This window comes from Lepidochelys kempii, chromosome 1 (assembly GCF_965140265.1).
Source record: "Lepidochelys kempii isolate rLepKem1 chromosome 1, rLepKem1.hap2, whole genome shotgun sequence".
NCBI classification, from domain to species: domain Eukaryota; kingdom Metazoa; phylum Chordata; order Testudines; family Cheloniidae; genus Lepidochelys; species Lepidochelys kempii.
This window is the reverse complement of record NC_133256.1, coordinates 334,775,348-334,981,053: the sequence shown is the minus strand read 5'-3', so window position 1 is coordinate 334,981,053 and position 205,706 is coordinate 334,775,348. Positions and strand designations below refer to the sequence as shown.

Genomic DNA, 205,706 nt, shown 5'->3' with positions numbered 1-205,706 from the left:
GGCTCAGTCATACGTAAAAGTCTCCTGGCTGGCGTTAAAATTGTGCTGCTCTCTGAAACCTGTTGATCCTGGTGTTGAATGTATTTTTCCTGTGTTCGTCCTGAGTGCTTTAAGTTACTCTCATTTGGATGTCCAGGGAAGGTAGATCATGTGACACTTGCCGATGTTTGAAATAAACCAGTGGCAAAAGAAGAAAGGAAAATATCAAAGTTTGCTAGTACCTTTGCAGGCACTGCAGTAACACAGCATGAGAATCTGTGGGGCATGATTCAAACCAGACTTCAAAATGGGCTTTTGACTCTAGACTGCTACTCCGGTTCAATGAATACCTCTGGATATTGTCCTGTTACAGAAGACTCAAGATAGATTTTACTGTTTGGAAAAATCTTCTTACATTCTTGATAGTCCATATGCTGTAATTTCTTTACCTTTAAAGTGCCATGCTCAGGGGAGTGTGCTAACTTTCCTTGGCTCAAATCAAATTTATTTTGTACGTGATATTGGCCAGATTGCTAATTTGGAGAAACGACACGGGTAGCACTACTGTCAGGTCTGTGCAGTGTCTGTCAGGACTTCTCTTAACTCTGCTTTAGCAAGTACTATTGATTCCATTACTAAATTGAATCCTGCTTGTTTAATTCCATTTCATTTCACTGGAGGGGAAAGAGAAAGAATTACAGCTAAGGAGCCAGACACCAGGTTTTTTGAGTTGTTGTTATTATTTATTATTAAATGCACATTGCACCAACAAATGTGCTAGACAATTTAAAGTGTTATGAAGAAAAGGGGCCTGATTCTCATTGATGCTAAGACTTAGACACTCAGTATCATAGAATATCAGGGTTGGAAGGGACCTCAGGAGGTCTTCTAGTCCAACCCCCTGCTCAAAGCAGGACCAATCCCCAATTTTTGCCCCAGATCCCTAAATGGCCCCCTCAAGGATCGAACTCACAACCCTGGGTTTATCAGGCCAATGCTCAAACCACTGAGCTATTCCTCCATGTGAAAGGGGCCTTAGCATCAGTCAGAATCTGCCCCAGAAGAAGAATTTACCCAAGGAAGGCAAGGAAATGTGTCAAAAAAACTCTGGCTGTCAGCCTCAGGTGGCTGGGGCTCATGCAGAAGGGCCGTGCACACCTAGGAGGCAGAGATAAAAGGGACAGCTGGAGCCCTGCCAGGGGCTGATCAAATAAGTTTGAGAACCGCTGCCTTAGACAGATTTGAATGTTTCAAGCACAATGTCCAAATACAAGAAGGGAACTGGGAAGCAAGGCAAAGCCCCACGTGTGATTGAATGGGGATGTTTAGCACATGCCTCCTTCGTTCCACAATTTCCTGGTTTGTTTTCTAGTAAATATTTTCAAACATCTGCATAGCCAAAAATTCTTTGAAGCAAGGCTTACTACCTGCCAGAGGAAGTGTGTTTTAAAGGGAGGCATAAGAAATTGTGGCATGATAGACAAGGAGAGATGGCTTGATCAATGTCCCATAGGAGAATGGAGATCTGAGGCCTGATTCTTGTTTACTTTAAGGACCTGTACACTGTTGGAGCCATGTGTGTTAATGAGACTCCGGCTCTGGAGAGTTTACACATTCAGCATACCTTGAATTACACCTGTCTTTAACTCCAATGTTTCAAACCCCATAGGTGCTTACGCTGAAGTCAATGGAAACTTTGCCAACGACTTCAGTGGGAGCAAGTCCTTAGCTAATATATGTTTACTTTCCTGAATGATTTATTGGAGTTAGTAGCATGTAAGATGTGAGTGTTTTAATAGAAGGGGAGGGACTTTGGAACAAGGTTCTAAAGGTTACATTATTTGCTTTGTTGAAGGTAGTTTGCAGCTGGCTTCAGAAGCTGTAGATTTCTATTTTGAATACAGATAGTTTGAATGCAAATATTGCCATAGAGATGCCACAATTTTTTTCTGGATTATCTTTCTTGTGAATATATTTTACAGGCCACATTCTCGTATGCTCCAGCTGCTTTGCACTGCGCCAGTGATGCAAAGCAGCTGTAAACCCAGTTTAACTGGCGGACTTAATGGGCTGTATAGCACCTTCATGTCACCAGATCAATACAAAGCAGCCATAGTATATATGTAGTCTTGTTTTGTCTTTTTTTTTAATTTAATCTGTCTAGATTTTTATACTGCATCAAGGTATTTTGAGTGCCTTACAACAATACATCAATCTAATGAATGATCTACCAAATAAAATTGTCGATAACCATTTTGATAACGGTTTCAGTACAATTTGATTAAAAATTTCATTTAAAACGTCATGAAAACTTTCACAAACATCAAGAATTTTTGCAGTTTTTTTGCTTTTGAAAAACAGGTAATTTTTCAACAACAAGCTTATTTGAAATTTTTCAGTGAGCTGTATTTACTCTCTAATTAAAGTCACGAAGCCAGAAGGTGGAACAGTGCAAGTCCATGCCAGCTGAGGCTCTAGCCCATTGTCTTTGAATCATAATTACCATGAAGGGAAGACGACCATGGTGACAAATGTTTACGGTTTTATTATTGGCATCTTTACATTAATACTGCTGTTTTGTGCTGAGAAAACAATCGGTTACGCATAATGTAACTGTTATATATAACATAGAAATGCAGTCTAAGTTCATTACAACAAGGAGCTACAAAAAATTTCATAGGAAAGAAAGTCACCTAACATTGCAACTGTGCTCGCAGCAAATCACTCTCCCACTTCTGAGTCAACACTGCAGAAATATGTGTGCTGTAAACCAAGGTTATTTACATGTCCCTTAGAACTGTTAATAACAGAGGCGCTAAAATCCGTCTAAAAAGTTCTAGAATGTCACTATATACTGTACAGTCCTCAAAAATAATTTATTATACTGTTTCTAAAAAAGGTTCTAGTTTTGTTTGTGTTGTTTTCTGGAGTGCACAACATGTGCAAATTTTAGCTAACAGTCTAAAAACTCAAGAACTGAACTGCAGGTCACAATCACAGAGATGAGGTGGTAGAATCTAGGACTTCCCTTCCATTGCAGACTGTCGGAACGTACATACTAGCCGACGCTGGAAGAGAGAGGAAAAAAACAAAACCCCATCATTAGCCACCTAGGACAAAACATTGGGGGCCTGATTCTCATTTACATTCAGGTCACTTTACGCCTCTCTGGAAGTGTAAAGGAGCCTTAAAGTGGATATGACTCTAATTTATTTGGAGTGGTATAAAGTAGCCTCAGTGTAAATAAAAATCACATCTTTGGATTTTTCATGTATCTTATTTTAGGGCCTGATTCTGTGAGGGGCTGAATGCTGTCCAACCTCACTAATTTCAACCGGCGAGAAGAGTGCTCAGCACCTTACAGGAATAGTTCATTAGCTTGCATTTCCCTCATCCACTCCATCTTTGCATCTGGTAATGCATATCACCCTACATCTGAATGTAAGGGAAATGGGTTATTTTATATGTTGAATGGAGTAGGGAAAATCTTTTATTTTAACAATTGTATGAGTTTGCCAACATATTTACTCCCCCTTTGATAACGTTCTGGCCTGGATCCCATTGACTTCCATGAATGCAAGATCAGGACCTCAGGATGTAAAATGTGTCCAGACCTAAAGGCCAGATTATGATGCCTTTACTCACACTGAATAGTACTTTACTTGACAAGTAGTTCTATTGGCTTCAGTGGAGTTACTCTTGGAGTAAGGTGTTACTCAATGTGAATATGAGTGTCAGAATCTGGCCCTAAATGCTTCTGCATCTTGACACTGGGATAGAGTGTTATCTTGTAAAAGCCCAGGGGATTTTAATTTTAAAGGAAACAGGTTTGTCCATCCCAGTTAGAATTATCCATTCGGCATCAAGAATGTGTTATCAGAGAATTTCGTTGACATGACAGTTCACAATAAGACAAAGCTGTGTTTGGCAAGATACATTAGGTTAACAGTAACAGTGACCCAGAGAAACCTGATGCCTTTATCAAAGCATTTAAAGGAAAAGCATGCATCAAGCACTGACTTTAAACTTGATCACACAGCATAAAAGGCAATTTATGGATGATGGATACTTAGTTTCAGACCAATTCAGTAAAGACTGAGCCTTATTTTTCATACAGATGAACTTTTTATGCAGCTACAGAAGACAGCGCTTTACTAAATGGTTATGAAATTAAATTATACGCTCTAACAAATGAAGGGAAGGATGGTCCAATGGTTAGGGTGCTAGCCTGGGGCTTGGGATACCTGGATTTAATTCCCTGTTCTGTCTCAGATCTCCTGTTACCTTAAGCAAGTCATTTAGTCTCTCTCTGCCTCAGTTCCCCATCTGTAAAATTGGAGCTAATAGCACTGCCCTACTCCACAGAGGTCTTGTGACAAGAAATGCTTGAAAGATTATGAGGTGCTCAGATGCTACAATAATTGGGGGCCATATAAGTACCTAAGATAGAAAGATCTGGAGTATGACGAGAAACAAGATACCTTGCCTCTAGCACCATCTGTTGTGCATTTAGAATACATCTCTTACTCCTAAAGGAGAGGTCAAAATTAATAGTTGTTCCTAAGTTCTGTTAAAGGAAAAATTTCCGCTCTGCTGGTCTTTGTAATATCACATTAGTTTTTATAGCAGCAACCAACTGGTTTCCTACATCATCATGGAAGTAGGAACTCACTCAACACATTTTAAAGTGACCTGACATCCTGATTTGTCTGTGGTGCATGTTTTCCCATCCTCTTTCCTCATCATCTATTTGCTGTGACATTATTTGGAGTTACTGCCTTGTGTGATAGGATAGTCTGCCCCCTTAAGGTCAGCCCATCCCTGTCACATGTGTGTGTCCCTTTAAGATTTTGGAAGATCTGATATACCTACAGAGACCGAGAAAATATTGATAGAGAGGAAGAAGTGTTAGAAATAAGGGGTGCTTAGGAGGAAATCCTGTCCCTGTGTCTTTAAGAGCCTGGGACCAAGAGGGCATAGAGGGCTGGGCAAGAGCTGGGAGAAGGGGCCAACGTAAATGCTGCCTCCTCACTCCAGGCTGGGCACACATCGGCAGGAGAAGGCTGGTCTGCTGAGGGCTAATTATGGAAAAAGAGGCCAGCTGAAGGAGAACGGGCTAAGACCCTACAGCTGGCTAAATTACAAGCAAGGGTAGGGTGACCAGACAGCAAATGTGAAAAATTGGGACAGGGGATGAGGGGTAATACATAAGAAAAAGACCCCAAAATCAGGACTGTCCCTATAAAATCGGGACATCTGGTCACCCTAACCAAGGGGGAGAGCTGGGGACTCCTGTTTTGAGGTAGTGACCATCTGAAGCATGGTCCCAGCTCCAGGAGGGGGCTGAGGGTCTTCTGAACAGGAATGAGAGTTGACCGCTACTTTTATATGGACCCAGAGACGAGTGACCTCTAGTGACTAACAAAGAGAGTTACATTCTGTAGAATGACTTCAGTCAGGCCCCACAAAGGGGGTATGTGTTTTGAAACAAGCTAAGTCTGGGTAACTGATTGAGAGAACCAGAGGAGCACTGAGTGCAAGGCCAAGAAGAGCCACCAGGGGCTGAGCTGGAGGGCAGCATGCTGTGACGTCATGGCACATCAAATGTCACTGAATTGTTTCTTTGTTTGCTGCTTTCATCTGCTGTGTTCTGTGGCCCATTTTCTCCTTTATCTCCTTTACAACAGCAGAATAGATACACCTGACTTCTGTTTATGTATAGTGGGTCTGTTTATGTATAGGGACTTGGGGTCAGCTAGAAGCTAATTTGTGTAAGTCTTTTGACCTCTGGTGGGGATCTCAAAGCGTCCAGCAGACACAGAAATGAGTGTTGTGAAACGAATTACTGAAGGATGGTGTGTTAATATGTAGGCCTGCTTGTTAGTCTGATACAGAATTTGGGGTTCGATTTTTTTTTTTAAATACTCTTTTATCCTTACTAATATGTGTGAACAAAGAGACTGTGTGTTGCATTTCCCACAACCAGATGGGTTTGTTAGTATAATGAGAAAAGATCAGGGATAGAGTTAAAGTGTTACTGGGTATGGTGGGAGTGTAATATACGAGTATATACTGGAAGGCTACCTGGCTCCTCTCTCAAGCCAAGATCAAGCAACCAGTCAGGAGGGGCAAAGGGAATGCAGGGGACGGTATTAGAAACACTAAAAGCCAAAGGCCTGGCCTTGGCCAGAACACAACCTCACTCCTTACTCCTCCCATGGGATACAAAAGACGTGCTACCAAGCCCCCAGACTCACAACCTTCCAAAATGGAACATGACCATAAGTTGTAAGTAATGGGACCTGGGCGTGCTAAAGAGGAAGAGGTGGGAATAGGCACACTGAGAAAAGGCTCTCTGGCATCAGAGCTCTGGATATGCTTGCTTGAAACCCCAATAAACATCGCATTGCCTCCACTTCAGATTTCTGGTCTTCTGCTTTCTGTCTGCAGGGTAGGGGGGAGGGGAAAACCCCTAGCAGGATGCCCAGTTGGCGCTCCATACACATAAAGAGAAAAAAGTAGCATAGAACTGGCATCCAAGAACCAGAATTAAGAAGTCAGAGCTCAACTCCCATTTGACACCTAAACCAATGACAGCAGCTGGATGCTGAGCACTAGTGAAAAATCTAGTCAATTTATTTAGGTCCCAAATAAGAGCTGAGACCTTTTGAACAACTGACCTGTAATAATCTCTTCAGTGCAGACTCCCTTCTTCAAGCCTTGGGCAAGTCTCTCAATCCCCCCTCTCACTTTTCTCATATGTAAAAAAAGGATAGGAGTACTTGTGTACCTGCTTTGATGAGGTGTTAAGAAGAGAAAAGATGTTATGCAATGTAAGTGATATATATAATTTACAGACTCCTTTATTTTTGCTGAACGGATGTACTTTTCCTTTGGAAAACAATCCAAGAACCAGTTGTCAGCAGCTAAGTCCATTTCAGCTGGTGAATTCCTGTGTTTGCTTCCTACGTACGTACGTATGTGTGTGTGTGCGCACCCTTCCTTAACTTCAACACCTCTCTCTGGAGAAATGACTTTAGAAAGGCCGCTGACTGTTCTGATGAAGTGTTGGCTAAGCACTTAAAGGCTACTGGTTCTCTCCTGAGATCTTCCAAGGTTTGCAAAATCCTCATGAGGACCCCAGGAGCTATTTGGTGTGTCTCGCTGCAGTATTTCATGTTGCAAACACCATTTTAAAATAGCTGATATGTTTTCTCAACTCCTCTTTTTTTTTCTTGGAAGGACACACCATTGGAGCAGAGGAATATCTTTCCAGGAGGATAAACAGGTGCTTAGGAGCTTGTGATGGGGTGTACTTGCCCCTCACTGGACAAGAAACCCCACACTCTGAGCAGAGGAAGCTGTGCCCCCACACTCCTACTGGGCATGCTCCAAGTGCTGGCTCAGTATAAAAGGGAACAGCCCGGCTCATTCTAGGCTGACTACCAGAGAGGAGTAGGAGTACCAGATGGTGGGAGCTGGAGACACTGAAACCCAGGCAGATACCCAGATGCCTGGGGATGCCTTGTGGAGGACGCAGTCGCTTGGCAGTAGCGGAACCTGAGGAAACCGGAAACCCTGAAGACGTCCAGGCCATAGTATCAGGGGGTACAGTAGGAAGAAGCCCAGGGAAACTAGGCAGTGGACCGGTTAGCGAACTGGGTTTTGAGTCAGCGTGTTTCAGTCGGATCCCAGCCAATTCAGTGGCATGCACACTTGCCACTACCAGGGCCCTGGGCTGGGATCTGGTGGAGAGGGAGGGCCCAGGTTCCTGTACCCTGGCACCTCTCTCCCTCCCCAGGAGTGGCTCACTTCCCTGACTCTGCCCATTAGGTGACATAACCCTGCTAAGGAGGGCAACCTTATTGCTAAGGAGGGCAACCTTATTGCTAAGGAGGGCAACCACTAGGCCATACAGCCTGAGTGAGGGTGATTGCATTGGCTCTGGTCACTAGACCGCACAACCAGAATGAAGAGGTCAGCCATACTGACTGTGGCTACTAGGCCATACAGCGCAAGTGAGAGGGTGATTGTATTAACTTCAGCCATTAGGCTGTACTGCCCTGATGACAAGGGTGACCACGTTGACGCTGGCCATTGGGCCATATTGCCCTGAGACTAAGGGCACACAGGTAGACTTAACCATGGGGCTGTGATGCCCTTGCCCTGTCCCAAAGGGGGATGGGGTGTACTTGCCCTGTGACAAAGCTCTACAAGAGTGGAATCTAGGATGCAGCGGCATGAGAAGTAAACTAAAGTGTTGACTCTATTTTGGGGGACACAGGGAGAAGTGTTTGCATTCCATACATATTCCAGTCTGCAATGGAGCACTGCTCCTGTTAGGCAGCTGCTATTCCCTGATGCATAGCTTCTACCACATCCTCGTGAAAGCCAACCTCTATGCTCTCCCAAACAGTGTTTCAGCCCTCGCTGTCCCCTGGCCTCTCAGAGGAGGCCTGCGGTGGCAGGTTGCCCCAGTTCTTCCTGTCCTGAATAATGAAGAGTCCAATTCAGACCTAATAAGGGCATATACCTGAGAACCACTCACATGAGCTTCCCTTTTTAGGGCAAACACAGCAAACCACATCCACGGAGAGAAGGAAGACCAAATGATGGGCTGGACCAACTGAGGGGCTGGCAGGAAAATACCCATTTGGATGGACTTATGCAGTGCCTTGACCAAAAAGCAAATTATTTCACTGCATATATATATATATATATATATATTAGACACAGGGTCCTGGTTATTAGGCTCAATTTCTAGAGCAGCAAATGGATGCTTGGAGAGGTTAGGTTGCCTATCTCTCGTCACCCAGCAAATCAGTGGCTGAGGTGGGAGCAGAACCCAGCAATTCTGGTGCCCAGTCTGTTAGACTAAGTACTAGAGAGTACCTGTTTGTGAGCAAGGATTGTGGCCATCTCCTAGGTTTCCAGACGGCTATGTTCAAAGCAAAACATGCAGCTGGACAAATAGTATTGATCAGACGTGTGTTAAGCCATTTGTGACTGATGCAAAGCACCATCAAGACTGATAGGAAAACAAGCTGTCAGCCCAGGATGGATGGGGCAATTCTTTGGATCATTTTTTAAAAGGTGTCAGGGGCTTATTGAATTTCTCTTGGTGTTCTCAAGCTTTAATGGTGCTATGGAGAGAAACATCCCAATGATGAATTGGATGTGGACTGACGCAGAATTCCAGCAGACACCGAGAAGACCATGGCACTGGCGAGGATCAATCTGGATGACAAGTGCTTGGCATTTTATGAATGAGGGCTGTGCAGTTCAAAGAAAAAGAACCTTTAAAAATAAATCTCTTCACCAAAAAAAATACTTACAGGTGAATTGCAAAATAAATGCTTGGCCATTTCAAATGTTTCTTTATGATGTGCAGAAATATCTCAATTCTATTTTTTTTGGGGGGCGACCCTAGTTTCCTGCTTGGTTTTTCTTTTTTCACATGGGAAATACCAGGTCCTCACTTTTCTCTGAGGAAACCCACCTGGGATGAGGGGTGGAGGAGCTGTACAGGTGACTTAGAGCATTATGGGCCTGATGACATGCCCACTGCTGTGACTGGGGCTTTCCCCATTGAACTGAACAAGCTTTGGATCATGCCTCATGTGACATCACTTTCCAGGTCCTCCCAAGGTTTGCCAAGGTCCTTCATCAAACTAGGCAAGGGAGCACCTGATATTCCATTTTTTCCCTAAACTGAGAAAATAAACCTTCTTTTGAGGCCCTCTTTTCACATCAGAAAGGGCAAGGATGAAGTTTTTTCTCTGATGTTGCACTTTACCTTTGAGACTTAAAGATTTTTAGAATGAGTGTTCTTCATGTGGTTATAGACGGGACAAAAAACGCAGGATAACCTGTTTCAGTTGAATACAGTAGCATCTTTGTATTTATACAAAGGTGTAGTAAGGAGGAGAGCATCAGATGCCCTCATGAAAACACCAGTCCCAAATACTGATTTTCTTTTATTCTGTATCCATTACAAAGAAACAGAGCATATTCCAGGGTGAAATAATTGCAGAAATGTTTCCTTAAATAGAAACAGCCTCTTAACCGTCTCAGATACAAAATATGATGTAAAAATGCAAAGACCATTTTATACATATTTGGGCCCAATTTTCAAACACCATCAGCAACAGCAGCTCTCATTTAGGCATCCTTGATAAGTGGTCAGATTTCCAAATGTACTTTGTTCACAGTGGGAGCTCTGGAAAACCTGTCCGTAGCTGTGAGTGCTGAGCGCTTTTGAAATGTTTGCCAGCCTGACCTATCGAGTTCATCTAAATTTTCCAAAGTAATTAGTGATTTTGGGGTACCTCAGTTTTTTGGGGGTGGGGCAATTGGAGACACCTTAAAGGGCCTGGTTTTCAGAGTGGATGCTCAGCTATTTTGAGTTGTGGCAAGTTGGCCATCCCAAAACTGAGGCACCTAACAACCACTAATCACTTTTGAAAATTTAGATTATATTGTAAAGCCAACTGAATGGTTCAGAGTTAATATCCTTACAAACCTTCCCTTTTTCCTCCCCAATCCCCCCTCCTGCTCTGGGATGTTGTGCTCCTTCAATCGGTTTCCCAGGTTAGACATTGTGTCTGCTTTACTCTGTGAATGAGGTGCTGTTTGCTTGCATCCTTTACTAGTTAAGCTTGACAAGGAAAAAACAAAAATAAAGCTGACCTATTTTTTCCTAGCCAAAAACAACAGCAACTGATAAAATCCCAAATATGTGAATCTGTCTGGGAATAAGAGACTGAGATGGGAAAAGCAGATGAAGTGTTCTTGCACTGCGGCATCGATTGATATCCCAGGTTGTGACACTTATGTAGGGTACAACACATACTGGATATACAGAAGCAGTTTTTGCTGTCCCTTATGTGCATTATAGGGGAATTAGCTGAAGTGGTTTGACTCAAAGAATTTTCTTGAAACCCAGGTAATAACAGCCATTGAGAATGTGCTGCATGGGGGACCAAGTCCTGCTGTAATGTTGTTCTGACAGGAAGACTCCAGAGCAATCTGCTCTGCCTGTTATGAGAGGGACAGGAACTGTGGTTCTGCAGGCACTGTGCAATTATGGGCCTGATCCAAAGCCCCCTGTATTCAGTGGAAGTCTTTTTTTTCATTGTCTCCAATGGGCTTTGGATCAGGCCAGCTGTGAGCAGAACACATGTGCTGTGAACAAGGGTTGTTCTGTTCTCACCAGACTTGAGTAATGATTTCGTGAAGGTTCATAGCCAATCCCACACTCAGGTGAATGCAAAAATGTCCTGCAGTTCTTAATGATTGCAGATTCCACTACAAGTGAAAACTCTCTAGCTCTCCTTGAACACACTTACCGCACAAGGCATGCCATACATAGGTGACGGATTCTTTACTTACACTGGGAGTAAGTGGTTCCGGTCCCACTGACACTGAACCTGTTGAGATGGAGTCTGTGAGTGACCACGTTCTTCTGTGGCTGGAAGAGGATGATGTGCACTTTGGGCGCGAACAAACAGCCCAGCACAACAAAGCCACTCAGACTGACAGAGATGCACATGGTTGTGGTCTGCACCTAGGAGAGAGTTATTGAAAAGTCAGTGCTGTTAAATGCCAGGCAGTGAGGCAGCATGTACCACAAGTGAGAATGTGACCATGGTAGTCACTGTGGGAGCTACTTACTGCTAGCTGTTTGTTTTTAATTTCTATAGATTTCTTGGTACCAAATTCACAGCTGTTTTTTCAGAAGGTCTAGAAATGAATGTGGCTTCAGAAAGTACTAATGATATGACTGAAAGCCCTAAAAAAATCAGCTCTACCAATGCCTTCTACAATTTAGGATATCAGACAGCACACCCCAGCATTCATGGCACAGTTTGTTACTGCATGCTGTAATGCAAATTGTTTATGTATTTCAGCATGCTAAACTCTGATCTGAATAGCACTGAGAGGCAGAAATGCAAAATTCCAGAACAGCCATAATACAGCAGTAGGAGGAAACATATCTCAGTCTTGCATCAACAGCGATCTATCCTGGACGATCCATTGACTTGTTCCACGTCTAACTCCCACGACCCTGTGATTCCCAGTGATTTACCTAAGGCCTAGATGGTACCCTGCTGATCAGAACATAAGGGGCTGCCTGCTTCAGTGTATGACAGCTAGCCTGGACACAAGAAGGCTAGTCAGATGCTCTGCAACACTGCATCCCTGCCGCATTCCTGGACAAAGCAGAGCACTTTCAGTAAAGCCTGGGATCTATGTGTGGCAAAAGGCATGCTGTACGGGACCAGATGAGGTCCTAAGAGATGGCTGTGCTATGCAGCGAATCCACTTGAAAGTTAATTCAGCCTAAGGCCTCAATCTTGATAAGTGACAAGCAACCCTTTGCATTCATGAAGAGGACCACTGACTTCAGTGAGATTTTGAGCAAGCATAAGGGCCGGCTCAAACAGGTCCGTTTGTGAGACTGGGTCTTAAAGCTACATTAATGCAGACACAATTTCTCTCTGCTGTGAAATCCCTTTGTGGGGGGTCAGAAGATTCTGGAGGTAGCAACCAGTGGGTCAATCATTGCTTGTCCTTACAGTTTCATGGAGCCATTATCTAATCTATGTAACAACACTCATCATTGTGATAACTGGCTGCCAGTTCGCTGCCTCAGGTTCACTTTAGTCTCTTTTCTTCAGAGCAGATTCCTCAATTAAAAGGTAGAATTACATGTTCTCAAACTCTATTACTTAATCTGGATTATTACACAAATAGGGCCAATTCTGCCTTCAGTTACATTCATGCCAAACTTATAGATTAACACTGCTATGGGGCTCAACTCTCAAAATAAACTTTATAAGGGAAAAACGAGAGCAGAGAATGGCCTTTGTCATTATATGCAGTGTTGTTTTTGCCACGTTGGTCCCTAGCGAGAAAAGGTTGGGGAGGGAAGCGATATCTTTTATTGAACCAACTTCTGTTGGTGAGAGAAACAAGTTTAGGAGCTTACACACAGCTCTTCTTCAGGTCCTTTCTTTGGCTGCTTTATCTCAATCCTGCTAAGGGACCCTGACCAACAGCCATTTGTATCCATGCGGAGGATCTTTCTTTCTTTCTTTCTTTCTTTCTTTCTTTCTTTCTTTCCCTTTCCTTGTCGTCGTCTTCATCATTATATGTATTCACAGAGCACCAAGCAGATGGTCTGTATAATTAATAGAATAACCCCTTACAAAAAGCGCTTACTTCAAGCTTTGCTCAGTGCATGGTACTCAGCTGCCACATGGGGGTGGGGAGAACCATTTAGGAACCTGAATGGACACAGAGAGAACATGAACACCCTGCCACATTTCCATTCATTCCTCTTTCCTTGCTTTCTACTGGCCCGAGCCAAAACGCACTAAAGTCAGTGGCAAGACTTCCATTGATTTTAATGCAGTTTGGATCAGAACTTAAATGAGAAACTACCACACACCTCTTTTCATGAGAGCACAGTAAACTGAGTAGTAGGACAATTTAACATCTGACTGTGTTAGAACTTATCTAACCCCCAGACTTTTCCCCTCTGGCACATCTCTTACAGTTGCATCCCCTAAGGCTAGGCTAAGATGAATCTTCAGCTGAAAAAAAACTAAATACATTAATTGCTCTCACTGGTGCAAATTTGTGAGTGACTATTTAATAACATCAGGTCCTACTATTTCATTGATTCTGAAGTAGGACTACCCGCTGAAGTCAAAGTGGAACTTTGTAAAAATCAATGGTGTGAAATAGCCCTTTTCCCTCTAACCTAGGAAAGGGCACTTTGTTTCTTCCCGTGGTATTTGTATTAATTAACTGGGTGAATTCTACATTTTATTTTATTTCATTTTCAGTTTTTAAAATGCGCCCAAATCTCTGCATACGTTTCCCAGTAGCTGCCCATATTTTCACCCTTATTCATGCATCCGAAACCAGTTTCAAATATAATAATAAAAGCTCAGTCCAGTCACCATTCACTTATTCATTGTTGTTATGTCTCCTGGGTTGTTTTTTGTACCAACTTCCCAAATAATAGCTCCAGAGAGTGACCCCACCAGCATTGTTTTACAGGAGAATGGAATGAGTAGGTTACCGTTCGATTAGAGATAACAAAAGCATCACTTATTATGTATAAAATTTTAGTCCATTTAGTAGGATCAGTGGCTGGAATTTAAGTGAGATTAACAGTGTTCAGACACCCAGAGTGGGAGCTGCCAAAGCACCTACATGAGAGTTCCATTCACTTCAGTCCTTCCTTTCCTGAAATTAAGTCAATGAGACGTGCGCTCCTGACTAACTTCAGGTGCTTTAGGAAATCCCACTGCTAAAACCTAGTTCAATTCAATGGAGGTTTTGCACCCAAATCCCCAGGGTTTCTTTCAAATCTCAGCGATAACAGAGTTGGAAAATATCACTTAAGTCATCTAGTTTTATCCCAATCACGCTATAGGACTAGTCTTTCTAGCATACCCACTAATGCCTCATTATATCTGTCCCCACCCATTGAACACTGTGTCCACCTCACTACCCAATTACTTTTAGTGTTAAGAACTTTTCCCCAGTGCCTATCTTTTCCTTCATTGGCTGCATGCCATTTCTCCTTGTCCTAACTTCTTGTGAGACTAAATAATCCCTTTCTTGTTACCTTGAAGTTATTTATAGACTAATCATGTCTCCCTGGGTTCTCTTGTCTAGACTAGACACATTTAGCTCTCTTCGTTTCACTCTGTGTGACTTTTGTTATCCATCCTTGTACTGTCTCTAGTCTTTCTGTACCTTTCCTAGGCTAAGGAAACTGGAACTACACATAATATTCTTGGTCTGGACCCATCAAGCCTGAGTAGAGTGCAGACAGTTGAAAATTTTTTGACTACACTTCCTATTGAAAAATGCTGTTTTGTCAAAAACAAAATGTTTTGTGGAAACATGTTGTTTTTGATGGGAAGGTTATACAGGTCCAGGAGGGACTCTCTAGAGAGAGATAGAGGACCCAACCCCAGAATAGCTAATAGCCTAGTGGTTAGAGTACTCACATAGGATTATGGGAGACCCAGATTTAAGCCTCTGATTTGGAATAGCGACTTGAACTGGGGTCATCCACATTCTTGACGACTACTCTAACCACCAGGCTATTGGCTTTTAGGGGATGTCTCTCTCTCTAAAAAGTTCAAAAGGTCTACTTTCATTCCACGTTTCATTGGAATGAAACCACGTTTTGAAATGAAACAATTGTTCCTTGGCCAACCCTAATGTAGAACGATGCTATTAACTCCCCTGTTATCTCCCTGACATATACCACCAATTAGATCTGGACAAAAAATGTTGGTGAAATAGCTTGTTTGCCAAAAAATGCAGTTTCAGGGCAACCAAAACTATGAGTGAATGCATGTCGAAACTGGCAAATAGTTTTGGCCGAATAAATGTGAAAAAGTTCATATTAACTATTTCAACTATTTTTGAAACAAAATGTTTTGACTTTTCATTTCCAGTGACATTTTGTTTAGAATTGCTGCTAGATTTGTTTTGTTTTTTTAAAAAAACTTAAAGGATAACAAACACCTGAAAATATAACAAAACTGAAAAAAATATCATTTAGAGTCCAACAAAATGTTTTGTTTAACCTGAAATTCTTTTTCTGGATATTTTGGATCAGCCAATGAATAAAAAAAAAACCAACAACAACATTTGTTCAACTTGACTGCCAATGACAGTCTTGTCTTTTAGTCAAGAACATAAGAACAGCCATATTGGGTCAGACCAAAGGTTCATCTAGCCCAGTATTCTGTCTTTTAACAGTGGCCAATGCCATGTGCTTCAGAGGGAATGAACAGAACAGGTAATCATCAAGTGATCCATCCCTGGTCACCCATTTCCAGCTTCTGGCAAACAGAAGCTAGGGACACCAACCCTGCCTTATCCTCCATGAATTTATCTAGTTCTTTTTTGAACCCTGTTATAGTCTTGACCTTCACAACATCCTCTGGCAAAGTTAATTTTATAAAATTGACAGAAAGGTGAATGAATACAGTGAAACTTGGTGTAAGGACCATGTACCACAGCTACCTCCCTCATTTTAGTAATCCTGAAGTTTACTGTACAGTTTGGTTAAGCTTTTAGTTAAAATTCACCTTTATTAGATAACTGTTTTCTGAACCCTTGGTCTGACCTATTGTAACTGTGACTATCCGTAGTAATATACCAGTGCGTGAATATTTTACCCATGTGCTTCTGCCTCCATCAGCCAGACCTACTGTTTAGTGTAAAAACATTCTCTGAACAACCATAGTTCAAAGCAAGTCCATCATCTGCTTAGAAGTAAAGTAACATTTTCATATAAAGCAATCAGCTGATGTGTCTTATGCTTAGCAGGGCATTAACAATGAAAAGGGAATGTATGCCAGGGGCACTGGAGAGCACAAAAGTGAAAGATGTTTTTAGGAAAATGCCAGGTTCCTGCTAAGTTGATGCACGCAGTTTATAGAAACAAATGTCCAAAGACTTACTCTGTAGTCACTAGATGTCACATAAAATATGGGGAGGAAGGCCAGCCAAATGATGCACGTTGTGTACATTGTGAAACCGATAAACTTGGCTTCGTTGAAGTTCTCTGGGCACTTCCTTGTTTTGAAGGCATATATAGTGCATAAGACTACAAGGATTACATCGTATGTTAAGGAGATTAACATACTCGAATCTTTGACATTGCATTTCAATATGACAGTCTCCCTTTTCTCAGGAAGAGTATACCGTCTGGTGCCCGGGGACTCCACTATGAGCCACACACACACCACCACGATCTGTACCAGGATGAGGCTCAGGCAGATGAAGACCTGAGAGCTGGGGCTGATGAATTTAGGCCGTTGAGCACCATTCTTCACACCGTTAAATATTCTGGCTATGCAGTTTGTCTTTGTCAGAAGGGCGGCATAGCAAACTGAAAAGGAACTTCCCAGCCCCAGACGGCGTAAGGTGCAGATGGCCGGAGAAGGCTTGGCTATGAAGAAGAATGTCATGCTATAAGACAGGAAGACCCCGAAGAGTAATATGTAACACAGTTCACGGCCGGAAGCTTTGACCAGGGGAGTGTTGTTGTGCTTGATAAAGACTGCCACGACCATGAAGGTACAAATAAAACCCAGACATGCAATAGTAACGGGGCCTATTGCCCAGGCATCTTCCCACTTGACATAGTCTTCTGGTAGGTCATAGCAGCCAGTCAGGTCAGCAGTGGGCCACTGTCCAGGCCCGCAGTCTGCACAGGTAAATTCATCAGCCAAGTATTCAAAGGGCTCACAGGCAATGCAGATCCAACAGCAGACATCTCCTGGCTGCATGTTCTTCATTTCATTAGGAGCGCAGGGGTCGCTACACTGGGAAGTGGGGACAGAGCTTCTGGACCAGTGAATTGAGTCTATGTCCAGTGACAAGATTTCTGCCCAGTGACCAACCTTCAGGTAGGAATATCTGCCTCCGGTGTACTGGAAATTGAACACGTTGTATCGGCCTAGCCCATCTCCATAGGTGTCAAATTTGACCACGCTGTCCGCAGCATTGGGAGGGTTAAATGGAGCTGTCAAAAACAGAAAGAGAGGAAATGAACAGAGAGACTCTAAGCATTTTTCTTTCTTTTGGCAGGCATGTCTATCTAGCAAGACACTGTCAGTTTTTTAGACCATCTAGAGCGAGTGAGGTATTTTGATCCCAAACATCAATTATGAAATTTTCTTATTGGTAGAAGCACCTGTTCAAGGAACAGCTGTGTTATGAATGACCAAAAGATCAAGGTCAGGTCTGAGACTTTACTGCAAATCTAAGGGAAGCAAGCTTTCCAATAGCTAAGAGCATGCATTTGAAATCCTAATGGTCTAAATATTGTTTTTCAAATTTGGTCTTGCTGTGGAGGTCACCTGTGAAAAGATTTCTCTATTACAAAGTGGCATCCCATGCTAAAGCTATGCACATGGGCCAAATTTCAAAATTATACATGTCCCAACTATATGGAATGCACTGCAGAGCACTTCATATGAGATAAATCCTTTCAAGGGTCTCCTCCTTTTCGAATACCTCCATTTCCCACTGTTTTCGTTTCAAAATATTTCATTCTACAGACTATCAAGAACATCTCCGCAGATCATTGGTAGCATGTGGACTAAGCCACTGGACTAGGAGCAGTTCACCTCTGACCACTCTTTCAAATGCACATTCTAAATATATACAGAGTCAGCCTGGAGCCCTCCCCACACTGTGAAGGATGGAAAAAATGTAGCATTTATCATCTGTAAGGCCCTTTCCCCCAGATTTACAAAGACATCTCCTATTTGACCTATGTGCTAGATATTAATGAGCTCTACAAAGGCTATCAAAATGTACAATGGCTCAAATCCTCAGCTGGTGTAAAACTGGCATAGCTCTGTGAAGCTATGGAGCTATGGCTGAAGATCTGGTTCAATACTTTTTTTAAGTTTGCTAGGCTCCTATTAACTTACAAGAATGAACTCATTTGACAAAGCTCATATTTAACTTTGCACTGAATATGCTATTCCTTGGATGGACAAACTAGAGATTGTATCCTGCTACTTCCCTATTTAAAAATATGCATTTCACTGATCTACATATTTTCTGAATTTTTCCTCTTGGACCCAGCTGAATTAAAAAATACATTGAACATGGACAGCAACTGCTTGGATATCACACATTCTACATCCTCCGTTGTTACTGGTGCAAATGTTTCAGAGGTAAGTCATGCTCCTAGCTGGTTTTTCCGAAGGTGGGTTTCTAGTAACCTTAGAGGTAAAGCATAATAGCCTCCACCTTTATCCCCTATTCAATTGCATGCTGATACCTTCTCTCCCACCACAAGGGTATTGTCCCACATTCGTTGCATGAAGATACAAGAGGAGAGCTCCCTTGTAGCCTGTGACTATAAGAAGACCATCAAATAGCATGAGAAATTTTAGCACCTGGAAAGGAAGTTGCTAGACTAATGCATGCTACTTTAAATCCTACATATGCCTGGAAAAGTTATAATGTCAGGAGAAAGGAGGAAGAAGGGGAAGGGAACTTTCCCCAAACCATTCAAACCCCTCCGATATCCCCATTGTATATGCAATCCTGAACCTTTGCATTGTCTCTTGTCGTTCAGGAAAGGGGATCATTGTTGGCAAGAGCTCAGTGTTATTCAATGGAATTCACCCTGCAAGTTAGAAGGCATTTTAAAGGATCCTCTTGGTAAGAAGCAGTTTGGATCTTGACAGTGTAAAATGAAGCCAAAGAGAGGATTTCTTTGGAACGATCTGATTGAGAGGATGATATTGAAGTAATTATAAATTCCATAACAATTTCCTGACATGCTTTTGTATCTTATTATTATTGCATCCTAAACAGTTAGAAATCTATCATACTTTGCTTGACTATATTGATTTTGTTACAGCTCTTTGTTAAGCTGCCTGGCATGCGCTGCTGTGGTCCAAGGCCGCGCTTGGGGAATGGATAAAAAACTCATGAACTGGAACTGTGACCTTCTGTGGGGAATCAATATTGTAGCACTTCGGACTGTTAAAGCTCTGGAGTGTTTTGGTTTTTTCCACAAGCTGCGGTTCGCAAAGGGAATGAAGAATTATTAAAAATGTAAGAGGAAATGGCAATTACAAGGTGATTTATTGTACCTCTCTCGCTGCAGCACAAAAGGTGAACAGCATCATTGGCAGGAAGTGAAAGTGTATTTACTGCGGGTGGGCAATAAAAGATTTCTCTGCTGGTGTGTCTGGTGATGGAAGTGGTTCCCCTGCCCTTGCTAGAATAAATCTCCCCTTCCCTTCCCTTTCCTTCCCTCCCCCCCTCATCTCACATTGCAGTTGGTTAATAGCTTTTATTCTGTCAAACTCTTATTTACATAGGCAAAGCCCTTTAGTTAAGGATGTAATTTCCCTCTCCAGTTTACAATCCATTTCCTTTGGATTTCTTGGGGTAGATGGATTGTATTTTTTAAAAGCATTCACGGCCAAATTCTGTCTCCCTTAGCTGACGGCTGCCTCTTGGCTGATACCCTGGGGACTAAAGATACCTCCAGAGCTAAAAGCATGAGCTAAAGCCTTGTGGCTGTGCGGTGGCCCTGAGGGTCAGGGGGAACTTTCAAACACACAAATCTATCTAATATCTAAGTCCGCAGCTCCTCCCATTGGTTTCACAGGATGGACCGTGACATTAGGCAAATCTCAGAGCAAAGAAGTGGTGCATAAGCTGCACCTGCCTAGGAGCAGTCCTAGAAGGCATTGACACACAGGTACTCTCTTCCCTTACTTGCACTGAGGAGGGGTAGGGAAATAGTAATTTACTGCTGAGTTACGCCAGCTGCAAATTAGTCAGCTGTGCTGGGGGTTAGAGCCGAAGCTTCACCCATTGCTGTCTTGTCCCAGCCCACTTCCCACCCATCTGCTTCAGCATGTAGCTCAGCTTTCGCTTGTGAGGCTACTCTCCAGGTCTGGGTAGCAATGGTGTAAGGGGAATACTTATTCCCCCCGTGTGGGTGGCACAATCTAGCCCAATGAGACTCCTGGCAGAGCAAAGCACTCCCCTGCATGACTAAAGGCAGCAGATACTTCCCTGGAACAGCCAGGCCTCCCTGAAATGACAATCTCCATGAAACAAGTAGCAAACTCCCAATACAGGACAACGAGAGGGAAGATTAAATCAGTTCCTCTCCCCGCACCCTCAGCCAGAAGCACCGTTAATATAAAATCATAATGCAGCACTTAACAGCGCTTCAGCAACGTGCTGTCATTGCCACTGTCTTATTTCATTATTCGTAGCACGTATGGAGATTGTGGAAACTGTTAGCACCTGCTTAATTTTGACAGTTTATTCACTGGGCAGCAGTGGGTCAAATCCTGCGAGGTGCTGAGCTACTGGAACTAGAGATGCGCAGCTAGTCTCAGAATCAGGGGCTGGAACCGGCCAAGCACTTAGTGGTGTGCTCAACTCCAAGCATGCGGCTTCATGGGGCTGCACGTGTGCTTATGGTTAGGTACGTGCTCAAGTGCTTGGCTGATTGAGGGCCAGAGTTCTTGGCATCCTGCAGTAGTAAACCCCAGCACTGCAACTTGGTTAACAAAGGTGATCATCAATATTAAAAATAGTACCTTTTATATATGTATATAAATATTGGCATTCAGGCATGGCCTTAGACAACCTTGCACACTGGTTGCAGAGAGCTACAGAAAGTAAGACCCCCTATTCTATGTGTAAGGGGACTGTTGCCCCCTTACTAACATTCAGTGGGGGTGTTCTAGTTGCTAGCTCCCAGTACTAAAAGGGGGAAGGGTCAATGGGGAATCAGGACCCTGAGACTGCCAGTCCCTAGGAACAATGGGGAGAGGCCAATGCTCCAGGTCTGAATGACAGGGCGGGCAGGCTAATCAGGGAATCAGAAGGCCAGGGACTCTGTCCCTCTGTCCTCTGTGTGAACTGGATTTGCCTGGGTCAGACAGTGGGACCAAGCTAAGGAGATAGCAGGGGCCCAAGCTGAGCTGGGGAGCAGAGCTGTGCCAGATCCAGAGGGACCAGAAAAGCAGCCCAGAGAGAGCAGACCCTGTGCTGGGAGCAGAGCTGCAGCAACCAGACCCAGAGGGGCCAGAAAAGCAGCCCACGAAGCAGGTCAGTGCTGGGAGCAGAGTCACAGAAGCAGCCTGCAGAGCAGACTTGCCCTGGGAGGAGAGCTGCAGCAACCAGAGCCAGAGGGGCCAGAGAAGCAGCCCAGGGAGCTGGAGGCAGGGCAGCAGCCGTGCTGAGGCAGAGTGGAGCTGGGGCCGGAGCAGTCCAGAGCCAGGTGTCATGAGCAGCTGGGGAGAGCGAGTGGGGACCCTGGGTAGTGGGCCCAGCACAGGGAGACGCCTCAGCCAGGAGGCTCTGCAGGCCAGACTCGGAGGGGGATTGGTAACCCCGACAGGGAGGGGGCAACCCTGGGAAGAAGGGCCCTGCCACCTAGAGCCTGAGAGCGTGTGGCCACCACCAGAGTGAGTGTCCAACCCACAGCATCCCTATAGCACAGCCAGGGCCTGAGAAGGAGGCCTGGGACTTACAAGGAAGAGACTGAACTGCCCTGACATTCCAGAGACACTGTTTGTGATGTTCCCTGCCACAGAGCGGGGTGATGTGTTTCCTTTAACCTTTCCCATTTTTCCTTATTCTTTTTAAAATTAATTGTTGATTAAATAACTTGCATTTGCTTTAAATTGTATGTAATGATCAGTGGGTCAGAGAAGTGGCCAGTGCAGAGAGAGTACCCTGGAGTGGGGACACCCTAGCCCCTGTCTTAGGTGACCACAGCAGGGTTGGGGGTCAAGCCCCCAGGAATCCTGGGCCCAGCCTTGTTGGGGTTACGAGGACTTTGCCAGACAGGAGAGTGGAATGGGAGTCCTCAAGGACAGGGAGGCCTCTGGGTAAAAGAAGTGGGAGTGAGGACTCGGATCCTTTTGCTAGCCCACTTCACCGGGGTAGTGCAGAAGCTAGGAAAGTTCCCCACAATAGCGGGACTTACATATGCACAGTTACACATGTGCTTAACTTTAAGCATTCAAGTGGTTGACTGCAATGAAGCATGTGCAAAAATGTTTGCAGGATAGGGGTCCAAGTTTGTAAAGACAATTAGTCTTACAATTAAAGTGATCGACTCAAGGAACTCATCTAGGGTGACCAGATGTCCCAATTTTATAGGGACAGTCCCGATATTCAGGGATTTCTCATATAGACGCCTATTACCCCCCATCCTCTGTCCTGATTTTTCTCACTTGCTCGCTGGTCAACCTAAACTCATCTATTTAGATTAACAAAGAGAAGATTAATGGGTGACTTGATTATAGGCTAGAAGTACCTACATAGGGAACAAATATGTAATAATGGGCTCTTCAGTCTAGCTGAGAAAGGTATAACACGATCCAATAGCTGGAAGCTGAAGCTAAACAAATTCAGATTGGACATAAGGCGTAATTTTTTAATAGTGAGTGTAACTAATCACAGGAACAATTTACCAAGGGTCATGAGGGATTCTCCATCACTGACATTTTTAAATCAAGATTGGATGTTTTTCTACAAGATCTGCTCTAGGATTTATTTTGGGGAAGTTCTCTGGTGTGTGTTATGCAAGCGGTCAGACTAGATGAGCACACTGGTCCCTTCTTGCCTTGGAATCTATGAATTACAGCTGTCTTTCTGCCCATGCACATACAGACAGATGCTTGCATTTTTGGTGGCAGTCGATAGATAAAAATAAATTACAATGCTTGTGTGAGGGTTGAGAGACTTTCAATCCTTTGGATAAGGAGGCTGAAATCATTTGACCAAATGGTGATTGATTAAATTAGAATATGGGGAACCAAAGAATGCAAATGAAACCCTTTGATGGTAGTAATTAATGTAGCTGTTGATTATATATAAAATTACAGAAGCATTTTTCACTTGGTATTTATCAACATAATGTAGCTGATGTAGCAATGTACATCTCAAGGTATAACAGAGAAGCTGACTTCATATTACTGAAAAAAACCCACCACACTGAAGACAAGAATCCATAATGATAATAAAATAGAAGTTTAGTCTATAGAATAAAAGGAATAATTTCTAAATGACAGCGGTGAGTTTCCCAGAAAGGAAATCCCAGACCAACTGATGAGTCACTCAGCGAGGATTTTATTCTTCTTTATTTTCCCAGTTTCAATTTTAAAATTAATTTGGGCAGTTAATTTGGGGATTTAAGTCACAATCTTTAAAACAGCCATTTATAAAGGTATTAGCTCAGTTAACTAATCTCTCCTGTCTCTTGGAAGGTAATAAAAAAAGAAGATCTTTGCAGCAGTATTCTTGAATTCATCCTTACCTGGCATTTTGTGTGCCTGTGACAGCAGACACTCACCTCTTGTGAGCACCTCCTGTCGGTTGGGTGTGAACCTGCACACTCAGTCTGTCTGCTCCTGTTGCCCCCTGTCGGCTGTTAACCTCATCAGGTGGGTGTTTAGCGACTCAGTCCTCTGGCTAAGTCGCCCAGAGTCTAAACGCATGAAGGAAGCCTTTCCAGGGTATAAGGTCCAACAGGGCCTGTCCCTGTGCCTTTGTTGATGTCTTTAGCCTTGTCTTTGGGCTCAGTTTTCAGCCCCTTCTGGGTTAGCTCTAAGTCTGAGCCTGTCCTGGTATAGAGCAGTGAACCCAGGGCTTTCTCCCTGGAGACTTTGTTCTCAGTGGTTCTCTGATGTCCTGTTTAAATTCTAGCCTCTTTTTTGGGCTTTTAGTACTGAGTCTGATCCCCTTCTCAGGGCTTAGGCCACTTCCCCAGTGGTCCGTGGGGGGACTTGGCCCACCCACTACTCTGGGCCCCAACCCAGGGATTCTACAAATAGCAGCCATGTGCTGCTTCCTTTAATAACTACTACTGCTGCTATTCTCTGGGCCAGTTCCCACATAGCCCCTTCCTCTTCACCTTTATCTCAGGTGAGATATCTTTGTCTGTTCCCAGCCTGCACCGGGTCTCTCCCAGGCCTCCTCGCCTGGAGAGTTTCACAGCCTTCCTCACCCATTTGGTCCCAGCCAACAAATGATCTGCTCAGGCCCTTCAGCTCCTTTTAACTGAGCCAGCTGGGCTCTGATTGGCTGCATCCCCGCAGCTTTTTGAGGCAGTTTTGGAGGACCAACTTTCATTGCTCCTTTCTGGGGAGCAGGGTGTGGTAAGACCACAAGACCTCCAGCAGGGGGCCTCTCACAGTGCCCAATTACACCTATGCAAAGAGGGTTAGCTAAAGTAAAATCTGTAAACCAAAAAAACAATATATAAGTTAAAGGTTTCAGAGTAAATTTAAAGTCACTTAAAGGTATTACCCAATTCTGCCTAGTGCCCAGTTACAGAGCAAACCCCACCAGACTAAAAATAGAGGTAGGATACCAGTAACATATTTCAGAAGGGAAGAGCTGCCCAGTTTATTGCACGGGTTGTAGAAGGTACATCTCCTAGCCTTGTGGCCCATTGATGCATTTATGTGCTTGGTGCAAACAGCTCATGGCCTGGGAGCCTAGCACAGGTCCAGAATTGTTGAATTGGGGGAGCTGAGAGAAATGGGTTTATAGAGACTGCCCACAGGTACAGCATAGACCCTCCTTAGAACAGGCTGCATTGATGGGAAAGCCAGTTGAGAAAGCCTGGCTCAGGATGAGAGGGGCCAATGTGGAATTGACAGACAAACTCCTTCAGATGGAACTCACATGTCCACACAGGAATCAAATCAGACACCAAGGAGGTTGCTCCAGGAGATGGAGGTTACAGCTGGGAGACACAGAGGGGCTGTGGTGATAGGAATCCGAACAGCAGAAATATTGGTAGCTAAGTATGCGGTGACTGTGAGAATAATTTGGTGACATGCTTTCTGTGTGCCAGATCTCACAAGATGTTTAAACAAACGTCTAGTGAGTGTTGTGGAGGAGCCTGCAGTCATGGAACTGATGGTACACAGTAGGTACCCATGATGCAGGGAGGTGTAGGAGAGAAGTCCTACTAGTGGAATGCACATTATTGGGGAAAAGGTTAAGTTAAAGGCTGGTGTGGTAGTTCTCTCTGAAATGCCTCCAGGTCCACACATGGGGCCAGCTAGATGGAGAAACTGCAGGATCTCACTGCATATATGAGAGGAGAGTGAAAGAGAGGTTTCAATATATTAGATACTGGGAAACTCTTATGGGAAAGGTGAACCTATAGAAAAGAGATGAGCTTCATTTTGAGCAGACTGGAAGCAGGCTGTTAGATATGGTTTTATGCGTAGGCAGTTACCTCTTTGGTCAGGGATGGATTCTGCAGAATACCTAGCAGGTGTTTGGCACAGTGCTTAATGTATAAATGTCACTTTAGAGAAAATAACACTTTTAGCAGCTGAGCGTTCGTGGAAATAACAGCAGATATGCCTAAATCTGAGAAGATACAGTGTCTTAAATAAAAAAAATCTGTTCTGTGCTTGCAGTATGTAATCTTCCAAAACAAGGTGCAGATCAGAGACAGAGCTCAGTAGCACAGAGACAGCTCATTAATGACATGCCTTGACAAAAGCGTTGCATATCCTCAGCCCTGCTGTTTCCTAAGCCTTGATTTCATGCGGTTCAGAAACAAATGTAGGAATGCGTATTGTGCATACTAGAGCTACCTTCCTCAGTAGCCTGCTGGCTCCACAGCCCTGTGGTAAGTGGTACCTCATGAAGCTAATGTGGAAATGAAAAGGTAAAGAATGGATTAGATCTATGAAACGCTGAAGTTTCCTGGAAAGTTATGTAAATCCCCTTTAGTCACACTAGATGGCGCTAGGAAAACTACCAATAGCGGATGTAACGGTGGAAAAGAAGACATTTATGCAAGTAGATAATATGAAAATTGTACTTTCTATTAACCCCTTTCGCCCCGTTTCAGGGGCATATTCATTGTCTTGGCAAGGCCTTATAAGGAAGATCCTTGATAATACAACAAGATACATGATGCCTGGGGCTCATGGGCTCCTCTTACAACGTATCCTGCAGGACTCAAGGAGTTAATTTAGCTTTTCATTCTCTTTGAGTTAGCTACATACAATTTGGTGCAGTTGAAGTGATTTATTTCTAGTGTGATTACATTTCAAACCACATGTAGCGTTGAATCAGAGCTCACTGGCATGTGTTTCTACACCAGTGTAACTCCACCAAGTTCAGCAGGGCTACTCCTGATTTACACTAGGGTCACCGAGAGAAGGCTCACACCCAGAGTATTCTCTACACTACTGCTCAAATGGTCTCACTTTATATTAAGATCCATTTACAAATAGTTTATAACGGGTTAGTAAATAATTAATAGATTTAAAAAAAAAATCAAGTGTTATAGTGTCCAGGAGGTTGCTTGCAAACATCTTATAACAACCTATAACACCGTCTCCTGATGTGCTTATACCTATCTGTAACACATACTGCTCAGGTCTATCATATAACATTTATTAACCCTTTATAAATGTAACCTTACTATCAACTGTGACCGATCAGATTTTATATTCAGCTCCATGGCTCACATTTCAGCTAAGCATCTTAATTGACTTGCTGTTGGGAGCCAGAACATGCAACTGTCAACCCTCACACGATTATTAATGGAAGCCTGGTCTATATTAGAAAATTAGGTCAGTTTAACTAGGGCTGTCAGGGGTGTGAAAAATCCATACCCCTAAACTGCATAGTTAAACTGAACTAAATCCCCGTGTTGATAGTGCGAGGTGGATGGAAGAATTCTTTTGTTGGCCTAGCTACCACCTCCTGGGGAGGTGGATTACCTACGCTGATGGGAGAATTCCTCCTGTCCATGTGGGCAGGGTTTATGCTGAAGTGTAGACAAGGCCAGAGAGTCAAATAGGAAAATCATGCCTAGTCTAGTCTCAATAGGGGACTAGGCCTCAATAATGCAGGCCAAAATGGGTACGTTTACACTGCAAACAAAAACATGCAGCTGGCCCATGCCAGCTGACTTGGGCTCACTGGGCTTGGGCTAAGGGGCTGTTCAGTTGCAGTGTAGCCATTCAGGTTTGGGCTGGAGTCCCGGCTCCAGGACCCTGCAAGGTGGGAGGGTGCCAGAGCTCGGGTTGCAGCCTGAGCTGCAATGTCTGCACCGGAATTAAACAGCCCCGTAGCACCATGAGCCCAAGACAGCTGGCATGGGCTAGCCATTGGTATCTAATTGCAGTGTAGACATACCCAGTGACAGCAGCTTGTATGAGCTGTCAGAGATACGTGGAAGAAGAAGTGTCTCTCCTGAAAGCGGGCCCTGCTGCCCAGCTCTGCCAGCTGACCACACTCTTGGACAAATATACCTATGCAGAGAAAACTTTGTAAATTAGACCTTGCCTTAGGTAGGGAAAACTCCCGAGCTGCCTCTGAGATGAGATGATTGCATGAAAACAATGCTCTTTGCTTTCCTTTCTGTCTTGTCCACCTACTTGCATGATCCTTGGGGCCTCTGCTGTTGAGGAACCACTGGCTGGTAGCAAGGTGGCAACCCATAACCAAGGTGATCTTTTTCTCATCACATCATTCTTACTCAGGACATTTTGGAAGTTGCTGTTGGAGCTCTGATTTATCAAAGAATATTCAGTTTGATACACAGAAAATATGAAGCGTATAAACATTAGCAAAAAAAGATTACATTTTTTAAAAAATGTAAGAAAAATCTCATGAATCCTTAAAATTAAAATGTCATTAATATAATTTTTAAAAATCAAGCAGTACCAAGGCTAATTTTGTTAAAGAATTCTGTTTAGCTGATAATTGACAAGCCATGGGAAAGTACCATGGGATTTCAGCATTGATGCCTGTGGATTGATATCAGGCTTTTAAGTTAAGATTATTCACTGTCAGAAATGGCTGGCACAAAAGGCAGCAAGCATGCAAGGTAATTTATACTAGCAATCAACTTGTAATTACAAAGGAAATTAAAGCGTGATTTTAAACAGTCTAACTCCTCCCTCAGGCCAACTAGTTGTTTTGTAAACATGAGCAAGGGGAACCCAATCCCATTATGAAGAATTATGGACCTTTTTAGGGTGAGGGCGTGAAACTTTAGGAGAGGGATAGCTATATTCTAAGTAGATCTTTAAATCCTTTGTGATTCTTTGAATTAATCTGCAAGCTGATGACCTTGCTTGTACAAATACTGAGGACTATAAAGTTGCTTACACAGGCCTAGATTCAGACTTGGACTATGTGCCCTACGCAAGGAAGCAAAAAACCCCTTTACACACTACACAAGCTACTCAGATCGTTGGACCAGGCATGAAGGTCTAAGCAGGGGCATGTCCATTTAATCCTTCCCTGGAGCAGGTGAGTTGGCATTTGGTGGGGAGAGGGATGGGTAGAACTTTGGCTCAGTTTCCCCAATGCACCGGCTAGTGTAGCTGAGCTGGCCTAGAGGTTGTGCTGTAAAGTGCTGCTGGTATAAGCCAGTGGTAATGTACCAACATCCCCTTCTCACCCCTGTGTCTTTGAAGTACAGTACCTCTAAGGGCTGCTCTTGCATTTCTGCAGCTTATGCACCATCCCTTGTTCCCTTCACATCTAGCCCACAGATTGCATTTGCATATAATGGAAGATGGGTGGTTAGGCACTAAATATCTATCACATTCATTCAGTCCCTCTTAATCTCTTTGGATAAATCTCTTTGGATTTATCTCAAGGGAATTTGAATAGACTCAGAAATTAAGATATTGAAGCATGATGATGGTGAAGACATTTTTCTCATGTGGTGGGGGACCTGGAGGATGAGAGAGATGTTTCCAGAGAATGCTCAAAATGTTTTTAATTAGCTAGTTTCAGACTTTAGAAATAGGAACCAAATGAACCTTGAAATAGACCCTCTGTCTGTTATTGTCTAATTGTCTTGATATAAAGGAGCTCCCAAATTTGACAGATGTGGATTTGATAACTTATAATGCAATAATATTTGTTTTTGTTACAAAACTACCAAAAATTCTCCGGCAGTTACTATACAATTTGATAATTCTGAGAATGTTTGCAACAGTAGATTGTGTTTCCAATAGGAAAATATAGTGCACTCCAAGCAGAGCAATAATCCCTTTAAGGTAATTAATCTTAAATTGCCATTCATATAAAGGATAATAGAATGCTGTACAGTTTGAATAGAAACACAATGCTATGTTGTTCTGGGTACAGTAACCCTCGTGCCCATACAGAGTGGAATGGACATGCTAAGATGGAGAAGAGTGTAGAGCAGATCAATTACAGTGATTGGGACAGTGGTGTAATATTGGTGGAAGGGAAAGATGACCTGAGTTTCACTTGGAAATGTAAACAGATTCAACACCCCATAATAATCCCCCACACAACATGCAGGGGTTCAACTCCCAGAATATTTTTTTTGTACACAGTTGCTTACTCTAAGGTGAATTTGCCATGAACATGAGTGTAGTGGAGGTGTGAACATATAGACTCCAAATGGAGAATCAGGTGAGTTCATGCTTTCAGTGGGACTCTTCGCATACATTAAGTGCCTTGCTAATTTGGGGCTTGGGTTAGGATATACCTTTTCTGTGGGATCTCTCCTGCCTTCGATATAAGATGTAGGAATTACATCTAATATCATGAGGGGTTAAACCACCATGCAGGGAAACATCTTACTAATGTCCAAAATGCCTAGTCAGCCAGTTCAGATGTGAAGTTACACTATGCACACCAATGAATAACAACAGAGGGATGGTGAAATAAAAGATGTCCACTACTGGCTTTTAAGTTATTCATGTGTATCACGTCCTCCCAGATGCAAAGCTGACAAGTCACCTTACAATGCCATCAGAGTTCATTGGAGTCTCTTTTCCAACAACGTGCAAGTTGCATATCCTGTTAATACTTCTGCATTCCTCCACTCCCAAGGATAGAGGATAAACCATGATGCACACATTTCCCCCCTCTGTCCAATGTTTTGCTCCACTGAATGTTCAGCAACAGCAGGAGCAATCACTGGACTCAGGGGGAAAGACAAAAAGGGAATATTGATGTATTTCCCCGCATAAAGGTGGAAGCATAGACCAGCAAGAGGCAGAGGTTGAAAAACTGTTGTAGAGAACTTAGAATGGCACTGACAACATAGCTTCCAAACCTACTGTGACACTAGACATATTTCTATGATAGAGTCTCAGAAGAGGATTTTTGTTCTTCAGGATACTGGAATTCCATGTTGGGGACAGTCAGTGTCTCTATGTTTGAACTGTAGTGGTCCTTGAAAACCAAACGAATAAGCTTAACAAACTTCCCTGATAAAAGTTTCTATTTACCATTAACATAGTCCTATATTATCTCTTTTGTCATCATTCAGTGCTGATCAGCATCCTTTCCTCAGCACCGAATCGATGTCCCTAGCATGGGTGCATGTATAGGACCCTAAGCTGTTGGAGGTGTAACGTTTTAGAGTAGATGGATATATGTGAAGACCTGGGCAAATTCCAGTTGGGAATCAATATGGGGGAAATTCACTCCTGTGCAGAAGGCCAGTGCAGGGCATAAGTGCCACTTATGTCCCCACCCAGCCCTCAGAAATAGGGGGTAGGTAGGACTTAAGTGGCACATACGCCCTGTGCCAGCCTCCTGTACCAGGGGAAATTTCACCTATTGTGTCCTCCTGAAATTGCTTCCGGTTCTATTGGGTATCATACACCTCACTTCTTGTCAGGTTGTGGTGTGCTATTAAACAAGCCCCACAATTTAGCCTAGAGAAGTGGTTACATTTCCTAGGAACCTAGGAATTGCCACACTGGATCATTTCCATTAGCCAGCTAGGCCAGTGGTCTCCAACAGTGGCAAGTGCCAGCATTTTGTGGTGAATGGAAGGACCAACATCTGTGTGGGCCAGTAGAGTATGAAACTCTCATTGACTTAAAAAAGAGTTGTGCACATGCATCTGAGAACAGAATTTACTCTATTATTAGAAAAGATTCTAAAGTGGGATCCTTTTGGATAAAAGGCACTATATAAATATAAGCCACTGGGCTAAATGTAGAGGTGACATAAATGGTGGGTTAGATTACATGTTCGCAAGTGGAAGAGTGGGCTTGGAGCCAGAAAAACAACCCACAGGAGGGGATAAGGAGGTGCAAGATAAAGTGGGGTAGGGCCCTCAGTATGTAAGTTACATCAGTTTACACCCACTAATCAATGTGTAACTTCCACTATCATTTGTATCACTTCTGCATTTGGCCCTGTGCCATTATTCCTATGCATTAAGGAGTTGGTTGTTTAGGCCTTAGATGGCATCCTAATGAGCCTACAAGTTTCCTCTGCTTTACGCCCCTCACCCTTGAAGGCCCAACATTGCAGACACCATCTTTCTGGCTAGTTAGTAATGGACATGTTTTCCTTTGTGGCCCATCAATGCTGCATCTCAATTGACCAGATGGTTTGCTATTGACTTGACCTAAGACACTCCATCCCTTTCAGGGCTCAGCATGTTCCTGACCATTGTTCCGTTGCTAGTGCAAAGTGTGGGCGCAGTCAGGTCAAAAAAACATTCCCATGTCTCCATCATAGTGTGAGAAATTGCAGCTGAAGGAACCATCTTGTAGATGTTTCTTTTGCAAGCTCTCTGCTTCTGATTCCTGAGCGCAGCCCTTCCTTGGAGAAGTATAGTATGTTAGCTAGTTAAGTCCTTGTATAAAATACGATTTCATGGCAGGAAGAAGGGAGAACAAGGAAATGACTCACAGGATAAAAGCTATGAAATATTATATTCCATTATTACCAATATCTGCTAATAAAAATGCACTGATGCTAAACTAAACTCTGTTTGAAATGCTTTATACATGTTTAAAATGTGTATCAAACAAACAAACAAACAGAAAAAGAAAGACACATTGTCCAGATCCAATTCCCACTGTCTATAGTGGGAATTGTGTGGGAGGTCAATTTCAGAACAATGATCCTACATAAAATATTCCTGCCTAGCCACTGTGTAGAGCTGGTTGCTTATTAAATTTGCTTTCGATAGATACAGGTAGTCTAATGGCTGGTTCTGAGTGTATACGACAGATGGTCAAGCATTTTTCAATGCATTTTTTAATGTTTTTTTATTTTAAAAAATGCTGATTTGTTGAAACTAAAACTTCACAAATCATGGTTGGGATTGATGAATTTCCCAACTTAAAAAATGTTGAGAAAAAAGGTTTCAAAATTATTAAAATGTTTTGTTTTGACATTTTTTGGAACAAAAAGTTCTGGCTATCTTGTCTGAAACAACTATTTGTTTAGAAATTTAAAATAAAATGTACGAAAAGTACTGAAAGTAAAATGAACTGTTTTGAAACCATGGAAATATCTCCTCAAATGAAAACATTTTTCATTTTTGGGTTTAAAAACACTAGTGAGAGTTTGAGATTTTATCTTAATTTGAGGCAGGAAAAAAATGTGAACTCTTGAAAACATTAGTGGGAGGGGAAAACCATTTCCAGGCCAGCTCGAGTGAATAGTTCAATGGAAGCATTCATCAACATTCACATGAATAATAAAGGTGAATTTGTTATAACAGGACTCCCAAACCTTTTTATTCATTCTCATCAAACTTCCATACAAGTGACTTTTTTATTCACAAGAATGTTTGCAGAAAACGAAAATCTTGTGAATATTTGCACAAATGTGCTAAGATTTGTGTTACAAGTGTTCGCATGGGCACCTCAGAATTGCCTTGATTTCCCATCCCCTATTTTTTAAAGTTCCCGTTTTTCAGCCAGGGAACAGAAACAATGTCATGGGACTTCACTGACCAATCATACACTAGGAATAAGGAATAAATAATAACTAAAGACATAGCTGAAAGAAACGACATATAGTCTGAAATAGATTCACATAAAATGTTCTGAAAATTTTCAAATAACAAATGTCAATAGGGTTATTCCTGATTTACACCAATGCTTTTGAGATCAGAATTGGAGATGTTAAAATAATGAATATAAATACTAAACTAGTTTATAAAGTAAGCAAACTATATATTTAAAAATCTAAATATCCAACAAAAACATGCAAAAAATATATATGCAAGACTACCTTTCAACCTGCCAAGGCTCGCACGCGGAACGCAATGTGAGATGCAGACAGACCCAAAATAAGGGACATAAAAATGACTCAGGCAGGAAACTTAAAATGCTGCTGGGTTATCCTTTAAGTGTAAAGGTCCCTTTCCATAATCTCAGTTTCATGATGCTGCATTTCTGATGTAAATAATACCCACCTACAAAAGTGAGGGGACATCAAATTTGTGAATGACCAACGTTCTTCCAAATGAGCGGCCTGGCTCTGTGTGCAGGGATGGTATGCTAGCAGTATATGAGCACTAACAGATACAAATAAATCATCAACTCAAACAACTCATTTTCTGTGGACTTGATCCAAAGACCCTTCGAAGTCAATAGGAGTCTTTTGGCTTTGCACCAGGCTCTTATGGAATAACTGCCCTCCATAAGAGGTGTAGTCTTCCCAATCCCTGTGTATGCTGATCTCATTCCTCTCATTAACCATTGGAACAATTTACAAAGGGTCATGGTGGATTGTCCAGCACTGACCATTTTAAAATCAAGACTGGATGTTTTTTTCCTAAAGATCTGCTCCAGGAATTATTTCGGGGAAGTTCTAGGGCCTATGTTATACTTGAGGTCAGACTAGATGATCACAATGGTCCCTTCTGGTCTTGGGATCTATGAATCATCCTTATTTAATCATATCCATTACTCTTGTTATTTGGGGACCAGATTCTGTCACCCTAACACCTATCAAATAGTGCCTTATTATACACATAACCCCATTGACTTCACTGCGACTATGGGTAGAATGAAGTACTGAGCAAGTGTGGCAGCATCTGGCCCTTTTTACTGGTTCATGATCCCAAATTAGATTGTAAACTCTATGGAGTAGGACACAGAGTCTGGCTCTTCTCACACAGTGTGTTTATTCCATTTAAACTCAGTAGTGTTACTTTGTGTGGAATCAGACCTACTCCCTCTTTATCTATGTGTGAATGTTGTGCACATGTATGGTGCCACAGAGATAATAAATAATATAATCCCATTGAAATGCTTCTCTCTCCTCTTGCTCTGGAAGCCAATGAAGTTGCAGAAGTGAATTTAGTGATTTGAAGATGAAAAGTGCCAGATGAGTGTAGTTGCTAGTCTGAATCTCTTCTTTTGTAGAGTCTTTTGACATTTAGAATTCAGGATGATATTTGCCAGTGAAACAAAAGATGAAATAATAATAATAATTATAAAACATGCAGTAGGCAAAACATAGCAAGCCTGTGATTTAGGGAAATTAGGTTACTGAGCCTTCTGGCTCTCAGATATGTGATCTGAAAGCTGAGAACATTGTTCAGTTTTTCAGACATATGTGCAATGCTCAATAAACAGAGTGCCAAATTCTGCCCTCAGTTACACTCCTGAAAGGGCAGAGTATGCCCTAGAGTTTATAACATCTAAAGGTTACTTTATCAATATGGCCAAGGCAACTGAAGAGAAGTCACAAACCAGGCAGAGAATATTTATATTTATATTCAGGATGTATTTTTGACCAGCTCAGCCGAAACAAGTTGTGGGAAATATAAATACTCAAGTGAAGGAAACTGAGATCAAGAGCTGTTTGCTGTATCAGAGACTTCAAAGTTCAGTCATCTAACTATGTTGCTATTACCATTTTGGCTCTGTTGCTGTGTTTTTGGTTTCTGCAGACTTTTTAGGAATGGAGGCATGCTGGGTGCTGTCCAGCTGCAACATACTCCCCAGAGTCCTTTGAGAATTTTGAAGCATTGGGAAGAAGTATCTTTGCTGCTCGGTATCTGTGTAATGCTGCATGTTCCTTCTTTGTTGAATAGGGGAGTTTAGTGTTCATGCCAGGCAGCAAGTTGGTGGCATCTGGAGACAGACATGTTTTGGCCCAGATCCTCAAAAGTATCTAGGTGCCTAACTCCCACTGAAATCTGAGAGTTTGTTCATAAAGCAGGTATGGCATAAGCCATGGCAATGAACATTGCCCGACCCACTGTGCCTCAACCTTGACTAGCAAAGATTACCTGAAAGGGTAAGAGGGTAGTTCAGTCTCCAGTTCCATTCAGTCCTTGTGCCTTTTGCTCACATTGTCAAGGAAGCTACCCATTAGCGCCAATTGTAATGGCAGTTTTTTATGGTGGGACTGGATTAGTGGACAGACACCACCAATTCAATGTACGTGGGCCACTGAACGGCTATCCCATCATAAGAATGTTTGGTTATCTGTAACCTAGATTTGATGGGACCTAAAGATGAAAGGGTCTGCATGGCATGTGCAATCCATTAAATCATCCAGTCTCAGCGCTACAGTGCATAATACAAATGGCATGTAGGACACTGTGGCTGTCTCTTGGTTGTACACCATGGCCATTCACTATAGCCAGATCCTATAGCCAGATCCTATAGCACTATAGCCAGATCCTCCAACACCAACATCCCATGACTCAACTGATTGTGCTACAGGGGACTGTGACCCAGGGACATCTTGGTGCAACTTGGCAGAGGGGACACACTGGATTTTACAATGATCCCTTAGGTCAGACTGATGCAAAATAATTCACTAAAGGTGGCATGGGAGGTCTCTACCAAGTAGCCCACTGATCAGCATAATCCTGGCAAAATGTAGGTACAGATAATATTTAAGGAGTTATGCATCTATACTGAAAATTATGTTCTTAAACATGTCTCAGACAGGTTCTTTTCACACAAGGGATAATAGACGCCTATCTCCCTGTCTGGTCATTGTGTACTGGGTGCGTCACAATGGAGGCCTATTTGCATACTGAGCCAGATGCTGATTAGAAGATTGCAAAATCTACAAGAAAGGAGTATACAGGGGAAAAAAAACCAGCAGGGAGTTTATCCTGTTTATGAATGAGGACAAAGGATTGTTCTGATATATCTGGCAGTGCAGACAGCCTGGATCTTTCACCAAGGAGGCAAGCAGACACAGTGACTTGCCTCATGAATGGAAGATCACAGCCAAGTCTGGCGGTAAAATGCTGGAAAGAATTTGGGCGAGAATTGCTTTTTAAGACATGAAAGTATCCATTTAAGCAAGTCTAGGTTCTAGAACGCGTGCTATGGTTTTATTTTATATGTAACCATTTGTTTCCAATACTTCTACTTGCTATTACTTGAATCTCTGTACTTTGTTATATAAACTTTTACTTGATTGCACTATAAACACATCTAAGTGCTGTGTGTCAAATGCAGTCATGCTCTGTGGTGAAACTGGTAAGCTGGGGTGTACGGTTTCTTTGGAAGTAGCAAATCTGTGGATTCTGAAAATGTCCAGTGGACCAGGGGCTGGAAATTCCGGGGAGACATTCAGACACTGGAGGTTGGAGTGAGCCTATTGCTGATCTGTCAAGACAGAGCAGGGCCTGCTTAGGCCTAGAGGAGAGTGTTTGTGTTGCCCGTGGCCTTTAGAATTGGGTAACTTTAGCTTTTAACAGTTTAACCTATGATATACATCTGGGATTACATATAGTAGAAGTAGAGCCATGTGAAGAAAGGATTTTTCAGTTCACTGGAAATTTCAAAACATTAAAAAAAATCTTTTCTAGGTAGACTGAAAATGATTTTTTTTAGAAATTTTTGGTGAATCGAAAAGTTGAAAAACATTGTTTCAGGTCAAATATGTTTTGTTTCAACAAAATAAAAACATTTCATTTTTATTTTGAGAATTTTAAAACATTTGAAAATATTTGAAAATAAAATGGAAGGAAATTTTGAATCAAAAAGTTGTTTCAAACCAAAAAAGTCAAAATGTTTCATTTTGAAAGTTTCAAAAGAAACTTTTTGATTATTTTGTATTTTTTAAAAGAAACAAATAATTTGGTCAAATAGGCACATGGTCGTGAAAGAATTTGATGTCACCGAATCTGCATTTGAAAAAAATTTCACTCAGCTCTTAGTAGAGGGCAATGGTGCACATAAACCCCAGACATCCCACAGTCAACCTGTGGAACTCTTTGCCAGAGGATGTTGTGAAGGCCAAGACTATAACAGGGTTCAAATAAGAACTAGATAAATTCATGGAGGATAGGTCGATCAATGGCTATGAGCCTGGATGGGCAGGAATGGTGTCCCTAGCCTCTGTTTGCCAGAAGGTGGGAATGGGTGACAGGGGATGGGTCACTTGAACCTGTTCTGTTCATTTCCTCTGGGGCACCTGACTTTGGCCACTATCAGAAGATAGAATACTGGGCTAAATGGACCTTTGATCTGACCCAGTATGGCCATTCTTATGTTCTCATGCAGCTTGTTACAATATAATTTTAGTGCTTGTTGAAGAGAATTTACTCCGTATTTGCTTTGGTTTTACTGATCATTGATAATCATCTTTAGCATTTTTTTGATTAGCAAGTCCTCAGCCTGAGTTCTTAGCTGCTGTTGCAAGCTCGACCGTCAGCTCAATATAATGCGTATGTTCTTTTCACAACCCCCCAAAAGACAACAACAGAAGACAGTCAAAAGGCTCTTGAGCTCTTGAGGCTAAGGAAATTTGACTTGGACCACAGGATTCTAAATAAATTGCAGAGTGGGGGTTGTAAAACTTTGTTGTGCTCAGAAATGAGCATACATCCTGTGGCCTTAAGACTATGAGAGAAGGGAAATAGCTGAGTGAGCTCTCTGTTGGCATCCAATGGGCAATACTGAACACTAAGTATTATACTTCTGTTTTCAGGAGGGATTATGGGGATTATAAAGATCAGATATGGAGTCAGTCTTTGCCTTTATGGGACCCCAGCCAACAACTAAGGAGTGGGTAAGGGTGTGTGTATCTATATATATGAACTGGGCTTTGAGTTCTCCAATCCAACTACTGGCGGTGAGCATATGGATATAAATTACTCTTCCCTCTACTCACACTGGTGGAAGCGTGGCATGAGAGATTGAGTTATCTCCTCCCTCTGCTCATGCTGCTGAAAAAGGCTAATGTGCAGTGATATTTAAGGCCCAAAGGGATCATCTAGTCTGACCTTCTGCATAACACAGGCCATATATCTTCCCTGTATTAATTCCTGCTTCATGTCCAACAACTGTGCTTGAACTTCAGCAGATCTTTTAGAAAAACAGCTTGTTTTGTTTTAAAAATTGCCAGTGATGGAGAATCCACCACAACCCTTGGTAAACTGTCCAGTATTTAATTACCCTCACTATTCAAAATTTGCCCTTTATTTCTAGTCTACATTTGTCTAGGTTCAGCATCCAGCCATTGGATCTGCTTATACCTTTGTCTGCTACACTGAAGAGCTATTACCAGATTTCTGTTCCCCATGTAGGTAATTATAAACTGTGATCAAATCACCCCTTACCCTTCTCTGAGTTAAGCTAAATAGATTAAGCTCCTTGAGTCCATTACTATAAGGTAGGTTTTCTAATCCTTCAATCATTCTCGTGGCTCTTCTCTGAACCCTCTCCAATTTTTCAATATCCGTCGTGAGGTGTGTACACCAGTGCTGGACACAATATTCCAGTACTGATGGCACTGATGCCAAATACAGAGGTAATATAACCTCTTTCTTCTCTTTCCCTTATTTATACATCCAAGAATTACATTAGTCCTTTTGGCCACAGTGACACATGGGAGCTCATGTTCTGCTGATTATCCGCCATGACTTCGAAATCTTTTTCCGAGCTGCTGCTTCCCATGATAGAGTCCCCCATCCTGTAAGGATGGAATTTATATATTTCTCTTTTGTACAGTATTGACTTTAATCAAAAAAATTCAGTGTCTCACAAATGAACTAAGTCACACAAAAACTCTCTGAGGTAGGCAAATGTGTTATGTTAAATTTTACAGAGGGGTAAGCAGAGCCTCAGAAATGATAAACAAGTCAGTGACAGAGTTAGGACTAGAATGTAGGAATCCTGATGCCCAGTCCTCTGTTCTAACCATTATACCATACACTAATTCCTCCATACTGTGTTTTATCTTACATATTCCTGATATGCCTTTATTGTTTTGCTATTGTCACGGGGTTTGGATTGCAACTACATATATTGATGGTGTAAGTTACATATAGTCAAACTGGTGTTAGCTGGCATATATGAAGATGCAACTTACACATTTTTTAAAAACTGGAGGTGTGTAATAAGGATCAATATTTGGGTCTTTACAGGGAGACAAACCATGAATATCGGCTGCCTACTTCTATGCCTGCATGGCTTGTCCGTCTGTACTGCAGGCTTTCAGCACAGATGGTGAGTTCTCCCTAACAACTCTAAAGTATTCAATAACTATTTGTTTCAGAGTAACATCTGTGTTAGTCTGTATTCGCAAAAAGAAAAGGAGTACTTGTGGCACCTTAGAGACTAACCAATTTATTTGAGCATGAGCTTTCTTGAGCTACAGCTCACTTCATCAGATGCATGCCGTGGAAACTGCAGCAGACTTTATATATACACAGAGAATATGAAAAAATACCTCCTCCCACCCCATTGTCCAGCTGGTAATAGCTTGGGGTGGGAGGAGGTATTTTTTCATATTCTCTGTGTATATATAAAGTCTGCTGCAGTTTCCACGGCATGCATCTGATGAAGTGAGCTGTAGCTCACGAAAGCTCATGCTCAAATAAATTGGTTAGTCTCTAAGGTGCCACAAGTCCTCCTTTTCTTTTTGCAAATAACTATTTGTGTGTGTATTTGTGAATATTATTATTGTCCTTGTTACATTTCTTTCCTGATTCTTTTGGAGAGTCATGAACTATTAATAAGGCTAAGGAAACTTCAGCATTCAGACTCTGACTTGGCACTAGTATAAGTGCTGTGTAAGTAAGTTCCACACCATCCTCCCATCCCCACTGGGATGCATTTTTGGATGAGTCCTTTGGAAGCTATTTTGTATTGCAAACAATGTAATCCCAAATGCTGCTGCAATTGATCTGCCCTTGAAATTCCCAGAGTACAATGTGTGGTGTATATATGGAATGGATGCAGGTAGAATTTACATAGCCTGTGACAAGATGAAGCAACAAGCCTCTGATAGGTCCAAAGGGCAGCAGTGTTAGTGATATTTGCAAGCTGGTAGTCAAAAATGCCATGTAATTGTATTCTGAAAGATTTCTAGTATCTGGTAGAGTTTGTATTAATCTCACACCCAGAGCCTAACAGCAACTAGTGAAGATCATGGGTGAAATCCTGGCCCCATTGAAATCAATAGCAAAACTCCCCTTGACTTCAATGGGCTAGTATTTCACCCATCCCAGTTTATAACTGAGAACTGACTCCAAAATAATAAGAGTTAATCAGATCATACAGCAGGTGCAGCTCATTGTTTTTGATAATACCAGTGAGAAATCTCTGCAATAGAGCCAGTAGGAAATCTTTTGACAAAATGTTTTTTCATCTGAAAATATCAGTTCACTGAAACTGAAACTTAATGGGAAAGGCTTGATTTCAATGAATTTCCTGTTGTGAGCAATTTTTGAAAAAAAAAAAAACTTGTAACATTGTCAAAACATCCCATTTTTACATTTTCAAACTGAAATGTTTTGTTTAAAAAATTAGGTTAATTTATAGTATTAAAAATCAAAATAAATGTTTTTTGATTAACCTGAACCAATTTTTTTTTCATTTTCAGTTAGTGAAAATGTCTAAGATTTCAACTTTTTGACCCAATTCAGGATGTGAAAATTTTTGAAAATCTCGAAAATGTTTGCAGGATGGGAAAACTGTTTCCCACCTCACTTTAATTTGTGATCTTGAATGTGATTAGGTAACAGTTTATTACTCTGTGATGTTCAACTCTATTAGTAGCAGTATGTGAATTTAATTTCGTAAAAGTAACTATAGTTTAACATAAATGCTTGCTAATAATCTAAAGATCGTGAATTCTGCACTGTCACTGGTGAGCTGTTATTTAACGGAGTCGTCTGACTGGGTAGTAGAACTAGTTTGATGAGTAACTGCACATCACTGGGAGTAAGGGATTCACAATCTGGCTTAATTAACGAAATAAATAGAAAACATTCTGCTCACGTTAAAAGGGGGAAGATTTGTATTTTCCCCTTTCCATTAGATTTAAAACCTAAAAAGATATCACCACTGTGCTATTTCCTGCTACACATAACATAATAAATAAATAAAATATAATCACAATGCATTGGGATTCGGTGCATATATTATCTATGTGCTTGTGTGCACGGTATGTATTGATGTGTTCAGGAGGGAACGAAATAACACATGCAGCTATCTAGTGGATGGCCCAATCCATTGTATGAACACTTTTAGGAACAGATTTTTGAAAGCTCTCAGCACCCAGCTGCTCCCAATGAGAACACTTCTCATTCTCTACGAGAAATGCTGTCTTCTGCTGAACTCTTTTGAAAAACTGGTTCCAGCTGTGGATGTTGAGCACTTTTGAAAATCTGGCCCGTGAGGCCTGAGCCAAAACCCAAGAACAGCTCCAAACCTTGGCAAGGTTCACATCCCGATCTCAAGTTTGCAGGTGGAGCCTGTTTTCTTGACGGTCCCACCAGTCTGGGTCTTTACAGGGAGACAAACCATGAATGACTCCTGGGGCCACGTGTATTGTATTGCACTCGCAATACCTCTTGGTTTCTCTCAGGCAAACTATAGCAGCGTGTTCCCTTGGCATCAGACAGGTCATCCACGCAACTCACTTTAATAATTCATACAAATGTGAGTGTGATCTATGTGCCTAAGGAGGGAGATAGACATATAAAACCAAGGAATTATAATACTGTACTTTCTATTTGTTTGCCCTCTGGAACTCCTTTGTCTTGTTATGGTGATATGTTAATAGAAGACTAACCAGTGCCAGTGACAATGGTGAGGCAGGTAGTGAGCTGCATTGTGAGCACAGCTAGTCCCCATGAAAATGTGCGTGTATCATTATCACATTATCCACCTTCTGCCACCTCCTTACATTAGTATTACCGAGGTTTTGGCATTTTGTAAGCAATTTAAATGGCAAGATCTGTAGAGCTCGGCTTCAGTGATGTCCTTAACAACGTGCATAGTCAACTGGACTTCTCACATGCGCAGTGTTATGCCTGTATGTAAGTATCTTATTGCAGCAGGGACTAATGTAAAGAGTGTTTCTTTACTCTCGCACCTACCACAAAGGGGACCTGATCCCTATCATATAAGTGATAAATAATATAAGAATAATAAAGGTATTTAACTTTTCCAATCTCGTTAGCAAACATCACACACTGCATGCCACAAAGAAAAGCTCTCTTTTACCTGTGAAGTTAACTTTCAGTAGGTAATCTTTATACAGCTTCTTGCCATCCAGAAGTTTCATGGCATCACACAGTTTGGTAGTGTTGGGGCACAGTGTCCGTTGCATTTTGTGCAAGGCGTGGGCCATTGCATACACAGCATTCACCACAAACATGATCTTGGATTCCTGCTCGTAATTGGAACTGTTGATATTTAAGTGTTTGTCACAAGCTTTTCTGTGTGGTTTTCTGTTCTGGAGACTGCACTGGAATTTTTGCTCCCAAAAGTCCCTGAACCAGGGATTGCGATGATTATTATAAGGATTGAGGCTTTGGAAGTACCGGTCAAACTCTTTAACTGGGTGGGAAGCAAGTTCCAGGGTTATTGCTCCATAAGCTACATGCTCGTTGCCCTTGACAACGCTCTCCTGGGCCCCCCACCCGTCACTGGCGACCCATGTAAAGGAAACATTGAATCGGTTAGCGGCAGCAATGAGCTCCCGAGAGTCATCGCTTCTCATGAAGAGCACGACCACTCTTGCGTTGGGTTTCTGGAGCAGCTCTCTGATTACACTGTCATAGGACTTCCTGATGTTGGACCTGCCAACCTTCTCTGAGGTGGCAATGCAGATGTTCCGGAGGCGAGCCTCCTGTTCAAAGGCTTCGATCCCTGTCTCTCCGTAGTCTCCTTCTGAGGCCACCGTTGATACGTAGGTCCAGTTGAAGAACCGTAAGATCTCGGCCATTGCTTTTGCTTGATAGAAGTCGGGAGGGACTGTCCTTGCAAAATAATCGTAGCGGGACTTGTCACTCAGCTTGGCGCTGGTGGAGGCATAGCTGATCTGGGGGATCTGGAATAGCCTCAGCAAATTTGCAACCTGGAGGGAAGAGGGAAAAGACACATTTTACTGGGTGGTAATTATGAATTTGAACCAAACATACCTATGAAGTGCCAAACAATGGCTGTTCCAGTGTGCGGTGCCCTGGAGGAGACGGGGTGTCTAGCAGAGGCTACAGGTCCACTCCTGTCCCTATCTCTAGTGGGAGCAATGCACTGGGGGGAGCCTGATGTAGCAAAAGTCCTGCTGCCCCATTCACTTGCCCCAAGTCCTTCTGGGGGCATAATGGGCTGTAGTCACTGCTGCTGCATATGGGCTGGCTCCATTGGCTTGAGTAGAGTGGTGCCCATCTACACCAGAAGAGAATTCAACCCAGTGCCACCAGGACCATTGTTTGGTTGGAGCATATCCAATCTTGGCATTTATACTGGTGGGACTGGAGTGTCCTGCCCCTGCACAGTGTGATTCAGTTTTTCAAGGGCCTAATTAGGCACGTGACTTAATATCCCAGTATGCTCGGAGCAGCCTCCAAATTAATGTATACAACGCCTCCTCCAAAGAAACTCCTGAAGCCCCATCTGTTCGCTGACACGCTCCAGCTGCAGTGACGCCCTCCCACCCTTTCCCTTTCTTTACTGTATTGTGCTCTTTGTTCTGTATTGTTCTAGCCAGTGCTCCCCCCACAGGGTGGTGACCTGTTATTTGTTTGGCATGGCTCTCCTACTATACAGTGCCATGTTCTCCAACAGTGCTATATAAATAATAAATAATATTAATAATCCCTAATTGCACTTGCTGGGAGATTTATGCTGTGCAATGTACTGCTTTTTTATACACTGCCATTTCCCTTGCTAGTGGGCAGTTATTACACGTAAATGTGTTTCGAACAATCTATCCAGATTGCACGGGTAGCTATGAGACAGTGTTGCTCTTGGGCTGAATCTGGAAGGAGAAGAGGAAAGATATGTTCTTCCTTGCTGCCATGTCTTGCTGGTCAGTTGCAGTGGGTCTCATGTGACTGAAAGGGGGTAGATCTGTTTCCACCGTGTGCTAGTAATCTTGAATAAACCAAATTTAAAGTTTCTAGTATAGCCAGTCTTGGAATATGGCTCAATAAAAATGTTAGAAGAATTTTCCTAAAACAAACCATACCTATTAAATATAAATCAATAAATGGCATAACCAAGTCACTTCAGATTTTGACCCCAAGTTGTCGTCTGACCACAGTCCACCGTCAAGAGATTGCAAGTGCAGTGGACTTTTGAGAAATTTAGAGGAAGGATATTTGTAACAAGAAGGATGGCTAGTGTTGCGATTAAGGTTGTCCTCTAGGACTTTGTAGACTGAGGTTTAATTCATGTGCTACCACAGAGACAGCCTGCGTTTACTGTCTGGACTAGATGCAGAGTGGCGATTCACAAAGACAAAGGAACACCAAGAGAGTTTTCAAAGCGGGAGGTGGGGGGGCTAAGAGACAATAGCCTAGGATTGCGTAAGAGCAGAAGATTAGTCCAAATGGTTATCCATTACAAGAGGAGGCTCTGTGTCAGGGTGTGTGTGCGTGCATGCGCTTGGCTCATGAACAGTGGATCCCAACTTTGTGGGCTGGACAAGCACTGGAAGAACTAATAGTTGAGTGAGAAATACCTTATTAGACAGGAAAGTACTGTGACAGGGTCAGGCCAGATGGCTATAGGAGTGTGATAGAAGGCAGATATATTAGCCCCAGGTTAAGTAGGTCCCCTTTCCCTGGGTAGGGTAACAGGGAAGGTTCCAGAACAATTAGGAACTTTCTGGAAACAAGGCAGACCCACTGATCAGAACACCTGCAGCCAATCAAGAAGCTGCTAGAATCAAGTAAGACAGGCAGGCTAATCAGGGCACCTCGGTTTTAAAAGGAGCTCACTTCAGTTTGTAGTGTGTGAGTGTGAGGAGCTGGGAGCAAGAGGTGCAAGAAGCTGAGAGTGAGAAGGTGTACTACTGGAAGACTGGTTTCAGAGTAACAGCCGTGTTAGTCTGTCTTTGCAAAAAGAAAAGGAGTACTTGTGGCACCTTAGAGACTAACCAATTTATTTGAGCATGAGCTTTCGTGAGCTACAGCTCACTCCATCGGATGCATACCGTGGAAACTGCAGTAGATATTATATACACACAGAGACCAGCAGGAGAGTGAGTTTGTGTGGGGGGGGGGGGCGGAGGGTGAGAAAACCTAGATTTGTGCTGGAAATGGCCCAACTTGATGATCACTTTAGATAAGCTATTACCAGCAGGACAGTGGGTTGGGAGGGGGTATTGTTTCATGGTCTCTGTGTGTATATAATGTCTACTGCAGTTTCCACGGTATGCATCCGATGAAGTGAGCTGTAGCTCACGAAAGCTCATGCTCAAATAAATTGGTTAGTCTCTAAGGTGCCACAAGTACTCCTTTTCTTTTTACTGGAAGACTGAGAAGTACAAGCATTATCAGACATCAGGAGGAAGGTCCTGTGGTGAGAATAAAGAAGGTGCTGGGAGGAGGCCATGGGGAAGTAGCCCAGGGAGTTGTAGCTGTCACGTAGCTGTTACAGGAGCCACTGTAGACAGCTGCAATCCACAGGGCCCTGGGCTGGAACCCGGAGTAGAGGGCGGGCCCGGGTTCCCCCCATTCCTCCATCCCCCCAACTCCCTACTTGATACTGGAGGAGTTGACCTGGACTGTGGGTTCCATCAGAGCGGAAGGTCTCTGGACTGTTCCCCGATCCATTAGGTGGATCAGCAGAGACTGCAGAGATTGTTCTTCTTCCTTTTCCTCATGCTTGCCAGTGATGAGGCTAACTGAGTGAATGGCAGATCTGAGCCATGAAAGTGGCCAAACTGAGGGCTGCCATGAACCTCTGAAGAGAGCAAATATGCCAATAAGCGCAGGACCCACCAAGGCAGAGGAGGAACTTTGTCACAGTACTTTGTTAATAAGTACAGGCTATAGATTGTGTTTTATGTTTTTCATTTACTTGTAATCTTATGTTTCCAAAACCTTTTATTTGAATCTTTATCTCAAGCTCTGTTAAATAAACCAGCAGGTGGGTTGCACTGGTTCCTCAGAGGCAGAGGATCAGTGTACTTTGTGGGCACCCAGAAGACAGGGGATTGGACACTTGTGTGTAACAAAGTGGGTTGTTTCAATTGCTATCTTACATTGGAAAAGAGTGGGGCTCGTGGAGCTGGGAGCCTGTGTTGCCAGTAGCCAGCGGCTGGGACACAGTGGGACACAGATAGGGCAGCCTCCCGCTGTATGCAGGGGGTAGTAATTCACCCCAGACTCCTCAGGTAACCCCAACAGAATGTCACAATATGGATTTAGAAATCTAACTTTGGGTTTGAAAAAGCTGGCCTAGGTGTATGCCCTTTCTCTATCTATCTATCTATCTATCTATCTATCTATCTATCTATCTATCTATCTATCTATCCTGCTTGTTATGTGTAAATGGAAGTCTGTCATTCGTCAGTCTAATGACAACCAAGACCCCAATTCCTTTCAGAGTCTTTGAGCCATTTCCATAACTGCCTTGCATTGAAATGCATATGCTTGGCAAAAATTGCCTGTTTTAAAGTAATCAGTCCCACTCTTTCACTCTGAAACAGTGTCCGTTACACACCACAGTGCAGTGAAGGTGCCGGGAGGGGCTCCTTGTCTGTAATTCTCAAGCAAGTGGAAAAAAAGAAAAATAATCATTTAACAAATGGTACCGCCAGAAGCAGTGACTTAGGCACCACTACTGAACATATGATTTTGTTTTCCCACCCAATTTCCTTGTCATTCATTAGTCGAAATGGTGGAAGGTCTAGGTTTCCCACACCTGAGCTTTTTCAGAAACCACAGGTTCAAGTATTCCTTTTACACTTTGAGCTAGATTTCCTGAGGATCAGTGAAATCTGAACATATAATATTTTGTCTGCTCTCTACGGGCAGAAAATATACCATGGCACTTTTGGCTAGAGATGGAGTTTGCTCTAATGTCTTTGGTCAAAAATGCCCCTTTTCCTTATCACCAACATGCTGTGCACTGCTAGGTTATATATAAATACGTGTATATAATTGGAAAGCATTGTGGGATACTTTGGTACGAAAGATGCTACCGTAGTGTTATTACATATAACTGCTTTACCATATGTAAGGTCACATTCAATTAACATATGAGACATCTTGTTGGATAACAACACTTTGTTCTCCTTCAACTGAGAATCTCACAGAGCTTTACAAACCTTAATGAATTTAGCCTCACAGCACTCCTGGAATGAAAGGTAGGTACTAAAAATGACATTTTACACAGGCAGGGTAAGTAACTCATCCATGACCTCACAGTGAGCCAGTGGCAGAGCCAAGGACCCAGGTGTTCTGAGAAACATGCACAGCTGCCAATATACCTTCCAAGTAGCTTGTAAACTATTTTGTTTGCAGTGTTTTCAGGGTCAAATGTAGGTCAGACTGGCCAGCAAACACATTTATCCCTGTATGCAATGATAATGCCTTTATTATTTTTCATGTTTGGCCTTTTCATGCTAATTTTCTTAATCCAGTTTTTTTTTTAAAGTGCAGAGAGGGTCATTTTAGGTAGCTAGATAATAGGGAAAATTGATTTGCAAAGGACCGATATGCATGAGAGAGTTGAAGCAGATGTTCCCTACAAAAAGGTTGCTTTTCTTTCAAAACACTTGTGAATAAATGTTGTGCTCGTGAGAGTGAGGGACTCAGTGACCCGGGTTTGTGTCAAGTCTCATAATGAGTGCAAAACTAGAGTAGGCTCTGTTCATATATCGTAGTTCTGAACTACTCTTTCTTATGCATTATTTGTGATCTGGACTGAGAACACCAACTCCTTTCACACAGGCCATCAAACAACCTTCAGCTGATAAACTTCAAGCTGTTCTAAGGTCACCAAGGGCCAAGCCAGCTCTACAAACGGGGGAGTAGTAAAGGGAAAAAAGGAAGGATGGTTCAGAAGTTAGGGCGCTGACTTAGGACACTTGGGTTCACTTCCCTACACACACACACACACACACAAAACACCTCCACGTTCCATGTGATCTTGTTCAAAGTTACTTCGGCTATGGCTAGGTGTGACACTGTAAAAGAAAAAAGAAAAGGAGTACTTGTGGCACCTTAGAGACTAACCAATTTATTTGAGCATAAGCTTTCGTGAGCTACAGCTCACTTCATTGGATGCAATCCGATGCATCCGATGAAGTGAGCTGTAGCTCACGAAAGCTTATGCTCAGATAAATTGGTTAGTCTCTAAGGTGCCACAAGTACTCCTTTTCTTTTTGCGCATACAGACTAACACGGCTGCTACTCTGAAACCTGTGTAAAAGAAAGGTGACCATGGTTACACTAATGGAACACCACTGTTGCACAATTGTGATAAATCTTGTACAGAATATGTCTTGTACGTATCAATAGAAAAGTTATAGTCTGCTAAATATTATCTGTTTAAATCCATGTATCAGCACTGTTGTGGAAGTTATAAATATTTGCTATTTGTTTGTTTCTCAAACCTGTTTTGTTTCTGGGTAACACCCACAAGGCAGATTTACATTTAGACTGGTCAGCCATGTGTTGATGGCGCTTTAAGGGCAATGAGCTCTTCCAGGGACCCCCTTCTGGGGTCTCTTTAGGCAGCAGGTAGGCAACGAATGCCTCATGACTCAGCAAGGCACACGTGACCCAGGACTCCATGTTTGTGCCAGTAACTTTCCATGCACCTGCACTAAGGGGTATAAATTGCAAACTATGACATCATTCGTTGTCTTCAATCCTGCTCCATGTCTCTGGACTATGATTTTCTAACAAGAGGGAAGCTTTCAACAAAGGACTGATGACCCCCAATCTTTTTGGGTGATCCAGAGAGACTTATTGCAAGCAAGCAGAATGACCATCACTGCTATTATCCTGACCTACAGACTCTGAAATCAATTGTAATGTATATGATTCCTTTAACCATTTAATAAATCTCTCCTTTTCTTTTTTTAAAGTGAATGTTTAGTTGATTTACTTAAAATTGGCTGCCGTGTGGTATTTGGTGAGATTCTGAAAGTACGTATTGACTTTGGGATTGGAAGAACCTAACGTGTGGTGAATTTTGGTTTTAATAACCTTTCATCACTAAGTCCAGCTGTCTGGGTGGTAACTAGGGGCTGGAGTGCCTAGAGGTCTGTTGTGTGCTCTCTGTGAACTAGTGCAGTGATACAAGAGCTCACTTTTGTTACTGGCTTAGTGAAATCTTAGGAGAGAATAGGAGGACTTGTGGCACCTTAGAGACTAACCAGTTTATTTGAGCATCAGCTTTCGTGAGCTTATGTTCAAATAAATTGGTTAGTCTCTAAGGTGCCACAAGTCCTCCTTTTCTTTTTGCGAATACAGACTAACACGGCTGCTACTCTGAAACCTGGCATTAGGAGAGAATGTACCACCAGTTTAGGGTACGTGCCCCATATTTTGGCAGTCTGGCCTGAGATTGGCACTCTTAGCTGTGTCCCATACCAGGCAGCATGACACTAAGCTACCACTGGAAGGGGTAATTTAATTTCCACATGCCAGGTCTGATCAAACCAGTGTGCTAAAGATAGAAGTGTAGCCACAGTGGCACAAGAAGTGAGAGAAGCTAGCCACCTGAGTATGTACCTAGTGTTTCCAATGGGATCTTATTCAAGGCTACAATTCTAGGTCCATCAGCATTAGTGTGGGTATGTCTGCTCAAGCTGGCATATCTGCAGTGCAGTCTGAAGCTGTGCCTCAGTTCCCCATCAGTAACCATAGGGAAAACAGTACTTCACAGGTGTGTACATTGAAGACTGTGAGACACTCAGATCCACAGTCATGGGGGCTCTACAAGTACCTAAGATAGAAAGGTTTCAGAGTAGCAGCTGTGTTAGTCCATATCCATAAAAAGAAAAGGAATACTTGTGGCACCTTAGAGATGAACAAATTTATTAGAGCATAAGCTTTCGTGAGCTACAGCTCACTTCATCGGATGCATACTGATGAAGTGAGCTGTAGCTCACGAAAGCTTATGCTCTAATAAATTTGTTCGTCTCTAAGGTGCCACAAGTACTCCTTTCTAAGATAGAAAGGTGGCTTAGGGTTATCTTCTCTCATATGTTTGAGTCCTGCACTGCGCACAGCTCACCTGGACTAGAGGATCTCGTCCTGAGAGCATAACTACAATACACTAATGTTGCTGTTCCAATTTAACCATTTAACTATAACTTCAGTATCAAACACTCAGAGACAGAAACTGTTTAGTTACTTAGGAGTCCCATCCTCATGTACAGAATATGAACTACTCAGAGGAATGAAGGAGCAATCAGCTGTAACTAGATCTGTATAACGTTGTTTAAGTTGCTTATATTTTCCATTCATGTATGCCATCTAACAACATTCCTGCCAATAGGGAATAATTAAGAAAAAGCAAACACACAAACAAAGCAAAATGCCTTTATTTAGCATTTTCTTCTGCCAGAAGTCTTAGAAATTAAGCTGTAAACATCTAGCTACATATTCACTAGTGGCCATTATAGCCCTCTAGATAGGCAATGTCTTAAACAGCATTATGACATCACCTAGGAAATGTACACCAGGAATGAAGGGTCCCTTCAGAACAAACAGCCTGATTTTGATCTCATTTGTCCCTTGTTTACACAATTGCCTTCAATGGAGATAGAGGTGTACCTGAAAGATAAATCAGGCCCAAATAACTTATTTTTATACAAATATCCCTAGTAATTCATACAATGAAATAAAAAGGAGGAGGAAGCCGGGAGAGAAAATATGTAATGGAGGAGCAGGATTGTCTCTAACCAGAATTTTTTGTCCCTGTGATAACACAGTGAGTCTTTGCATATGCAGCCTGCAGCCATTTAACCTCAGCCAGTGATGGTGTCAGCTCTTGTAAGCTGTCTGCACATCAACAAGAGACCTTCAAGGGAAACCTAGATGATTGTGTGAGCAATTTAGCAGGGGAGACCCTTCTCTGGGAGTCAGCAGTCTGCCTCTGCCTAATGAGCACCATATCTGGAACATGATGCCGCTCTGTGGTTGTGGGCAGCAGGGACTGATTCTGGGACTTCTGGATCTTAAAGCGTGAGGCTCTCCTGCATGAGCTAAACGAATCGCTTCTGTTAGTCAGGGGTGTATCAGGCTCATCAGTCTCTGTCTGTGGCTCACTGCAGGGGGCCAGTGTGCCAGACAGAGGGTGTGTGAGTTATGCCAGGGTGGCCCTATCTTGTTCATCTCAGGTCTGGCAGAATTTGATTTTTATTCTTTTATCATTTCAACAGATAATATCAATGCTTATTTTAAGCATTTTCATTTTTTTTTATTGATTTAAATTTTCCCTGTTGTGGGAAATTAAGGAGGGGGGTCAGAAATCGGGGCAGATCAGACAGTAATGATGCAATGACAGTACACACTGAGATTCAGAAAGTTACGGCTTGATCACCATTAATACACAACTGGTAACATCATCTGTCACAATATGCAAAGTAAGTAGCTTTAAATCAAACGCTAGTAATTTCTCATGCGGTATTTGTCTTACTGTGTGTATCTGTACATTTCGATTACTATTGATGGACATATTTTTTCCTTCAGTTTGTGTTTGTATGGTGAAATTGACCCTGATTGACATTTACCAGTAAAAATTTAATCCTTCCAAGCCCACTCAAAGCGCAGGTCAAATCTTAATAGACTGATTGTCTCTTGGTTATCTCTCCTCATTCATGGAACTGCAGATCACCTGGCCTCCCATTCATGACTGCATGCACCACCTCCCTTCCATTCACAATCATATAATTCCCCTGTGACAACTGCAGCAAATGCTTATCTGGAAAAGCACTGCTAAGAAATCATTTAGGCTGTGATTTGCAAAGGAGCCAAAGATAGTTAGGCAAATCCACTGGGAGCTGGGTGTCCAACTCCCCTAGGGACCTTTGGAAATCTGATCCTTTTTAGCTTAAAAAATATATAATTTAGAAACAAGGAGGAGGAGCCAGGTGTCTAGTCAGCTGTCCGTAGGCCACAGTTTGGGAAACTGATCCCTGCATATTTAATGCTCCCATAATCATGATAGCTACATACATAAGCAGTAGCTTGGTGTTATGGGTACTGTGCTGTTTGTGGTATTCAGGGATTACTCACTACTTTTTTCTGTGTCTGGTTCCAACTGGCTGAGCATAACAACAATAGCTTCATAGTGCCCTGCCTAGACTCTCTGTCTGGGAAGCTTAGCTCTTAAAGCTACAATCCCCAATACCATACTATTGAAGGTACTGATTTTTGGATGATCCACAGAACTGAGATCACCTGTGGTCATTAAACCTCTACGGTGCTTTTTTGTAAATTGTTAATTTCATTTTCATGGCTAAATTACAGTTTTGTAATTCTTATCATCTGTGTATCTATTCTAATTACATCCTGCCTATTTTCCAGCGGATAACAATAATCTTCATTTCCTGCCAGCCCCAACTGCTCACAGCAGCCAGACCCATTGCTGATGTGGGCTGCCACAGTCTGTATGAATCATACAATTTTAGAATCATAGAACTGGAAGGGACCTCCAGAGGTCATCTGGTCCATGCCCCTGCACTCAAGGCAGGACTAAGTATTATCATTCTAGACCATCCCTGACAGGTGTTTGTCCAACCTGTTCTTAAAAATCTCCAATGGTGGAGATTCCACAACCTCCCTAGGCAATTTATTCCAATGCTTAAACACTCTGACAGTTAGGAAGTTTTTCCAAATGTCCAACCTCAACCACCCTTGCTGCAATTTAAGCCCATTGCTTCTTGTCCTGTCCTCAGTGGTTAAGACGAACAATTTTTCTCCCTCCTCCATGTAACAACTTTTTATGTACTTCAAAACTGTTATCATGTCCCCTCTCACTCTTCTTTTCTTCAGACTAAACAAACCCAATTATTTCAACCTTCCCTCATAGGTCATGTTTTCTAGACCTTGAATCATTTTTGTTGCTCTTCTCTGGACTTTCTCCAATTTGTCCACATCTTTCCTGAAATGTGGTACCCAGAACTGGACACAATACTCCAGTTGAGGCCTAATCAGCGCAGAGTAGAGCAGAAGAATTACTTCTCATGTCTTGCTTACAATACTCCTGCTAATACATCCCAGAATGATGTTTGGTTTTTTTTGCAACAGTGTTACATTGTTGACTCATATTTAGCTTGTGATCCACTATTACCCCCAGATCCCTTTCCGCAGTACTCATTCCTAGGCCGTCATTTCCCATTTTGTATGTGTGCAACTGATTGTTCTTTCCTAAGTGGAGTACTTTGTATTTGTCCTTGTTGAATTTCATTCTATTTACTTCAGACCATTTCTCCAGTTTGTCCAGATCATTTTGAATTTTAAACCTATCCTCCAAAGCACTTGTAACGCCTCTGAGCTTGGTATCGTCCACAAACTTTATAAGTGTACTCCCTATGCCATTATCTAAATCATTGATGAAGATATTGAACAGAACCGGACCCAGAACCAATCCCTGTGGGATCCCACTCGTTATGCCCTTCCAGAATGACTGTGAATCACTGATAACTACTCTCTGGGAATGATTTTCCAACCAGTTATGCACCCACCTTATAGTAGCTCCATCTAGGTTGTATTTCCCTAGTTTGTTTATGAGAAGATCATGTGAGACAGTATGAAAAGCCTTACTAAAGTCAAGCTATACAACATCTACTGCTTCCCCCGCATCCACAAGACTTGTTATCCTGTCAAGGAAAGCTATCAGGTTGGTTTGACACAATTTGTTCTTGACAGATTCATGCTGACTGTTATTTATCACCTTATTATTTTCTAGGTGTTTGCAAACTGATTGCTTAATTATTTGCTCCATTATCTTTCCGGGTACAGAAGTTAAGCTGACTGGTCTGAAATTCCCCGGGTTGTCCTTATTTCCCTTTTTATAGATTGGCACTCTATTTGCCCTTTTCCAGTCTTCTGGAATATCTCCCGTCTTCCATGACTTTTCAAAGATAATTGGTAATGGCTCAGACATCTTCTCAGTCAGCTCCTTGAGTATTCTAGGATGCATTTATTCAGGCCCTGGTGATTTGAAGGCATCTAACTTGTCTAAGTAATTTTTAACTTGTTCTTTCCCTAGTTTAGACTCTTATCCTACCTCATTTTCACTGGCATTCACTATGTTAGATGTCCAATTGTCACCAACCTTCTTGGTGAAAACCGAAACAAAGAAGTCATTAAGCACCTCTGCCATTTCCATATTTTCTGTTATTGTCTTTCCCCCCTCATTGAGTAACGGGCCTACTTAGTCCTTGGTCTGCCTCTTGCTTCTAATGTATTTGTAGAATGTTTTCTTGTTTCCTTTTATGTCCCTAGCTAGTTTGATCTTGTTTTGTGCCTTGGCTTTTCCAATTTTGTCCCTACATACTTGTGTTATTTGTTTACATTCATCCTTTGTAATTTGACCGAGTTTCCACTTTTTAGGACTCTTTTTTGAGTTTTAGATTATTGACAATCTCCTGGCTAAGCCAGGTTGGTCTCTTGCCAGATTTCCTATCTTTCCTACGCAGTGGGATAGTTTGCTCTTGTGCCCTTAATAATGTCTCTTTGAAAAACTGTCTTCAATTGTTTTTCCCCTTAGACTTGCTTTCCATGGGATTTTACCTATCAACTCCCTGAGTTTTATAAAGTCTGCCTTCTTGAAATCCACTGTCTTTTATTTTGCTGTTCTCCCTCCTATCATTCCTTATAATCGTGAACTCTACCATTTCATGATCACTTTCACCCAATACATTCCAAGAACTTGTTGGATAATCTCTGCCCTGCTGTGTTATTTTCCCAACAGATGTCTGAGTAGTTGAAGTCCCCCATCACCACCAAGTCCTGTGCTTTGGATGATTTTGTTAGTTGTTTTAAAAAAGCCTCATCCACCTCTTCTTCCTGGTTTGGTGGTCTGTAGTAGACCCCTACCATGACATCACCCTTGTTTTTTACCCCTTTTGTCCTTACCCAGAGACTTTCAACAAGTCTGTCTCCTATTTCCATCTCAATCTCAGTCCAAGTGTATACCTTTTTAATATACAAGACAACACCTTCTCCCTTTTTTCCCTGCCTGTCCTTCCTGAGCAAGCTGTACCCTTCTATACCAATATTCCAGTCATGCGTATTATTCCACCAAGTCTCCGTGGTGCCAACTATGTCTTAGTTGTGTTTATTTACTAGCATTTCGAGTTCTTCCTGCTTATTCCCCATACTTCTCGCATTAGTATACAGACATCTAAGATACTGATTTGATTGAGCTGCCGTCTCTGCAATGCTGCCACCTTTAAAATGAGCTAGTGACCCAGCCAGGAGGCGGTGAAAGCTCTGGTTTATGGCTTTAGACCTTGGAGGAACCAATCAAGCTTCCTAGCAAAGGGGAAGTAGAAGAAGCAATTTTTTTGTCACTGACCCGTCTAGGCTGAGTGCTAAGTAGTGCTATGGGATTTTTTGCAAATGGTTCTTTGTAAATATTGAGAATCTGTAATTCATGCTGTTTTTATTGGTTACACTGGTCACATATTCTTTGTGGTCTCTGATTGTATGGCTGTAGATTTTTTGTTTGTTTGCGGAGGGGATAAGTTTTCAGGCCATATGTCCGCTTTCCCCACTGTCCCTGGCAGAGCTGCGTGGTTGAAGCAATCTGTCAGTCAAGGAGAGAACACCTCCTTATCACAACTGTCTCTCTCTGAATTTCCCTCCCAGAATTATAACAGTCATTTATTCAGTAAGGGAAGACCCTGTTCCTAGGTGTGGATGTGGGGGTCTTAATAGGCTCAGTGATATGCCCCTAATCATTCTCCAAAGCCTGGTTGCTACATGTAGCAGCTGTACTGGGCCTAGCAAAAAGTTCTGCGCCCTGAGATGAGGGCAGCATAGAGAGGCTGCTCTGACATTGTTCTGCCACTAAGGAAGGGCTTAATTCAGAAATAACTTTCATGGTTGTATCCCAGGGAATGTTATGGATCTGAAACATGGAGGCATTTTCTGGTAGGACCGAGTTCTATATCGTTGTGGAAATACCTACTTTCTGATGTGGGAATGCACAGCATATAGTCCACTTAAATCGATGTCTTTATACTCCTAAGAAAGAAACCTTGGTGGTAGGGTGAATGGATCTCATTCCTACATTAAAGACAGCAGGTCGGTCCAGTTTTCAAAAGTGGATGTGAATCTAGACATACAAGTCCAGTATCTGGACACATGAATCACTACTTACGCTTGTAAATTCCTGTAAGTGCTCACCTGAGTGTCTAAACATGGCATTTGGACATGGTGTTACAGTGCCCACATACAGAGATCCGGCTCCCCTTTTCCCCCCTCCCACTTAAAACGGAACTTAACATAGACTCTTTAATGATCACTACATTAACAATATGTCCAAAAATCCTGCTGTAGATTAGCTGAGACCAGGATGACTGTCTCATTTAAACTAGAGCTAGGAACCAACCAAACCCTGATGTGAATGTCCCTGAACTTTGGAGAATCCATCTCCAAATCTGAATGAAACTCTGGGCCTGACCCCAAACCTTAAATCATGCAAATAGTCTTTACTTATGCAAGTAGTTCTATAGACAGCAATGGGAGTGCTCTCATGAGTAATGAAATATTAACCTCCTGGGCAAGGGCTTTCCAGGATCAGGCTGTGTGTGGATTGGGCTCATTGCTAATTTATACATAGCATCTGAAGACTAATTATCCCAGGTTTCATTAATGATAGTTAAGTCTGACCAAGAAAGTAAGCATTTCACATTCTCTTGTAGTTTCTGCTATCTGCAAAAAGTGTCTGTTGTATACACTGGCTCTGAGGGACATATGCTTATTTCTGGCTTACCAAAGAATTATCTTTCCTGAGTGGAAGAATAATAAAAAAAGCAGAAATCTGACAGTGGGAGCACCATGAAGTGATTGGGCAGGCAGCTGTCCAGACAGAAATCTAAGGCGGAGGTTCAGAAATACAACAGCAAATTCACAAGACACAAAAAACAGAAATGTTTTCCTGTGTGAAGGGCTCAGCATAGATTATGTTGTGGCTTTCCCAGAGAAAGTGTGGTGTGGATCTGCAGCTGCTTAATTCTTTGAGGTCAAACATGAATTGCTTAAAGTCAGACACTTCAATCCATATTTAGCAACACGGTGGGCCTGATTTTCTAAATCGGAACACCTCCGTTTCTAACTGAATCATAGAATCATAGAATATCAGGGTTGGAAGGGACCTCAGGAGGTCATCTAGTCCAACCCCCTGCTCAAAGCAGGACCAATCCCCAATTAAATCATCCCAGCCAGGGCTTTGTCAAGCCTGACCTTAAAAACTTCTAAGGAAGGAGATTCTACCACCTCCCTAGGTAACGCATTCCAGTGTTTCACCACCCTCCTAGTGAAAAAGTTTTTCCTAATATCCAACCTAAACCTCCCCCACTGCAACTTGAGACCATTACTCCTTGTCCTGTCCTCTTCTACCACTGAGAATAGTCTAGAACCATCCTCTCTGGAACCACCTCTCAGGTAGTTGAAAGCAACTATCAAATCCCCCCTCATTTTTCTCTTCTGCAGACTAAACAATCCCAGTTCCCTCAGCCTCTCCTCATAAGTCATGTGTTCCAGACCCCTAATCATTTTTGTTGTCCTTCGCTGGACTTTCTCCAATTTATCCACATCCTTCTTGTAGTGCGGGGCCCAAAACTGGACACAGTACTCCAGATGAGGCCTCACCAATGTCGAATAGAGGGGGACGATCACGTCCCTCAATCTGCTCGCTATGCCCCTACTTATACATCCCAAAATGCCATTTGCCTTGAAGTCATCGGACCTGTGAGTTCTCAGCCCCTCTGACATGCAGGCCCATCCAGTAATTAACAAGGCCTGATTTTCAAGGCGCTGAGTGCCTACAACTCCCACAGAAGCCAATGGGAGCGGCACCCTTAAAGATCAGGCCTCCTTAGTGAGATGCCTAGATATGGATTCAGGTATTTAACCTTAGGCTCCTATGTTGGAAATTCTTGACATCTGCACTCAAACTCCTTGAGCTCTTGGCTTGTCCATTCCTACTGATGTCAATGGGAGTGTCCCAAGAATCAGGAGGTGCTGCTGGGTGAACGGAAGCGATAGAGTATCAATTATTAGTAAGCTTACTGCTGTTTCATCATCCATAACCAAAGCTCAGGAAGGCTGACACAGCTGTTAGCATAATCATTGCGATGCACACTCTTTCCCGTGTGCCTCATAAAGCACAGGACCTAATCCTGCCCTCGCAGGTGCCAGAGACTGGGGGCAAAGAGGTGGAATGATGTGGGCAGGGCAGTAGGTCCTAGAGCCATCCAGATAGCACACAGCAGGATGTCCCAGGAATGCTGGCAGGACATGCACATAAGGATGTGCTTACTCTTCCTTTAGAGTTAAACTGTCGAGGCCTGTGTATTGGGCAGAGCCACCAACGGTACAGCCCAGGACTCTGGAGTCACAAGCTGCTTCCTGGTTTCTCCCCTGCTCTGGTGGGGAGGAACATGCCCTTCACCAACCCTGTATCTGGCACAGAATACATCCCCTGGCATGGCTGTCTGGTACATTGTGGGGTAGAGTCAAAGCTCAACCCACGCCTTACGTGGGAGGGGGTAGCAGCTTTCCAGAGCCTGCTCCTCCCCCCATAACTCTCCTGCATGAGCATGCCGAACAGGCCACAGTCTGGGCCAAAAAGAGGAGGCTGTATTCTCTCTTAGTGGACATTCTGAACTCATGATAACTCTGTGATGTTAGCATAGGGACCTGGCTGTCTTCCCAAGCCAGTGGAGCCTTGGTGTGCTGGCTAGGGTGACAGTCAGTCCCTCACCTTAGTGCTAGTTGAAGTTAGCACTAGCTGAAATCCTGTCCTGTTTCTGCAAGGGGCAGATGAAGGTCCCTATGACTTCTTTCTCCACCAGTAGCACAGGGCAGGATTTTGTCCTGTTTGATACTGATATAATACAGTGTGTAGCACCTTACTGACAGGTTGTCCCTTCTGTTTAGATGGGACTGTTTGAGGAGTAAAACACTGCTCCTTTGTGAATAAGGGGGGTAGATTTTGGTTCAGCAGAGAAGAACTGAAAATAGATCAGCCTTCCCCAAAGATGCACGAGGATTTTTATAGTGATGGGAATTGCATTCTGAGGCAAGAGATGAACGTTTTGGAAGAAGCTTGGAAGTCTCAGCACCCTGACACTGTGGCAATGGGTGCGGTAGACATACTAGATAGGTAGAGGAGCAGGCAGAATCTCTGTAAAAAAATGGAGGAAAATATCTGTTCTTTGCATTCACTTGATGTACAAAACAAAAAGTCAGGGTCTCTTCTCTAATTAAGCTAAAACCTAATCAGCTGTAGTCAGACTTCTTATAGCACTTAGCCTTATAGGCACCTCTTCAGACACCTTCCCCATTCATACACAGCAGAGAGTTAAACACATTCTTATCACGAACAATACAAAGACATAAAGAAATCACAGCAAATTTAGAACCCATTAAAATTGTGGCTTCTAGATACAAGATCTCATCCAATGAGCATTGAAGACAGTAGAAAAACTTCTGTTGGCTTAAGTCGGTTTTAGATCAGGCCCTTAATGCAAAACTCTAATGTCTGGAGGTCAAGTTCCCTTTGGTTCTGGTGTAATGCAAGTTTTGGGCTGTTACATGATATTTTATTTTATTTTATTCTTTGGTCGGCCTAGGGCAAGAATTACTTTAAAAATCATCTTTACTATTTGCACGACAAAGGCTTCCATTTACTCAGAAATATTTATGGTGGTGTTAAATTTCCGTGTGAAAACAATGGTGTGAATTGAGATTTAAAAAAAATCTTGATATTCAAAAAAGTTCTGGGAAAGTCAAAGCTTACAATATATTATCTAATTTTTTCAAAATCACAAAGTCCCACAGGTTCTACTATCACTAAAGGAAATGTCCAGCCTACCCATATTTAAGTTTTAGCAGATTTTTTTTTTAAATCAATTTGGTTTAGGTTCATCCTTGGTGTAAATTCATTGGCTCTAGGAACAAATTTGACCCATGATCTGTACCGTATTTAGTAGGTTTTTCTTTCAGGGAAGCTCAAGATGAATAGTTCTCTCCGGAGGGTGTACGTTTTGAAATGTCTTACCTGTATGGAGACACTGCTGTAAGAACCACCTATGACACCTGCAATGAGTAATGGAATGTTTTCTTGAATGGCGTAAGATCCATCGGGACACATATACTCCGCTTCATCCACTTTCGTCAAAGATGCTCTGACAAACTCCAGAGACTGTTCTAAAGCATATGTATCCCTCGAACATGTGTCCAAAATATGAACTCCAAGCTTAATTCCTGGGAGCAAGTAATTGTCTCTGTTGATTTCATCAATGGCAAACAACATAGCCTCCAAGCGCTGGATGCCTCGGTCTTCATTGATTCTCCCACATTCTTCTGTCCCGGTGCCTTTTTCATTAATTGGGAATAAACCACCTAAGACTAAGTCTCCTTCTATCTTAATTTCCTTTCTTAAAAAGTTATGGTCACTTAGGGAAAGGAAAACTCCCTTGGAGAGCAAAGCCAGGGCAAGCACCTGCAGCCTGGTGAACATCTTCATTGGTCCTGTTTTGGCAGCTTTAAGAAGCATGGGCAGAAGTAGACGTGCCCCTTAGTCCTCTTGACCCATTGCTAAATGTGAAGTGCTGTCCCACAAGCAAGGGACGAACAAGCCAACAAGACTTTCCATCAAGCCCCTAAATAGACAAAAGGAATTAGGAAAGGCAAAAGGAGACATCAGTTATTATGTTCTTTTCATCAATAAAACATTCAGAGCAGTGTTAAAAGGACATGGTTTGGGAAAATGGAAAGCTCCGGCAATGAGAAATAAGATCAGCTTACATGTGCATAGTGCCTTTCATCCCAAAGGATCCATAATTGCTTCACAAGCTGAACAAATTTTACACAGCAACTATACACAAAGTTCCATAGAAAAACAACCAACTCTGGGGTGAAACAAGCCAAATGTGGAATGTTGCTGAGTGCTGTTAAGCAACAAGTTAGGACAGGAGATGAAGAATAAATAAAGCAGATTCCCCTCATATCTAGCTCTCTCTCACACTCAACGCTCTTCTGCTGTCTCCCCTACTCTGAGAGTCGTATTGCCCTTATGTTTCCTTCCACCCTCCATTCAGGCTGCAGCTCCCTCTGTGTCTCACTGCACTTGTCAGCCTCCCCTAGGTTATATCCCCCCTTCCTGGTTCAAGCTAGCTCCACCCACTGGATCCCACTTGCCCCTCCCACAGCTTCAGAATTCTCCCTTGCTGCCAGCTGGGCCTGCCGGTGCTGGGTATTTAGTTGTTGCTCTGCTCAGCAGAGGACCTTTTCTTCTAAAGTGCCAGGCTGAACTCCAGCTGCCCCACCCTCCATGGGAAGGGGAGGTACATCCCTACCACCTTCTGCCTGGCTTGAGGGAGGGAGACATTGTGGGAGGGAGGCTCTGGCTCCCCTTCCTGGGCAAGATAAACAAAGGATGGGAGAAAAGAAATATTATTAACCCAATTTTAAAGATGGGGGAACTGAGGCTCAGGGAGATTAAAAAACTTGCCCAAGGACATGCAGTGAGTCTGTGACAGAACTGGAAACTGAACCCAGATCTCGTGAATCATGGTCTAGTGCCTTAAACACCTGATCATTTGTCTTTAAAGTTAAAAACCTTGCAGGAAAATAACTCAAGGAAAAGGTAAAAGCAAAGAAGATGAGCTAGAACAGAAAGGATACGCATACTGAAGTTTGCCCAAGGCAGAAAAATGCCTAGGGCTGAACGTGCTCACTTTAATGTTAATCATAGTTCAGTGCATGGGTCAAGGGTAGAACAGACATCCAAGCATGTATATATTTGGGCTGATTCTACTCCCATTGAAGTCAATGGGCATTTTGCTGTGATTGCAGGATCAAACCTTTAGATCTCACCATGTTATGTTACAACAGTCTCATGACTATATATATATTTGCCTGTAAACTTCTTGATAGTGTCTCTTTACAGCATGGATTAATGTGGCCACCTTGAACTCCAAGTCCTTAAAAAATCAAACATGGTAATATTTAAGTAGAGCACTTTAATATTTCATTACCGTACTTACCTTTTTCTTAAAGCAAAATTTATTATGATTAGACTTGCAGGGCTGTGTATAATTTAGAAACACTTAGCATTATTTAAAACAGAGCGCTAAGAAATTTAAAGAGACAATTCAAATTTAACACTGAAAGATGGATGAACAAGCTTATTCCGATGCAGCTGTTTATCCTGGGGGAGTTTCTATATTGCTCTATCAGATTCTGGCAAAGGACAGAATTTTATTTATATTTACTCCAGCATCTTTATATCATAAGTCAGTAGCAAGCCAGCTACACATTTAAACATACTTCTTTATAGCCATAATGATGTCTATATAGCCTGAACCGCAGCCCATTTCAGCCGAGTTCTCCATTCACCGGTAAATGATATGTCAGCTGCAAACAAACAGTTTCACCCTTAACCATAGGCAATCAGCCATATGGTTTTTTAATCAATGCAGGAAAAGAACCTCTCAAGTTAACATCTATTCAGGGAAAGCTGGTAGGAATAACAAAAGAAATATATTCACAAATAATTCAACATCAAATTCAGTCAAACAAATTATTTGCCCAATATTATTCAACCATCTTCAGAGTGCTTCAGATAATGAAAAATATTTGTTTGCAAATAATTTATTGGACAAAATTGTCAGATAAATTATTGGCAGCTTATAATTCAATCAGATCTGCTTCCATAGTTCATGGTAGTAATCTGTTCTCTGGACTATAACGTGCTCTGAGATTTCCTATGCATTATCTATTCTGTGCATTTGTTTGGCCTATATCATCCTGGTATCTTAGGGCCACAACAAACATTTAATGTATTTATCTCCACAACAGCCCCATGAAGATTGTTATCCCCATTTTATAGGTGGGGAAATTGAGGCACAGAGCTTAAGGGCCAGGTTTTCAATGGCTCACTTCCTCTGCTGGGGGGCCAGATTTTGAAAAGAGCTTAGCTCCCATTTTCACACCTACATAAAAAGCAGATTTTCAAAAGAACTCTGCACTCCGCAGCTCCCACACTTTATGGGCAAGTTTTCAAAAGAGCTCCATACCCAATGAACTGAACACTTCTGAAAATCTGGCTACTTATTTATGTAGCTAAATGGGAGCTGAGCGAGGCTGCTGAGACCACTGCTTATCATGCTAGTGAATTTTTTCCTTATACTCCTGCATCTGTTTGTATCCATTTGTTGTCTCTTGTCTTATACTTCGCTTTCAAGTTCTTTGGGGTGAGGACTGTCTTTTGTCCTGTGTTTGTACAGAGCCTAGTGCAATATACAGTAATACCAATAATAATGAATGACTCACCGAAGATTATTGTGGTTCAGCTCAGAATCCAACCCAGATCTTTTGAGCTCTCTGCCAGTCCCATAGCCAGCCACCCTTCCTTCCCACACCTACCTTCTCCTTTTCCTTGAGGGTTTTATGGGCAGTTTGTCACAGTTTGTCACAAAAGTAGTTTGTCACAACAGCACTCCGAGGCTGTCGGGAACAAGTAACTTCCCCTCAGAAATGTCTAGTTAGAGACAACCCTGTGTTCTAAATCCCATAGACAACCTACACAAGGCCCTATGCATCAATGCCATCTTAGGTGGTATATAGGGACATGGGCAGGCCTTCTGTCTTGGGATAAATTTCATCTGGAATGAGCAATCCTGCAAAGTGTCAGCTTTATTCCAGCCTTTCATCATTCACATTAATTTCTTTGGCTACCAGCTTTTTCGAGTGAGAAACATGGCAGGGGCAAGGGTTGGCATTTTCCATGGGCATCAGGGAGTGGATGTGGAAGGGAGAGAGATGGGGGTAGGCCCACTCATTCTCCTCTGTCAAGCCATCTCACTTCTCTAGCACTCTACATGCTGGTCCAAAGGACTTCTGTCATGAGAAGGATGGGGTGCCCCCTGGGAGGTCTGTGAGGGGACAGAAGGTTGGCAACATGTGACACACTAAGGGGGGGCTGGTTCCTGATGTACACAGGCTAGCTAGCCCCACTCAGCAGGCCAGTGGTTCACTCAGGTCTCCAAACTGCAGTGGAGTCCAAAGCCAGGGAAAAATTCTGTATTTTATAAAATGGACAGGAACATGGGGGCAGATTCCTGGCTCCCAGGAAAACATGATCACTGCCTCTCAGGTGTTCAGTCTCTTAGCTTTTAAATATTAACCAGGAACATAATTTTCAGTTAAAAAAAAAGACTCCCTTTTGCAGGCACAGCTTTCTCTCATCCTGCAAACTGGCCGACCTCACTTCCAAACCTCTTCCTTCTCATTGCTCCTGGAGCCCCATGTGGCTTTGGGTTCTTTTTGTGTCACTGCGCTGCCCACAAGAACAAGTGTGGCAGACATATCAGTCTGAGAAGGGGAGGGGCGGCTTGCCAAAAATTGTTCCCTTTAGGACTGTCAAAGGGGCGATGCTTACAGGAGCAAATGTTTTCCATTTGGCTATGTGATTAGTAAAAGAACAAGCCTTAAGCAGCAAGGTAGATTCAGGTGGCTAGATGTTCAGGTGGGGATTCCTGCAGAGTGCTGGCTGTGAAGAAGAAAAGTTGGTTTGAAGCCGTTAGCAAAGATGAGCTAGGATTTTAATTTCCCTCCTGCACATCTCCATCGACAGACACCTCTGACATGCTTGCTTGGTTTGGGGTGTGTTAGCTCTGCAATATACATAAGTCATGCCTGGCAGTGTTACATGTAAAAGAACGTGGGCCATATTCTTCCCTTCCCTGCAGTTGGAATAGCACCTACTAACTCAGAGCTGAATTGTGCCGCGTGCTTCCAGAAGTGATATCACCATTCTGCCCAAATCCATGCTGGCTGACATTAAAACACTTTTCTGAGATGGTGCATTTGAATATTGTTTCAAACGGGAGTGGCTATCTGTCAAACATTGATACTGTGATAGCATTTAACTACCCAACTGAGGTCAGGGCCCATTGTGACGGGCATTGTGCAAACATGTACTTAGAAACCGTCCCCATCCCAAAGAGATTACAGTCTAAATAGACAAAGTGAGGGGAAACAGAGGCAAAGAGAAATGAAGGGATTTGCCCAAGGTCACAAAGCAAGTCAGTGTCAGAGCCCAGAAAGAGGATCCTGATCTCCCATCTCCCAGTCTAGTGTCCCAGCTACTAACTAGGTGCTGTCTCCAATATGAGATTACTCATCAGCTTCTAGTTTTTCTGGGGCATTTTTGGTGCATCTCTAGCTGTAAGGCCTTTTTTAGAAAGGTAGATTCATGGTGAAAATTAATTTGGCCCCTCTGTTAGAACAGAATCAATCCAAATACCAAAATGAGAAACCAGACAAAATAGATATAGGCTCCCAATCAGTGCCCAGCCCCTGTGTTTTCAATCAATCCCAGGGAATTCTTATTCTTCCTGAGTTAGTTCTTGCTCATATCTTTCCATGTGGCTCAGCACCTTGGTCGGTGGTTTCAGTTGTTTCAGCTATATATATATTCAACAAAGGAGCTTAATTGCTTATTCCGTTTAGCCTGAATGAACGGTAGCTAGCATAGCCATTAGCTTCAGTGCAGTCTGTGATGGCCTCCAACACTCTCCCGCATAACAATACCAACGCTTGGCAATCACAATCTGTCTAACAATTACATAGTTTCAAATCTTCCGGTTTTGGTTAAGATTATTGCGAAGGTTCTAGTGAGAATTCTCTGAGCACCTCGGTGCCTCGGATCTCCTTGAGCCTTGTCAATCTGGCTACACACCTGGGTACTGGACTGTACCGCAATAGCGGCATGAGCCGGTGATCTCCTCTGGGCAATGGAAGAAGGTCAGGTGCCCATGCTGAGGCTGTTAGCTCAATCAACTGTCTCCAATACCATTAATCATGAGGTAAGTTGTTCTCTATGAGGGTACCTCCACTTTGGAACCTTCCCAGATCAGAAGTAGTCTGAATTTGTTGATCTTCATGGCATTCTGCGTGGCTTATCTTTTTACCTACAGTTTTGGAACGGCAAAAGCTGATGTCTGCAGTGGAGAAGGTTAGCACGTGGGTTTGATTTTATTGTGTTTGGTGACTTTTTGGCACAGGGGTGAACAGCAACTGCTGCCTTTGACGGTATTATTAATTACTGGCAAAGGTAACTAAGGGACGGTCTGCTAGGCAAATTACTGTGCAGCAAGCCAGGGTGTGCATCTATAGTGCACCAGCTTGCTGATGCTATAGTGCAGTGAAATCCAAGTGCAGTCTGGCATATTTCTTAATTCTTACCCTGGCTTGCCATACACTAAGTTGCTGTGTAGACAAACCATAAGATAGGTGCCTTTTTCTACTGAAGTACATTTCTAGACAAAATTCTATTTTTCCTTGAAATTTGATGTGTCTAAAGACCGATTCACAAGTGCTGACATGGTTAAATGCTACACTATGCCCTTCCTGAAAATGATGGACTACCAACATGCTAGCACTGCTAATCCAACACACTTGGCTCATTTATATTGCCTCTGCCAGAACTTGACCTTAATGCTTGATGAGCACTATTCTGTAGAATAAGGTACCTCACTTCACTGGAAGTGAGTGATGGACAAGCCTGAATCTCCTGACTCGTTATAATTAGAGATCCAGTCACCTTTTGTAAAAGCCTTTTCACAGAAACACAAGCATCAGAGTGACAGATATATGCCAGGTACACAAATTACTCACATACTGATACTGGCTGCCTGAAATCTGATAGCTCAGACCTAGATGGAATAGAAAAAGGAAAATTGCCGATAGATGACAAGGTAAAGGAAAGAAAATTGCATTTTCTCCGTAGTTATGGCTGAAGCTAACTTTCCATGAAACACCAGGGTTTGACACATAACTTAGCTGAAACTAAACCAAACTGCCAGAAATTTCACATACTGGAGCATATGCCTTCGAATTTTTCTGGAAAGACAGAAGGAAATTGTATAAAGCATGCATGAGATATGGGGAGTCAAAATATAAGGTGTTTTCACTTGTAGAAAATTTTTCTAACTTATTTGGCCTGTTATTCAGTATCTCAAGGTCAGTTGAGCTAAAAATTGTGTTTCAGTTCTGTTTGCCTCATTGAGGACTGGTGCCTTTGATGTCTTGGGGGACTCATGAGGGGGTAAATTATACAGTTATTAAAATAAGTCTATTGCCAAAATCCAGCAAAGCACATAAATATGTGAATAGTCCCATTGACTTTAATGCAACTACTCATGCTTAAAGTTAAGCATGTTCTTAAGTGGGCAATTTTCATAAGCATCTATAGGTGTGTTTACACAGGAATATTCAGGAAGAGTAATCTGAATTAACTAAAGGTGTGAATTTGTAGTGGATTAGGTAAACTGCATTAAACCCATTGGACAGTCTTATTGAGAATTAAAATGGGCGTAATCAATTTAGCTTCATTCACTGCACTCACAATCGGGGCCAGATTGCTGGCATCTGTTGAAAATCTGATTCCAGTTAAGTGTTGAGCACTTGGAAATCTGGGCCTGTGCTCTTTTGAAAATCTGATCCTAAATCACCTTGAGTGGTTTGTTGGATTGGTGTCAATTTGTGTGCATTAGAAACTAGAGCTGGTTGGGGAAAAAAGGAAAAGACATTTCCATGAAAACTTTCCACATTTTGGAATTCTTTTCATTTGGAAAGGGATTTTTTTTGGCTAAACATTGTCTTTAAAACATTTTGAAATTTCATTTTCTCCCATTTCCTCCTCTCCCGTTTTCTCTTGTCTACCCAGCAAATGCAATGGAACCATGATGTCCATGGTTTAGTTGATTTCCTTCACTTTTTCATTTTTCTTTTGTTTGGCCACTCCGCAACATCTCCAGAATTCAGCCACCTTCGAGGTCTGACAAGGTGGCAGCAGATGAGGAGGAGCAGCACTACACATCGTTCATTAGGAAGTAAGGACTACCGTGCTTAATTTGGAATGAAAGAGGTACTGGGACTCAAGCAATTAGATGCCAGGGCTCAAGCAATTTTTTTACTTTCATAACGGACATGGCAAGCCTAGAGGTGCCAGGGCTCAGCCTTGGCAAGCCCTGGCACAAATTAAGCACTGAAGGGCTACTATATCCAGTTAAAACGTTAAGGGCAGATTAGGGAAGCAGAACATAGAATCAAAGAACTGGAAGGGACCTCGAGAGGTCATCTAGTCGAGTCCCCTGCACTTGTGGCAGGACTAAGTATTATCTAGACTATTCCTGACAGGTGTTTGTCCAACCTGCTCTTAAAAATCTCCAATGATGGAGAATCCACACCCTCCCTAGACAATTTATTCCAGTGCTTAACCACCCTGACAGGAAGTTTTTCCTAATGTCCAACCTAAACCTCCCTTGCTGCAATTTAAGACCATTGCTTCTTGCCTATCCTCAGAGTTAAGAAGAACAATTCTTCTTCCTCCTCCTTGTAACAATCTTTTATGTACTTGAAAACTGGTATCATGTCCCCTCTCAGTCTTCTCTTTTCCAGATTAAACAAACCCAAGTTTTTCAATCTTCCCTCATAGGTCATGTTTTCTAGACCTTGAATCATTTTTGTTGCTCTTCTCTGGACTTTCTCCAATTTGTCCACATCTTTCCTGAAATGTGGCACCCAGAAATGGACACAATGTTCCAGTTGAGGCCTAATCAGCATGTAATAGAGCAGAAGAATTACTTCTTGTGTCTTGCTTACAACACTTCTGCTAATACCTCTCAGAGGGATGTTTGCTTTTTTTGCAACAGTGTTACACTGTTGGCTCATATTTAGCTTGTGGTCCACTATGACCTCCAGATCCCTTTCTGCAGTACTCCTTCCTAGGCCGTCATTTCCCATTTTGTATGTGTACAACTGATTGTTCCGTCCTAAGTGGAGTACTTTGTATTTGTCCTTATTGAATTTCATTCTATTTACTTCAGACCATTTCTCCAGTTTGTCCAGATCATTTTGAATTTTAATCCTATTCTTCAAAGCACTTGAAACCCCTCCCAGCTTGGTATCATCTGCAAACTTTATAAGTGTACTCTGTATGCCATTATCTAAATCATTGATGAAGATATTGAACAGAACCGGACCCAGAACTGATCCCTGCGGGATCCCGGTCACTTCCAGCATGACTGTGAAATACTGATAACTACTCTCTGGGAACAGTTTTCTAACCAGTTATGCACCCACCTTATAGTAGCTCCATCTAGGTTGCATTTCCCTTGTGTGTTTATGAGCAGGTCATGCAAGATAGCATCAAAAGCTTTACTAAATCAAGATATATCATGTCTACCGCTTCCCCACATCCACAAGGACTGTTACCCTATCAAAGAAAGCTATCTGGTTGGTTTGACACCATTTGTTCTTGACAAATCCATGTTGACTGTTACTTATCACCTTATTATCTTCTAGGAGTTTGCAAACTGATTGCTTAATTATTTGCTCCATTATCTTTCCGGGTACAGAAGTTAAGCTGACTGGTCTGCAATTCCCTGGGTTGTCCTTATTTCCCTTTTTATAGATTCAAGATTTTATAGATCCCTTTTTATAGAATCAAGCCATTGTCATTTGCACAGCTGAGGATGCAGCTCAAGATGCTTTATTTTCTTTATGCCATGACATTGATTTATTGGGGCAGCATAATTTTGACTTCCAAGGAGCTACACCAATTTACACCACCTGAGGCTCTGGTACACTAGGAGTTTTCCTCTCTGGTGGTTAGTTCTCCAGGAGAAAGTTGGTTCAGTTTCGGGACACACAATGGCCTTGTAGATTGAGCATTAGTCTGGGACTCAGGAGATGTAGGTTTTCTAGTCCTGGCTCTGCCACTGATCTGCTGGATAACCTTGAGTAAGTCACTTTGCATCTCTGTGCCTCTCAGTTTACCCATCTGTAAAACAGATAAATGATACTTTACCTCCTTACTAAAGCACATTGACATCTACTGATGAATAGAGGTTGGTATTGCTATTATTATTGATAATATACTATAAATGGGGAAAAAAAGATGTGTGGAAATTTAACACTGAATCAGTGCCTTCTTGTACTCGATTGACAACTGATATATTGCAAAAAGGACATGATTAAAATGTGGAATACCTAAAATGTGCTTTTTTTCCACCATAAATTAAAAGCTTTATGCAAACTCTTTGCTGAGTGGTAGCCTTCCAAGTACGTAGAATGAATTTCAGTGTTGATCTGAAGCAGTTTCTGCCCTTTTGCAACATCACTTTTCTCCTAGGATCTAATTATTAATGGTTTTGCATGCTTTGAAATTTGAAGCCTCAAGTAAAATTACACAAGTTCATCACATGGTTGGCATATCATAGAAGAGCAGACGTTACAGTCAAAACTCCCAGAAAGTTTATGAAAGGCTTCAAAAGACGGAATAACACACAAGACAGGAGGTATTATGCCAAAGAAGTATTAGTTATTCCTGTACATATGCCCATCTTGAAATATGTTATTGCATTTATAAATGTTACCTTATATTTTTAGAGAGAACAAATAGTTATTTCAGAATAAAGTCTATTAGTATTAGCACTGTGGTAATGCCGAGGCCCAGATTAGGAATCAGGGCCCTTCTCTGTTAGGTATGATGCAGACATACAATTAAAATTCTGTCCTTGTCTCAGAGACTATACCCTACGATGATCTTGTTGATATGTATATAAAAAAGAGCCTAAGTGGTTTTGCACAAAGAGAGGGAGACACAGAAGCCCTTGATAGGACACTGTTGGAGATAGCCAGCTCCCAGACATTAAGGGACCCTGTATGTTCGGACTCCAATCAATAAAGGGGAGCCAGTGGAGTTTATACAACATTGATGCAATGTGGAAGCATTGGCCTGTGTTGCTCTGTGAAGCAGGGTGCTGCATTCAGTACCTGCTGAGGCTTGGGTGTAGTGGTTACATTCGGCCCCAGCAGAGTGAGCTGCAGGAGTATGACAGGTTTCAGAGTAATAGCCGTGTTAGTCTGTATTCGCAAAAAGAAAAAGGAGGACTTGTGGCACCTTAGAGACTAATTTATTTGAGCATAAGCTATCTGGTTTTCAAATCCAGGTTTTCTCCCCGCCCCCCCCAGTGGGTTTGGGGATGTGTGGGGGGGGGTGGGGAGAAAACCTGGATTTGTGCTGGAAATGGCCCACCTTGATTATCAGACACATTGTAAGGAGAGTGATCACTTTACATAAGCTATTACCAGCAGGAGAGTGGGGTGGGGGGAGAGAAAACCTTTTGTAGTGATAAACACCCATTTTTTCATGGTCTCTGTGTATAAAAACATCTTCTGTATTTTCCACAGTATGCATCTGATGAAGTGAGCTGTAGCTCACGAAAGCTTATGCTCAAATAAATTGGTTAGTCTCTAAGGTGCCGCAAGTCCTCCTTTTCTTTCTGCAGTAGTATGTGGATCACAAATGGCCATCTGCTCCAATGCAAGGAGGATGTGCAGTCTTCTGGCCAGCTGAAGATGGAAGATAGCGTTCTTCAGTACTGTAGCAATCTGAGTGTTTTGAGGAGTAGTGGGAAGCCCAACATGAGTCTGAGGCTTTGCGCCATCTGGATGTCTTGTGGTGTGACGACCTTGATGTAAAGTGACGTTAGAGTCTTTGCAAGTCCCTCAAAGAGTTACTGCCTTCCCACCATCATCCCTTCTGTCCTTCCTAGATTAAGCTGGGGCCTGCTTCTCTTCATCCATCTGCTTATTTCTTCCAGGCACTGGTGACAGCTGAGACTGCAACAGTGGAGAAAGCAACGCACAGACAAGTGCTGTCTGCATTTTGGTAGCACTTTAAATACTCTCATAAAATCAGCAAGGCGAAAGGAGGAGACCTCCATTAGATGAGGAGAAGCAGGTGCCCATCATAACCTTTTTTAACCTGTGGATGCCATACAGTGCTACCTCATTTATTCCTGCTAGCTGTTGTATGTATGTCATCAGCACAGTATGGTCAATGGGGCCAAAGGCCAGTGAGCGCTCCCGGTATAAATATAGGGGTGTGTATCCTGCCCAACACTAGAAAGCGATTTGTCCCTCAGTGCTCTTAGGGATGTCTCTATGCTCTGGTCTGAGATGAAATCTCTGGCAAGGAAGAGAGACGAGGTATAAGGCACAGTCACCAGATACAGATACCAGATGACCCCCTTCACTTCTCTCTCTGTCTGCAGGACTGGGTACCAAAGACTTGCTTCATTGGACAAGCGTTTAGCATTTTCCTTTTTTCTGAAGTGTCTTCCTGTCTTTTCCTAGTAAACCCCATCCCTCTCCTTTGCTCGTGATCACTTGGCAGCTCTTTGGAACATCTGCAGAGGTCTTCTTGAGCCCAGTTCTTGCTGTGAGCTTCTGTTCACCCTCCAGCCCAGCTGCTGTATAGGCAGAGCCTTGGCTTCTGCCAGACAGCGACATTTGAATCTGCCAGTTTCACTTTCACCACTGCTCTGCCAAGACAGCTCTCTTGTGTGACAGCAAGAGGCCCATATTATGGCTGGCTCTCTGCATAGAGGAGGGATACAGGAAGTCCCTTTCCTAGACTGCTCCTGTGCAGTTAGCAGCTGTAATTACCTTTGCCTTTAAATGTTCTCTAATGCAGATGGGGGGGAGGGGGGGCTGTCTGATGTTTCCAGCTGTGCTTACTACCCCGGGAAAGGCAGTGCATGAGCCTGGGCCGGTCCCCTACACATCAGCTACACAGAGATCAGTTGCATCCCAAGCTTGTGGGCAAGACCCACCAGCCAGACACTTGGGAAATAATTCTGTGTAGTAACTCAGATCCCTCCCCATCTCGTGTCCCATCTCTGCCCATTGGGAATGTTTGCTTACTAGCAGTCACAGATGGGTCACACGCCGTTTTAGGCAGGCTCATCATACCATCCCCTCCCTAAATGTATCAAGTTCACTATTGAAGCCAGTTAGGTTTTTGGTCCCACTTCTCCCCTAGGAAGGCTGTTCCAGAACTTCACTCCTCTGGTGGTTAGAAACCTTCATTTCATTTCAAGCTTAAACTTGTTGATGGGCATTTGTTCAGTCCTGTAAGTAGCTTGTGTTTCTTGTTGACTGAACAGTTCCCTTTGCAAAACTGGTGATGAGGAAAAATGTGAGTGTGACACAGGCATACCCAGGTAGGTCTAGTGCCTATGTGTTTGGCCACCTTCTCAATATGTCTTCAAAAGGGGTTGTGTGTGGTCTCCGATGAAAGGTAAGAACTAGCTGATTGTCATGGTTATTAAGAACATAAGAACGGCCATACTGGGCTGACCAATTATCCATTTAGCCCAGTATCCTGTCTACAACAGTGGGTGTACCAGAGCTTCAGGGGGAGTGTACAGAACAGGGCAGTTGGAGTGATCCACCCTTGTCTTCCTCACCCAGCTTCTGGCTTACTGCGCAATATTTGTACTGGAAATAATTTTAGTTCTGTAACATGTAGGATATTGGGTTTCTAAACTGTTGAAGTGCAACTTGTCACCTGACGCAAGGCGGGCCTCAGGGCTAACTCTGAGAACAATGGACATCTGTACAGCCAGCCCTGTGTTTACTGCCTGGACCAGCAGCAGGTTTGAGGATTTACAAAGACAAAAGAACCCGAAGAAAAGTTTCTGAATAGGGACCCACCTTGGGTAGTAACAATAGTCTGTAACTGTCTAAGAGAAGAGGAGAGAGCACAAGATTGTATCTGTTACAGAAAAGAGGCTCTATCTCCTGAAAGGTGGATCCCAGCTTTCTGAACTGGACAACACTATAAAGACTTACCATGGGTAAGAAATACCTTATTAGATAGGAAAGTAAGTTGTTAATAAGTATAAGCTACAGAACGCATTTTATGATTTTCTTTTACTTGTGTTTCCAAACCCTTATATCTGCTTTTCTTGTGACTTTCTGTCTCAAGCTCTGTTAAAGAAACTTGAATGTGGTTTTACTAGAGATGCGTGTAAGTGCCTTGTGGTAAGCCCAGTGGTGAACTGGGGTGCACTGTTTCCACAGAGGCATTGTGGCTGTCCAGAAGATAAGGGATTGGGGTGATAAGTTGAGTGGAACAAATTGCAGGGTGTAAATTGCGAGCCTGCGTGGAGAAAGAGCAGGGGCTTGTGAAGCCCGGAGTGGATCCCCTGTATTGCTAACAGTCAGTAGCTGGGGAGGGTATCCCCTGGTGGGCCCAGACCAGGCGCTCATGCTGTAAGCAGGTGGCAGTGTTTGGGTAACCCTGAAAAGTGTCAGAACACGAATGGCCATTTATGGGGAAATTGAGGCGTTTAATGCAGAAAATGAGGATTGGCAGCAATATATCGAAAGCCTGGGCTACTAAATTAGATTGTAGGTAAGGATGAACAGAGAGCAATTTTCCTCAGTGTCTTTGGCATGCAGGAGACCTGGATTCAGTTCCTGACTCTGCCACAGACTCCCTGGCACCCCAGGCAAGGTGCGTCTTTGCCTCTCTTCCATTTGGCAAATGTTTAAATACCATACATCACCCTGAGCCCGGTAACCCCCCCCCCCCCCACAGCACCTCAGGCAGTCGCCTGCCTCTAAATCTGGCCTTGACTCCCTGTGTGACCTTGGGCAAGATCGGTAGGCTGGGATTTTCCAAAGTGGCTAGGGAAGGTTGATCCCTTATGCTCATTGGAAGACATCTGAAAATCTTAGACATAATTTCCTCTGTATCTCAGTTCCCTATCTGTAAAATGGGAATAGCATTGCTCCCTTTAGCTCCCTTTAGTAGACTCAGAGCAGGGATGGTTTCTGTGCTTGTGCAGACCTACCACAGTGGGGCCCTGATCATGACTCTGTTGTAATACACATACTAGTATTAATAATTGTTCTTGGTAACAATGGTGAGTGAGTGAAAGACATCAGAGCCAGGAGACATACTTTTCCTGTTTAGGTTCGTGGGGAAAAGAAAGAATTAAAGTGTTTAGCAACTGGTAAGGGGCCTGTCTCTGCTAGGTTTATTTTTAATATTTAAAAAAATTGAAATTAACTACTGTAGCCTACCCTAAAATAATAAATAATAATAAATAATAAGGAATGCTCCCACACCAAACCACAGACTGGTAACTGTTCCATCACATGAATGTTACCTCAAGGCTTCAGCCTTCAGTGGAGTGTGAAATCACAATTAACAGAGCAAGTGTTTTGTAAGTGTGCAGAAGCTGCTGCAAATTACATTCTGCTATTAGCTGATTTTAGAACAGCTCTCTTGAACAGCCTCATGATTGCTGGGCTATGGCGTGTATTAGAAAAACATTAATAAAACATAATTGGTTGTGAATTGTGCTTACTGCTTTTATGTTTTAATCATTAATGGCACAGAATTTTCCTGGAAACAAAAGCTACCTTCACCTATAAACTAGGGTCTAGTTGTTACTGTGCAGATGACAGAGCATATTACTGGGCCAGGTCCTCAGCTGATGTAAATCATTTTCGCTCTATTGAAATGAATGGAGTTATACTGATTTACACTAGCTGGAGATCTGGCCCTTTGCTTTTATCCTCCTCATTCAGCTGAGGAAAGTGTGAATTATCTTTTCTACTGCCAAAAAAAAAAAAAAAAAGTACCCTGGAAGGTTGATTTAAAAACAAGATCCTCTATCTTCTATACCTGTCTTAACATTTTTTTTAACTTGTTCTGAGAAGCAGGAAATAGCACTAATACAGAATCTACTGAGAAACAAGCAACACTACAGGACTGGCTTAGAAAGTAAGAACATTTTCGTATCAAAGCACTTTACAAACCTTAACTAATTAAACCCTTGCAACAGCCCTCTGAGTGACATATTTCAATATTATTTTGTCTGTTTCACCCGTAAGGTAAACTGAAGCACAGAAAGATTAAGCTAAAATTGTCAAACTTGGGTGCCTCAGCATGAATTTTAAGTACCTAATTTTAGGCATCCATGTTTGAAACTTTGGGCCTAAGTAACTTGCCTAAGATCACAAATTCAGTGGTCAAGCTAGAAACAGATCCCGGAGTCTTGACTATCTCATCCTCTAACCAGAAGATACTAGTGATAGGAGTGTAGAGATATGCTGGAAGAGGGCATAAAATTATGTAATAACATTTCCATGCACTGCACTGATTTCTTAACAATGCACACACTAGTAAAAAGAATCTGTTGTCCTATGAAGCAAGTACTGTATTTAAAAAACCCTACCTGAAGTTCATAGGGAATTCTATTCTGTGTTCCTAAATGCTGCTTTCTGTTTTGAGATAGCTGTGACAGCTTGGACCCCCAGTCTGGGATGCCATCTGATGTACTGGGGTTTCACTGAGGCTGTCTGCTCCACTAGTCTGCGCTCCCTCTCCCTGTTTTGCTGAATCAGGCTCTCCGGCTTCTGGCAACACACACACACAGGCAGGGACACACCAGCTGTAGAATCACATAGAATCTGCAAGCAGCTTTCAGAAATCTGTACAACGTAAGCTCATAAATTCACCTCCTCCCTCAATGTGGAGGAAGATATGCACAACTTCTTGCCCTCCCAGTTATAAATTGCACAAACTGGGTTTTATAATAAGCAAAAACAAGTTTATGAACTACAAAAGGCAGATCTTAACTGATTATAAGGGATAGCAAACAGAACGAAGCAGATTACTAAGCAAATAAAACAAAACACATATACTAAGCTTAAGATCTTAAAGAGACTGGTTTCAAGAAGTAATTTCTCACCCTAAATGTTGCTTTCGTGCAGGTTGCAGAAATTCTTGAAGGTTAGCTACCTTGTTTGCAGCTTAAATATTCAGACACCATATTCACAGACAAGATCCCTTTTCCAGCCTGGGCACAACTCTTTCCCCACTCTCCCCCCACCATCCCGCAACCCAAATGTCTTTGTTTCTCAGATCTTTCCAGCTGTCATCCTGGGTGAGGATTCAATGAAGAGTGAACCTAGATCAACTTACTCCCCAGCCTTAAACATAATTTACATAAGGCTGGAACCTTTTGTTTTCCAGTCTTGGACCTCCCCTTCCTTTTAGTGGAAAATCACTAGAAATCCAAGACGATGTTTAGTACCAGGTGATATGACCACCTGACCTTGTAGTGTCAAAGCAACATCCCAGCTTCTCAGAAGGAGAGAGATTAGTATATTCAAAGTCTTATTGCTTCTTCCTAATGGCCCATCAAGGCTGATGGCCTGCTGTCTGGTGGGTATTCCCACCAATATTCCTAATTTTAGATACAGAAATGATACATGCATACAAATTGGATAAACACATTCAGTAAATCATAACCTTTCCAATGCTATCTCACATGACCCGGTTTGCATAAAACATATCTTAGTTATGCCATATTCATATCATAATAATATTTTAATGAAGAATATGGAGTGTAAAGTCACACTAGCTATACTGTGAAGCAGCTGTAGCTTCTGGGGTGACCCTAAAGGGAGACAAACTCTAGGGAATGAGTGAAGTGCTCTGAATCTGCCTTGCTACCATGATTACCCAGGTGCTGTCATTACAGAACATCGTGCTTGTTCTGCTGTTTGAGAGGTGACCTGGTTTATGATGATGTATCAGTGGTGTTTGCTGAGGGATATCTGGTGAGTTGTAAATAATAACTAGTGCAGTAATGCCTACCAGCAGAATGATGGCCCGGGAGTTAGGGTGCTAGTTTAGGCCTTAAATGACCTAGCTTCAATTCTCTGCTGTACCACAGACGTTCTGAGTGATGGTGGGCAAGTCTCTCCTTGCCTCAGTTCCCCATCGGCAGAATGGGGATCTTAGCAATTCCCTGTGTCACAGATGTGTTGTGTGACACATTATTAAAGACTGTGAAGTGTTTAAGTCCTAGGGTAATCAGGGCCATCTCAGTGCCTTAGATAGTAGTATACACTGCTAAATTTTTGGTAGAATACTGAGGGCTAGAGGTAAAAATAATAGCTATAGAGGGTAAATATGCCTGCCACTTCCAAGAGGTGGCAGAAGAGCCATACCTGGAGTCATCTGAAAGTAGACTCAACAAAGCACAAAAGGATAAACTAAAGGGAGCATTACTGCACTGGCATGGTAGTAGGTTATACGATCAAACAGGTTTTTGCCATCTCAAATTTCGATGATTCCTCAGGGTTTTAATAGTGCCAGAGCTACTGTCCAGACCACTGACTCCATAAAGGGAAAAGTTTTTCAAAAATGCAGAGTTGGCCTAACTCTGCTCCCATTGAAGTCAATGGCAAAGCACCTACTGACCTCAATGGGAGCAGAGTTAGGCCAATGCTAAGTGCTTCTATAAATCCCAGTGTCCCTTGAGAAAGAGAGGCTTCAAGTTCAAGAGGACAGCGAGTAATGAGGAGCATCCAAACGCTGCAAGAACACTAAATTCTAACTTCTTTATGGCTGCTGTCTCTCCTTTTTAAACCAGGAACATAAATTAGCACCAAGATGACCTGGCAAATGAGGAAAATAAGAAAAGTGCAATAGCTGTTCAAGCCTTGGCGTGTGAGCCTGGTGGATATGAATTGGAGAGCACCTCGAAAAGGCCAGTATCAAAATAAGATCAAGGGAACGCACTGCCATTGGCCAAAATGTCTGGTGGTCCTATGGGGAAAAGCTACAGGAAACCACAGTATCTCGCAGGACCACCGCACATCACTGTTACCGTCTATATGAACAGGGAATGCTCATAACTCATTGGATGCCAACGGGCAATCAAGAGAAGAGGAAAGCAGTGGGGTGTTAGTTGTGGCTGGCTCGAGCCACTGCTCAGACCGGCCAATAGGGGCCCTTATGAGTGAAATATAAAAACTTTACATTAGCAGGAAATTAAGATAATTCACCCACACTCTGGTGTCCCAAGTTCAGTAGGCAGGGGAAGGAAGGTCCCATTACATAAGTCTCTCCTTTGCACTACTACTCTCCTTTGCACTACTACACCCTGGAAGGTGAGTCCTATAGATGGAAGTGTGTGGATTAGTTACAGCCCCTCTACCAGGAACTATGAGCAGTTTGCTGAAAGGTGCTCTGTTCTCTACAACTAGAGACTTGGTTCTTAAAAGAAATAGATTTTTCCTGTTTCTGAACAAGAGTTATTTTTCCATAAATAAACATCCCACATGTACAGTAATAAGCAAGCCCTGCACAAACCAATGAAGTCAGACAAGCAGATGTTGTATCTGTATGAAACAATAGACAAGTGAATAGCTATCCTTCTTGTCTCGCTCTTAGCACTAGGCTGGACTCAGAGCCAATATCTAGTGCCCTCAGCAGAAAGCCTCTCCCTTTCATATCCCCTTGTGCTCAGCTGAGTCTCTTAACTTTCCCTCCACCGTTCTCCTGGAATGTCCCTCCTCAGACTTGGATTAAGCTGTCTGTTGAGCTCCCACCACTAGGAGCCAAGACCTCACACCTTTATGACCCTCACCAACTTCCCTTGGCTTTCAGTGGCTATCACCATGGCAACAACTCATTGTAACTTGAAATTTACACAAGGCCACTTAGTAAAAATTAAAGCAAAAAAAAAAAAGAAGAAGACAAAAGTGTGGTACTTAAGGTCACTTTCTTAGAAGTAGCTATTGCCTTAGTCACCAGAGTCTAGTTGTATCAAAGCACCCATTGATTCAACCACCTACTCCTTCATTTCAGAGGTCCCAGGAAACAGCTGAGTCTGGCTTTAGATTTCTTTTTATTCTTCTCTATAGTGACAGTCAATGGCAATTCATTTGCAGATTTAAGTTCCCCAGGCTGACACTCTGATCCTTGATGCCCTTCCTACCAGAATAATTCATGGATTGACCACAAAGGCTGTAAGTTTCTTTGCTAATAAAAGCTGGGAAGGGATGGAGAGGCCTTAAATCAGATCTGGCAGCTCTTGAATGGTATCAATATGCAAGATCACCATGGAGGGAATAGAGGCAGGGCTGTCAGAAGGAGCAGAGCATGTGTCTGAGACACCTCTTCTAGCCAAGGCTCAAATTTGGATTGCACAGCCGTGTTAAGTGGAGTGTAATTCTTCCAGATTTACACCGGCATGAGAACAGAATCGGGCCCAACACGAATAAACTAAAGTGCTTCTGTTATTGAGAAAACTACGTCTCCCCAAACCTATCCAAACAGACGCTTCTTCACAATGCCAGGTGCAAATGATTTCTGTTACCATTCGTTTCTTTAGTTCTTGGGGACAGCAAAGTTGTAACAGCCATGGTAAGAATTTCAGGGGAAGTCATTTTGCAGACAGGACTCTCATGCACAAACCTTGTAAGCAAGCACTGGGGAAATCACTGCCCAAACTCAACCTTCTAGACAACTGGTGCACAAGGATGCTGCAGGTGCTGGGAGATGCCAGTGCCTATGGACAAGACTGTACCAGAATAGTAAGCAATTACTGACCTTACAGAAGAGGGTAAGTTTAGATTGTAGGCTTTTCTGGCAGGCACTGTCTTTTTGGTCTGTGTTTGCATAGCACTTAGCACAATGGGGTCCTAGTCCGTGACTAGGTTCTCTGAACCACTCCCACAATACAAATAATTATAATAATCACTTTGTCACTGAGCAGAGGAATTTGCTCAGGGAGCTAGAAATAATTGCATGTTTAGATCAGTACTGTTGGGCTGTGCACTGCTGATGACAGTAGACCCAGGAGGGAGGAAGCCCTCCACCTGCTCCCCAAAGTACAAACGTTCTGATGTTCTTTGACCTAGTCGTTGGAGCAGGCATTGGTGTCAGACTCCTGGATTCCATTCCTGGCTCTGTCATGGGCTGATGCATGACCTCGGATACGTCACTTAAGTTCTGTGTGCTTCAGCTTCCCCATCTGTAAAATGGGAATCACAGGACCTACATCACAGGGGGTGGTGGTGAGGCTTAATTTAATTCAGACTCTCTAGATCCGCAGCTGATGTAAATGGGTGTTGCTCCATGGATTTCAGTGGAGCAACACCCATCCACCCCAACTGAAATGTTGGTCCTTAATTTGTAATATGTTTTCAGATGCTTGGGTTAAAGTTGTACCAAATGGGCCCAGTCCTGAGGTTCTTGCTAACTCCTTACTCTGCCCCCCACCATTACTGTAGCTAACAGGAGACTTTTCTGAATAAGGGCTGAGTTAAAACTGAGTAAGGACCTTACATAGATAGTAGGTCATTATTACTCCTTAGAACGTGAAGTTAACTGTATGCAAAAGGTACTGATTGGAGCTGCATCTTGTCTGTTTGGGGTTTTACAGTGTGGACTCTGTGTGTGGACCATAGGTTCTGGAACTAGGGGTCCTGGGGGCAGGGGAGGCAGCACCCCCTGACTTGAAGTGGTTTCCATTATATACAGGGTTTATAGTTTAGTTCAGTGGCTCTCAGCATCCCCACTATACAAATTGTTCCAGCACCCCTGATGTGGCCTTCGTGTTTTTGTTGTTGCTGGGGCTCTAATTCCCCTCAAAGGTTAAGCATCTTTATTTGCAACACTGAATGTGAAAAGTGTCAATCAACTTGGCATGCACGAGTAATAATTTGATGAGAACTCAGAAGCTGGCTGAGGGTGGCCAGTTGTGTTAGGTAAAAAAAGCTGGACCAAAGGCAAGGCGTCGTCTTTGACAACTCTCCTTAGCTTTGATCAGACAGAAGGTCTGTGTCTGTCAGGGTTTACATGGCTCACAAAAACTTGGCCAGAACCGTCCATTCTGCACCAAGAGTGCAATGAATATTATTAAGTGACTGCCCCAGATTCTTCTAAGGGAGAGTGACCTAAGCATGCAGGTTAACCATTAGTAGATAAAGGTGCATGTAAATGTGGTGGTAGATTAGGAATTTAAAATGCCCGAGGGCTGGATTGTGATCCTGGCTCTGCTCCCATGCAGAGTAGTAAGTGGCATACACCTCTGATAGTGCAACCTGTATCAGAGGGTAGTAACATTGTGGGGGACAGCATTCTCTGCAGGGTTCTCCTCCTCCTCCTTGTCTCGCTGGACTCCCCTCCTGTGCATATGTGGGGCGGATGGGCAGGCAGAGGCAGGGAGTGGGTGGAGCCTTGGCTCTCTCACATCCAATATGCTGGCTGCACAGTTGATCTGGCAGGCTAGGTGAAGTGCCTGCACCAGATATTGGGCTGGCACAGACTGCTCCCTCGGAACAATGGGGGAAACAGGGACCAGAGTGTGACTCCCAGAGCCACAGGCTGGGACCTCGGCTGCTCCTGGACTGCCTCTTGCTTGGGGCTTGTGGCAAAGCCACTGCTGAGTCCTGGAGAAGGGATGGGTTCGAGACAAACATAATGAGACTCACTTGTTAGTGAATGTCCTGAAGGGAATCGTGGAATGAAAACAACAGAGGGAGGGGTGGAGGAGTGCTGAGAGGAAACTGGAATGAGGCTTCAAAATTAGCTAGTCTTCTAAGTCAGGAAATGAGCTTCAGCAAAATCTGAGACCTTTGAGGCTCAGGAAACTGTTTAGGAGACAAGAACTGCAGCACGTAGCTCTTCAGGCTTAATGATTGTGTGAGTTTTTTGGCAGGGTTATCCTGCACAATTTGGCTAAGGTGTGAGTGGTAACTGCAGGGGAAAGGGCTTCCTTAGGGCTTTATTCCCCACTGCAAATGCACAAGAGGCATCTGCACACTTTATCTCAGCAGAGCAAAGGATAATATGACCCAAAGTCTCTGCCTTTTCTTGTTACACGAAGGAAATGGAGAAGTGTGTGACTTATATGCCAAGAAGACACCAGGTAGTTCTGAGAGAGCAGCTGGTTCCAGAAGAAAAATGCATGCAAATGGCAATTTTTTAATCCCTTCCCCCACATTAAAAACATCAGCAGAGTGCGAGGAAACAGAGATGCCCAAATTTTGCCCAGCTGTGGAATGCGCTAAGAGTTGAAGGGCTGCATCTAATTTGGGTTAGATTGCCATTACCTTCATCTTTAATATAGAGATGTGCCCTGCTGAGACAATAGGTAGTGCTTCATCTTGATCCAAGCAGTGCCTCTCTGATCAAGATGGGCTATTGAACAGGTGGGTCTGCCTTCCTTGCAAGCTTTGCTTTTAGGACAAGGAGGTATTTCAAAGGTCAAATCCTGGCCTTGCTGAAGTGAACAAATTGACTTCAATGGGGTCAAGATTTTCCCTAGATCAGTAGTTCTCAACCAGGGGTCTGCGGCCCCCTGGGGGGCCATGAGCAGGTTTCAGGGGGTCCACCAAGCAGGGCTGGCATTTGACTCACTGGGGCCCAGGGCAGAAAAATTAAGCATCATTGTGCAGGGCTGAAGCTCGGGACCCTGAGCCTTGCCACCTGGGGCTGAAGCCGATGTCTGAGCAACTTAAGATCACGGGGCCCCCTGTGGCACGGGGTCCCAGGCAACTGCCCTACTTGCTACCCCTTAACCCTGGCCCTGGCTTTTATATGCAGAAAAACAGCTGTTGTGGCACAGGTGGACCATGGAGTTTCTATAGCATGTCGGGGGTGGGGAGGTGGGGGGTGGTCTCAGAAAGAAGAAGGTTGAGAATCCCTGCCCTAGATTTCCCCTAGTCCCATTTGGCCTGGAATGGCCCCTCGGATACAACCTAGGGTAATGTTGGGACATTACTCATAAAGGAGAGATCTGGTGTCTGCAGTCCTGCCCCTACAGCACATGGCACAAGAAGATTCCCTTATCAAAAAAGATGAGAGTCCTACAGTTACCACCCCAGACACTGTGGTATCAGCGTCTAAAATGGTAGTGGATTGGTCCATTGCTGATGGATCCTGTAGCACACTTTATACAAGGGTTGTACCTTGTAGATTGCTCGTGGACACATGGAGATATACTGATTTTACAGCATTTGAGGACCTGGCCCCTTGTTACGTTATTCTTACAATTGCAGCAGCTTCTATTTGTGTCATTTAATATAACAGCCATCCAGTCCAGGAGCAAAAGCAATATCATGCCCCTTAGTGAGACCTGCACCCTGCAACTATATTCTTGCGATGGATACTTTGCTCAGCTTCACTCTGGAGCCATTGATTTGTTGGTTTGGGGCTGTTTTCTCTATCAAACCTGAAACAGATGTGCCCTAAGGTTGTGCTTCTTCTCCACAGTACATTTCCCTCTCTTTTATGGCTAATGGCCACACATACCATGATGACTTATTCCTCTTGAAACCTTACTCAATAGATGCTAACAGGAAAATGCACTTTGTGACCAGGTTCTTTGGACAAAATGGTTCCCATAAATTTGCTAAATGGCAGCATCTCTTATAGACAATCTGGGTTCCAGTGAGCTCAGCGGGAACACGCAAGGTTTATTAAAATTATAATGCCATAAATATGGTCTTTAATGCCTCCTGGGTGGGTCCAATGACAAGTCCATAATGAAGTCATAGATATCAACTGATCTATCAGTCCGTAAGCTTGCATTCATGAAAGATAAATGCTTTCATTATATTTTCTGCATGCCCCACTTAGTCCAACGTGAACCAAGTGAGTTAGTATTTCTCAGCAGTTTAGATGCTCATATTTAAGGATGTTTGGTTTTACATGTGTGTATATGTTTATGTGTGTGTATATTTCATATGCTAGGTGTTTATTTCTGCAATCTGTATGCTGCAAAAGTGACTCTCTCTCTCTGAATATATATATACCCATTGTCAATTTTATATATATATAAAATAACACCAAAAAAATCTACATTAAAAGAATGTTGAAGCATTAATGTTGCTATGTCAAAGGTTCAAAAGTTAGGAAATGCCAGAATTCAGGTTGTCTGTGAAACCTTAACTGCATCGCCTTGTGCTGTATATTCTGATACAGCCTACAATTACGTGATCACATCCAGTTTTTTTCTAGAGGACCCCTGCCCTGTTCAATGCATAGAATGGCTAGTGCTCAATTATTCAATAATTTGTTCACTTTTCCCTGTTCAATGCATGTCCCCTTATTTACTGCACATTATTTAAACCCTGCTCTGAAAACAGAATTATTAATTTCCTCTTGGGCTTTTCTATGGTGCTCATCAGTATAGCATCTATGTGCTTCACAGACATTTATCTTCACAACACCCCTCTGAAGGGGTGGTATTATCCCTATTTTATAGATGGTGAATTGGGGCAGAGAGATTAAGATGAAAGTGTCCACTAATTTTGGGTGTCCAATTTGAGCAATATAGGACCTGACTTTTTTTTAAAGTACTTAGCATTATATAGGAATTTATATATTCAAGCCCAGGAATATAGGAAGCTGGACTGGGGTGTATGTGTATGGGTTGTTCTGTAACTGCTGGGCCTATTTCTGTGCCTTTGTACAGTCAGACCTCCAAGCAGAGTTCCTCGGAAGAGCGTTCACTGACTCCCTAGATGCCTTTTGAGGAGCAGTGGGCACTGTTGGGGGCTCTCTGTTTGGTGTCCCCTTCTGTTTATCTGGTTTTTGCCCTATGACCTTCATTCCCATCCCTGTTTTTTTCATTTGTCTTCCTCAGAATTAATTTGTGACTGGGGTCTGCAGGTCCCTCCCGCTCAGATGAGGAGGGAGGGCCTTTAACTATGAGTGGGCCCATGCCTGCCATCCCCCACTATTTCTACAATAGGTATGCACCTTCCAAGTTATGGAACAAATGAGGCACTTCAAAGTGGAGTAGATAGAAGTACACTATGGCGCTTTAGTGGGTGGCATCAGGGTCCACACGGACAATTAGTGCGCGGCATTCTAAGGCACTATAGATTTACACTCCAGCTTGCTGCGCACTAACTGTTCATCTAGACAAGCCCTTTGGAATTTTGGGTTTCATTCCAGGTTCTGGAGGGAGTGTGGTTTTAGTGGTCACAGACTCTTCTGTCTATTTTCCCGAAACTTGATGCTTCCTGCTCCATCCCATCCATCCTGTTTCTGTCCCAGCCCTCCTTCCCATCTCTGGTTCTTGTCACACCCTCCACTCCTCAGTCTTGCCCAGTCTCCTGGCGTAGCCACTCCTAGTCTCCCTATCTGGGCTCCCACTCAGAGTCCCAGTCACCCCCCCTCCAAGCCTTCCCACCTACTCCTAGTTCCAGACTCTTTGCCCAGCCAATCCCAGTTTTTCCCACCCTGAATCCTTGTTCTCAGTCGTGTTGCCAGCGAGTCCCAGTTCACCTCTCCTGGCTCCTCATTTAATCTGTCTCTCCCCTCCCTGCTGGCTTCCACCCGAGTTTCCCCTCCTCCCACTGCCTCCTAGTCTTACTCTGACTCCCCAGCCCCTTTATCCAATCTCAGACTTCCCCAAATCACTCCTACCCTGGCACCTTATCACAGTCTTCCACCTCACTGGCTCCTTGACCCAGTCGCTTTGACTATCCAGTCCAAGTTCTTCCCCAGCTCCTTCTCAAATCTGACTCCCCCTGACTCTGTTCTCCACCTCTAACCCAATTTCCCTTATCAGCTCCCCGTCTCTCCTCCCTCCTCTTCCCCCCAGGCTCCCAATCCCAGTCGCCTTGACCAATATGTCCCAGACTTACCCCCATCCCAATGTCATCAGACTGTCCCAGTCTACTTCTCCCCCCATCCCACCAGTCTGGTTCTTGTCACCCCTGCATTCAGGCCAGGTGGTTTCTTGCACATCGCTTGGGCACCAGCAAGAGCATCATCGAGAGCACAGGAGAGACAGGTTCCCTGCTCTCAGTTCCAATGCCCAAACCACCTGGCCTGGAGCAGCTAGGCGCAGCCATTACAGAGAAAGTTTGGATTTGGCTCTGTAGCCCTGGGCAGTGGGGATGCTGCGTGCACAGTCTGGTAACACAAAGGAGCTGTGAAGGGGTGGAGCATGCTCAGTGTAGACAGAATCTTCAGAGACCACAGAAGTCACTACTGAGCATGTGCACCTTGCAATTTTTCAAAGGCATATAACTTAGCCAAATCTGGATGGATTTACATAGGGAGGGCAAAAGGCCCATCCCTGTCACAAAAGTCGCTCCCCTGCCAAATTTCATATCCCTGGTCCAAAACATGAGCGTGCTATAGCTGTTCAAAGATAAGGTTGCTCTTGGTTTTTTTTAAATGGCAAAACAACGATTTCCCCCTAACCTGAAATGGCTGCACTATTTTGGCTGAAGCTTTTCAAACACATTCAGCCTCAGTCAGACACCTGGCATGAAAAATGTCAGTCCAAACTGTTAAAATTTGGTAAAAGTTACAAGCAACTGATAAAAAATCCTGTAATGGGAAATATCAAGCAACCTTAATGACAGGTGGTGCTCTCAGCCCCGCCTACGAGATTTGCAGAAGGCAACTCTTATGCATATAAAATCTAAATCAAGAATTCTATGATTCTATGAATTTGTGCTCATTGTTGATCCAATGCCCATTGAAGTAAAGGGGAGACCGTCAATTGACTTCAGTGGTGCATTGAACTAGATCCATTATGGGCTTGATCCTGCAGACATCAGCTGTACAAAACTCACATTGAAATCCACAAGAGCTTGCATGAATGGACCCTATTTAAGTAGGATTCTGACCATGAGAAATACAGACTTTGTGCAAAGCATGGGCCAAATTCACTCCTGGTGAAAGGGATTTCATTGGTATCAGTAGAGTTACACGGCTGATGAATTTGGCCCTTTGTCCATATTCAGATACTTTTTGTCTCATCTTCTGGCTATGTTATACTGTTTATCTGTGCAAGACTAACAATACTTTGCACTTAAATTAGCATCTTTCATCCGAGGATCTTAAAAGGAAATGGAATGGTAGATTAGAAAAGGATGGGAAGGACACACACAAATCCAAAATTTGTAAAGTGACAATATTAAAATCTGCCCATCATCCCTTTGATGGATCTAGTCCAGTGAATAATGAATTCAAATGTACCTGGACTAGGTAAAAACGGATTGGTTCCTGCCCCCAGATATGTGGACACATCATCACTGCATTCAGTGTCCTGGACAATCATCTTACAGACAGGTTTTGCTAACGGGACTACTCAGTTTAACAAAAATAACACTTTATTCACAGGACTGCCGGTCTGCAAACTTGCTATTTTCTACAACTGCATCACAACAGAAGAATTAAGTGAAGGGCAGTGCATGGCACCATCCCATAATACTCTAGATCTCCAAATTAACCCCAGTCATGTGTACGAGTGCACAAGCTAACTTTAGAAGATACATGCAAAAGCACTGGAGGGACTGGGTGGAATCCAAAGTGTTGGTAGTGCTTTATTGTAAATATTTGGTGCTAGATCCTCAGTTTGCGTAAACTGATGTAGCTCCTTTGATTGTAATAGAATGACACCGATTTACAACAGTTGATGATCTGGCCCTTGATTTTTTTGTCCTGCTGGAAGGTGCTGACTTTCTCCATTAAGTTTTAGGGGTCAGTGGGACTTCTCAGAATTTGCTTCATTTTATATATGGCAAAGAGAAGAAATTAAAAACACATCAGCTGGCCAGCATGGAGGCTTGGAGCTTTGCTGCTTTCATCTGTTAAACCTGCTGTTTCAGAGAACCCAGCTTCAGCTCCTAGTTCTGCTGCTTGGATTAATGTGCTGATCCTTGGCTGGAGGAGTAAGATTCCTGAGCGGGTGAAGTAGTCATAAGGTTGCCATCAGCTTAAAACTGGCAATGTGTGTGTCTGGGCTGGCTGGTTACATTCAGCGTCAAACAAGCCATTACTATAGAGCATGAGCTGTGCTCCAATGCATACAACAAGCATTAAATAATGGAGCAATCTTCTTCCTAAAACTATTTTTTTCCAAACTGGATTGGCAAGACACAACTGGGAGGTAAACCTGTAACCCTTCTTCTCCACTAGTTACTCGTCTTTCAAATTTTGTACCCCTCCCTCCTGTAAGAATTCCTGCAGCAGCTGTGTTGAGTTGCACCCTCCCTCAGAGCCCCCTGTTGTATTTGCTGCCAGTGGTAGTTTTCCTCCAAATATATCTCCTAGCTTTACCAACGTGGATAAGTACCATTATTCCCATTTTACAGATAATAAACTAAGGTATAGAGAGTTTAAATGATCTGTCTGAGGTTAGCAAATCAGTGGCAGAGCCAGCAATGGAAATCAAGTCTTGTGAAGAGCTTTGAGCTCATCTTATGAAGATTACTGTTCACCATCAGTGGTGGATTAACCCATGGCCCATGAGGCCTGTGCCCAGGGGCCCCGGATAATTTGCAGGCCCCCGCAAGAGTGCCAGAACCTGGGTAGAAGTGTGTGGGGGTGGGAGGTGGGGGAGGAGCATTGGCTCCAGAACTGTGGCCTTGCCCCTTTCTCCTTCTGTTCCCCTGAGGCCTCTCCCCCTTTCCTCCTCTTTCCTCTGAGGTCCCACTGGCTGGCCAGGCCAGAAGCCAGTGCCGGGCCATAGTAGGAGCCTTCCAGGGAGCCTGGGCCACTGTGGGGTGCCCCAAACCCTCCACCTGCCTTAGGGGAGGGGGCGGCGAGAGCAGCCACTGGCCGGGGGCATGCTACACAGGGCAGGTGGAGGGTCCAGGGCTCCCCACAGTAGCCCAACTGCACCATGGTTCTTACCATGGACCAGCTCTGGCTTCTGGCCTGGTCAGGGGGTGGGGCCTCAGGGGGAAGAGGAGGAGCAGGGGGCAGGGCCCCATGGCAAAGGGGTTGTTGAAGGCCCCAAAATTCTTTGTGCTTAGGGCCCCAATAAATCTTAATCTGCCGCTGTTCACCGTGGGCACATTTTGTTCACCCTTAAACTGTTGTTAATCGGAGTAATTTTCTTGATGTTAGTCACATTACTCCAGCTGAGAGCAGCAATTTGGCCAACGGAGTGCAAAATATAACCCCCACCCGCTCCGGTGTTTTGTGACGGGATTTCGATCAAGCTGCCATTAGCCTCATGCTGAGCAGTGAAAATAATTTGCGATGCCCTGCAAGGAATGGGCTGTAAGGTTTTTTCCCAGGGACAGCATTTTCTTAAAACTGTTGTTTGGTTATTTATGGAGAAGTTGTGCTCTGAGCAGGGATCTCAGAGAAGGGGCAGTGTGTCGGGCATCGCCCCAGGAGAGCAGCAGGTGGCACTGTGCTTCAGACAGGCGTAATGACTCCAAGGACATGGCTACACTTGCGGATGAAGAGCGCTTTGAGTTAAACCCGCCTTCGGAGAGCGCAGTCGGGAAAGCGCTGCCGTCTGTCCACACTGATAGCTGCAAGCACACGGGCGTGGCCACATCTGCGCCACTTGCAGCGGCTTTGGGAGCGGTGCATTATGGGCAGCTATCCCACAGAGCACCTCTTCCCATCCTGGCGCTGTGGCTTGTGGGAAGGGGGCGAGGGGTGCGGGGCATTCTGGGTCCTGTCCCAACGCCCTGTGCTGCATCGGTTCGCATCTCAGCAATCCCTGTGCTTCCGTCCACATTTGGCGCCATCTTTGTACTGCGCGCTCTGTCTTCCCTTTCGGTCTGCGGGAATGGAGCCCGAACTGTTGAGGAATATGCTGACGAGTCTCGCCAGCACATCACGAATGGCAGTCGATTTATTCCTTATGATCCAAAGTGACAGTGAGGGCGCTGACGATGATATCGATTTCAGTAACGCATATGACACGAGTTTGCTTGTGGCATTCACGGACATGCTCACCACCGTGGAACGCCGCTTTTGCGCTCAGGAAACAAGCACTGAGTGGTGGGGTCACATCGTCATGCAAGTCTGGGATGACGAGCAGTAGCTGCAGAACTTTCGGATGAGAAAAGCCACTTTCACAGAACTGTGTGATGAGCTCGCCCCCACCCTGCGGCACAAGGACACAAGATTGAGAGCTGCCCTGACGGTGGAGAAGCAGGTGGCTATTGCAATCTGGAAGCTGGTAACTCCAGACAGCTACCGATCGGTCGCTAACCAGTTTGGAGCGGGGAAGTCGACCGTTGGAATCATGTTGATGCAAGTTTGCAGGGCCATTAATCGCATCCTGCTCAGAAGGACCGTGACTCTGGGTAACGTGCATGACATTGTGGCTGGCTTTGCACAAATGGGTTTTCCTAACTGCGGAGGGGCGATAGATGGCATACATATTCCAATTCTGGCACCAGCCCACCTAGCCTCCTAGTACGTTAATCGGAAGGGATATTTCTCTATGGTTCTCCAGGTGCTTGTGGATCACTGTGGGTGTTTCACTGTCATTAATGCAGGCTGGCCTGGAAACGGGCATGACGCACTCATCTTTCAGAACACCGGCCTGTTCAGGATGCTGCAAGCCAGGACTTTTTTTTTCCAGACCAGAAAATCACCATGGGGAAGTCGAAATGTCCATTGTGATCCTTGGAGACCCTGCTTACTCTTTAACGCCGTGGCTCATGAAACCCTACACAGGGAGCCTTGACACAGCAAGGAGCCAGCCGGTGCAGAATGACTGTGGAACGTGCTTTTGGCTGTTTAAAGGGCTGCTGGCATTCTCTGTATGGACAGCTGGACCTGGCTGATGACAGCATCCCCGTGGTTATATCCGTGTGCTGTACCTTCCATTACATTTGTGAAGGGAAGGGTGAACAATTCACTCAGGCATGGAACTCAGAAGTTCAACACCTGGAGGCTGAATTTGAACAGCCAGAGAGCAGGACTATTAGAGGGGCACAGCCCGGGGCTGCAAGGATTAGGGATGCCTTGTGGGAGCAATTTGAGGCTGAAAGCCACCAGTAATGTCTGGTGCCCTGCACGGGAGTGAAGTAAAGTGGTTCCAATGTTAGTAGGAATCTGTGTTTGCTACGCTGACTTGCAGTGCCTGTTTCTTTCCTGGGCTAAGGTATCTTTTACCTTATGCAATAATAAAGAATGTTTTCAAAGCCAAAAAATCCATTTATTGAAAAGAAAATTAATTTATTGAAAAGAAACACAACTGCTTGGGAAACAGACAGGGCAAGGGGGTGGGGTGGGGAACGGTACACTCACAGATTTGTGTATGTTCTGTTATCATACTCAGTCTTCCTGTCTGGAGTGCTGTGCAATGAGTGCTGCTCTTCAGGATGGCTATACTGCATGGTGATGAGGGTTGAGTGCAGTAGGTAAGGGTCGTAGTTTTCAGGGCTGGGTGGTGAAGCTACAGGTGTTGGAGGCAGCTGGTGGTGGTAAGAACCCGGATGTTGGGGAGAGTGGGTTGGAGGTGACATGGGGGCACAAGGGAAAGAGCTTTTGGACAAGGGCTGCGGGGGGGTCGGGCATGGTAGTGCTCTGCCTGCATGGCTACGAGTGCCTGGATCGAGTCCTCCTGGCGCTCCATTATGCTTATCAGCCGATCCATGCTTTGCTGCCAGAGCACTGCGCTTTTCTGTCGGCACTCCTCATTCTGCTGACGGATCCTCCTTTCACTGTCCTGCCACTCCTGCACTTTTTGATTTTCATGACTTGAATGCTGCATTACTTCATGCAACATGTCTTCCTTGCTTCTATGTGGCCTCTTTCTGATTCTTTGGGGTCTTTTGGGCAGTGATAACATGGACGGCTGAGATCTCAAGGTTGCATAGAATCATAGAATCATAGAATCATAGAATATCAGGGTTGGAAGGGACCCCAGAAGGTCATCTAGTCCAACCCCCTGCTCAAAGCAGGACCAATTCCCAGTTAAATCATCCCAGCCAGGGCTTTGTCAAGCCTGACCTTAAAAACCTCTAAGGAAGGAGATTCTACCACCTCCCTAGGTAACGCATTCCAGTGTTTCACCACCCTCTTAGTGAAAAAGTTTTTCCTAATATCCAACCTAAATCTCCCCCACTGCAACTTGAGACCATTACTCCTCGTTCTGTCATCTGCTACCATTGAGAACAGGCTAGAGCCATCCTCTTTGGAACCCCCTTTCAGGTAGTTGAAAGCAGCTATCAAATCCCCCCTCATTCTTCTCTTCTGCAGGCTAAACAATCCCAGCTCCCTCAGCCTCTCCTCATAACTCATGTGTTCCAGTCCCCTAATCATTTTTGTTGCCATCATTTTGGCATCTTTAAAGGCAAAATGCAACACGTAATAGAGGCAGCATTGTTCACACCAGACAAAGCAATGATTCCCCGCACTTAAGGGCAAGCACTGTCTGCACAATAACATAATTTGCCCATCCCAAAGCAAGAGCACATAACCCATGGGAGCTCCAAAATGGTGAGTAAACACAGGGTCCAGGGGGAATGATTGTTTCATGGCTGTACTGGCCTCTGGGTTTCTGTGCCTTGGGGAGAGCCAACAGCAGGAGGGGGCCCCTATACTGAACACTGTCCCCACATTTTCCACAGGAGTTCATCCTGGAAGATATCTCACTGCTGACGGTGACCTGGGAAGCAAGGGAGGGTCTTCTACTGCAATGCGGATTCCGCCCTGGCCCATATGCAGCTTGCCTGTGTGCAGCAATGGTCCCCCCACCCCTCACGGCACAGTGGCATGGACAAGTTAGCCTGGCTGGGACAAGATCCACAGTGGCTCTCCCGAGAAACCTGTGGAAGCGCATTGCCCAAGTTCTGGATGAGACCTTTGAAGAGATCACTGAGGCCGATTACCATGATGTGAGAGAGCCTCATCAACCCCCTATTCCGCATCTAGGCATGCATGCAGCCCTAACCCTCCTCGCCCCAAGAGCCTGCACCAAATAACTTCCTTCCCAAAATAAAAGCCGCTTACTGGGAACCTCCTCTGGTTGTCCTTCCCCAAGCACCGGCCGCTGTGACTGGCTACCTTCTTCCTGGCTTGAGAACAGCTCCTGGCTGCATGCATCTAGGGATGCTCGGGTGTCTTCCTCTGTCTCAGCACCCTAGCTCCCGCTTTGCGGGTCCTCCTCCTCCTCTTGCCTTGTTGAACTGCGCTCTGAAGTGTCCATGGTGGTACTCGGAGTGGAGGTGGGGTCGCCCCCAAGTATTGTGTCCAGCTCTTTGTAGAAATGGCAGGTCTCAGAGGCAGCACCGGAGCGGCTGTTTGCGGTAGGGATTCCGCAGCTCCTTCCCTTTAATCCTGCCCTGCTGTGTGTCCCAGTCATGGCCCCTTTCCGTCATGTCCCTTGATATCTGCCCGAAGGTATCGTAATTCCTATGGCTGGAGCACAGCTGGGACTGACAGCTTCCTCCCCGCAAACACTGATGAGATCCAGCACCTCACCATTGCTCTATACTGGGGATCACCTGGCGCGTAGAGGCATGGTCACCTGGAAAGATTCGCTGAGAGTGCTCCACGCCTGGCTGAACAAACATGAAGGGGATTGTCAAAATTCCCAGAGAATTTAAAGGGCAGGTCTGACGGTTGGTCACCTGAGGGCAGGGCAGTAGAGTTCAAAGTGATGACCAGAGTGGCTAGAACAGGCATTGTGGGACACTTCTGGAGGCCGATCAGAGCGCACTAACAGACCAGGGCGTCCACCCTGGTGCTGCGGCGCTCCAGCGTGGGTGCACCAAACGTTATTCCACTTGCCGAGGTGGAGTACCAGGAGCACTCTAGTCGCAGAGTCAGAGCGCTCTACGTGCCTTGCTAGTGTGGACGGGTCGTGAGATAGTGCGCCCGGGGCTCCTTTAATGCGCTAACTTGCAAGTGTAGCCAAGCCCCAAGGCTTTCTGTTGCACTGGTGTAACTCACTTGTCTAACAAGGAGATATCTCTTTAAGAGACTGGAGGGTGGGGGTGGGGAAGGAATGAGTTGTGTCACTGGGTCATTGTTGCTCTGCATCTGTGTAACCCGCACACCTTCTGGATGTTGTGTTCTGTCCCATCTATTGGCACCAAAACCACTTAGAGAGATTAATGAGTTTGCTCTACAGCCTTAGCTAACAGACAGTTGGCTTTTAGTTCATGCAGTAGAGGCTCATGCTTTAAGCTTCAGAGAACCCCCGGTTCAATCCCACCCACCGACAAGCAGGGTCTGTCGATGTTACAAGTGCGGGCTTGTCCGGGATTTCAGCTGGGAGGTCTCTGAAGCTTGGGATGTGCTTCCTCAGCTAGGGGAAGCATGTAACCCACACAACTCCTGGGTGTGGTGTTCTGTCCCATCTAGTGGCACCAAGACCACTTAGAAAGAGAGATAAAATGAGTCTGCTCTACAGCCTTAGCTAACAGGCAGCTGGCTTTTAGCTCATGCAGTAGAGGCTCATGCTTTAAGCTTCAGAGGACCCCAGTTCAATCCCACCCACCAACGACTGGGGTCTGTCGGTGTTACATCTGCACATTAGCTTTCCACACCCAGAAATTTTTGGAATTGGGGGTGGCAATTCTGGCCATGCTCAATAGGCTCTCTGTAGTTGGACTCAGAGACTTCATGGAGGGCAAGTAGTCATGGCAGTTGCCTTGCAAAATGAGGCATGACCTGTATGGGATGGGAGAAGCTCAGCCACCGGAGCACAAAGCATGCTGGTTTCACTCTAACTCTGAAGCATTTTGCAGTAGATTAATGCTGTTGTTAACTTTCCGACAGAGGGAAGCCCTGGCAATGTTAGTTTTCCCTCCCGATATCCCCTTTCTATAACTAATTTTTTTCATTTTAATTGTATCCTGTAAGGTGGTCACAATTTTCTCCTAAAGTGACGCCGTCCAGGGGGAATTAGCCGACAGTCAGTAGGTCCAAGCCTGCAGTCCAGGCCAGGCAGCAATAGGGTCTGTGAGCTCTGGCTCTCAGCCAGAGTGGGGCAGGATACAGTTAATGCTTCTGGCCTGCAGTCGGACAGGGTAGTGGTAAGTCTATAGGCTCAGAGTCTTCAATCAGGGCCGGATCCTTATCAGTTAATGGCTCTGGCTTGCAGTCAGGCAGAGCAGTAGGCAGTCTATCTGTCCTGGGGCCCTCAATCAGGGCAGGGCAGCAAACAGGTAAGGGCTCTGGCTGGCAGTCAGGCAGAGCAACACAGCAGTCTAGGGGGAGATTAGCTCTCTGGCAGGAGAGCCAGCAAAACCATCTGGCGTCCTAGCTCATAAGAACATAAGAATGGCCCTACTGGGTCAGACTGAAGGTCCATCTAGACCAGTATCTGTCTTCCGACAGTTGCCAGTGCCGGGTGCCTCAGAGGGAATGAACAGAACAGGTAATCGTCAAGTCATCCATCCCCTGTCGCTCATTCCCAGCTTCTGGCAAACAGAGGCGAGGGACACCATTCCTGCCCATCCTGGCTAATAGCCATTGATGATGCTCAGGGGCGTCAGACCAGTGCAGGTCTCTTAGCCTAAAGGTGGGGAGGCTGCTACTCCCAGGGGTGGGGTGACAGTGATAGGGGGACACAAGCCCACCCACTCCACTGCATCCCAGCCTAGGGCCCTAACAGTGGCAGAGTGGTCCGCCACTGGGTCAGTGGGGAGATCTGGCCTCAAGATGCTGGCCGGCTTGCAGTTAGTAACACAGCTCAACCCTACTTGGCTTCCCTGGGCTCCTTCCTACACTCCCAATCAGGGGGTGCCTGGGTTCCGGGGTTGTCATTTGTCTCACTGGGGTAAAGGGTTAGTGGCAGCCCCAACAGCTTCTTGGTGTCCCTGGTGTCTGGCAGCTCTGGCAGTCCCTCTGGGTCTCTGGCACTGTAGCAGCCTCCATCAGGTCCATGCTCCGCTCCTGGGGGAGAGAAATCCTGCTCCTCTGGCAGCTCACCCTCAGCTGAGCTGGAGGGCCTGTCTTTTATATTTCCGATTCCTGTCCCGCCCCTCTGCTTCCGGTGGGGTGGCCATGGGTGTCCCGGTTCTGCCCACCTGGGGGCGCTCGTAGTTTTCTCCCTGTCTGTCAGGGAGGGAGACCATGCCCCCTCACTACATATACCTTGAATGTTGTTTGATTTTCGCCAAACCAGTGTAGTTACATTGTCTCAACCAGTCTGGTTTGCCGGCTCTTATTTAAATGTGATGATGGGGAAAATCTGGGATAGCTTGCTATTCTCAGCTTTGTATATTTCTTATAACAGGGTTTTTCATTTATATACTTAACCCTGGTTGTTGGTTAGTTAGCTGACTAGCTAATGGAGTGATTCTACAGCTCAGGAGAGAAGGAGAAAGAATCCACCTGGGTCCCAGTTGCAAGCAAGCAAGAGGAGGAAGATATTGTTGCCGTGCTTTTGACTCAGCAGACTGTATGGAGCGAATGAACAAAAACTCTGAGACTCAGGGGAGCTCAACCAAAGCTTTTGGATCTCTGAGTTACTTCTCACTGTGTCTTTGTGGGGACCAACCTCTTTAGATTTAATATGTTACTTTTATTTATATTTATGTATAAGTGTGAAGATAATATACGTGGATTAGAAAGTAGACTTGTTATGTACCAGAAATTAAGCTATTATTACTATGGAGCAGGTCCTCAAAGAATCAATCCTGAAGCACTTGCATGAGAGGAAAGTGATCAGGAACAGCCAGCATGGATTCACCAAGGGAAGGTCATGCCTGACTAATCTAATCGCCTTTTATGATGAGATTACTGGTTCTGTGGATGAAGGGAAAGCAGTGGATGTATTGTTTCTTGACTTTAGCAAAGCTTTTGACACAGTCTCCCACAGTATTCTTGTCAGCAAGTTAAGGAAGTATGGGCTGGATGAATGCACTATAAGGTGGGTAGAAAGCTGGCTAGATTGTCGGGCTCAACGGGTAGTGATCAATGGCTCCATGTCTAGTTGGCAGCTGGAATCAAGTGGAGTGCCCCAAGGGTCGGTCCTGGGACAGGTTTTGTTCAATATCTTCATAAATGATCTGGAGGATGGTGTGGATTGCACTCTCAGCAAATTTGCGGATGATACTAAACTGGGAGGAGTGGTAGATACGCTGGAGGGGAGGGATAGGATACAGAAGGACCTAGACAAATTGGAAGATTGGGCCAAAAGAAATCTGATGAGGTTCAATAAGGATAAGTGCAGGGTCCTGCACTTAGGATGGAAGAACCCAATGCACAGCTACAGACTTGGGACCGAATGGCTAGGCAGCAGTTCTGCGGAAAAGGACCTAGGGGTGACAGTGGACGAGAAGCTGGATATGAGTCAGCAGTGTGCCCTTGTTGCCAAGAAGGCCAATGGCATTTTGGGATGTATAAGTAGGGGCATAGCGAGCAGATCGAGGGACATGATCGTCCCCCTCTATTCAACATTGGTGAGGCCTCATCTGGAGTACTGTGTCCAGTTTTGGGCCCCACACTACAAGAAGGATGTGGATAAATTGGAGAGAGTCCAGCGAAGGGCAACAAAAATGATTAGGGGTCTGGAACACGTGACTTATGAGGAGAGGCTGAGGGAGCTGGGATTGTTTAGCCTGCAGAAGAGAAGAATGAGGGGGGATTTGATAGCTGCTTTCAACTACCTGAAAGGGGGTTCCAAAGAGGATGGCTCTAGACTGTTCTCAATGGTAGCAGATGACAGAACGAGGAGTAATGGTCTCAAGTTGCAGTGGGGGAGGTTTAGATTGGATATTAGGAAAAACTTTTTCACTAAGAGGGTGGTGAAACACTGGAATGCGTTACCTAGGGAGGTGGTAGAATCTCCTTCCTTAGAGGTTTTTAAGGTCAGGCTTGACAAAGCCCTGGCTGGGATGATTTAACTGGGAATTGGTCCTGCTTCGAGCAGGGGGTTGGACTAGATGACCTTCTGGGGTCCCTTCCAACCCTGATATTCTATGATTCTATGATTCTATGTTTCTTTATCATTATATGATTTTATAAAGTTGGTACTTAAGAATTAAGTTCATCCCTTTTTTGGTGTTGTTGATGACTTGATTGTGGGGAGGTTGACCCTGTGCAGTCCTTGCTGAAAATCCTCAGTCACCGAATTCTGTGTCTCCCTGTGCTTTTTCTATAGATGTGTTTAAGCTCTAGCAGAGGGGTGACGAAGTAAACTCTAGCCCACCCGAAGGTTATAGTGGCAGGGGATAGGACTTCATCCTGTATTTTTGCTGTTAGACATAGGGGACGGAGCCATGATTCCTCCTACTCCCTAGCGCTTCCATGGAGACCCACCCCACTTCTGCTGAGTTGCTCAGATGGGAATTGTTGGGGGCACGTCCGTCGTATTGGTTATGAGCTCCAGGCCATAATTCTTGGTTTGCCATTATTCAGGCCACAGAGTGTTGTTGAGGAGTTCTGACTCCTCTTCACTGCATGGCACCAAAGGGCCATAGCTTGAGGTTTTGCTCGAACTACGCTGGTGTCCTTCCAAACACAGAGGAAGGCAGAGTTCCTGCTGCAAAAAGTTTGCAGTTAAAGACCCTTATTCAGGAGGGCCTGTAAGCATAAATTTAAACCAGTGCTTAAGTGTTTTCCTGACTAGGAATGGTTTCCTGAATGAGGGCCTAACTTCATCAATTCCAAGGCCAGAAGGGACCATTGTGATCATCTAGTCTGACCTCCCGCATAACACAGGCGTGAGAACGCCCCTGAATTAATTCCTGTTTGAGCTAGAGCATATCTTTTAGAAAAAATATCCAATCTTGTTTCAAAAATTGCTAGTGATGGAGACTCCACCACAACCCATTGGTAAATTGTTCCAGTGGTTAATTAATTAGTCTTATTTCTAGTCTGGATTTTTCTGGCTTCAGCTTCCAGCCATTAGATCTTGTTTTACATTAAGTCTTCTAGACGGAAGAGCCCAACATTAAATGATTGTTCCCCATGTAGATGCTTATAAACTGTGACCAAGTCACTCCTTAACATTCTTGGTTAAACTAAATAGATTGAACTCCCTCACTCTGTCTCTATATCTAACTTGCAAGCTTCTTTTTGGTAACACGGCTCTGGCAAGCGTTAATTTTAATTATTCATATAATTCACATTTATTTAATAGTTGCATTACAGCAATGCCCAGAATACTGTGCCCTCCCATAGAAAAAGAGGTCAAAGTATGAATAAATGTAATACATTTGCATGCAAATGCCCTTGTTTGTTTTCCAATGTTTACTTGCTTGACTGGATCTTTCCATTTGAGCCTTATTCCCTAGTTAGTTAAAGCAGATTGCGATGTGGGATTCATGCCTGGATAAAGTAGTTTGCTTGCTTTACAACACCAAGATAAATGCCAGTCTGAAACACTGTCTTGAGGTCAATCAGTTCTGAGAATTTAAATGCAGACAGATTTACATTTACATTTTGATAAAACCCCTAGCAATAAGACTCATTTAAAGCCTTAAAATATGGGAAGCAACAAAGCAGTCATTAATTTTACTTACACAACAGAATTCACACTTGTAAGGTTTCGACAGTTTCACTAAACCCTGAGGAATTCAAATACCTAGAGCAAATGAGTGTCCACCAGTAATACACCCTTACTGTGAGATGAGTTGGGGATTTTTAGGGCTGATTGCATATTTTCTGCATGAGGTAGCTAACAGTGAGGAGGGGATGTTTTACTACCCTGTTCACATGATCCTGTTTGATGGCTTTCCTATTGTTCTCAATATTCTCTTTGAGTTTCTGAAATAAAAGAGCTGCAGAATTGAAACATGTTATTTCAATGTTTCATGAGATGCTCTCCCTGCCGCCACCTTTTGCATCTATCATTTTGCAAAGGGGAACGATGCTCCTTAAATATGTGTACTTATAAAGTTCAGATCTCGACTGTAGCTGTGTTGGCATGAGAAGGCCATTTGCAAAAGGCTAAATATACAAATGAACTGAAATGCTTTTGGAACTAGCCATTGTGGCACTGGCAGACCTGGTGCCAGCTCTTGCCAAAGCTTTAGGCCTCAGCCAAGGACTGACAGATTCATTGCTGGAAACCAGTATATTTCACCTGTGTGTTAGTATGGTTAAGAGGGGGATTGGACTTATAACAATGTGTTCAGACTTTTATGAAATGCTTGTAAATTGCTGCATGCCTTAATCTCACTTCCAATTTCTTTATCACATGCTATCAGATAATGTTTAAGATTTTGCTTTATAACTCTAGAAATGTTTACTCTGAAACTGTAAACCCAGTTAGGAGGGATTGTCTCCTGCCCATCAAGAAGGCCTGTCAGTGGGACATCACAATGCAAAGACTTTGTTAATTGGCCCCTCAGATCCATGATGGGGCTACGTAGAAAAGGGCTCATCCTATCAGTTTGAATTCTGGAAGAAGGAAATAAAAATAACTGACCAAAATTTTTTTCATCTCTTTTGCTGTTTCGACGTTTAGAGGGCCGGAGCTAGGAAACAGAAGCAGAGATCCCCAGGGCCAACTTGAGTTAGCCCTAAAAGACATTCAGAGCTGACATTACCACAACTCTGTCACCTTTGAAACAATAGACTATAACTCATTTATGTATATATGTTTGTCTGCTTTAGATAGTTTAGCTAGAGTTTACTACAGGACTGGCTACAAGCATTGTCTCTGGTGTGAGATCTGGGGAACAAATTGACATGGGGTAAGTGACTGGTCTCTTGGGACTGGGACCAACCTGGATATTTTGTGATCTTTGGTGTATAGCAACCATCTATCACTGAGTCCAGCTTGCCTGAGTGGCAAGAGAGACTGGAATGCCCAACAGGACTTTCTGTGACTCTAGGGTAAGACTGCTATAGTGCTTTAGGAGGTCATACTTCTTACTGAGTTGGTGAAATCTAACGATAGAACGTACAAACAGTTTGGGGTCTCTGCCCTGCTTCTTGACAATCTATCCTGAGGTTGGCACTCACAGTCGTGAGCCACTCTACACAGCGTGACAGCCATCAGTGGGTTTATTTTTATAATTGGCATTACTTTGGATAGAAAATGAAAGCATTGCAATGCATTCATAATAGGCTCATACATTTGCATTGAAGACCGAGGGGACCTGTTACTTCTTCACAACCGAAGATGGATGAAGGCAGACAAGCTGCAGAATAAAACAAGATCAAATTACAACCATTTGCTGATCATTATTCTGCTGTCTGTCTGTGTGTAGGTAGTAAATGCTACCATGAATTTTAAAAAAAGTCATTACTCAGAAACACTTAGGGATGTGATGATAGAGAATTGTTTGGTTACTTTACACTGAAAAGGCATGACACTTAGAAGCAATTGGGCCTGTTGCTTTGATGATATTCCTTCCTCAAAACATTCTCTCTGTGCTGGAACATTTTAAGATGAATAAAATAAATAAACTGAAAAAATTGAAATAGTGATTTTTTTCCCCCCTCTCTTTTACAAAAATCTCGTTACTCGGTCTCCTATGACAACAGATGGCAAAGTCTCTCCTGAGTAAACCAAATGGAACAGCTTTTTCCTTCAGAATGCAGTGCAAAAGCACTTACCGACTTCTCAGCGTTCTAAAAATCTATGGGCCTAATCCAAAACTTGTTGAAGTCAATGCGAGTCTTTGCTGTTGACCTCAGTGGGCTTTTAATCAGGCCTTTATTTCATTGGAAGGAGGTTTGTGAATTAATTTTAATACTTCCCTATGGTTTCCATAGTTCATTTCCTACATGCTGGTAGATAACAGAACAATCTCTCTGAAAACAACCCCTTTCATTGGCTCCAGGACTCTAGTCCAGATGTGGAGAGCTTGATAAAAGCCTGGGGATGGGGCAGGTCAAAAGTGGCTTTAAACAGTGATGAGCTGCCAAAATCTTAACAACTGGTTCCCTATAAAAAGTTCTGATTTAAGGGATGTACCACAGTATGTATTTTTTGTACCTTTCTCCATAAGAAGTGGCAATGCATTAAGTCATTGGGAGTCATACTTAACAATAAAAAATACATTTTTACATGTTTATTACAATAGAAACAAAGTATTGCTTTATTAAATGCATATCAACATAACGAACGAGGCAAGTGCGACCTCTGTTGATAAAATAATAAACTAGACTGGGGTGGGCAAACTTTTTGGCGCAAGGGCCACATCGGGGTTGCAAAATTGTATTGGGGGCCGGGTAGGGAATGCTGTACCCCCCAAAACAGCCTGTCCCCGCCCCCTATCTGACCCCCACCCACTTCCTGCCCCCTCAGAACCCGCAACCCATCAACCCCCCCACCCCCCGATCCTTGTCCCCTGACCACCCCCTCCTGAGACCCCCACCCTAACTGCCTTCCAGGACCCCACCCCCTACCCAACTTGCCCCGCTCCCTGTCCCCGGGCTGCCCCAACCCCATCCACCACCACTTCAACAGACCCCCAGAACTCCCACACCTACCCAACCCTCTTCCCGTTCCCCATCCCCTGACCCCCCCCCCCCAGAATCTCTGCCCCCTCCAACCGGTCCCTGCCCCTTATCCAGCCCCGGCCCAGCCCGCTTACCATGCTGCTCAGGGCAGCATGTATGGATGCCGCGTGGCCCGCTGGAGCTCGCAGCCCCACCCCCTTACCATGCTGCTCAAAGTGGCAGGTGCTACAGAGCTGCCCAGGAGCGGTCCACAGCGCTGGCCCTGGCGATGCGGCACACTGAGGCTCTGCCAGAGGGGGGGAAGGCGGGGGAGGGCCGGGGGAGCCTCCCCGGCCGGGAGCTCAGGGAGCTGTAACAATTTTTAACAACCGGTTCTAAAACTGCTTCAAAATTTAACAACCGGATCACGCGAACCGGTGCGAACCGGCTCCAGCTCACCAATGGCTTTAAACCACTTTTGTGCCTCTTCCTGTCCAATCTTGGTGGACAGAAAGCACGGTAGGTATCTGCTCCCGCCCAGGAGCATCCCCACCACAGTTCCCTGCCTGATTCCCCTCTGCCTCTTAACGAGCAGCAAAATGGAAAGTCCATTTTATACCCCTGTGCAGGTGCATAGTCCAAGTCACAAGCTGGCCTCAAATATAGTTTGTTATGAAGATATCCACTCAGTGTGCAGCGGCAGTCAAAAAAGCAAACAGGATGTTAGGAATCATTAAAAAAGGGATAGAGAATAAGATGGAGAATATCTTATTACCCTTACATAAATCCATGGTACGCCCACATCTTGAATACTGCATACAGATGTGGTCTCCTCATCTCAAAAAAGACATACCGGCATTAGAAAAGGTTCAGAGAAAGGCAACTAAAATGATTAGGGGTTTGGAACGGGTCCCATATGAGGAGAGATTAAAGAGGTTAGGACTTTTCAGCTTGGAAAAGAGGAGACTAAGGCGGGATAGGATAGAGGTCTGTAAAATCATGACTGGTGTGGAGAAAGTGAATAAGGAAAAGTTATTTACTTGTTCCCATAACTTAAGAACCACCAAATGAAATTAATGGGCAGCAGGTTTAAAACAAATAAAAGGAAGTTCTTCTTCACACAGCGCACAGTCAACCTGTGGAACTCCTTGCCTGAGGAGGTCGTGAAGGCTAGGACTATAACAGGGTTTAAAAGAGAACTGGATAAATTCATGGAGGTTAAGTCCATTAATGGCTATTAGCCAGGATGGGTAAGGAATGGTGTCCCTAGCCTCTGTTTGTCAGAGGGTGGAGATGGATGGCAGGAGAGAGATCACTTGATCATTACCTGTTAGGTTCACTCCCTCTGGGGCACCTGGCATTGGCCACTGTTGGCAGACAGGATACTGGGTTGGATGGACCTTTGGTCTGACCCAGTATGGCCAGTCTTATGTGTCTCTTATTAAAAGGGAATATACAAGAATAAATCACATTCATAGATCTCCAAAGAGACTGATCTCACCTGGCCTAGTGGAAGATCAGCGTGTATAAATGCTTTATATACTGAAAGGGAAATCATGCTCTGCAACAGTCCCTGCCTTCAAGTCAGCTGCTGCATGAACGTCAAGGTACTGGGTCTCATCAAGAAAGCCCTGCTTATCTCAGAGACTACCTTTTCTTCCACAACTTTATGTGACAGCTTAAATCAGCTGAGATACTACAACTAACGGAGGCCAGTCCCAAACTCTCAGGGGCCAGGGGTTGAACATTCTCTGTGGAGGGACCTTGACTATGAACGAAGACACTTGATAAAGCACAAGTCCCATTGACTTTCAGTCAATCACCTGATCAGTGATAGACCAGGCTGAGACCAAGTCTCAGATACCTCCTACACTTAGCTGTGAAGCTACCTTTTTGAGCCAGTCTTCTGCCATTCAGAATGATGACAAAATAGCCCAGTAATAGCTTCCCCCGTGATAAGCAAGATTACCTCACTTAGTGCAGTGGAGCAATGAATGAAAGGAGCAGACAGTAAAGTCCGCAGGCAGAAGTCTGCTTGTCCTAACTTGATTGCAACTGCCTAAAGATTCTTTGGTAACGGGCACATTAGAAACACAGATAGATAGTCATTTAAAATGAAATAGATCTTCAGACTCAAGAGTTTTTGACTCAAAGCTGCCGGTCTCTGCCCTTAATTCACTCTGTTGTTCTCAGTTATTGATGCACATATGGTATGTAAAAATCAACCACTCACTGTTCCAGAGACATTTTCCTTCCTCTAAATGAAATTTCTTCACTTTCATTCATCTTTACAGCTCATTCAATGGGTCTCTCTGAAGCAACTAAGGGAAACATGTTTAAATGCATTAATCCAGCTCTGAGATGGATTAATTGACTGAAAGGCCCTTCTGATCACCAGCCAGCCGCCTATCCCCAGCTGGCAAACCTTGCTAATTTTCTTGTTGTTGTTGTTGTTAATTTTGAGTTTCCAGCCAGCAGGGGTCTTTCTCCATTCTATCAAGTGCGATGTGCCCTCAACTAACATTTTGTATTCTTTGGCCTGCTTTTTCTTGGGTAACGATATTTAGGTAGAAACCTTCGTATGGCTCCTTGTCAGAGGGCTTGCATCAGCTTGAGAGAAATCTGAGTTGACTTCCACATTGGGCCAGCAGGGGGAGGTATTGTACATGCATGACATGCAAGAGAGGGAAAAGATGTCTAGAATTTGAACACTGGTGAAAGGTCACACCAAATTTCAGGTTTCACAGTAGCAGCTGTGTTAGTCTGTATTCGCAACAAGGAAAGGAGTACTTGTGGCACCTTAGAGACTAACAAATTTATTTGAGCATGAGCTTTCGTGAGCTACAGCTCACTTCATCGGATGCATTCGATGAAGTGAGCTGTAGCTCGTGAAAGCTTATGCTCAAATAAATTTGTTAGTCTCTAAGGTGCCACAAGTACTCCTTTTCTTTTTACCAAATTTCAGATCCATTAACTGGATTCTTGGAGAAAGAGACTCCATTGGATAAGCATTGTCTCCACCAGGACATGTGGTGTAGAGCTACAACAATGATGCTGTTTTTCAGAAAAAGCATAAAGTCTTAAGAACTGGAAGAACTGCTGGACAGGGAAAGGCCAGTTTGTCCAACAGGTCTGGAAGTTAGACCCTAAATCCCTAAGGGGGAGGTAGGGCTTAGGCCACACCCCTCTGCTTGGCATTTTCTATTGGCTAGGTTAGGTGGCTCCCTGCTCAGCATGCTGGTATCTGCGAAGCCCTTTTTTAGGCACTTGAATCTCTCCATGCATTGTATAAGGGAGTCTGAGCACCTAATTTAGGGCTGTCAGTTCCACTTGGTGGCAGCACCTAAGCCCCACTGGTGAATCCCACCCTTCTTGCCTGCACGATTGTTATTTTTTTTTTGTGTTAAAATGAAAGGTTGAAAATGAAAGGTTGATCAGACAAGCGCTGCTGTGTACTCTAGGGGCCAAATGCTGCTCTTATTTATTTACCTAGGGTAAATTGGGAGTAGCTCCATTACTTTAGTGGAGTTAGTCCCAATTGACACTGGTGTAAATGAAATTAGAATCTGACTCTAGCATCTGCCGTCACTATCGGCACAGGACTGCACTGTATCATACAAGAGCTGGGGAACATTTTTCAACTGCAACTTTTTTGGACAAAAAAAACCCCACAGATTTGGTGACACTGAGACATTTTGTGAATTTGTGCAGGTTTTGCGGAATTGTTTCATTAAAAAAAAACCCTTAAAATCAGAAAAAAGGTAAACATGTTGTTATTTTCAAAACAATGTTTTGATTTTTTGTTTCAGAATGACTTTTCATTTAGAAATTTCCTTTAATTAAAATTAACATTAAAATGATCAGAATATTTTGTTTGATCCAAAATTTATTTTGACTTCTCAATTTGCTGAGGATTTTGTGTTTGGTTCATTCTGAAACATATTTATATATGAGTCAAGGCTTCTGGTCCAATATATATATGTATTGGATTTGCTCTACCCACCACTAATTTCTTCCCACGACAAGCAAGCACTGCCCTGAGAGCTTGTTACAATGAATGAGAGGCATCAGCCTTTGTTCTATACAACCTGTCACTGCCCAACCCCAAAGAGGAGCTTCTAAAAAAAAATCAACATGCTTACAACATGCACCATCGATATCAATTAATACATTATTACTTGTTAAGTTTTCACCATGGGGTGAGTAATTCACTTGATTTCTTTTGTGTCCCCGGCACAGGGCCTGATTCTCCCTCTCCCTTACCCCAGTTTTAGGCTGATGTGTCTCCATTGACTTCGATGGAGTTACTCCTGATTTTTGCTGGTGTAGGAAAGAGGAGAGTCAGATGCAAAGCCTGTGCAATGTACAGGAAAGCTCTGTCAATTGAGGCTTTATGCAGTCTAAACAGCGAACAGGTATCTTTGAAGAAAAGACTTCAAAGAAAACTGGAGAAAAGAAACAATATCTAATCTTCATACAAATGTGCTCAGGGGCTTGGAAGCTCAAAGGCTTCTAAGATTTAAGAATTAATTATCACTTGCCAGAAGCAAGCTTTATTCACAGGTAACTGGTACACTGATGGGAAACCTTTTGGTGTAAAACTCATGAAATTATATTAACCTGATTAAAGCCAAGTAAATCACCATATTCTCTTTGGTGTATTTGTAAATTTTCCAAATGTTTGATGTTGTGCTTTGCTTCATTTCTGTGCAGTGAACCCCAACAGTTCCTAAAATTTCAACCTTTTAAAGCAATACATTTGAACTATTTCAGCAGCAGTGAAGGCCAGTTTTGCATGTTCCCATGAACACCAACACACATGCAGCACACAAGACCAGATGCTCAGTCACTGTAAATTAGCGTTATGCCATTGGCTTCAATTTACACAGAGGATCTAGCCTTTAATCCTTTCTCAGCTCCATGACTGGCAAGTGTATATTTCTGAGGAATCCTGTGAAAGGCAAAAACAGAGCTGCTATTTTAATCCCTGTCAGGGTAATAAATAAATAAATAAATTATAAAGTGCTTCCTTCACTCCTTCTGTGATATTCAGGGACCATCTATCTTAGGTATTCATATGTCCCCTGCTATCTGAGCGCCTCATAGTCTTTAACATATTTACCCTCACAATAGCCCTGTGAGGTAGGGCAGTGGTATTTCTCCTATTTTACAGATGGTGAACTGAGACCAAGATTCTCAGAGGTATTTAGGCACCTAACTCCCATTTAAATCAATCAATATTTCGGTTCCTAACTTCCACTGGAATCCATTTCAACGGAAGTTAGGCACCTAAATATGTTTGAGGATCTGGGCGAGCGAGTAAATAATCCAAGGTCCCACAGGAGGCCTTTAGCAGAAAGAGGCTTTGAACTCAGGTCTCCTGCATCCCAGGTTGGTGTCCTACCTGCTGGACCATCTTGCCAGTCTGCTAGATGCTGTTAATTACAAAGGATGGGCTGATTCTGCAAGCATTCATCGGCGCCAGCTATAATCAGGTGAGTAGCGCCACCGAAGACAATGAGTAAAGAGTTTTCAGGATAGACATAAAACACAATAGACATAAAACACAATGACATTATTACATACAAAAATGATTTTTAAAAATCCCCATCCTCACCTCTAGAGCAGGATAAAATGGGAGAAAGGTTGAGCACAGGAGGTCCTATGAAGTCATTGTAATGGGTAAAGCTGTCAGCCCTGATTCTGATTTCACTCACATTGGCTTCTTATCAGTGTAACTTCATTAGCTTAGATGGAGTCATTCCTGATTTCCACCTACTGTAAGAAAGAGGACAATCAGGACTGATCACATCTGAAACCTTTGCATATTGATAATTAGTACACCCTGCAACATGTCACCAGAACTGTCAAAAAATGCCTAACAGGTTTAGTGCTAGTTCTGAGTCTCCGACCAGAAGGCGAAGATCTACACGGTACAAAGGAATCAAGGTCTACACCGCCCTACGTCCACACACATCAGCATCAAGGAGGACTTCACTGCAAAGGATAGACTGTGACCCCAGTATTGTGAATCAGGAAACTCATGACTGGTCAGGGTGTGGGAGTTTGTATTTGAAGCTGACTGCTGAGACTCCCAAGACAGCAAAACCACAGGTCATTGGTACCGCCCCACCATACAAATAGAAAATGTTGATCTTTTCAAGTATTTGTTTAACAAAAGATAGCTGACACAGCTTGTGGGAAATTATTTGGCAAGGAAGTGAAATCTCCCTAGCTCCTCCATCTCATTCGTGACCTGGTTTTCTCTCTGATCCTGCTGAGCATCCCTAGTGACCCCCACCAAAAATGTCTCATAAAAACAAAGGGTCAGACTCTGCCACCCCTACTGATGTTAAGGAGCACAGAAGGTGAGTAATCCTATTGCAAACAGTGGGACTACTCCTGGGATAAGGGATTGCTCAGCAGACTAGATCCTCAGTTGATGTAAATCTATTCTGATTTACACTATCTGAGGATCTGGTCCCATGTGAGTGAGGCATGTAGAATCTGGTCTCATGTTATTGTCTGTTACAGGGAAACTGGCACTGAGTTATTTATGCCTGACAGGAGAAATCTGCGGTGTCTACTGTAAGCTGTCAGTTATAACATGCCCATTACAATAAATGGCATGCAGCATAATTAAAGTTAAAGGGCACTTATGAATGTAAGGGGAATGTGCAATTTTCTGTCATTCATGTTTTTCATTAAAACATAGCCGGTTTATCTGACTGGCAGGAACAATGGTGACAAAACAAAAAATATTATATAAATTATAGATACACACACACACAAATTACTTGCTTGATATTCCCACACTGATTTTGAATTAAGCCCAGTATTTAAAATAGTGAGATTGGAACAGGAGGAGAACCCAGAGAGGCACTAGGCCTGGCTGTTGAGAACAGGCTATTGAGACGGGTGTTTTACGGGTGTGAGGTTCATTACTGGAAGGCGAGAGCTATTGTTGTTGAGAGAACCCTTGGGAGTTAAGTAATGAATTAATCCTCACGCCACCCAGCGAGGTAGGTAATTATTACTATCCTAACTCACCGGTGATGGAAAAATAAGGCACCGAGAAGTTAAGGGATTTGTCTGTGGTCACACAGCTAGTCCATGGCCGATCTGGGAATGGAACCCAAGAGTCTTTTGGCAAAATGCTGTCTCACCTCCCACTCCCCACATTGAAGTCGATGGAGATTTTGCCTTTGAGTTCAGTGGGGCCAGGATTTCTCCCATTGTATCCAGTCAGTTCTCCTGCTCTAGCTAATAGGCATACCTGCAGTTCTCTCACAAATATGTGTTGGGAACTGAACCATTCTTTGCATCCGATGAAGTGAGCTGTAGCTCACGAAAGCTTATGCTCAAATAAATTGGTTAGTCTCTAAGGTGCCACAAATACTCCTTTTCTTTTGGCGAATACAGACTAACACGGTTACTCTGAAACCATTCTTTCAGGAAATCATAATCCCTAATACTTATGTACCATTAAGAATGGGGCAGAGTGATAGGTAAAGTCATTTACATTTTCACTAAGCTCAATGTCGTGCTCTTCCCACACTCCTAAAACAAGATGAACTGAGATCTTACACTTTTTGTTGCCACTCGGTGGCATATCACACAGCACAGGAGTATCAAAATGACTGGGTTTTCCCATTGTCATGCTATTAGGAAGTTCCAGTTATTATTATTTTTAAAATGCATTCCGCTTATGTTTGTAGAGCACTTTGGAAAAGAAGAAGAGTGCTACTTAAGTGCAAAGTGTTATTATCAAGTTGCTTTCATGAATATTGTTACCTTTTCAGTGACTAGCTGAAGCAAACTTGGCCCACCTGCCATTTATGCATAATCTCTCGATTGCTATAGCACTAGAGGGCCAGATTCCATAGCCATGTTATGGCAGTGGCACAAGGGGGCAGTAATTTGGCCGATGTAGAAAATCTCTCCGCTGGGCAGAAGTACGCCAGCTCCGAATCTGAGCCTCTGACTCCCGTCCTCTTGGCAAAGCAGGGAGGGGGCATGCTATGGGTGAATAGGGTGCATGCCAGACCTCCACTCTGCTATGCCTATTTTACACTAGCAAAGGGTCCATTGAGGAGCCTACACCTGTGGCAGAATTTAGAGCGGCCAGCGTCTCAAAATTGCCTGGGGCCTGGGCTGGTTTTGAGAATCATGGAGCTGCAACTAAGGGCTTATTTATATGGAGAGTTAGTTCATGGAAGCTAAGGCGTAAAACTGCAGCACATGAGCTCGCTGCACACTAACTGGCCATGTGGACCCTGCTATCACACACTAAAAGTTCGGCAGCGTGCTTTGATCTACTGCTGTTCTTCTACAGAACTTTTAGAGCGTGCTAGAAGGGTCCACACGGCCAGCTAGTGTGCGTCGAGCTGGTGCGCTGCAGATTTACACCCCAGACTGCCATGAACTAACTCCCCATATAGACAAGCCCTGAGTAACTGACACCCACTACCCACTTCCTGCCCCAGAGCTCAGGATTGGTTCTTGCCCAGTATCTCTGGCATACAATAAGGAAATGAACATTCCGGTCCATTGAAAACTGTGTGGAAAGCTGTCATCCCAGTATATGGCACCATTCCTGTTTAACTATAACACAGTGTACAGTACCACTACAGCTGTGATTTATCACCTTGTTGTATTTCTAAAGCTAAAATAGGGTGAGCTTGGTGAGTGTTCAGTGGGGAGACCTGCAAGGAAAACAGAGGAGCTGCTGCAAATGATCCTGAGTCAGCACTGGGACAATCGTCCAGCATCATATTAAAGATTTGGCTGTGGATAAAATGTAAAATCCGTGTGCTGCCACTTGTGGTCTGTGCAAGTACAGGTGGGCAAAATTTTTCAGCTGAAAAATGCAGAGTCAGATCAACCAAAACATTTTGTGAATTTGTGTTGATTTTGCAGAATTTTTTCAGTTTAAAAAAAAAACAACTAAAAATAATTCTGGGAAGAAACCAAAATGCTTTGTTTCAACACTTTCTAAATGAAATGTTTCGATTTTTCAGTTTGAAATGATTTTCCATTTTCAAAATTGACTTTAAAATAAAGTTTTAAAAATTAATTTTTTTTTTAAAGCTTGAAATGAAACCAAACCTCTTCTTCAGCCTAAAGCATATTTTTTTCAACTTTTCGGTTTTCTGAAAGTTTGTTTGGAAAAAAAAATTGTTTTGGGTCAATCCAAAACCATTCCCTCTCCCAATTTTTGGAACTGCCAGTGAACTGAAAACTCACTTGTTTGCACAGCTCAACATGCAAGTTGTGGGCTCTTAACACCTCACAAGACTGGGGGCCTAAAGATACCATGGTATTTTTTTATATAGGGGGACAGATATGCACATGGTGTAAATCAACACAGCTGCATAGAATACAATGGAGCTGGGCGGGGGGTTGGTGGTATTTTATATGTGAACTTTCCTAGGGGCTTGTTAATTGTTTTTCTTTAACAACAGCCTCCATATACCAAATGAGTGTGGCCTTGTATTCTTCCCTTCCTCCCCTAAATTGCTTAATGCTGCTGTGTGCCACGGAATAGCAGCCATGTTCTCCTGAGAGGTGGCTTAAAGATCTGCTGCATGTCTCTACAGAGTTCCTCAGAAAATAACTACCTACTACTGCTCCCAGCTAGTGAACTTGGCACGTGAGCTCAAGTGCTTGAGATTTCAGGATCAATCTGTCTATTGTAGCTGACCACCTTATATAAGCATTTACTTGGGTTATCTATTGTTGTGGTTTACTCATATGTAATCAATGTGTGATTAATAGATTTAAGTGATAGGTATAGGAACAAGTAGAATAATATCATAGAGGTATAATATTGAGTGATGTGTGTGTATCAGGTATATAAGCAAAGTAAGGCTGTAATGCAAGTCCTGCCAGGTCTTAGCTTAGCCACATTGGGCTAAGCTAACCTAAGAAGGATTGGCATGAGGAGCTGATCCATGAGTAATCCTGTACCAATAAAGTTACAAGATTACTGTGAAATATGTCAATACTGCAAGACACTTGATTGAAACATCATAAGAATTCTGCCATAACCGCATGTTACCAAGGGGACATGCTGATCTAAATGCTCATAAAAATAAGGGGAACTAAGAGGGTAGCCTAAGAAAAGCAGAGCACCCCAAATTGCATGGGGTGTGGAAATCCAGATAAGGGAAAAGGGGTTGGAACCCCCATGCCTATGTGTAAGGTTATGGGCGTGAGTGTAACGCAGAATAAAAGGGATTCCCCAGCATGAAGAGGGATGAAGAATCCAACAGGCGACCCTCCAAAGATGACCATCTGTAGAGAGATCCAACCATCTCTATGGTACCCTTGGGGACGTGAGTATGAAAACATTGATGCTGGGTCTTTTATGGTATTCCTCCATCTTCATTGATATATCTATGACTGTGGCACTGATTATCTGTGTAGTAAGGCTTTTAATACAGGGAAGATTGAGAACTTGGGAATGTTGTGGTGGGCACTGCTATCATTCCTTGTGTGCCCCTACAGTCTCCAGACCTGAGGATATTTCTAATAGTGGTTCTCACCCTGCTAATTCTGATACTGTAGCTCTCAGGTAGCTTGAACCTTTGGCACAGGTTACTGTGGTTTAAGATACCACTGGAAACACCAGCCTATCAGTATTATAAAGGCTACACTATTGGCCCCTGGTAGGGCATGTTATTCAAATATGAAGTACCTGTGTGCATTGTTTATTAACTGTACTGAGGGAGCACCTAAAGGCCCGAGTCAGGGATCCCTATTCTGCTAAACACTCTACATGCATATAATAGAAGAGACAGTCCCTGCACTAAATAGTTTATTATGAGGGAAATAGTCACAATATTAAAAAAATAGCAACCCAATAATTTCATTCCTGCATCAACATGAGCCCTATGTCACCAGATAAATACTTTCCCTCTGTCTTTCATCCACTTATAGCACAAAGGAAACAGTCCATTTTCCTGCGGGGGGAGCTGTGACTTCTGAGTCAAAAGCCACGCTTTCATTGTCTGTTTTTCTGTCTGAGGTCTAATGAACTGCAATTTGAAAGAGAAAAGGTGTTAAATAATCTGGTACTAAAATCAGCAAGGTAATTGGAGCACATTTACCGGCGCCCTTCTTTTAGGTGGTCATTTCAAGAGTCAGACAAATGAACACCTTAGAGGATGGCAGCGTACTTAAAAAATCACCACAGCAAATACTCTGTGACTAGTAATTAACTGTGCCTTTGCAGCTGCGAAAGTGAGACCTTGATAAAGCACATTAAAACCATTGTTGTGCGTACAAGTGCTTTAAACAGGGAATTGAAAGGAAAGTTGCCCCAGAATATCAGAAAGCATGTAATGCGCAACGTCTCGAAGAAGATTCTACTTATTTGCATGTCTTTCTAGAGACTAGGATGCAAAATGCAAGTACATTTCATAAAGTATTAAGGAACATAGGAATGGCCAGACTGGATCAGACCCCAAGTCTATCTGGTCAAGTGTCCTGTCTCTGATAGCAGCCAGCACCAGCTGCTTCAGAAGAAGGTACAAAAAGCTCTGCAGAAGGTTATTACAGGATAACCTGCTCCCAGGGAAAATTTCTTCTGACTTCTCAGTGATTTGTAGATTGGCTTATGCTTCTGATTTCCATTTGTAGGTGAAAGATTTGAAAAGGGCCTATCCCAGACTCTAGGCACCCATGACCAATGTGTAAAGTATTTGCATCCAACTATGCCCTGGACTTGGCCAACCAAACCCCCTCCTCCCCTCAAATTCCAGACTTTCCTCACTCAGCACCTCTCAAAGGGCTTGAGATGAGCATTGCCTGAAAGGTCATCAGCAGAGCAAGCTTATTTCAGACCAAAGGGGTGAGCCAATGCCAATGTTCAGGGCCCACATGTGAAAGGTCGTACTGGCATCTCCCTCGCGATTAAACCAAGGGCATATCTCTACTGCAGCTGCAGGGAGTGACACAGTCTCTCAGGTTTGTGGGTCCTCAGCATTCAGGGCTTGATAGATCAAAACCGGAACCTTAAGGACTGTTTTTCCATGAGAAATATTGCACCGGTGTAACTGAATCAACCGAAGCTCGAGCTAGTTCCACCAAGTAAATGCCTAATATAGATGCTCTTAAACCAATATAATTTGTGCTTAAGATGGTTTAATTTAATGTGATGTCTATAAGAAATCAACCCTATTTACCACAGTGGATAAATAAAATAGGAGTCTAGCTAGAAATTTTGAACTTCCTGGTCCACTGAACCACCAACAATTAATTCAACACCAACATCTTTGGGCCATGAATGCACTCATGGAGGGGAGGCAGGATTGCCTAGTGGATAGTCTGGGACTCAGCTGAACTGGGTATTATTCCTGTCTCTGACACTGGCCAACTGGGTGGCCTTGGTCAAGTCACTTAACTGCTCTGTGCCTCAATTTTGCCATCTGTAAAATGGGGATAATGATATTTGCCTCCTTTGAAAACCTCTTTGATCTGTATGGATGCGCAGTGGTATATAAGAGGTTGTTGTTATTATTACCATAATCAGATACACCATTGAAACACCCCAAAAATCCTTTTCCTCAGTCATATGAAAACATACTGACTTCCCACCCATAGCCAGATCTCCTAAGCCCCTTTCCTCCTGCATGCAAAGGCATGCCCAAGCCTTTGATTTTTATATCTCTTGGCACCAGACTTTCTGTTAAATAATTTTTAAGAATTTAAACTTATGGCAGCCAAATTCTTCCCTGTGGAGCTGCATTGAAATCAATGTCATTATGCCAGGAATTAATATGGCTAGCACATCTCCCTTGTTGTGGGACACTGGGTTTTTATGTTCTTTTCCTTTCTTCACTGACTTCATTTTCTTCTATAGCTGCCTGTCTCTTTCCTGTTTTTTTCCCCAGTGACAATTTTTGCTACACACAAAGGCCTTCATCATGCAGTCACACTCGAATGGGGGTCTGCACAGGCATAAGAGGCTGAGCTAGCAGGTCTGATTTCATATTTCCCCTCCCGCCTCCCACCCCTTTTAAACCACTCCATCCATTCTCTCCCTTCCCAGTTTTCTCCACCCTTGTTTTTTCTGTCTCTCACCTCACGCATTTCTCTCCCAGCTCGCCCCACTGCTCAGTTCAGCAGCGAGGCGCTGGGACAGAAATGTCGAGTGGATAGGGCACAACACTAGAATTCAAGAGACCTGGGTTTTATTTGTAAAGAGAAAAGGAGTACTTGTGGCACCTTAGAGATTAAATTTGTTAGCCTCTAAGGTGCCACAAGTACTCCTTTTCTCTTTGCAAATACAGACTAACATGGCTGCTACTCTGAAACCAGGGTTTTATTTGTGACTCTGCTACTGATTTGCTGTTGGCCTTGTGCAAGTCGCTTCTTTCTCTTTCCCATGCCTTCCTTTGTCCATTTACACTGTAGAGCCTTCAGGACAGAGACTGTCTTTCACTGTGTGTTATTCATGTCCAGCACAATGGAGCCCTGATTTGGGTTGGGAGCTGTAATATAAGTAGGCTTGGAAGAACTAGATGTTTACCGGTAAATGTCGCTAAACGTTGATTTCACCCTACACACACAAAAACCAGTGAAAAAATATTTCCATTGATAGTAACTGAAATTTACAGAGAGGCAAAATAAGAAAAATGCTGCTTGAGAATTTTTCAGAGTTTGATTTAAGAATACTTACTTTGTATATTTGGTCACGTGATCTTGACAATTTGGATTTTCATAGTTGTGAAGCTTTAACTTCTTGAATCTCAACATCTACTCTTATTAAATAATTATTGTTTGACCCCCCGTTATGGTTTGCCCCCCTCTAATTTCCCACAAATGTGAAAATTAGAATTGATAAAACTTTTATGCAACTTTGAACATTTAAATAAATAAAAATAGAAAAAATATTATCCATTGAAATTAGAAAAAAATAAAAATTGATTTCTTCCAAGACTAGATATAAATAGACTAGTAAATCATGACTAGTAACTCACTGCACACTAGCATCCCTTCAGCACTCTCTCCCTCTTGTTCTGTTAATTCCAACCCCATTTTTATTGCCCAGATCTGTTTCTGCTTCTGCCCCACTCCATATTCCATTATCCCTCCTCTGAGATCTTCAACCATTTTATCTCTTGTCCTTTGCTGGGGTTTCCATATCTCTCATGCCCTATTTCCTTATGTCTTTGCCATGCTCCTCAAGCCCCATCAATCCATCCATTTCCCACCTTTCCCATCAAAACAAACTGTGTCTGATGAGCTGCCACCACAATCCAGGCACGATGGTGCTGCACGGATGCAACAATGAGTTTCTCAGATGTGTACATGTATTGTGTTTCTCTTTTTCCTGAGCATGTTAGGATAGCCCACAGGAGAAGGATAGGAATGATGAATACAGGCTAATAATATGTGTCTGTGAAAATTGCATTAAGATGGCATAGCAATAATCAGTCTGAAAAACAATTTAGGCGAATGATGAAACCCTCAGCATGTAATAATAATAATTTCACTGCACGTATGTGGTAGCTTATATTGCAAAAAAAAAATCTTGGCCAAGATTTTTGCAAGCCCTCAGTAATTAACCCCCCACAACCCACTACTCAGAGAAGTAAGTATAATTATTCCCCATTTTACCAATGGAGAAAGTGAGACCCAAAGAGATTAAAACAATTTGGCAGGACTCGGGTTGGAATTTAGAAGTTCCAGATTTCTAATCCCATGTGCAATCCACTAGAGACTAGCCAACTCCTCTACTAAAACAATAGCACAGAGGCACCTTATGGATTCAGCTATATAGATTCCAATGTTTATTATGGTAATGCAACAGGCAGCAACAAAAATATGGAACTGGCATGCTGTTAGCTTTTTTTTTTTAGATGATTTCAATATCTGTTATTTCAGCACAACATAAATCATACGGCTATTTTATTAAATAGCTGGATTACCCATCTATGGGATTTAATTCTGTTGGATTTGTCATAGTGATCTGCAAGACACAAGTATTAAAAATATGAACATATTAAAGGGAGAGAGAATTCTGATTGATCTGAATTGCTCCCCATGTAGATGAAAATACAAAGTGCCTTTTCTTCTACCTGACTTGAGTTTATTCCAGGGAATAATAGTCTGTGAACTAAAAATAGTCTCTCAACTGCAAATAACAGGCAACAGGCTTCCCAGCATTGTCTGTATTCGTCACTTGCTCTGCATGTGGAACTCCTATTGGTTTCCATGGGAGTTCTGTGCTAGGAATTTATGCTGAATATTCAATAAAGAACTAACAGATGGATTGGAGAGCAAAGGGAACCTAATTTGATTAATATCTATTGCCTTCCCCAACTCTCAAAAACAAAAAAATTCAGCGTTGTGAGAGAGTGTTAGAGGATGGACCAAACCCACCAAATGCAAGGACAATTGGATCCGATCCACAGCTGGGTTAAACTGACAGGGGTCCACTGATGTTGACAGAGCCACAACAATTTACACCAGTTGAGGATGTAGCCAGGGCCGTCCCTAGGGGGAGTGCAGAGCCTGGGGCGGAAGTCATGAATCCGTCACTTCTGGGACTGACCGCGCTAGGCGGTGGGTAGGGGAGGCTGGGGGAGGCGGTGCCTCCCCAAACAGCTAGGCATGGCCCCGCCCACACTCCGCCTCCCCCAGGGCCCCGCTTTGGTGGTGCTGCTGGGCTCCAGGGGCTGGGGCCACGCCGACCGCCTTCCTGGGACTGGGCAGGCTGTGGTGGCGCCTCGCGCTCTTCCTGCAGGCCCGCTCTCCATGGGGTGGAAGGGGCGGGGCTTGGGGCTAGCCTCCTCCAGGCAGCAGTTCACGAGCCACCCATGTGCACCGGCCCGCGGGGCCCCACAAAGCACGGGGCCCGGAGCGGTTGTCCCAATTCGCCATACCCTAGGGATGGCTCTGTCTGTAGCCATATGTATTCAGTTCATTGATGTAATTTTAACACCGTTTTAACATTTCTCCTGTTGTGTTTGGGTACTGATGGCCCTATAAAATCTCTCAATTTGCTCTGCTCTTACCATTCTTTATCGAAACATCCTTAATGTTATTTTAATGTTGATTTTGTCATATACAACATATTTATTTGTCTCACTAGCAAACCTGATCTTGTGAGATATGCAGCCTGGTTTTTCAGACATTTGGCTGCTTACTGAACTTAACCTTGCAATCTACTGAATTTCTACGCATAAGTTCTATACATTTAGTCAACCCTGGATAGCTGAGATTTATTTAAAAACCATGTAACTCTGTTCTGAACAGATTAGGTATAATTTAGACATTTGGGAACATGAGGACACCTAGCGGGATATGAGTCATTAAAGAAATGGCTTCCTTGTTCCACTTGTACGTTGGTTGATTCAGATAGTAACTGTGCTGCCTGTTGAGACACGAAAATATAATCTGTGAACTGTCAGGCCCTTTGCTCTATTTAGAGTCATCTTTAGGTCTCAGTAACAGCAATATAGGCAATGCTGGTGGATTTAAGTATTAAAAAAACCTGCAGAATGATACCTTGGGACAGATACTCACACTGATATGACTCTAAAGTCAGTTGAGTTACTCCAGATTTACACTGGTGTAACTTCAATCGGAATTTGGCTCTGTAGATTTTAGTGGGAAAGGAGAAACAAATATGTCTACAACGTCAGTGAGGAGCGTGGTGTAAGAACCTGAATAGAATAGTAAGACATCATTAGACTGAGCAGGAACTCACTGGCAATTGTCTGTCTTTTACTCATGCAATCCTAGAGAATGAAAACCAAGGCACAAATAATCAGTCACGCAGCAAATTCCACTTAACAAAGCAAAGCAAAGAATATATACTCGATGAGGGAGAAGATGAAAAGATGGATGAACTGCATAGTGAAACAAAGGTTCCAGACCATGAGGCTCAAGAGATGTAGACTGATAATTGTACTACATGCAGATGAGTCTTTATAAGATTGAGGTCCTAGTATGTAAGGGGAAACGCTAGGCAACCTTCAGAGTACTAGAGAGAAGGACAAGACTTCTAGCCAGCTCCAGATGAATGAGACACAGAAAGAGGATACAGCCACACACCAAAAAAAGACCAGCAGCAGTGAGTTTCAGAGCCCAGGTCAACTGATCTTGGCTTGTGGGGCTCACACTGTGGGGCTGAAAATAGCAGCGTAGAGGTTCCCTCTCAGGCTGGAGCCCAGGCTCTGAAACCCGTCAAGTGGGGAGGGTCTCGGAGCCTGGGTTACAGCCCAAGCCCAAATGTTTACACTTCTATTTTTAGCCCTGCAGCACAAGCCCCACAAGCCTGAGTCAGTTGACCCAGCTTTGAGATTTGCTGCTGCATTTTTTTGGGTGCACCAAGAGATACAGGGAGAAAGGGGAAAAAAAATCAATGGAGAAATCATGAGAACGCATCACTGGCAGACTGTAAGGGGATTGGTCCTGCTTTGAGCAGGGGGTTGGACTAGATGACTTCCTGAGGTCCCTCCCAACCCTGATATTCTATGATTCTGGCTGTAGAGGTTTATGCTTTTAGCTCGGTTCAGACCCTCATCACAACCAAAGGGGATGTCATCACACATGCATGACATACTAATGTAAATGAGAAAGTTATTTTCATATCTTAATGTTGCATGGGACTGTTATCAGCGTAAGTTTAGTGGAAGGAGAATGTAATGTTTTCTGAGAAGCCCAGAACCTAAATCTTTATAATTAATAAGTCTGATACGAATAACATGCTTCAGCTTGCATACCATCTTGCCTACTTTTCTAATAATTTTTGCTTCATCTTACCAGTGACTTATTTTGCATCGCTGAAGATTGGGAACAGTTCAATGAACTTAAGTTAATTTATAAAGTTAAGGCCAGAAAGAAGCATGGTGATCACCTAGTCTGATCTGGATGACACAGGCCATAGGATGTCCCTGTATAAACTCCTGCTTCAAGTTCAATAGCTTTGGTGAACTTACTAGAGCACGTATTTTAGAAAAATATCTGGTCATGATTTAAAAATTTCCAGTGATAGAAAATCTACCACAACCCTTGGTAAATGGTTCCAATGGTAAATTACTTTCATTATTAAAAATTGTCACCTTATTTCTAGTCTAAATTAGTTTAGCTTCAACTTCCAGCCACTAGATCTTGTTACTTTTGTCTGCTAGATTGAAAGAATCCTTTATTATCAAATTTCTGTTCTCCCTTGTAGGTACTTATAGATTGTGATCAAGTCACTCTTTAAACTTTTCTTTGATAACCTAAATTGATTAAGCTCCTGGAGACCATCACTCTAAGGCGTGTTTTCCAATCCTTTCATCATTGTCATGGCTCTTCTCTGAACCCTCTCCAATTTTTCATCATCTTTCTGGAGGTGAAGATTTCCAGGACTAGATCCCCAAAAGGGACTCAGGGCTTGGCTACACTGGCGAGTTACAGCGCAATAAAGGAGCCCTGGGCGCACTAGCTCACTACCTGTCCACACTGGCAAGGCACGTAGAGCGCTCTGACTCCGTGGCTATAACGCTGCTGGTACTCCACCTTGGCGAGTGGAATAACGTTTGCTGCGCCCCTGCTGGAGTGCCGCAGTGTCGGTGTGAATGAGGTGTTGCATTACTGCGCTCTGATCAGCCTCTGGAAACGTCCCGTAATCCCCTTAAGTCAAGTGCCCACTCTTGTCATTGTTTTTAACTCGCTGTAGGAATGCGGATATGCCCTTTGAAAGCTCCGTTTCTGATAGCTGGCTGCTTATCTGCTCCAAGACAAAGCAGCCATTATTGTGGAATGCTGTGTGTGTGAGAGCGAGGTGGGGGGAGGGGGTCTGCTGCTGTCTGAACTTACAAGACAGCATGCTGACATGCTTTCAGCCCCCCCAAAACCCACTCTCTCTCCCCATACATACACACAACACACTCCCTGTCACACTCCACCCCCCCATTTGAAAAGCACACTGCAGCCACTTGCATGCTGGGATAGCTACCACAATGCACTGCTCTCTGTGGCCATTGCAAGAGCTGCTAATGTGGCCACGCCAGTGCGCTTGCAGCTGTCCATGTGGACAGACTGCAGCGCTTTTCCTACTGCGCTCTAAGAAGGCTGGTTTAACTTAAAGAGCTCTACATCTGCAAGTGTAGCCATGCCCTTAAACTCAGCAACACTCAACATTTAGGCGCTCTCTCACCTAGTGGAATCCACAATGGTCACCCAGGCTCCCTATACAATGCAAGGGGAGAGTTGGATGCCTAAGAAAGGGATCCACAAAAGCTAGCACTCTGAGCCTAAACTTGCCAAAGGGAGTTAGGTATCTAAATCCAGGCCAGGTTTGGGAATCACAGCCGGGAACCCTCTCCTGGAGGTAGGTGCCTAAGCCCTTTCTCACAAAACAAACAAAAAACAAAACAAAAAAAACACTCCACCCGAAAAAACCCCTAAGAAGGATGTGCTGCCCCCGCCCCCCCATAGGCTATACCCCAGTGGTTAGAGCATTTACCCAGGATTCAAATCCCCACTTTGCCTGATGTAGAGCTGATGTAGGGATTTCAACTCAGGTCTCCTGTGTTTCAGGTGGATGCCCTCACCTGAGGGCATGGGGTATTCTGGGGTGGGTCTTTCTCAGTCTTTTCTGTTGAAACTCTCCTAATTTGTATAAATACTTAAGAGGTCATTGGAACAGGGACTTGAGTCTCCCATACCTTGGGTGAGTGCTGTTGTGTTAATCTCAAGGATCAACAGAGTTAAAGGTATGTATTAACTCTTTCACTGACCAATATTAAAACAGCATTAGAAAGGTTGGGGTGGGAGGGGAGTTCTACAGAGGCACTGATTTACTTGGGTGCTCATTTTAAAGTTGGAAGTTTATTGATCAAACGGACGAAAGAACAAGAGATCAAAACAAGGATTTATACTGAAACTGGATTTGGGTAATTACGCAAAACAAACAAACAAATCCTATTTAAGTCTTTCTCCTTTTAGAGGCACACTATCAGAGCCTTTAATAGTCAACAACAACCTTTCTTTGTGAAAAGGAAAAGGTTAATTTTACTCTCAGTCCTGAGGTGTGAAGTGTATTCACTTTTCCAGGTTTTAACTAGCAGGCAGACACAAGGTGAAGGGGAGACAGTATAGAATGGATGGAGGAAATACAGCCTTTGTTGATTTCTTGGAACACTGGACAACTGGTAGGTCATAAAAGGATGCTTTAGGATGGCAGGTAGGCCATGGCACCTGTTGCGTGGACCCAGGCACACATGCTGGTCAGGGACGTCATCTGGTTGGGTCCTTTTTCCTCAGACAGGGCAGGGCTGAAGGGGCCATATTATCTCACTGAAGTAATGTGTTCATTGCTGTTGATTTCAGGATCCGCTGAAATGCCAAGAGAGTGAGAGATAGGATAGAAGGAAAAAAAGATAGCGGGGAGGAAAGAAACACAAAAAGGAAGGGAAATAGAACAGGCTGCAGTGCTGAGAATGAGATATCCCCACTGAGGGGCTGAGGACTGGATGGCATGATGATATGTTGACTTTCAGGACTCACAGGTGAAAACAAAGTTCCTTAAAGAACAGCGAGGCCTAATGGCCTTCCTCTTGAGAAGAAAATCCTTTGGTCTGTTCTGCTCCTTTTGTGATGGGGTTGAGGAAGATGAGCTAAACTGCGATGAGCTGAACTGGGATGAGCAGCATTTTGCTCAGAATTTTTCAGAATCTCCTTTTAAGAATCTCAAAAATGCTGGGGGTAGGGAAGGTGGGTCACAAATTTTTATCCAACAGTTAAGCCTAATATCCGCCACACCAATTTTGGTCCATTAACTTCCAGGCCCACCTCTTGTTTACAAGCATGTTCTTAACACAGTCTTTTAGTTATATTGGTAGCCCTCTTTAGTTTGGACTAATTCAGTCTCCCTATCTGGTTTTCTTGCACTTGTTCATAACATTCTTTACTGAAAATAACTTGACCTACTTTCCATGATTAATTCTCAAATAGCAAAAAGTTATAGATTGTTGTGACATTTTATGACCTTTCACATACTTTTTGCCGTAGAGCTCATGATTAGAGTAAATTTATAAGCCCAGTTATCACATCAGTGCCCTTAACTCTGGGCTATACAGTCATTCTCATGCATTTACTGGTCCAATGACTTTAAAGTATGTCATATAAAATGGCACAACTTCAAGAGGTGAGAATTAAGGTGTTTTATGCCTGAAAATACACCACTGACTAGTGGTTAAGCACTCATCTAGGAAAAGGGGAAGCTCTGGTTTGAATCCCTGCTCTGCATCAGGCAGAACACTGACTTGAAGTTGAGTCTTCCATACCCTTGATGAGTCTTTTAATCAATGGGCTACAAACTACCAGTGGGAAACTACTGACTGTTCTTTGTTCACAGCCCAATTTGGTGGGTAAGATAGGGGGTTTGGTATTCCACTGGGGCTTAGGCATGAGCTAGGCACCTAGGTGTCAGGATTTAGGCAGCTATCCGTATGCCCAATGGCAGAAATTTAGGTGCCGAGGGACTTTACCAATGGAAACTTAGGTACATAGGGAATTTAGGCACCTACAGGTTTAGGTAGCTGCTGAGTGAGCATTTTGAGGATCTAAATTTTGGATGTAGGCACCTAAAATGGCAGTTGGATGCAGTGGTGGATTTAGAGTTAGTGGGGCCCTGTGCAGAGCTTCATTTTCATGGGCCCCCCTGGGGACCCAGACAAGAAAAAGAACATTCTCTCTTAACTCCCCCCTGCTCCATTTGTCATTCTTTTTTTCTTTATCGTCTTCCTGTATTATAAGTAATAGGAAGTAAATGAAAATAAAGTGAGCTACCTTGATTGGGGAAGGAGGTTGGGGTGTGAGAGGAGGGGTGAGGGTGGTGGGCTCTGGGAGAAAGTTGGGGTGTGGGGTGCAGGCTCTGGGCTGGCGCAGGGGGTTGGGGTGTGGGAGGCAGGAGTGAGGGGGGTGGGCTCTGGGAGAAAGTTGGGGTGTGGGGTGCAGGCTCTGGGCTGGGGTAGGGGGTTGGGGTGTGGGAGGCAGGGGTGAGGGGGGTGGGCTCTGGGAGAAAGTTTGGGTGTGGGGTGCAGGCTCTGGGCTGGCGCAGGGGTTGGGGTGTGGGAGGCAGGGGTGAGGGGGTGGGCTCTGGGAGAAAGTTTGGGTGTGGGGTGCAGGCTCTGGGCTGGGGTAGGGGGTTGGGGTGTGGGAGGCAGGGGTGAGGGGGGTGGGCTCTGGGAGAAGGTTGGGCTGTGGGGTGCAGGCTCTGGGCTGGCGCAGGGGGTTGGGATGTGGGAGGCAGGGGTGAGGGGGTGGGCTCTGGGAGAAAGTTGGGGTGTGGGGTGCAGGCTCTGGGCTGGCGCAGGGGGTTGGGGTGTGGGAGGCGGGGTGAGGGGGTGGGCTCTGGGAGAAAGTTGGGGTGTGGGGTGCAGGCTCTGGGCTGGCGCAGGGGTTGGGGTGTGGGAGGCAGGAGTGAGGGGGGTGGGCTCTGGGAGAAAGTTGGGGTGTGGGGTGCAGGCTCTGGGCTGGGGTAGGGGGTTGGGGTGTGGGAGGCAGGGGTGAGGGGGGTGGGCTCTGGGAGAAAGTTGGGGTGTGGGGTGCAGGCTCTGGGCTGGCGCAGGGGTTGGGGTGTGGGAGGCAGGGGTGAGGGGGGTGGGCTCTGGGAGAAAGTTGGGGTGTGGGGTGCAGGCTCTGGGCTGGTGCAGGGGTTGGGGTGTGGGAGGCGGGGTGAGGAGGTGGGCTCTGGGAGAAAGTTGGGGTGTGGGGTGCAGGCTCTGGGCTGGCGCAGGGGTTGGGGTGTGGGAGGCAGGAGTGAGGGGGGTGGGCTCTGGGAGAAAGTTGGGGTGTGGGGTGCAGGCTCTGGGCTGGCGCAGGAGTTGGGGTGTGGGAGGCAGGAGTGAGGGGGGTGGGCTCTGGGAGAAAGTTTGGGTGTGGGGTGCAGGCTCTGGGCTGGGGTAGGGGGTTGGGGTGTGGGAGGGAGGCAGGGGTGTGGTGCTTACCTCGGGCAGCGCAGCTCCCAAAGCGACTAGCACACCCCCCCCTCCAGCAGTGGCTCCTAGGTGGGCAGGGTGTCTCCGCATGCCACTACCCACAGGTGCCACCCCCGCAGCTTCCATTGATCACAGTTTCTGGCCAATGGGAGCTGTGCAGTTGGTGCTTGGGGTAGGGGCAGTGCGTGGAGACACACCCCCTTAGGGGCCGCAGGGACATGCCGGCCACTCCTGGGAGCGAAGCGGCACAGAGAGAGGGAGGCAGAGTGGGCAGGGAACCCCCTTAGCTCTGCTGCTGTCATGTCTCTGCGTGCCCCTTGGGGGGCAGGGGGGCAGCAGGTCTCTGTGCGCAGATATGTGCCAGCAGCTGGCCACTTCCAGGAGTGGCATGGGGCCACCAGCCAAGGCATGCAGGCAGCCTGCCGAAGCCCTGCTGTGCCGCCGGCCGGGACTTTGGGGCAGGCTGTCAGATATTTGTCCTGCACTTTGGGGGCCCCCCTGTTTTGGGGGGCCCAGTGCCACCGCACAGTTTGTTTCATGGTAAATTGACTCCTGGTTGGGTGCCTAAATCCCTTTATGGATCTAGCACGTAATGTTTAATCACATTATCAGTGCATGTGGCACCTTAGAGACTAACCAATTTATTTGAGCATGAGCTTTCGTGAGCTACAGCTACATGAGCTTTTCGTGAGCTACAGATGAAGTGAGCTGTAGCTCACGAAAGCTCATGCTCAAATAAATTGGTTAGTCTCTAAGGTGCCACAAGTCCTCCTTTTCTTTTTGCGAATACAGACTAACACGGCTGTTACTCTGAAACCTGTCATTATCAGTGCATGTGCTTGTGTGGATCTCTTGTGTTAACAGAGAGATTAACACAAGGTACCCAATGGCCACTGAATGCTTTGTGTTCATGCAGCCATGCTGGATTTTGTAGAAGTCACTGGAAGGAGGTGGGAACTAAGCATGGTGAGAAAATGGAACCTGAGAGTTAAACAGAGGATCTGTCAGTCAGGTCAGTTCTGAACTGAAACCTAAATGTAATTAAAAGGGAGAGAAAAGATTCACCACACTATTAATAAAACCCAGGAAACATCAGCACAGACCCACTGAAAAAAGAGAAAGCATCCTTGAAATAATTTTAAAATATAGATGCATGTTATCTAAAGAATAGTATAATCTTAATTCTTGATATTATAGTGTAATAAAGAAATACTTAACTGATAATCTGTTGCCAAGAATCCTTTTGTGCGTGTATCCTTTGAGTTAATGTCATAAGGCATAGGAAAAAGGCTAATATCATTCTGGGGTGTATTAACAGAAGTGTCGTATGTAAGACACAGGAGATAATTGTCCCACTCTATTCAGCACTGATGAGGCCTCAGCTGGAGTACTGTGTTCAATTCTGGGTGCCATGCTTTAAGAATGACATGGACAAGTTGGAGAGAGGCCAGAGGAGAGCAACAAAAATGATGAACACGTTGGAAAAATCTGATGAATGAGAACAGGTTAAAAAACTGGTCATATTTAGTCTTGAGAAAAGAAGATTGAAAGGGGACCTGATAACAGTTTTCAAATATGTTAAGAGCTGTTATAAAGAGGACAGGGATAAATAGTTTTCAATGTCCACTGAAAGTAGGGCAAGAAGTAATGGGCTTAATCTGTGGTAAAGGGGTTTTAGATTATATATTCGGAAAAAATTTCTAACAATAAGGGTAGTTAAGCTCTAGAATGGGCTTCCATGGGAGGTTGTGGAATCCCCATCACTGGAGTATTTTAAGAACAGGTTAGGCAAGCACCTGCCTGGGATAGTCTAGGTCTACTTGGTCCTGCCTCAGTGCAGAGGACTGGACTAGATGACCTCTAGTCCCTTCCAGCCCTACATTGCTATGATTCTTAGTAAGCTTATAGTCACAAGAGGAATGAAGTTCGAACTCTGAGAGGGAAGGGGAGGGGTGCTCTCTCTTTATAGTGAGAAGTTCATTTCCACGTAGCAAGGACTTTGCCCCAGGCTCCTAGGTGCTCTTTGCTTTCCCCTGCTGAGGATCCTGTAGTGCAGAAAAGACTCCTTGGCAGAGATCAGTGAATGGTAATGACCTGAATTGGCTTCAGTGAGTTCCCCCTCACCTAGCACTTAGATTAAGCTGAATCACAAAGTTGGGTCAGGTAGAGGCACCTCAAGATGGGACTAGGTGACTAGCTTCAACTGGGCCAGAGCCAGATGTGCAGAGATCATCACCCTTAGACACCTGGACCACTAGTTTTCACTGACCTGAACCATGAGTGGGGTTTGTAGTGGGTAAAGTGAAGTGGCCAGAGAACTCTTGTTGGTTGAGAATGCACAGAGTTTGGTGTGGCGAAAGCTGACTGGACTACTGCAGATTTACTGAGGGGTTTAATCCTTATTTTAATGTTGTATTATTGTTGAGCTTCCCCAGCTTCTATGTCCCCCTTTCCCCTTATAAAGATTCCCTTGTTTTGTGTATAGATACAGAGGGCATTCCTGATAAGGGCAATCAGCAGAGGATTTATTGATTTTCCCCAGGATTCCAGGTGGGGTCTCAAGCCAGTTTTGTTATTCTTCAAGAGGGACCCTTGACATACTTGCCAGCCTTTATTGCTAGTGGTAACCACCAGGCAGAAAAGTTACTTATAAATCAGTAGAATGGATTTCAAATTGGAATCTGAGGGCAATGGGCCCTCCCTACAAAGTACGATCTGACTGAGATATTCTGGTCAGGTGTCTGAGATAAAATGTAGTTATCTGGCTGACAGCGAGTAGTTTGTAGGGATCCAAAACTATAAGGTGCTCAAACTTAACGGTCAAAATAATTAGCATATTATACGATCAGTGGGCCTGTACAATCACTCTCCAAAAAGGATTTTCCACATACTTGTTAGGCTTCTTGGACTAGAGTCGCACATGACCTACAGAAGCTAAGGGCACAAGGTTCTCAGCACGTCACACAATGTCGACTATGAAGGCAGCTGGGGAGAGAACTGACTATGTGCCAGGCACTGATCCAGAACATGCTGTACTTGGCAGGCCTGATTCTCCTTTCACTCAGGCTGCCGGTCTTACTCCCATGGAACTTGGCTGACCTGGGAGGAGAATCCAGCCTTGTAACTTCAGGGGTATTATGAAGGTAATATGAAGTTAAGTTTAAGATCTTCAGGGGACCAGCACTCATAGAAGGACCAACTGGGAAACTGGAAGTAAACAAACTGGGAACAACTGGGAAACAGAAAGTCAAACCTGAGCAGGGAGCCCACCAGGAGGGTCCAAAGAGAAAAAAGAGTTGCTAGGTCCCAAAGGACTGCATTGACCTGTGTGTCTGAGCTGTGACAGAAAGGAGACTAACTGCAGAAGAAGGGGCACTACTGGGTCAGGAGCATGACTGACAGCCAGGAGAGAGAACACAAGCAAAGAAAAGCTTACACATGCCTACCCCAAATATTTTCAAATATTGCCAGTCAAACCATGTTCAGAAGATGGGAAGATTAAGGAAGATGGGAGCTGGTTAAGCACCAGGAGGAGATACAGCTCTGGAACAGGTAGGAAAGAGGCAAACCCTAGCTGACTCCCAGGAAAAGAAGACCTGCTGACTTGGTGTGCCAAACTTCAAGATGAGGCTTCATCCCCAACTAGCTGATCCCCAGAGCAGCTCTGCGAGAGAAGGCCATATCCTAGTAGAGGGTATTGGAGGGGGAAAAGGAGAAGGTGTTAACTTCCCTATGTACGTAGGAGATGGCCTGGCCTGGTTCATCCCTTTATTTTATTATTAACTGCAAATTTCTATTCTCTAGACAGCACTAAAGAGTCCAACACAAGGCGAAATTAGTGCTAAGCCATTAGGGTAGACCTTGAGGCTCTATCCATTTTTCTTCTGGGGATGCTGACCATGACTGATTAGTTCAACTGAGAGGCTATGACTGTCTGAGAGCCAGACTGATATATATGTCCCCCTTGTTGCCCAGGACTTTTCTTCTACCCCTTCTCTCCATCAACAACCTCTTCTTTTATTTCCACTCTGTCCTCCCTTCAAATAAATGCTATTTCTTCCTCCAAACATTAGGACTCTGATAAGAGAATAAGAACTGTTATTGTTCTAATGGGCATTACTCACCCTGCCACTAGGGCGAGGCACCATGCACCAAGAATCCAGTATCATCTAAAAAAACCAGTAAGGACTCAGATTTGTGATCAGCCCAAGGAACACAAAGTAGGCAGGGCACGTTGGTCCTCAGGTGTGCTGCAGAGTCACTTAGGAGGGAAGATACAATGGCCTCAACCACTGCTGGAGTTGTGCCCAGAGGGTGCTACAGAAGAAATATAGAGCAGTGCATCTGTGATTACACTAAAAGTGTCACATTCCTGGTAACAAACTACCATAGTTGCACTAGAAGTTTATCTTATCCACAAATTCCCTAGCCCTATGTCTCCTGTGTCAAAGTCTGTAATTCAAAATGTCCCTATAACATGGGAGTCACTGACCATCACACCCTTCTCATATTATTTATTTATCCCCAATTATATACTAAAAAACAGACATCTCTGCAAGGCTCTAGGCATCCTACCACTCAAGTAATATTACAACATATCTCCAGCAGCAATAAACAATCCACTAGCCAGAAACTTGGCCTGCTATCTACCTACAAAAAAAGCTCCTTTCACCCCTTCATTGTTCTGCAAGCACACCTACAATCCTCTCCAAAGGCCCATCATATTGATATCTTTCATGTCACTAAGTGTGAGCTATTTCAGATCAAGGGGGAAGCAAGTTTCAGTGTCCTACAGCTCTCTCATAGCAGCAACTGCTTCCTCTCTGATACAAGTGGTGCCCCGGCTGACCACAGCTATGGCAGTCTGGCACAGGGAGAGAGATGGTCCCTCAGGTAGGCCAGTCCTAGGCCAGTTAGGGATTTAAAGGTTATAACCAACACCTTAATCTCCACCCGAAGACCACTGGGCAGCCCAAGTAGATCCTGAGCCGCTGGCGTCGTACGTTGCCAGTGCAATGCTATGCACCAGCTTCAGTGTCCAAATGGTTTTAAGGTGTGGCCCCCTGTATCGTGCTTTGCAGTAGTCTAATGTTGAGGTAACAACAGCAGAGATAACAGTGGCAAGGGCCATACCTGCCAGGTAGGGTTGCAACCTCATAGCCAGACACAGATGTTAACAAGCTGACTAGGGCACTGCTGTAATATGAATATCAAATAGCAGCTAGGGGGTGAATACTAGTAGTAACTAATAGTGGATGTAGTCCTTCAGTCAGAGGCAGGGGTGCTGGAACAGTTTGTATAGTGGGGGTGCTGAGAGTCATTGAACCAAACTGTAAACCCTGGATATGATGGAAACCGCTTCACACCAGGGGATGTGGCAGTACCCCCAGCACCCCTAGTTCCAGCACCTCTGAGGGACTGTTATTACATACCTCATCTCCTCTGGCTGCTTTCCCCAAGTCGCCACCATCACCTCAGTCTTCTCTGGGCTGAGATACAGCCAGCTCACTCTCATCCATGCCCCTATCTCTATTAGACACTGGCTAAAAGATGTTGACCCACAGTGTTGGAGTCAGATAAGATGTACACCTACAATTAGGTGTGATCAGCAGATTGAAGAAACTGAACCCCATGACTCATTACTAACAGCCCCACATACAGAGGGCAGGGGTGTCAGAATGGCACCCTGCAGTACCCCACACTTGACAGTTCACCACTGTACCCAACAATTTTACACTGGTGGCTTACCAGGCTCTTAGCTGGAGGCCAGGGGGGAACAAGGGAGAGCAGTGTTTGTACCGTGAGTGATTTTAAACATGGCTCACAATAATACCATGTTGCAATACATGGAGATGGCAAAATATGTCTCCTCTTTACCACTGGTTTTTATTTGGGACGCAAAGAGGTTCTAAAAACTGGAAATGTTAGGTTTGATTCTTCTCTCATTCACGTGAACCTAACTCAGTGATTGACAGTACCGTGGATCTGACCCATCTGGGGAGATCCTCTGCTGGAGTAAACTGGTGTAGTGCTCATCGACTTTGTTGGTAATTTAAACCAACTGAGGGTCTGCCCCATTGAATCTTGTATTTAGGTCAGGTTCTATTCCTGAACTACTTTGCTACATCACAAATCAACACATTTCTACTGTTCACCTGAGGGGGTGAGTTGTTCTGAGATGGCGAAGATGAATCGTTCTATATTCTCAAGTAATGAAAGATACAGTGGTTTGTGAATGGAAGAAAAGTTCCACGGCAGAAAAGACAGCATGTGATTTACCCTAAGCATCTTTTCTATCACACATATGAATAATATATTTTCACAAACTGACAACAAAACACAATGGCCTTTTGGAACAAGATACATGATTTTTTTATTTCGATTTTTTTAAAAAAGTTATTAATTTCTAAAGTCTTCTCATCCTGAATTCCTTTGGATATTATATGAGTCTTAAAACCTCTAAGGAGTTATTTGAATTTCAATATCATCTCACACTTTTATTAAAATATACTCCAACCTGCTCCAGTAATTAATATTAACATTAGGCCCTTATTTCTAACAACTGAAATTTCTCAGTAATTTCAGATTTCAGTTACAATATATTTTGGACCAGATAATTAGTGGGTAACAGCATTAGCAATTGGTGCATGACAGAAAACATATTGCACATGCCTTTCATATATTCCTGCAGCTTATGTTCTAGCCATCAGGTTTTATAAGTATTTATTATAGCTGACGGCTTGAGTTAATAATACAAAATACCTACTAGTTTCATAATAATCACTGCAGTGTAGAAGGCATTAGAGTTACTGTCATTCTGCATTGATGACGTCAATAGATATATTGCATTTGTTCCTAATACATATATTTTTAATATTTGCATTACTTGAAAGCCTTAGATAATGTAAAGCCTACCCATGAGTCCTGAAACCAATGAAAACACAGCACATAGCTTAATATGGAGAGAGTAACCTTTACCATCTCTCTCCCTTTTGCTCTTTCTGATTGTTAAATTGTTAGCCTGGCATTGTGTCCATACAATGCCTGATCCTGAAAACACTTACTGCTGTGTGAATTCCTTGCTACCACGAGCAACCCTGTTGAAGCCAATGGGAGAGGTCTTAAACACTATGGGCTTGATTAGCACCTTGACATGTGCACTGAGGAAGGGGTAGTATGTAACTGCACTGCACCAAGACCAGAGCAGGGACTGGATGAAGAGTCACAATTCAGTCCCTGCTTCTTCCGGGGGAAGTAATACTGCATCAGCCCTTTACCTGGCTAAGCTAACTTCTCCCTCTGCAACATCTCACCTGTACTGGCTCGTGTGTGTTCGAGCTGGAGCCTTGGCCCTACCCATTCTTTGTACCTGCCTGCGCACTCTTTGGTAACCTGCATGGGAGGGGGAGTAGCGGCTTGGTGATCTCTGCTCTCCCCCCATATTGTGACCCATGATGGGAGTAGGCTGAGCAAGGCATAGAGGAAATCTTCATGTCCCCATTACTCCCCTAGGCAGGTATTTAGACTGGCTCACAGTGAAACCTATGTTGGTAACAAGTGCGTACAATGTCAGGTGTTATCTGGTAAGCTCCAGAATTAGGGGCCTTATTCTCTACATGTCTGTAAAGCACATAGCCTAGCACAAGCAATGTATAATAAACAATAACAATCCATTTTAGAACTATTCACATGAGCAAGGGTTACAGGATCAGCTCCTTTTTCATAGAAGGAGACACAAAAAACGTATTGCAAATAAACCTACATTAATTTAACATGACTGTGGAAGAGCTATCTAGAATCAATGCACATGGAGTGTGTATTAATTTTCATCATATATAAAACAACTCTCGTGTTACTATTTTGTCCAGGGCACAGAGCAGGGCAGAGAATATAGGTCAGATCTTGAAGTCCTTATGCCATCATCATCAGTAGGCCTGAGTAAGGACTGCAGGATTTGAGCCTTGAGTCGTGTGTGAATTCTTTCATTAGCAAACCAATTTGGGTTAAGTAATATATACAACAGACCATGGGCAGGGGTAACAATGGAAATGAATAGATGCAAAATGAAACAGATTAACACATTTAATCAGTATTAGGCTGCCTAACGAATGATTAGCCTGGCATTTAATGCCCCTTGATCCATTCCTTTCTGTAGTTATTATTCTCCAAAGATAAACATGTCTGATTCCAAGTGGGCTTTTGTCTTTCAAGCTACTTGAATCCATGTTATGTTACAGTGTTTGGTGAGATATTGGCATTAAAAATGTGAATTAATACAAACAAATAATGTTAGAGCAACTCCTGGCTGGGTTTTCGAATGTTAGTGACGCTTCAGAACAGCTTCACTGTTGCAGTGCTCTGGAAATAGGACTGAAGCAGCTGAGCTTAAACACCTACAGATGGTTCATTTCGTAGAGGCCAGCAACTAACTCCCAAGAATATACCACCCCATTGCTTCACTCTCGTCATTGGTTCCCCGTTGAGTTCCAGGATGAATTCAAGGTTTTCGTGCTCATCTTCAAAGACCTCTAAAGGAATGGCCCAAATTCCTTGAAGGGCCATGTGTGGTGGTCACCTCCCATGTCAGCACCCTGCTGTTGGAGGAATGGAATTGGCACCCTCCAGGGCAAGTATTGTTCAAAATGGTTTTCAGTGGAAAATAGCTTTTAATCGAAATGGAAACTATTGTGGGAAATGTTCAGTTTCCTCATTTTTGTGCTTATGTAAAAAAATCAAACCCCAACCATTTTCCAGGGTTTTGTTCAAAATTTTCCTTTATTTGACAATAACCTGAACACTTCTAAAGAACAAATTAGACAAAACCAAAATCTTTTTAAAATTTGAATTGATTTTTTTCCCAGGGAAAAAAAGACATTCTTGACCACTTTTGCTCATGAGCGCAGAAGCTTTCTCTGGGACGGGCTGCCTGCAAATCTGCAGTGTGCTCCAGGGAGAGACCCTGACTCTTAACTTCACTTCAGAGTGAAATGCAAAACCCACCCCTTTCACCACAAGCACCCCAGTCAAAAGTAAGAGGGAAAAATAACCCAAAGCATCACCCAAAGTCCTTACAGCAGGAGGGAAGTCAGATATGTGGAGGGAAAGCAGGTAGTTTCTCTCTATCTGTCAAGCACTCAGATGCTACAGTATAAAATCCTTGCTAGAGATATTAGATTAGATACAAAATAGAATCGGGGTTCAGGAACGCAGGGGACCAGGAGGCCATGGCCCCATCATTTTTTACTGGCTGTAAGGGTGAGCAATGGGGGCGGGGGGGGAAGGAGGCAGGGTGTGGGGTCTTGTGGGGAAGAGGCGGCATGGGAACGGGACCTCAGGGGAGGGGCGGTGCGAGGGCGGGGCCTCGGATGAAGGGGAGATGTGGGTAGGCGGGGCCATGGGGAGAAGGGGTGGTGTGGAGGGCAGGGCTATGGTTCGGGTGTCGGTGGCCCCCCCACTTTTAGAAAGCTTCCATCTCCCCTGAATAGAATAGTATGAGTCTACCTGATAATACTTAGGGCAGCTCCACAGTCAGGGAACATGTAGTGTGGGGGAAATTCTGAGCTTGGGGGTATGCATGCATTTGTCATTGAAGTCCAGGAGAGCTGTACCTGACTGTGAAACCAAGAGTGGGACTAGGCTCCTCAGTTCCACTGAGAGCTCTGATGCCAGATACCTATTTTCCAAATTCCAGCCAATCTAAGAAAACCCATTGTCAATCATTTGTTTTGTTTTCTCTTGCTAGAGCTGATCTCTGCAGCCCTAGCAATGGCCAGGAACCAAAGAAGGTGCTTATTCAGGGCTCAGTGAAGCCAGTAGCAGAGCCAGGATGGTGCGGGGGTGAGAAGGTATATGGTCCAAGTGGAGGCAGGTGGGGATGTTTTGCAGGCAGAGGGCAGTAGGAAGCGTGATGCCTTCAGAGACACGACAGGAGCATTCTCATTGCTGCTCTTAGCCTCAGTGTAGCCCTCTATCAGCACACAGCAGTGGTCGTGTCTCAACCCAGACAACCCCATGGGTTTCATTGACATGCTCTATCTTTGTGGTCTAGGAGTGCAAACAGGCACACTACACCTACATGGAAGCAATGGGGCTAAAGGGCTCTCTTGCCCCTCCCCTCAGGTAGACCTGGTGGATAGTGGCAGCTTATTTTGTGGTACAGCACCATGCTACTTATGCCTGCAAAGCAGTTGCTCACCTGAACAATGAGAGTTCAACGGAAGAAGGAGGTCTGGCAGTTAATGTAATAGTTTGACTGACTGTGTTTTAATTTGCTGAGATAAATTAAAACATCTTGTCGATTAGCTTGGAGGCCAGGGGGTGCTTTTTTCAATGTTATGGGTGATCTGTGAACTGCTCGGGAGGCTCTAGTGGAGTTTCTACCACTTGCATGTTTCATTTCCTTGAAGCTAGAGATGTACAAGCTGTGCACTAGGCACAGAGGAGGTTTGGGAAAAGACCGGTGAGAACTCCTCCAGTACCTGCAGAACGCTCTCTCTTTCCCAGTCCTGCATTGGAAGTGTTCTATGCTAATCAAAAAGGGCTTGTTTATTAACAGCAGGATTAACAATAAACAATGGGAGGTAACAATCTAAGTTCTGCTTGAAACAGAATTTTGCTGCGGGTGAGATTCTTGAATCCTGCCAAAAGCCCCAGTAGCTGGGCTTAATGAGGATGAACTGTGAAGGGATTTGCAGGGGGACACTCTCACTTGGGATTCCTGTACAGAGCCTTCCGTGCTCACTTTTGTAAAGGGACTGCTCAGTGCAACGACGATCAGTCTACTCAAAGGATAGCAGGGTGGGAACTTGCTGCTTTATTTAACTATATCACAACAGGGCAGGGGAGAAAATTCCTACTGTTCTAACTAAACCAGAAGTCAGGGAGCACAGCTTCAACCCATAATACTCTGAGTAACCCAGTTAACCCCTTGATGACCACTTTACAACAGTCACTACTCCAGTTTGGAGACTGGAGTAACAGCTAGTGCCCCTCCACGGCCCAAATGCTGCAGTACCTGGCCATTGGACCAGCGTCCCTGTTCTCAGCCTGACTCCAATGCTCCCCTTCACATTGGCATAACTAGAGCTGGCATGGAGCACACATCTTGATATGCAGGACTGCAAAGGCCTCCCTGCATGGTCACTGCGCCCTCACCTCCATGAAGAGGTCCTGTTGGGGACCCACAGTGCAGAGGCCCTGAGAGAATGAGTTCCCTCTGCTCCACCGCAGCCGATTCAATACCGTTATGCTGGAAGTTAGGGGGCTCCCAGGGAGCATGTCTTTGATCTATGGTCTGTGGCACAGCTTGTTGAAGATGTGGGGCTTACCCAGCTGCACACACACCTTTGCTGTGTTACTGTGTCCACAGTCTTGCCTCCCTCTGTTTTACTGCTCCTTCATTGCACCATGTACCGCTTAGACCAGTGGAGTCCAACTGTTCCAGCCTGGGGCCAAATATATTATTTCACAAAGGCCAAGGGACCACAATCAATACCTTGGGGTAGGTTCTCTGGCCTTCGCCACTCCATTTGTGCCACTTGTGTGCTGCAAAGGGAGCAGAAACCAACCACACATCACAGCAGGAGTAGTGCCAATCTATCTGGCTCCTATGCTTCCTTCCACAAAGCACCTGGTGCAGGGGGCATGTGGACGTGCACAGAGGCGAGTCAAGGTCAAGGAAAGGAGTGGCTAGTGCATGCTGCTGACCTGGTGAATAGTCTGTTGGGGACCATCGGGAGCTGGCACAAGTGAGAGCAGCCCACAAGGTGTTCTAACCTGCTCTGGGGCAGAAAATCAGGGAGCCGTAACTAGTTGTTAGGTCTCATCTACTCCCCTTTTCCCCCTCTGCTGTGTGTATGGGTGGGGAAGGAGCATTCCCTTGTTGGGCACACTGTTAACCTCAGGCAGAGCTGTTTGAGCTCCTCTGCTGCTTTCCCTGGGGTTCCAGCAGCCTGGAAAGGATGCTGTCAAATGGAAGAATTCTCCTCCCTTTGCTGTGATGCAGTGGGCAGCCAGAGGGGGAGCTGCTGAACAGCTGCAACAGGGAAGGAACAGCACGTCCCGCTCACTCCAGAGCGGCTGCTCGGGCTGCAGAGAAAAGGTGGGACGCCTCCCACAGCCCTGTGACCAGGCTGATTCAAGCACATCAGTTTTAAAATCACAGGGTGCAGCTCAGGGAACAAACGCACATTCAGTTCTCAAGTAAACACACATTTTCTTCTTAACACACAGTCACCCCAAAGGGCTGCAATTCAGAGCCAGTTCCCTGACTAGATGAACATGTCCCTGTTTCAGGGACATTCGGGCAAGTAAATTCATTTGCTGGAATTCTCCTGGGGCGCCAACTCGAGAGAAATCGCCTTTGTTTTAAAAATCACAAATGTTTGTGGATCGTTGTGGGCAGCATGGTTCATTAGGTATAAGGTGCTGCATGCAACATTTGATCTGGAGAAGCCAAATCAAAAAGCATCCTCATTCAGGGCTAGATTCTCGCTCGGGCTGCATGCCTTTGCAGGGGAGTCAAAGGGAGAGAGGGCATCCACTATTCCTTACGCCTTTGATTAAGGCATAGGAGTAAGTAGGGCTACCAGCCTGCCTAGTCCTTCCTTGGAGCAGGTGGGCAGGGAGTCATCAGCTGGAAGGGGTGGGGAATGGGCAGAGCCTTGGCTCTACCCTCCCGCACCTGGGCCACATTCAGATACCCTTACTTATACTGAGTAGTATCAGGATAAGGGTATCAGAACCTGGCCCTCAGGGTACGAAAACAGCCCACAACACCTGCAGAATGCCCCAGAGACCTGCTTCTGGGAGAAATCTTGGCTAAATTGAAATGAAATGAAATGTATTATAATAATTGAGAAACTTTGAAAATGTTGAAAAAAGCAAAATAAATAACTAAATACAATACAAATGGGCAATTTCCCTCCCGCTTCCCCCATTTTTGAAGAGGTCTAATAATAAGAAAGAGGCTGACATTGTAAATATCATTTTAAGCGGCCTTGGAAAGACAATTGGTAAAATAAAGACCTTTTCCCACATTTTCATTATCTGCCTTTCAGTGAGGGTGATTCTTGTCACCTGTTTTTCCTCTTTGTTTGCTTAGAGAATCAAGGCTTTTCCCCCTCCTGCCAGCTTCTGTAGTGTTAAAAAGTGCCTCCAATATATTGAGTTTACATTACAAACAAGTTAAAATTCCCAGTCTCTCAGAGCTTTTCTCCAAGGATATTAAGGAAAACCAAGTTCAGCTAAACTGTACAATTAATTCGAGATCACTTCCGCATGAAAGAAGAATAGGTTGCTTTAAGCTGTGCAGTTCTCTTCAAGTCAGTTTCAGGAAGCAAAATTACTATTCTCCAAAAGTCATCTCATCTGATTTGTATTCCCTGAACTATCCCATTCGATCTTCTTCCCTTTTAACTCATAAACTCATTTTAATAAATCGATCTCAGGATTATCCACGTGTAAACATAGCCTTATTAAGAGCATAATAGACAGGCAAATGTGTTGGATCATATTAAAGAAGTTCTGTATTAAAATCACAAATGAGTTTGATTCCCCATAGTTTAAATTCCAGGGTATTACTAATTAAGAGGTCTCTTGGTTTTTGGTACTGTTTCTCTCCCTCTATGTGTGAAACTTGCAAGCTGCTAATTGTGTTAGTACATTCTAAGACAGAGTCTGTTCTCAAAGCAATTCTTCGTTACAACAACTACTCACACAGAGCCAGACTCAAAGCAATACTCTGTAACAACAGAAACAGCACCCAGAGACTCCCTGCTCTTTTGTTGTATTCATCTTGCTTTGTTAACAATTGTGATTAAAATAGAGATAGAGGATATATGTGGATGGATGCTTGGTGTGGATAATAACTGAATGATCAGGGAGGTGCCAGCCTAAGAATCCAGCGTCCATCGGCTGAAGAAGGCGTCAAGTGGAAATAACCATAGGACCCCCGGAGGGCAGACTGGAATCCATCCAACAGCCTCAAGAATGGGAGAACCAAAGAACAAGATAACATCTAGCAGCACGGAGCCATCAGGAATGTGCCATCTGCTGATTGATTCAGCAACAGCATGATGAAGCAATTCCCATAGACTGGCATAGGAAGAAATTCCTATAAAAATGGACTCTAGAAAGTGAGAACTTTGAGAGGTCTGATTCTGCAAACCAACTTCCAGGAGCATCAGATGAGCATCTGACAAGGCCCTGCTCCCTCCTCATGTCCAGGCCACCTGGCCAGTGGCTTGGCATGAGCAACTCTAAGGCTGGTAACTATGATAACAACCTTGCAGAACCTGTGTGTCTGTGTGTGTATGTATAAATATGAGATTGAATGGAATGTTATAGCTATAACTAACTGCTTACTGTGATTCTTTCTGTATTCACAATAAATGTGGTATTTTGCCTTTTTCCCTTTAATAAGATCCTGCTGGTTTTTATTTTATTGGTATAACAAATGGAAGGAAAAAGGACAATGGTTGCATGTACTGTAATTGTGTTTGTTCTACACTGAAGATCCTAAGATTGAACATATTTGTTGGCTACAAAAGAGAAGGTAAATGTCTCCTTTAATATCAAGGGAAGTTGAGTAGCTTTAAATTTTCCTTTATCAGAAATGTGATTGCTAACAAGATGGCTCAGAAGAACTGGCTGATGTTGACATTAATGTTGAGCTTTCATTCCTTTTAGAACTCTCCCCTTCCTCAGCTTTTGGGCGTAGGTAGAGTAACAAGGGCCTGATTTAACAAAATGCTGAGATCCTGTGTGGTGCCGAGTGCCCTTACCTCACATTGACTTCATCAGGAGGTGACAGCACTCAGCAACACACCGGATCAGGCCCATAAATAAATAATGGAAACGCAATATCTGTCCAGTTCAATTTACAATGGAGGCCCTGTCATAAGTTCGAGTGTTGCCAACTAGTGAGAAAGTGAGCAAGTCCAACTGAAAAAGCCAAGAAGAATGCATCACAAACATGGACATTGTCCACGTACTGTATTTAACAAGCATAGTTTAATTCTACTGACTTATAATACTTAGAAATAACTCTGGAGTAGTAATTTTTATAGCACGTTTTGTAAATATTCTAGTCATATGAAAGTTCACTGTAGCTCTTTGATGTCAAAACTTTCCGGGAAACACAGATGCTCTTTTCTCTGTGTGCAAAGAATGTGGTGTATAAATTAACAATGTATGAAGTCCTCTTGTACTAAATGCTGATCTATGACTTTGTGGTCAGATTACTAGACTGAATGTGATTTTTTTTTTTTACAAGACAGAGATCTAGAGTAGTGATAAAACGTCATTGCTAGCAGCTAAAGCCAAGACCTTGATTTGTTGTGTATGCTAAGGTCTAGAAAGTCTCTTTTGGACCACAGATAGAAGCCTGATCCGTTGCCTACTGAAGTGGATGGCAGAGTTCCCATTGACTGTACAGGATGTTGGACTGAGCCCAATTTTAATGAAGGATCCATTAAAAATACAGGACTTTATGGGCTAGACCCTCAGCTGGTATAAATTGATGTAGCTCCATTGACATCAACAGAGCTATGCCAATTTAAACTAGCTGAGAATTCAGCTCAATACCTGGACAATTTAATTTCCATTGAGCTAAAACTCAGGTTAATATATATCCTCAGCAAAGATGCTCATTCACTTCCTCCAAAAATTGTCTTTTGTTTGGCAGGGTCAATTTTTTATTAGAAGTAAAATAATGATAATAGTTTTTATAGTTTTAGACAGGGACTCAATTCTACAATGCTTACTCATGAGAGTAATCCCAGTTAATAGGACTAACATAGCCCCTTTGTAAGAGTAAGGCTTGCAGGACTGACCCCTGTGTGTCTTAGTATAGGGTATCTATCTATTTATATGAAAAATGAAGCCCGTGGAAGAAAAATTTCAGCCAATCTTATAAGGGCAGGGGAAATGGTCCCAAATGTTGTGCCTTGATTTTTCACAGATGTCTGTGTGCGGTTTTGACTGCAGGATGCCCACACTATACTAAACAGCATTGTGTCTTTAACGAGTCCCTATGGCTATATATGGGTTTCTCCTCTATGTTATTTAATATGCTCTATTCTGGCTGCCATCATAATTTCTTTACTGAGCAATATATACACCATTGTGATTACAATTACCACTAATAAATTAATAATCCGGGGCAGAAATTACAAGATCCAAACATTTGCAGCCAAAGAATGCAGAAATAAAAGCTTGTGCACTCATTGAGACACATACACAAATATATGCAACCACAAATCCATTACCCTGGGGACTAACCAACACCCAGTGAAGTCAGTGGCAATGCTCCTTTAGCTTTAATAGATCCCTAATCATGACTAGAATATACAGTATTGTATAGCATATTGTATTGCAAAATATAGTATGTTTCATAAGCAATTTCCATTGTATTGTGCTCTGTTGCACATCGCGCTTTGTAATGAATAAGTAAAATGGAGAATATTCTCCTTCTTTCATTTGTCACTGATGAGAAACTGTTTAGGACCAGATTTTAAAACTACGCAGACCCCAGCAGTTGAAAATCTGGCTGTTTCATTTAGCCACTTGAGTGGAACCTGGCCATTTATTTAGAGGCATAAATGGGGGCTGGTGGGGGCTGACTTCTTTTGAAAATCTGTCCCTTTCCATACTCTATGGATAGGTGCAATTCTCTTGTTGGTTTACAAGCACAAAGTCCTCCAGTGGTTGCCACAGATCAGTGATGTCCCTGAATGCTACATCTGGATCTTTGATTCAGCTGAAAGGTGCATAAAACTCACACAGTGCAGACTGTCAGCACTCCATTGGCAACACATCTAAGCAGGCTTTTATGCAACCCTTGAAGAGTCAGCACAGATGAAACTTAGACTCAGTAAATTGTCTGCAGAACCATACCTTTCAGATGGCAGAGAGACGGCAGAGTCACTTTTGGCTTTGCCTAATATCATATGCCTTTGGGGACAGGCCATCACAAATGCACAGAAGTTGATAGTTTTCAGAACTGCACAGGATGAAGGTCGGCAGATCAGCAGTCTGGACATTCAGCGTCTACACTAGAAATGCTACAGAAGCAGAGCTGCAGCACTGCAGTTGCGCTGCTGTAGCACTGTAGTGTAGATACTTACTACAGCAACGGAAAGTGTTCTTCCATTGCTGAAGTAAATCCACCTCCCCAAGAGGCAGTAGCTAGGTGGACAGAACAATTCTTTTGTTGACCTAGCACTGTCTGCACTGGGCTTTCACACCCCTGTGTGATGGAGCTGGCCTGACCTAAGTTTCAGATGTAAATGAAACATGGCAGGTAACAAAATGGTCCCTGATTTGAGTGTGAAATTGCTCCCAATTGGAGAGGCCCATGGAAAAACAGGACATTATAAAGCCCCTACTACACTTGTCAACTAATGATGCACCCACTTACTAACATTTCCTATTTTTCAGTTGCTCTTTCTTTCCTCAGAGTAGTTATTTCTCTGGCAAGGCATTTATACTTCTCCTTCAGTGAGTCACAGGTCTCTGATTCCCTTTGCCTCCCTCCTCAGGCCCTCTACCCAAGCCCCTTCCTCCTCCCTCTCTGTTCCACATGGGGTGCTTCAGGGGCTGATATAGTAGGGGACTGGATTCAATGGGCCCAGAAGGTCCCTTCCAATCCCTATGATCCCACGCAGTGGGATCTCTGCTCCTTCTCTTTCCCTTTCTCCTCTCTCTCTCTCTCTCCAGTCCCTCCCTCTCTCTCCTTTCCTTCCTTTCAGTCTTTAGTCCTTCCCCCCATCTATTTCCTCCTTTATTCCTTGGCCTCCAAATGCCTTCATTCACTTGCTCCCTCTATCGTTCTTTCTCTCTCTCTGCCCTCTCTTCAGGAACCGACCATCTCAGGCAAAAAGCTCTGGTTTCTCTTATCCTGAAAAATCCACCTGCCCGTCTAACTGCTATCCTATCTGCCTCCTCAGCTCTGCTTCTGAACTGCTTGAACAGATGCTCTAAACAGGGGATCAGTTTTTCCTCCCATTAATCCCTTTCCTCAAGGTGTCTTCCTTTGAGGCCCTGCAATCTGGCTCTCATTGTCTTCACTCCACCAACACTTTTCTAAAGGCCACGCCTATGTGCTTCATCTCCTTGATCTATCAGATGCCTTTGACATTGCAGATCATTGTCTCCTCTCCCCCAATACTTGTGTTTGCTTGATTCTTTTCTGACATCTCTGACCACTTCTTCATTATGCAAGGTAACACGGCTGTTACTCTGAAACCTATTTCCCCTTGTTTTTTCCTCCTCTCTCCCCCCGCCCCACCAGACGTTCTTGTTAAACCCTGGATTTGTGCTGGAAATGGCCCACCTTGATTATCATACACATTGTAAGGAGAGTGATAAACACCCACTTTTTCATGGTTTGTGTGTATAAAAACATCTTCTGTATTTTCCACAGTATGCATCCGATGAAGTGAGCTGTAGCTCACGAAAGCTTATGCTCAAATAAATTGGTTAGTCTCTAAGGTGCCACAAGTACTCCTTTTCTTTTTGCGAATACAGACTAACACGGCTGTTACTCTGAAACACTTCTTCATTGTCTCCTTAAGGGTCTCTATCACATTCCTACTTCTCTTCTCATTTATTTTTTCTGGACTCCATCCAAGTGTGACATATCTAATTAAAGTATGACCGTGCAAACCATTGTTGCTACCACTGTTATATAATTGCATTCTGCAGAATAAATGACCAGAGTCAACCATTAGAGAGATTTTAGAACACTATGTAAATGGTAATTAAGGCCATTCCAAGCTAAGTAGGCTAGAACTTTGAAATGCAAGCCTGTATTGTTAGAGAATTGAAGGTGATATTAATTGTATGTGTTAATTATAGCTTGTTAAGTGTTAGCCATGTAAACAGACAGTTCCTGTCTGTCACTATAGCTATTGATTTAATGATCAAAAGGGAACATTTAGATGAATCGTGGGTGAAATAATATCATTGTCTATATGTCTCTTTAAAGTTTGTGATAAATGACTTAATGGACAAATTATTTTATGTTAATCCATGTAGTTAATTACCAGTGAGGTTTGGGAAACAGAAGATTACATCAAAAGCCTGCTGTTCACGCAGGACTGTATGGTCAAGTGGCTGTTAGAAAATTGTATAAAAGACTCTTGGGTCCTGATCCTGTCATCTCAGATCTGCTTTATGCTTCAACGCAGGAGAAGTTTAAGCCAAAAAATTGAGATCCCAGTTCTGACTGGACCACTCTGAATATAAACATTGGACTATAACCTGTGAACTATTTCTGAAAGAACTCTGCATCTACAAAGCTCACCATCTCTAGTATGCCAACATTTTTATGGCTGATTTAGAACAACGCTTCCTCAGCTCTCGTCCCCTAAAGCCCCTACTCTACTTGCGCTATATTGATGACATCTTCATCATCTGGACCCATGGAAAAGAAGCCCTTGAGGAATTCCACCATGATTTCAACAATTTCCATCCCACCACCAACCTCAGCCTGGTCCAGTCCACACAAGAGATCCACTTCCTGGACACTACAGTGCTAATAAACAATGGTCACATAAACACCACCCTATACCGGAAACCTACTGACCGCTATTCCTACCTGCATGCCTCCAGCTTTCACCCTGACCACACCACACGATCCATCGTCTACAGCCAAGCTCTGCGATACAACCACATTTGCTCCAACCCCTCAGACAGAGACAAACACCTACAAGATCTCTGTCAAGCTTTCTTACAACTACAATACCCACCTGCAGAAGTAAAGAAACAGATTGATAGAGCCAGAAGAGTTCCCAGAAGTTACCTACTACAGGACAGGCCTAACAAAGAAAATAACAGAACGCCACTAGCCGTCACCTTCAGCCCCCAACTAAAACCCCTCCAACGCATTATTAAGGATCTACAACCTATCCTAAAGGATGACCCAACACTCTCACAAATCTTGGGAGACAGGCCAGTCCTTGCCTACAGACAGCCCCGCAACCTGAAGCAAATACTCACCAACAACCACATACCACACAACAGAACCACTAACCCAGGAACTTATCCTTGCAACAAAGCCCGTTGCCAATTGTGCCCACATATCTATTCAGGGGACACCATCACAGGGCCTAATAACATCAGCCACACTATCAGAGGCTCGTTCACCTGCACATCCACCAATGTGATATATGCCATCATGTGCCAGCAATGCCCCTCTGCCATGTACATTGGTCAAACTGGACAGTCTCTACGTAAAAGAATAAATGGACACAAATCAGATGTCAAGAATTATAACATTCATAAACCAGTCGGAGAACACTTCAATCTCTCTGGTCACGCAATCACAGACATGAAGGTCGCTATCTTAAAACAAAAAAACTTCAAATCCAGACTCCAGCGAGAAACTGCTGAATTGGAATTCATTTGCAAATTGGATACTATTAATTTAGGCTTAAATAGAGACTGGGAGTGGCTAAGTCATTATGCAAGGTAGCCTATTTCCCCTTGTTTTTTCCTACCCCCCCCCCCCCAGATGTTCTGGTTTAACTTGGATTTAAACTTGGAGAGTGGTCAGTTTGGATGAGCTATTACCAGCAGGAGAGTGAGTTTGTGTGTGTATGGGGGTGGGGGGGGGGTGTGAGAAAACCTGGATTTGTGCTGGAAATGGCCCACCTTGATTATCATGCACATTGTAGGGAGAGTGGTCACTTTGGATGAGCTATTACCAGCAGTATAGTGAGTTTGTGTGTGTGGTTTTTGGGAGGGGGGTGAGGGGGTGAGAGAACCTGGATTTGTGCAGGAAATGGCCCAACTTGATTATCATGCACATTGTGTAAAGAGTTGTCACTTTGGATGGGCTATCACCAGCAGAAGAGTGAATTTGTGTGGGGGGGTGGAGGGTGAGAAAACCTGGATTTGTGCTGGAAATGGCCCAACCTGATGATCACTTTAGATAAGCTATTACCAGCAGGACAGTGGGGTGGGAGGAGGTATTGTTTCATATTCTCTGTGTGTATATAAAGTCTGCTGCAGTTTCCACGGTATGCATCCGATGAAGTGAGCTGTAGCTCACGAAAGCTCATGCTCAAATAAATTGGTTAGTCGCTAAGGTGCCACAAGTACTCCTTTTCTTTTTGCGAATACAGACTAACACGGCTGTTACTCTGAAATCTCAAGATTGACTCATGTCTGTATGTATACTGATCTTTTAACCTATACGCTCTCTCCTTTTTTAAAAAATAAATTTTAGTTTAATTAATAAGAATTGGCCATAAGCATGTATTTGGGTAAGATCTGAAATATTAATTAACTTGGTGGGTAATGTGTCCAATCCTTTGGGACTGGCAGAACTTTTTTATATGATGAATAAGATTTTCACTAATCCTCATCATATTTGACTTGGAAAAAGAAAAGGAGTACTAGTGGCACCTTAGAGACTAACCAATTTATTTGAGCATAAGCTTTCGTGAGCTACAGCTCACTTCATCGGATGCATTATTTGAGTTGGGTGTCTAGTTGGAGGCCTGAGGCTGGGTTACTTTAAGGGGACTGTGTTGTTGATTTCTGAGTAACCAGTGAGTATAATAGAAGCTGTTTTGTGCTGGCTTGGTAAATCTAAGTATTGGAATATCCACCAGCTTTGGGGATTGCCTGCCCCAGTCTTTGCAGTTCACCCTGATTGAGTGACCTCAGCTGACTCCCCTGGGATTCCAGGCACACCAGGGCCCTCCCCTTTTCTTCCACCACACTCCTCCTGAGTGATGCTATTTCCTCACACAGGTTTAGTCATACCAGCTTTACTCTGATTTCTCTGTACAAATGTGTAGGCACGCATGAACTTTCAATTTTTTCCCCATTTTCATATCTCCACCTGGCTATCTGATATCTCCTTTCTGTGACTCACTGCCACTAGGAATTCGGAGTGGTGAACATCAACTCCCTGAAATAAGCTCACGAAAGCTTATGCTCAAATAAATTGGTTAGTCTCTAAGGTGCCACTAGTACTCCTTTTCTTTTTACTGAATAAGAGGTCATCCTTGATGTCATCTCTCCCCCTCTCCTTGCCAAATTCAGCTACCTCTACGCCACCTCCAAAATTCACGCCTTCCTTGCCATTGCAATCTCATGTTTTAATTACTGCAGCTTCTCCTCCTCCACTCTTAACTCTCTCCACTTCCATCAACCCAAAATGCAGCTACCTTTCTTTCCCCACTGCTCTGACCACGTTTCAGTCATCCTTGAATCTTCACATTGCTCTTACACTTACTCCAGGCCCAGTTTGGCCTTCTTCTCCTCATGTCATTTCTCCACTGTCTGAAGCTCTTCATGTTCCTCCCAAGCTTTATCACTCATCACCCCATTTTGCTCTTCAGCCATTTCTGACTTTTGTGCCTATTCCCATGCCACCCATTTGTACCTGAAATAACCTCCCCATTTGAAGGCTCAAGAGTCCCTCAGTTCCCTACAAGGAACCTTGGAAAAAATCTTTATCCATGAAGTGTTCAAGCTCTGTTGTACGTTCCCTACTTAATGCATATCCTGTCTTGTTTTTCCACCATCTCCATTTGTTCATGGAGCCTACACTCATCAAAATAAGTGGCAAAGCTCCCACTGACTGAAATGGTGAGGGATAGAGCCATAGGCCCCATTCAGCAAGGTACTTAAACATGTGCCAAGCTTTAAGCGTATGAGCAGTCTCAATGAAGTCAATGGGCTTACTTAGGTGTTTGAAGTTAGGCACATGCTTAAGTACTTTATTGAATTGGGGCTTTCAATTGTAAATTGAAATTGGGGCTTTCTTCAGTGTACACACTTGCTACTGGTCATTGCTGTGCACCTTTATGGTACAATAATGATCATCATAATGAGGCTGGTGTCTGCATCTAAGAGCAGACTGTAGTGTAGAATGATCTGTTTAGTTATTCTTTTACAATTGAGTTTTTATACCATTTTATGCTACAAGTTATGGGGTAGTTCCTCAGCTGATACAAATTTGTGTAACTCCATTGATTTCCATGGAGTTTTGCTGATTTACACCAGTTGGCAACATGGCCCTATAGCTACATAGTGTGAAGACTATTACCCTACATTTCCATTTGGTTCCATTGTAGCTGTGCATAATGACATTACGGTGTTTCCAATTATATCATTTTAGCATCACAGGGCCAATATAAAGATAAAAGGAATACTGGGTAGATCCTCAGCTGGTATAAATCCATGTAGCTCCATTGACTTTAGTGCTGTTTGATTTCAATGGAACTGCATTGATTTACATTGCCTGATGATCTGACACCACTGAGTTAACACACAACTTGAAACTACGTATTATATTCCTTGTAATATTCGCGGAATACTGAAAAAAAAAATACTGAAAAACCCTGCAGTAAAATATACACGGCAACAGTTTCACTGGCATTGCCCACTGGATTCTCTGCATATCAGAGGAGGCAGCAATAGCCTTGCCTCCCAGGTGGTAGAAACTGAAACACTTTTGTAGACAATTGCTTTTTTTCTCTGTAGCAATGGAAAAACTCACACACACTTGCCCTGAAGTTGTTCCCAGCCTAGAGTTGGATACTACAAAGTCTGAGAAAATCTTGTCTTTTGTCCTGGCAGTTCTACTATTCAAATAAAGAGGTGATTTTAAATGAAAAGATGTGTTTTACACAGGACCTCTTGTTGTTGTGTCCCACTCCTTTTCACCAGTTTAGGGCTAGAGCATCACTCTGCAATCTGCACTGTGGAAGGGGTAGCACATAGCTGCAATATCCCAGGAGCAGAGCAGGGAAGAGACTCAATCTCTTGGCTCCCAACTTGTTCCAAGGGGGAAATGAGCATAGAGAAGTCGCAGATTACTTTCCCCTCCACACAGCTTGATGCATTGTTGGGGTGGATGGAACCAAATCCCTGCCCATTCCCCACCCCTTCATGGGAAGGGGAGTAGTGGCCATGGGGAGACGGCATGTGCATCCCATGCAAAGAAGTAAAAGGAGCACCATATGCCACCATATTTCCCTGCATATGGCAAGGAACAATCGATCCTAGCTTCTGATCAAGAATGGGACTGGATCACTTAGTGATAACCATCAAATAAATGCTTAAATAAATAACCGTCAAATAAATGCTCAGATAAATTTGTTAGTCTCTAAGGTTCCACAAGTACTCCTGTTCTTCTTTCATCAGTAAACTTGACATCAATACGCAGAAAGAGAAGCCAGTCGATACTACATGGATTTCTTCACCACGGTTTGAACAACTCTCTGCACTTCTCATTATATATGTTTACACACAAACAGTAATACTGTATTATCCTGTATTGATAACATTGCTGTACAACTTCTTGAGAGCTTTGGTGGGTGGGTGCTTTGTAAACAAAATGATTAATTATTATTATACTGTATGTAAGGAGAGACAAAGCATTGAAGCATTGAAATTCTGGTCTCTAATGGAGATTTAATAAAAAATAATAACCTTTCTGAACCATCCTGTAGAATTTAATAGAGAATGATCTTTCCTGCAGTGGAATCCTATAGGATGCTTCAACAAATGTATAGCCAGGATCTACTGCTTTACTAAAGTCTACAGGCTTGATTCTGAACTCACACTCTTAAACCAGATCCTCAGCTGGTGTAAATTGGTGTAGCTCCATTGAACTCAATTACACCAGCTAAGAATCTGGACCATTGATGTCAAACAAATTACTCCTGATTTACACCAGGGCAAATCAGATTAGAATTAAGCTACATAGGGTTTTACAGTGATTTGTACAGAACCTATTAGCTACAACACTATTAAATTCTATAGGATTTTCCCCTGGGGCTATCTTGTTTGCACAAAACATATGTACACATCTTCCTTTCAATACCAAGATGTAACAGTGTATCTTCCTTTCCCCCACCCCATTACTTTACTCATTTCTAAATTAAATTCCACTTAAACAGCGCAGATCATTGCACTGCTGAGTATTCTTATCTCTATGTTTCTTTTGCTTTGGGATTCGAGCTTACTTTCAAAACTTGCTCTAGCACATATTATCTAAACATAAAGATGCAAACAAGATCCAGAGGGGAACTTGATCGCCGTACCATGCCAAGGATTCACTCTTTGAATGATAGCATTCTGCTACATGTACCAAGGGTGGCAACATTTACATTAAAAATCATCATTTGCAGAGGAGTATATAACTAGGCCATCAATAAAAACAACTCAAAAAAAAAACAAACAGCAACAAAACCAGTGTCTCAGTGCAGGAGCAAGATTTATAGTCTAATGTACTTGATAAAAATAGTGATTTGGCTTATTTTTAAGTTACACAGCAGGGGGAAAATGATGGGCATTTTTTACTTAATGTTGATTTTCATTCTTTTACCTCTAAAATGAGTAATCATAGAAACAATGAGGTTTGGTGGACAATACTGATTGGTATATTTTGGAAGAGGTGGGGGAAGAATGTGTTATTTCACAGTAGACCATAACCATTCCTATTATTCTGCTCATTAATCAATTAATTAAGAAGGATTCACATTGATCATTAATCTATCGTTGAGGATAAAAGGCACTATATAAAATTGTCCTCAATTTGGAAAAAATGCCTTAACTGGTATTTTTGCAATTGCAACCCTCTTTAGAGTAAATTATGTTTTCTAATCATTGCATGTATAAAAATATGTAGTTAGTAGACTAACTCTTAACAGCTAGGAAGCATTGTAAGGGAAATGTATCCAGAAATGTATTGTCATTGTTCTAAAATAAGTATTTAATCAGGTGAAAAATACACCTTTCAAATTGTTTTCATGCAGATTTAACCAACCTGAGACATGCATTTACACAAGCTTAAATATTTGCTAGTCTGCGTCTTAAGCGATTTGGTTTCACAACCTTCCAAGGAAGATTTTTTAAAACGAATCAACCTTTTAGAATATGTTTTACATCATCTTCCGCAAGTGACATAAACTGTGAAAAAGCTGAGAAAAGTTAAAACTAGCAGCTTTATCCTTAACTCAGACCAAAGCATTGTTAGTCCGAATACTCTATTTTTGTGTTTTGCTTGGTTTGAATCAAAATGCTAAGATTACTGAAATTTGGGGATTTTCAATAACTGAAGCTTTAGGATAACTTGGAAAACCCGTACAGACACATAAATATGTATATTATTTCTTGCTTCTGCACTCATACATATTTATGTACACGTATATGCATAAAAAACACCCACCTTCAGAGAGTTGTTAAAATATACATTTGTATGCACAGATACAACACAAAGATAGTTACACACACGTGGATAGATATATACATATAGACACAGATAGGCACACATATGGACACAAACACACACGTGTATAGACACACATATAGCAATGGACACACGGATGCACCCAATATATAGACATATACACATAGGCACACACACAAATATAGAGATAAAATACATTTACTCACACAGATATGCACATCTATGTACACACGGCTGGATAGATGAACATATAGTTATTCTGTATCTTTTACAGAACTCCAAGATTAGGATCCTGGGAACAGCCAAATCCCTGCAGAAATCTCTAAGGAGCCGTGAAGCCCCGTCAATGCGCTGTGTTCCCCAAGTCTCTCCCTCCCAGCCTGCTCCCTCCTCCAGACAAGACCATGCGGTGAACTAGGGGCCGGCTAGGAGCTTGCAGGCTCGCTTGCCAGTGGCCACCCGCGCTTGGGAACCAAACGGACAGTAAGTTCAGTCCCCCCCCCCGCCCGCAGCGAACCTCTGGGGAACATCTGGCTGCAGCCGCTGTGCCTTAGGTGAGCCGGCCGGGGAGCCCGTGTCACTGACCGCCGCCGGGTACCACCGAGTCACGGCGCGGAGCCGTCGCGACCGGCGATGGGTTTTGCAAACCAGGGAAAGCCCCGGGGGCTGGGGGCTCGCGCCCCACTTGCCCTGTGCAGCGGAGGGGCCCAGGGCAACCCTCGATCACCTGCCCCCTTCCCCCCCCCCACCGCCAATCCCTGCAGCTCTAGGCAAATACACCTGCCCCCCCCCCACCCAATAACTCCCCCCCGGGATGGCGCCGCAAGCCGCGCCCGGGCAGCGGGCAGCAGCCGCGGGGCCGCGGTCGCGCGCCTTACCGTGCGGGAAGGGACCTCCCGGCCGGCCGGCGCGGCGGCTCCTGGGCTCCCGCTCGCTGCCGGGCTCCGCGCTGCCTCTCATTCGCCCTTTAAGATCCACGAGAGAGTTCGCCCCCCGCCGCCCCGGAAGGTCCAAACTTGTGCGAGGAGAGGAGCGTCTCCCCCGTCCCCCCCGCTCTGGACCGAGTCCCGCTGGCAGCGCATCCAGGCCTCCCGTGCGCCGGGGGGAGGCTGGCGGTGTGTGTCTGGGGTGTGTGTGTGTGGGGGGGGGGGCGGAATCTGCGCTCACCAATTAACCCCCCGCTTCCCTGCTCCTCGCTCCTCCTGAGCCCGCTTCTTCCCGTGCACCGGCCCCACGGGGGCTCGCCTCGGCCAGGCTCCTACCGGGGGCTCCCTGCTGCGGAGCCGCATCTTTCTTCGGCTCCTTCTTTCCCCTCCTTTCAGCTGGGGGGAGCTTGGTGCAGAGCCTTAAATTACCAGCCTGGCTGGGGCTGTCAAGAGGAGGGAGGCGAGGGGGGCAGATTTTGCAGGCTTCCCATTCCCAGCCAGCACCAGCTGCCTGCAGGGCGGGGCGGGGAGGGGGGGGGGATGTAGGATTATTTCTCCAGGGCTAACTCGGAAGCAGGAGCATCCTGCGCTCCCGGGCTGCTGGGGGACCGCACGAGCCGCGCACGGAGCAATGCGATGAGCTGCTCTCCCCGCAGCTTTCCACCTGCACTGGCAGCCCGGGCAAGAACGGCAGACGCTGCTATCTCCTAGCAACCCAGCATCAATCTTCTTGGGAGGCTCCTAAAAAGTTCTGATTGGAGGAGGGAGGAAGGGAGCCACACCCCTGCGAGGATGCTCTGGGTGCTGCCTCGTTGTGCTTTTCAGGGGGAGAAATTCCAAGAAGGGGCTGGAATGCAGAGCCAGATCAGTCTGGTGGGTCGTCTGCTCCCTGTCTGCTTCTCTGTCTCCCTCTCTCTCTCAGCTGGTTCCAAAGATCTACTTTGGTTCTCTCTTTCGTTAAAGGAAAAACAGCCTCCCCTCCCGCCCCAACTCTGCCAGAGAACAGCAAAGAGGAAAAATGGGCACCAGAAAAACAAGCCAGAGTGCAGCAAAGGCAGAAGACAGGAAGCCAAATCAATGTAAACAATCTAAAATGTATAAAGATATATTTTCAAATAATCAGGTTTGAAAGAAAAATTTGGCTTGAAACCCCACGAACGTCAGAGGACAGTTAATACGGTGTAATGGATCTAAAGGGAGACAATTAACCATCATGGGATGAATGAACCACAGGGGGCAACGGGTGCAAATCCATTGACTTCAGATAGGGTGAATTTAAACAATGCTGCCAAGCAGCTGCATGGGGGACCGCAGTGTGATTTACTGCTCATGCTCCATTGCCTGGTGTTATTATTGAGTAAAAGCTGGCTGAGATAACAACTAGGGACATCTCCTTCATGACAGCTCCGGCTGGGATATTTTGCAAGTTTCCCAGCTCCTCCTGTTTAACAGGAAACTTCTGGCCACTATTCCCTTAACTGAGCAAGCACAGCACACATTATTTATTCCCTCCCCACTTCAAGTCATGCCTGGCCCCCCTCCCTTCCCTCAGTGTGTGTGATGTAGGAGTCTGGGGAAGGTGAAGGAGGACTCTGGAGCATTGCAGTCATAAGCCTCGAACAAGGGACTGTGCAGTGGGCCCCATGTTGTTCGAAGCAGCCCTGATTCCAGTGACGAATTAAGCCACTTTAAAAAATTACCCTATCTCTGGTGTTTAATATTTAATGTTATTGAACAGCTGTTTGCTTTTGCAATCCAGCCCCTGCGTTTGAGCTACTTGGGCAATTGTACAGGAGTTCTGTTCCTGGGAGCTAGTGACATTTGCTGAGATGTGCCTGCTAAACTGTTTCATTGAGGCCATCAATGAAGCAAAGAGCAAACCATCAAGGGCTCTATTCTCCTCTGGGCTTACACTGCTGTACATCAGATGTAACTCCACGGGAGTAAATGCACTTCCACCAAAGTAAAAGAGGAAACTCCGCCCCCAGTGCTTTAAATCATAACGTTGTGAACCAAGCCCTGCTCACCTTGTTCATGCTAGTGAAGTCTGGCTGTCAGCTAGGAGTAGGGAGGGTCTGATTCTGCACTGACTCGTACCTTGTGTGGTCACTGTTCAAAGTGAGTGTGAAATATTACCATTTGGATTCAGTAGCATTTAAAACCCACTCTGTGGGATTGGCCAGCATGGGGGTGGATGGAATAAACAGGGTTCAGAGATACTGTGGGGCTTGCAACAGCGCTGAATTGGCATAGAGATGTCCTGGCCACACCCCCTGCTGCCCCTGGGCTGCCATGGGACACTCCTGACATGTCCACTGGGGGCAGTTGCAGCTCTGCAAACTCTGGCCCTGGTGGAAAGGCCCCGAGCACCACTACTGTGCCACATGGGGGCTTCACACCTGATTTATGGCAACAATCAATCGAGCCCTCTGTACATAGTTTGCACAAGTGTAAATAAGGACACAAGGGCTTCAATCTCAGTTTTCACCACAGCCCCTTTTCACTGACTTTATTGGCCTAAAGGGGTCACTTATTGCTAAGGCTAAGATTTTGTGATGGTTATTTTTAGTAAAAGTCATGGACAGGTCACAGGCAATAAACAAAAATTCACGGAAGCTGTGACCTGTCTATGTCTTTTGCTGCTGCGGCTCCATGGTTTCCCCTACCACCATGGTAGCTGGGAGCTGTGGGGTTTTCCCTTTGCCCACGGTGGCTGGGAGCTGCAGGGTGACCATATTTCCCAAAGAGAAAATGGCACACCCCCAGCCGCTCACCCAGCGTGTCCCGCTCCCCCCATGCGAGGCTGTTGCCAGTCGCTGGAACCCTGAGGAGGGCCCCCTCAGGAGTCTGTCACCTGTCCCAGGAACTTTGCAGGGGGCCCCCATCACTTGTCACTGCTGTCGCCTGTCGCTGGAACCCTGCCCAGGCCCCACTGGCTGTCAGCTCCAGAGTCCTGCAGCCCCTGGGGCTGAAGCAGAGAATGTCAGGGAGGTCTCCGGAAGTCACGGATTCCCTGACTTCCATGACCTCCATGACATAAACGTAGGCCCCCAGCCACAAGGTTGCAGGTTGGCTCTGTGCCCCACAACAGTGTTGTAAAGTTCAGTTAATTTCTGTCTATGAAGTGCTTTGAGATCCTTGGGACCAATACCACATTCCTTGCACATCCAAACTCCCATTGACATTACTGGAAACATCGGGTGCTCAAAGCAGGATGGTCTCCTGGAGGGGGCACTGAACTCAGGGCTCAAGAGACATTAGTGCTATGCATGGCTTTAGTAGAGACTACTTGTGTGATTTATTGGTGGGCATGCGGTGGAGGGCTTCCGAGAACTCGGCCAGAGTGAAAGGCAGCTCTACCGGTCTCGGTCGCCCGCGCTGACCGTAGGGAGTTCGTCCCAGAGCACTCTGCAAGCATTAGGATCGTTTGGATCCGGGGAGAAAAGGCTTGCGTAGAAGGCCCTGGCCCTCCCGTACATCTTGTGTGATGCTGGGCAAATTGCTCCATCTCTCTGTGCCTGAGTCCCCTTTCTTTAAAGAAGGGATAACAGCTGTGAAGATGAAATTAGAGCTTGGCAGGACCCAGGATTTCTGTCCCAAGGAAAATTTTGCATTTCTGATTTTTTTTCTCATTCTGAATCAGAAAGAAAAGCTGGAGATGTGAAATTTTCCATAGCATTTCAAAAAAAAAATCATTTCAGAAGAACCAGAATGGATTAAAAATATATATATCTGGTCGCAGGTCCATGGGTTCCCATGCAGCCCTCTAGAGGGTGAGCTACCAAGGTGCTAGGAACCTGGAAACCTAGGCAACCCCAGCTCCAGTCCTGAGGAGCTTGGGGGGGTCGATGGGTGGATGAACTGGCAGGTAGGTAGTCTGGCCAATCTGCCTGTCAGATTTCTGTCAAAAGTTTCAACAGCATCAACAAGTTCCTATTGAATATTTTGATTCCATCAGATCATTTCACAGTAGTTCTGCCAGAAAAATGTCAACCATCTCTAGATAAACTCCGTTAATGATTGTGAAGGGGGGAGGTGGGGTCAGATACTCTGGTGATGAGGGCCATGTAAGTACCTCAGTAAATAGAACAAGCATGCAAGATCAAGCCTCTAAGTGCATGATATTATTACTTAGAAAAACCCTCGATGTCTTAATGCTGCATCTGGAAGAAGAAATTTTAATGTGAAATTTATCTTCCCATCTCAGTCTGGAAGGTATAAGTCAAGGGAAAATTAAAAGTGTTTTTCATGGGAGTGATTTGCCTTCATGAGCTACCCACTAGTGAAATAATAGCTTTTAGTGCTGTTGATTAAAAGCTAGATTAGTTTCAAATTGGCAGTTGAGCTTCCAGATAACATTTTCATAGTAACCTCTAATGAACAGAGGAAATTGTTTCACAAAAACTCATAAATTTGATTAACAACCTCATGCAGGCCCCAGAAACAAAAACAAAGGGATGGTTTCTTATTTTAAGTGGCTTTTAAGATCAGCTTTAGTACCATACAGTGGTCACACTTGAATACTTGCTAATTTGACCTTAAATAACTAGTTCTGATAACCTGCATATATGCAATGTTTCCTATACTTGCTATTGGCAAGTGCTTTGCTGAATTGGGGTATTATCTAAGAAAAATGGTAGGAGTACGTGTGTGACCACTATATGTGATAATGATAGTAATAATACCTAGCTCTTTTCCTGTGCTTTTCATCAGTAGGTCTCAAAGAACATGTCTACATAGCTTTTAAAAATCCACAGTGGTGAGTCTCACAGCCCGGGTCTACAAACTGGGGCTCACACTATGGTGCTAAAAACAGCTGTGTAGATGTGAAATTCACCACCCTCCCCAGGTTTGAACGTCTACATGGCTGTTAGTATGGTAACATGAGCCCAATGAGCCTGTCCGTAGACCCCGGTTCTGAGACTCACTGATGCGGGTTTTAAAATGCAGGCTAGACATACCGAAAGGGCTTTACAGATGAGGTCAGCATCATTATCTCCATTTTACAGATGGGGAAACTGAGGCACCGAGCAGTGAAGTGATTTGCCCAAGGTCACTCAGCAGGTCAGTGGGCAGAGCCAGGAATAGAACAAAGGACTCTTGAATCCCAGACCAGTACTCTAGCCACTAGGCAATATTACTGCCTTAATTAATTATAGGAGATTAACACTAGGCGACATCCACATTTTTATTTTTAGGGGCAAATCTTTTCCCTAGCCCTGAGATTGAGTAACATTATGGGGATGGGTGGGAGCAATTCTCCTTCCCAGGCTGTGGAACAGGAGGAGGTGAAGGTAACACAATCCTGATGAGCCTAGGGCCGGATCATGGCCCATCTTGCAGGCTGGTTCAGGACATACGGACTTCTGTTACTCCCCTGCAGTGGCTACTAACTCCCCGCTACCCCACCCCCCACCACAGGTTGGAGGGGAGCAGGCTAGGGAGAGAGTAGGGGGAAGTGTGATGTACCACAACAGGTATGGATGTGCACTATGCAAAGGTCTGCTGCAAGGACTTAGGGCTGGTCTACACTACAAAGTTAGATCGGCTAAACTACATTGCTCAGGGCTGTGAAAAATATCACTCCTTGTACAATGTAATTAAGCTGACCTAAGCCCCTGTGTGGACACTGCTATGTCAATGAAGAATTGTTCTGTTGACCTAGCTACTGACTCTCAGAGAGGTGGATTTACTCAGAGTGATGGAAGGGGTCTTCCGGCGCTGCACAAAACACCTACACGGTAGGGGTGCAGCTACAGTGTTTCTAGTGTAGGCGTCCTCTTAGGCCAGGTTTGCACTACAAAATTATCGACCTAATTTACGTCGGCGTACAACCGCCCCAGTAATTACGTCACCTGTGTGTGTCTACACTTTGCTCCTTGCCCTGGCGGTGTGCGTCCTCACCAGGAGAGTGTCTATCAATTGCACTGTCAGTGTGGGGCATTGTGGGGAGGTTCCTGAAAGCCAGTAACAGTCGACAGAAGCAACGCAGTGTCTGCACTAACGCTGCGTCAAGCTAACTCCATCAACCTTGGCTCTACGTCTCTTGTGGAGGTGGAGTTATTAAGTCGGCGTAGCTGGGCAGTTACGAAGCTGGGAATGAAATTTAAGTGTAGGCACTGCCATAGTTAGGGGAATGTAAGCTGCCTTGCACCAGCCTAACTCTGTAGTATAGATCAGGCCTTAGATTGTGACTCTCTGAGTCTCTTTGTGGAGCAGCACTGGGCAAAGCCATACAGTTTAGCCCTCAGTAAGAAGATGTGTCACTGGTTCGTATAGTGATTGCTGCTTACATTATTTTTCATCTCTTCTTCTCCCACACTCTAATATTCAGAATCAATGGGCTTTCTAATCAAAACCAGACAATCATTCTGTTCTAGCTATCAAGTAGATTACTGGATTCTGGATACTGGTATCATCCAATACATTTTGCTTTTGGCTTAAATCAGCTTTAGGCTTCTGGGCATTATAGTATATTTATTATCCTTGAGGGGGCCACTGAGGTCTGCAGCAAAAATTGGGGATTGGTCCTGCTTTGAGCAGGGGGTTGGACTAGATGATCTCCTGAGGTCCCTTCCAACCCTGATATTCTATGAGTCTATGAGTCTATTAGTATTCAAGCTGTTACCAATTTTGTTTCCTTTAAATGTAACCAGTCTGTTAGAAATATTTCCTTTCTCCCCTCCACAGGAATTACTGCATTTATATGTTTTCTTTAAGGTGCTTGCGAATTATGGACAAGTTGGCTTTACTCTTGGAGGTTTCTGCAACGTTGTCAAGATCTGAGCCACTTAAAGCATTGGCTGGCTTGATATAAAGGATTGTTTGTGACTCTAAAGTGGCGTGTTTGCCAAAGAGTTCAGCACAGTGCTGTCAGCGACAGTGACACATGGATCCATTTCCTTTATAATGTTATCATATCTATGACCTACCACATACAAAGCCAGGCAAAAGATCTACATTTTCCCATTAACTCAAGATAAGGGCTTCCTGTGAAATAAATACACTCACAGCCCAAAGGCAACAGCTTTGCAAGTCTGAAAACTCCACTTTAGCCTATTTTTATTATGCCAGTTAGTGTATTTCAGATTCCCCTCACACTGAGAATCCATCTGGACATACCACTGTCTGAATATCCTGCTGAGAATTTGCATTGCCCCTTGTTGAAAATGAAAGGCTAAATTTAGAAGTAGGAAGTTTGTTAAGTTCTTCTGGTAAATGATATTCTAACTTTTTGAAAATTGGGTTAGGATTTTGTCTTGCTATTTTTTTTTTTTTTGGCCACAAGAATTTTAATAGCAATCCCATCTCAATACAGGTAGGATGACATGGTTAAAAAGCTTGCATAAATGGGCAATGCTCCATTGAAGTCAATGGAAAATAAAATCGGTAAGAGCTAAAAGTCACAGACGGAGGATCTGGCCCATGTTTTAACAAAAGCCAACATTTTTCCAAGAGAAAAGCATTTGTGTGCTCGGGGTTCTGATAAAAACACAGATTAAAATACTCAGGGCAGAAGGCAACTAAAATATTTTTCAACTATTTTAAAACCTCCATTGCACTCCATAATCTTCTGCAGAATAAAGATGTCTCCTCTAATTTAAAGAAAAAGGAAGCAACCCTTTGTCACTACAAGAGAATGGAAAGAATGGTATGATTTGCTTAACACACAAAACGATGTTCAAAGAACATATTAGGATTGTAAAGTCAAGCACTTACAAGCGAGGACATGTCAGAATGAAGGTTGCCTGTATAACCTTAATTAGGCCCCCTTGTGCATATGCATTATGATACAGCCTTAATTACATGACCACATACTATTTTTTTCACAGGACCCTGCCTCATTCAGTGCACAGAATGGATGAACAGCTATTCAATATTTTTTTTAGCCTTGTTGTTCTATGTGTGGCCCAGACCTTATTTACTTCACACTGTTCAAACCCTGCCGTGAAGACAGAATTATTAATTTGCTAATGGTCTTCTTTATGGAGCTCATAAATACTGTATCCATGTGCTTCACAACCCCACCCCTTGCCCCATGAGATGAGGGAGTGGTATTATCTCCATTTTATAGATGGCCAACTGAGGCACAGAGAAATTGAGGTCAGAAGTGTCCACTAATTTTGGCTTCCCAATTTGAGACACCAAGACCTGATTCATCAGAGCACTTAGCATTATGAATGTATGTATTCAAGGCACAGATCCTATTGACTTCAGCTGCAGCTGTGAGTACTCAGCACTTCTGCAGATCAGATCCCCCCCACCCTGCAAATAATAATATAACAAAATTCAGCCTGAGGCAGAGACCTGGCATGGAAAGCCTACACAGATAATAAGGTTTTGGCAAAGCTCTAAGCAGCAGAAAACAGATTTATAATGGGAAATGTCAGACAACCTTAATAATAGGTGATCCTACCAGCCTTGCCTATAGTGAAATCCATAAAATATTTATCATGTTTTTAATTATGGAGTGGTAAGGTTGCCAGGAGTCTGGTTTTTGACCTGAATGCCTGGTCTAAAAGGGACCCTGGCAGCTCCGGCTGTTAAAAGTCTAGTCAGCAGTGCAGTGGGGCTAAGGCAGGCTGCCCGTGGCTCCGCACAGCTCCCGGAAGCAATGGCATGCCCCCTGTGACTCGTAGGCATAGGGGCAGCCAGGGGGCTCTGCGCGTTGCCCCTGCCCCAAGCACCAGTTCCACAGCTCCCATAGGCTGGGAACCGTGGCCAATGGGACCTGTAGGGGCAGCGCACGCAGAGCTGCCTGGCCATGCCTCCACATAGTAGCCGGAGTGGAGACATGCCACTGCTTCTGGGAGCTGCCTGAGATAAGTGCCGCCTGGAGCCTGCACCCCTGACGCTCCCGTGTCACAACTCAGTGCCCCAGCTCAGCACCTGTACCTCCTCCCGCACCCCAAACCCCTGAGCCAGCCTGGTGAAAATGAGCATGTGAGTGAGGATGGGGACAGTGAGCAACAGAAGGATGGGGGGGTATGGGGTGAGTGAGGGGCAGCACCTCAGAGGAGCGGCGGGGCAAGGGTGTTCGGTTTTGTGAGAGTAGAAAGTTGTCAACCCTGTGGAGCGGTGTTTGTTCAAAAGACCAATTAACAAAAGTCAGCAGGCCTGATCAAAAGCCCAGTGAAGTCAGTGGGACTTTCTATGCAATTCACTGGGCTTTGGATTATGGCCTTCGACAAAAAGAACTGTGTGGGCCCCATTAAAGTCAAAGTCTTAGGGAAATGCTGCTTTTGAAAAAAATCTTCTCTCTTTCCTGTGTCACCTGGTAAAGAGTCAGGTGCTTTCACCATTTCATGCCCTTTGATGAGAGGTTTCCTGAAAATGCTGAGCTTTTCATTTTTTGTAGCTTTTTGTCCATTAAAGTTTAATCTCGAACATTTAAGTGACCATGTGAGAGGCAATAATAATAGTAATACTCAGAGCTTCTTGTTTTCACCATGAGAGCCTTAATTAATCCTCTGAACACCGCTGTGTTACTGTTTGAGGAAACTGGAGAAGAGCGATTCATGACCCAAGGGTGCAAATTTTACTCTCATTAAGCAGTACTTGTGAGAATAGTTCCATTGACTCTGCGTGAGTGCTGCTCCGTAGATCTGATTCTCCTTTCATTTACACTGATGTAAATCAGAAGTAACTTCAGTGCAGTGAAGGGTTTTATCCAAGTGTCAGACTGTTGTGATGTCACAGTCAGGGCCAGCACAAGTAAGGGTTGCAGAATGAGGCCCTAAGTAAACCATTCAAGATGACAGGGGGGTGTCATTGGCAGGCCAGGGACAGGCACCAATCCTATACTCTAAATGCTCTCATCTCTCTCAATGCAGATACAATACAGAATTATGTAGAGAAGGGTTTTCTCGACACTTTCTTAGTATTTAATAATTTGTTATTCCCACCTAGGAACCGCGTAGTTATAATATTTTGATACAATTGGGTGGTGTGTTTCTATTGTTTGTGAGAGAGTCTTTTCACTGGAAATTAGGAATTGGTAAACTGATGACTCAGAATGTTAGGCTCGATTCGTAAGCATGCTCTGGCTCCTTTGTGCTACTCCATAGACAGAACTCAGCTGTAGACCAGGATTAAGCGGCCGGTTGGGCTGGGATTACGGCGGTGTTGTACTGATGGAGCAGTGCAAAGCAACCAAGTGTGGTGGGTAAAAGTGGCCCATAGTATTGAAAAGTGTTCAGACTTTCTAACTGGATATTGTAGATTGGGGGAAGTGCCTAGAGTTTTGGAAAAGCATCATAACACAAACACAGAATTTAGTTAACCCACCTTTGCCATGAAGTACTCCAGCAATAGCACCTGATGTTGCAAAGTGCTAAGAACTCTAACCCTGACCCAGCACTTAAATCAGAGAATATCGGGGTTGGAAGGGACCTCAGGAGGTCATCTAGTCCAACCCCCTGCTCAAAGCAGGACCGATCCCCAATTTTTGCCCCTAATCCCTTAATGGCCCCCTCAAGGATTAAACTCACGGGTTATCAGGCCAATGCTCAAACCACCGAGCTATCACTCCCCCAACTAGCAGGATGGAGTTCACAATGATCACACACCATTCTGTTTTAGTTCTGAGTCATACAGGCTGCACCTTGGTATTGTAAAGTCTCTGGGGGAGGGTCCAGTTAAATTTGCATATTCGACACACTTCACTTAGCATTCAGAGCAGTGTTCACCTACACTCCTGTCAAAACAGCAGGATGCCTCCTGAATTCCTTGCCCTCTGTAAATCTTCCATGGGCTTCAGTGACCATCTGAATGTGCAAAAATTACAGAGTCAGCTCCAATAATAAGCTATTCCAAAAGAGCTCATTTGTGCCCTGTTGGACCAGCCCAGTTTTGGGGGCAGATCACCAGGAAGGCTTGGGCTGCCAGGAAGCAAAATGTTTGCTAGATCTCTCTGATGTGTAGGGGGATTGCACCTGCTACTACAACCCTGTAAGGGGTGCAACCTCTTTCTTCCTGCTTGATGGTCCCAAGGACTGTCGCAGAAGAATGTAGAGTCATGGTCTGACCCAAGGGATCAGAAAGATCCCTTAAGCACTGATCACAAGGAGTGCCCTTCTATCTGGATCTTACATGGGCTGCTCAGTGAAAGGTAAAGGTAGGGGGCAGAAGGATCCACGGTGCATCCGGGAAGGGCCAGGCAAAATATGACCCAAAATAACCCTAAAGCACGATTATCACAATGCGTATATACACATGTAAAGACTCGACGTAGCACTATGTTCAGAGATGATTGTCAGTGCATCTATTTACTCTCCTAATCTGCTAGTCACAGATGAATAATAAAAAGCGAATCAAACAGAAAAAAAAAAGACATTTCTGAAGTGAAAATAGAGACCTTTAAATGGTACGTGAATGCAAGCAGTGCATGTCTATATACTCAGCTAAGATAAGGTGTTTTCTTCAAAGTAAAAGATATGAAGGGCAACGTTGAAGTTAAATAGTGTGAGCCAGATCCCTCGCTGGTGTAAACTGATGCAGTTCCAAGTTAGTTCCCAGAGTTTGTTATTAGTAATTATTTGAAATACAGTCACACCCAGAAGCTTTAACAGAGGCATGGTCCCATTGTGGTAGGTGCTGTGCGAACACTTAGTGTTTGTCTTCACTGCAAAGTTAACACAAGTGTTATTAGAGTCCCATCCACTCATAAATACACTTCACTTGAGTGCTGCGCTGCTTTTAACTTGAGTTCACCAGCCTCAGAGGGGGTACGTCTGAAGCTCGAGTGAGCCCGACTTGTCAGCCGCTACCATGACCACTCTATAGTGTGGACACAGGTTAGTGTTGGTAGCCCACAATTCCGCCCCCCCATGTGCCCAGAAAGCCCAGGCAAGTTTTCCTACAGTTCACTGGGAGAGTATTCATCGAGGGGCTCAATTACCATGGGATGCACCCACTAAAGTCTTAGTGCCCCCAATGAGCGAGAGCAGTGCTTGCAGGGACAGCCTCTCAAGGGTTATTTCACAGTGTGGCCGCTCTCACTGGAGCTCAGCTGACTCGGGTGCCAGTAACTGGAGTTAGCTCTGCAGGGAAGGCAGAATGCGAGACAAGTTCCTGCCCCCAAGAGTCCACAATTCCAGTGATAAGACAGACAAAGGAAACATTATTCGCCCTGTGTTACGGAAGGGGAGCTGAGGCACAGAGAGACTAATCAGGGCCAGACTCTGAGATGGTGTAAGTCAATGGAGCTATGCTGATTGATACCAGCTGAGAATCTGACCCTAAGTGTCACAGACAGATCCGGGAACTGCATCCCAAGCCAGTATCTTAACCACCTTACCCTTCCTGCTACGAGCACCCTCACTTACTGAAACGGAGGAGACTTTAAAAATCCCATTTATTTTCCACTAGTGACGCTGTTTGTTTACTTTTTGTCGGCACAGGACAATGATGATAGACTGGCCAGTATCACTTAGGTTTATATAGAGACTTCCCTAGTCAGTCATACACATTTTATTGCAGCGGCATTATGCTGAAATGTCTGGACTGCAGACAATTCAATTAAAAAGGGAAAATTGCAGTGGAGTTTTTAAAAATTAAAAGAAAAAAATGCCGTCTATCCTCAGATTTTAAAACCTTACTATTACAAGATCAAGCTTTGGCATACATTTCTTCAATAAAGATGCAGAAATAACACATCTAAGGAGAAAATAAAAACAACATATGGTATGGCTTTATTTTGCATTTCTGTGTTACCTTGCCTTGTGCACAAAACAGAAAATGGTTTTTAAAAAGAAGCAGTTTTTCTATGAATGTCAGACATAAATATTTCAAACATTACTATAATTATGCTAACAGTTATCTTTTGGCCAAGACTTAGGCTTGGTCTACCCTACCAACTTATGCTGGTATAACTACATCACTCAGGGGTGTGGAAAAGCCAGAGTGATGCAATTATAGCGAATTAATGCCCAGTGTAGACAGCATTATGTCAATGGGAGGGCTTCCCCCGTTGACCTAGTGACCACATCTCAGGGAGGTGGAGTACTTATGCCAATGGGAGAAGCTCCTGTCATGGGAGTTGATAGCTGTGTGGTAAATTACAGAGCCTGTGATTTACCATGAGCTGTTGACTGTCTTACCTGCATGCTGCCCACTAGCCCATCTCCCTGAGACTTACTCTAACAGTCCAATCACCTGAGCTGCCGTTAAAAAAAACAACAATCTGCCACAAATTTATTTTACCCTCTAAATTTGGATTTCTCTCCTCTTCCTCTTCCCCTAAAATTACGCCTGCCTTAGAGCTGGGAGGGACAAGATTCAGGTCAGGCAAGATTATCGACATCAAAAAGTGTCTCAGTTTTGAAGTCTGAGGTCTGCCAGCCCTCAGGGATCAGGAATGGGAGGTTTCTACCATGAGAAAGGAGGAGTCACAGCTTTTTGACGGAACTCAGCTCTCCTTTTAGACTTGGAAGAACCTGAGCAATGGCATCACTAAGGTGCCAGTTAGGGAGGGCTAGGGATGGTGAATGATCTCTCCCCGCCCCCAAAAAGGGTTTTGCACTTGCTCGAAGTTCCCTAGGCTGTAGAGCTGGGGTTGGGGCCCGTGGCCCAACCATTTTTAAGCACTGGTCCCGCATTAAATCAGTACAGTTGCTGCTGGAGCGTCACTCTGGCTGAGTGGTTGCAATGCCACTGAAATTTCACTCAGCCGCTCCTGCCCAAATGGAGGGGTAGCCAAGCCAGATTTCAGTGCGTGGCATTGTGACCTGCCGCACAGGGTCACAATGTCACTCAAATTTGGCCAGGCCTCCCATGCATCCGGACAGAGGGATGGGAGGGTGCAGGGGTGTGTGAGTCTGTTCCTCTCTGGTGGAGCACAGAGGAGTCTGCCAAGAAATGCACGCTTGGTGACTCCAGCTCATGGGTTGCGTGGGTAAGAGAGAGGGGAGTCTTCCTGGCAGAGGGAGACCTGGGGTCCCTGTGGCAGGGGAGGGGGCTATGAACGGGAACTGGAAGTAGGTCCTTGCTGGGGGGATGGGTAGGGCAGGGACTGGAATCCCTCCCTCCACTCCCACAAGGAATATCAGAATTAGTGTCCCTGGACCCGAGGTATCCAACTTTAATGCCTTGACATTTTCAGTACAGAAAATCTATTTTAGGTCATTTTTAGAGGTTTTTATGGTTCCCCCTGGGCCTGTCATAGCAGGACTCATGGTAACGAAAGCCAGTCCTGCAAACACTTATGCACAAGTCACTTTATGCATGTAAATGATCCCACTGCACCTAAAAGTGAATTAAATGGGGCTACTGACATGTGTAAGGTCACTTATATGCATATGCGTTAGCAGCATTCACCGTAGGGCACATGGCTTTCCAGGCTGTAGTTTCTTTCAGTGCTTGTTAGTGCAAAGGGGGCTAGCATATGCAGTACTAAGGATAAATTATTTCCACATTCTTCAGGCAAACTGCTGTTGCTTTCCCATTGCTAGAAATAATCAGCAATAAATTAATGTGTGGTGGTACTGTTTTTTTTTTTAATCGGCAAACAGAGAATTTGTGCAGAATATTTCAAGGTCTGCAGGCTGTTAAATGACTATCATATGCTAGGTCTATGAAATCATTTGTTAAAAGGAACTCACTATGTTTTGCCTTGTTCTTCCTCTCCCGTCTCTGTCTTCTCTCCTCAGTCTGTTCTCTCACCTCATAGATCTGCCTTTCATGTTGTCTCAGTCTCTGGCAGGCTCCATGTTTTCCCTCCAACTAACTTCTATAATGTTCAATGGCTTTTTAATTCAATGGCTTTAAAGATCTTCCTCCTTTCATCTCTCCCAGGCATTGTTATTCTCTCCTGAATCTACTTCTTACATGTCTGCTGATCAGTGTTCTTTCTAATATGTTCATTTGTCTGCCTTTACTCTGATTATTAAATATATTGTGTTAGTGCAGGGGTGGGCAAACTATGGTCCGGGGGCCACATCTGGCCCTTCAGATGTTTAAATCCAGCCTTTGAGCTCCCGACAGGGAGTGGGCTTGGGGGCTTGCCCTGCTCCATGTGTGCCATGGCTCTGTGCAACTCCTGGAAGCAGCGGTATGTCCCCCCTCTAGCTTCTACATGTAGGGGCAGCCAGGGGGCTCCGCATGCTACCCCTACCCCACGCACTGTCCTCGCAGTTCCTCTTGGCCTCTTGCAGGGGCGGCGCCTGTGGACAGGGCAGTGCGCTGAGCTGCCTGGCTGCGCTTCCACATAGGAGCTGGAGAGGGGGATATGCCGTAGCTTCTGGGAGCTGCCTGAGGTAAGCACTGCCTGGAGCCCACCTGGAGCCCTGACACCCTCCTGCACCCCAACCCTGATTCCCCTCTCACCCTTCAAAGCCCTCAGTCTCAGTCCCAGCCCAGAGCATCCTCCTGCACCCCCTACCTCTCATCCCCAGCCCCACCCCAGAACCCTCACCCCCAGCCGGAGCCCACATCCCAACCCCCTGCCCCAGCCCAGAGCCCCCTCCTGCACCCTGAACTCCTCATTTCTGGCCTCACCCCAGAGCCCGCCCCCCCAGCTGGAGCCCTCACACCCTCCTGTACCCCAACTCCCAATTTTCTGAGCATTCATGGCCCGCCATACAATTTCCTTACCCAAATGTGGTCCTTGGGCCAAAAAATTTGCCTACCCTGTTTTAGTGCCTAACAGCCCCAGCATGGATCAGGGCCACATTCTGCGAGGTGCTGTACAAACATCTAAGAATGTCCATACCCCAAAGAGCTGACAACTTTCATAATCATATCATGAGCCACAGCTGTTGGGAGCAGTTTATTATCTGACAATCTCAGCTGTCTTTCTTTTCTTTTTTTTTAAAGTATATTTCTAGTGCTTATGGTTGCACAGAAAACCTTGAGAACCCGGACTCTAAATGTTCCAACACCATAAGGCAAATAAAAAGAACCCAACATTTCGTATTTTTACAATGTCATAATTTTAACCCAATCTCACAATTTGGGGGGGCCTGACTTGTGATTTTTGAATGAATGGGGTTACAGGCTGCATTGCACCTTTTGCTAAAGCTGTCTATTCCCCTTTTAACCTTATCCCAGTCCCATCCTTATTCTTGTCCTTCTCTGGCCTTTGCATGGTCTATCTCTCTCTCTCTCCTTTCACAGGGTTTGATCCTGCGGCACTCCACTCCAGCATAACTCCCACTGAGCTCAGCTCTTTTGATCTGGAACACTTCTGCTTCTAGATGAAGGGAGCTAGCAGAACTAGAGTCCTTGGAAGATCACAGCAGCACCGTTTTTACTGTGGGATTCAGTTCTGTGGAATTGTTACTTGTGAGAGGGGCTTAGTCCTCGGGCCTCATCCCACCCCATTTATAACACTTCAGTCCCTAGGACTAGGGTTCTTCAAGTGCTTTTGACAATCCCAGCCTCAGAATTTGTCACTCACAGGTGAACGCCTTAGAGGTGACACCTAATGTTCCTGATAAACAGCCCAGTGTAATAATCAACCTCCAAACAACTGATGTTTTGCTTCACAGTGTTCGACTGTTATATACAGCTTATTTCTTTCATAAGTGTGTAAAGGGAGAAATATTTCCACCCCTAGATGGGAAACAGGACCTTGGGGCAAAATGTTATTTTCCTGTTCTCATCTTCCGTGTACAGCCTTATATCTGACCTAGTAAAGTGTAAAACACCCAGATGATGGCTTTCAAAGTAATTGTTTTCTGAACAGAGCCAAGAGGTTGAAAGAAATGTATCCAGGTTACTATTTCTGCTGTTTAGGGCAGGGGTGGGCAAACTTTTTGTCCTGAGGGCCACATTGGGGTTCCTAAACTGTATCGAGGGCTGGGTAGGGAAGGCAGTGCCTCCCCAAACAGCCTGGCCCCCGCCCCCTAGCCGCCCCCTCCCACTTTCTGCCCCCTGACTGCCCCCCTCAGAATCACCCACCCATCTAACCCCCCTTCTCCCTGTCCCCTGACTGCCCCAACCCCTGTCCACACCCCCGCTCCCTGCCCCCTGACCGCCTCCCCCAAGAACCTCTGCCCCGTCCAACTGCCCCCTGCTCCCTGTCCCCTGACTGCCCCCTGGGACCTCCTTGCCCCCTATCCATCCCTCCCCACCCCCTTATCATGCCACTCAGAGCAGCAGGACTGGCAGCCGCACCGCCCAGCCAGAGCCAGCCACACCGCCGCACTGCCCAGAAGGAGCTTGCAGCCCTGCCGCCCAGAGCACGGGTGAGCAGGGAGCTGAGGCTGCGGGGGAGGAGGGACAGCAGGGGAGGGGCTGGGGGCTAGCCTCCCTGGCTGGGAACTCAATGGCCGGGCAGGATGGTCCCGCAGGCCGGATGCGGCCCGTGGGCTGTAGTTTGCCCACCTCTGGTTTAGGGTCTTGGATGGGTACATACTTGTGGCAGCTTGCCCCTGGTCCCACACCCCTCTTTGCCACAGCTACATGCTATTTTTGGCACATTTGCTGGATGCGAGCTATAAGGGTGTGTCTCCCTCAGCTGGGGATCCCACTCCCAGCTCAGAGTGTTGACAGACTCTTAATGACCTGCTCAAGGTCACACAGGAAGTCAGTGACAGAACCAGGAATTGGACCCCATCTGTTAAGTCCCCGTCCAGGGTTTAAACCACAAGATCATTATTTCCTTCTGTCCAATTTATGGGTCAGTGCTGGGTGCAGTGCTCATTGCTGTGGTTAGTCCCATTGCCCGAAATGGTACTAACTGCTCCCAGCAATAAGCATTATGCTGGGCAGTAGGTGTTTGTGGGAGAGGGCTCTGAGACAAATATTTACAACAATTGACTTATACAAACCTAGTATTGACTTTCCAGGGGGATGCCTTTACTTCCTGTCTGAAATGATGTTCACAAAATCCCAGGCAAGAGCGCTAGAAAAGACCTGCCATGTCATCTTGTCTCCCTGCCAGTGCAGTCTGTTTGCCAGTGAGTGAGAGTCTGATCTGTTACTGAACAGTCCAAGCCAGGATGATGTCAGACAGTTGCTACTGGAAAGCCTGAAACCTCTAAAAGCAGCCTGAAGTATAAGTGAGATGATTTTATTCCAGCAATAAGGCACTTCAGGCCCTGGGACTTGATCCTGGTACACTCCAGGCTTGTGCTGACCTGAGTGGGGTGGTCTGGATGCATGGGGTGTGCAGGATTGGGACCATATGATAATGTCAAATATTGCTACACCTAAAGTGGTGCAAGGCTTTGGGCTATTCAATGGACTGTTGTCTCCATTACCTTGCACCTTGGGCTGTTGCATAGACTCTTATACTGCAGCTGATAAAATGTGGGCAGATTGCTGCGTCTGCATAAAGAACCACTGATTTCAACAGGGCTCCTTGTGGGTACAGCATTATCATTTGCATGGTCAGAGCCTTAATCTGGGCAAAGCGGGTGTCATTCTGACTGGGTGACGTTTCACATTGCGTTCATTTTGCACAGGTGTAAATGGCCAGTGGAGAATCAAGGTGCTCCAATGAAAAAAAGACACTGTCCAGGATGGAGTATGAGCACTGGCTCCAGGCAGCCAAAACAGGCCTTTTGAGTAAACAGATTAGACAGAGTAAATAGCTGGAAGGAGCCTGATCCTCAGCTGGAAGCTCTGCTGATTTACATCAGCTGAGGTCTGGCCCAACGCTCAGACAGGTAATTTAAAAAATAAAATAATAACACAAGAGTTGCATTTGTACATCACCTTCCATCCTAACATTTCCAAATGCTCAGTCAATTCTACAAACTGACAAAAACCTCCATTCACAGGGACCCATATATTATGTGTATTATGGTAGTGCTTAGGAGCCCTAGTCATGAACCAGGACCCCATTATGCTAGGTACAGTACAAAGAAAGAATGAAAAGACAGTCTCTGCCCCAAAGAGCTTACTGTCTAAGACAAAAAACACTAGCAGGATACACAGACTGATGGGGAGGTACAAGAAAACACATTAGGCTGTGGTCTCAGTACACCATCAGCCTAACCTTTGTCAAGTTTTTTGTAGGCACTCTGGCAGAGGGGAGCTTTGAAGAGGGGTTTGAAGGAAGATTATGAGGTAGCTTTGTGGATGTTTCTGGGAAGTACCTCTCAGGCATGGAGGGCAGCATGGCAGAAAGCATATCTAAAATCCAGCTACCTCTGGTGAAGAAGGTCTTGAACTTGGGACAAACCTGTTCAGAGACAATTAGAGGCCCACCTCCCACACCAGAAATGTTGCCAAAACTCCAGACCATACCAAAACATATCCGATGCTCAAAAGGTTGGCTTTGCAGGTATCTGCTCATTATCTTTTGTGGACATCAATGGGAGTTCTGAATGAGGAGCGGGACTGAGAGACAGGTTCTGCCTCCAGTTCATGGCCCTGATTCTCCTCTAATTTACACCGGTGTGAATCAGGAGTAACCCTAATGAAGTCAATGGAGTTACACTAGTGCAGAATAAAGCCCTGTAGCTTCAACAGGAGCTGGCCTGGGTAAAGCCCTGGGCAGAATTTGGTCCTGTTATAATAAACAGTGTACATAATGGGCAAGCTTGTCAGCTGGTGCAAATCTGTGTAGCTCCATTTAAGTCAATGGAGTTATGATGATTCACACCAGTTGAGGATCTGGACCGATAATTCACAAGCAACCTTGATAATGTACTGGATATTTATTAAAAAAAACCTTTTCCTAGGGGAGAAACATTGACCCTTAATCTATATAAATATACATGTAACAAGTAAATACCTTTGAAAAAGCCTTTGGATTCAGACTGTAATTGCTATCAGTCTTTGTCATCTCTTATTTGATTACATTTCAGGCTACATAATCTATCATCTAATCAAACCATCGCTATAGTATTGCTAGTGGGAAATAAATTAGAGAATTATACAAGATAACACTACAGAGCATGAAGGAAACAAACAAATCAGGGTTGGGTAATCAATCTCTGTACCATAAAATGCTAATGTTGTCCTAATAAATAAGAACCCTCTTGCTATGGACCCCACCCAATGAGTCACTTAGCGCTTGGCAAGCTTTGGTGGGTTAGTTTTAAGTGGCACTGCCATCAGTACTTCAGTAGAGTAATAATAGCTTTAGTTCATTTTCATAAATGTAATTAAACGTTATCTTTTCCTGTTGATGTAACAAGCCAAGCAATAAATGGGGAAAAAAGTTTAATTTGTGATGTTTTAAAATTAGCATCCTGTGCATCAAGGATTATTCAGATAGGGTGCCCCGATTTAATGATTTTTATTAAAAAAATAAGAAATCCAGGGGAAAACCATTCCATTTCCTGTCAGCTACTGAGCTGAAGAAATGTTATTTAAATATCGGATAGCCACTACCACCTTATTGCAAGCTTACAATTCTACCAGATAAAGCTAACCCAAAGCCTTCAAAATGATGCAGAAATGGAACTTCAAATTGTGCAAAATAACTAACTAAGCTGCTGGGCTCATAACTGACTTGCATGTTAGAATGGTCCTGGGCTTTGCAATGAGTGCTGGAGATTCAGAAGTAACTGAATGGAGGGATGCATTCTGTTGGTGGAATGTAAATTGAACAGCTCTGAAAGGAACTGCACCATGCAGTATTCTTGTCAGCAAGTTAAGGAAGTATGGGCTGGATGAATGCACTATAAGGTGGGTAGAAAGTTGGCTAGATTGTCAGGCTCAACGGGTAGTGATCAATGGCTCCATGTCTAGTTGGCAGCCGGTGATCAATGGCTCCATGTCTAGTTGGCAGCCGGTGTCAAGTGGAGTGCCCCAGGGGTCGGTCCTGGGGCCGGTTTTGTTCAATATCTTCATAAATGATGTGGAGGATGGTGTGGATTGCACTCTCAGCAAATTTGCGGATGATACTAACCTGGGAGGAGTGGTAGATACGCTGGAGGGGAGGGATAGGATACAGAGGGACCTAGACAAATTGGAGGGTTGGGCCAAAAGAAATCTGATGAGGTTCAATAAGGATAAGTGCAGGGTCCTGCACTTAGGACGGAAGAACGCAATGCACAGCTACAGACTAGGGACCGAATGGCTAGGCAGCAGTTCTGCGGAAAAGGACCTAGGGGTGACAGTGGACGAGAAGCTGGATATGAGTCAGCAGTGTGCCCTTGTTGCCAAGAAGGCCAACGGCATTTTGGGATGTATAAGTAGGGGCATAGCGAGCAGATCGAGGGACGTGATAGTTCCCCTCTATTCGACATTGGTGAGGCCTCATCTGGAGTACTGTGTCCAGTTTTAGGCCCCACACTACAAGAAGGATGTGGATAAATTGGAGAGAGTCCAGCGAAGGGCAACAAAAATGATTAGGGGTCTGGAACACATGAGTTATGAGGAGAGGCTGAGGGAACTGGGATTGTTTAGTCTGCAGAAGAGAAGAATGAGGGGGGATTTGATAGCTGCTTTCAACTACCTGAGAGGTGGTTCCAGAGAGGATGGTTCTAGACTATTCTCAGTGGTGGAAGAGGACAGGACAAGGAGTAATGGTCTCAAGTTGCAGTGGGGGAGGTTTAGGTTGGATATTAGGAAAAACTTTTTCACTAAGAGGGTGGTGAAACACTGGAATGTGCTGCCTAGGGAGGTGGTGGAATCTCCTTCCTTTGAGGTTTTTAAGGTCAGGCTTGACAAAGCCCTGGCTGGGATGATTTAATTGGGGATTGGTCCTGCTTTGAGCAGGGGGTTGGACTAGATGACCTCCTGAGGTCCCTTCCAACCCTGATATTCTATGATTCTATGATTCTATGAAATCTGCTCAGAGATATATAAGTGGCTTAAGAGAAGCAATAGCATTCCTGGGGGATTTATAATTTCATTGACCAATTTTCATACCCTTCATGAATAAAACCACTGTCATTTACACATATTCTGTATGTTCAAAAATAGATCCCAATGTCTTATCTGGAGACAGGAGTAAGTATGCGTTTGCTTGATAGAATCATAGAAATAATACAGGGAAAAGATTTTACAAGGTCATTTCGGACATTCCTTCAACCAGTGCATTCCACAGTCTAATTTATAATGTCCCGTATGATGATGGTCCCTTTGACTTTTAATATGGATTATGACAGAACCCTAATCTAGTTGGGACTTTCTGCTGATCTGACAACCATGGACTAGCTCCCAGTGGTGCATGTATGGGAACTCATTATTGAAGAAATAACCCTTCACCTGTTGTGTAACACAAGAAAGAAAAGAAAAATGGGGAAGGGAGTAAAGGAAGAGAGTCAAGGTGAAATGGTGCTCCTTACATCCTGGTATGGTATGGGTTACTGTTTTCCCTGCCTATCACATCCCGGATCTTTAGCAGGGCTACAAAAGGAACAAGGAAGCTGTTGCAAAGCAGGCTACCAAATGGGGAGGGTGTGTCCTCATGCCTCCCAGTTTGCTGAAAGCTAGAAAGGCTCTGGTGGTTATTGACAAGTGTTTTGAGTAGGTTTACTCTTCATTTGGACCTTTCTGTCTTGGTAAAGCGAGCCCTGAGGAAAGGGACTTGAAGAGAGCTGGCATGGGAGATTTATTTTTACCTTCTATCTACGTTACTTCTCTAAGCCCCATTTCTATAGTATCTGAGCTCCTCACAACCATTAATCTATAATCTTGTGGTTAACGCACTCGAGTGGGACTCTGTAGATCTGGCTTCAATTCCTGGTTTTGCCCCAGACTCCTGTGTGACTGTGGGCAAATCACTTAGGGGCAGATTTTCAAAGGTACCTAAAGCTGCTTATAGGAGGATTTTCAAAAGTGCCTAAGCAGGTTAGGTGCTTAACTCCCATTGATTTCAATGAGACTCAGGTGCCTAACCAGCTCAGGTGCATTTGAAAAATCTCACTAGGCACCTGCCTGCGTTTTAGTCGCCTAATTACCTTTGAAAATCTGTCTATTAAACTCTCCATGACTTGGTTCCCTATCTGTAAAATGGGGATAATAGTACTTGGCACGTCTGTTTAGAAGTTAAATGCTTTGGGCCAGGGATTGTCTCTTTCTTTACACCCCCTCACACTATTACCACCACGTCCCCACACCACCTCCCACAATGGGGGCCCTGCTTTCATTGGGGCATAAGGTAGTACTGTATGATAAATAATTATAAACTGTTTATAGTCTGTGTTTGGATGATGGAAAGATTTTAAAACAGGAACATGATTTACAATCTATAACCAACTTTCCTAAGAATCTTTGGGACATATTTTCATTTGTGCTTCCAACTTTCAGGATTTGCAAAAACAGCCGGCTGTCATGTGAACACTTGTGAGCAAGGAATAATTTGAACCGTAGTGAACCAATCTCAGACTTTTTCAACTGTCAGAATACCTGTGAATCAGGGTTTTTGTTTTACTATCCAGCTTTGTCTTGTACCAATGTTTTCTTCCTCAGTGTTCATTGATTTTCTCTTCACTTTTTTCCACATGCACAAGCAATTGCATCTCAAGCGCTTGAAAGTGAAAGCAAGCAGGTATTAAATGCATAGATTGTAAGGCCAGAAGGGACAATTATGATTATCTAGTCTGACTGCCTGCATAACACTTGCTGTAGAATTTCACCCAGCAAAAGATCCAGGTCTGTTAGCTAAAAGGCATCAGTCTCATAAGGGGTTACTTTTATGCCCATTTTGCAGATGGAAAACTCAAGCACAGAAAGATTAAGCGACTTGTCCAAGGTCACATAGGGAATTTGTAGCAGAGCCAGGAATGAAATCTAGAGGCGTGTCTACACTGCCGCACAGTTTGTACAATAGGGATGTAAATAGCGGCATGCACCAAAGTGCAGAGCTCTAAGTCCCCATGTGGACACTCCAGGCGTGAATTAAAAGGTTCCTAGATTGCATGAATGTAGTTCTCTTCAGCCATCAATGCGAACTAGGAACCCTTTAGTTTGTGCCCACAGCATCCAGAGGGGGGAGTTACAGCACCGTACTTTGGTGTGCACTGCTATTCACACACCTGTAGTCCGAAGTGCAGGGCAGTGTAGCCATGGCCTAGATCTTTGGAGTCACAGTCCAGTGCCAGTAGAAATTTTTCATTTCTGGTAACACAGCCGTGTAGGAGATGCTGCAAGAACCTCTTGGGTTTTCTTTGCTACCCCCCAACACCTTTCAGAGCAGCCCGGAGTAAGGGGGTAGCTGATGTCTTTATGTTAGACCAGAACAATAGAGCAGCTTGTCAAAGCTACACCTTTACAAAAGAAACATTTGTACTTTAGGCTGTATTTTATGAGAGTGAACAAATCTCTTTTTCAACAGCTGACATGACTTCCTCCCTAAGTTTTAATGTCTATTTAAGTGATAATCTCTGCTGCCTTGGAATATACAAAATAACAAACAGCTGCTCTCGCTGATCAAATGCAGAAGCAAAGTTGAGGCACTAATCTATTGCAAAGACCGTTTATTGCTTCTGGAGTACAAAACGACTGGGGTGATTTGCCATTACACAAGCCATAATAGAGAAGAGAAGGAAAAAAATGTGGCCTCATCTTTCTCTATGAAGTTAGAACATGCTACTTGTTTCTCAGACTTTTGGGGGATGTGCACATCAGTGGAGTTCTTGGGGCATAACTTAGGTGTAGATTGTGCTTTAGGATGCTCAAGGGAATGGGAAACTTCCCCCTTTCATCTCTGCATGGTGGCGAGATACAATCAGAGTCCCTGTTCTCCCCTGAGAGCAGTGGCTGCTCTCTACCAGCACCCCTTAGTGTGCAGGACACCCTAAAGGTGTCAGAAGGGGCAGGGAGGAGGGGGAGCTGGCTGGGCATGCAGGGGGGAGTATGCTTCACCCCTTCAAGGGATTCAGCTGAGGGCATGTTCCTTGGACATGCTGAGGAGCCTGGGAGGAATTCTCCCCGAGGCATAATTCCTCCTAGAGTTTCCTCTGAGAACAGCTCAATTCTGTACAGTCCTTAACATGGGCCAGTGCCGACTGAGCCCTCAGCACATGGGGGTGGCCAGAGACTAAGTGGGTGGAAGCAGCGGCACCCTTTCACTTTGATTGGCCGGCTGAAGCAGACTGCTTGGTGCTCTGCTCGCTCTACCTTTCCGTTGGCAAAGGCAACAGGACCCCGGATAAAATGATGCTCCTCCAAGGTCTACCAGCACTGGTTCTTTCTCTCACCACACATGATGAGGGGGGCACCAGTGCCCCTCCACTAAAGGCAGTGCTGCGGGGCTATGCCCCTGCTCTCTGGGAAAGTGTCTTGAAACGTGAGTATGGGCTGGAAGGGGTAGTTGGCTAGATACAGCTGAGTTTTATGAGCTCGGCTTGGCTGTTGTCCTTCTTCCTGGCCACATCATTTGGACTAGTTCTTGGTTACACATGAATTATTTTTCTGCTTTTCTCTCTACTAGCAGAGAAACCCCAGTTAATTTTTTTAAGCCACTCAGGGCTTTTTAAAGTGACAGGGGAGTGTGTGAGCAGCATGCAGAACACGCTGACTTCTAAATGGAGAAACCAGCCTAATGACTCCTGGAGGCATCCCCTGGGATGGACATGAAGCAAAGAGGCATTTAGAAGTGGCATAATTCTAATAATCTCTGCTTCCTGGACACTGGACCTACAGTACAAGTACCACTCTGGGCTGGACTCTGATCTCATTTATGCCAGGGTGACTCGGGAGTCGCTCCAGTGAAGTCAGTCGATTAGACTGAGGTAGAACCGGGGTGAGGGCAGAATCAGGTCTCCGTTAGGCACATCTACACTGCAATCAGAGGGGTGACTGCAGCCCACGTAGACATTCCCAGGGTGGCACCGATCTCGCGAGCTGGAATACCAATAGCAATGAAGCCCCAGGATCAGGAGCTGCAGCACCGGCTAGCCTCTCGAGGACCTGCTCCAGGTCCCAGCGGGAGGGGGCAGAGGCTTTTACAGCCTGGTCTGCCTCGGCTTCCCTGGCATAGTGATTAGTGTGAGCTAGATCAGTGCTAGCTCCAGGATGTCTCCACATGCTGCAGTGTAGACATGCCCTTTGGCCCCACCCACCATGGAATCTCATTGACAATATTCCTGATGGCTAGATTGTGCCCTGGTCTAACACAGCTGAGCAGGGGCCTTGGGGGGTAAAGCTCCCTTCTCTTCTTTGCCAAGTACTCGCTACCTGGATCTTGAGCCTCGGTTTGGGTGGAGTGCAGCCCCTGCTGCCCACTTACTCTCCTACTGCCCAGCCTAGTCTCTGCCCACCTCTTCCCCTCCCCACACTTTGGGTTGCCATGCATCCCTAGGAAGAAGCAAGAAGCTGACCTTAAATTTACCTGAGCATAGAGAGCGTACTTTTGTGAGCAGAGCAATGGGGAAAACTTCTTAATCCCTCCTATCACTATGTATCCACACAAGGACGAGAGCCAGGAAGGTTGCGACCCAGCTGCAGGAGAGAATCTGTCTTGCTGCCCTTACTCCCAATGAAAGAAGATCAAATGCAGGATAGGGTACTATTCAGCATGGGTAAAGGCGCAAAATCAGGACCTTACCTGGACAAATTAAAAAAAGGCACAATTAAGGTTACAGTGGTTCCAACTCGGAGTTCATAAATCTACATGGGATAGGAGGGCAGATTCTCCTTTGCTCGGTTGGTGCCAGGAAATGAGATGCTGGCTGTTGCTGGCCAGCAGAGGATTTTCACGCTGGAGGGAGGTCTCAGCTCAGCTGGCACAAATCTGGCAGAGCTGACTCCTGTGCCAACTAGCCCACCTCACCCCAGAGTGAAGAAGAGACATGCTGGAGGGCAGACCTCCACCAGCTCTCAGCTGGTTTATCACCCCTTGAACCTTAGGGTCTGTTGCTCTATCTCGAGCCAGCCCATAGAGTCAGTGAATCACAATACTCAGCTTAGAGACTAACCAATTTATTAGAGCATAAGCTTTCGTGAGCTACAGCTCACTTCTTCAGATGCTCACGAAAGCTTATGCTCTAATAAATTGGTTAGTCTCTAAGGTGCCACAAGTCCTCCTTTTCTTTTTGCGAATACAGACTAACACGGCTGTTACTCTGAATACTCAGCTTGATGGCTACCCCACTCTCCTGCACTGAGCAGAACTTGGCTGCAGGAGAGAATCTGTCTTGTGAGTTCCTAACTGGGGGAGTGAAGCTGAATTAACTTGAATTGTATCCTTTAACTTGTCCATTTAAACCAGCAGCCCCTTTCGATACTAGGATGTCCATACAAAGTAGTTTTATAATAAACAAATGTGACTTTTTAATCTGTGCAATAGGGCAGATCAGATATATGAATATATTCTCTATTAGTATTAAAGTGAAAGCGCCACTTACAAAGATACAACCTTAATCTTTAGAACTCTGCATTAGCACTTCACACTCATGCCTAATGGTTTCCTGGAGAACAATTAAAACAGTACCAGGAAGACAGTGAAATAACACGCTGGCTTGTTAGAATGCGTGAAATGCTGCTGATGAAACAGAATAGGCATGAATGTAAGATGTCAGGCAGCCCCAGCCCCAGAGCTAGAACACTGGAAATGTTATGCCCAAGGTCAACTGCAACAGGACACAGTGCTTTCCCGAAGACAAGTTCAAGAGCCACCTAAAAGGGATCGCGCGTTCGAATGGAATCAAAGCTGAAGCTGGAGATGAGAGAATGATATGGGAGTAGCTGCATGTCAGATCATATTCCGGAATCAATAAGAAGTGAAATCCACCTGAGGAAAACAAGACCACCTCTGCTGATGTCAGCTGATTTAAAGTGTCAGGGCCAAAAACTTAGCTGGTGTAAACTGCACTCGAATGGAGTTCATCTGGCATCATGCCAGCTGAGGATCTGGCCATCAGTGACTGAAATGCTTTTTATTCATGGATGCAAATGAAATCCTTGGGAATGTTAAAGCCAGAGACCTTGATTTCCCCTTCACTTACATCAGTGTTAATCAGGAGTAACTCCACTGATTTCATTGAGCCCGATTCAACTCGCACTCTGACTTCAGTGTAGTTACTCCTGATTTATCTCTGTGCAACAGGGTGGGATCAGGCCCAGCGGTGATACACTGATGCAAAACTGATGTAAGTGAGAGGAGAATCAGACCTGTAGTGTCAGATTAAACCAGAATGTTCTTCTCAGCTCATGTTAATAACGGTCCATTATTCCGGGACTGCAACATCAACAAAGTAATTAGATGAAGGAATTCTACAGACTTCCCATATAGTTAAAATGAAAGAAAACAGATTGAATTAGAGCCTTACACACCAGGGGTGACACATGATGTGGGTGGGGTTAGAAAATGCAAGTCCCAGGATAAAAAACAAAGTGAAGCAAAGTCCTCTGTGGCAAAAACTTGTTGTTATGACAGTGAAAAGGAAACACACGAGAAAGTATTTCCTGATGGTTCTGTTTGATGATCATTGTTTTGTATTTACGACCTTTCGACACCTCTGTTATGATAACCTTGGCTCACTCATCTAAGAGCCATGAAGTGTTTTATTAGGCCATTGCTGCTTATGTTGATTAAATCTGATACTAGTTTTATGTGAGGGGATGTGGAAGTATCTAGTCATTCTGAAAATAAATATTTTGAAGGGTTCTCTTTAAAGGCTCGCTGGTGTCAGCTTTTGTCTTAGAGCTGTGAAACCGCCCGCATAAGTCTTGAAGTCACAATGACCCCTTCTGGGACTGCTCTGAATCCAAATAATTCCTGCTGGAACAGGTTCACTGATGGTTCACCGTGCAGCTGCCAAGACGAGATTCATCACATCTTTTACAAGAAACTCAGCGGGCGTCTACAATGGAGTTGGGCGCTTAGTTTCCATCTTAGATTGCACTACCACGCGCACTAGCTTAGACTGCAGTAGCATGCTACAAATAGCAGCAGAGCTGTGGCATGGGCAGCCAGCCGCCCAAGTGTTTATCTCGCACCTCAGCTGGGATTGTGCTTTAGTGGCTAGCCTGTCCTGCCACCTGTGTTGCCATGGCTATTTTTAGCACGCTAGCTCAATCAAAGCTAGCCTGCATACATCTACTCGAGCTGAAAATTGCACCTCCAGCGGCACTGTAGATATACCCCCAGACTCCTACGTGCCTAAAAGTCACTTTTCAAAATGGAACTTAGGCTCCTATGTCACTTAAATGTATTTCAAAATTTTACCCCATGTTTTTCTACATGTTTGCATGGCATTTAGCGCAATGGTAGTGAAAAAGGACTTAAATATACACACTATAGGATGAATCTGTTATATTCCCCTTTTCACAACTACCTGTATGATATCTACTTAGAGCTAATTAGCAATTTTTTGCTCAACCCACATTTTCTGAAACGCAAGATGCAGTGGAATTGCATTTTCCTGTGGATGTTTTGGTGAGTTCGGTGTTTAAGCAAATAATGAGATATCTGATCACACACTATGTGTGTGTCTGAACAACTATGGCATAGTATGAGGACATAGATATGTTGGTACGTGCTCTGAGTTCTCTGTTGCTGACCAAGCTGTAAGGGATGTCTACATGTTTAGCTTACAGAGCTATTTTGATTGTAGCTCTTCGTATCACATATCCCACATCACCTACAGCAGATCAACTGGTTCTGCCATACCGATGAGCCCAAGGACCAGAAAAACACAGGCAACACCTAATTTAATGGTATATTTGTGGGTATATTAGGAACAGGTCTTCCAAAAGAAATGGGACACTTAATGTCCTGCTTTGTATGTAAACTCTGTGACTTTGAGTAATTCACTGAGGGCCTTTACTCGGACTGGGCCTGATTCTGATCTCACTTAGCCCAGCTTCACAGTGTGAAACTCCACTGACATCAGCAGAGTTAGTCCTGATTTACACTGGTAGTACTGAAACCAGAGTTTTCCCCAGAGCAAAGAGCAACATTGTAACAGGAGCAATGGAAAAAGTGCTGTTTCTAAAAAAACATGTTTCACATGTGATCTTTCTCCTTTTTGAATAAATGAGACATGAATTCGTGGCATCACAAACTGCAGCGGCTTGCAGAGATCAAAGAACTTTGACTTCCAAGCTCAGTTCCAAAGGGGAACTGTAATGCCGGAAATGACACAGATTCACTCTCTTTATTATATGGTGTTTACCGATTGTGTTGCTTGTAATTTCTGTATGAGCTTACATATTGGGTGAAGCTTCTTTCAAATGTAGGAAGCAACAGGATATAAGTGAATGCTATTATATAGTAACATTCAGGCTGCATACACTGTAATTCAGCTATATCTCTTCAGCTAAAAACAAGCTCAAAGTGCCAATAAATCAAACTCTCTGGAAACTTCAAAGGGAACAGCAATACTGATTCCATTTAGATATCTTTCAGAGTAGCAGCCGTGTTAGTCTGTATTCACAAAAAGAAAAGGAGTACTTGTGACACCTTAGAGACTAACCAATTTAAACAGATATCTGTTATAGTTCCCACAGTTTTCATGATGTAGATGCAAGACTCAGATCATCTTTCAGCCCACAAAATGATTTCTATACTGTACTCCCTCATTCTTTCCACTGTCAGTTGCATATAGGTCTGTTTTGTGCTTGCTGCTTAGTCCTCCTAGGGATTAGCGTAACAAAGGATCCGTTCTCAATAGGAAATATTGATCTGAAAAGATGGTGTGGAGACGTAATTTCACTGAAGACACCTTCCACTGAAAGTTATCTTTTAGAGGGGAAATTGCTGCATGAATCTGCCCCAGCGACCAAAATTTACAGAACCCTAGAGAGTCGATGAACCAGAGTGATCGTGGTTCCCAGTGTCTGAAAATAGAGATAAGCCCAGATTCACTGGTATGCTCTGGCTACTTGTTATGGCTCTGGCGATGGAAAGCAGCTGTAAACTAGACTAAGATCTGTGCCAGTGGAGAGATGCCAAACGGCTCCCGTGTATCAATGAATCCAGCCCAAGATGGATAAGGTTATATCCTTGTGAAAAGATCATGATTTTCTATTGAATGTAGCTTCAAAAAATGTTGCATATATACACAAGTGTAAGATTGCACACACTGACACACACACACACACTCCACACAAAAAACTAAGTTAATAGAACACTATTAAGTTTGCAAATTCAAGCACTCAGAAGTTAGGAAATGCCAGAATTAAGGTTGTCTGTGCACCTGAGTTTTACTCCCATGAGCGCATTCCCCATGTGTTCCTTTAACATAGGTTTTGCATGCTGGCACTCAGACACCATGGAGGTGAAAGCCAGCTAATTCAAATGCAGAGAGGACAAAAGCCAGACCTAGCGCATTTCAGGGGCGGGTCAGGAGAGTAGATTGGCACAGGGAGCCTGAGTGTGGAGGCTAGGACTGGGAGCTGGTGGATGGAGACTAGTGCTGGCTGCGATAGGATACTAGGTCTGGGGGAAATGGTGGGGGGAAGAGACAGTGAACCTGTGAGTGGGGGGCAGAAACCGAGTTTGGCTGAGGAGACCAGTGGAGACTGGGACTGGAACCAGGGGGAAGGATGTGGAGGGAATGGGAACAGATGTGACAAGGAGCCATGCTGTAGGATGTAAACTGGGACTGGCTGGGCAAAGTGACTGAGACAAGGAGCTGGGGAGGTGAGGACACAGAGACTGGGTGAGAGAAGGCATGACGACTGAAGGCTGAGGTTGAGGGTGGGGTGGGAAAGAGACAGATCAGGGAGGCGGATAGGGAAGTGGAATTGCCTGGGCAAGAAGACTGGGCATGTGCAAGCTGTGATATTCCAAAGGCTTATAACTTGGCCAAATTTGGGCAGATTTTCACAGGGATGGCAAAAAGCACATCCTTGTCACAAAGGGTGTTGCCTTGCCAAATTTCAAGTCCCTGATCCAAAGCATGGGGGTGCTAGAGCTTCACAGAGAAACAGTCACCAGAATTTTTTAACTTTGCAAAAAGTTTTCTTTTGTATAGCCTTGCTCTCAGAGATCACGGAACTCTGTGGGTTGAAAAATTAAGGTAAGAAAATGCCTGAGGCAGACACCCAGCATGGAAAATTTCACCCTAAATTGTTTAAGTCTGGTGAAGTTATTAGCAACAGCAAAAGAGTCTTACAATGGGGAGTGTTGGGCAACCTTAATTTTAGGTTTATACCATGCACATGTATATCTATGTGCTAGAGAACGACCTCAGGAGTGTAAACTTTCTCTCATCTCAACAGAGGGACCCTTTCAAGTGATAGCTAACTATTTAGATTAAAAATGTTATAAGCAACACACAGATTTTTTTGAAAAACAGGATGAAGCCTGGCATTTAGTGGGGGTTATGGCTGATGGTACATCTTATTCACTAGATTTGTTGTAAATGCATATGCTGGAGGAAACTGCATTTTGTCTTTATGATACTTTTGAAAGATAAGGCTGGAGCAATTGTTTATGGACTTGTTTTATTTTCTGGTCACTACCCCCGAGAGCATGTAATCCAGTGAATGTTGAATGCATTTTTGGAACAAAAACCATTTATTTTTTTTCATTGTAAACAACATTGCACCACTTTAGGGAGTTCTTAGTATTACAGTACTTGAAGAAAGCACTGCTAGATGGGTTTGCTTTATATGTTTATGGCATTAAAATCCTTCATCGCATCCTACCAATTACCCAAGATAACTCTTACTGAAAACCAGAATCAAAAGAGATTCACAAAGACTGTAATTTCACATTTAGTCATTCAATTTTTAGCTACAATTTGGCATGTTCTATTGAGACACAAATCATTAACAAGAATGATCAGTAAGAGCTATGATATTTGAATAGTAACTTGTAGAAAAGGCTTTTGCTAGGATAACCTTTATTCACATAAATTTCCTATACTTTATCTTCCATTTTAAGGAGGAGGTATAAAACCGCCCTCTCCCTCCCCAACTAAGCTCATTAAAAACCACCTCGTACAATGGTTTTCACCATATCCCACTAAATTGTGACCCCACGAGAGAGAGAAAAAATTTTGGGACCCCCCTCCGATCTAGCCATAAGGAAAAGTAGTGTGCTCACAAATACCTGCTCATCAACCATAAGCTGAGAACTCATGCTCTCATCCATTTTATAACCATAATATAGAGGTTTAGTTTGGTGACTTAGCCAGATTCTAATTCAGGTACTGCTGAATACAATAGTGACTGCAGGTCTACCAAACTGTAGCAAGTAAGCTACGCTCTTCATTTCTAGTGCATTTCTTGGGATCACCTCTCTTGCTACCATACATAGTTTTGTACCCCCTGAGCAATCCCTGTTATATATGATTATAGTGAGACAGCCATTCCATACTACTGTCTTTCCAACACCTGTCCATACCAGCATTTACTGAGTAGCTACAAGGAAAGCACTTGCCTTGATTACCCTCCCAGTGAGGGTAAGGGCCCAGGAAGGTACATGTACATTACAAAGTGTAACACATGGCTACTCAGATGGTGTCGATGGGAGGACTTTGGCTTCCTTGACCATGGGACACTGTTCTGGGAAGGAGGACTGCTGGGAAGAGTTGGGATCCATCTTACCAAGACGGGGAAGAACATTTGTGTGCACTGACTCCTCAGCCAAGTGAGGAGGGCTTTACATTAAGTTCAAAGGGGACAGGTGACAAAAGCCCAAAGGTAGTTATCAAAAAGGTGACCTTAACAGTGAGCTAGATGTAGGTGGGGGGATATGGAAAATTACAATAGGGTCATAGGGAAATCAGTGGGGAAATCTGCTCAACATCTTAGATATCTATACACAAATGAGGGAGTATGGGGAATAAACAGGAAGAACTGGAAGTATTAATACATAAGCTAAATTCTGACTTAATTGGCATCACTGAGACTTGGATGCCATAGACCTAAATCTCATGACTGGAATATTGGTAAAGAAGGATATGGCTTGTTTAGGAAGGACAGGCAGGGAAAAAAGGAGGAGGTATTGCATGATACATTGAGAATATACATACTTATTCTGAGGTCCAGAAGAAGGTGAGCGGCAGAACAGTTTAAAGTCTCTGGGTAAAAGTTAAAATGGAGAAAATAAGGATGACATAGTGATAAGGGTCTACTATAGACCACCAAATCAGGAAAAAGAGGTTGATTAGGCATTTCTAGAACAAAATACAGAAATATCCAAAACACAAGACCTGATAGTAATGGGGAAATTTAATTGCCCAGACATCTGTTGGAAAAATAAAATGGCAAAACACAAAATTTCCAGTAAGTTCTTGGAATGTATTGGGGATAACTTTTTGTTTCAGAAAGTGGAGGAAGTAACCAGGGGAACAGCCGTTTTAGATTTGATTCTGACCAACACAGCAGAATTGGTTACAAATCTGAAGGTGAAAGGCAATTTGAATGAAAGTGATCACCATATTCCATGCAATAGAGGGCAGGCAGCCTCACACCACACACACACACACACATGGATGATTTAGTTGGGGATTGTTCCTGCTTTGAGCAGGGGGTTGGACTAGATGACCTCCTGAGGTCCCTTCCAACCCTGATATTCTATGATTCTATGAAATGATAGATTTCATGATTCTAAGGGAAAGAAGGAGTGAGAGCAGCAGAATAAGGACTTCAAAAGAAGCAGACTTCAACAAATGTGGATAACTGGCAGGTAAAGGCCCATGGGAAGAAAATCTTAGAGATAAAGGAGTTCAGGAGAGCTGGCAGTTTCTCAAGAAGACAATATTAAAGACACAACTGCAAATTATCCAGATGACAAAGGAAAGATAGAAATAAAAATAAGAGGCCAATATGGCTCCATGCCAGCAGGAACTCTTTGATGACTTGAAAGTCAAAAAGGAATCCTAAAAAAAGTGGAAGATTGCTAAGGATGAGTACACAAGAACAGTACAAGCATGTAGGGACAAAAATCAGAAAGGCTAAGGCACAAAATGAGTTACTCCTAGCAAGAGACATAAAAGACAATAAGAAGTTTTTTAAATACATTAGGAGCAAGAGAAAGACGAAGGAAAATGTAATTCCTCTACTTAGTGGGGAAGGAGAGCTAATAACTGATGACATCAAGAAGGCTTGAGATGTTTAATGCCTATTTTGCTTCAGTCTTCACTAAAAAGGTGAATGTGACCAGATACTCAATACTATTATTATTAACAAGGGGGGAAAAATACAAGACAAAATAGGGAAAGCACAGGTTAAATGATATTTAGGTAAGTTAGATGTATTCAAGTCAGCATGGCCTGACAAAATTCATCTTAGGGTACTTAAGGAACTAGCTGAAGCAATTTCTGAACTGTTAGCAATTATCCTTGAGAACTCATGGAGGATGGGTGACGTACCAGAGGACTGGAGAAGGGTAAACATAGTACCTATCTTTTAACTAGGAAACAAAGAGGACTCAGGGAGTTATAGACTGGTCAGCCTAACTTCTATACATGGAAAGATACTGGAACAAATTATTAAACAATCAATTTGTGAGCAGCTACAGGATAATAGGGATATAAGGGATAGCCAGAATGGATTTGTCAAGAACAAATTCTGCCTAACCAACCTAACTTCATTCTTTGAGAGGGTTACTGGCCTAGTGGATAGGGGGAAGCTGTAGGTGTTACATATCTAGATTTTAGAAAGGCTTTTGACACCCCACGTGACATTCTCAGAAGTTAACTAGAGAAATGTGGTCTAGATGAAGTTAGTGTAAGGTGACTGCACAAAGGTTGAAAGGCCATACTCAAAAAGTAGTTATTAATGGTTCACTGTCAAACTGGGAGGGCGTATTTAGTAGGGTCCCCCAAGGTCAGTCCTGTGTCCATTACTATTCAATATCTTCATTAATGACCTGGATAATGGAGTGGAGAGTATGCTTATTACATTTGTAGATGACACCAGGCTGGAAGACATTGAAAGCACTTTGGAGGACAGGATTAGAATTCAAAATGACCTTGACAAATTAGAGAACTGGTCTGAAATCAACAGGATGAAATTCAATAAAGACAAATGCAAAGTACTACACTTAGGAAGGAAAAGTCAAATGTACCACTACAAAATGGGGAATGACTAGTGAAATGGCAGGACTGTACGAAAGGATCTGGGGGTTCTAGTGGGTCACAAAATTGAATGAGTCAACAATGTGATGCAGTTGTGAAAAAGGCTAATATCATTCTGGGGTGTATTAACTGGAATGTTGCATACAATAAATGGGAGGTAATTGTCCCACTCTACTTTGCATTGGTGAGGCCTCAGCTGCAGTACTGTGTCCAATTCTGGGAGCCACACTTTAGGAAAGGTGTGGATAAATTGGAGAGAGTCCAGAGGAGAGCAATAAAAATGATAAAGGGTTTAGAGAATCTGACCTCTGAGGAAAGGTTTAAAAAACTGGGCATGTTTAGTCTTGAGAAAAGAAGACTGAGGGAAGACCTGATAATGTTTACATATGGGATGTTATAAAGAGGATGGTGATCAATTGTTCTCCATGTCCACTGAAAGTAGGACAAGAAGTAATGGGCTGCACCAAGGGAGATTTAGGTTAGGTATTAGGAAAAACTTTCAAACTATAAGGTTAGTTGAGTTCTGTAATAGGCTTCCAAGGGAGGCTGTGGAATCCCCATCACCAAATGTTTTTAAGAACTGGTTGGACAAACATCCGTCAGGGATGCTCTAGGTTTACTTGGTCCTGTCTCAGCACAGGGGGCTGGACTCTTAAGGTCCCTTCCAGCTCTACATTTCTATGATTCTATAAAACTTTTTCCTACTGCATGTGAGCCATTGACAATGGATCCATGGGCCAGATTCTTGATGTGTGTAAATCAGCATAGCTCCATTGAAGTTAATAAAGCTGCGTCAGGTCACATAAGTAGGGGATCTGGTCCACGATGTTTTTTGACAAGAAAACCTGCATCCATTGTAAGCAAGGTCTGAATGAGCTCTCCCCTGACAGTGAGTGGGGAAAAGGCTTCAGGACCAGACTGTATTTACATGAACACACCTACTCTGCCTAGGTATCCAGCAGACAGAGCTGTGTTGCCCAAGTGATCAATTTTGGCTGGTGCTGGGTTACAAATCACTTTAATATTGAATGCAGGGGTAATGAAAAGTTGTTATCCTTACTGTCTGAGTAAAGGGCAGCAGAACTGTACTTAGTCTGTCCTGATTGAGGGGGTCACCCTCAACGGAACTGAACTCACTAAGCAGAGGGGTCGGATGCCAGATTCCAGTGGAGAGGGAGAGGGTGGGGACAGTTGTTCTGCCTGGTGCAGTGGGCTCTGCCTAAGAGCCATAGACATCATTTGGCCTGCTCCTCTCCCTGGTTTAAGGACAGAGCTGCTTAGGCTCCATGGAGAGTCTTTTGGTTTGTTAAGTGATCACTAGAGATGAAATCACGGATAATCAGGGCTAAGTGCTTAGATCTGCTAGGGGACAGTGTTTCTGTGGAAGAGACCACCCAGCCTGCCCTAGCAGTGAGATTCCCTCACAGAGAGCTGAAATCGCTGAGAGCTGGGTGAAACCTCAAGAGACCGACTTGCAGAGGTCACAATAGAGAGGCAGGTGGCAGCAAAAGATGATGGTGCAGAGCCATCGGTGATGGAGCAGATGACAGTGCAGTGGAGTGAACAGTGGCACTAGACACGACAGCAGCAAAATGAATGATAGTGCCGTGGCAGCAGCAGGCAGTGATGCAGCGTGAACGGTGCAACTGTGAGCCAGCTGCAGAAGCAGCAGCCGTGAAGGCATTGCTTGATGTTTCCTTCCCTCTCCCCACCCAAGTGGGAGGTGAACTCATGTGAATGCACCTCTGAACTCTGGGTCTCCACTGACCAAGGACAGCAGCTGTGAGTGGGGTGCAGTGGAGGGAGAGGGGAGTGGTATGTTAAAGGGACATTGGTTTGTTGGACTTTCACACTGCAAGGTGAGAAACAGAGGCAAAGAACACTGCCCAATGTACTCTGGGGTGGGAGTTTGGCTTCATGGCCAGATGTATACAAATCATGGTTGTGGTGTTTTCCCAAATTAATGCCAGGTTCCTTTCCTCTTTTTCTTACATTTTCTCTGCTATACACAGACTCAGTGCTTGTGAGTGGGGAAGATTTGCCTCCTAGAGGCACCCAGGAATGTTTAATTTTCCCAGATTGCTGGGTGGGGGCTCAAGCTGGTTCAGTTATATTGAACCCGGCCCTTGTTGCTGCTGACTTCACCTGGCAGAAGGTTTACACCATTATTTCTTTCAATTCACAGTTAGTACAATCCATAGGTGCTGACTCCGTGGGTGCTCCATGGGGCTGGAGCACTCCACCGGGGCTGGAGCACCCACGGGAAAAAAATAGGGATTAGCGCATCGTCCTCCCCCGTGCCTCCCACCTGCCATGGATCAGCTGTTTAGCGGCGTGCAGGAGGCACTTGGGGGGGTGAAGGGACGAGTGAGGGTGGAGCGTGCTTCGGGGAGAGAGCAGAATGGGGGTAGGAAGAAGCGGTGTGGGGGTGTAATGGGGCAGGAAAAGACAAGGGGGGGTGGAGCGGGGGGTGGGACCTGGGAGGGAAGGGCTGGAGTAGGAGCAGGGTCTGGGGCGGAGCGAGGGTCGAGCACCCCCAGGGAAAGTGGAATGTTGGCTCATATGGTACAATCACAACTATAGATTCATAGAAGGTTAGGGTTGGAAGGGACCTCAGGAGGTCATCTAGTCCAACCCTCTGCTTGAAGCAGGACCAATCCCCAATTTTTGCTCCAGATCCCTAAACGGCCCCCTCAAGGATTGAACTCACAACCCTGGGTTTAGCAGGCCAATGCTCAAACCACTGAGCTATCTCTCCCTCCCCCCCCCAACTATTAGTGCATTCATTGTTACCCAGCAAGCCACTGCTATTTGTTCCCATTTCAGCAGTGCCTTGCTCTTTGTAGGTATCATCTTAATGCTTCCTTTTACCTGGAAAAAAAAAGAAACGTGAACTTCTAGATTCAATTACAACTAGAGTTGATATGTGGAAAACACACACCTAGCAAGCAAGGCCTTTAAAAAAAAATCTTGAAAATTGTGAGCTTAGGGAGAGACTTATTAAAGGCGGCTAAAAACAGTGGCAGTAAAAACACTGAGGCTAGAAAAGATCAGAGCTCCCCAACTTGTCTTGAAGCCAAACAAAGCTAGGCGAGAAACAGTCATTGTTGATGTGCCTTTTGGAGCTTGTGTGTCCCATAAAGCAGAATGTTTTCAAAATACTGATGTTTAATGACAAATGCTATGATTTAGTGACTAATGATGGGTTATTTATCAGCAATGACTTTACATAGCCAGGCTCCTCTAGCTTCTCTATCAATCTGCCATGCGGCTGCCGGCTGATGCTGTTGGAACAAATAAGAAAATAAAAAGCACTGAAATGGTTCCTTTTGGCACTCACAAACAGCTTTTAAGAACAATGGTTTGACAATGTTTATGATTATTACTTATATAGACCCATTGGTATGTATGGCAGGCACAATGGACAAGTAGGCAGGCAAAGTTTCTGTCTTGATGATCTTGGGGCATGAGTCTCCTCTGACCCAAATGTCAGTCGGGAGTGATTCCACTGAAGCCAATGGAATTATGCTGGCTGATGTGAGAAGGGAATTAAAGATGTTCCAAGTTAGATGTAAAACCTCGAGTGTCATTGAATCATGGGGCTGGTTCTCCTCTGCCTTGCACCTCTGTCTATCTAGATCTTTTAAGTGCAGATTATTTTTTAAAATAATCTCAGTCACCATTGTGTCTGAGCGGCTCACAATCATTAATGCAATTATCCTAACCCCACCCCTGTGAAGAAGGATAGTCTTGTTATTCCCAGTTTATAGATGGGGAACTGAGGTACAGAGAGAGATTAAGTGATTTGCCCAAGGCCACACAGAAAGTCTGTGGTGGAGGTGGAACTGATCCAGGATCTCCTAAATCTAAGGCTAGAACCCTAACCACAGCACCATCAACTTTGTGCAGGAAATTACATCTCTACGAAGGGAATGCCAAGTACAGGGTGTAAACTGCTACCAAATAAGAATTCTCCTACATGGGTGATAATGTCGTATGCCCACTTTGCACAAGTGTTATTGACTACACAAGGTGCAAGGCTATGGGGAATTGGGCCCCATGAGTCACAGAGAGAGGTGGGTAAGGGGGAGACAGAGCATCCCATCACCTACCAAAAAACATTGACAGGCTAGTTTTTCTGATCTGCCTAAGATGTGCTTCGCGCAAGGACAGAGGAACTGAAGCCACCTTTGCATTTTCTCAGTTCAGGAGCCAATTCATTTGGCTCCCAGAGGAGAGACCCTGAAGTAAAGTAAATGCAGCCCCACTTCCCCTAGCCCCTCTCCTGCAGTGGGTTTTGGGAGTGGAGAGCTGTAGGAGCAATGTCAAGGAATCCTCAAGTGGCTGAATACAACAGGTTTAGCCACAGCAGCCAGGCTGCCTCAGAACATCTTGCCCCAGAGATTTTTTGTTTTGTGTTTAGTGTGTTCTTTTCTGGTAGTGATGGGTCCCAGCTGTGAAGCTCAGGCCTGGGTTCCTAGCTAAATCCAAAGTCTCCCAAAGTTGGGGGCGAGGGCTTGCAGTCAGAATCTAGGCTCTGCTTCTGTCCCACCTCTCGTATCGTCATTTAATTTGCTGACTCCAATTCTATCCCTGAAGTAGTGCCATTAGTCCGTGGAGTTGCACCAGAGATGAACTGGCTTAATATGTTTTATGTTTCATGAGAAGGCCATGGATAAGTGGAGTTTCTCCTTTCATTTCCTTCATTCTGGTGTTTCTAGAAATGTGAATTGGAGGTTGTGGGGGCTGGCTTGCTATACCTGATAGAGACCGTTGGCCACTGTCTGGTAGTGACTGAGAATCACTATCATCAGAATGTTCAATAGCCCGTGTAGCATGAGTTGGGGATTTCCAACCTGTTCCTAGTGGCCATGTGGTCACTTCAGAAAAAACAGCAATACAACTCGTCCTCAGCAGCACAATGACCAGCAGTTTCAGCAGAGAAGTCACAGACCAAACAGGCCGTAGGGACTGAATACTCCCTTTCATGGAGGATAGGTTCATCAATGGCTATTAGCCAGGATGGGCTGGGATGGTGTTTGCCAGAAGCTGGGAACGGGTGACAGGGGAAGGATCACTTGATGATTACCTGTTCTGTTCATTCCTTCTGGGGCATCTAGCATTGGTAGCGTTGCCAATGTTGCTTGGATGTATTCCTGGAGATTTCATCACATGACATAATCTTTAACTAAAGATTCATCTTTAATTCCTGGAGACTCCAGGCCAGTCCTGGAGGGTTGGTAACCCTAAACATTGGCCACTGTCAGAAGACAGGGTACTGGGCTAGATAAACGTTTAGTCTGACCCAGTATGGCCCATCTTATGTTCTCTCCTTCCTAGACATAGACCCTCCTCCAGGTCAAATTTGAGGCACACACACCAGAGTGGAGAAGTTTGCACTGTCACTGCTTGTTCTGTGGATAAGTCTCTGTCTCCTAGGCTGTCAAACTCGTGGTGTCCCTGAGCACTAAAGTCCAATTGGGCAACACATTTCACCTGCCTTCCAGGCAATTTTAAAAATAAGTGCTTTCTCTGCTGCTTGGCCAGATGAAGTTAGCAAGACTACACTGCCCTCAAGGAGGGTGATGCTGACACGCTGTGCAACAATTATATTAAACTAGGCCTTGCAACCTCAGGAATATACTAATGTTTTGAAAATTCATGGGGGGGAAATAGAGGCCCTAGGGCAAAACCAAATTCACTTAAGACTAAAAAAATACATCAAAATCCCATTGTTAACACTCAGACGTGGGATGAAGGGAATCTCAGCTTTACTTGGACTCCTGATTTGCAGATTCTTAGCTCACTTCCAGAGACTAGGCAACATTCATCTAAACAAGAGAGGAAGACTGACTTTTTTAACAGGTAGTCCACTGTGACTTCATCAGGAAAGGGGAAATATGGAGACCAAGTTGCCCACCGTGGCTTGCTTTCTATAGCCAACATCTTTATCTGACAATACAGTTCTAGGATAACATTTTCAAAAGTCCTTAGTAGGCCAAGTGACATTTTCTGAAGTGATGTGGGCAAGCAGGATCCTAAGTCTCACTGAAAGTCAATGGGACTCAGGTTCTTAAGTTGCTTTGGAAAAATGGGACTTACTTAACCTCCCATGTCACTTCAGAGCTTTTAAAAATGTTACCCCAAATCTGAAGGGTGAGTTGGCAAAATATGGCAACATGGACTTCCATATTTTGTTGTCTCTCCTTGCTTTCCAGATTAAATGTGCTCTGTTTGGTCATATTCTGATGGACTGCCCCGTGCTTTTACTTCAGCTGTGGTGTCACTGAAGTTAATGGGCTTATCTGTGGAGTCAGGTGCTATTTAGCTTGAGTAAGGGTTTTAGAATCAGGCCCTCCATGGTGTGTGTATTGTCACCGAATCCAGCTTACTCTTCCACAGCTGTGTTGGCTCTGCAGAGCTACCAGGCCTAAAGCATAGTAAAAAACTATTCTAGGGCTAGAAAGCCTCCAGTAGGGGGTGGTGCATAGCTGTGATGTCCCGGGGGAGCCATGCAGGGAACTGTGAGTCAAAGTCACCATTTATCCCCTACTCCTCACCAGGATCAAAGGGAGAAGCAACTTGCAACATCCCTCTACCATGTGTTGCACATTTCCACCGTCATATTGACTCTGCTTTTGCTAAGGAGAGGAGCACTAGGAGCTCAGCTTCAGCTCTTCCACTGTCATGGCCAGACTAAAGTTCTGAATCAGCATGTCGGTGGGTGTTGGGGGTCTTATTCCCATGTGCAGCCATGCTTATTCATAATCTGTTCCTTACTCACTGAGGTCAGGAGCTGTGACTCTGAATATGCTTGGACAGTGAGATTATTAAGAAAGAAGGTGGTTTAGTGGGTCAAGCACAGGAGTGGACTCAGGCAACCACAGCTCTATTCCCAGCTTGGTCACGTCATCTCTCTGTGCCTCACTTTCCCCATCTATAAAATGGGGATAATATACTGGCCTCCTTTGTAAAGCACTTTGAGATCTACAGATGAAAAGCAGTATAGAATCATAGAATCATAGAATATCAGGGTTGGAAGGGACCTCAGGAGGTCATCTAGTCCAACCCCCTGCTCAAAAGCAGGACCCATCCCAATTAAATCATCCCAGCCAGGGCTTTGTCAAGCCTGACCTTAAAAACTTCTAAGGAAGGAGATTCCACCACCTCCCTCGGCAACGCACTCCAGTGTTTCACCACCCTTCTAGTGAAAAAGTTTTTCCTAATATCCAACCTAAACCTCCCCCACTGCAACTTGAGACCATTACTCCTTGTCCTGTCCTCTTCCACCACTGAGAATAGTCTAGAACCATCCTCTCTGGAACCACCTCTCAGGTAGTTGAAAGCAGCTATCAAATCCCCCCTCATTCTTCCCTTCTGCAGACTAAACAATCCCAGTTCCCTCAGCCTCTCCTCATAAGTCATGTGTTCCAGACCCCTGATCATTTTTGTTGCCCTTCACTGGACTCTTTCCAATTTATCCACATCCTTCTTGTAGTGTGGGGCCCAAAACTGGACACAGTACTCCAGATGAGGCCTCACCAATGTCGAATAGAGGGGGACGATCATGTCCCTTGATCTGCTCGCTATGCCCCTACTTATACATCCCAAAATGCCATTGGCCTTCTTGGCAACAAGGGCACACTGCTGACTCATATCCAGCTTCTCGTCCACTGTCACCCCTAGGTCCTTTTCCGCAGAACTGCTGCCTAGCCATTCGGTCCCTAGTCTGTAGCTGTGCATTGGGTTCTTCTGTCCTAAGTGCAGGACCCTGCACTTATCCTTATTGAACCTCATCAGATTTCTTTTGGCCTAATCCTCCAATTTGTCTAGGTCCCTCTGTATCCTATCCCTGCCCTCCAGCGTATCTACCATTCCTCCCAGTTTAGTATCATCTGCAAATTTGCTGAGAGTGCAATCCACACCATCCTCCAGATCATTTATGAAGATATTGAACAAAACCGGCCCCAGGACCGACCCCTGGGGCACTCCACTTGACACCGGCTGCCAACTAGACATGGAGCCATTGATCACTACCCGTTGAGCCCGACAATCTAGCCAACTTTCTACCCACCTTATAGTGCATTCATCCAGCCCGTACTTCTTTAACTTGCTGACAAGAATACTGTGGGAGACCGTGTCAAAAGCTTTGCTAAAGTCAAGATACAATACATCCACTGCTTTCCCTTCATCCACAGAACCAGTAATCTCATCATAGAAAGCGATTAGATTAGTCAGGCATGACCTTCCCTTGGTGAATCCATGCTGACTGTTCCTGATCACTTTCTTCTCATGTAAGTGCTTCAGGATTGATTCTTTGAGGACCTGCTCCACGATTTTTCCGGGGACTGAGGTGAGGCTGACTGGCCTGTAGTTCCCAGGATCCTCCTTCTTCCCTTTTTTAAAGATTGGCACTACATTAGCCTTTTTCCAGTCATCTGGGACTTCCCCTGTTCGCCACGAGTTTTCAAAGATAATGGCCAATGGCTCTGCAATCACAGCCGCCAGTTCCTTTAGCACTCTCGGATGCAACTCATCCGGCCCCATGGACTTGTGCACGTCCAGCTTTTCTAAATAGTCCCTAACCACCTCTTTCTCCACAGAGGGCTGGCCATCTATTCCCCATGTTGTGATGCCCAGCGCAGCAGTCTGGGAGCTGATAGAAGAGCTAGATATTATTATTACATTATCACTTGTCAGAATAGAATCACGGCTACCCCTCTGATATTTGACTTCAGGATTGTTTTTCTTTGTGAAATTAGTTTTGGATGAAAGGTGTCAGACCGACATATCTGGAGACTGAAGTCCTCTTTTTATGTCCAGTGAAGCCTGGGTGCAGAAGAGAACCTAGGCCAATTCCTAAAAGCTGGTATTGGTAAATTTTTCTTCTCTTCCCTGAGATGAAGCTAAAACCCAGGGATAAAGAAGATAAGGAACCAAAAAGGCACGAGTGATAATTGTGAACATGTAGCTGGAAAAGGCCTGCTTGTCAGGCTGATAAGGAAATGCAACTGTTCTCACAGCTAGTTTCTGATACTGATTTCATGTCAAATATCAGGTCCTTGTCCTACTCTGCAGGTCAGCAGTGCAGACACAAAGCTGCAGCCAGAAATCCCAGCATCTGCCTTTCCATCCTCATGACCCATTTTCCAAAGACAAATAAATATTAAAATAGATTTTCTTCATAAGTGAATTTAGAACTTATAGAAAGTATCAGCTCAGGTTTTCAAAAGTAACTGGGTTGTCTGGGTCCCCAATTTGAGACACCTTCAAGGGGATCGATTTTTAGAAAGGGCTGAGCACAAGACTTCTGAAAATCAGGCCCCTTTAAGGAAATCGCAGCTGGGCACCTACAAATGGAGGCACTTAAAATCACTTTGAAATTCTTGACCATTATATTTATTATGGTATTAGCCACAGAACAGCCATGGCACAGAAAGTGCAGAGGAGTAGCTGTAGCTAGAGCTGTGTGAAAAAACCATGACACTGGAAGAACTGGTGAAAAATCATGCTTCCTGTGTATTGTGCTTTGCAATAAATCTGAAATGTTCCTATATCACAAAGGAACATAATAACACATAAAACATTATTTTCATGCTCATGTGGAATTCCCTGTTCTATACATACAAAATAATATGCTTGTAGGGTGACAAGGTGCAGGCCAGAATAGATTATTGTAAACTTCTTTAGGCCACCCAAATCTACCCCTGGGCCCTACTGCTGTAACTTTTTGGAGTAGAGCTGGTTGAAAATTTTCTATCAACTGTTTTTCAATGGAAAGGAAGAGTTCTAACAAAACAACTTTTTTATTATTGGAAAAAGTATCTGCTCTACGTGGACATTTTTGGTTTATCAGCCAAAAACTGAAGCCCCCAACCCCCAAATATTTTGACTGTGAAATGTCACCATGGTGCCATATGGGAGTTGAGTTTTGATGCTTTATGCTCCTGTTCTCTTCCCAGCTGGACTCACCTCTCATGATGCACTGTCACCATGTGACTGCTATAATGCACCAAATCCCCTCATCAAGAGTGGAGATCATGGTGCATTATGAGAGCTGTACTCTGACCAGGGAGCCTGGTCTATAGAAAAGAATGAGAGCATAAGGCATCTGAGTAACAACACCCAGGCACTGTGAGTTTTTCCAAATCATATTTTGGTCAAAATATTTTACTGAAAACATCAAGTTTTCTGTGGGAAGCTGTTGGGTTTCTCCTGAGACCCCTTGTCAAGGTTCCTCCCCCACTCTGAACTCTAGGGTACAGATGTGGGGACCTGCATGAAAAACCTCCTAAGCTTACCTTTACCAGCTTAGGTCAAAACTTCCCCAAGGTACAAAATATTCCACCCTTTGTCCTTGGATTGGTCGCTACACCACCAAACTAATACTGGTTACTGGGGAAGAGTGGTTTGGACACTTCTTTCCCCCCAAAATACTTCCCAAAACCTTGCACTCCACTTCCTGGACAAGGTTTGGTAAAAAGCCTCACCAATTTGCCTAGGTGACTACAGACCCAGACCCTTGGATCTTAAGAACAATGAACAATCCTCCCAACACTTGCACCCCCCCCCCACCCTTTCCTGGGAAATGTTGGATAAAAAGCCTCACCAATTTGCATAGGTGACCACAGACCCAAACCCTTGGATCTGAGAACAATGAAAAAGCATTCAGTTTTCTTACAAGAAGACTTTTAATAAAAATAGAAGTAAATAGAAATAAAGAAATCCCCCCTATAAAATCAGGATGGTAGATACCTTACAGGGTAATTAGACTCAAACATAGAGAACCCCTCTAGGCAAAACCTTAAGTTACAAAAAAGATACACAGACAGAAATAGTTATTCTATTCAGCACAGTTCTTTTCTCAGCCATTTAAAGAAATCATAATCTAACACGTACCTAGCTAGATTACTTACTAAAGTTCTAAGACTCCATTCCTGGTCTATCCCCGGCCAAGACAGAATATAGACAGACACACAGACCCTTTGTTTCTCTCCCTCCTCCCAGCTTTTGAAAGTATCTTGTCTCCTCATTGGTCATTTTGGTCAGGTGCCAGCAAGGTTACCTTTAGCTTCTTAACCCTTTACAGGTGAGAGGAGCTTTTCCCTGGCCAGGAGGGATTTCAAAGGGGTTTACCCTTCCCTTTATATTTATGACACGCCCCCCAAATCTCAGCTAGGGTGAAACACTGGCTGGGATTTCTTCCTGGAGCTCTAGGAAAAACAGAATTAATAAGACACATGCATCTCTAAATATACTACCAAGTAAGTAAAGACTAACAATATTTTCTACATCTCAAGGACGATTTTAACCAGTTGATTCTGGGAAACTTTCACGGGAGAGTGCATCAGCCACTTTGTTAGAAGCTCCTGAGATGTGTTGGATGTCGAAATCAAAATCTTGGAGAGCTAAACTCCCCCGAAGAAGTTTTTTGTTAGTTTCTTTGACGGTGTGAAGCCACTTCAGTGCAGCATGGTCGGTTTGCAGGTGGAAACGCGGTCCCCAAACATATGGGCGTAGCTTTTCCAGAGCTTAGACAATGGTGTAACATTCTTTTTCAGTGACTGACCAGTTGCTTTCCCTCTCAGACAGTTTTTTGCTGAGAAACACTGCAGGGTGGAATTCTTGATCAGGTCCTCCCTTCTGCATTAAAACTGTTCCCACACCACGCTTGGACGCATCTGTGGTTACTAGGAACGGTTTGTCAAAGTCTGGTGCCCTTACTACAGGGTCAGACATGAGTGTCGCTTTAAGCTTGTTCAAGGCCTTCTGACACTTTTCGGTCCACTGAACAGCATTTGGCTGTTTCTTTTTGGTTAGGTCTGTCAGTGGGGCGGCGATTTGGCTGTAGTGCGGTACAAATCGTCTGTAATAACCGGCCAAGCCTAATAAGGATTGAACCTGTTTCTTTGACTTTGGGACAGGCCACTTTTGGATAGCATCCACTTTGGCCTGTAGGGGGCTGATAGTTCCTTGACCCACCTGGTGTCCAAGGTAAGTCACTCTGTTTAGGCCTATTTGACACTTCTTAGCCTTAACAGTTAGTCCTGCCTCCCTTATGCGCTCAAGGACTTTTTGTAGATGTTCCAGGTGGTCCGCCCAGGAATCCGAAAATATGGCCACATCGTCAAGGTAGGCGACCGCATATTCTCCTAATCCCGCTAGGAGACCATCTACAAGTCTTTGGAAAGTGGCGGGTGCATTTCGCAGCCCGAAAGGGAGTACATTAAATTCATACAGCCCGAGATATGTGGTGAAGGCTGACCTTTCCTTGGCAGATTCATCTAGCAGTACCTGCCAGTACCCCTTGGTTAAGTCCAAGGTAGAGATGAACTGGGCCCGTCCCAGTTTCTCTAATAGTTCATCTGTGCGTGGCATTGGATAGTTGTCTGGGCGAGTTACAGCATTTAGCTTACGGTAGTCCACGCAAAAACGTATTTCCCCATCGGGTTTGGGAACTAGAACCATTGGAGATGCCCATGCACTTTCAGAGGGGCGGATTACACCCATCTGTAACATATCCTGGATCTCCCGTTCTATAGCAGTTTTAGCTTGAGGAGACACCTGGTAAGGTTGGACTCTAATTGGGTGAGCATTACCTGTGTCAATGGAGTGGTATGCCCGTTCAGTCAGTCCTGGGGTGGCTGAGAACGTTGGCGCGTAGCTAGTGCACAGCTCCTTGATCTGCTGTCGCTGCATACGCCCAAGGGTCATGGAGAGGTTCACCTCTTCCACACCACCTGCACATTTCCCTTCGTAGTAGACACCTTCAGGCCACTCAGCGTCGTCTCCTCCCTGGGCTGTAAGCTGACAAACCTTTAATTCTCTGGAATAAAAGGGCTTTAGAGAATTAATATGGTACTCCTTAGGCTTTCGGTTGGAGGTGGGGAATGCTATGAGATAATTAACAGCTCCCAGGCGCTCCTGGACCGTGAATGGCCCTTCCCACGATGCTTCCATTTTATGTGCCTGAAGAGGTTCGGAGGGTGTTTTGTAGGTTGGTTACAAAGTCCAGAATGTTAGTTCCTGGAGAAGGTGTAAATCCCTCCCATTGCTGCTTCACCAACTGCAATGGCCCCTTAACCTCACGGCCATATACAAGTTCAAATGGGGAAAACTCTAAACTGGGATGTGGTACAGCTCTGTAGGCAAAGAGCAACTGCTGCAACACTAGGTCCCAATCATTGGAGTGCTCATTTACGAATTTACGTATCATGGCCCCCAAAGTTCCATTAAACTTCTCCACCATGCCATTTGTTTGATGGTGGTAAGGAGTGGCAACCAAGTGATTTACCCCATGAGCTTCCCAAAGGTTTTCCATAGTTCCTGCCAGGAAATTAGTCCCTGCATCTGTGAGGATGTCGGAGGACCAACCTACCCTGGCAAAAATGTCTGCTAGTGCCTGGCACACACTTTTAGCCCTGGTGTTGCTTACAGCTACTGCTTCCGGCCATCGGGTGGCACAATCCATGAAAGTCAGTATCTACTGCTTTCCTCTGGGTGTCTTTTCCGGAAAAGGACCCAGAATATCCACAGCTACTCACTGAAATGGAACTTCAATGATGGGGAGTGGTTGGAGAGGGGCTTTGACCTGGTCTTGGGGTTTTCCAACTCTTTGGCACTCCTAACAAGACTGGACATAGGTAGAAACATCCTTGCCCATTCCCTCCCAGTGGAATGACCCCCCCAAACGGTCTTTGGTCCTGTTCACCCCAGCATGGCCACTAGGATGATCATGCGCTAAGCTCAAGAGCTTGGCCCGGTATCTAGTTGGAACTACCAACTGTCTCTGAGGATGCCAGTCTTCCTGGTGTCCCCCAGAAAGAGTTTCCTTGTATAAAAGTCCTCTTTCTACAACAAACCTGGATCGATTAGAAGAGCTGAGAGGTGGTGGGTTGCTCCGTGCTGCCGTCCAAGCTCTCTGGAGGCTTTCATCTGCTTCCTGTTCGGTCTGGAACTGTTCCCTTGATGTTGGAGACATCAGTTCCTCATGGGATTGTGGACCTAGGCTTGGTCCCTCTGGAACCAATATAGGGAATGGAGCTGTTTCTGTTGACTGTGAACCACTCTCCGCTGGTGCACTATGTTGGGATTCAGGCTCCAGCTGAGCCTCTTGTATAGGGTTATCGGCTGCTGCCAGTTCAGGTTCGGTGGGGCCCTCTGGTGTTGAGGTTGCAAGTACTGGATTCAGTGCTGACACTGGGTCTGGTGTTGGTTGTTCGGCTGGTTCCGGTTCTGGGACTGGTTCCATCTGGGTCTCTGGGACTGGATCCACTACTGCTGTTGCAGACATTGGCCTGGGGTCCGGGTCCATCACCTCTGACCGGATCCTGATAGAAGTTTCCGGAACAGAGCTAGGCCTCACGGCTTGTTTAGCCTGGCTGCGGGTGACCGTTCCCACCCTCTTGGCCTGCTTCACATGATTGGCCAAGTCTTCCCCCAACAGCATGGGGATGGGATAATCATCATAGACTGCAAAAGTCCACATTCCTGACCAGCCCTTGTACTGGACAGGCAACTTGGCTGTAGGCAAATTGAAAGAGTTGGACTTGAAGGGTTGAATCGTCACTTGGATCTCTGGGTTGATTAAATTGGGGTCCACTAAGGAAGCATGGATAGCTGATACTTGTGCTCCGGTGTCCCTCCATGCGGTGACCTTCTTCCCGCCCACACTCACAGTTTCCCTCCGCTCCAAGGGTATCTGGGAGGTATCTGGGCCTGCAGACCTCTGGTGTGATTCCGGTGCAATGAACTGTAATCTGTTGGGGTTCTTGGGGCAGTTGGCCTTTACATGCCCCAGCTCGTTACATTTAAAACATCGTCCAGCTGACGGGTCACTGGGGCGAGGAGGGTTGCTGGAGAACGGGGTGGTGGGACGATAAGGGGTCTGGAGGGTTCTTTGGGAGGTAGGTGGGGCCTTGGGCGGCCCCCGGTAATAGGGTGTGGTCTGGGGTGGTCCCTTCTGGTCTCCGCTCCAACTGCGACCAGTTTTCTTCTTCTCTGCCACCTCCACCCATCTGGCTCCAATCTCTCCTGCCTCGATTACAGTTTTGGGTTTCCCATCTAGGATGTATCTTTCTATTTCCTCAGGAACACCCTCTAAGAATTGTTCCATTTGCATTAGGAAGGGCAAATTTACTGGAGATTCAACACTTGCTCCTGATATCCAGGCATCCCAATGTTTCCCAATGTGGTAGGCATGTAGGGTAAATGACATGTCTGGTTTCCACCTTAGGGCTCTGAACCTCCGATGAGACTGCTCGGGTGTTATCCCCATTCTGATTCTCGCCTTGGATTTAAACAGTTCATACTTGTTCATGTGTTCTTTAGGCATTTCAGCTGCCATCTCAGCTAAGGGTCCACTGAGCTGCGGCCTCAGCTCTACCATGTATTGGTCAGTAGAGATGTTGTACCCAAGGCAGGCCCTTTCGAAGTTTTCTAGGAAGGCCTCAGTATCATCGCCTGCCTTGTAGGTGGGGAACTTTCTGGGATGGGAAGTGGTACTTGGAGAAGGATTACTAGGGTTTGTTGGGATATTCTGCTGAGCCTTTATCTTCTCCTTCTCCTCCACATACTTCCTCTCTTTTTCCTTCTCCTCCAGTTCTTTGTCCCTTGCTTCCATAGCTCTCCTGTGAGCAGCCGCTTGGTGTTGTTCTGCCTCTCTCGCTGCCTCCCTTTCTTGTTCCTTCTTCAGCCGCATGAGTTCTATCTGTCTTTCATGTTCCCTTTGTCTTTCCGCAGCCTGAAATCTGGCTAATTCCAGCTTGTGTCGAGCCGTGGATTTTGTCATTCTAACCTCTCTGTTTTAACTAACTTTACACCCAAGGTTTAGAAATAAACAAAACTTGGCTGTAAAATTTTGCTGTGCTGGAATAGAATACCTATTCTCTGATAGTGATTGTCAGCCTACAGAAAAAGACAATTCATTTGTCTCTGCTCTGGGCCCAAATCAAAGCAAAAAACCTCCAACTACTTGGAAACCTGCTTACCAGCAGCCCAAAGGAAAAAAAAATTCCTTTTCAAACCTTTGCTCCTTGTAAAACAAAAAAATCGACATCCTAAAAAAAAACCCCTGCCACTTCTGTCTCCAGGCAAATGGGTAGAACACCCCCGTCCCTATTTACTTTTAGTGAAAAAAAAAACAACCTCTGGGTTGGAAGACTGAATTTCCCTGCAGGAGTTAAGTACCCTGCCTCCAGGCAAAGAAAACCTGCAATTCACAAAGATAATCCCCTTTTGTCTCAGCTCTGGCTCCAAAGCAAAGAGAAAACAAGCTGCTTTTCCAGCAGCTCCAAAGGAAAAAAAAATTCCTTTTTAAAATCTGTATTTCTAGTTCAAAAAAT

General features: G+C 44.3%; 1 protein-coding gene across 7 annotated transcripts; it reads right to left on the bottom strand.

The window, feature by feature from the left end:
• Nucleotides 1-2,504: 2,504 nt before the first annotated feature.
• On the bottom strand, nucleotides 2,505-154,236 carry GRM3 (glutamate metabotropic receptor 3). Of its 7 annotated transcripts, none has more exons than XM_073328672.1 (8): nucleotides 153,491-154,236; nucleotides 109,069-109,229; nucleotides 100,312-100,462; nucleotides 60,750-61,353; nucleotides 42,762-43,617; nucleotides 17,427-17,548; nucleotides 11,371-11,545; nucleotides 2,505-3,047 (listed from the first exon to the last, which is right to left on the bottom strand). In XM_073328672.1, the coding sequence occupies exons 4-8, from the start codon at nucleotides 61,245-61,247 to the stop codon at nucleotides 2,974-2,976; spliced, it is 1,725 nt and encodes a 574-aa protein (XP_073184773.1). In that variant the 5' UTR covers nucleotides 61,248-61,353; nucleotides 100,312-100,462; nucleotides 109,069-109,229; nucleotides 153,491-154,236; the 3' UTR covers nucleotides 2,505-2,973. The 7 variants fall into 7 exon arrangements, with proteins under 7 accessions (XP_073184773.1, XP_073184769.1, XP_073184767.1 ...); XM_073328668.1 differs by lacking the exon at nucleotides 100,312-100,462 and adding an exon at nucleotides 105,685-105,772 and having other exon boundaries at nucleotides 16,482-17,548; nucleotides 153,491-154,235; XM_073328666.1 differs by having other exon boundaries at nucleotides 16,482-17,548; nucleotides 153,491-154,235.
• Between the last annotated feature and the right edge of the window lie 51,470 nt (nucleotides 154,237-205,706).

Excerpts from the sequence above, each read along its gene's own strand:
- GRM3 (XM_073328668.1), bottom strand. The coding sequence starts at position 61,247 with ATGCTTCTTAAAGCTGCCAAAACAGGACCAATGAAGATGTTCACCAGG. Across the intron at positions 43,618-60,749 it reads ACAGCAGTGTCTCCATACAG|GTTGCAAATTTGCTGAGGCT; the intron begins GTAAGACATTTC and ends TCTTCCCTCCAG. Across the intron at positions 3,048-11,370 it reads CGGAACCACTTACTCCCAGT|CGTCGGCTAGTATGTACGTT; the intron begins GTAAGTAAAGAA and ends TCTCTCTTCCAG.